This window comes from Urocampus carinirostris, chromosome 18 (assembly GCF_059441175.1).
Source record: "Urocampus carinirostris isolate Australia breed hairy pipefish chromosome 18, RoL_Ucar_1.0, whole genome shotgun sequence".
Lineage (NCBI taxonomy): Eukaryota > Metazoa > Chordata > Actinopteri > Syngnathiformes > Syngnathidae > Urocampus > Urocampus carinirostris.
The window spans coordinates 27,605,545-27,869,842 of record NC_142366.1 but is presented as its reverse complement, the minus strand read 5'-3'; the positions used below and the strand labels follow the sequence as shown (position 1 = coordinate 27,869,842).

Here is a 264,298-nt window from a genome sequence, read left to right as displayed (position 1 = left end):
AAACGATACTGAGATAGAGGCTACCGCGGCGAACTGGTTTGAGTTGATTGATTTGCCGTTTCGTGATAGTTGGAGTTTACCGGATGGTAACCATCATTGCCAAATTTGCGTTTTTCCGTACAGAATTTCTTGCATAATAAATGTACTTTGTACGGCAAAAACCTACAGGTTGACAGGTATGCAATGACTTCACAAGGCGGTTAGCACAACAGCGCAGTGGTTAGCGCGTGTGCCGTGCAGTTCTTAGGTCATGAGATAGAACCTGTGTGGAGTTTGCATGTTCTCCCCGTGCTTGTGTGGGTTTCCTCCGGGCACTCCGGTTTCCTCCCACATTCCAAAAACATGCATGTCAGGTTAATTGGTCGGTCCAAAATTGTCCCTAAGTGTGAACGAGCGAGCGAATTGTCTGTCCCTGTGTACCCTGCGACTGGCTGGCAACCAGTTGAGGGTGTCCCCTCCCCACTGCCCGAAGATAGCTGGGATGGGCTCCAGCACCCCTGCGACCCTACTGAAGATAAGCAGTGCAGATAATGGATGGATGGATGGACTCCACAAGGCTGTAAAGTAATGCAACCCCATAATTTTTAAGTCTTAAGGTCATAGAACAGACGTACTAAAATTGGTCAAAACAGAACTGGAAGAGAAAGGCAGGCCAACGAGCAGTAGAACAATTATTCAACCCAGAACAAAAAAATGCATCACTTGTTGGAATATTTCAGTCAAGTCAAACATTTTTGAAGCTTAATTCCGTTTTTTTTTTTTACCCTGGAGCAAAATCAGCATAAAAGTTTTAACTCTAGAGTTAAGAAACAAGTCAAGTCATTAAGCACATCTTCGTGTCCTTCTCTGCCGTGCAATGTTTAAAAAATCAAAAAATACGCATAACATTTGATGCAACGGGAATCGAACCAGGGTTGCTCACTGTCGCATCCCAACCACGAGTCATTTTTATTTGTGACGCCCTTAATCACAAAAAGTCTCAAAGGGCTTCACAGACTAATATCACACCATCCCCTGATCTAAAACCTACACGAGGGCAAGGAAAAACTTCAACATGAGGAACCACTAGACCACCAGTGATGTAGATGACAGACAAAAAGGCATTCGTTTTATCTCATGGCACTATTTTTAGTGACGGTACGTAAGACGAATGATAGGAAATGGAGAATACCCAGATGTGCCTTAAAAGGCATAAATTAACGTCAAAAGCATGACTAGGGAAGCAACTTTTTGCTGTATCTAATGACGAATCCCACTTTCTTCTGAGGTCATGGGATTGAACCTCCTGGTTGGAGTTTGCATGTTCTCCCCGTGCTTGCGCGGGGGCACGTTATACCCAAGTACAGGTCTGTCTTTCTCTGGATTGTTTGAAACCCACCTTGACTCCGTTATTCTTCTTGCCCAATGCAGACATTAACAAAGGATTGTGAAAATTCACCTTTTCCATGATAAATATGCATCCTGATATGGGGTGATTTTATATAGCCTCAGCTGCAGAGATCCCCGAGCAGGAAGCAGCATGATTGAATTCTCTTCATCCTATCTTATGTTTTTGATTCAATCCAGTAAAACAGATTTATTGATGTTTATATTATCAGTGTTTGAAATAACGTCTGCCTGTCATGATTGCTGATTCAGGGCACCTGCAACAGCCCTGAGCACTGATTGGTTCAGAGACTCTTTTTAAACCCCCCGGCTTCCAAGAGGAAGCCGTCAGACCGTTTGCGAATCTATGCTCCCAGCTAGGCAAGCTCATACCTTCCGACATTTTCCTGCCCTGTTTTCTCCTGCCTGATACCTGTTGCCGACCTGTTTCTGGACCCGTTTCTGCCCTGATCTGCCATCCTGACCACCGACCTGTTTTGCCCTGTTTCCTGCCTGATACCTGTTGCCGACCTCTTTTCTGAACTCGATACCACCCTTGCTCTCCCGTCCTGGCTAGTGACCAGTAACCCTGCTGCCTACGATTATTCTCGCTCGACATGGAAGTGCCACTTCCGCGTTCCAGCCACCTGCTACCCGTGTCCGTCGATCATCGGATCGTGGAAGCGGGGCGTGCATCTTTTACGCTGAGTGTATAACTTACAGCTCGTCTCCGCCCGGGTGGCCGACAACTTTTTGAAGAAACTTTTTCAAATCAAACGTTTGCTTTTTTCCGATTTTGAAATCTTCGTTTGATTTGGAAATTTCGGAATTTCGGTTCGTTTGGCAATTTGCATGCTCTGCAGCCAATCAGAAGCCTGCATCGAATAACTTTGTGTTCTTGACTTTCCCAAGTGTTATAAGGTCGCTCATTTGCATATCATTTAGGCGCATAGAGAACACCAGAAATATGGATAAATGGTTAGGAATCAAGCCAAAACCTCAGCCCCAGAAGAAAGATTCAAAAGAAGCGAAAAAAATTGATGATGCTACAAAACATAAACTACATGAAGAGCATCATGGAAAGAGGAGTTACGTGGCTTGTAGCAGACGACACAACGCAAACATTGCATGAATGAAGATGTGTCACAAGCCAGAAACGGAGACAGGACCCAAAATCGTTCATTTTACTCAGTTTTACTGATAAAGAGAGCAGTGCTTGCTTCCACGATCCAATGATCGTGGGTCATGGGTAGCTGATGGCAGGAACGCGGAAGTGGCTCTTCCATGTTGAGCGAGGGTAGTCGTAGGCAGCGGGAAAACAGGTCGATGGCCGGGACGGGGGAGCAAGGCAGAAACAGGTCGGCAACAGGTATCAGGCAGGAGAAAACAGGGCAGGAGAATGTCTGATAGTACAGAGCTTGCCTAGCTGAAAGCATAGGTCTGCAGACGGTCAGCGACCAGGGCTGTTGGCGCCAACGGGGCAGTCGCAGGTGCCCCGAATCAGCAATCATGACAAGATGAGTAAATACAGGTACATACAGGTACATACTGATGGCAGATGGAAAACAGTGATGTCATATACATGCAATGAATGTTATAAGTAGATTTATAATAAACTTAATTTTAAAGTGTTGTTCTGTTATATATTGTGATTCTCAATCCTTAATACTTTGCAACAATGTTTTTTTTTTGCGATGAGTCGTCTTATTGTGTTTCAAGTTGTGAAAAATGGGGCAGGCAACTTTTCTCCTCCCATGGGCGTGCCAATGAAGCCCGCTGGGCTTCACCATCTCGGAGAAGAGCGTCGCGATGTCTGGAAGACTCAAAACTACCCTGGTGTCCGCTAACTTTTTCTCATGAGTTTCAGACACTGTTATATATATTTATTTTTTTGAAATAGAATAGCCCAAACCAAGATACTCAAGTTTTACCTTCTGTATTGTTCAGACTCAGTCCAATGCTTCGTCATCTCCGGCCTCAGTCGTTTCGAGTCAAAGTCACTCGGAGAGCGTGGAGTGTCAATTCAAAGGTATGCTTATTCATTATGAAGAGAGCGATGGCTTCATCATGCATATTTCATTCGGCAAACGCTTGAAAGTTTCATGAAGTTGTCCGGACGAGTCGCGCTGAAAGCGGAAGGGAAGTTGCGTGCTTCAAACATCTTTTGATAACATGTCAAGGTCGAGGATTTATGGAGGATTGCTGATTATTGTTTTTCCTTGTTTATTTTGCAGGAAAACTTAAAAGTACTGAAGGATTTTATACATTTGACTATAAAGGATTTTATACGATCGAATATAAATTAAATTGAATGCAAAAGATATTCACTGGCTGGGCTGCGGTGCGATGTCAGGGCACTCTGGTGGAAAATGTTGTTTACAGGAACGGCGGGAACAGGACGTAAGGCTGATAGTACTCCAAACGCAGAAAGGCCCTGATGACGTAGAAACGCTCGGTGTTGTTTTGAGTATTCCGGACATCGCGACGCTCTTATCCGAGATGGTGAAGCCCAGGGGGCTTCATTGGCACGCCCATGGGAGGAGCCAGCACACCATCTTGCGGGGAGACGTGGGCCAATAAGAAGAGAGCTAAAGGACTTCAGAAAAAAGCTTCCCAGAGACGCCAACGTCACTAATTCAGCCGTTTTCGATGGAGTACACTGAGTTAAAGTGTTAATGAAATTAAATCTGCCCCCGTGTGAAAATGTCGACTTTCCTGATCATTTTTTCCCTTAAGAAACGAGCGCGCATAAATTGTTGGTTGTGTTTGGTTAATGGAGTCAGATAACTAATTCGAACAATTTGGTAAACGCTACATTTTGATATTTAATTCCCAGGCACCGTCAAATTTACAAATGCATAAACCTATATCTTATTTATCGTTTGATTAGCAGAGCAAGCAAGCAATAAAAGAACTGTAGCATTAAAATGTTTTATTGTTTAATTTAACTTATAGGTAAAGTATGCTCTTCTCCTTTTGAATGAAAACAGATTATGAAGAAAAAAAAACAGTCCATGCTGTCATGATTACCAATGGCGCCAACTGTCTCGGACTCTGATTGGCTCTCTGTCACTTTTTAAACTCACGTCTATCTGTCACCTGTTGTCAGTCCGTCTGCGAACCTCAGTGTACTCTAGGCAAGCTTTTTCGACCCTGACTCCCACCTGTTTTTGCTCCCGTCTGTTTCCCAGCTTCCATCCATTTTTTGATCCTGACAACGTCTACTCTCCTCTCCTGGCTTTTGACTTGTTTCCGATCCCGACCACGTTTTTTACTCTCCTGACCCGTTTTCCGTTCCCGACACCGCGATCGCTCGCCACGGAAGATTCACTTCCACAAGCACAATAATGTGTGCGCTCCTGTTTTAAATTCCAGAAGCAGTTGTTTTGGATTTCGGTAAAAATAATAATAATCCAATTTCCACTTGTCCTGGAAGCGGCGGCCCTCACACTCGGCTTTCCTTTTTTATATATGGGTACGGTGGCCAAAGGAGTACTGCCACTCATTTATTCTTTTTTTTTTTTTGTGCAATTGTATTGGGGACAGACAGGACTGGGTTTAAATAGTGACAGGGAGCCAATCAGAACGTGCGGCAGGCACAGGTGAGTCACATCAGTAACTATGACCATCAGGGTTGGGTAGGGTTACTTTAACTGGATTACTTTCAATGACTTTTGTATTACTCCAATAACAAATATGTTAATAAAAGACAAAAGAAACTAAATATGAATAGAATGACTCCATTTTGTGCAGGCTTGGGGAGTAACGGAATACATGGAACGGCAAAAATGATGTTTGGATTTATTTTCATTTTGTTTCTGTCGCATTTTATGTTCGTTTTGCCGGAGATCAAAGAGATCAAAGCCAGGAGAGAAAGCTTACCGCGTGTTGTGAGTCATCATTTGATTCATATTGAGTTTCTTTTGTCTTTTATTAGCATATTTGGTATTGGAGTAATTCAAAGTAATGCAGTTAAAGTAACCCTACCCAACCCTGCCCCACGCTAGGTGTCGGCAAATTCTCAACCTTGTTTATTCCCCGTAGTGACATTAGCAGAGCTGTAAAAGTATTTATGGGAGGTACAAATGTGGGACAGCCAATCTAAGACAAATCTATAAATCCTGGCTGTTGATTTCTCAGGGCCAGGAGGTGCAGGCAAGTATTCCCCCGGTGACTTTGTGTGAGTAACGTGCAGACATGGAGCGGCATGCCAAACAGTGTTATAGGGACGTTGTTGTGCTTTTAAAATGGCCGAGTTGGCCTTCGCCTCTAAAGTGAGACGCCGACCGGCTATCCATCTAAGTATCATTAGCTCGCGCCCGCCCGGGACCCGACTCAGCAGCCACTGTTCTGGGCTTGCTGTGGTAAACAGGGTTGGGTAGGGTTACTTTAACTGGATTACTTCCAATTACTTTTGGATTACTCCAATACCAAATATGCTAATAAAAGACAAAATAAACTAAATATGAATAAAATTACTACATTTTGTGCAGGCTTGGGGAGTAACAGACAGGGTTGGGTAGGGTTACTTTAACTGGATTACTTTCAATGACTTTTGGATTACTCCAATACCAAATATGCTCATAAAAGACAAAAGAAACTAAATATGAATAAAATTATTAAATTTTGTGCAGGCTTGGGGAGTAACGGACAGGGTTGGGTAGGGTTGCTTTAACTGGATTACTTTCAATTACTTTGGGATTACTCCAATACCAAATATGCTAATAAAATACAAAATAAACTAAATATGAATAAAATGACTACATTTTGTGCAGGCTTGAGGAGTAACGGACAGGGTTGGGTAGGGTTACTTTAACTGGATTACTTTCAATTACTTTTGGATTACTCCAATACCAAATATGCTAATAAAATACAAAATAATCTAATTATGAATAAAATTATTAAACTTTGTGCAGGCTTGGGGAGTAACGGACAGGGTTGGGTTGGGTTACTTTTACTGGATTACTTTCAATTACTTTTGGATTACTCCAATACCAAATATGCTAATAAAAGACAAAAGAAACTAAATATGAATAAAATTACTAAATTTTGTGCAGGCTTGGAGAGTAACGGAATACATGGAATGGCAGAAACTATGTTGGCAAGCTGTTTATTTTCATTTTGTTTCTGTCGCATTTTCTGTTAGTTTTGCCGGAGATCAAAGCCAGGAGAGAAAGCTTACCACGTGTTGTGAGTCATCATTTTATCCATATGGACCACGGAAAATATGGACAAGAGACCGGCATTTCTGCACAGGGGCAGATTTAATTTCTTAAATAATTTAACTTAGTCAACTCCATCGAATCAACCGAATTAGTGTCGCTTAAGTCTCTGTCAAGACTCCTCTCTCGATCTTCTGCCTTTCTTCCTCTGCCCACATTTTTTCTGCAAGCTGGTGTGCCGGCTCCTCCCATGGGCGTGCCAATGAAAGCCCCCACGTAGGGTCCATCCCCTCGCCTCGATGTCTGGAGAAACTCACAACAGGAGAGCGTTTCTACGTCATCAGGGCCTTGTTCTCCAAACATTGCCTGCCGTCCCCCCGTCAGTTTAGTCTTTGTTTCTGGTATGGATATTGCTTGGCTAAATTTTGTTTGGATGCGTTATATGTTTGACTACCAGTTGTTTATTACTTTGTTCCTTACATTTCAATTTCCAGCTCTGGCTTTGTTTCTGGCTGGATATTGTCGGTTTGATTATGTTTGGAGATTTTTTTTTTTCCGAACCCTTGTCTGTTTGTTACTTTGTTCTTTGTATTATCGTTTCTGGTTTAGTCTTATTTTCTGGTATGGATATTGTTTGGCTAAATTCTGTTTGGATGTGTTATATGTTTGACTACCACTTGTTTATTACTTTGTTCCTTGCTTTCAATTTCCCAGTTCGCTTTGTTTCTGGTTGGATATTGTTGGTTTGATTATGTTTGGAGATTTTCTTTTTCTGAACCCTTTTCTGTTTGTTACTTTGTTCTTTGTATTATCGTTTCCGGTTTAGTCTTATTTTCTGGTATGGATATTGTTTGGCTAAATTCTGTTTGGATGTGTTACATGTTTGACTACCACTTGTTTATTACTTTGTTCATTGCATTTCAATTTCCAGTTCGGGCTTTGTTTCTGGTTGGATAATGTCGGTTTGATTATGTTTAGAGATTTTCTTTTTCCTGAACCCTTCTCTGTTTGTTACTTTGTTCTTTGTATTGTCGTTTCCGGTTTAGTCTCATTTTCTGGTATGGATATTGTTTGGCTAAATTCCGTTTTGATGTGTTATATGTTTTACTACCCCTTGTTTATTACTTTGTTCCTTACATTTCAATTTCAAGTTCGGGCTTTGTTTCTGGTTGGATATTGTCGGTCTGATTTTGGTTGTAAATGGTATTTTTTTTTGCGACCCCTTGTTTGTTTGTTACTTTGTTCCTGGCTTTGTTTTTAAATACCATCCTCATTTGTTGCACAACTGCTTCCGTTTCTACTTCCCTTTACTTTGATCCACCTGCTAAACGTAACGTAAGGTCCCTCTCAAACACAATCGGGACAGCACCAAGTAGCTGAACAGGAACAAAAGCATAAAGACACGGCACATCACTGCCTGTCTTACCCTCCCCTGCGTTCATTTTGTTTTATGCGCATATGATCAAAACACCCGATATCACCTCTGTATTTGAAAGTTCTAAATCACAATACCTCCAAGACTTCTCGGCAGTAGTTTTCTCTTAAGGAACTTTTCTTTTTAATGAGATTTTCGGAACATATAGAAGAGAGCCCAGTCCAATAAATACCATGGGACCCTTCCCCTCAATATTAACAAGAAAATCAATCACCTCAGTAAACACACCGGGACAATTCGTCATCACCTGCTAGGCCAAAAGTAATCACTCCATCCGAATGGTCCCGCGTCCATCCAGTAGGAAAGTTAACTTAGGCCTGTGATTAGAATTGGATATTAATCCTTATATCAATAACAATCACCGGCGAAGGTAACGGATGAGTGAACCTCTCTGCTGGATTCCTTTTTTTCTATTCGACATACGTCTAGGAAAGCGCCCTGGCTTTATTGTGGCGGGTTTAGTGGAAATTCCTTTGTAGGCGTTTGAAAATTTCTATTTAAAGAGACACTGTGTAATGTATGACGACGAGATGTCTATGTATTGTTCCGTGCGACCCAAAACGACGGCTACAAAGCGCAAGGGAGAGTACAAACTCTGGAGACTCGAAGTGACTGGGCTGCATCCTTTTTTTAGTTTTTTTTTTGGGGTGTTGTGGGTTTTTGGGGGTTCCCTTACTGGTGAGATGGTCATCAGGGTTGGGTAGGGTTACTTGGATTACTTTCAATTACTTTTGGATTACTCCAATACCAAATATGCTAATAAAAGACAAAAGAAACTAAATATGGATAAAATGATGACTCACAACACGTGGTATTTTGTAGTATTTCTGTATTTTTCTTGTAGTATTTTGGTAATATTCTCATAAAATATTTTTTGTATTTCTGTAGTTATTTTGTAGTATTACTGTAGTTTTAGTTTTGTATTATTTTTGGAGTATTTTCGTAGTATTTTTGGTGGTAAATATGTGGGATTTCCTTAGTAAAATATTTGTCATATATCTACTGTTTCTTTTTGTATATCTGGAGTAATATTTTTTGGTTGTGTTTTTATGTTATATTATTACTGTAGTGGTATTTTTGTAGTGTTACTGTATATACTTATTTTTGGAGTATTTCTACAGAAGTATTTTCGTTCGGATTTCTGTAGAATGTCTGAGGTTCTATTAGTAGTACTTTATGTACTATTGTCATAATATTTTGACAAGTTTTGTTATGAGAGCTATATTCTATTCTATTCTATTCTATTCTATTCTATTACTGCAGGGTTGGGTAGGGTTACTTTAACTTGATTACTTTCAATTACTTTCAATTACTTTTGGATTACTCCAATACCAAATATGCTAATAAAAGACAAAATAAACTAAATATGAATAAAATGATGACTCACAACACGTGGTAAGCTTTCTCTCCCGGCTTTGATCTCTGGCAAAACTAACATAAAATGCGACAGAAACAAAATAAAAATAAATCCAAACAGCTTGCCAACATCATTTTTGCCGTTCCATGTATTCTGTTACTCCCCAAGCCTGCACAAAGTTTTGTCATTTTATTCATATTTAGTTTCTTTTGTCTTTTATTAGCATATTTGGTATTGGAGTAATACAAAAGTAATTGAAAGTAATCAAGTTAAAGTAACCCTACCCAACCCTGATGGTCATAGTTACTGATGTGACTCACCTGTGCCTGCCGCGCGTTCTGATTGGCTCCCTGTCACTATTTGAACCCAGTCCTGTCTTTCCCCTGTTGTCAGTCTGTCCGCGAACCTCAGTGCATACTAGGCAAGCCTTTTTCGACCCTGACTCCCACCTGTCCTGTTTTTGCTCCTGTCCGTCTCCGGCTACGACCTGTTTTGCTCCTGACCACGTCTGTTCTCCTGTCCAGGCTTACGACCTCTTTTTGTCTACGACTATGTCTACTCTCCCCTTCTTGCTTACGACTCGTTTCCGACCCCGACCACGCCTTGCTCTCCTAGTCCCGGCTACCAACCAGTTTTTCCGTCCCTGACACCGCCATCGCTCGCTACGGAAGATCCACTTCCGTGTTCGGATCCCGGTCTGAATCCGAGAGCGACTTGCTTCTTGCGTCCAGCGCACACCGGATCGTGGGCGTGTTTCCGTTCTGGTCCTGACAGAGATAGCTGACATCATGTCTTCTGTTTGCGAATACCTTTAAAGTTATTCACAGAATTGTTTTTGTTTTTTTAATTTGGCAAAGAATGTGTTGTGTTCCTCCTCAAATATGTTGATAATCCACACGCCGGGGCACTTGGGAAATGTTGTCTCAAAGTTGAACGATCTGTCTTGTTTACCATAGAGCTGTGATATCATTGAAGGAACACAATACTTTCAAAATGAAAAATCCCATTAACACAACATGTGAGGCAGTTCCGAAATAGTCAGCCATCGTAGTGAACTGTGATTGCATACTGCTTATTTCTACTTGGAGAAATTGGAATTTTGCCTGCCCTTTTAAGTAGGCGACTGTGGCTTTTTGTTTGTATTTTTCGCTGCTTGTTTTGTGATTGGTATCATTTTGTCAGGCTAGCTCCCCGTTCACGTTGGGGCTGCAGAGGGCTTTCCTGTTTTGTGTGATCGTGGATGGAGCTCATTGGCTGCCCATGTTTGGTTGGCCAGCCTCAGGTTTTTTCGCTGTGGCCATGTGATACCCTCATAAATGAGTGGGATTGTCTTAATGACTGATTTGGATCACCTTTGCCAGCCGCTGCAGGCTATCTGATTGGTTCTTTTTAAGCCCAGTCCTTTCACTCTCCTGTTGTCAGTCCGTCAGCGAACCTCAGTCTGTACAAGGCAGACATTTTGACTCTGACTCCCGTCGGTACCGCTTTTTGCACCCGTCTTTCCACCCGTCCGTTCCTGATCTCCCTGTTTGTCTCCGGCTTCGACCTGTTTTTGACACCGAAGACGTTTGCTCTTTGTCATGATTACTAACTCTGATCACCTGGAGCAATCATGTGGGTGCCTTCTGATTGGCTGGCACTTGGCTCTTAAGCAGGCTGCGCCCAGACCTCCTCGTCAGAGTGTACTTTGGTAACTCTGTGTGACTCTCCTGATTTCCCGTTCGTCAAAGAACTCTGCTTACCTGTTTCTGCCTGCCTCCGATCCGACCTGTTTCCGTCCCACGCTTCGATCTCCTCTCCAGCCCCGGTAAACTCGACCTGCCTGACTTCCGCACTTCGATTGGCCACTTGATCCGAAGCTATCTCTCCGGCTCCGCTGCTGACGTCTCACGGCCATCACGTCTCCCGCAAGCCCTGAACGCTTCCTTAAATAAAGAACTGAAACGAATGCTCTGGGGTTTCCTGGTCTGTTCTGGTCTCCTGATACTCTCCCGTCCCGACTTACGACCCGTTTTCAATCCCGACCACGTTTTTGCTCTCCTGTCCCGGCTATCGACCTGTTTTTTTCCGTCCTTGACACCGCCATCTCCCGCTCTGGAAGATCCACTCCCATATTCGGATCGCGATCCGATTGTGTGAGCGGCTTGCTTCCCGCATCCAGCGAGCTCCGGATCGCGGGCGCTGCCCTTCCTCCTTTGAGCAATAAACTCGTGGTTAACGCTACGCATTTGGGTCCTGATTCCGTTCTGGGCGTGACAAGGATTACTTTATTTCATTTTGATAAGGTCAAAGATATCATTTATTATCATTAATTTATTCAGATGGCTTTAAACCAAAGAGAATTTTCAGCATGACTGTGTTGTGTTTTCATGGGCGTAGGAACCTTTGTGAGGTACCCGTTTACTGGGGTGCTTTACGGCGTGAGCCACTTCCTGCCAAATCAGATCAACGAATGGAAACACCAAAAGTGAGTTTAACAGCCTCATTTCAGCACGCTCTTTATTTATATTACACCACAAGTTTTGGCACGGGTATAGAAAAAATTCTGAAAGTCGAGAATAAGTGCTTTATTTTGAAATTTGAGAGGTTTAAAAGACCTTTTAGGTTTTATTGAGAATACAAAATTCAATAAGTAACTAGTTCAGTTTCACCTCGTTCCAATGTGTTGTCATTTGTACTTTGATACAGAATGGATAAGTATGCACTTTTGGTTATTTTATCGAATACCTGTCTTTGAATATTTTACTTGGCCACTTTAAATCAACATTTTTGTGTGGTACCCTGGGTAATTTGGGCTCTTTAACTGTTGCTCTTTTGTTGATCAGTCCTAGTAAGCCCCTATTTGCTCTCTGTGTGTTATTTTTGCCAGTTTGCCTCATTTTGGCTGTTCGCCATTTGTTGTACCATTGCGACACAACGCGTTCTTCACAAAAACTACCAAAACTTGGCTTAAAATACTCGTAACTGTCAGGACCAGAATGGAGACAGGATCCACTTGCGTTGCAATTCTCACAAGTTTTATTAGAAGAAAGAGAAAGGATTGCGTCCACGATCCGGTGGTTGCTGGATGCGGTAAGCAGGTCGCTCTGAATGCGGAAATGGATCTTCCGTGGCGAGCCATGGCGGTGTCGGGAACGGAAAAACGGGTCATTAGCTGGGACAGGAGAGCCAAAACCTGGTCGGGGTCGGAAGCGAGTCGTAAGCCAGGAATGGAGAGTGGACGCAGTCGGGGACAAAAAAGAGGTTGAATGCCGGGACGGAAGAGTAGACGTGGTCAGGATCAAAAACGGGTCGAAGCACTAATGCCCCCAATAAGCAGGTAGGCGCCTTGCATGGCTGACTCCCTATTGGTGTGTGAGTGTGTGTGTGAATGAATAGGTGTGAAGCACATTGTATACCGCTTTGGGAGGTCTTCATTGACTTAAATGCAGACCAATTACCATTTTACCATTTACTAGGATGGGCTTCAGGGCTTCAGCACCCCCGCGACCCTACTGAGGATAAGCAGTGTAGATAACGGATCTCCCAAACAATCAACCACCGTCTAAGTTCTAAGTTTTCAGTGTGAGTAAAAACCAAGCTGTCGGCATTTAGTCGCCAAAGCAACGCTTTTGATCTCCTCTCTGTCACGCCGAAAAATATAGCCATCAACCTTGAAGAGGAAAAATGTCTGCTGTGTAGATGGAGACCTATTGTCTGGAGGACTGACAGGAGTCCCTGCAACAGGCTACAGTGAGTCAAGACGCACACTCTCGGGTCCCAAGAGAGGCTATTTTTCATATTTTCAACCAGGCGCCAGTGACAGTCTTTGACACTCCTGCTTACTGTGACACCTCTTTGAGGTTTCCCTCTGCAACAATACCTCCATAGAGGGATATGGCAAGGAAAATACTCCATGGCTGAAATGAGGATTTTTGAAGAAAAACAGAGCTGTCATTGAGCAAAAAAGGCTGGTAAAGTGGCTGAACTCAGTCCTGACCACCAAGGAGAAATCAGTATCGCTCAATATAGTTAACACAAAATTCTAACAAGCATTATTTGCATGCATAACCATAGTTTCACATTATTATTTGATTTTATGGCCCCTGAAACTGTCACGGTTGCCATGGCGCCCAATTGGCACCGCCCTTGTAGCACCAGCTGCAGCTTGTTGATCGATTGGCTCCCTGTCAGTATTTGAACTCTGTCCCGTCAGTCCCCTTTGGTCGGTCCGTCTGCGATTCTCTGTTTTTACACGGCAAGCCCTTTTTCGCCTGGCCCGTTTTTTTGCTCCTGTTTGTCTCCAGTTGCGATCTGTTTTGATCTCGACCACATCTGCCCTCCGGTACCGAATTCCGACCTGTTTTGATCTCGACCACGTCTGTTCTCCCGTCCGGAATAACGATCCGTTTTTGATCTCGACCACGTCTACTCTGCTCTCCTGGCTTTCGACTTGTTTCTGATCCCGACCACGTTTTTGCTCTTCTATCCTGTTCTACTGACCTGTTTTTCCCGCTCCCGACAACGCCATCGCTCGCCACGGAAGTCCCACTTCCGCGTTCAGAGCGACCTGCGACCAGCAATCACCGGATTGTGTGTGCAATACTTTCCCTCCTGTGAGAAACGTAACGCAAGTGGGTCCTGTCTCCGTTCTGGTCTTGACAGAAACACATCATTTCTTACATTTCAGAGCCTTAAAATGGGTCCCTGGAGACCCTAACACCACATCATGGTTAAAATGCATCGTTTATAATTCTTTGATTGCTACGACACTAAGGTGCCATCTTTATAGAAAATAGAAAAAAACAATGTACTGTACACATTCCAACTCGGCACAGCACTACAAAATTTGTTAAATTAAGTACTGAATAACTTCTTTGGTGTTATGTGAAGGCAGTCAGGGAGGCAGATGATGCCGTGCCTCACCTGTCATCCTGTAAATATAAAATTAAAAATATATGTTTATAGTTAATTCATTCAATGCCAGGCAATTTTCTCAAATTGGGGGAGCCAGGGCAGGGCAATATTCTCCACTTTGGCTAATTTTTGAAGGCCTACAAAAAATTGACTAGTAGCTATAAAGACAAAGAACATATCAAAATAAAGCTCGAATAAACTGACTAAATTTTGTGCAGGCTTGGGGAGTAACAGAATACATGGAACGGCAGATCAAAGAGATCAAAGCCAGGAGAGAAAGCTTACCACGTGTTGTGAGTCATCATTTTATTCATATTTAGTTTCTTTTGTCTTTTAATAGCATATTTGGTATTGGAGTAATCCAAAAGTAATTGAAAGTAATCCAGTTAAAGTAACCCTACCCAACCCTGTTTCTGTCCCATTTTATGTTAGTTTTGCCCCAGATCAAAGAGATCAAAGCCAGGAGAGAAAGCTTACCATGTGTTGTGAGTCATCATTTTATTCTTATTCAGTTTCTTTTGTCTTTTATTTGCATATTTGGTATTGGAGTAATCCAAAAGTCATTGAAAGTAATCCAGTTAAAGTAACCCTACCCAACCCCGTTTCTGTCCCATTTTATGTTAGTTTTGCCGGAGATCAAAGAGATCAAAGCCAGGAGAGAAAGCTTACCATGTGTTGTGAGTCATCATTTTATTCATATTTAGTTTCTTCTGTCTTTTATTTGCATATTTGGTATTGGAGTAATCCAAAAGTCATTGAAAGTAATCCAGTTAAAGTAACCCTACCCAACCCTGGTCACAAATGTAGGGTTGGGTCGGTACGCAGATCAGTTTTCGTCCCCGTGAATGTGAGCCAAGTGCTTTGACATTTTCCCCAAATCAACATTTGATGACCGTTTCCCCCAAGCAGAGGACACTGCAGATCTTATTTTGGAGAAGCCACCTCCACCTGCCCCTCGTCCGCCTCCCCCCACCGCAACCGACGCCAGCATTCCTTCCCATATTGCTCCTGTTCAATTATTTAGTTGTTCCTGGTCCTGAGCTGCAGGGAAAGCTTTACCTGCCGATTAGACCGGAGCTTGTCCCCGACGCTGGCCAGATATCTCTGTTGTTGTCGGGGGGGGGGGCTGGAGGAAGATGACTTTTGCCACATTATGCAGGCGAAAATGTCATTACTTCATTGCGGGCTTGTCATTTGCAGCCTTTGGTCTCCCTGGGGCGGACAGAAATGTTGTGGGTGCTTGTGATGATGTTCGTGTGGCGCACAACACAAATGCCAAAAGCACAAATGATAGGGAGAGGCTTATCCTTGCAGGTTTAGTGGTTAATGTCATGTTCTAATCAAATCATTTAGCATTTTTTTTGGGTGCGTTTGTTTTTTTATATTCCCGTGCAATGTTTTACTTTATGAGATTGTATATTAAACTTAAGTATGACTTATTGATCCAATGCTAGAAATTGGAAGCGTGGGGATTGACATGTCTGGAGGAATGCTGTATGCATTCTTTTGTGTCACGATTGCCATGGCGCCCAATTGGCCCCGCCCGTGTGGCGCCAGCTGCGGCTCGTTGATAGATTGGCTTCCCGTGTATTTAGGCTCAGTGCTCTCACTCTTCCTTTGTCAGTCCATCAAAGAACCTCTGCCCCGCAGGACGTGGGTTTTGACTTGGTCCTGTTTCCTGTTGGTATTTCCTGGCAGGAATTGTTCCCGTTTGTTTTGTCCTGTTTAATATTGGTATCCAGTTTCGTTGCCGTCTAGTTTGTCCTGTTTAATTTTGATATCCTGTTTTGATATCAATCCTGTCAGTCCCGTTGTTTAATATCGGTTTCCATTTTCGTTCCCGTCTAGTTTGTCCTGTTTGATTTCGATATCCTGTTTTGATATCTAAGTTTGTGAAAATATTGCTCATATTTTTTTTACTTTAACTTTGCAGATCTGCAATAAGTGAGGAATACATTAGGAAACAACACTGATGTTTTAGAAATATATTAAAAACTAGAAAGATAATACTAAAAATGAAAAAGTTCCTAACAGAGAAGACAATAATTAAAACTAAGAATGATTGTTATTTTTCTTATTTTAGTATTTTTCCCTTAAAATTTTAATGACAAAAATATGAAAATAACATACTAAAGTGATTGGCTAATTAAGAAAAAAACCCTGAAAAAGTATTCTTCTTATTTTAATCGTTTTCAATACATTTCTTATCTTACTATACTTTCCCTAATTTTTCCTAGACTTTTTGCGGTCTGAAACTGTCACGACCTGTACAACCAGGGGACCCAAATGCGTAACGTTCTACAAAATGCTTTAATAAGGGATCGGGAAGTCAGGGTGAGAGGAAAAAGATAGCAATCTGGTGCTCGCTGGGCAGGAGGAGCGGGAAGCCCTCGCGAACGAAGCGTGGTCGGAGATCAGAACAAGTCGGGTAGCCGGGACGAGCGGGAAGCCAGGGATCGGGGATCGATACAGGAAACAGAATCAGGATACAGGTAGCCGGGACAGGAGAACAGAGCTTGGATCGGGGATCGATACAGGAAACCGAATCAGGATAAGGGTATCCGGGACAGGAGAACGGGGCTTGGGTCGGGGATCGATACGGGAAACAGAATCAGAATACGGATAGCCGGGACAGGAGAACGGAGCTTGGATAGGGGATCGATACAGGAAACAGAATCAGGATACGGGTAGCCCGGAGAGAAGAATGGAGCTTGGATCGGGGATCGATACAGGAAACAGAATCAGGATATGGGTAGCCCAGAGAGAAGAATGGAGCTTGGATCGGGGATCGATACAGGAAACAGGTCGGGATCAAAACGGGAGCCAGAGTCAAAAGTGCTTGCCTTGCATGCGCTTAAGTTCGCAGACGGACTGACCAGGAGTGAACGAGAATGACTTGTTTAAATGGGAGCAGGACTGATAAGGGAACGAGTGGCAGCTGGGGCTGAATGAGTGAGCGCAGATGAGGGCAATCGGCAAATCATGACAGAAACTACTAGATTTTATGCCCAAAGAGTAAAATAAGAAAATAAATACTTAAAATGACTAAATGATCTGCTGAAGCTAGAGCACAAAATATATTGTTTAAATTTCTCTTTGTATTTTAAGGATGATTTTTTTTGCAACACGTTAGGAAATAGAGACAAATGAAACAGATTTTGCTATGTCGCATACATAAATATATACAGTATAATAAATATTATTGTGACACATATACTTTACACATACCTTCAATAACAAAACAATTTGTACCAGGATAGTCTGCTAAAATACTGAACTTCCTTTCCCCAGACTTCCTGTATTCGTTACAAGCCTTAAAACAGAAATCAAAGTGCACAGTAAGCATTATCGTTAAATACTTGGCGATTTTCGTCTAAGAAAATTCAATACGCATCCCCTCCCGGACCCCACCCCCTCTATTATATAGCTAAAGACGCGCACAAACTGTTTGTTTTCTTCTATCCACTGCCATTGTGTGTCCTTTCAGGCATAGATATGCAAATCACACTGGAGTAATTAATCGTGGTGTCACAGGGATTATGCAAATGAACAAAAATTGAGGAAAAAGGACAAGAGAGGAGGAAAAAATGGAAGTCTGGATAGTAGCTCGTGTCTGCGTTCAAGAGAGTTAGATTATTGGCTGGTCCCAACTGTAATCGCAGTGTTCATTTGAGCTGTGAAAAGTAATGGGTCCCAGGGACTAGCATGCTCAAAAATCTATGGGTCCCAACAGAGATCTATGGCTCCCCAAAATTGAGTGTTATCGAGGTTGAAATTGTAAATCGGCGACAAATATATATGAATCTATATATTCGTTCAGTTTTAATCATCACAGTTCATCGGTAATACAAATCAGTTATCACTTCAAGATGTTTCAGTTCACATCAATATTGTACATTATACAAAATATTGTTGCTGAAATAATTATATTAATCTATATTTTCATTCAGTTTTAATCATGACAGTTCATTGGTAATAGAAAGCAGTTATCGGTTCAGATTTTTCAGTTCACAATATTGTACACTATAAAAAATAATATTGCTGAAATATGTATATATTCTTGCAGTTTTAATCTCATCTCATCTCATTAGCTGCACCGCTTATCCTCAGTAGGGTTGCGGGGGGTGCTGGAGCCCATCCCAGCAATCATCAGGCAGTGGGCAGGGGACACCCTGAACTGGTTGCCAGCCAATCGCAGGGCACACAGGGACAGACAACTCGCTCGCTCATTCACACCTAGGGACAATTTGGACTGGCCAATCCACCTGAAATGCATGTCTTTGGAATGTGGGAGGAAACCGGAGTGCCCGGAGGAAACCCACGCAAGCACGGGAAGAACATACAAACTCCGCACAGTAAGTCCGGTAGCTGGATTTGAACCCACACAGGAGGTTCCCAAGACATTAGAACTGTGCCGCACACGCGCTAACTGCGCCGCCGTGTTGCCTACAGTTTTAATCATCACAGTTAATTGGTAATACAAAGCAGTTATCACTTCAAATTTTTCAGTTCATATATTCTTTGTAGTTTGCTGTCCCGCCATAGTTGTAATGCCTTTTTAAGGTCCAATCCATTATCATCCTCCTCATAGCGTCATCAGGAATATAATTTAGTCCATTTTGGCAGAAAAGTCCTTTTCTTGCTTGGAGTAACCTTTTGTTTATTTTTTTTCGTCGAATCGTTCGCTTCAAAACGCGTGTTTTCCTTGCCTTCGCGGTCTACTGAAGAATTTCTCCGCCGTTTTTTCGTGCCGGAATTATTGCCGTTGTTACCACTTTCTGTGTTATATTTCGACTTATTACCTACGCTGAAGAAATGACCAATTTTTTTGTCGATTTGCACCTAATACCAACTGTTTTCTGGGAGGCATACTTATCTTTCACTCGACAACCGCCACAACAATGACATCATCTCGAAGCAACGAGATCTCGGCGCGAGACCAAAACAACAATGGCAGATCTGCCTGACGAAAAGTTTGGAGTGCGGTAAATCTTTGTTTAAAAAAAGTAATTGGATAACAATGACAATTTGGTGTCAAAAATGTTGCGTCCCGGGGACGCACGTTGATTTGAGACTATGCGTCCCCAGCAAAAATGATGCGTCTAGGACGCAGGGACGCAGGCAAACCAGAACACTGTGATCATCGCCTGCTGTGGCTTTTGGAAAGGTGTCTTTGATGTCAGGGGATGTTTAGTCTCATTGTAGTCGTCTTTGCTTGCCAAATAAGACCTGGCATTTAACTTAAGGCGCTCTATATTAAAATTGGATTAAAGGGGCCTTCCCTTGAGATTGTTGTCTCCCGAGAGAGGAAAATCATCTGGAATAATCAATGCCATTTTATTTTTCGAATCGATGACGTTACCGCTTACTGATTCTGTGACTACTGTACTTATTCATGTATAAGGTATTATCATGTATCACACACACACCCCTAATTTTTAATCGTTTCACTTTTTATCAGCTCAAACTCTGAGGTTGGGTGCAACGGGCATCAAACCCGGGTCGCAGTGGTGATATTACCCAATTCTAAAATTAAAAATATATGTTTATCGTTTGAACAAAACAAATGTTTTTGTAGATTTTACTATTGTTTCTTAAACAACAGTTGAACATGTTGTGTGCTGTGGGACGACCTTCCCGAGATATATTAACTTTATTTGTGAACACTATAAAAGCCAATGTTGAACGTCTGGAACTATGAACGTGTCCCGAATGCAATAAAGCATGTTCCCTTTCTGCCATATCTACTCTCTGCGTATATTTTGGGGCAACGCCCAACGACGTTCTCTCCAAAATAAGAAAGCCCGACGACTACCAGTGGTACAAGTAACATAACCAAGAACCAAGAACCAGAATAGGATCAGGACCCAATCGCGTGACGTTCTCACACAAGCCTTTTATTTTACAGGAAATGGAGAGGAGGCTTGACAGAGACTCGAGCGACACTAATTCGGCCATATTCTATGGAGTTCACTTAGTCACATTTTAAAAAAAAATTAAATCTGCCCCCGTCTGGAAATGCCGGCTTTTCTTGTTCATCTTTTCCATCAAGAAACGAGCGTGCATTGTTGGGTGAATGTAGGTTGTGTTTGGTTAATGGAGTCAGATAACTAATTCGAACAAATTGGTAAACGATACATTTTAATATTTAATTCCCAACAAAACAAAAGTGAGAATTTTTTTCCAAATTTTCTAAGTGACCCCGAACTTTTGAACGGTGGTGTATATATTTCTCTCGTGGAGTTCAGAGTTACCGTAAGTTTCAGACTATAAGCCGCTCCTTTTTTCCCTAACTTTCAACCCTGCGGCTTATTCAGTTGATGCGGCCAATTTATGTCATTTTTCTAACGGCCGCTAGCGGCACTCGAGAGGTGCTACCATTAACTGCCCTGTCAAAGCTATATTATTATTATTATTATTATTAAAGCTTTGAAAATTCTCTCGGTGTACCGTCTTTCTTTGTAAATATGTGTAACCCATGTATAATATGTATTTGCAACTGTATATTTTTCTGATGTATTTATTTGTATTTATTTTAGACACTTATTCTGATACGGGTGAACGAAAAATGAGGGGCGGAACAAACGCGGGGTGCCGAGTTTAAGTGGGGACCGCTAAAGGTGAGGGACAGACAAGGAACGAAGATTGGGTAAAAAGTTGGTTAAAGAAAAAGGAGTTGCGTGAGTAAATGTGTTCATCTGATATATTTTTCCCACCCTAACCTTTGGAAATATACACTTTTTTCCTTGGATTACTTTCAACGGGACCCGGACTCTGCAGGTCTGCATCAAACCTTAAGTACCGGTATCATTTTCCGTTCACTTTGCCGGCTTTGATTTTTGGACTGTGGACTTTAATGAAGGACATTTAGTTTTGAATCGTGGGACTTGAAGTCGGGTTTGGGTTAATTTTGTGTTTGTGTTACATGTTTAAATGTGGGCGCATGCGGCTTATATACAGGTGCGGCTTGTGTACGTACAAAATCGGTTTTCCTCTTAAAATGGGGTGGGTGCGGCTTATAATCAGGTGCGCTCCATAGTCCGGAATTTACGGTATGCATTGGAAGTGGTTGATCTCCATAGAAAACGCAAACCGACCTTTAATTTCTCAAATCGTTTCGCGTGGTTCGATCCCAGGCATGACTAAACGATTGCTCCGTCACACTTTAAAGACCTTCAAGCAGTCTTCCATTGTCCCTAAATTACCTGCAGACCCCTCAAAATTCCCCCGCCCCGTCCTGGCCGGATGATTATTGGCAGGTTTTGGGGCATTGCTGCCGATGTGATTCCGCAGATGACTGTGAGGCAAGCAAAGATTGAATTCTCACTACGGAATGTGTGTCTGTGTGTGTGTGGGACAGGTCAGTCTCCTGGAAATAGGCAGTGATAGATGAGTTACATGGAAGGAGACAGCAATGCCTGCTCCCCAGCCCGGCTGAATCAGGAAGCTGTCTGCCAACTAAATGCCTCTGCCTTCCTCCCCCATTCTCCCCCCTCACTCACACTCTCATTACAATTTCCTCCCGCTTCCCCTCTCAACCCCACCGTCATCTCCCTCTACTTACGAAACGATCGTTTTCTTTATTTTTTGTGCTTACCGGACAACAGAGTCATTATGGGATTGAGTTATGTCTCTGCTCAGTGAGCACTACGGCCATCGAAGGCGTTCCGGGCACCAGAAGATATAGGTGATATTTTTATCTGGTTGCATTAAGTTAGTTTATTCATCTCATCTCATCAGCTGCACCGCTTATCCTCAGTAGGGTCGTGGGGGTGCTGGAGCCCATCCCAGCAATCATCGGGCAGTGGACACCCTGAACTGGTTGCCAGCCTATCGCAGGGCACACGGGGACAGACAACTCACTCGCTCATTCACACCTAGGGACAATTTGGACCGGCCAATTCACCTGAAATGCATGTTTTTTTGGAATGCGGGAGGAAACCCACGCAAGCACGGGGAGAACATACAAACTCCGCACAGAAAGTCTGGAGCTTGATTTGAACCCACGCAGGAGGTTCCCAAGACATGAACTGTGCCGCACATGCGCTAACCACTGCGCCGCCGTGCTGCCAAGTTAGTTTATTATTTATTATTATTATGTTTTAGAGATTTCTTGAAGGAAAAATGACCAAGAGATTGGCATTTCCACACGGGGGCAGATTTCATTTCTTAAACAATTTAGCGACGTGAACTCCATCCAATAAGGCCGAATTAGCCGAATTAATGTCGCTTGAGTCTCTGTCAAGCCTCCTCTCTCGATCTTCCTCTTCTCTCCTCGGCCCACAGTTTTTCCGCAAGCTGGTGTGCTGGCTCCTCCCGTGGGCGTGCCAGGAAAGCCCCCACGTGGGCTCCACGGCTCCACCACCTCGCCTGTGTGGAAAAACTCGAAACAACACCGAGCGTTTCTACGTCATCAGGGTCTTCTTCTCCAAACATTGCCTGCCGTCCTCTGTCAGAGTCCTGTTATCAAAATTCCCTATTCAAAACATTCCACATTTGGAAGAGCGTGACCTTAAGCCCACTCAGTGAAAATCTTCATTGCACTGAAAAAATGTACCGTAAATTCCGGACTATAGAGCGCACCTGATTATAAGCCGCACCCATCACATTTTAAGAGGAAAACCGATTTTGTAAATACACAAGCCGCACCTGTATATAAGCCGCACGCGCCCACATTAAAAAATGTAACACAAACACAAAATTAACCCAAACCCGACTCCAAGTCCCGCTATTGAAACTAAATGTCCTTCATTAAAATCCACAGTCTAAAAATCACAGCCGGCAAAATGAACGGAAAATGATACCAGTACTTAAGGTTTGACGCAGACCTGCAGAATCCAGGTCCCGTTGAAAGTAATCCAAGCAAAAAGTGTAGATTTCCAAAGGTAAGGGTGGAAAAATATATCAGATGAACACATTTACTCACGCAACTCGTTTTTCTTTAACCAACTTTTTACCCTCTCTTTTTGTCTGTCCCTCACCTTTAGCGGTCCCCCTTAAATTCCGCGTTTGTTCCGCCCCTCCTTTTTCATTCACCTGTGCAAAACACATCAGAATAAGTGTCTAAAATAAATACAAATAAATACGTTACAAAAATATACAGTTGCAAATACATTATTATACATGGGTTACACATATTTACAAAGAAAGACGGTACACCGAGAGAGTTTTCAAAGCTTTAATAATAATAATATAGCTTTGACAGGGCAGTTAATGGTAGCAACACTGGAGCGTCGCTGGCGGCCGTTAGAAAAATGACATAAATTGGCCGCATCACTGAATAAGCCGCAGGGTTGAAAAGTTAAGGAAAAAAGTTGCGGCTTATAGTCCGGAATTTACGCTAACTTGTATTTAATCGTATAAAATCCTTTATAGTCAAATGTATAAAATCCTTCAGTAGGTAGATATTCATAGATATGATTTGTTTCATACAAATATTTTTAATGGAATGTGAGATTCTGGTCTGTACTTGGATTTATTTTTTTCATTGAGTGGGCTAAAGTTCCTCTTAGTTTTTCCGCACCTTCTCTTTCCTTGTAACTGTTATTCTTTTGCCCGGGGAGGCGTCTTCTTGTGAGTTGTTTGGGTAAATGTACATGAACTTTTGAAATGACAGCCTCTGCCCTAGAGGGCACACTTGAGCCATGTGACATCTTTAGAAAGAGAATCAACTGAAGGGAAGGGGAGATGGCAACATCTAGACAAGGAAAAAATGAATTACTGGATGCAAGTGTCATTAAGGTAATGGATAATTACAGTTTTATGGCTTGTGGACAAATAATTGAATCTCTGCATTGGCGGCCCACCCCTCAAGTGTGAAATGAGGAGGTAAATCTTTTGTTATCCGTATCTGTGAGCTGACTGTATCCTCTCTGCCCTTGACGTGATTTGTCAGGCCAGGTGAAAATGTAAAGTCTTCGGAGTCTTTTGGGTGAGGTCCAAAGTCTGCGTGAGAGTCATGGTGTGAGCTATGGATTAAAGCAGTTCCTGTGAACATGCACTAAGAGCCGTGAAACTGAATATTTTGATATCGTCTTCCACTTTGTTATGGTTTAAGACCAAGTTCAACAAAGCTGTGCAACTTGATCGCCAGAGAAAAGCTAATTTTTCAGTGTATTTTAGTCATTTTCATGATTAGTTCTGTGTCAGAACCTGAACAGGCGGTGGACCCAGATGCGTAACGTTTTCACACAAGCATTATTTTACGGGAACGGGGCAGTCATGCACGGGAACACAGTGATTCGGTGATCGCTGGGCAGAAGAGATCGAAACAGGACAGGACAGACAAGACCAATACCGAGTAGATACCGGACAGGGCGGGATCAGACGGGATCGATACTGGATACTCAATACTGAATACAACAGCAAGATACAGGGCAGGACGGGACGGACAGGATCGATACCGGATACTGGAGCAAGATACCATACAGGACAGGACAGACGGGATCGATACCGAATACACGAACAAGATACCGGACAGGGCAGGACAGACAGAATCGATACTGGAGCAAGATACTGGACAGGACAGGACAGACGGGATCGATGCCGGATACTGGATACACGATACAGGGCAGGAGAGACAAAATCGATACTGGAGACTGGAGCAAGATACCAGACAGGACAGGACAGGACAGACGGGATAGATACCGGATACTGGATGCACGAGCAAGATACCGGACCGATAGAATCGATACCGGATACTGGATACTGGATATTGGATACCGGAGCAAGATACCGGACAGGACGAGACAGACGGAATCAATACTGGATACTGGATACTGGATGCACAAGCAGGATACCGGACAGGACTATACAGACAGGATCGATACCGGACACTGGAGACTGGAGCAAGATACCAGACAGGACGGGACAGATGGGATAAATACCAGATACTGGATGCACCAACAAGATACCGGACAGGGCAGGACAGATAGAATCGATACCGGACACTGAATACCGGATACCGGAGCAAGATACCGGACAGGGCGGGATAGATACTGGAGACTGGAGCAAGATGCCGGACAGGACAGGACAGATGGGATCAATACCACATACTGGAGACTGGAGCAAGATACCGGACAGGACGAGAGAGATGGAGTCGATATCGGATACTGGATACACGAGTAGGATACTGTACAGTCAGAATACAAGTCTTGCAAGTGCAGAGGTTTGTTGACGGACTGACAAGGAGTGAATGAGAACACTGAGTTTAAATAGGAGGGAAGCCAATCAGGCAACGAGCAGAAGCTGGCGCCAAAGGGAGGGAAATGGGCAACCGTGATATTCTGTGTGAAAACACCTTTTCTTAAAAGGATGCATTTCAAGCAGAACTCTCAATTTTTTTTTTTTTTGGGCACTTGTGATACTTCCATTATCTAAATTAGGGGTCTGTAACCTGTACAACATGTATGGCTCTTTTCATGAGTCCATCTGGCTCGGAGACATACTTAAGACCATGCAAGACACTGTATAATAAAAACCCACAGAACAAACTGTAAACACCCATACCTATAAACGCCAGCAAAGCACCCAGGGAAATTTGATTGGGTGAGCGGTATAGTTGGGCGGAGCTATGCACACACTCCCTGGTGTCTCCCGCCCAGCGCTGTCTGCGCCGAAGGTAAATATCTCGGTATCCTTGTTTGCAGAATTTGGTGACATTTAGGACAATAATGAAAGGTCAACATGAGCCTCTACATTCTTAAGTAACTGCGCGGGGTAGACACAACTTTTCTGTTTCTACCACTACTGCCTCTAGTGGTAGAAACACAGCGTTGCACTCCTGGTATAAATGTGTTAAAATTGTAAATCTCATCTCCAAACCAGAGGTACTCATTTATGCCACGCAAGGTCTAAATTCCGAACCCCGGCACTGATTGTGTCATGATTACTGATTCGGGACACCTGCGACTGCCCCGTTGGCGCCAACAGCCCTGGTCGCTGATTGGCTCCCTGACTCTTTAAACCCCCGTCATCCAATAGGAAGCTGTCAGATCGTTCTGCGAACCTATGCTTTCAGCTAGGCAAGCTCTGTACCTTCCGACAATCTCCTGCCCTGTTTTCTCCTGCCTGATACCTGTTGCCGTCCTCTTTCTGGTCTCGTTACCACCCTTGCTCCCCCGTCCCGGCTATCGACCAGCTTTCCTGCCGCCCACGACTATCCTCGCTCGACACGGAAATGCCACTTCCGGGTTCTCGGTAAAACTGAGTAAAAACGAACGCTTTTGGGTCCTGCCTCAGTTTCTGGCTTGTGACAGATTGTTTCTTTTACTGCACATTTCACCAAAAAAGGTGATTGAAACCACAAATAACGCCTATTGTTCCAGAAATCACACAAATACCAATCGCTGAATTCACATATATCTCAAGCGGTCAAGCCCAAGCATCCACAAAGGAGTCTGGAGCTAATGTTAAGCCGGGTTCCCAATTATTTTAGCATCACTCCCGAAAGAAGCTGAAATGATTAGACTAATGACCTCGGCCCTTCAACGTCGTTCGCTCGAGGTGTCTCGCTCAAAAACCAGCGTTCACTGACTCTTCATTTGTCTCTTTGTATATAGTATACTTTAGTACACAGGCGTCAAACAGGCGGCCGGCGGGCCAGATCAGGCCCGCTAAGGGATTGAATCCGGCCCGCGAGACAACACTCAGAGAAGCGCAAGAGAAAAACAAACTGCAGGTTCAAATATGTCCACTTGATGTTGCCAAAGCCAGGTGCCTCGGATAAAGACACTGTAATTGTATTTCTCTCTCTCTCTCTCTCTCTCTCTCTCTCTCTCTCTCTCTCTCTCTCTCTCTCTCTCTCTCTCTCTCTCTCTCTCTTTCTTGTCCACCCCTTTTCTCCCACTCTGTCTCTTACACTCTATATGTCCTTTTCTCTCTTTTCTCTTTCTATCTTCCTACTTTTGCGCTTTCTTTTCTCTCTTCTCTCCTTCTGTATCCCCCTCTCTCTCTCACACACACTTTCTTTTCCACCCCTTTTCTCCCACTCTTTCTCTTTCACTCTCTGTGTCTCTCTCTTTCTCTCTGTGTCTTTTAAACTTCATTTGCTCTAACTTCCTTTTTTCCTTTTCTCTCTTTTCTCTTTCTAGCTTCCTACCCTTCGCGCTTTCTTTTCTCTTTTCTCTCCTTCTGTATCTCTCTCTCTCTCTCTCTTTCTTTTCCACACCTTTTCTCCCACTCTTTCTCTTTCACTCTCTGTGTCTCTCTTTTTCTCTTCCTTTGTTGCTCTTTGTCTCTCTCTCTCTCTGTGTCTTTTAAACTTATTTTGCTCTAACTTCCTTTTTTCCTTTTCTCTCTTTTCTCTTTCTATCTTCCTACCCTTTGCGCTTTCTTTTCTCTTTTCTCCCCTTCTGTAATTCTCTCTCTCTCTCTCTCTCTCTCTTTCTTTTCCACCCCTTTTCTCCCACTTTGTCTCTTTCTCTCTATGTGTCTCTCTTTTTCTCTTCCTTTGTTGCTCTTTGTCTCTTTCTCTCTCTGTGTCTTTTAAACTTATTTTGCTCTAACTTCCTTTTTTCCTTTTCTCTCTTTTCTCTTTCTATCTTCCTACCCTTCGCACTTTCTTTTCTCTTTTCTCTCCTTCTGTCTTTCTATTTCTCGTTGGATTTCTTTTCCCCCCTCCCTTTCTTTTCCCCCTCTCTCACGACTTTTTATCTCTTTTGTTTCTCACGCTCTCTCCGTCTCTCTCTTTTTCTTTCTTTATCCCGCCCTCTCTCCTTTTACCTCCCTCTTTCTCTTTTTTCTTTCTCTCTCTTTTTCTTTCTCTTTAATCAACTAGTCCGGCCCCCGACAGAATGTTTGTTCTATCGTGTGGCCCCCGAGTTCAAATGAGTTTGACACCCCTGCTTTAGTATGTATGCATGGACAGTTACTCAATAGACATGGTGGACACCTAACTTGCATCGACAGCGAATAAGTGTGGATTTAAGTATTTAAAAAGCCGTCTTCCTCTCTTAGGATGTGAGCGATGCTTGTTCAGTGGTCCTGTCAGTTAATAATTGAATCATCTCAGTGGTCGTTGCTATTTCCTCCTTCGGTGTTGTGGTCGGTCTGTTTTCCATCGAGGCAAATTGGAGCGGAATACATCGGAACCACACAGTTGTTCATTGGACTGCCCCTTTAAGGTGTTATTTATCTGCTGTGTTCTTCCATTAGCCAAAATGTGGTTGGGGTTTCTTCTATCAAATCACTAAATGGACTGAAAAACAGAATGAATTGTAAAAAAAAAATGCAAAAAGAGGTTTATTTGTCAGAGACCGGGACGGAGACAGGATCCAATGGCGTTACGTTTCTCACAAGTTTTATGGAAGGAAAGAGGAAGGGCTGCACCCACGATCCGGTGTTCGCTAGGCGCGGGAAGCAAGTCGCTCTCGTACTCGAATTGTGATCCGAACACGGGAGTGAATCTTCCGTAACGAGCCAGGGCGGTGTCAAGGACGGAAAACAAGTCGATAGCCAAGACAGGAGAGCAAAAACGTGGTTGGGGTCAGAAACGGATCGTAAGCCGGGACAGGAGAGCAGATGTGGTTGGGATTTAATACGGGTCGTAAGTCGGGACGGGAAAGCAGACGTGGTCAGGATCAAAACAAGTCGTAGCCGGGGACAGACGGGAGCAAAAACCGGAGAGGTGGGAGGCAGGGTCGAAAAAGGCTTGCCTAGTATACACTGAGGTTCGCAGACGGACTGACAAAAGGGGACAGACAGGACTGGGTTCAATTACTGATCGGGAGCCAATCAGAACCCGCGGCAGTTGGCGCTGAATACTAAATATATAATAATATATAAATATATATTATAATTACAACAAATAGAGGCCCATCAAAATATTTGTATCATTGAGGTCAGTCTATTGTTTAAAAATATTTTGTTTTGCATAAAAACACTTTTCCAACCTGTTTTGACAGCATAAAGATGTCAAGACCAGAAAAGAGACAGAACCCACTTGCGTAACGTTTCTCACATTTTTTATTAAAGGAAAGAGGAAGGGCCCATGATCCGGAGTTCGCTAGGCGCGGGAAGCAGGTCACTCTGAACGTGGAAGTGGGACTTCGGTGGCGAGCAATGGCGGTGTCAGGAACAGGAAAACGGGTCAGTAGCCGGGACAGGAGAGCAAAAACGTGGTCGTAAGCGAGTCGTAAGCCAGGAAAGGAGAGTAGATGTGGTCAAGGACAAAAAAGGTCGAAAGCCGGGACGGGAGAGTAGACATGAACAGGATCGAAAATGGGTGACAGACAGGAGCAAAAAACAGGTTGGAATCAGGGTCGAAAACAAAGGCTTGCCGAGTGTAAACTGAGGTTGGCAGACGACAGGGGACAGATAGGAGTGGGTTTCATTAGAGACAGAGAGCCAATCAGAGGCAGTTGGCACCAAAGGAGCGGGCACAAGTGAGTCAAATCAGTAATCATGACAAAAGAAGAGATCAGTCATGTCTAGGGTTCTCGATGGCAGCATTATTACAGAGTAGATTAAAAGGAAATTATATTTTTATTAGAAAGAGTGGAAAACTAACCTTGATCGTACAAACGGTGTTAAAGAGTTTGCATTTATTGATTTTTGGAAATAAAAAATTCAGAGGAGACCTGTGAGTGCGCAAGGAAAAACAGAATATTCTGTTAAATAAAAATGAACAAATCAGCTGCCATTGAGAAAGCAAGACATGACTCCGATCTCTTTGTTACCCCGTAAAAAGAGAAAAACTCTTCTGGGACCAGGATACACAGTATAACAGACACGGTTTAAATAGTAATGAGGAAGAGGTGTGATATGAGGGAAATCAAGACAAGTGACTGCAGTTGAATGGAGCAAAATTAGGGGAAAAAAACAGAAGTGAGTGACCAAACCAGGTGAAGTCAAGGGAGAATAGAGAGTATTATAGAAGGAACCTACAAAGAATCTGAAACCTGAGTGCATACCACAATATAAATACGGTGACGTACGCTAGGTGTTAACAATCTATTTTGAATTTCAGTTTTAGCTCTCTTGTGACACTCTTCTACTTCTTAATTGCAGTCGACCACTGCTTTGGTAGCACTGGTGATAATCAATCTCAAATCAACTGGGCATTAATTGCAGAGTCAATGAGGGAGGCTGGTTAAATATTGATGGACGTCTTAAAGGCTCATCAGGCTTTATCGAACATACAGGAGACACACTGCTGCTGCAGCTGTTTGAGTCATACACTCAATTTAAGTTAATCCAAGCAAATATTTCAATATGTACAGGAGAGGATTTATTAGTATAGAGCTTCAAAGCACAATTTTCACGGTATTTTGTAAATACTTGGCCATTTTCCAGGTACATGTGTAAGGATAGTCGTGGGCGGCAGGAAAGCTGGTCGATGGGACGGGGGAGCAAGGGCGGTAACGAGTCCAGAAAAGAGGACGGCAACAGGTATCAGGCAGGAAACAGGGCAAAACAGGTCGATGGCCTGGACGGAAGAGCAGGGCAAAAATGGGTCCAGAAACAGGTCGGCAACAGGTATCAGGCAGGAAACAGGGCAAAACAGGTCGATGGCCTGGACGGAAGAGCAGGGCAAAAATGGGTCCAGAAACAGGTCGGCAATAGGTATCAGGCAGGAGAAAACAGGGCAGGAGATTGTCAGAAGGTACAGAGCTTGCCTAGCTGAAAGCATAGGTTCGCAGAACGATCTGACAGCTTCCTATTGGAAGTTTAAAAAAAGTCAGGGAGCCAATCAGCGACCAGGGCTGTTGGCGCCAACGGGGCAGTCGCAGGTGTCCCGAATCATGACACAATCAGTGCAGGGGTTCAAGATTTTAGACCTTGCGTGGCATAAATGAGTACATCTGGTTTGGAGATAAGATTTACAATTTTAACACATTTATACCAGGAGTGCAACGCTGTGTTTCTACCACTAGAGGCAGTAGATCTGTATTACTTTTCTACCCGTAAGGCTAGTAAGAAGTATTGTCATTTGGAGTTTTTGCAATGTCTTTAGGCCAATGAGATGCATCTCTTTGTTTTATTGAAATTCCTGCTGAAATATGTTGTAAAGTTTCTGTATAAGTGTCCTGCAATGATGAGTCCAACAGTGCCACCTGCTGGTATGTGGTAAGGTTTGGTTTGGGTTTAGACTTTGCGACAGGAAGGTGGGGGTTTTTGGCAGTCTACAACGAGCTGCCAACGGTAAGACACGATCTTTTGGTGCTCCGCAAAAAGTTAATTTTAAACATTAAAACCACAGCTGACGAATCTCTCAACATGCACAGGAATGTGATTGATGTTGTCAAGCTGTTTGGATTTATTTTCGTTTTGTTTCTGTCGCCTTTAATATTAGTTTTGCCGGACGTTGCGTGTTGTGCTAAAATGCTAATTCCCCTTATAGAGATTAAAGCCTGCAGAGAGGTTTACCACATGTTGTGTTGTGACTAATTCATTTGCAGGTAAATTGTACCCGTTCTTTATACTCGTTATTGTTATTATTTCTATCTTCTCATATGTATAAAAAGGATGATGTTGGTTAAAATTCAGACTAAGAAAACATATTTTGAATTCATTGTAAACGTTAAAAATACACTATTTGATCGCTTGTTAAAATGGATGTAAAAACGTATTGTGATGGTTGATATTCTAAAATGTATTTTATGTAAACTGAAAAGAAAGCTCTTTGATATGTTTTTGGCAATCTACAACGAGCTGCCAACGTGATCAAAGCCAGCAGAGAAGCTTACCACGTGTTGTGTTGTGACTTATTCATTTGCAGCAACTATAATAAAAAACCCTCATCATCCAGTCCAGCATGAATGTGGATCTTTGGTGGGACAGGTACACATGAGAACTGGTGCTTAGCAAGAAAGGTACTGGATTTGTTTTCTTACACAAAGAAACTTAATTATATTATTGAGTTATCACGTTTTTTTTTGCAAATTATTTCACGAAGATATACAAAAACAAGTATGCAAATTCGTAGTGTCCTTTTTAGTACAGACGCTGCCCTACTTACGAACGATCGTTTGTAAGTTGAATTTGTTTATAAGTTGCTTCAGTGCTATATTTTCTATGTTTAAGATTTATATGAGTATGTTTAAGGCTTGTATAGGTAAACTGTATTGTTTTGTACTAAAAAAATAAGCATTTCATAAAATAATATGCTCTATAAAGATAAATAGAGTGAAGTTTAACTTACTTTTGGAAGATGGGCTACATCGTGGTAGAGAGTGGCCCAAAAAAAGCAACCTAAACATTTTCTCAACCGCATCAAGCTTTCTTATTCCACTTTCGTATCAAAAAAAACGGCTCGCCTCTTCTTTACACTTTACACCAACCATATTGAATGGATGCAGGAGATATTGAACAAAAATTATGTTTTTTAAGTTCTTAGCACGCTGGAAATACAGTATAGGATGTTTACACACAAATTGCTCTGTGTGCTTTGAGCTTTTAGGTGTTTACAGTTTGTTCTGTGTTGTTTTATCATGTGTCTTAACATACATTATTCAATGAGCTTTCATATAAAGGATTCCTTGCCAACGTACAGCCATGATGGGGTCTGTTAGCGTGACACCTTGACTGTTAACTGTAAATGGGGTCTAAGTAGCAGACCACTGACGTGTGGGAGAGCTATAGATTGGCTAACGGTAGAAGAAAATTCAGGCAAAGACTTGTTTAGTTTTTAAACAACTGCAGCCGGAGGGTGGGGGAGGAGCGGACAATTTACTCGGTCTCGACTCGCCGGTCACACTCACTCTGGGTCACCACCCGTCTGCCTCTGTGTTTTATTGAAATCACAAGACATGGAAAAGTACTGGTATGTTGAGACAAACACAGAAAACCAACCCCTTGGAAAAGTACCAACACCTTTAAACAAAGACATGAAGACTTAGAGACGGCCAAAAGGGACATCAAACGGATTAGAAATACACACCTTGAGCAAATACATTTAACCCTACTTTACACTGTAGTTAAGACTGTGCCTTTCATATACTGGACCGAACAGCCTTTGATATCAGCGTTGCTTTGGCTATGCACGCCCCAAAGTCGACTTTGAGCTTATCAGAATTCGAACGCTACGGAAGTAATTTTAGTTCCAAGGTATGGAAAGGGCGATATTTTCTGTCTCATAGCATCATTGATCCAATTTTGTTGTTTTGTGCTTGTGGTTATTCATGCTTTCCAGTATAAATCTTTGCTTTGGCCGTTCCCGGGTGTTTTTGACTATTATCTGGCTCAAGTAGTTAGGAAACCAGGAAAGTGAAAGACTGATTTGGAGATACCAGTATATCATTTATTCTGACATTCAGCTAAATTTTGGTTGTAATACTGTTATAACATTTTCACGGGTCATCAGTCAAAAAACAAGAACATTTTTCCAGGGACTACATACGTTCCTCCCTCGAAACTTCTATTTGGAGTTAGAAGTCAACTACCAATCGCACAACTTTCATGTTTTACAGTTGCAATCTTCAAAATTCACAACCCGTGTAATGGCGGACTGCGTCTTCATTATAAAGACAATCAGGAAATGAATTGAACTCTAAGGTTTATGACCCAAGCTACGGACAGTATTTGTTTTTTGCTTATTTCTAAAAGTTTCAAGGAAGATTAAATCAAGAGAAACGGTGACTTTGCTCTAATTATCCCGATGGCCGAACGAGCTGTGTCAGTTAAAACGTGTTTGCAATTTGCAGAAGGTCCGGTTGCTTATAGCAGCTACTTTCTGACACTGTGAATCAGCCTGATAGATTGGACCCTGAGCTTCTCCTCAACTGATTGGCAGTTTAATGACAAGGGCCAAAAGGAGGGGCAGCACAACCAGAAAGAAGACTAGACCGTTGCGAGTCGTAGATAACACAATTCAAGGGTGGGCAAATCGACCCAGATATCGATATTATTGATATTTAGCAAGTCCTTAGACTGGATCGATAGTATTGTCCTAGAATCGGTACTTTGCTCCTCCACTAATACAGTGTTCTGGTTTGCCCGCGCCCCTGCGTCCTTGACGCATAATTTTTGCTGGGTCAAATCGTTTTTGACACCAAATTGTCATTATTACTCGATTACTTTTTTTTTTAAACAAAGATTTATCGCACTCCAAACTTTTCGTCAGGCAGATCCGCCATTGTTGTTTTGGTCTCGCGCCGAGATCTCGTTGCTTCGAGATGACGTCATTGTTGTGGCGGTTGTCGAGTGAAAGAGAAGTATGCCTCCGTAAAAACAGTTGGTATGAGGTGCAAATCAACAAAAAATTGGTCATTTCTTCAGTGTCGGTAATAAGTCGAAACATAACACAGAAAATGGTAACAACGGCATTAATTCCGGCAAAAAAAAAACGGCGGAGAAATTCTTCGGAAGATCGCAGAGGCAAGGAAAACACGTGTTTTGAAGCAAACGATTCGACGAAAGAAAATAAACAAAAGGTTACTCCTAGCAAGAAAAGGGCTTTTCTGCCAAAATGGACTAAATCATACTCCTGGTGACGCTATGAGGAGGATGATAATGGATTGGACCTTGAGAAGGCATTACAACTATGGCGGGACAGCAAACCACAAAGAATATATGAACTGAAAAATCTGAAGTGATAACTGCTTTGTATTACCAATGAACTGTGATGATTAAAACAGCAAAATTATGTATATATATATTTCAGCAACATTATTTTGTATAATGTACAATATTGTGAACTGAAAAATCTGAAGAGATAACTGATTTGTATTACCAATAAATTGTGATGATTAAAACTGAATGAATATATAGATTTATATTATATATTTGTCGGCTATTTACAATTTCAACCTCGATAAGACTAAATTTTGGGGACCCATAGATCGCAGTTGGGACCCATCGATTTTTGAGCCTGCCAGTCCCCGGGACCCATCACTTTTCACAGGTCAAATGAACACTGCTAATTTCTCTGCACAAAGTTGTTTACGCTATTTGTACTTTCAAAATATTGTGTAATGGATGGTTTGGTTGCCATATTTCTATAATTGGATTTAGGTTTTAGTTACTTTTGTTCTGAAATCTTTATGCATTTTAATTTTGATTTTGCATTCACTAAACTACACCAAACACTAAACTATTCGAGGAGAAATATTTTTTTTTCAGACTATTAAAGGGACAGTGGGTATTATTTAATCCCTTCTAGGTGAAAGTGTCAGGACCAGAACAGAATCAGGACCCAATTGCATAACGATTACCACAAGTTTTATTAACTTAACAAGTCTGAGTTAAAATTATGCTGAGAAGCTCTCTAGTGGCTCTGCCATTGCATTTCTTTTTCCCTGGACGCGGGAAGTAAGTCGCTCTCGTATTCGGATTCTGATCCGAACACAGGAGTGGATCTTCAGTAGCAAGCGATGGCGGTGTCAGGGACAGAAAAACTGGTAGATGGCTGTGACAGGAGAACAAAAACGTGGTCGGGATCGGAAACCAGTCATAAGGTAGAACAGGAGAGTAGACGTAGTCGGGGACAAAAAGAGGTCTTAAGCCAGGACGGGAGAGCAGACGTGGTCGGGATCAAAAGGGGTCGGAGGCAGAGCAAGACGGGAGCAAAGACGGGACAGGTGGGAGTCAGGGTCAAAAAAGGCTTGCCTAGTATATACTGAGGTTCGCAGACGGGTTTGGACAGGACCGGGTTCAAATAGTGACAGGGAGCCAAACCAGGTTGTACACACCACAGGAAATGCAAGTGGGTCCTGTCTCTGTTCTGGTCCTGACAGTATGAAGAGGTACTAGTACATCCTTATAAGGAAACACAGGACCACGGCCCGTAAGACAAAATAAGACATCCAAGGAATTAACAACACCGCAAGGATACAAAAGCATAACAGTCTGTGAAAGGGTCCCTCAAGAAGAATTGCCCATCATATTAATCACAGTGTTTACGATTTCAAATCGAAAACTATCAGCGCAAGCTAGCAAGGGAGAGCAAACTCCTTGCATGCCAAACGCTCTCCGAAGTGAAGTGGCGCTGTGCTGTGCATGAGCAAGGCTGCAGAGGAGGCAGATCACACAGCGTCGGTTGCATTATTAAAGCGCCGCGTGGTCACGGGAGCTGACGGAAGGTTTCTCTTTTTGCTGTCACGGTTTGCGTCTTGCTATGACGCATGCATGAGCGAGGCACCGTACACAAACGATCTGGTCAAGTGCGGAGGCTCTTGTCTCCCGTTTTTGGAAATTTTTTATGATGAATCTTCCTGCTGTAGTTCCAAAAAACAAAGGTCTCCGATTGGAGACCGGGTGGAATCATATGTTGGCCTAGAGAGGGATGGGTGCCACCAGGCCACACTTGAACATGTGACTATAAAGGATTTTATATGATTGAATACAAGTTACATTTATTGAGTGAAATGAAGATTTTCACCGACCTACGAACCTACCAACATATAAAACTACCTACCTACCTACCTACCTACCTACCTACCTACCTACCTATGAAACTACCTACCTACCTACCTACCTATGTAACTTCTACCTACCAACCTACCTACCTACAGTACATATGACCCTACCTACCTAATTTTCTACCTACCTACCTACCTACCTACCTGTGGAATAAAAGCCCATAGCAGAAAATGTAGCTACCCACATATGAACCTTCCTACATAATTACCTACCTACCTACCTGCCTACCTACAAACCTACCTACATATGAAACTACCTACCTACCTATGAACCTACCCACATATGAAACTACCTACCTAATTACCTACCTACCAACTTACCTACCTACCTACCTACATATGAAACTACCTACCTACCTACGAACCTACCCACATATGAAACTACCGACCTAATTTCCTACCTACATACGAACCGGCCCAAATATGAAACTACCTACCTACGTACGTACCTACCTACCTACCTACCTACCCATATATGAAACTACCTACCTACCTACCTACGAACCTACCCACATATGAAACTACCGACCTAATTTCCTACCTACATACGAACCTACCCACATATGAAACTACCTACCTACGTACGTACCTACCTACCTAACTACCTACCTACCCACATATGAAACTACCTAACTACCTACCTACCTACCTACGAACCTACCCACATATGAAACTACCGACCTAATTTCCTACCTACATACGAACCTGCCCAAATATGAAACTACCTACCTACGAACGTACCTACCTACCTACCTACCCACATATGAAACTACCTACCTACCTACCTACCTACCTACAAACCTACCCACATATGAAACTACCTACCTACCTACCTACAAACCTACCCACATATGAAACTACCTACGAACCTACCCACATATGAAACTACCTACCTACCTACCTACGAACCTACCCACATATGAAACTACCGACCTAATTTCCTACCTACATACGAACCTACCCACATATGAAACTACCTACCTACGTACGTACCTACCTACCTAACTACCTACCTACCCACATATGAAACTACCTAACTACCTACCTACCTACCTACGAACCTACCCACATATGAAACTACCGACCTAATTTCCTACCTACATACGAACCTGCCCAAATATGAAACTACCTACCTACGAACGTACCTACCTACCTACCCACATATGAAACTACCTACCTACCTACCTACAAACCTACCCACATATGAAACTACCTACCTACCTATGAACCTATCCACATATGAAACTACCTACCTACCTACCTACCTACGAACCTACCCACATATGAAACTACCGACCTAATTTCCTACCTACATACAAACCTACCCAAATATGAAACTACCTACCTACTTACGTACCTACCTCCCTACCTACCCACGAACCTACCCACATAAAACTACCGACCTAATTTCTTACCTACACACGAACCTACCCAAATATGAAACTACCTACCTACGTACGTACCTACCTACTTACCTACCTACCTACCTACCTACCCACATATGAAACTACCTACTTACCTACCTACCTACCTACCTACTCCCTACCTACCTACGAACCTACCCACATATGAAACTCCCGACCCAATTTCCTACCTACATACGAACCTACCCAAATATAAAACTACCCACCTACGTACCTACCTACCTACCTGCGGAACAAACACCTATAGCATAAAATCCGAGTTACGACACCAAGGACACAGAACGCAAAACAATTTCCCACAAATTGAACTTAAAGAAAAACAATCTCAATCTTCTATGCCAATTTAGCCCTGAGCTACAAGTCAAGGTGACAGTTAATAGATTTCAATCCCATTTTTTTAAATTCACCAGCTGTAATTTCAAACCTCAAAACGGACCTTTGAGTTTTCTTGTCTTTCTAAATGAGAAGACCTGCGGGGGATATATCCTACAAGGCCGACACTAACTCATCCTTCGTCCAAAATGGAAACTTTGAGAAGGGATTTCGTCTTACTCCAAAAGTCTCCCGGACTAAATATTTAAAGAGCGATTTTCCGAGGAATCTTAATTCATCATCTATTAGTAGGCCGTTTTTTTATATCACTTCCTGAGTAATATGTCTTATGGCAATACATCTTCTTCTGACTCATACGAGAAGAATGCCGAATAAAATATTCAGCGCTCGTGTGCGGGGCGAGCTGGGAAATCTCAGAAAGGTTTCGGGTCATCGTAAATAACCGATACATGATGGAAAACTATATTTGAGCTGTATAGATGATAATGAGTGTAGTTAAAGAATGGGTGTGCAAAAGGCCAAAGTAGTAACATTTTGTAGTACCTTTAATTGCATAGTATCAAGAGGGCGGGGCTTGGGTGGGCGGATCTCCTTTTAATTACATTCCTAGTATTTAATGACATTACATAACCTCAACTCAGCCCCCAGTTGGTCCAATAACATTCCCCTAATTCAAATTTGTGATATTATTTTAAAGGGACAGTCTGTTATTTAGCACCTCCTAATGTCATGATGACCAGGGTTGGGTAGGGTTACTTTAACCGGATTACTTTCAATGACTTTTGGATTACTCCGATACCAAATATGCTAATAAAAGACAAAAGAAACTCAATATGAACAAAATGATGACTCACAACACGTGGTAAGCTTTCTCTCCTGGCTTTGATCTCTTTGATCTCCGGCAAAACGAACATAAAATGCGACAGAAACAAAATGAAAAGAAATCCAAACGGCTTGCCAACATCATTGAGTCATATTATTCATATTTACTTTCTTTTGTCTTTTATTAGCATATTTGGTATTGGAGTAATCCAAAAGTAATTGGAAGTAATCCAGTTAAAGTAACCCTACCCAACCCTGATGATGACTGATTAATTTCACCTGTGCCCGCTCGTTTGGCGCCAGCCGATGCTGGCTTCCTGATTGGTTCCCCGTCCGCCTTAAGCTCAGTCCTTTCACTCACCTATTGTCGGCCCGTCAGCAAACCTCTGTTTCTCCAAGGCAAGGAGGGGCGGTGGCTCAGGACGTAAAGCGCTCGTCTTGGGATCAAGAGATCGCAGTTCGAATCCCGGCTCCTCCGTGTTACATGTCGAAGTGTCCTTGGGTAAGACACTGAACCCTTAATACCCCCAATATGCAGGTTAGCGCCTTACATGGCTGCACAGCCGCTATTGGGAAATGTGAAGCACACTGTAAAGCGCTTTGGGAAGTCTTGACTTGAAAAGCGCTATATAAATGCAGATCCTTTCATTTCATTTCATTTCATTTCATTTCACCCGTCCGTTCCTGATTTCTGCATTTGTCGGCCTGACCTGTTTTTTGACACCGACCACGCTTTGATCTCCCGTCCCGGCTTACAACCTATTCTTCCGTGTAGGACACTACGATCTCCCACTCCGGAAGAGCCACTTTGTTCCGATTCTGTGAGCAGCTTGCTTCCCGCGTCCAGCAAGCACCGGATCTGGGGCGCTGCCTTTCCTCTTTCTCTCAATAAACTTGTGGTTAACGTTACGCATCTGGGCCCTAATTCCGTTCTGGTCGTGACACCTATTGACCCTTTGCTTGTGACGTCACGTCGCATTCCCAAGGAAATATGAGCGCCATGACGGATGGTAAAAGCACCTAAGTGTAAGGACCAGAACGGAGACAGGACCCACTTGCGTTACGTCTCTCAGTTTTACTGGGAAGAAAGGAAAGGATTGCCCCCACGATCCAGTGATCGCTGGTTGCAGGAATCAGGTCGCTCTGAACGCGGAAGTGGGACTTCCTTGTCAAGAGCGAAAAAAAACAGGTCGTAATTTGGGACGGGAGAGCAGACGTGGTCTAGCTCAAAACAGATTGTCACGGGAGCAAAAACAGGACAGGCGAAAAAGGACTTGCCGTGTAAAAACAGAGATTTGCAGACGGACCGATGAAAAGGGGACTGACAGGATTTCGGTAACGTAAAAAACGGGTCAGTAGTCAGGAGAGCAAAAAACGTGGCCGGGATCGGAAACGGGTCGAAAGCCAGGAGAGGAGAGTAGATGTGGTCAGGATAAAAAAAAGGGTCGAAGCCGGACAAACAGACGGGAGCAAAACAGGTGGGAGTCAGGGTCGACAAAAGCTTGCCCAGAGTAAACTGAGGTTCACAGACGGACTGACAACAGGTGACAGAAAGACGTGGGTTTAAATAGGGACAGGGAGCCAATCAGAATCCGAGGCAGATGGCGCCAAAGGAGCGGGCACAGGTGCATCACATCAGTAATCATGACACTGAGTGGAAGGCATTTGAATAAGCAGTTGAAATGAAAAGAATATCAATAACCATGACAGACACTGTGCAAACCGGCAAGGTTCTAAGCCAAATTCGGCATTTCATCGAATTCATTTTGATGAAGACAGAAGATGGCGATAGATATCTGCCAACAATCTGAGGTGGAAGAGTCGAACATGCAATTTTTCTAAATAAGTGCAAACTAAATGCTCTCTCCAGGCACTAGAGGGCGTAAATGTATAAGAGAGCCGACATCGCTCATTGCTAAAACTGTTATTTTGTATTTCTTTCAACCCAGTAAAACTATTAGGACAGAACTTTCACATTATTTTACTTCTAAAGTCCACCTGGGAAAGAAGTCTGGATATTGCGTTCGTTTTACTCAGTTTTATTTAGAGGGAGGAAAGGACTTGCACCCACGATCCGGGGATATTCGGTCACAGGTAGCAGATCTCTGGGAACGCGGAAGCGCAGACAAAGTCGAGAACGTGGAAAAACAGGTCGATGGCCGGGACGGAGGAGCAAAAACATTAACAGGTTCAGAAAAAGGTCGGCAACGGGAATCAGACAGAACAACAGGGCAGGATAGAGTCACAAAAGTTTGCCTGGCGTGTAGCGTAGGTTCACAAACGATCCGACGAGTGTCGTCAGGAAGGCGGGGGCTTAAAAACTTGACACACACACTGTCCCTTTAATTCCAAATTCCCTGTAAATATTTTCCTGGCTCGTCGCTGAAATCCCGACCGAGGATCTCCCCTTGAAGTATAATCCCCTCAGTCTTATTGTTCTTTCCTGTGGCTCATCCTAGCTCGGGCTTCAACCGCTTCCGGAAACGTCTTTCCTTGAAGTCGTAATCACCTTGCGGAGGGCCCCAGCCATGTGAATGAGCCTCCCACGGGAAAAAGGCGAAGTAGGATTCCAGATTTTGAAGGCGGGTAGGTATTTTGGGGAAAAGAGAATATTGCATATCCAATACCAAATATGTATACTATCCATACCAGGTATGTCAAACTTTGTTTGGGCCTGGAGTTGGATCCAGACTTCCAAAGTCAATTTTAATGTCAATTTCCTCAGATTAACATCATCATGGCGGCGCCCTGTTCGGCTGCGGCTGCATCGGCTTGCAACGTTTTTTTTACACGTCGGCCATAAGATCCAGTCTTCGACTCAGTTTTGATGGCGCACAAAGTCGGCTCGAACTGCAGATTAAGATACGATCGCAGTTTTTTTTGCTGGATATGCGATCATCCAGACATCAAGCGCTCGGTGTTTATTAGCCACGGACTGCTATGTCAACAAGACCCAGCGGCCTACAAAGCAGCGAAGCAGAGTGGCAAGACAGCGGCGTGACCGCCGAACGAGGACATCAAGCGCTCGGTGCTACGACCACTCGACATCAAGCGCTCGGTGCTACGACCACTCGGGAGTGTTTATTAGCCACGGACTGCTATGTCAACAAGACCCAGCGGCCTACAAAGCAGCGAAGCAGAGTGGCAAGACAGCGGCGTGACGAGGAAGCGGGCCGGGCTAACAGCTAGGCTAAAGGCTAACCCCTCTAACATCCATTTTGCTCTCCAACGTTCGCTCTCTGGACAATAAACTGGACCATTTAACAACTGGAAGTGGCATCGAACTGCGAGATGACGAACTGCTGCGCTAAAATTCTGACGAAGACATGGTTAATCTTATCTATCCCGGCTGACGTTCAAAGAACCTGTGCGGGTCAGATGTATCGACATTTCGTTCTGTATACACGTGTACACGAATGACAATAAAGTAAATCTGAATCTGAATCTGAATCTGATTAGAGATCAAATCTTGGGGACCGAAATCTGGGCTTGAAATGTCAATCATTAAGTCAGGCCGGCTGGGCTTCTCTCTGGCGTTATTTTCCCCCCTTTTAAACAAGTCATTATTTAGATAAAGAAAATGCTTACCAAACTATCAGTTTAACTCCAGATCAAAAAATTCAATTTTTGTATTAAAATAGAGAGTGGTTTAAAGAGGCAGTGTTGAGGAGTGCAAAAGAAGTGTGTGGAATGAGAAAAGTTGGTCGAGGTATTAGGAAAGGAAGTGAATGGTGGAATGATGAGGTATCAGAGGCTGTGACAGAAAAGAGACATGCCTTTGAGGAGTGGCTGCAAGATAAGAGTGGCGATGCGTATGAAAGATATAAAGTAGCAAACGTTTATCCCTCAGTGTTGGGATAAAAGATGCGCCGCTTCTTCCTTCCACCTCCCTCACGTCAGAGGTCATTTCTGCTTCTTGATTACAAGATTTACAACTTTTTTTCTGCTTTTCAGCCAAATATTTCACTATTTGAAGATTGTGTTGCGGATTAATGAAATCGGAGCTTAGCGACACGTTTGTTTAGACAGGAAATTCCAGGCTTGTTTCTCCCGAGTTTAAATGTCAGCGAGTGTTATTAATGATAGAATATAGAACAGACTATACCTTTATTGTCATTGTTACAAAATAGGTTGAACATATTGTGACAACGAAATTGGGCGTGGCACTCCAGTTTCACATTTAACAGTGAGGATAAAAGAAAACAAAGAAGATAAAGGAACAAAGAAGATAAGGTTATAATTTACACAATATTTACACAATAAATTATAACACTCGGCTTGGTTTGGAACAAGCTGTCAGGAATTTGGCTGGGTCACGGCGATTTGATGAGAAACATACGGAGATTGCAAAAACACTGTCAATTCCTGGAAGCATGCACTTTGAGAAAAACAAGTGCGTCATCGCGAGGAGACGGACTAAGCAACATGTGATATTTCTGACGTGAAGTGTCTGCTCTAGAGGGTATAAGAACGCTGATTGTCTGTTAGACGAATGAGAACGTTGTTTGGACACTGACAAATATCAATAAACAATCTTTCCCTCTCCGATCAGAACTTCTCTGCTCTTTGTGCAAATTTCTTGGGCATATTTCACGGGCTGCTCCGAAACTTGTAATCTGAGGAATATGCTTTTCTTTTCGGTGCCATTTTGTTAAGTTTCAGTTTCACTTTCGTTCACTGCATGTCGCCGAAACGCACAAGTCGGCGGTGAAGTATGCATGGCCTTGTGTTTACTATGGCGGCAAATGAAAGCTTCTGGTTTGATTCGGGCTCGCATATCAAATCAAGTTAATTTTGACGGGTTTGGGCGGGTTCAGGTTTATATACCTGCGACCAATGTTCCCTGTAAATTTCCAGGGGTCTGAGCGTTCACACAAAGTCGGTGAGCAACGCTTGAAACAACAGTGAGCCACCATAATCCCAAGTGTGGCAACTAATACATTATCAAACATGTCCAAAACTTGACATCAAGTTACATTTTGCTGAGTTTCCGGCCAATGCAAAATGATTTTTCTCTTTTGAATGAATTGATTCATGTACTATTGCAAAGGTTGTACGGCCTACAAATGTAATTTGTTTTTACAACAATTCTTTCACAAGATTTTCATTTCTTTTTTTTCCTGGTATCTTTTGTCGCATAATACTAACTTTTTGGGGGGCTCATTGAGTCGGTTGCACGATACACAACTGTATTTAATCACATTTTTTAGTGGAAGTACAATGTTGGCAACAAGATTGACTTGGTATAATTTCTTCTTTTTCCCTGTTTTTTCCTATTTATTTTTTAATTCCTTTAAAAAAAAATCTCATTGTGTTTATTTTTTCCTAGCTGTTACTTTTTTCTTTTGTTCTCTATTTGCTTTTTTCCTTTGTTTCTTTATTTTCATTTTTTCTGGCCTTTTTTCTGAATTTGTCTTTTTGTCTGTCCTTTTTTTTCTTCCTTTTTTTTCTTTTTTTTCTCAGCTTTTCACTCCTTTTTCATTTTGGTATTTTTTTCTTTTTTGTTCTATTCCCCCTTCCTTTAAGTCATTTCGTGCATAATTTTACATGATATTTGGTCATATAGGGATGAAAGAAGCAAAAACAACCTGAAGAGCCGTTTAGGACCCAAAAGAGTCTTTTGCTTTTAGTGAGCCGAGCCGAAGAAGCCGGTTCTCGAAAAACTGCGCTGGCTAGGTTTTCTTGTGCGCTGAGAATGTGAAGGCAGTGCGCGATTGCGCACGCGCGCAGTTTAGAGGAAACATTGCCTGCGATACGGGTCAAGTCGGGATGATTTTTCTAGGCCTGATCTTACCTCCACCTTGCGGGCAGCACGGTGGGGCAGTGGTTAGCGCGTGTGCGGCACAGTTCTAAGGTCTTGGGAACCTCCTGTGTGGGTTCAAATCCAGCTACCGGACCTACTGTGCGGAGTTTGTATGTTCTCCCTGTGCTTGCGTGGGTTTCCTCCGGGCTCTCTGGTTTCCTCCCACAGTCCAAAGACATGCATGTCAGGCTAATTGGCCGGTCCAAATTGTCCCTAGGTGTGAATGAGCGAGTTGTCTGTCCCTGTGTGCCCTGCGATTGGCTGGCAACCAGTTCAGGGTGTCCCCTGCCCACTGCCCGATGACTGCTGGGATGGGCTCCAGCACCCCCGAGACCCTACTGAGGATAAGCGGTGTAGCTAATGAGATGAGACCCTCCCTTGCACAGACATTGAAGACAGTAAAGCACGGATGCACTTCCCCTTTTGAGGTGGGCCAGGTCAGGAAAAGAATGTCAACTGGGGTACGTTCAGGGTAGGGGCAGCATTTTAAAAACAAAACCACGCTCATTACAAAAAAAAATACAAGATAAATACTCCAGCGCGTCTAATGAAAATAAGCGAAATGAAAATCTATTTTGTTGTCACAGATAAAGGGGTGGACTTCAATTGTGATTTCCCCAAAGACCTTCACTACCAAGTACCACTGATCTTCTCCCCTTAATTGCTCTTCCCTGTTAAAAGGTGTTTTCCAAAGTGCAGAAATAGACCCGGGTTTTGATTTGCTTTCGCCCTGCCACTTTTTCTTCTTTTTTTTCCCCCGGCCGTCCCTATTAGACTTTAATTAATTCGGTGGCTGGAAATACTCGATTCAGGTATGCGTTGCACAGCGGAGGTCTGCAGGGTTGCAATTAATAACGCCTGCTGAGTTGAAAGTAGAGGCCTGCCATGCGACACCTTCGGGGTTTCCACTGAATGAAATGTCAGGGGGACTCTAAACTCTGTTCAGTGTTTAATTATTGTATTCGTGACGACTTGGTTACGTTTGAAATTATTTTCGGGAAATCCTCATTTTGAATGAATGAATGAAAACTTTATTCGAACATTAAAATAAAAACAGAACAAAATAACTCAACAATTATTTAAGCTAAGTGCTCTCACTCTTCCTTTGTCAGTCCGGCAACGAACCTCTGCCCCGCAAGACGTGCGTTTTGACTCGGTCCTGTTTCCTGTTGGTATTTCCTGTCCGGTATTGTTTCCGTCTATTTTTGTCCTGTTTATTATTTTCTCCAGTTTTCCTTCCCGCCTAGTTTGTCCTGTTTATTTTCAATATCCTGTTTCATGATCTATCCTGTCTGTCCCGTCCTGTCCAGTATCGACCCCATCCGTCCGATATCAACTCGGGCAATTTGTATCGATCTCGTCGGCCTCTGGCTTCCTATGATTTCACGCCAGACTGCTGCCTAACGCGCATGTCTCCCCATTTCCCGTAAAATAAGTGTTTGGGTCCTGATCCGTTTTTGGTTCTTGACACAGTGACTCCCTCAACATGGGAAGGGCTCATAATAAACTCACTTTTTATTTTATTAATATCATCTTATTTATCTTATGACTGCATTTTCCATGTATAATTACTATTTGCCATGGCGCCCAATTGGTCCCCGCCGTGTGGCGCCAGGTTCTGTCACGGTTGCCACGGCGCCCAATTGGCCCCGCCCACTGACACCAGCGGAAACGCGTTGACAGATTGCTGCCAGACTACTTAAACGTGGTTTTGCGAGTCGCCTGGTGTCAGAGCGTCTGCGAAACTCCTGCTAGACTGTCCTGTGAATTTACCTGTGTTTTGATCCTGTTTTATTTCCGGCCCGATCTGTTAGATTTTTGCCCACTCCTTAGTTCTGATTTCAATCCACTTCCGCGACTATCGATCCCCGGATCGAGGGTGCGCGCTCCCCTCCTCTCCCCGATACATTTTGAGTAACGTTACACGATTGGGTTCTCATTCCTGTTTCCTGACCTGGCTCTTGACAGTTTCATAGCTATTTAGGGTTCCCTTGGATGCTCTCAGGAGGACGGGATCGGACCAATTACCTTTGAATGATTTCCTATTGGAAACATTTGCTCAATACACGAGCAATCCGAGCTGTAACCACCATCCTAATTAAGGAGGTAACACCGTACGATAATAGGAATTCCGAGATGGAACAAAGATGACTGACGTAATTTTGAACTCTGCAGCAACTTACCGAGGATAAAAAAAACACATTTCCAGGCGTGAGGCGGTCTGGAGGGCGAGCCGGGCGCAAGGGAGCGTTGATTGAAGTAGAAGTCTGGCTGATATTGTGCTCGCTGAGGACTCCTTGACAAACAAAGAGGGGAAAACTAAAATAGAGAGCTTTGATCTGTTGACTGACTGAACAAACACTCCACCAACCGGCAGTGTGATGGGACTCTGGTTGTATAAGTGAACTGGTATGGATAGGATCAGGGTTGGGTAGGGTTACTTTAACTGGATTACTTTCAATTACTTTTGGATGACTCCAATACCAAATATGCTAATAAAAGACAAAAGAAACTAGATATGAATAAAATTACACAATTTTGTGCAGGCCTGTTTTTTTTTGTTTTGTCCCTGAGTGTTGGACGACTTTTATTTTGCTAAATAAAAGTACAAATTGTTAACGCGAATGAGTTCATCCTTCCTGCCTCCTGCCTCCGTTCTGGTCCGGTCTCCTGACAAAATGATGTCGGCAAGCTGTTTGGATTTATTTTTATTTTGTTTCTGTCGCATTTTAGGTTAGTTTTGCGGGAGATCAAAGAGATCAAAGCCAGGAGGGAAAGCTTACCACGTGTTGTGAGTCATCATTTTATTCATATTTGATTTATTTTGTCTTTTATTAGCATATTTGGTATTGGAGTCATCCAAAAGTCATTGAAAGTAATCCAGTTAAAGTAACCCTGGATAGGATGGAATGAGAAAACTCATATCTTCATTTGATGGTCACATTAGAATTAGAATTGTCCTTATTGTCCTTCATAACAACATAGTGAACATTGTGTACAACCAGATTCGACATAGCACTTGAGTATGAAGACTTTAAAGAAAATGTCAGGATAAATAGACAACAATATTTACAAGGCTATTGCCGAGTGACTATTCTAGTCAAGTCAAGTCATGTGTATTTGTATAGCCCTTAATCACAAAGAGTCTCAAAGGGCTGCACAGACCACAGACTATTGGAAACTACAGACTATTATGACACCATCCCCTTATATTGTCAACATAAAATATAGGTTTTTCATATGCTAGAGATTAAAAGTGTGTTTTAAGCTTAGATTTAAACAGTTCCACTGAGGTTGCAGATCGAATCTCAGGGGGAAGAGCATTCCACAGCACCGGGGCCCGAATGGAGAAGGCTCTCGGACCTGCTGATTTCTTCTTGGCTCTTGGGATCACTAGTGCAGATGCATTTTCAGAGCGAAGGCTCCGGACCTGAACATAAAGGGAATTAAATCTGAAAGTTATGGGGGAGAAAGTCCATGCATGATTTGGTATACTACCAACAGAACCTTCAAATCACATCTTAAGCTAACAGGGAGCCGATGCAGGTTAGCTAAAATCGGGGTCATGTCATCAAAGTTTCTTGTCTTAGTTAAAAGCCTCACTACAGCATTTTGCACAAGATGAAGGCTCTTGATTTTGGACTTCGGGAGACCGGAGAGTAGGGCATTACAGTAATCGAGACGGGAGGTAACAAACGCGTGAATTATAATCTCCGCATCCGACTGAGACAGCATATGGCGAATTTTAGCAATGCTGCGAAGATGGAAGAAAGCTGTTCGAGTAATATTCTTAACGTGTGTTTGAAAGGACAGATCGGGGTCCAATAGGACACCTAAATTTTTGACCGAGTCACTCTGGGTGATATTACGTTTGTCAATGTTCATAGCAGTTTTTCAGAACAAGTCACGGAATTTCGATGGACCAATAACTAGCATTTCGGTCTTTTCAGAGTTAAGGCACAAGAAGTTGAGTGACATCCATTCTTTTATCTCCGTGAGGCAGGCCTCTGAATTAAGATATAGCTGTGTGTCATCTGCGTAGCAATGGAAACTGATATTATACTTGCGACTAATATCACCCAATGGAAGCCTGGGAGGTAGAGCGCTCGTCTTGGGATCAAGGGATCCCAGTTCGAATCCCGGCTCGTCCGTGTTACATGTCGAAGTGTCCTTGGGTAAGACACTGAACCCCTAATACCCCCAATAAGCAGGTTAGCGCCTTACATGGCTGCAAGGCTGCTATTGGGAAGCACATTGTAAAGCGCTTTGGAAAGTCATTGACTTGAAAAGCGGATCGGATAGGGTTACTTTAACTGGATTACTTTCAATTACTTTTGCATTACTCCAATACCAAATATGCTAATAAAAAACAAAAGGAACTAAATATGAATACAGTTACTACATTTTGTGCTCACATTTACTCACAATTTGTTTCTGTCGCATTTTATGTTCATTTTGCCGGAGATCAAAGAGATCAAAGCCCGGAGAGAAAGCTTAACACGTGTTGTGAGTCATCATTTTATTCATATTTGGTTTATTTTGTCTTTTATTAGCATATTTGGTATACTGGTAATCCAAAAGTGATTGAAAGTAATCCAGTTAAAGTAACCCTACCCAACCCTGTCTGTAAACTATAAAGGTTACAAAAGAATCGTGACAGCAATAGTCCAATTTCAAATAATCTCAGTTCAGTAGCTGAAAAACTACAAGATGTAGTTTGCACGGTCGTATTCTAACTGAAAAAGTAGTTCAAGAAACGGACGCGAATAACACAGTATTGCGTGGCTGTGTTCACACACTAACACACAATCTCTGCGGTTAATTTCACCCGTTACAAAGATAGTGTTATTGATGCGATGGGTCACATTGCAATTTGGAGGCAATTAAAAGGTAATGAATGTACTCAAATGAATCCTAAGCCTGGAGGGCAGCGAGATGATCTATTTGCGTGCTGGCACGTGTTTGTTGCTTCCAGACAGGATCGAATTGTTAGGGTCTGTCGGGCATCTGTCCACCAGAGGGCGCTTGATCGGGTTGCAATTGGGACAGGTGTGTCCAAAGGGTTTATTTAGGGAGCAAAGGGAATTAACAAAAGGCGCTCCTCACACTGGAGGAAGGAAAGAGGGGTGTGTCCAATCACTCCACACTCTTCATAAAGACATTTTGGACAGTACACAGTGTCAGGTAGTTTTCTTTTCCACCTTTTGTCCGTCCCGTCCTGTCCGGTATCTTGCATCAGTATCCGGAATCGATTCTGTCTGTCCTGCCCTGTCCGGTACCTTGCTCCAATATCCGGTATTGATCCGTCCTGTTCTGTCTGGTATCTTGCTTCAGTCTCCAGTATCCGGTATCAATCCCGGCTATCTTGTCCTGTCCGGTATCTTGCTCGAGTCTTCGGTATCCGGTATCAAACCCGTCTGACTTGTTCTGTCCAGTATCTTGCTTCAGTCTCCAGTATCAGTTATCTATTCCGCCTGTCTCGTCCAGTCCGGTATCTTGCTCCAGTATCCGGTATTGATCCCGTCTGTCCCGTCCTGTCCGGTATCTTGCTCCAGTATCCGGGATCAATCCTGTCTGTCCCGTCCTGTCTGGTATCTTGCTCGTGTATCACTTCTGTCTGTCTTGTCCTGTTCGGTATCCTGTTCTTGTAACCATTACCCGGTATCAATTCCGTGTGTCCTGTCCTGTCTGGTATCTTGCTGTTGTATCCAGTATCTGGTATCGATCCCGTGCTGTCTGTTATCTTGCTCATGTATCCAGTATCGAACCCGTCCGTCCCAACTTGTCCGATATCTGCTTGTGTATCCTCTATGTGGTATCGATCCCTCTGTCCTGTCTGGTTTTGATCTCTTCTGCCCAGCGATCGCCGAATCACTGGCGTTTGTGTTCCCGTGCATGACTGCCCTGTTCCCGTAAAATAAGGCTTGTGTGAAGATGTTACGCATCTGGGTCCACCTTCTGTTCGGATTCTGACTGAATGGGTTTTGAATACGTACACATCTCTCTGTATGTCTGTCTCTGTCTGTCTATCTATCTATCTATCTATCTATCTATCTATCTATCTATCTATCTATCTATCTATCTTTGCTGCCCCTTTTCGAACATATTATGTATTGTTGTTTTGTTGTTGAGTCATTTTTTTGGTTCTATTTGTATTTTGATGTTCGAATAAAGTTTTCATCCATCTATCTATCTATCTTCACATATGTCTGTCTATCTCTCTCTCTCTCTCTCTCTCTCTCTCTCTCTCTCTCTCTCTCTCTCTCTCTATCTGTCTATTTATCTATCGTGTATGTCTATCTATTTGTCTATCGTGTATGTCTATCCATCTCTCTCTCTCTCTCTCTCTCTCTCTCTCTCTCTCTCTCTCTCTCTCTATCTGTCTATTCATCTATCGTGTATGTTTATCTATTTATCTATCGTGTATATCTATCAATCTATTGTTCTTTTGTTCTATCTATTTATCTATCGTGTATGTCTATCTATCTATCTATCTATCTATCTTTGCTGCCCCTTTTCGAACATATTATGTATTGTTGTTTTGTTGTTGAGTCATTTTTTTGGTTCTATTTGTATTTTGATGTTCGAATAAAGTTTTCATCCATCTATCTATCTATCTATCTATCTATCTATCTATCTATCTTCACATATGTCTGTCTATCTATCTATCTCTCTCTCTCTCTCTCTCTCTCTCTCTCTCTCTCTCTCTATCTGTCTATTTATCTATCGTGTATGTCTATCTATTTGTCTATCGTGTATGTCTATCCATCTCTCTCTCTCTCTCTCTCTCTCTCTCTCTCTCTCTCTCTCTCTCTCTCTCTCTCTCTCTCTCTCTCTCTCTCTCTCTCTATCTGTCTATTCATCTATCGTGTATGTTTATCTATTATCTATCGTGTATATCTATCAATCTATTGTTCTTTTGTTCTATCTATTTATCTATCGTGTATGTCTATCTATCTATCTATCCATCTATCTATACACATAACATTGCGTTTGTTTTGTTTCTTGTTTTTCGTATACATGTAATTTTGTTTTCGTTTCCATCACGTTCACAATAAAGTTTTATCCATTATCCCAATCCCCTTGTAAACGTACGCGCAAATCCTTAAACCATATTAAGACATTCCCCCGCATTTCAAAACCCATAAACTAAAACGCTCGCCGTATTTCCTCGGTATTCCTATCGCCTAACAACCGAGCAGAAACCCAACGATTTCCCGGCGGCTCATTCATCTTTCCCCAAGGAGACGATTTGCGCCACGGCAAAGGTAGAACTCAGAGTCGTCGTCATTTTCATGTTCATTAGATGGCCGGGACCTTAGAAAGCTAACCAGGCATTACTTCCTAACAGCTCTCCTAGGTGCTTTTAATTAGTGAGGAATTCTCCTTATGTGAGGCAGATGGCCCAATCCCGGATCTTTTGTTAAAGCCACACTAATTGGGATTCTCGCAGAAAACGAATCTTTAATCAGCGAGACTGCTTCGCCGAGTAGTACGCAGCAGCCTGATGCGTGTCCTTAACAATGCTCACCTTGAAACTTGAAAAGAGATAACCGCTGTGTGTTGAAGACTTCATTCAACTGTGAGAAAAACCATTGATAGAATTGATTATAACCATTATTTGAGACCCACGGAAGAGGAAAATGTATATACCCCCTTTCCTAATTTCGGTGTTTTTCCCATATTTATCACCAGGGTTGGGTAGGGTTACTTGAACTGGATTACTTTCAATGACTTTTGGATGACTCCAATACCAAATATACTAATAAAAGACAAAATAAACAAAATATGAATTATTTTCCTCATGTTGGGGTTTTTGAGTTTTTCCTTGCCCTCATGTTGGTTCCAGATCAGGGGATGGTGTAATAATCTCATCTCATCTCATCTCATTAGCCCTACCGCTTATCCTCATTAGGGTCGCGGGGGGGCTGGAGCCCATCCCAGCCATCTCCGGGCAGTGGGCAGGGGACACCCTGAACTGGTTGCCAGCCAATCGCAGATTGGTGTAATAATAGTCTGAAAAAAATAGTCTGTGTAATAACCTGTGAAGCCCTTTGAGACTCTTTGTGATTAAGGGCTATACAAATACAAATGAATTGACTTGAATGAAATGATGACTCACAACACGTGGTAAGCTTTCTCTCCTGGCTTTGATCTCTTTGATCTCTGGCAAAACGAACATAAAATGCGACAGAAACAAAATGAAAATAAATCCAAACAGCTTGCCAACATCATTTTTGCCGTTCCATGTATTCCGTTACTCCCCAAGCCTGCACAAAATTCAGTCATTTTATTCAGTCTAGGTCGGAAGCGAGTTGTAAGCCAGAACGGGAGAGCAGACGTGATCGGGGTCGGAAACAAGTCGTAAGCCAGAACGGGAGAGCAGACGTGATCGGGATAAAAACGGGTTGTAGCCGGAGACAAACGGGAGCAAAACGGGACAGGCGGGGGTCAGGGACGAAAAAGGCTTGCCTAATGGTAACTGAGGTTTGCAGACGGACTGACAACAGGGGATTGACAAGACAGTGTTTAAATAGTGGGGAAGCCAATCTGTCAACAAGCTGCAGCCGGCGCCACACGGGCGGGGCCAATTGGGCGCCATGACATTTGTTTAAACTGGTTCTTATAACTACTGCTATTGTTCAGGGCCATCTTCTAAAACACCATTGGAACAATGGAGAACAATAACGAATAAAATGAATAAATGAAGACGGTACATATGGTATAAATGCATGCATGTATACATGTTGGCCTGGAGTGCAATTGGCACCATCGGACTGTACTTGCCCAAGGCACACCATATATATAACATGACATTCATTCTGGTTGGCTTTTGTCAAGATTGATAAATACATTTTCAATGGATGATATATGTTTAGGGGGAGCGAAATTTGAAATATTATAGTAAGTATATGTCATGATTACTGATGTGAAGCTTGTTTGGCGCCAAAGGCCTCAGACTCTGATTGGCTCCCTGTCACTATTTAAACCCACTCCTATCCGTCCCCTGTTGTCAGTCCATCTGCGAACCTCTGTTTACTCTAGGCAAGCTTTTTTCGACCCTAAAACACAACCTATATTCACCCAACAATTTATGCGCGCTCATTACTTGATGGAAAAGATGAACAAGAAAGCCGACATTTTCACACGGGGGCAGTTTTAATTTCATTAACAATTTAACTAAGTGTACTCCATCGAATACGGCTGAATTAGTGTCTTTGGAGATTCTGGGAAGCCTTTTTCTAAAGTATTTTATGTCTGGCCCACGTCACCCCGCAAGATGGCGTCTCGACTCCTCCCATGGGCGTGCCAAGGAAGCCCCCCTGGGCGTCGCGATGACTAGAAAACTCAAAACAACACCGAGCGTTTCTACGTCTTCAGGGCTTTGTTCTCAAAACATCACCTGCCGTCCTCCGTCAGAGTCCTGTTAACAAAATTCCCTAGTCAAAATATTCTGCATTTGGAACAGCGTGACCTGTCATTGAGCTACAGCCGAGTCAGTGAATATCTTGCATTAAACTCAATAAATGTAACTTGTATTCAATCATATAAAATCCTTTATAGTCAAATGTATAAAATCCTTCAATCCTGACCACGTTTTTTTGCTTTCCTGTTCCAGCTACTGACCCATTTTTTCCGTTCCCGACACCAAGTGGGTCCTGTCTCCATTCTGGTCCTGACAGTCACCTGGATTTTGCTTATTTTGGAGAAGTACACAATGTATAAATCACCGGACTTCCCTGGTATGCAATCAATAACGGTTCAATAACTCCCCAGTGTGGTCATGGTGAGAGATGAGTTTGATAGAAACAATCAAGACGGTAGCGTTCCCGACAGTTTTATCACACATCTTTTTTTTTGTGAAGTTATTTTACAACAAAAATATCGCCACACAGTTATAAAAGTATCAGTCACATTTATAATAGAGCTAAAATGTCGTTTAGAATGATAAAAAAAGGTAATTCAATTTGCTTTGGAGCATTCAAATTAATAACAAAACGGAGTGGACGAAAAGACCAACGGGAACATTTTCTTAATAAATCCCGATAATGAAGTTCAGCCCTTTTGTTTGCTTGAAATGTCATACATTGGAATCAGAAACACGGTCCCGTTCCCGACACCCAATTAATCTTTAGGATGAACTCGTTCTGTCTTTTGATGATAGGAACTCGTTGAAGGATTCTGCACAAAAGCGGTGTCAGGGACAAAAGAACTGGTAGGTAGCCGAGAGCAAAAACGTGGTCGGGGTCAGAAACGGGTGGTAAGCAGATACGGGAGAGCAGACGTGGTCGGGATAAAAAAACGGGTCGTTAGTCGGGACGGCAGTAGCTCAGGAGGTAGAGCGATCGTTTTAGGATTAAGGGATCCCAGTTCGAATCCCGGCTTGTCCGTGTTACATGTCGAAGTGTCCTTGGGTAAGACATTGAACCCCCAATCAGCCCCAATAAGCAGGTTAGCGCCTTACATGGCTGCACAGATCACGGCCGCTATTGGGAAATGTGAAGCACAATGTAAAGCGCTTTGGGAAGTCATTGACTTGAAAAGCGCTATAGAAATGCAGATCATTTCATTTCATTTTCAGACGTGGTCGGGATTAAAACAGGTCATAGCCGGAGACAAACAGGAGCAAAAATGGGACAGGTGGGAGTCAGGGTCGAAAAAGGCTTGCCTTGTATAAACAGAGGTTCGCAGACGGACTGACACCAGGGGATTGACAGGACCGGGTTTAAATAGGGACGGACGGGATCGATACAGGAGCAAGATACCGGACAGGACGGGACAGACGGGATCGATACCGGATACTGGGATATGGTACCGGACAGGGCAGGACAGACAGAATTGATACCAGATACTGGAAACTGGAGCAAGACACAAAAGAGGACAAGACAGGCGGAATAGATAACCGATACTGAGGACTGGAGCAAGATACAGGACAGAGCGAGACAGGTGGGATTGATACCGAATACTGGAGACTCAAGCAAGATACCTGACAGGACGAGACAGATGGGATCGATAACGGATACTGGAGACTTGAGCAAGATACCTAACAGGAGGGGACAGACGGGATCGATAACGGATACTGGAGACTGGAGCAAGATACCGGACAGAACGAGACGGACGGGATTTATACCGGATATTGGAGATTGGAGCAAAACACTGGACAGGACGAGACAGGCGCGTTTGATACCACATACTTGAGACTGGAGAAGGATACCAGACAGGACGGGACGGACGGGATTGATACCAGATACTGGAGCAAGGTACCAGACAGGACGGGACAGACGAGATTGATACCGGATACTAGGGCAAGGTACCGAACAGAACGGGACAGACGGGATCAGAACCCGCAGCGGTTTGCGCCAAATGAGCGGTGAATCACATCGGTAATCATGACATGATGTTTAAAAAGATATGTCATTGGTGGTTGTGCTAAAGCAAAATGTTTTTTTCCCTGAACATTTTTTGCGTTAGAGTAGAAATGCCCTATTGAATAGCTAACATTACAACGTAAAAAGAATGAAAGATTTTAATAAAATGATTTTGAATTTAACTTGACCATTTTAAGCCTTTGTTATGTTCTGGTGAGGAGGACACGAGCGCAGACATAAGATCTGAATGACGAGGGTTTATTTGGGGGTCAAAGGGAAATAACAAAAGGCACTCCTCACACTGGAGGGAGGAAAAAAAACAGGTAACAAAAAACACACTCCGGTTTGCGAGATTCCGTCCAGAATAGATCAATGACTGTTTTACACAGGGTCTGACACACCAACCTACCACCAGAGGGCCTCAACCGTGGTTTAAACTGGGCACAGTTGTGTACAAATACCACACCCCTGTGCCCAATTATCCAGAACCCTTTTAAAGGACATTTTGAACATTACACCTGGTCGGGTCATTTTAATTTCTCATGCCATTGTCATCCTGGTTGTCAGGGCAAACTAGAAATGATCAGAGACTCTGAAAATAATGTGAAATGATATACCGGTAAACAAATTAAAATCTCAATTTAATAATAATGTGTTATAATAATATCACGTACAAGTAGCACCGGGGTATAAGTCGTCTCCCTGGTGAAATTATGAAAAAAAAAAAACACTGCAACTTAAAATGGGCAAAATACGGTAGGTACCCCCAAATAAGAAGGATGTTATGTTTTTTTCTCCTCTGTTTTTTTTTTGGATGATGTTACGTTCCTTCATTGTTTTTTTTTAATACGTTAACCATGACTTTCATTTCCACTCCTCATCAAGAAGACATATGTTTGTCCTGTTAATTTTTATCCCGCAATAATGAGAGCACTGACAATACAAGTGTGAGATCAAATGTTATTTGCGGGTGGGAGCAATGACGGATATAAAATAACAGGATGCCGATCGGCGCGCTTATAGTTCAACCGCAATAAATAGCCCGGTCCCCTGCCGCATTCATCATATCGATTTTTCTTTTAATGATATGCGCTAGAAAGTAATTTCCTTGTCTCTGCCTTGTCAGCGGTGACTAATCAAATTTTCTGGAGTCAACCTGTTCTTTACATGCAGGATACGCTAGGCTCACACATATTTTCAAACACCGACTCTTTTTGTTCACTGCCATTGACGGGTATTGAGGTCAATATCAGTGAGAATCTGTAAGCTTTGTGTGTGGTGAGCTGGAAATTTCCACAAACACTCAAATTTAGGTTTTGTTTTTACTCGTGGTGCACCATCCTCGAAAAACAGTAATTGTTCATTTTTTTGACTAACCCATTGTTCTGGACCTCATCTTAGCTGATTTTTATCATTTTTGTTATTTTTTCTGGGAAAATGTTCAGATGATACTGAAAAAAATGATAAAAAAAAACAAATAAAGCAAAGATATTGCTTATTTAAACATATTAAAAAGATACTATTATCTTATTTAGTGAGCCAGGGTGAAAAAAAGGTTCTCTAAAAATAGTCGGGATTCCCATCTCTTCAATGAAACTCTGGTCAAAGATGTTACCGCGGTGTTTTGTATTTCCTTAGAACATGTCCAATTCTTTCACATACAATTTATTTTTAAAATAATGAAAATAGTTAATTTCCCTGGTAATTAGTTACTTTTACTGCATAGTAATTGAGTTAATAAGTCAGTAACTGTAATGAAAAACCAACACTGCTGATCAATACTACTCTGTATTTACTTGAGTCAATTGTTTTCCTTGCTTCAAAGAGTTTTATCACCTTTTGAACCACTCAACCATTTGCCTGAGAAGAGAAGCTGCTGCATTGTGCAAATAAAGTAAAAATACTTCTCATTAAACTATATTAAAATTATACCATCAACTCTTTTTGTGAGCCCAGCCGAAAGAAAAGGTTCTTTAAAAATATTCGGGATTCCTGTCCCTTTAAGTAAACTCTGATGAAATATATAGTGTTTTGTATTTCCTGAGAAAATGTCAAATTCTTTGACATACAACTTCTTTTTAAAATAATGGAAATAGTTACTATCCCTGGTAACTAGTGGCTTTTACTGCATAGTAATTGAGTTTATAAGTCAGTTACTTTTTGGAAGAAGTAATGAAAAACCAACACTGTCGATCGATACTACTCTGTATTTACTTGAGTGAATTGTTTTCCTTGCTTCAAAGAGTTTTATCACCTTGTGAACCACTCAACCATTTGCCTGAGAAGAGAAGCCGCTGCATTGTGCAAATGAAGTAAAGTAAAGATACTGCTCATTAAACTATATTAAAAGTATACTATCAACTTTTTTTGTGAGCCAAGCCGAAAAAAAAAAGTCATTTAAAAATAGCCGGGATTCCCGTCTCTTCAAGTAAACTCTGGTCAAAGATGTTACCACGGTGTTTTCTATTTCCTGAGAAAATCTCAAATTCTTTCACATGCAATTTATTTTTAAAATAATGAAAATAGTTACTTTCCCTGGTAACTAGTTGCTTTTACTGCATAGTAATTGAGTTTATAAATCAGTTACTTTTTGGAAGAAGTAATGAAAAACCAACACTGTCGATCGATACTACTCTGTATTTACTTGAGTGAATTGTTTTCCTTGCTTCAAAGAGTTTTATCACCTTGTGAACCACTCAACCATTTCCCTGAGAAGAGAAGCAGCTGCATTGTGCAAATAAAGTAAAGCTACTGCTCATTAAACATATACAAAATATACTATTATCTCATTTAGTGAGCCAGGGTGAAAAAAAGGGTTCTGTAAAAATAGTCGGGATTCCCATCTCTTCAATTAAACTCTGGTCAAAGATGTTACCGCAGCGGTTTGTATTTCCTGAGAAAATGTCGAATTCTTTGACATGCAACTTCTTTATTAAATAAGGAAAATAGTTTCTATCCCTGGTAACTAGTTACTTTTACTATAGATTAATTCAGTGACTACCTCAGTTTCTTTTTGGAAGAACTAATGAGTAATCATACTTGATTACTTTTTTAAAGTAACATTCTGTTCTGAGGTCATGAGATCGAACCTCTTGTGTGGAGTTTGCGTGTTCTCCCCGTTTTTGCGTGGGTTTCCTCCGGGCACTCCGGTTTCCTCCCACATCCCCAAAAACAAGTATGTCAGGTTAATTGGCCGGTTCAAATTGTCCCTAGCAATGTTCCCTCTAAACTTTGCGCGTGCGCAATCGCGCACTGCCCAAAGCTTTTCCGCGCAAAAGAAAATCTAGCCAGTTCACAAAAATCAGGGCTCGAATTTGCTAATCAAGAAGCGAATTAAGTCAAAGTTACTGTGCATGAAGGTAAAAATACACGGGTTCCCCTGACGTTGTATCCTAAATGCGGTATTTTGAAGTCAAGGTCCAAGTAGAACGAAGTTGAGTCAAGTCAGTAGAGTTTTTCGAGAACCGGCTTCTTCGGCTCGGCTCACTAAAAGAACCGGCTCTTTCTGGTCGTAAACAGCTCTTCAGGTATGTTTTGCTTCTTTAATCCCAATATGACCAAATGTTATGTAAAATTATGCACAAAATGACTTAAAGAAAGGGGGGATAGAACAAAAAAGAAAAAAAATACCAAAATGAAAAAGTAGTGAAAAGCTGAGAAAAAAGAAACAAAAGGAAGAGAAAAAAAGAAGGAAAAATTTAGAAAAAAAAATGAAAAGAAAGAAACAAAGGAAAAAAGTAAATAGAAAACAAAAAGAAAAAAGTAACAGCTAGGAAAAATAAACAGAATGAGATTTTTTTAAAGGAATTTAAAAAAAAGTAGAAAAACAGGGAAAAAGAATCTTGTGAAAGAATTGTAAGAACAAACGACTTTTGAAGGCCGTACAACCTTTGCTATAGTGCATGAGTCAATTCATTCAAAAGAGAAAAATCATTTTGCATTGCCGGAAACTCAGCAAAATGTCAAGTTTTGGACATATTTGATAATTAATTATCTTGCCACACTTGGGATTATGGTTGCTCACTGTTGTTTCAAGCGTTGCTCACCAACTTTGTGTGAACGCTCAGACCCCTGCAAAATTACAGGGAACATTGGTCCCTAGGTGTGAATGAGCCAGCGAATTGTCTGTCCCTGTGTGCCCTGCGTCTGGCTGGCAACCGGTTTAAGGTGTCCCTTGCCCACTGCCCGAAGACAGCTGGGATGGGCTCCAGTACCCCCGTGACCCTACTGAGTATAAGCGGTGCAGATCATGGATGGATGGATGGATGGATTAACCCTGGCCGAATGAATACCAAAATATAACCCATCACATTATGTTAAAGTGAAATGCTACATTTTCATTACTAGCAGGGTTGGGTAGGGTTACTTTAACTGGATTACTTTCAATGACTTTTGGATGACTCCAATACCAAATATGCTAATAAAAGACAAAAGAAACTAAATATGAATAAAATGAATACATTTTGTGCAGGCTTGGGGAGTCACGGAATACATGGAACGGCAAAAATGATGTTTGGATTTATTTTCATTTGGTTTCTGTGGCATTTTATGTTCGTTTTGCCGGAGATCAAAGAGATCAAAGCCAGGAGAGAAAGCTTACCGCGTGTTGTGAGTCATCATTTGATTCATATTTAGTTTCTTTTGTTTTTTTTTTAGCATATTCGGTATTGGAGTAATCCAAAAGTCATTGAAAGTAATCCAGTTAAAGTAACCCTACCCAACCCTGATTACAATAATACTTAAGAAGTGCTACAGAAATACCACTTATTGAAATACCACAAAAATATGACAAAAATGTAGATTATATTTTTATTGAAATATTACTACAGTAATACTCTAATACAAAAGTTATACTACATAATATTATACCACTAAAATACAACTACATAATATTACAATAATACTTAAGAAGTATTACAAAATACCACTTATTGAAATACCACCAAAATACGACAAAAATATAATTTACATTTTTATTAAAATATTACTACAGTAATACTCTAATACAAATGTTATACTACATAATATGATACCACTAAAATACAACTACATAATATTACAATCAGAATTGGGTAGGGTTACTTTAACTGGATTACTTCCAATTACTTTTGGATTACTCCAATACCAAATATGCTCATAAAAGACAAAAGAAACTCAATATAAATAAAATGATGACTCACAACACATGGTAAGCTTTCTCTCCTGGCTTTGATCTCTTTGATCTCCGGCAAAACTAACATAAGCTTACCATGTGTTGTGAGTCATCATTTGATTCATATTGAGTTTCTTTTGTCTTTTATGAGCATATTTGGTATTGGAGTCATCCAAAAGTAATTGAAAGTAATCAAGTTAAAGTAACCCTACTCAATCCTGATTACTCGTCGGGTAGGTGCTTTTATGTAAGGCCATCTTTTGCCCACAAGCTAATCGATGTTTTTCCATGTTTCATTTGCTGTAAATACCGAAAGGGAATGTTATAGATTGGGGGCAGTCAGCTGGACGCCCACATGTGTTTTTCTATTTTTTTTTCTTTGGTGGCACTCTGCAAAAGCATTGATCAAGACCTGGTGTCCTGTTTCATGGAGGCGCTCTAAGGCTATGACAAAGGCCTACCGGGGCCAAGATGTTTGCACTAAACTCATGACCTCTGAGGTTGCTTTAAGACCGTGTTATTGATAGAAACGCAGATTGAGTTACTTACCCAATGGAACTTGTTGGGGTTCAATAATTCAATGACTTTATGTTGATTGCAACATTGTACAACAAAACCTTAGACTAAATGCTAAAAAGGTTGCACATTTTTCCCATTATGCCACAAGGTATTCACAGGTCAAACACCACTGTGGCCAATCTTCCCTCTAAGCTGCCCGTGTGCGCAATTGAGCACTGCCCAGAGCTTTTCCGCGCACAAGAAGATCTAGCCAGCTCACAAAAATCAAGGCTCGAAATTGCTGATTAAGAAGAAAATTGAGTCAAAGTTACAGTGCATGAAGGTAAAAATACAAGGGTTGAGGAGAACGAAGTTGAGTAAAGTCAGTAGAGTTTTTCGAGAAACGGCTTCTTCGGCTCGGCTCACGAAAAAGAACCGGCTCTTTCGGGTCCCAAACGGCTCTTCAGGTTGTTTTTGCTTTTTGAATCCCTACAAGACCAAATATTATGTAAAATTGTGCACAAAATAACTTAAAGGAAGAGAAAAAGGAAGAGAAAAAAAGTTCATAAAAAAAAAAAAGAAAGAAATGTAGGAAAAAAGTAAACAGAGAACAAAAAGAAAAACGTAACAGCTCGGAAAAAATAAACACAATGAGATTTTTTTTCAAAGGAATTTAAAAAAAAGTAGAAAAAAACACGGAAAAAATAAGAAAAAGTTTGTGTTGCATTCAAATAATTTCCAATAATATCAACCTCCTGCGTGGGTTCAAATCCAGTTCCAGACTTCCTGTGCGGAGTTTGTATGTTCTCCCCGTGCTTGCGTGGGTTTCCCCCGGGCACTCCGGTTTCCTCCCACATTCCAAAAACATGCATGTCAGGTGAATTGGCCGGTCCAAATTGTCCCTAGGTGTGATTGAGTGAGTGAGTTGTCTGTCCCCGTGTGCCCTGCGATTGGCTGGCAACCGGTTCAGGGTGTCCCCTGCCCACTGCCCGATGATTGCTGGGATGGGCTCCAGCACCCCCGCGACCCTACTGAGGATGAGCGGTGTAGCTAATGAGATGAGATGAGATCAAGTCAATCTTGTTGCAAACATCGTACTTCCACTAAAAAATGTGAATAAAAACAGTTCTGTATCGTGAAACCGACTAAATAAGCTCCCAAAAATGTTAGTATTATTTTTAGTATTTGTGAAAAATGGGGCAGGCAACTTTCTGGCTGGGCAGGCAACATTTCAGAGTTGTCTGCACTGCTGTTTTTGTCATGAGTTTCAGACACTGCATCAAGGCGTCCTCAGGTGCGTGAAGATGGTCAATGTCCAGGGTTGCGTAGGGTTACTTTAACTGGATTACTTTCAATTACTTTTGGATGACTCCGATACCAAATATGCTAATAAAAGACAAAGGAAACTAAATATGAATCAAATGATGACTCACAACACATGGTACGCTTTCTCTCCTGGCTTTGATCTCTTTGATCTCCAGAAAAACTAACATAAAATGCAGGGTTGGGTGGGGTTACTTTAACTTGATTACTTTCAATTACTTTTGAATTACTCCAGTACCAAATATGCTAATAAAAGACAACAGAAACTAAATATGAATAAAACGATGACTCACAACACGTGGTAAGCTTTTTCTCCTGGCTTTGATCTCCAGCAAAACTAACATAAAATGCAGGGTTGGGTAGGGTTACTTTAACTTGATTACTTTCGATTACTTTTGAATTACTCCAGTACCAAATATGCTAATAAAAGACAACAGAAACAAAATATGAATAAATGATGACTCACAACACGTGGTAAGCTTTTTCTCCTGGCTTTGATCTCTTTGATCTCCAGAAAAACTAACATAAAATGCAGGGTTGGGTGGGGTTACTTTAACTTGATTACTTTCAATTACTTTTGAATTACTCCAGTACCAAATATGCTAATAAAAGACAAAAAAAACTAAATATGAATAAAATGATGACTCACAACACGCGGTAAGCTTTCTCTCCTGGCTTTGATCTCTTTGATCTCCGGCAAAACGAACATCAAATGCCACAGAAACAAAATGAAAATAAATCCAAACAGCTTGCCGACATCATTTTTGCTGTTCCATGTATTCCGTTACTCCCCAAGCCTGCGCAAAATTGAGTCATTTTATTCATATTTAGTGTCTTTTGTCTTTTATTAGCATATTTGGTATTGGAGTAATCCAAAAGTCATTGAAAGTAATCCAGTTAAAGTAACCCTACCCAACCCTGTCAATATCCCACTCGAAAAATCATTTGGCACCCATAAATCCTCTCTACTTGTCGCAAAAGTTGGTTTCTATGCAAAAATCCTGAGGTTTCTCTCCTCAAAAGTATCACACTTCAACCCGTAGCGGGTTCCCCGCAGTGCAAAAGGAAAGAGTGAGGTTGCACAGTGTGTTTTTCCAAACAGCCTGTTATTCCCACCCACCTCTGCACGCTGGTTAACACTCCCGATTTCTCTTTGTAGCTGTTGCTTTGCTGAATTCTCCTAAAATACACATTCATCATCGCCAAGGGCATAAACAATTATCAATCAGCTTCAACCCGCTATTCCGCAAAGGAAATTCTCCAGCAGTTACTGCTATTTTCAGTGAGCGATCGTGCGTGAGGTGCAAGCTAGCCGTGATGCGTGAAGTTCTTCGCAGCAGGGGTTATGAATTCCGTCTCGCGACCATGTTTAACTTGGTGTCCTGATTACCGATGTGATGCACCTGTGCCCGCTCCTTTGCCGACAACTGCCTCGGACTCTGATTGGCTCGCTGTAACTATTTAAACCCACTCCTTTCTGTCACCTGTTGTCAGTCCGTCTGCAAACCTCATTTTACTCTAGGCAAGCTTTTTTCGACCTTGACTCACACCTGTTTTTGTTCCCGTCTGTTCCCTAGCCGCGACCTGATTTTTCATCCTGACCACGTCACTCTCCTCTCCTGGCTTTCAACTCGTTTCTGATCCCGACCACGTTTTTGCTCTCCTGTCCCGGCTACTGACCCGTTTTTTTCCGTTCCGGACACTGCCCTTGCGCGCCACGGAAGTGCCACTTCCACGATAAGAGCGACCTACTTCCTGCAACCGCAACCAGCGATCACCGGATGGTGGGTGCAATCTTTTCCTTTCTTCCAATAAAACTGAGTCTCCCGTCCCGATTTACGACCCGTCTCTAATCCCGACCACTGAGTGGGTCCTGTCTACGTTCTGGTCTTGATACTTCGTCATATCTCAAATACAATACTTACTTATAGCAAGAGAACAGCTGTTCTTTGTAGTGCAGGGATGTAGTTTGGGTCTGGGGCCGGACCAGTAAAATGATGTAAACTTAAAATGTTTGATCTTTCCATAGTTTTTAAGTATTACGCTTTCTCTGGCTACGACCCGTTTTTTTTTTTTATCCTGACCAAGCCTTGCTCTCCCAGTCCCGGCTACCGACCTGTTTTTTCCATTCCCGACACCGCCTTCGCTCGCCACGGAAGTCCCACTTCCGCGATCAGAGCGACCTACTTCCTGCAACCGCAACCAGCGATCACCGGATGGTGGGTGCAATCTTTTCCTTTCTTCCAATAAAACTGAGTCTCCCGTCCCGATTTACGACCTGTTTCTAATCCCGACCACTGAGTGGGTCCTGTCTACGTTCTGGTCTTGATACTTCGTCATATCTCAAATACGATACTTACTTATAGCAAGAGAACAACTGTTCTTTGTAGTGCAGGGATGTAGTTTGGGTCTGGGGCCGGATCGGTAAAATAATGTAAACTTAAAATGTTTGATCTTTTTCATAGTTTTTAAGTATTATGCTTTCTTTGCCTACGACCGTTTTTTTTTTTTTTATCCTGACCACGTCTGCTCTCCCGTCCCGGCTTACGACCTTTTTTTGTCCCGGACTACGTTTGCTCTCCCGTTGTGGCTTACGACTCGTTTCCGACCCCGACCAAGCCTTGCTCTCCCAGTCCCGGCTACCGACCCGTTTTTCCGTCCCCGACACCGCCATCGCTCGCTACAGAAGATCCACTTCCGTGTTCGGATCTCTATCCGAGTACGAAAGCGACTTACTTCCCGCGCCCAGCGAACACCGGATCGTGGGCACAGCTCTTCCTCTTTCCTTCAATAAAACTTGTGAAAAACGTAACGCAATTGGGTCCTGTTTCTGTTCTGGTCCTGACACCTACAGCAACAGTTCTAACACTGGTTTCACTTCCTTGGCTTCCCTTTCGGCAGGGAGAAACGGAAAACCGAAAACTGCGAGTCAAGCTGCAATTACAGTGATGAGTAAAATGATGACTCACAACACGTGGTAAGCTTTCTCTCCTGGCTTTGATCTCTTTGATCTCCCGCAAAACTAACATAAAATGCGACAGAAACAAAATAAAAATAAATCCAAACAGCTTGCCGACATCATTTTTCCCGTTCCATGTATTCCCTTACTCCCCAAGCCTGCACAAAATTTAGTCTTTTGATTCATATTTAGTTTCTTTTGTCTTTTATTAGCATATTTGGTATTGGAGTAATCCAAAAGTAATTGAAAGTAATCCAGTTAAAGTAACCCTACCCAACCCTGCTGTTAAGTTATTCTGTTTTATAATATTGGACACCCAGGGTTGGGTGGGGTTACTTTAACATGATTACTTTTAATTACTTTTGGATGACTCCAATACCAAATATGCTAATAAAAGACAAAATAAACTAAATATGAATAAAATGATGACTCAAAACACGTGGTAAGCTTTCTCTCCTGGCTTTGATCTCTTTCATCACCGGCAAAACTAACATAAAATGCAGGGTTGGGTGGGGTTACTTTAACTGGATTACTTTCAATTATTTTTGGATGACTCCAATACCAAATATGCTAATACAAGACAAAATAAACTAAATATGAATAAAATGATGACTCACAACACGTGGTAAGCTTTCTCTCCTGGCTTTGATCTCTTTGATCTCCGGCAAAACGAACATAAAATGCGACAGAAACAAAATGGAAATCAATCCAAACAGCTTGCCAACATCATTTTTGCCCTTCCTTGTATTCCGTTACTCCCCAAGCCTGCACAAAATTGAGTCATTTTATTGCTATTTCGTTTCTTTTGTCTTTTATTAGCATATTTGGTATTGGAGTCTTCCAAAAGTAATTAAAAGTAATCCAGTTAAAGTAACCCTACCCAACCCTGGACAGGACCGACTTTTAATGAGTAGTTTTATAAACTGGCCAAGAAGAGCAGATTGTCCGCATGCTCTTTTGGGGTCTTCAAAGCGATAGAACTAGCGAACATAGCTAATGTGTGATTCTCTGCTGTGAACAGAACCTAATTGGCAAATCGCTTTCAAGCAATTCAGACTGCGACAGCCCATCTGTGTTAAAGCCAAACAGAATGTTTTGACTTAATTATAATTTGCTCATTTCATAAAACGTTTGGACTCGCTGATTGTTAAACGTGTTGATGCTAATTTCAAAGTTTTTGCAATCAGTTGGATGTTTGTATTTTAGGAGTGGGCAAACTTTTTCACTTACGGGCATTGGGTTGAAAAAAATTGGCAATGAATGTATTTTTTAGGGTTGTTGTGCCTTTTCACCATCTGAGATTTTGATTAAAACTTTCCATGTACTGTTTTTTTCTGGAAAAATGGCGGATAATGTTATAACACGCGGTGCATGGTCAAAGATTTCTGTCACGATCCTGTCACTTGCCCGTTAATTGCTCTCACCTGCGTTCACTCTTTGATAGGTTGGTCGTTTTGGTTGTAACATTTCTCAGAATTCACTGTGTGAATATAACTTGTTTTTATATTCCTAAATATAAAAACAATCTTTCACACACACACACACATGAAGTAACGTTTCAATAATCAGTCTAATTGCATCTCTTGTACATTTATCAGTCTTGTACTCTTTTTTTTTGAAGTCGCATTTCCGGTGTATTTTTCTGTTTCCTGTGTGAATAAAGTTAACTACACACACGGGAGGGGGCAGTGCTGTCGAGGTCCTGGCCCGGATGGGCCACCGGACAGTGCTCTCCCGCTTGGGAAATTTATTTACCTTAATGCTTGTTTTTATTCGAGTAATTCTGCCAACATAGAGTTTATATAAGTTTTAACCTTAACACTCTTTCAGCCCCAGCTGCCACTCGTTTCTTAATTATTCCTCTCCCTATTTAAGCACTTCATTCTTGGTCACTCTTTGTCAGTCCGTCAGCAAACCTCTGCATTTGCTAGGCAAGCACTTTTTGACTCTGGCTCAAATATTTCTGTCACGATTCTGTCACTTGCCCGTTAATTGCCCTCACCTGGGCTCACTCTTGTTAAAAGGGAAAAATTATTTTATTTTTTATTTCTTATTTTTTCTGGATCTGCCAATACAGAGTCAGAATTCTTGGCCATGCACGAGGAAAAAAATATTTCTAATACGTTCTTTCAAAAGAAATTATATACATTAAATGATATATTTGCACAATCCACGTTACATTAAATTAATTATATGTTTATGAATAGACCATTTCATCAAACTGGTTTTGAAAATCTTAGAAATAAAGTAAAGTAGCATATTTTGCCCTTTTTAAGCAAATTGTTTTAAAAAAATTGTCTTTTGCATGATATTTTAACAAAATCTTAATAAAATAAAATAAATCCATTATCCCCAAAAATGCAAATAAAGAAAAACACACAATCAAAACAGGGCAGTGGTTAGCGCTTGTGCGGCACAGTTCATGTCATAGGAACCTGTCGTGGGTTCAAATCCAGCTCCAGACTTCCTGTGCGGAGTTTGTATGTTCTCCCCGTGCTTGCGTGGGTTTCCTCCGGGCACTCCAGTTTCCTCCCACGTTCCAAAAACATGCATTTCAGGTGAATTGGCCGGTCCAAATTGTCCCTAGGTGTGAATGACCGAATGAGTTGTCTGTCCCCTGTGTGCCCCGCGATTGGCTGGCAACCAGTTCAGGGTGTCCCCTGCCCACTGCCCGGAGATGGCTGGGATGGGCTCCCCCGCGACCCTAATGAGGATAAGCGATACGGCTAATGAGATGAGATGAGACACAATCAAAACCATGTTAAAAAGGGCATTTACATTCTTTAAATGCATTAAACAATGTTTTATGAAAAATGTACATTTTTTTAACAAGTAGGGGGCCACAAAAGTAAACTGGAGTGATTCTAAAACAAGATATTTTTATTTGCAGTACTTTTTTTATAATTCCCGTGGCTTTCCAGCTGTAAATTGCAAGCCCCCAAGCCTGAAATCTTGTTAAGTTCTAAGGGTGATATACCCACGTGTGGGAGGCAGGAACTCAAGGCAAGGGCTGCTAAAACAAGGATAACATTTATTAACAAAACCAGGACTAACGTAACAAACAAGTAAGCACAAAGCAACTAAAACATGCCCAAACAAAAATGAGAAACAACAACCACACCTGATAAAGTCCAAACCAGAAACGTAGGCCAAAACTGGAGATAGGAAATTCAAGGAACAAAGTAACAAACTAAAAAGTAGACGCTAACCCACAAACAGAATGTCCAGATAAGAACACAGAGACAAAACAGACCTGGCATGACAGTTAAATGAAGATAACCCGACCGTGTCCTGTCTTGAATATCCTTGTAAAGACTCACCTAACCCTCACCTGTGCCCGCTCGTTTTGTGCCAGCAGTTGCTTGTTGCCTGATTAATTCCCCTCCTATTTATACCCAGCCCGCGAGTCACTCCTTGTCAGTCCGTCATCGAACCTCTGCGTACGCAAGGCTAGCACTTTGACTCTGGCTCCTATCGGTCCCGTTTTCACCCGTATACCACTCGTCTGTTCCTGATTCCCCGTTTGGCTCCGGGCTACGACCCGTTTTTGACCACCGACCACGCTATGATCTCCCGCTCCGGCCACGACCCGTTTTTGACCACCGACCACGCTTTTTTTATCGTCACGTTTTGCCCGTTTGACCACGCTACGATATCCCACTCCGGGAGATCCACTCCACTGGCATTTGTTTTCCTTTATATCTCAATAAACTTGTGAGTAAACGCTACGCATCTGGGTCCTCCTCCTGTTCTGGTTCTGACAGGATAATCAGGGACAGGTAAACCTGTTCTAAACCCTGCGCCCCCTTGTGGAAGAAAATGCACCAGACCCTAACATATCTCTTTTATAAAAACTATTAGATTTATTCTTTCGCCTCCTTTTACCTTTTTTTTCTAACTGGACTTTTTGAAATGCTGGTAGATTAAAATCATGTTTGGTATTTAATAAATAAGGAGGTACAAAGTAATAATCGATTATTTTTGTGCAGAAGATTAAAAAAAAATGTTACTTAGACACCTTCTTGCTACTGTACCTTTCAAATTCCTATGAACAATTCTTTTTATCTTACGACATTTTATAAATAATGTGATTTAGTGGCAAAACCTTTAACCTCTACCAATGTTCAAGACTACGGAAACAGAAACTTGCGAGACTCCTCAACTTTGAGATTCTTTAAAGTAGAATGTCTTGTTTGACCTTTTTGGGTAGATCTCGCTGGGAAACAGAATGTCCTTGTCACGAGTGTTTTTTTACGGACCACTTGGCATATTTTTGTGTTGTGTACTAAGAGAAAAGTCCTTCTTTGAGAGTATTGACAAACAACGGAAGGGAGAAAAGCGATGGCGATTCCGGCTCTTTCTGAGAACTGGCTCATTCAAAACCCAATCGGCTTTTCAGGTGATTTTGGTTAGTCCAATCGATATGTTGTGTAATATTAAGCATGGAATTACTTTGAAATTAACTACAAAAGATAATGTACTAATAAATTATATTTGTCACGACCAGCACACAGGGTAGACCCAATAGCGTAACGTTTCCTCACAATTTTATCGGATTGTATACCGAACACGGAAGTGGATCTTCCGTAGCGAGCGATGGCGGTGTCAGGGACGGAAAAACAGGTCGGTAGCCGGGACTGGGGAGCCAAAATGTGGTCGGGGTCAGAAACGGGTCGTAGCCGCTGACAAACGGGAGCAAAAACGGGACAGGTAGGAGTCAGGGTCGAAAACAAAGGCTTGCCTTGTAAAAACCGAAGTTTGCTGATGGACTGACAACAGGGAACTGACAAAACTGGGTTTAAATGGTGACAGGGAGCCAATCAGAACCCGCGGCCGTTGGCGTCTAAGGTGCTTCTTCTCCCTGAATCCTGTCTGTTATTCGGCTAGGATGTTTTCAGCCTGGTGTTTCAGTATTCCAGTCCATTTTTTTTTTTTTAGAATTGAGGTTTTCTGCCACAAGGAGGTGCTAAATAATACACGATAGTCAAAAATACACGTTCATATTAAAACAACTCAAAACACTTTGCGCCAAAATGCTAACATTTAGCATCTCCCTCTCATTCAATGACAACTCACAAAACAAGCACTGCGCTATTGATTTTTAGCTAATTTCGGGAAGTCTTATGTGCAAAAATCAGCGTCCTGCTTCCCTGCAGAATACCATATTAGTTAATAAAGACGTGATGGAGCATGGTCTTGGCCCCACAGTCGCCGTGTACTGTCAGGAAACGGGCCAGGAAGCAGGAAGTCGGAACTCATATGCGTAGACGATCTGTCACTTTCATTAGGAAAGAAAAGTTGTCAAACACACAAACGAACCAAAAACAAAACAGGTTCAAAGGCAATCAAAATTACAAACTAGGCATTACTCAGGTCAAACAGGCATGAACAGGTTCAAGTACTCCAAAAGCAATCAGTCCAATGCGTCTCAGCCAGTGTCAAGGGGCGGGGCCAGCTGGGCGCCATGACAACCGTGCAGGACATGACATGTACGATCACAGCCGGGTTGGGTAGGGTTACTTTAACTGGATTACTTTCAATTACTTTTGGATGACTCCAATACCAAATATGCTAATAAAAGACAAAAGAAAAAAAATAGGAATCAAATGACTCAATTTTGTGCAGGCTTGGGGAGTAACGGAACACATGGAACGGCAAAAATGATGTTGGCAAGCTGTTTGGATTTATTTTCATTTTGTTTCTGTCGCATTTTATGTTCGTTTTGCCGGAGATCAAAGAGATCAAAGCCAGGAGAGAAAGCTTACCACGTGTTGTGAGTCATCTTTTTATTCATATTTAGTGTCTTTTTTCTTTTATTAGCATATTTGGTATTGGAGTAATCCAAAAGTAATTGAAAGTAATCAAGTTAAAGTAACCCTACCCAACCCTGAGCTAGATCTATCCATGTATCCATCTAGATATAGCCATCTAGATCTATTACTTTCAATTATTTTTGGATTACTCCAATACCAAATATGCTAATAAAAGACAAAATAAACTAAATATGAATAAAATAAAGGAGTATGAAGGAATGAATGGAGTAATCCAAAAGTAATTGAAAGTAATCAAGTTAAAGTAACCCTACCCAACGCTGAGCTAGATCTATCCATGTATCCATCTAGATATAGCCATCTAGATCTATTACTTTCAATTATTTTTGGATTACTCCAATACCAAATATGCTAATAAAAGACAAAATAAACTAAATATGAATAAAATAAAGGAGTATGAAGGAATGAATGGAGTAATCCAAAAGTAATTGGAAGTAATCAAGTTAAAGTAACCCTACCCAACCCTGAGCTAGATCTATCCATGTATCCATCTAGATATAGCCATCTAGATCTATTACTTTCAATTACTTTTGGATTACTCCAATACCAAATATACTAATAAAACACAAAATAAACTAAATATGAATAAAATGAAGGAGTATGAAGGAATGAATGGAGTAATCCAAAAGTAATTGAAAGTAATCAAGTTAAAGCAACCCTACCCAACCCTGAGCTAGATCTATCCATGTATCCATCTAGATATAGCCATCTAGATCTATTACTTTCAATTACTTTTGGATTACTCCAATACCAAATATGCTAATAAAAGACAAAATAAACTAAGTATGAATACAATGAAGGAGTATGAAGGAATGAATGAAGTAATCCAAAAGTAATTGAAAGTAATCCAGTTAAAGTAACCCTACCCAACCCTGGATCACAGGCCTTAATACCTCCTTTAATCAAAATGTCTCGGCCCAAGGTATCGCCGGGGCGTCCGTCTCACCTCGCTGGCAGCCGCTTTGCATATCGGGGACGGCCAATCGATATGTTATTAGAGGACAACCTGTAGCGGGCGTGTCAATTAATTCCAGGCTGTTTGCGCTGTTTAGCGAGGCCTGGGTGAGTGTGGGAGGTGTCGCTTTAACTTGTGCCTGTGAGGGATGTGTCACCTTGGTTACCGCAATCTAGCCAGTGGGTTGTATTGTTATGTTCACATTGAAGGATTTTATACATTTGACTATAAAGGATTTTATACCATTGAATACAAGTTACATTTATTGAGTTTAATGCTGTAGTTCCAGCTCGGTGGCCTTGGGGGTAGGGCACCCGCTCCGAGACTGGGAGGTTGCTGGTACCTAAGACTTACAACATCGGTACTCATTGCCTCCCTGCCTCGAAAGCCAGGAGAGTAAAGAAGACGTGGTCAGTATCAAAAAACGAGTCAAAGCTGGGAAAGAGACGGGAGCAAAAACAGGTGGGAGTCAGGTTCGAAAAAGCTTGCCTAGAGTACACTGATGTTCGCAGACGGACTGACAGCAGGGGACATTCCCTAGTTGAAACGCCCAAACTTTCCATACACGATGGCAATGTTCCCTCTAAGCTGCGCGTGTGCGCAATCGTGTACTGCCTACACATTCTCAGCTCACAAGAAACTCTAGGCAGCTCACAAAAATCAGGACACGAAATTGCTAATTAAGAAGCGAATTAAGTTAAAGTTACAGTGCATGAAGGTAAAAATACAAAGGTTCCCCTGACGTTGTGTTCTAAATGCGGTATTTTTAAGTCAATGTTGAAGTAGAACAAAGTTGAGTAAAGTCAGTAGAGTTTTTCGAGAACTGGCTTCTTCGGCTCGGTTCACTAAAAGGAACCGGCTCTTTCGGGTCCTAAAAGGCTCTTCGGGTTGTTTTTGCTTCTTTTATCCCTACATGACAAAATATTATGTAAATGTATGCACAAAATGACTTAAAGGAATAGAACAAAAAAGAAAAAAAATACCAAAATGCAAAAGTAGCGAAAAGCTGAGAAAAAAAGAAACATAAGGAAGAGAAAAAAGAAGGAAACATTCAGAAAAAAGCCAGAAAAAAAAGAAACAAAAACAAAAAAGTAAATAGATAACAAAAAGAAAAAAGTAACAGCTAGGAAAAAATAAACACAATGAGATTTTTTTTAAAGGAATTAAAAGAAATAGAAAAAAACAGGGAAAAAGAAGAAAAAGTTTGTGTTGCATTCAAATAATTTCCAATTAGAGCAAGTCAATCGTGTTGCCAACATTGTACTTCCACACAAAAATGTGATTAAATACAATTGTGTATCTTGCAACCGACTCAATAAGCCCCCAAAAATGTTCGTGTTATGCGACAAAAGATACCAGGAAAAAAAGAAATGGAAATCTTGTGAAAGAATCGACTTTAATCGGGCATGTTTATGGACTGTACTCCCAAATCCATTCAATTGTGGACTGAGCAATTCGGAAAAACACTGGACTATGTGTAATGTAAGATCAAACATCAAACATTCCGGTTGTATCCAGCAACTCTGTTTGACCCTCACCCCCCCTCATCAACCCCCCCGGAGGAAAACAAAGCCTACTTACAACAAAGTCAGTTAGTTCTTTGTTCCTTTATCTCTTTGTTTCCTTATCCTCACTGTAAATGTGGAACTGGAGTCGTCCAATTTCATTGTCACAGCATATCCCATGTTGTAACAATGACAATAAAGGCATATTCTATTCTATTCTATTCTATTCTATTCTATTCTATTCTATTCTATTCTATTCTATTCTATTCTATCCTATTCTATTCTATTCTAAAAACAGTTGACGTTTGTAGGCCGTACAACCTTTGCAATAATACATGAGTCAATTCATTCAAAAGTGAAAAATAATTTTGCATTGCCGGAAACTCAGCAAAATGTAACTTGATATCAAGTTTTGGACATGTTTTATAATGACTCAGTTGCCACACTTGGGATGGCTGTTGCTCACTGTTGTTTCAAGCGCTGCTCACCGACTTTGTGTGAACGCTCAGACCCCTGGAAAATTACAGGGAACATTGGTCGCAGGTATATAAACCTGAACCCGCCCAAACCCGTCAAAATTAACTTGATTTGATATGCGAGCCCGAATCAAACCAGAAGCTTTCATTTGCCGCCATAGTAAACACAAGGCCATGCATACTTCACCGCCGACTTGTGCGTTTCGGCGACATGCAGTGAACGAAAGTGAAACTGAAACTTAACAAAATGGCACCGAAAAGAAAATTATATTTTGCAGATTACAAGTTTCGGAGCAGCCCGTGAAATATGCCCCAGAAATTTGCACAAAGAGCAGAGAAGTTCTAAGCGGAGAGGGAGAAGTTGTTTATTGATATTCGTCAATGTCCAAACAACGTTCTCATTCTTTTAAGAGACAATCAGCGTTCTTATACCCTCTGGAGCAGACACATCACGTCAGAAATATCACATGTTGCTTAGTAATTTTGCATTGCCGGAAACTTAGCAAAATGTAACTTGATGTCAAGTTTTGGACATGTTTGATAATGAATTATCTTGCCACACTTGGGATTATGGTTGCTCACTGTTGTTTCAAGCGCCGCTCACTGACTTTGTGTGAACGCTCAGACCCCTGCAAAATTACAGGGAACATTGCACGATGGTAATGTCCAGGAACTAAATGTCCTTGTGTGCATAATGCCCGTCAATATCTTGATGTGGGGATTCTATTCACGTCAAAAACGATCATTATTAGTACCAAGATGTTTGATGTTCGCTTGAGGCGGAGTGTTTCATTGCAGTAGGCGGGCCCGGTGTTGATTTTCTGGAAATAGCTCGCTTATTGCGCAGGAAGACATGCTCGGATCCATACGCTTCACTTAGCAACCGATGAAGTTGTGATTCAGAGATCTGGAGCAGAAAGAGCTGACTTTGCTGGTCCACACTCTCCCCCGATTTTCTCAGGACAGGCAGGCGATAATGGATTATAAATGGATTCTAATTATTGTACATTATGCATGATTTGGGGCGGCAGTAGCTCAGGAGGTAGAGCGCCCGTCTTGGGATCAGGGGATCCCAGTTCGAATCCCGGCTTGTCCGTGTTACATGTCAAAGTGTCCTTGGGTAAGACACTGAACCCCTAACACCCCCAATAAGCAGGTTAGCGTCTGACATGGCTGCAATACAAGGCCGCTATTGGGAAATGTGAAGCACACTGTAAAGCGCTTTGGGAAGTCATTGACTTGAAAAGCGCTATATAAATGCCGATCATTTCATTTCATTTCATGATATGTAACCGTTAAATAATTACAAATTATTTTTTAAATGAAAATATTGATACACTATTACATATAATAATAACGATATTGATAATGTCAAGAACCGGAACAGGATGAGGACCCAGACGCGTGGCTTTTATTTTACGAGAAATGGGGCAAAAATGCACGTTAAGAAGCAGTCTGGCGTGGCGTGACAGGAAGCCAGAGGCCGACGAGATCGATACCAATTGAGCAGATATCGGACAGATGTGGTCGATACCGGACAGGACGGGACGGACAGGATTGTATATCAGAACAGAATATCAAAATTAAACAGGACAAACTAGACAGGAACGAAACTGGAAACCGATATTAAACAGGACAAAATAAACAGGAACAATACCGGACAGGAAATACCAACAGGAAACAGCCCCACGTCTTGCGGGGCAGAGGTTGGTTGACGGACTGACAAAGGAAGAGTGAGAGCACTGAGCTTGATTAAAAGGGAAGCCAATCTGTCAACGAGCCGCAGCTGGTGCCACACGGGCGGGGCCAATTGGGCGCCATGGCAACCATGACAGATAATACTCCTACTATAATATTACTATTTATTATTATCCATTCTTTTTGCAATACTATTGCATTAATATGTTGTTATATTTTTATTATAAATATGAAATATGTGCATGTAACGTTTTAAATCCTTCTTATAAAAATGACATATTTACATATTTATTAATAAATATTTTTTATAACTAATTATAACACTAACATCAACAACATCAACCACAACAATAAGAATAATATATTTAATAATTTCATTGGATTGGCAGTAGTCCGGTTTATTTTTCTGATAAATAAATGATGAATTGTTGTAATATTGTAACAATAATAATAATATTTGTTTGCTTTGTAAATATTAATATGATTGATTATAATTAGATGTATTATTTCATTTGTGTAATGATTTAAACTATTACAATTCCAATACTAATAGTTTCCTTGAATTGGGAGAAGCATAAGTATATTAGATATTTTGCCCCAATTTTTGTATTATTAAATTAGAAAATACAGTTCATAGCACTGTTTTTAATTTATTTTATTGTTTATGATTATTATTTATCTTATAATCACTACTATTATTATTACTATTATTTGTATTATTATTAGTATTAGTAGTAGTAGTTGTAGTATTGCGGTTGTTATTTCAAAAGATTAACAATACTGCGATATATATCAGAAATATATCAGAAATAAAAGCCCAACACAGTAAATGGTGTACCCTATTACCAAAGTGGTAAAAGGATCAGTGGGCCGTGAGTAGTTTGCATGCGCAAACTGGTTAAAATGATACTGGCGGTAAGCAGTACTAGGGGGTTTTGAGCCGCCTCTAGTGGTAGCCTCTGGGACTGCTAATTGACAGTTTTTTCTTGCTAAAGCGAGCGAAATTTGTAGAGTAGTTAAGAATTGAATGGATTCTGGGAGTATCTTTGTAACCTGAAAACTTCGTTAGTAGAGACGCATATGGAATGGAATAATCCGTTCGAAGGCCCACAAAAGTACCGTATATATTTTAAATAAATCATCAAAGAGCATTAGAACATGAAACAAAGGTTAGAACTAGATTACCACATAATAAACATAAAAAAAGGCACATCATGTAAAAAAAAAACAAATAATAACACAAATAATAAAAACATTAATTTCCTGTCTGCCTAGAGTTTCTTGAAAAACTGATCCAATGACGTCTTTTTTTGCCTCCTTTCGACAATCTGTCCGAAATGCGTGAGGCAGATGTAGCAATAGCTCCACTTATTCTGGGTGATTCCTTTCCACAAATTCCGAGACTTCATGGAATTTTGCCGAAATGTTTTAATTTAGGCTGATTAAATGATGGCTGTGTTCTCCTCGCTGCGTTTTTGCCTTACCTTCTCCTCCTTGTCTCTAAACTCTGAACTGTGACGGTAACATGAAGAGCATGCTGGGAGCACGCCCGTGCACTTGGCTGGCAGGCTGACTTGAAGTGATAGCCCATTTTGCTTACATTCGGGAAACTCTACTGTATTTTGGACTTTGTATCCTGAAAACGCCTTTGTAACTAGAGGCAAATATTACCTGAGACCTTCGTATTGTTGGGAATTAAATATTAAAATGTAGCGTTTACCAAATTGTTCGAATTAGTTATCCAACTCCATTAACCAAACACAACCTACATTCACCGAACAAATTAAGCGCGCTCGTTTCTTGATGGAAAAGATGAACAAGAAAGCCGACATTTTCATACGGGGGCAGATTTAATTTCATTAACAATTTAACTAAGTGTACTCCATCGAAAACGGCCGAATTAGTGTCATTGGAGTCTCTGGGAAGCCCTCTTCTCAAGTCTTCCAGCTCTTGGCCCACGTCTCCCCGCAAGATGGCGTCTCGACTCCTCCCATGGGCGTGCCAAGGAAGCCCCCCCTGGGCGTCGCAATGTCTGGAAAACTCAAAACAACACCGAGCATTTCTACGTCATCAGGGCCTTGTTCTCAAAACAACGCCTGTCGTCCCCCGTGTTATCAAAAGTCTCTAGTCAAAATATTCTGCATTTGGAACAACGTGACCTGTCATTGAACTGAAGCCCGGTCAGTGAATATCTTGCATTAAACTCAATAAATGTAACTTGTATTCAATCGTATACAATCCTTTATAGTCAAATATATGAAATCCTAAAGTATGTAGAGACATTCGTATCCCAAAATTCTCCTGTTTAGAGATGCTTGTATAAAGAGGTGCCACCGTAAACCGTGACTATTATCCTTTGCATAAATTTTGCCCTTTTTGCTCATTGTTCCGGGAACACACGGCAGACAAATCCCCCGCAGCCGGACGGCGGGATATTTTGAGTGTTGATGGAGCTATCGACCGGGCGCATTAAAATGATGTCGGCGGTGCTGAGCGCCGATAGCGGCGGGCTCCATTAATCAGGAAATCGATGCATCCTTTCGATAGGCCCCGGGGCCCGGGGACAATGCGTGATTGGTTCGAGGGCGGGGCTTCACTTTAGCCCGACTGAAAGTCATTTCTCTCGTCTTGACGGGATCCTTTCGGGGGGCCGCTTAGCCCCCCGACTCATTTTGGGCTGTGGAGTGGTCATGCTTCATGAACGGTTGAGATGAGTAAGTCGGGTGTCAGCTTTTCTTCTAAAGAGCCTCTCGTCCCCCGTGATCGATTGTGACGGCTTCCGTGAATCGAGGGTTAGTTTATGGCAGTCGGACAGACGGCTGGCGGGCCGGATCCGGCTCGTCAAACGATTTAATCCAACCGAAGTAGATTGTTAATATCCATCCATCCATTACCTGCACCGTTTATCCTCAGTAGGGTCGCTGGGGTGCTGGAGTCCATCCCAGCTATCTGCGGGCAGTGGGCAGGGGACACCCTGAACTGGTTGCCAACCAGTCGCAGGGCACACAGAGACAGACAACTCAGTCGTTCATTCACACCTAGGGATAATTTGGACTGGCCAATTAACCTGACATGCATGATGAAATGTGGGAGGAAACCGGAGTGCCCGGAGGAAACCCCCACAAGCACGGGGAGAACATGCAAACTCCACACAGGACACACAACTCGCCAGCTTAATTCCACCAAGGGACAATTTGGACCGGTCAATTAACCTGACATGCATGTTTTTGGAATGTGGGAGGAAACCGGAGTGCCCGGAGGAAACCCACACAAGCACGGGGAGAACATGCAAACTCCACACAGGGTACACAACTCACTCGCTTAATTCCACGAAGGGACAATTTGCACCGGACAATTAACCTGACATGCATGTTTTTGGAATGTGGGAGGAAACCGGAGTGCCCGGAGGAAACCGGAGTGCCCGGAGGAAACCCACACAAGCACGGGGAGAACATGCAAACTCCACACAGGGTACACAACTCACTCGCTTAATTCCACCAAGGGACAATTTGCACCGGACAATTAACCTGACATGCATGTTTTTGGAATGTGGGAGGAAACCGGAGTGCCCGGAGGAAACCGGAGTGCCCGGAGGAAACCCACACAAGCACGGGGAGAACATGCAAACTCCACACAGGGTACACAACTCACTCGCTTAATTCCACCAAGGGACAATTTGCACCGGACAATTAACCTGACATGCATGTTGGAATGTGCGAGGAAACCGGAGTGCCCAAAGGAAATCCAGGCAAGCACGGGGAGAACATGCAAACTCCACACAGTGCACACAACTCGCTCGCTTAATTCCACCAAGGGACAATTTGCACCGGACAATTAACCTGACATGCATGTTGGAATGTGCGAGGAAACCGGAGTGCCCAAAGGAAATCCAGGCAAGCACGGGGAGAACATGCAAACTCCACACAGGAAGGCCGGTAGCTGGATTTGAACCCACGCAGGAGGTTCCCACGACCACAGAACTGTGCCACACACGCGCTAACCACTGCGCCGCCAAGCCGCCCGCATATTATTATATTAAATGTTAATTTATTTAGTACAAAACGATACAGGTTACTTATAAAAGCCTTAAACATACTCATATAAACCTTAAACATACACAATATAGCATTGAAGCAACTTACGAACAACTTCAACCGAGGAACGCTCGTCGGAACCTATCGTTCGTAAGTATGGCAGCGTCTGTACACATTGTACCTCTAATTAAACCCGCTATTCTATATTCAGGGTTGGGTAGGGTTACTTTAATCGGATACTGGATACTGGGGCAAGATACAAAACAGGACGAGACAGGCGGAATCGATAACGGATACTGAGGACTGGAGCAAGATACAGGACAGAGCGAGACAGGCGGGATCGATACCACATATTGGAGAGTGGATCAAGATACCAGACAGGACGGGTCAGACGGGATTGATACCAGATACTGGAGACTCCAGCAAGATACCTGACAGGACGAGACAGATGAGATCGATAACGGATACTGGAGACTGGAGCAAGATACAGGACAGAGCGAGACAGACGGGATCGATACCACATACTGGAGAGTGGAGCAAGATACCAGACAGGACGGGTCAGACGGGATTGATACCAGATACTGGAGACTGGAGCAAGGTACCAGACAGGACGGGACAGACGAGATTGATATCGGATACTAGGGCAAGGTACCGAACAGGACGGGACAGACGGGATCAGAACCCGCAGCGGTTTGCGCCAAAAGAGCAGGGTTGGGTAGGGTTCATTTAATTGGATTACTTTCAATTACTTTTGGATTACTCCAATACCAAATATGCTAATAAAAGACAAAAGAAACTAAATATGAATAAAATGATGACATTTTGTGCAGGCTTGGGGAGTAACGGAACACATGGAACGGCAAAAATGATGTTTTGTTTCTGTCGCATTTTATGTTAGTTTTGCCGGAGATCAAAGAGATCAAAGCCAGGAGAGAAAGCTTACCACGTGTTGTGAGTCATCATTTTATTCATCACTGTAATTGCAGCTTGACTCGCAGTGTTCCGTTTTTCGTTTCTCCCTGCTGAAAGGGAAGCCAAGGAAGTGAAAACTGTTGCTGTAGGTGTCAGGACCAGAACAGAAACAGGACCTTTCTGTCAGTTTTATCGGAAGAAAGGAAAGGATTGCACCCACCATCCGGTGATCGCTGGTCGCGGTTGAAGTTGGACTTCCGTGGCGCGCAATGGCAGTGTCGGGAACGGAAAAAAACGTGTCAGTAGCCGGGACAGGAGAGAAAAAACGTGGTCGGGATCAGAAACGAGTTGAAAGCCAGGAGAGCAGAGTGACATGGTCAGGATGAAAAATCAGGTCGCGGCTGGGGAACAGACGGGAACAAAAACAGGTGTGAGTCAGGTTCGAAAAAAGCTTGCCTAGAGTAAACTGAGGTTCGCAGACGGACTGACAACAGGTGACAGAAAGGAGTGGGTTTAAATAGTGACAGCGAGCCAATCAGAGTCCGAGGCAGTTGTTGGCAAAGGGAGAGAGAGAGCTTACCACGTGTTGTGAGTCATATTGTCATGGTCGCCGTGGCGACCGGTCTGCCCCGCCCCCTGGTCACCAGCTGAAGCAGATCAGCTAATTGCATGGCTGCTATTTAAGGTTGGGTGGTGGGTATTGCGGGCGTTGGCTCATTATACCTTTTCTGTTCTGTTATGCCTTGTCCTGTTTAGTTTAAGTCGGAGGAAACCTGTACCTGACCATTCTGAGTGTAAGAAAGTTTTTGTTCTGTTTTGTCCCGGAGTTTTTGGACAACTTTTATTTTGGTAAATAAAAGCTTTGATCGTACGCAATTGAGTTCTCCCTTCCTGCCTCCGTTCTGGTCCGGTTACCCCTTCCACCTCGTGACACATATTTAGTCTCTTTTGTCTTTTATGAGCATATTTGGTATTGGAGTAACCCAAAAGTAATTGAAAGTAATCCAGTTAAAGTAACCCTACCCAACCCTGTCTATATTTAATTGGGTTTCTTAAAAAAAAACAGCCTACCTTTGAATCCAAAGCGTCAACTCAGCAGAATGTTTGAAACGATGAAGAAATTCTAATTCCTCCATTGATCACGCGAACCACAACCGAAAATAGAACAAAGACCCCGAATCTGGGTCGTTACCAAGAAACACGAAAAAGCCGGAATTAACTTTGCCGACCCGAACGTCTCCTCGAGAATATTTCAAACGGTCGGACGGGAGGGCCAATCGGAGTCCGGCGTGGAATAATTACCGAAAAAGGGACCGGGGGTCGTTCTATTTTGCAAACATCCCGTTTTCCATCAAACCCGACAGGAACGGCAGTCAAAGCCGCCATTCATGTGTGAAGTGGGAAGCAATTTGATGGCGCTCCATCTTTTGTGACTGGAGATTGGAACATGCCTTTTAACACGTCGGCTAGAAGTGAATTGAATTGCAAAGTCCCCGGATATAATTTGACTTTGGACATAAGCAATTTATAGACGGCAGCCGGGCAATCGGGACCGGTAATGAAAACCCGGACGGGCGAGCGGGACGGGCTGAAAGTGACGCCTTGCTTCGAATTAGAAATGCCAAAAAACAGGAGGAACGTGTCAAACGGCGACACGACACTCCGGGTTGGGGCTTCAATTTCATGAGGACTTGTTTTGTTATCAAACGTCTCATTTTAGCACTCATGTCCTTTTATTTGAATGCGTTTTGATAAGGAAATCTGTTCATCAATGCTACCTGAAATCAGTTTTTGGTACGTTATTTTAAAGAAGTAATTAGCAAAGTTGGGTAGGGTTACTTTAACTTTTAGATTACTCCATTCATTCCTTCATACTCCTTCATTTATTCATATTTAGTTTATTTTGTCTTTTATTAGAATATTGGGTATTGGAGTAATCCAAAAGTAATTGAAAGTAATCCAGTTAAAGTAACCCTACCCAACCCTGATCTAGCTTGATACATTGATAGATCTAGATGGATAGATCTAGATGGCTATATCTAGATGGATACATGGATAGATCTAGCTCAGGGTTGGGTAGGGTTACTTTAACTTGATTACTTTCATTTACTTTTGAATTACTCCAATACCAAATATGCTAATAAAAGACAACAAAAAATTAAATATGAATAAAATGATGACTCACAACACATGGTAAGCTTTTTCTCCTGGCTTTGATCTCCAGCAAAACTAACATAAAATGCAGGGTTGGGTAGGGTTACTTTAACTTGATTACTTTCAATGACTTTTGAATTACTCCAATACCAAATATGCTAATAAAAGACAACAGAAAAAAAATATGAATAAATGATGACTCACAACACGTGGTAAGCTTTTTCTCCTGGCTTTGATCTCTTTGATCTCCAGAAAAACTAACATAAAATGCAGGGTTGGGTGGGGTTACTTTAACTTGATTACTTTCATTTACTTTTGAATTACTCCAATACCAAATATGCTAATAAAAGACAACAGAAACTAAATATGAATAAAATGATGACTCACAACACGTGGTAAGCTTTTTCTCCTGGCTTTGATCTCCAGCAAAACTAACATAAAATGCAGGGTTGGGTAGGGTTACTTTAACTTGATTACTTTCGATTACTTTTGAATTACTCCAGTACCAAATATGCTAATAAAAGACAGGCTTTGTTTCTCCTGGCTTTGATCTCTTTGATCTCCAGCAAAACGAATATAAAATGCGACAGAAATTAGATCGAACCTCCTGTGTGGAGTTTGCATGTTCTCCCTGTGCTTGCATGGGTTTCCTCCGGGCACTCCGGTTTCCTCCCATATTCCAAAAACATGCATGTCAGGTTAATTGGCCGCAGTACCGTTCTGAGGTCATGAGATCGAACCTCCTGTGTGGAGTTTGCATGTTCTCCCTGTGCTTGCGTGGGTTTCCTCCGGGCACTCCGGTTTCCTCCCACATTCCAAAAACATGCATGTCAGGTTAATTGGCCGCAGTACAGTTCTGAGGTCATGAGATCGAACCTCCTGTGTGGAGTTTGCATGTTCTCCCTGTTTTTGTGTGGGTTTCCTCCGGGCACTCCGGTTTCCTCCCATATTCCAAAAACATGCATGTCAGGTTAATTGGCCTAACCAAATTGTCCCTAGGTGTGAATGAGCGAGCAAATTGTCTGTCCCTGTGTGACCTGCGATTGGCTAGCAACCAGTTCACGGTGTCCCCTGCCCACTGCCCGTAGATGGTTAGGATGGGCTCCATCACCCCCCCGACGCTACTGAGGATAAGCAGTGCAGATAATGGATGGATGGATGGTTTTCTCAATGTTCTCTGGTTGATTAATGTTAGTCAGAAAATATATCATACTTCAAACTGCAGGTCGTTGCTTGACTCATTTTTCTCTTGTGCTTCACTCAGCAGTGTCTCGCCGGCCACATAGATCAATGTGGCGAATGCTATTATACATATAAATGAATATTTTTCTCATTTTTTTTCATTTTATTTTTAGTTTTGGGGGTGAAAAATATGCAGGAATAGTTTTTCCACCCCCCGGTGAAGAAACTTTCCCTGATTACACCAAATCACTCAACGTTGTAATATTGGCACCCCGGTGAGAGCAGCTGCCCGTCTTATCGTATTAATCTGCCATATTTATGTAAATGTGCGCTCTTTTTGAAGGTTTCACTGAGAAAAATACTCTTATCGGAGCTGCCAATCATTGTTGACATAATTACCCCCGTCGAATTGAAGTTCTGATGAATGACACCTGGATCATCATCCAATCAGGTACTTGTAAAAAGTTGTTTAGCGCTCGAGAGAGGAAAAAAAAAATCCCAATTTTAGATTCGTCCTCACTCCGGTCGAAGAATTGACATGTCATTTATCCTCGTAATCGGTTATGACAGTTGGTAACACAAACAAAGCAGATTGGTGCTCTGGTAATATTCGCCTTGTCAAAAAGCGTCGCGTGGAATTAAGAGGTTTAGAATTTAGCGCGTCCTAGTGGTTAAAAAAAACAAAAAAACAAGTTCATTAAAAGAATAATTATCTGGGATGGCTGTGGGCCATAAAAGCATCACCTGTGTTAAGGCCGCTAAAGCATTTTTGGACCAACTTGTTCTTGCCTGAGAAAGTAGAATGTCTTTCTGAGTTTGCAAATCCAAAAATGTCATCTTTTTTCACATCAGGGGTAACTTACCGAACTGTTTGTAAATAAATTATGTTTATATTCAATCTTTGTTCTGGGCTGGAAGAGTAGAATGACTTTCTAGGAAAAAATATTGAGTCAACAAAACCAAAAGCACTACTTCAAATTTTTTCGTATTTTTCAAATCTTAGGTAACCTGTTTATATTCAATGTTGTTGAGAGTGGAATGTCTTTCTAGGGAAAAGTATAGGGCCAACAAAAACAAAAGTGCTGAGTGAGCTGAGTGACTGTCTGTAAAAGATTGTGTTGACATTCAATGTTGTTCCAGCCCGGGAGAGTAGAATGTCTTTCTAGGAAAAAATACTGTGTTAACAAAATCAAAAGCACTGCTTTGGCTTTTTTATATTTTTCACAAACTACCTGTTTGTAAAACATGGATGTTTATATTTGATGTTGTTCTGTCCTGGGAGAGTGGAATGTCTTTCTAGGGGAAAGTGCAGAGCCAACAAAAACAAAAGTGCTGAATGAGATTTTTGGCATTTTTCACAAATTGGGTATACTACCTGTCTGTCTGTAAAAGATGGTGTTGATATTTAATGTTGTTTCAGCCTGGGAGAGAAGAATGACTTTCTCGGAAAAAAATACCAACAAAACCAAAATGACTGATTCCACATTTTGGGGGGGTATTTTTCACATCTAGGGCAACCTATCTGACTGTATGTAAAAGACGGTGTTGATATTCAATGTTGTTCTGGCCTGGGAGAGTGGAATGACTTTCTAGAAAAGAACAATGAGTTAAGACAACCAAAAGTGCTGATTCCGCTATTATGGTATTTTTCACATCTAGTGTAACCTACCTGACGGTACATAAAATATGGTTTTAATATTCAATGTTGTTTTGGACTGGGAGAGTGGCATTTCTTTCCAGGAAAAAATGCTTAGTCAACAAAACTAAAAGTGCTGAGTCACATTTTTTCCATTTTTCACACCTAGAGTAATCTACCTGACTACCTGTCAAAGATCATATCCAAACTCCTCTTGGGTGGACAGACACACAGACAAACGAGCAAACCCCTGTCCTAAAGTACCAACCTGGAGGAGCCCTGCGAGGCTGTACTTCCCCAAGACACACCAAAGGAAGTGGTTAAGGAATCCTTGTGGGTAAAATTATTCATTTTTATCATAAGCAAGAAAAAAATTGTACACACATTTTACATAGTCTTAGTTCATCTGGGAGCTGACATATTTGACCGCCATCATGCTTCTACGGGTAACCCAAAAACCTTAAAAGGTTTTGGCCAAAAATAGTTGGGTTAGGTCACCTTGAGTCTCTGTAGATTGTATACTTTCCTGTGCTTTTTCACACTTGTTTTCAGTTACACGACCCAACACAGTGACATCTAGTGTCTAAAAAATGAATTGATATTGAATTACTTTGAATACATTTTGTACTACATATTAAAATATAATAATGTATTTGTAATACACTATATAAATGTATTTATTTATGTAATTATACGAAACCAGTCCGTAAATATAGTGAAGTATCTGTCATGGTTGCCATGGTGCCCAATTGGCCCCGCCCGTGTGTGTCACGGTTGCCATGGTGCCCAATTGGCCCCGCCCGTGTGGCGCCAGCTGTGGCCCGTTGAACGATTGGATTTCTGTCTATATAATGCTCAGCGCTCTCTTGCTCCGGTTGTCAGCCTGTCAACGAACTTCTGCCCCACAAGACGTTGGTTCTGACTCAGTCCTCTTCTGCTGTTGGTATTTCAACTCCGGTATTGTTCCCCGTGTTTTTTTCGTCCTGTTTAATTTCGGGTTCCAGCTTTGTTTCCGTCTGTTTTTGTCCTGTTTGTTAGTTTCTCCAGTTTTCGTTCCCGTCCAGTATCTCCTATTAGTTATCCATATCCTGATTTGTTGTCAATCCTCTCTGTCCCTTCCTGTCCGGTATCGACTCCATCTGTCCGATATCAACTCGGGCAATTGGTATCCGTCTCATCGGTCTCTGGCTTCCTGTCCTTCCACGCCAGACCGGCTTCCTAACGTGCATGACTGCCCAATTCCCCGTAAAATAAAAGGCTTGTGTGAGAACGTCACGCGATTGGGTCCTGTATCTGTTCTGGTTCTGACAGTGTCCGTCCGGAAACGCCTTGAACTGTCGTTAAGTACATTTATATTATTAGAGAAGACGTATGTACACTTGCAAAGATGCTTATGTAACCTACATTATATTTCAATTTGGACTTTGAAACCAGAAGAAGAAGCCATAATAAAGAAACCTTCCTGCTTTGACGTCCATCATTCAAAATTTGACATCAAGAAATCTATTGAATCCATTTTTTTGGTTTATATTCAAGACCAGTGAGACCTCAGACCTCAACCTAATCTATCCACAATACAAAAATCTCAGTGCCGCATTTCCCTGCCCCTCTGTGAACTCAACACTGAGTTGATTCATTGTGTGTTTGTCAGCTTTTTTTTTTTTTTTTTTTTTTTTACAGCAGCTCCAAGGCTGCAGCGGCCATCCATTTCTTTCAGATGCTCGGCATCTCCTTGGCTGATGCATTTGATGGAGCGCTTTAAATTTTTGACTGCCGAGTTGCCTGTACTGGTCTGGACAGTTTATACACTGCTTCTCTGGATTGTATAATTGTGTTATTATTCAGTCCATGTTGGGTTAAGTCCAATGTTCCCTGGTATTTTCCAGGGGTCTGAGCGTTCACCCAACGAGCAACGCTTGAAACAACAGTGAGCAACGGCAATCCCAAGTGTGGCAACTAAGTCATTATCAAACATGTCCAAAATTTGACATCACGTTACATTTTGCTGAGTTTCCGGGAATGCAAAATTATTTTTCACTTTTGAAAGAATTGACTCATGTATTATTGCAAAGGGGCAGCACGGCGGCGCAGTGGTTAGCGCTTGTGCGGCACAGTTCATGTCATGGGAACCTGTCGTGGGTTCAAATCCAGCTCCAGACTTCCTGTGCGGAGTTTGTATGTTCTCCCCGTGCTTGCGTGGGTTTCCTCCGGGCACTCCGGTTTCCTCTCACATTCCAAAAACATGCATTTCAGGTGAATTGGCCGGTCCAAATTGTCCCTAAGTGTGAATGAGCGAATGAGTTGTCTGTCCCTGTGTGCCCTGCGATTGGCTGGCAACCAGTTCAGGGTGTCCCCCGCCCACTGCCCGGAGATGGCTGGGATGGGCTCCAGCCCCCCCCCCCGCGACCTTAATGAGGATAAGCGGTACGGATAATGAGATGAGATGAGATTATTGCAAAGGTTGTCCGGCCAACAAACGTAATTTGTTTTTACAATTCCTTCACAAGATTACCATGTCTTTTATTCCTGGTATCTTTTGTCGCATAATACTAACCTATGTGAATTTCCCTTCGGGGATGAATAAAGTATCTATCTATCTATCTATCTATCTATCTATCTATCTTTTTGGGGGCTTATTTAGTCGGTTGCACGATAGAATAGAATAGAATATACCTTTATTGTCATTGTTACAAAATGGGTTAACATATTGTGACAACGAAATTGGGCATGACACTCCAGTTTTACACATTCACAGTGAGGTATGAGCCAAGAAGATAAAGGAACAGAGAAGATAAGGTTATAAAACAAGGCGGATAAGGGTATAGTTACAATTGACATGGTATTTGTTACATACAGTTGTTATCGTGATACCGTTGGTATATAACTGTATTTAATTACATTTTTCAGTGGAAGTACAATGTTGGCAACAAGATTCACTTGATATAATTGGAAATGATTTGAACGCAAGACAAACATTTTCCTCTTTTTCCCAGTTTTTTTCTCCTTTTTTTAAATTCCCTTTTAAAAAAAAATCTCATTGTGTTTATTTTTTCTTAGCTGTTACTTTTTTATTCTTGTTCTCTATTTACTTTTTTTCCCTTTGTTTCTTTCTTTTTGTCACGGAACCGGACCAGGGAGGCAGGAAGGGTGAACTCAATTGCGTAACGATCAGTTACTTTTATTTAGAAAATTAAAGTCGTCCAACAAGCAGGGACAAAAACAAAACAAAAACAGGCTTACAGGCAATCAGAAACTTAGACTAGGAAATACTCTCAAAACAGACTTAAAAGCACTAACTCAAACAAACGGGCATGACAGGTCTTCCTCGAGTCAAACAAAACAGAACAGAGCAAAACAGAACAACGCAATGAACCAGCAACCGGCAGTCCCCAAACCAGCCCTTAAGAATCCCAAACGTAATTAGGACAATCTGTGTCAGCCGGTGTCAAGGGGCGGGACCAGCTGGTTGTCATGGCGACCATGCAGGACATGACACTTCTTTTTTTCTGGCTTTTTTTCTGAATTTTTTTCTCTTCCTTTTGTTTCTTTTTTTCTCAGGTTTGCACTACTTTTTCATTTTGGTATTTTTTTCTTTTTTGTTCTTTTCCCCCTTTCTTTAAGTCATTTTGTGCATAATTTTACATAATATTTCATCGTGTAGGGATTAAAGAAGCAAAAACAACCTGAAGAGCCGTTTGGAACCCCTTTTTAGTGAGCCGAGCCGAAGAAGCCGGTTCTCGAAAAACTCTACTGACTTTACTCAACTTTGTTCTACTTCGACCTTGTCTTCCAAATACCGCATTTAGAACACAACGTCAGGGGAACCCTTGTATTTTTACCTTCATGCACTGTAACTTTGACTTAATTCGCTTCTTAATTAGCAATTTCGAGCCCTGATTTTTGTGAGCTATCTAGATTTTCTTGTGCGCGGAAAAGCTCTGGGCAGTGCGCAATTGCGCACATACGCAGCTTAGAGGGAACATTGGCGGTAAGTGTAAACATGGCAGAAAATAATAGAGAAGCACTTTTTTCAGTTAATCAATTCTAGAAGAATAGAAAAAAAACGTTATCACTCCAAGGGTCCAGTGATTTCGAAACCTTTTCGCCACCGTTTCCAGACACGGCGGCGCATATTCCCCCACGGTCCGCAAAGGGCTTCCTTTAAACCCCGGATACATATTTTAATACAATCACAGGCTGGGCGCCGCCGCCAAATCTGTTTGTGTAAGTCTGATAAAGTATCTGGCCCAGCTGTCAACCTATTTCCATGACAGTTGTGCGGAACTCCAGGCCAGCATTATACTGGCAAAATCAATCATATCTGACATGCTTTCACTCAAAATGAAGAAAAGTCCTTGAATGGCTTTAGTAATGTCATTGGGAGGCTTGGAACTTGCATGCTAATCCAGCTTTTAGGAAAGCTTCTACTTTATATACAGTTTGCCTGAAATGAGAGTTTTTAGGAAAAGCATATTTTACCTCAGATAGTTTGTGGAATATTTTGTGAAAATTGAGGGTTCTTGGGGGCAGCACGGCGGCGCAGTGGTTAGCGTTTGTGCGGCACAGTTCGAAGGTCTTGGGAACCTTCTGTTTGGGTTCAAATCCAGCTACCGGACTTTCTGTGCGTAGTTTGTATGTTCTCCCCGTGCTTGCGTGGGTTTCCTCCCACATTCCAAAGACATGCATTTCAGGTGGATTGGCCGGTCCAAATTGTCCATAGGTGTGACTGAGCGAGCGAGTTGTCTGTCCCTGTGTGCCCTGAGATTGGCTGGAAACCAGTTCAGGGTGTCCCCTGCCCACTGCCCGATGATTGCTGGGATGGACTCCAGCACCCCCGCGACCCTACTGAGGATAAGCGGTGCAGCTAATGAGATGAGATGAGGGTTCCTGGATTGAACAATATTCAAGCGAGAGCTACTTTTTTGTTTCTGATAACTGTGAGGGGATACCAGTTTGATATGCAAAGGTTTGTAGGAGTGCTTGAAATCTTTAGATGTCATGATTGCCGATTCAGAGCACCTGTGACCAATGTTCCCTGTAATTTTCCACGGGTCTGAGCGTTCACACAAAGTCGGTGAGCAACGCTTGAAACAACAGTGAGCAACAGCAATCCCAAGTGTGGCAACTAAGTCATTATGTCCAAAACCTGACATCAAGTTACATTTTAGTTTCCGGCAATGCAAAATGATTTTTCTCTTTTGAATGAATTGACTCATGTACTATTGCAAAGGTTGTACGGCCTACAAACGTTGTTTGTTCTTACAATTCTTTCACAAGATATCCATTTCTTTTTATTTCCTGATATTATTATTATTATTATTATTATCTATTTTGTCGCATAATATTAACATTTTTGTGGGGTATTTAGTTGGTTGTAAGATACAGAACTGTACTTAAACACATTTTTTTAGTGGATGTACAATGTTGGCAACAAGGTTCACTTGATGTCATGGGAAACTATTTGAATGCAACACAAACTTTTTCTTCTTTTATCCGTTTTTTTCTACTTTTTTTTAAATTCCTTTAAAAAAAATCTCATTGTGTTTTCCGAGCTGTTACTTTTTTCTTTTTGTTCTCTATTTACTTTTTTCCTACATTTCTTTCTTTTCTTTTTTTCTGACTTTTTCCTCAATTTTTCCCTCTTTTTTTCTCTTCCTTTTGTTTCTTTTTTTCTCAGCTTTTCACTACTTTTTCATTTTGGTATTTTTTTCTTTTTTGTTCTATTCCCCCCTTCTTTTAAGTCATTTAGTGCATAATTTTACATAATAATTGGTCATGTTGGGATTAAAGAAGCAAAAACAACCTGAAGAGCCGTTTAGGACCCAAAAGAGCCGGTTTCTTTTAGTGAGCCGAGCTGAAGAAGCCGGTTCTCGACAAACTCTACTAACTTTACTCAACTTCGTTCTACTTCGACTCGACTTCAAAATACCGCATTTAGGACACAACGTCGGGGGCACCCGTGTATTTTTACCTTCATGCACTGTAACTTTGACCTAATTCGCTTCTCAATTAGCAATTTCGAGCCCTTATTTTTGTGCGCTGGCTAGATTTTCTTGTGCGCTGAGAATGTGCGAGCAGTGCGCAATTGCGCACGCACGCAGCTTAGAGGGAACACTGCCTGTGACTGTACAATTGGTGCCAACAGCCCTGAGAGCTGACTGGCTGATGAACTCCTTTTAAACCCTCGGCTTTCAAGAGATCCCTGTCGGATCGTTGTGCTAACCATTGCTCCCAGCTCGGCAAGCTCTCACATTCAGACTCTGTTCCTGTCCTGTTTTTCTCTGCCTGATACCCGTTGCCAACCTGTTTCCGGACCTGACTCTGCCCCGTTCTGTCTTCCTAATCTCCCTCCCTGTCAGATCGTTGTGCTAACCATTGCTCCCAGCTCGGCAAGCTCTCACGTTCAGACTCTGTTCCTGCCCTGTTTTTCTCTGCCTGATACCCGTTGCCAACCTGTTTCCGGAAAGGACTCAGCCCCGTTCTGCCTTCCCAATCTCCCTCCCTGTCAGATTGTTGTGCTAACCATTGCTCCCAGCTCGGCAAGTGTTGTGGAAAATAGACTTGCATTTGTAGAATAGATTTGCATACATTTAGAAATGTAGAAAGACTTGCTTACAGTTGTGAGAGAATGTTGACATCATTTCGGGAAGGTCCTTGGCAGCCTTAAAAGGGCATGGGACCTGCAAGGACTCTCTGAGCAAACTGAGGCGAACAACATGTCCTAATAAGGGTACGACAGCATTTTCCTTGTTGTTATGTGAGGAGTGTGCCGCCTTTTGGGTTGTACTCAAATTGAAGCTATAAAAGCGTTGTTATGTCTAAAAGTCTCTGAGTTCTTTGGGATGACGCAATAAAGAACTCCCCCTCATAGCAAGCCTCCGTGCATTTGTTGAATCACGTAAGAGAAGACTTAAACGATTATCGAACCTGCATTTTCTCCTACACAAGCTCTCACGTTCAGACTCTGTTCCTGCCCTGTTTTTCTCTGCCTGATACCCGTTGCCAACCTGTTTACGGACCTGACTCTGCCCCGTTTTGCCTTCCCAATCTCCCTCCCTGTCAGATCGTTGTGCTAACCATTGCTCCCAGCTCGGCAAGCTCTCACGTTTAGACTCTGTTCCTGCCCTGTTTTTCTCTGCCTGATACCTGTTGCCAACCAGTTTCCGAACCTGTCTCTGCCCCGTACTGTCTTCCCGATCTCCGACCTGTTTTGCCCCGCTACCTGCCTGACACCTGTTGCCGACCTTGTTTTCAAACTTGACACCGTCCTTGATCTCCCGTCCCGGCTACCCTTGTCTGTCGATCATCGGATCGTGGAAGCAAGCACTGCTCTCTCTCTATAATAATAAAACTGAGTAAACAAACGCTACTGGGTCCTGTCTCCGTTTCTGGTACATGACATTAAAGATGCTTAAATTTTAATGCTGTGTTTTCAAAGGGTTGAAAAGAGCTTGAATTTTTGTAAAGTGAACTTGAAACTTGACATGTTTCACAACGTATACTCATGATGCCAACACTGCCATCGCATTTCTTCTTCCGTCGTGATTAACGGCACCTGGCATTGGTTTGAATGGCATCGTCCTATGAATGTCAGGACCAGAACGGAAACATGACCCATTTGCGTTACGTTTCTCACAAGGTTTATTAAAGGAAAGAGGATGGGCTGCGCCCTAGATCTGGTGTTTGCTAGGCGCAGGAAGCAGGTCGCTCTGAATGCGGAAGTGGATCTTCTGTGGTGAGCGATGGCAGTGTCGTAAATGGAAAAACGGGTCAGTAGCCAGGACAGGAAATCAAAAACGTGGTTTGGGTCGGAAGCGGGTCGTAAGCCAGGACAGGAGAGTAGACGTGGTCAGGGACAAAAGAGATCGAACGCCAGTACGGGAGAGTAGACGTGGTCAGGATCAAAAACGGGTCGAAGCCGGGGGACAGACAGGAGCAAAAAACAGGTGGGAGTCAGGGTCGAAAAAGGCATGCCTAGCGTTAACTGAGGTTCGCAGACGGACTGACCAAAGGCAACAGAAAAAAAATAAGGTGGTGTTTACAACTTTTACAACTTCCTGCAACTGAAAATGCAAGCTACATATTACTGTCATTTTCACTAAACACCCTCTGAGATTTGTCTCCAAAAACAATAGATTTCGCGATTCAGACACTTAGCGGTCCTGTTGAACTCTGTGGACGAGAACCGATTGGTCGGTATTGTCTGGCGGATGAAACTTTGGGCCGTATGCCAGTAATGGCTCACAATCCTGAGTCATCAAGCTATGTAAATCTCTTGCCAGCTCATTACAAGGATTTATCTGAAGAATGCTTTCGATCCCCATCATCATCGTCCGTCCGTCTGCTATTTTTCTGGTCCTGTGATCACGTTCGTTGAGTTCTACGCAATTACCGGTGTTTAACCGTGTTTTTTATTCTTTCTTGAAAGGGATTTTGTAACTGGCTTTCATTAATTATTCAGACTTATCTTTGGTGTCCGCATCATCTGCAGTACAAGCGTCTTGTCAATATTATCAACCTTGGATAATTAGCCGCCATTCTTTCGTAATACAAGCTGGCCGGTCTGGAAATGTCTTTATTGATGAGCCCAGCAACACTATTGACTTTTCCTGTAAAGCAGCCTTTATGCACCAAACCTAGATCCATAGTGTCAGTTCAGCTTTTGATGGAATTGTTTGGCGTCTTCGTGCTTTCAGTTCAAGATGTATTTGGTTGTATTTTTGTGCGTGTGTGTGAAAATTTAATTCAGAAGGATACTTACATTTTTCCACCGATTACTTTTTTAAAAGACAATTGCACTTCTGCCTTATTTCATCTCATCTCATCTCATTAACCGTACCGCTTATCCTCGTTAGGGTCGCGGGGGGGCTGGAGCCCATCCCAGCCATCTCCGGGCAGTGGGCAGGGGACACCCTGAACTGGTTGCCAGCCAATCGCAGGGCACACAGGGACAGACAACTCGCTCATTCACACCTAGGGACAATTTGGACCGGCCAATCCACCTGAAATGCATGTCTTTGGAATGTGGGAGGAAACCGGAGTGCCCGGAGGAAACCTACGCAAGCACGGGGAGAACATAGAAACTCCGCACAGGAAGTCTGGGGCTGGATTTGAACCCACGACAGGTTCCCATGACATGAACTGTGCCGCACAAGCGCTAACCACTGTGCCGCCGTGCTGCCCTGCCTTTTTTCAGTCATTTGTAATTTCTTAATTCAATGGGTATAGATCATATGAGTCTTGAGGCTCTTTAACTCCACCCTGGGGAGTAAAAGCCCACATTAAACCCCAACCCCACATTTGCATATTACCCTATTTTATTACAGTGAAAAAGAAAAGAGAGAAAAGGAAAAAAGGAAGTTAGAGCAAAAGAGCTTATAAGACACAGAGAGAGAAAGAGACGAAGAGCAACAAAGGTAGAGAAAAAGAAAGACACAGAGAGTGAAAGAGACAGAGACAGAGTGGGAGAAAGGGGGTGGAAAAGAAAGAGAGAGAGAAAGAAATACAAGTACAGTGTCTTTGTTCGAGGCACCTGGCTTTGGCAACATCAAGTGGACACATTTCAACCTGCAGGTTGTTTTTCTCTTGCGCTTCTCTGAGTGTTGTCTCGCCGGCCGGATTCAATCCCTTAGCGGGCCTGATCTGGCCCGCGGGCCACCTGTTTGACACCTGTGAACTACAGGGATTTATCCTCCTGATTGAACTGCCTTTGATTCGTTTTGCCCCCCACGTATAACAAACTGGATTCACTTTTGTTCGGATACATTTTCTGTCAAGGACCAGGAACGGAGACGGGACCCATTTGCGTTCGTTTTACTCAGTTTTGATTAAGAAAGAGAAGAGTGCTTACATCCACGATCCGATGATCGTCGGTCGGAGGAGCAAAAACAGAAACAGGTCCAGAAAAGAGGTCGGCAACAGGTATCAGGTGTCGGAGAGTACAAAAGCTTGCCTAGCTGAGAGCATAGGTTTGCAGACGGTCTGACGAGTTTTTTTCGGAAGATAGAGTTTAAAAAGAGTCCAACAGCCAATCAGGTCCCGTGGCTGTTGGCGCCTGGAATCAGTAATCATGACATTTGCAACCATACTGTAAGTCGTTTAAAAACACCAAACCATGGCACAAATAAATCCTGTAAGGAATAACCACCAAAACAAATGCCTCAGCTGCTCTCCTTGAAATCTGATTTCATGAATTCCAAATGAAGTCTCCCACCTGTCTGGGTTTGGAGCTGCCATGTTTAGCGTTAGCAGACGGGGAACTCGCGGCGAGTTCATGAAAGAGGCACAAAAGAAGTGCAGCTCATTTTATATGCAGAGTTGTTGCAAACACCCCATATGCGCACCAAACTGCAATCATAATGGGAATCGGTTTAAATGCATATTCATACGGAGACAAAAACATTAACATTCTCTACTCCCTGAATCGTAGAGGAACCTTTTGAGACAGGTTTGAGTACCCCAGACATCGGGACGCTCGTCTACGAGATGGTGAAGCCCAGGGGGCTTCCTTGGCTCGCCCATGGGAGGAGTCGGCAAACCATTATGCGGGGAGAAGATGGCCAATAGGAAAAAGCTAAAGGACTTCAGAAGAAGGCTTCACATAGACTAAAACGTTAAGGAAGAACTACTCGCTAAATGCAGCTGCATATTTTGGATAATGTTTTTAGCAAACTGTGATGTCCTCAAAAGTTGCACTGATGTTTTTTATTCTCATAAGTGCTTCCTTTTGGGGTTGTGTAACTGCAGTCTACCCCTCCCACTAAGGATCCACATTCAGGCTGGACTGGATGATGAGGCTTTTATTTCAGTTAACATACACACACCATGTGGTTAGCACCTCCGCTGGTTCTCAACATGTCATGATTACTGATTGGCGCCAACAGACCTGGTCGCTGATTGGCTCCCTGCCACTTTTCAAGCCCCCCGGCTCCCTGTTGCCGGCGTCAGATCGTTGCGAACCTTTGCTCCCAGCTAGGCAAGCTCATTCAAATGAAATGAAAATGAAATGATTTGCATTTATATAGCGCCTTTCAAGTCAAGATTTCCCAAAGCGCTTTACAGTGTGCTTCACATTTCCCAATAGCGGCCGTGCAGCCATGTAAGGCGCTAACCTGCTTATTGGGGGCATTAGGGGTTCAGTGTCTTACCCAAGGACACTTCGACATGTAACACGGAGGAGCCGGGTTCGAACTGCGATCTTTTGATCCAAAGACAAGCGCTCTACCTCCTGAGCCACTGCCGCCCCATTCTGTCCGACATTTTCCTGCCCTGTTTTCTCCTGCCTGATACCTGTTGCCGACCTGTTTCCAGACCCATTTCTGCCCTGATCTGCCATCCTGACCACCGATCTGTTTTGCCCTGTTTCCTGCGTGAGACCTTTTGCTGACTTCTTTTCTGAACTCGATACCGCCCTTGCTCTCCAGTCCCGGCTAGTGACCAGTATCCCTGTAGTCTACGACTATCTTCGCTCGACACCAATGTTCCCTCTTATTTTCCACGAAGAAAAAGTTTGTGTAGCATTCAAATAATTTCCAATTCTATCAAGTAAATCTTGTTGCCAACATTGTACTTCCACGAAAACATGTGCTTAAGTACAGTTCTGTATCTTGCAACCGACTCAAGAAGCCCCCAAAAATGTTAATATTATGCGACAAAATATATCAGGAAATAAAAAGAAATGGATATCTTGTGAGAGAATTGTAAGAACAAACGACGTTTGTAGGCCGTACAACCTTTGCAATAGTACATGAGTCAATTCATTCAAAAGAGAAAAATCATTTTGCATTGCCGGAAACTCAGCAAAATGTAACTTGATGTCAAGTTTTGGACATGTTTGATAATGAATTATCTTGCCACACTTGGGATTATGGTTGCTCACTGTTGTTTCAAGCGTTGCTCACCGACTTTGTGTGAACGCTCAGACCCCTGCAAAATTACAGGGAACCTTGTCTGTCTCACTTGGTCAAGTTCTTAAAGAAGAGTCAATTCATTGCAGCGATCTGCATAAAAAGGTTTAGCATCGTAATGAGGTTCTTCGCGTTGCCGACCCGACCGGAGTCGAACATGCCCCGTTTGCTCCCTCTGGGTGATTTGCTAGCCTGTCTTTCAACGTTTGGGTTGCGTCTGAGATTTGAAGAGTTTATTTCCCTGGCCTATCAAAGGACCGCTGTACTCAGCCCATCGTGATTGTGCTGACCGGTGCTGAACGCGAAAACTGCATAGACTGCAAAGGGTCCGAAAGAGAATCAAGTGAAGTGGTCGCGGGGTAGTTAGGTGATCGATTTTACTCTTCGGAGAAATGATTTGGGTCACCAAACCTTTTAAAGCTAGCCTCACTGAGATAAAAAAATGGATGTCACTCAACTTCTTGCACCTTAACTCTGAAAAGACCAAAATGTTAGTTATTGGTCCATCTAAATGCCGTGACTTGTTCTCAAAAAAATCTGTCCTCACTAACACACGCTAAGAATATTACCATTAAGTCCGGACTATAGAGCGCATCTGATTATAAGCCGCACCCACCACATTTTAAAAAGAAAACCGATTTTGTATTTACACAAGCCGCACCTGTATATAAGCCGCATGCGCCCACATTATAAAAAAATGTAACACAAACACGTCAAGTTAACCCAGACCCGACTTTAAGTCCCGCGATTGAAACTGAATGTCCTTCATTACAGTACACAGTCCAAAAATCACAGCCGGCAAAATGAACAGAAAATGATACTGGTACTTAAGGTTTGATGCAGACCTGCAGAATCCGGGTCCCATTGAAAGTAATCCAAGGAAAAAAGTGTATATTTCCAAAGGTAAGGGTGGGAAAAATATATATCCACTATTGTCCGCCATATCCACAAACACTCACCTTTACCGGTCCCCACTTTCCGGTTTTTTCGCCCCTTCTTTTTTATTCGCCCGTGCGAAACATATCAGAAAAAGTGTCTGAAATAAAGACATTACAAAAATATACAGTTGCAAATACATATTATACATGGGTTACACAAAATTACAAAGAAAGACGGTACACCGAGAGAGTTTTCAAGGCTTTAATAATAATAATGTAACTTTCGTCCCAAACGGTGCATGTGACAGGGCACTTAATGGTAGCAACACACTAGCAACACGCTCGCAACACAGTAAACGGGTCTGTGAAAAAAGTTTTACCTTACTTGTAAATATCACGGTAAACCGTCCTCATCTTCCTCCTTAGAACTGAAGCCATCAAAGTCGTCTTCGTCACATGACCCCGACTTTAGCTAACCTGCATTGGCTCCCTGTTAGCTTATGATGTTATTTTAAGGTTCTGTTGGTGTTATACAAAATCATGCATGGACTTGCTACCTCATATCTTTCTGATTTAATTTCGCCCTATGTTCCGGTCCGGAGCCTTCGCTCTGAAAACGCTGGTCTACTAGTGATCTCAAGAGCCAAGAAGAAATCAGAAGGTTCGATAGCACTCTCAACTCTGTGGAATGCTCTTACCCCTGAGATTCGATCTGCAACCTCAGTGAAAATGTTTAAATTTAAGTTTAAAACACACTTGTATTCTATAGCTTATAAATTACCTATATTTGTCACAGACCGGAACGGACACAGGACTCAATCGCATGCGTTTCTCAGATTTTATTGAAAGAGAGTGAGAGTAAGGCTTGCTTGATTGCTTGATCCGAAGACTGGCGGAGAGCGGGATCGAGCAAGGCGGGGGTGACACTTCCGTGTCGGAAGAAGGCAGGCGGGAATGGCACGTCGTTTGACCAGGGCTGGAGATCAAAGGCGATGTCGAGTTCGTAATAGCAGTCGTAGGCAGGCGGCAGGCAAAACAGGCGTAGTCAGGTTCGGAAACGGGTCGAAAAACGGGAATCAGGCAGGAAACGGGTTTTAACAGGGAAGAAGTCGGACAGGAACGCTCACTGAGTGGAACACAACAGCTTGCAACGATCTGACAAAGTTTAAACTGCAGTCAGGGGCTTAAGAAGGGTGTGGCCACCAATCAGCTTTTATGGGCTGTTGGCGGCAATCAAGCTGCCACAGGTGTTCCAAACAGGGCAACCATGACACTATTTTATGTTGACAATATCTGTATTATTTGCCCTCAGGTAGGTTTTAGATCAGGGGATGGTGTCCATAGTCTGTGGTTTGCAATAATCTTTGGTATGTGCAGCCCTTTGAGACTCCTTGTGATTATGGGCTTTAAAAAAAAATATTGACTTAGTAACCGCACCCTTTAGGGTAGATCCATGTTCGTAACCTCGGATATTTAATCCGAGGTTACCAAAGAGGAGGTCTTCGAGAACAGGTTGGAATTTCTTATCCGAGGTTCAGGCTCTCTTCTTATCTTCTTGCAGGTTCAAAATCCATTGATGCCTTATCTCCTTATTTTGAGTATGTACTAAACTATAAAGTTAACACTAGGCTGTTTACAAAACATTGTATGTATTGTACAGAATTTCTGTCATCGTATACTGCAGTCCACACAATACTCTCACCAGTTTTTTTTAGTATCTCAAATATAATCTGTCTCTAAGTTTACTCTTGTCCAAAGGATTAGTTTGCACTAAGTTTTGTTTTGAACTGAAATTGAAATGAAGTTAAGATTTTAATTGTGATACTTATGTAATTTATCCTTATCCTAAGGGTAAGAATTGGTAGCTAATGATAATGTTTTTACACTTTAATTGTGATTGCACTTTAATGACCAGCTCAGTAGCCTAGATGGTAAGGCGCCCGCTTTGAGACTGGGAGGTCGGTGGTTCGCGCCCCGGCCGAGTCATTCCTAAGACTTAAAAAGTGGTCGGCGGCGCCCTCTGTTGGCTGCGGCTGCATCGGCTCGCTACAACGGGTCAGGTGCAATCGACATTTCGTTCTGTGTACATTGTTACACAGAATGACAATACAAGGAAATTATTATTATTATTATTATTATTATTATGTATGTTTAACAGTTCTAGGCAGATAATGTCATGAACCGGAACAGGAGGAGGACCCAGGTGCGTAACGTTTCTCACACAAGCTTTATTTCACGGGAAATGAACAATAACACAAACGCCAGTGATTCGGCAATCGCTGAGCAGAAGAAGAAAGAAAGAAGTCTGGCGTGGATCAAGTGGAAGCCAGAGACCAACGGGATCGATACCAGTTACATGAGCCGATACCAGACAGATGAAGTTGATACCGGACAGAACGGGACTGACAGGATTGATAACAGAGATAGGAGACAGGAGAAAGAGATCAGACAGAATGAGATACACGGGAACGATACCAGACACTGGAGACCGGAGACCGATATCAAAACAGGACGGGATCGAAATTGAACAGGACAAACTAGACGGGAACGAAACTGGAGATCAATAATAAACAGGACAAAATAGACGGGAATGATCTTGGACAGGGGCAGCACGGCGGCGCAGTGGTTAGCGCGTGTGCGGCACAGTTCTAAGGTCTTAGGAACCTCCTGTGTGGGTTCGAATCCAGCTACCGGACTTCCTGTGCGGAGTTTGTAGGTTCTCCCCGTGCTTGCGTGGGTTTCCTCCGGGCACTCCGGTTTCCTCCCACATTCCAAAAAACATGCATTTCAGGTGGATTGGCCGGTCCAAATTGTCCCTAGGTGTGACTGAGCGAGTGAGTTGTCTGTTCCTGTGTGCCCTGTGATTGGCTGGCAACCAGTTCAGGGTGTCCCCTGCCCACTGCCCAATGATTGCTGGGATCGGCTCCAGCACCCCCGCGACCCTACTGAGGATAAGCGGTGCAGCTGATTAGATGAGATGAGATGAGATACCGGACAGGGTACACAAACAGAACACCGGACAGAATCACAACACACATCTTGCGAGTGCAGAGGTTCGTTGACGGACTGACAAAGGGTGGGTGAGTGCACTGAGTTTAAATAGGAGGAAAGCTAATCAGTCAACGAGCCGCAGCTGACGCCAAAAGGGCGGGGCCAATTGGGCACCATGGGCAACCGTGACAGATAATTACAGTAAGAGCAAAAGACTTTCTGGTCTTTATTAAAAAATCGTTGTCTGTCTGTAATGCTCATTCTTCAAAACAATTCAGAACCAGGAAAATGTGTTAACAAGCTAAAACAAAAGTCTGGATCTGGTCCTCAAACTGAGTGTTGGAGTCTGGCGCACCTCCGTCCACCAGAGGGCGCCAAAGCGGTCTGTTATTTAGACAGGTGTGTCCAATCACCCCACACCTGTCCTTAATAAGCCAGAACCTTCATAAGGACATTTTAGACAGCACCCAGTGTCGGCAGAGTTTCATTTTCCACAGTCAAGATCACCATCACCTTTTTTCCAGTGTCATCGTGATTTGTGAGTTTTTCTTTTGTAGAGAAATAGCTGGAAATTGCATTTATATCATTTACATCTAATTTAGTGATTACCGATTCGATCAGCAGCTTCGACATAGCCTCATAGCATTTAACATGAAGGAAGAAATACTCTAAACATTTTTTGTAATTTAATCTTCAAATCATCGATTTTTCAGTTCATTGATATGGATAATAACTGATAAGTCCACAAGGAAAAAAATGGAGACACACAAATAAATAATGGATGTGTTTGATTTTTAGAAGTACGTTTATTTGCATGACAAAATAAAAACATTGTTGACTAGAGAAACTCGCATTTGTAATTTACAAAGGAGAAACCATGTCGGAAAAAATTGATTAAGAAAAAAAAACCTCAGTTTATTTGGCAACAGTTAGCGTTTTGCTAGGTACCTCTGTCAGAAAATCTCTCGAAATGAGCATTTTATAATCCGGAATCTTCAAACATTGGCCTGTGAGATCACAAAGATTTTTATTCAAATCGAAAACATTGTCAGTCTGCTCCTGTAATCTAATCATCCAATAGAACAACATAGTTGTCTTGTAGCATGTGAAACTTGAGTCCATAGACGGAATTCGTTTGTGTGTGGGGGGCAAAGTTTCTGCCGCAGGGGGATTCTGTAATATGTAGAGAATATCTTTGCATTTTTTTATTTCTGGTTCTGATTTTTTGTTTTTGACTATTTGTCTGATATTTTCTTTGTTTATATATTTTATCTGTTTTTGAGTACCTTGCCGTGGCTCAGGAGGTAGAGCGCTCGTCTTGGGATCAAGGGATCCCAGTTCGAATCCCGGCTCCGTGTTACATGTCGAAGTGTCCTTGGGTAAGACACTGACCCCTAATACCCCCAATAAGCAGGTTAGCGCCTTACATGGCTGCAAGGCCGCTATTGGGAAATGTGGAGCACATTGTAAAGCGCTTTGGGAAGTCATTGACTTGAAAAGCGCTATATAAATGCAGATCATTTCATTTCATTTCATTTACTTCTTGCATTTGGGTTCACCGGGAATCACAACACTGAACTGAACATCCCCAGGCTTAACATTCAAAATGTTTTTCTCTTTTTAAAACATTTGTATGTATCTGAATGATCACATCTCGGGGACAAAACTCTTTGCAATAAATGTTAACAAAAAATGTTCGATCTTTACAACCATGAAAAAACTAAATAGAATAGAATATACCTTTATTGTCATTGTTACAAAATGGGTTAACATATTGTGACGAGATTGGGCATGTCACTCCAGATTCACACACTCACAGTGAGGTAAAGAAACCAAGAAGATGAGGAACAGAGAAGATAAGGTTATAAAACAAGGAGGATAAGGTTATAGTTATATATAATATGCATTTGGTGCAAAAAATAGTCAGCATAGTGCAAAAAGTCAACATTGTGCAAGTTGAGCAGTAAACATAGTGCAGTCAACATTGTGCAAGAAACATAGTCATGATTACCATTTTATGTTCGTATGAGGTAGTGTGTTTGCAAGAGTTTTCAGTTTTTTGTGTGGTGTGTGTTTAGGGTAGTAATGGCTCTGGGGAAGAAACTGTCTCTGAGTCTGTTTATTTTTGTTTTGTGTGACCTGTAGCGCTTGCCGGAAGGCAACAGGTCAAAGGAAACATCTGCTCTGCTGAGGTAGCGAGAGCAGGCAATGTCCTCTAGACTGGGCAGAGAGCAACCGACGCTTTTCTGGGCTGTTTTGATGACCCTCTGGAGTGTTTTCCTATCTGCTGCTGTGCACCCAGCATACCACACCGTAATGAAGTACGTTAGAATGCTCTCCACTTGGGCTTTGTAAAAGCACACCTGCAGCTGCTGTTTTAGATGCTTCTTCCTGAGCACTCTCAGGAAATGTAGTCGCTGCTGGGCCTTCCCTACCTCGCTCTGGTGTTTGCAGACCAGGAGGAGTCGTCGGAGATGTGCACACCCAGAAATTTGCAAGAGTAGACTCTCTCTACGCAGTCTCCTTTTATGATGAGTGGTGCTGGATTCCTGCCATTCCTTCTGAAGTCCAGTATCAGTTCTTTTGTTTTCGTGGTGTTCAGTATGAGGCGGTTTTTCGAACACCACGTTGACAGTGACGAATACCGAGTCTAGAATTACGGAGAGAGCAGGGGCCCTTTCCGCGCACTTCCTCCTGACTATAATCCTGGCACAAAATCAAATCCCACCTCCATACTGAACCTAGATAATTGCAGACAGGGGTCTGATAAGCCCCCTGTAATGGAACTCTGTCAATCAGTTCATGCCATATACCCCCACTCTTCTCTTGGGTGTTTGCTCAAATTGAATGAAGAAATCCAGGAGCCACTGACATTTAGGGCTACAGCTCGGCTGATTGTGAAAAGAATGTTCCGCTTTAATTTCATTAACAGGGGAAAGTAAAAGCAAATTTGCCGTATGAAAAGCAATTATGGCGCCGCTGACTGGAGCTTTTATGTCGGGGAAAAGGTCCTCGTCTCATTGTCTTACCATTTCCCTCAATTTATTACCTGGGCATTTATTATGCAAGGAAAACAGAATTCAACACCAGGTAATTATTCCATCTCAAGGTCAAGATGATCCAAAGCACCCGGTTTTATATGCTGCATTTTTAGATGGCATCAAAAACTGGATGTGAAGGTGTGGACCACCAGAGGTCGTTTTCTCATAGAACGAAGATTGCGGAACGGAATCCGGTAACTTACCACCCAGCCGTAGTGCCTCATGGGAAGATCTCATCTCATTAGCTGCACCGCTTATCCTCTGTAGGGTCGTGGGGGTGCCGAAGCCCATCCCAGCCAGCAGTGGGCAGGGGACGCCCTGAACTGGTTGCCAGCCAATCGCAGGGCACACAGGGACAGACAACTCATTCACACCTAGGGACAATTTGGACCGGCCAATCCATCTGAAATGCATGTTTTTAGAATGTGGAGGAAACCCACGCAAGCACAGGGAGAACATGCAAATTCTGCACAGGAAGTCCGGTAGCTGGACACACATTCCAAAGACATGCATTTCAGGTGAATTGGCCGGTCCAAATTGTCCCTAAGAGTGACTGAGCGAGTGAGTTGACTGTCCCCGTGTGCCTTGCGATCGTCTGGCAACCAGTTCAGTGTGTCCCCTGCCCACTGCCTGATGATTGCTGGGATGGGCTCCTGCAATGATGAGTCCAACAGTGCCATCTGCTGGTATGGGGTGGGGTTTGGTTTTGGCTTCTGACATGTGACCGGGAGGCGAATGACTAGGGTGGATGGTGTTATGAGCGCTCTGCAGGAAAGCTAGAGCTCTTGTATGTGATAGGAATGAGTGGAGAGGTATTGTGAAAGGATAGTGGGAATGGTCAACAATTAAGGACTACTCAATTCCCAAGGCTATAACTGACCATGTTAGACAGATGAAAGTAAATGCAACTGTACTCTTCTGGTTTGCAGTATTTAGTGACATTTTTACAAAAGGACTCTGCTCGCACCTTGTTTTGTAAACAATATTCACACAAATGAATTGAATTTGCGTGTGTATTTTCTGTAAAGCCCTTTGAGACTCAAACAAAACTGGACTGGATGTTTAGACGTGTTCTAAGGGATGGGCAGGGAAAGTGTATGATGCGGCAGGGGTAAACCAGTGAAAGCTGTCGGGCCCTGCTTTTGAACAGAAGAGTGTGTTGAGAGACATGGCGGCTTTCTTGTGTCTCGTTTCATGTGGAGGGAGGAAAGCATGACCGAGTTGGGTGCCGAGGTGCCTAACTTGTTTGGTGTCTTGATTACTAATGTGACTCAGCTGTGCCCGCTCCTTTGGCGCCAACTACTGCGGGTTCTGATTGGCTCCCGATCACTATCTGAACCCAGTCCTGTCTGTCCCGTTTTGTCAGTCAGTCTGCGAACCTCAGTAAACACTAGGCAAGCCTTTTTTGACCCTGACTCCCGCCTGTTCCGTTTTTTGCTCCCGTCTGTACCCAGCTTCGACCCGTTTTTAATCCTGACCACGTCTGTTCTCCCGTTCCTGCTTTTGACCTCTTTTGGTCCCTGACTATGTCTTCTCTCCTATTCTGGCTTACTACTGACTTCGAACCCCGACCATATTTTTGCTTCTACGACCAGCTTTTTCCATCCCTGCCATCGCTCGCCACGGAAGATCTACTTCCAGAGCGTCTTGCTTCCCGCGAACAACGAATCGTGGGCGCAAGTGGGTCCTGTCTCCGTTCTGGTCTTGACAGTTTGGGTGTTTGGGCATTTGGGTTGGCCATGGTCCAAAAATTATGTTTTTGCTACTTTTTCCCCATTTTTTTTTTTCATTTTCTTTTTTTTTTTTGTATGTGTATATCTTGCTGTCGGTCACCCCTCTCGAGGGATATGACCAGAGTAGATAGATATAGATAGATGAATTGCATTGCTGTGGAGAGCAGATGCAGAGTGAGGCATGTAATTCTCTTGCCTCATGGCAGAGGGCGATAGTGAGGCTTAAAATCCCGATTGGCACACACCTCTACCCCAAACAATATATTTAGTGATTGTGTTGGCAAGCTTAACAGCAAGTGCAGCGATTTCTTGTTCCATGTACTTCTTTTCATAATCTTTTGATGCTTTCAATCACAAAAAGCAGTGAATTGACTTCATGTATAGGTTAAGGTGAGACAATAAAACGTTTTTATTTCATTGCTATAGTTCATTTATCACTTTGCTTGCTCAGACAATGGTTAATAAGATTTTGGTTTATTCAGTTTTAAATTTGACTGTCACTGTTGCAAATCGGCATCAGTAAAAGTCAGTTTGAATCCCCGCAAGCGACAACAGAAAACAGAAATACGCTGAGCCGCTAAAAAGAGCAGCCAACTGGGTTTGTTCAATTAGTTAGCCGCTAAGTGGCTAACTTAGCAGTAATCGGTAACATCTAATAAAAAGACTAGTGAAAGCTTTCCTGTGACAAAACAGCGATATTCACAAGCTTTGGAAGGCATGTTACACCAAGACTCGGCAAGCTAACAAAAACAACAGCAGCTAGCAATAGTCAAGTAGCTAACATTAGGCTAGCATGCAAAACAATATAAATAATGGATAGTAAAAGCTTTGGAGAGCGAAGTAGTGATGACACACTTTAGATAATATCTGTGAAACTATTAAAGAACATGTCACGACGGTGAGTGCGCCAAAGCCTGTAATCAAGACTACTAGTGATTCTGATGACATACGAAAAGACGTCATTATCACACTATATTTACACACGGTACCAAAAACAAGAGAACAAACGAAACAGAAAGGAGTCCAGAAAGATTAAACGAAAGTAAAAAAAAAAAAAAAAAACACGCCCTTTGAAACATCTGGTGTATCTGATAATGAATCAGACATTGTTTATTTGTATCTTTGCTCCCTAACAATTAGAATAGAATAGAATAGAATAGAATATGCCTTTATTGTCATTGCTACAAATGGGCTAACATATTGTGACAACGAAATTGGGCATGACACTCCAGTTTTACACATTCATAGTGAGGTATGAGCAAGAAGATAAAGGAACAGAGAAGATAATGTTATAAGACAAGGGGGATAAGGCTATAGTTATAATTTACATGGTATTTACACAAGAAATGTCGGCATGTGGGATGTTACATACAGGGTTGTCGTGATAACGTTGGTATCGTAACGGTTGTGCAATATTGCATTTGGTGCAAAGTCATCATAGTGCAAAAATAGTCAGCATGTGCATTGGTGCAAACATAGACATCATAGTGCAGAACAGGAAATGGTCAGACATTGTGCAATTTGAGCATTAAACGTAGTGCAGTCGGCATGTGCAAGAACAAGACATGAGTAACATTATATTCGTATGAGGTAGTGTTGGCACGCGTTTTCAGTTTTTTTGTGCGGTGTCTGTTTGAGCAGTGAACAAACATAGTGCAGACAGCATGTACGTGAGTACCATTTTACATACGTGTGAGGTAGTTTTTTGCAACAGTTTTCAGTTTTTTGTGCGGTGTCTGTTTAGGGTGGTAATGGCTGTGGGGAAGAAACTGTCTCTGAGTCTGTTCGTTTTTGCTTTGTGTGACCTGTAGCGCTTGCCGGAAGGCAGCAGGTCGAAGAGATGGTGGCCGGGGTGAGAAGTCCTTGATGATGTTTTCTGCTCTGCTAAGGTAGCGAGAGCAGGCAATGTCCTCCAGACTGGGCAGAGAGCTGCCGACGATTCTCTGGGCTGTTTTGATGATCCTCTGGAGCTTTTTCCTGTCTTCAGGAGATTCAAAGATTTCAAAACGGTGATGTGGTTTCAGTCAGGCCTTTATAGCAGATGCATGTTTTACGTCTACCCACAATACTCATAGAAACTTCAAAAAGTCGTTTACTTTGGACTATGAGAGTGTCAATTTAATAAGAAGTACAATGCATCCGGAAAGTATTCACAGCGCTTCACTTTTTCCACATTTTATTATGTTACAGCCTCATTCCAAATTGTATTAATTTAATCTCTTATCTCAAAATTCTACACAAAATACTCCATTATGACAATGTGAAAAAGTTTTTTTTTTTTTACTTTATTTGAATTTATTAAAAATAGAAAACTAAGAAATCACATTTACATAAGTATTCACAGCCTTTGCCATGAAGCTCAAAATTGAGCTCAGGTGCATCTTTTTTTCACTGATCTTCCTTGAGATCTTTCTACAGCTTAATTGGAGTCCACCTGCAGTAAATTCAGGTGATTGGACATGATTTGGAAAGGCACACACCTGTCTATATAAGGTCCCACAGTTGAGTGTGCATGTCAGAGCACAAACACCAAGCATGAAGTCAAAAGAACTGTCTGTAGACCTGCGAGACAGGATTGTCTTGAGGCACAAATCTGGGGAAGGATACAGAAAAAATTCTGCTGCTTTGAAGGTCCCAATGAGCACAGTGGCCTCCATTATTCGTGAATGGAAGACATTTGGAACCACCAGGACTCTTCCTAGAGCTGGCCGGCCTTCTAAACTGAGCGATCGGGGAAGAAGGGCCTTAGTCTGGGAGGTGACCAAGAACCCGATGGTCACTCTGTCAGAGCTCCAGCGTTCCTCTGTGGAGAGAGGAGAGCCTTCCAGAAGGACAACCATCTCTGCAGCAATCGACCAATCAGGCCTGTATGGTAGAGTGGCCAGACGAAAGCCACTCCTTAGTAAAAGGAACATGGAAGCCCGTCTGGAATTTGCCAAACAGCACCTGAATGACTCTCAGACCATGAGAAACAAAATTCTCTGATTGAACTCTTTGGTGTGAATGCCAGGCGCCATGTTTGGAGGAAACCAGGCACCGCTCATCACCAGGCCAATGCCATCCCTACAGTGAAGCATGGTGGTGGCAGCATCATGCTGTGGGGATGTTTTTCAGCAGCAGGAACTGGCAGACTAGTCAGGATAGAAGGAATAATGAATGCAGCAATATATAGAGAGATCCTGGATGAAAACCTGCTCCAGAGCGCTCTTGGCCTCAGGCTGGGGCGAAGGTTCATTTTTCAGCAGGACAACGACCCAAAGCACACAGCCAAGATCTCAAAAGATTGGCTTCAGAACCACTCCAAGAACGTCCTGGAGTGGCCCGGCCAGAGTCCAGACTTGAATCCGATCGAACATCTCTGGAGAGATCTGAAAATGACTGTGCACAAACGTCTCCCATCCAACCTGATTGTGCTTGAGACTTATTGCAAAGAAGAATGGGCAAAACTGCCTAAAGATAGGTGTGCTAAACTTGTGGGATCATATTCAAAAAGACTTGAGGCTGTATTTGCTGCCAAAGGTGGATCAACAAAGTATTAAGCAAAAACTGAATACTTATGTAAATTTCTTAGTTTTCTATTTTTAATAAATTCAAAAAAAGTAAAAAAAAAACGTTTTCACATTGTCATAATGGAGTATTTTGTGTAGAATTTTGAGATAAGAGATTAAATTAATGGTAGTAGTGAAGCGCTGTGAATACTTTCCGGATGCACTGTATCTGTCGCTTGATCAATTATTGCTAAAATACAGTAGTACACCGTAAAACATCGAATATACAATATTAACCAATGTATTTTGCGGTATATAAGACGCACTGCGTTATTAGGTGCGCTTTCAAATCCCTGGCGAATTTCATTTTTTAGGTCCGGGAAAAATGTATATTTGAAACTATAGAGCAATGCATTGTGGGTGAGTTCATTCCCCCAAAAAACGAGGCGTAACAGAACAAATCTCAATCTAATATGAATTAAAAAGGATATTTGAGGCAGTGGAGGGAAATCAATGGTGACCTTTCAATCCACAGCTTGGGCTGTTAGTTCCCTGTTGCTAGAATGCTGTGGCCTGTTCTGGCCTTTCATCTGGTGAACATGCCCCCTACCAGGTAGGAGAATAGCCTGACTGCGGGGTAGAGCTCGCTTGCAACTCACCTGGATTTAGAAAAGACGCAATTGTTAAAGGTCTTTGCCCCACTGTAGATGAAATCACGTAATGTCAAACTATTGAGACCTTCTAGGAACATCTGGAGGAACTATGACACCATGTCTGTTTACTTTGGATACGGACCACATTGGTAGTTGTGGGATATCAGTAGTTTTTCAGAATTTCCATGCAAAAATCCTTTGTCAGTCCGTCTGCTAACCTCAATTAACACCAAGCCTTTTTCGACCCTGACTCTCACCCGTTTTTGCTCCCGTCTGTCCCCCGGCTTCGACCCGTCTTTGATCCTGACCTTGTCTACTCTCCTCTATGGCTTACGACCTCTTTTTGTCCCCGACCACGTCTACTCTCCTTTCCTGGCTTACAACTCACTTCTGACCCCGACCACGTTTTTGCTATCCCGTCCTGGCTACTGACCCGTTGTTCTGTTCCTGACACCGCCATCGCTTGCCACGGATGTTCGACCATGTTTTTGCTCTCCTGTCCTGGCTACCGACCCTTTTGGCCGTCCGTCTGTGAACCTCAGTTAACACTAGGCAAGCCTTTTTCAATCCTGACTCCCACCTGTCCTGTTTTTTGCTCCCGGTTGTCCCCCGGCTTCAACCCGTTTTTGATCCTGACCATGTCTACTCTCCTCTCCTGGCTTTCAACCTCTTTTTGTCCACGACGACGTCTACTCTCCTATCCTGGCTTACAACTCACTTCCGACCCCGACCACGTTTTGCTCTCCTGTCCCGGCTACTGACCCGTTTGTCCGTTCCCGACACCATCGCATCCCACTTCCGCGTTCAGAGCGACCTGCTTCCCGCGCCCAGCGATTACCGGATCGTGGGGTCAACCCTTTCCTTTCTTCCAATAAAACAGAGAGAAATGTAATGCAAGTGGGTCCTGTCTCCGTTCTGGTCCTGACAAATACAAATTCAACATTTTCATAATGTCAAATAAACTAATTTCCGTTGCACAATATTTGAAAGATTTTGAAAGTGTAATAAGTATAAACAAAACAATGTAAAACACCTATATATATGTATATATTCTTAAACTTTTTATACTTATACAGTCTCTCCATTGATCTATGTCAGGGTTCTCAAACTAAATTGACTCATTTTAGTACAACAAGAGCTAAAGTCCAAAAAAGGTAGGGCCAAATCTGGTTTTGCACCCTAAAGATTAAAACATTCCACTTCTCAAATATTGTTTTATGTAAATTCCTTACACAAAACAAGATATAAAAATAAGATTTATCAAGGAGAAATAACCAAAATCAATAATGTCGCCTTTTGTCAGTCCGTCTGCGAACCTCAGTTAACACTAGGCAAGCCGTTTTCGACCCGTTTTTGATCCTGACCACGTCTACTCTCCCGTCCCGGCTTTTTACCTCTTTTAGTCCCCGACCACGTCTACACCCCTTTCCCGGCTTACTACTTTCTTCCGACCCCGTTTTTGCTCTGCTACTTGTTTTTCTGTTCCCGACACCGCCATCGCTCACCACGGAAGACCCACTCCCGTGTTCGGATCACAATCGGATTATGAGAGCGACTTGCCTCCCGCGCCTAACGAACACCGCCCTTCCTCTTTCTTTCAATAAAACTTGTGGTAAACGTTATGCAATTGGGTCCTGTTTCTGTTTGTGTGTGTGTGTGTGTTTTAAAATGCACTGGTAGCCTTTTACAGTAATTAGTAACCAAAAGTAGCTCTCAGCTTAAAAAGATTCGAGAACCCTGGTGTAGTGCAAGGGAAAACGAGTGCTACAAAGCACAATGGAGAATTAAAGTGACCATACTGTACTTCTTCTTTTTTTTTTAGGGGGTACTCTTAGCAGCAAGATGGTGGACCATCATATCAGTTGAGTCTTATATTCTTTTAAATAAATACATTTTTTCTCAACCATGAGTATTTAAAAAGCAGAGTTATTATGGTAATCAATGCATATTTTTTTTTATTATTCCAATCAATATTGTGTACTTGTTTTTTTTAATAGTTGGAGATTTTTGTACCACTCTCAGTCACGGAATAATACACAATGTCCATTTAAGACAAGTGTGCAGAATTCTTATTTTTTCGTCTAGTGCAATGTGAATTAATAATGATTTATTTCAAGTGTTTTTTGTGGTTTAAAATTTTAAATACCACTTCGGAATTGTTATCTAAGAAGAAGAAAAAAAACGGAGGGTCAGTTCCACTTTTTAACAGTAGATGGCAATAATGCCCTGCTTGATTCCTTCCTGTTCATTCAATTGGCGCCGTCCCCCTAGTGCTTGAGAGGGACCTCATCTCATTCTATTGTGATTTTGTTGGTTTTCTTTCCTTTGTCTTTCCAACGATCAAGTCAAGGAAGGAAACCATTGCATAATATGAAAATGGTGTGCGAGTGTCTGCCATTAAAGTGGGTAAATAAGGCTCTTGAAGTTGTTTCGGTTTTGCCAGTGTTAGGTTTTAAATATTATAATGTACCGTTTACCAAATTGTTGGAAATAGTCTTCTGACTCCATTAACCAAACAAAACCTACATTTTCCTAACAATGCGTGCTCAATTCTTGATGGAAAAGATGGGCAAGAGACAGGCATTTCCACAAGGGAGCAGATTTAATTTTTTGAACCATTTAACTAAGTGAACTCCATCGAATTAGCCGAATTAGTGTCGCTCGAGTTTTTTTTTTCAAGCCTCCTCTCACTATCTTCTGTTTCCTCCTCGGCCCACGTTTTTTCCGCAAGCTGGCGTGCCAATGAAAGCCCCCACGTGGGGTCCACCCCCTCGCCTCGATGTCTGGAGAAACTCAAAACAACACCGAGCGTTTATCAAAACAATGCCTGATGTCCTTCGTCAGAGTCCTGTTATCAAAATTTCCCCAGCCCAAACATTCCGAATTTGGAACAGCGTGACCGGAAGCCCACTCAGTGAAAATCTTCATTGCTCTCATTAAATGTAACTTGTATTTAATCGTATAGTGTTTTTTTTAACGTTTACAATGAATTCAACATATTTTTCTTTGGTCTGAATATTAACCAACATCATCCTTTTTATATATATGAGAAAATAGAAATAAGAACAATAACGAGTATAAAAACGGGTACAATTTACCTGCAAATGAATGAGTCACAACACGTGGAAAGCTTCTCTGTTGGCTTTGATCTCTATAAGGGGAATTAACATTTTAGCACAACATGCAACGTCCGGCAAAACCAACATAAAAGGCGACAGAAACAAAACGAAAATAATACACACTTCTACTCTATAGCATACGAATAACCTATACTTTTCGTGGGCAATATCTCGGTATTATTTGTGATTGCAACATCCTTTGCTGTCTGGTAATCCTGAGAGGGGGATGCCACATGTGCGGTCCCTTCTCAAGGTTTCTTCATTTTCCTCATGTTGAGGTTTTTGAGTTTTTCCTTGCCCTCATGTTGGTTCCAGATCAGGGGATGGTGTAATAATAGTCCGAAAAAATAGTCTGTGTAATTGCTGCTTCTGGATCTTAGTGCTGCTTTTGACGCCGTGCACCACAATTTCCTACTAAAACGGTTGGAAAAATGGATTGGTCTCTCAGGAACCGTTCCCTCGTGGTTCAGATCCTACCTTTCAGATAGGACGCACTGCGTTAAATATGGCGAAATGACATCTGAGCCCTTTAATGTTACCTGTGGTGTTCCGCAGGGTTCAGTGCTTGGCCCCCTTCTTTTCAGCATTTACATGCTTCCATTAGGTGATATTATTCGCTAGTACAATATCAGCTTCCACTGCTACGCAGACGACACTCAACTATATCTTCCGTTGGAGGAATCTCTCACACTAAACCGTGGAAATTTGGAGGCCTGCCTCATTGAGATAAAAGAGTGGATGTAACTCAATTTCTTGCGTCTTAACTCTGAAAAGACCGAAATGTTAGTCATTGGTCCATCTAAATGCCGTGACTGGTTCGAGAGCGTTCTCCACCCGGGCACCGGTGCTGTGGAATGCTCTTCCCCCTGAGATCCGATCTGCAACCTCAGTGGAAATGTTTAAATCTAAGCTTAAAACTCACTTCTACTCCATAGCATATGAATAACCTACTCTTCTCCTCGGCTGAAAAATAGTCTGTGTAATACAGTGTAATAATCTGTGAAGCCCTTTGAGACTCTTTGTGATTAAGGGCTATACAAATGTAACCGCGGTGTACGTGTCCCACCAAAGATCCACATTCACGCTGGACTGGATGATGAGGTTTTTATTATTACAGTTTCTGCAAATGGATAAGTCACAACATTAGCTTTTCTGCTGGCTTTGATCTCATTGCAGTTCTCTCTGGTAAGACTGCCAACAAAGCATATCAAAGAGCTTTCTTTTCACTTTACATAAAATACATTTTAGAATATCACAATGCATTTTTACATCTTTACATTTTAACAAGATACTTTTAACAAGAGATCGTATAGTGGATTTTTTTTACGTTTACAATGGATTCAACATATTTTTCTTTCGTCTGAATTTTAACCAACATAATAATAATAATAATAATAATTTCCTTTGTATTGTCATTCTTTGTAACAATGTACACAGAACGAAATGTCGATACACCTGACCCGTTGTAGCGAGCCGATGCAGCCGCAGCCAACAGAGGGCGCATCATCCTTTTTTTAATGTATATGAGAAAATAGAAATAAAAACAATAAGTATAAAAAAACGGGTACAAGTTACCTGCAAATGGATGACTCACAACATTAGCTTTTCTGCTGGCTTTGATCTATTTGATCTCTACAAGGGGAATTTATAATTTAGTAAAACAGAAACAAAACGAAAATAAACAGCTTGACAATATCAATCACATTACTGTGCATGTTGAGAGATTTGTCAGCTGGGGTTATAATGTTTAAAATTAACTTCGTTTGTGGAGCACCAAAAGATGTGTCTTACCATTGCAGTTCTCTCTGGTAAGACTGCCAACAAACCCCGCCTCCTGGTCACATGTCAGAAGCCAAAACCAAACCCCACCCCATACCAGCAGATGGCACTGTTGGACGCATCATTGCAGGAGATTTACCAAAAACTATACACATATTTCAGCAGGAATTTCAATAGAACAAAAGTTATTACTACACCCGTTACACAAATAAAAATGACTTGACTATCTCTTCTTTTAAGTGCACAACCCTTTCATTCGATGCATTTGAAAAGTGGACATTTTTTTCTTGGTTTGAGTCGCAGGTTATCATTAGAGTAAGATGGTGGGACCTGAAGTCAGACTCGTTGAGAACCACTGGTCTAAAGACCTTGTAATTTATTGTCTCATCTCATTAGCTACACCGCTTATCCTCACTAGGGTTGCGGGGGTGCTGGAGCCCATCCCAGCAAGCAGTGGGCAGGGGACACCCTGAACTGGTTACCAGCCAATCGCAGGGCACACGGGGACAGACAACTCACTCGCTCATTCACACCTAGGGACAATTTTAGACCGGCCAATTCACCTGAAATGCATGTTTTTGGAATGTGGGAGGAAACCGGAGTGCCCGGAGGAAACCCACGCAAGCACGGGGAGAACATACAAACTCCGCACAGGAAGTCTGGAGCTGGTTTTGAACCCACGCAGGAGGTTCCCAAGACATGAACTGTGCCGCACATGCGCTAACCACTACGCCGCCGTGCTAATTTATTGTACTTATATAAAATCCACGCTGTTAAAATAAGGTACAATGGCAAAAGTTCATGTTCTCGTGATTTCAGTTTTAAAACCTTAATCAAAGGTTCGTGCTCTCGGAGTGCTCCGTGTTTTTTTGGGGTTCTTCGCTTGAATAGCAACCGGCGGCAAACCCAGAGTGGACTTTTTTGCTCCATGCAATAAAACAGCAGCTGGATATTGCTAATGGGCGAGAAAGGACCTGGAGTTGAGGGTTTGTACCCCCGGGGGGAAACTCTGCCATGTTGTTTATCTCTGCACGGAGCTCCTCGCCGCTTCTGTCTCATTAGTAACGCAAGGCAGTGTCACAGCCTGGCGAGCTCGCTAAAAGAAGTTGACCTTGCTCGCCAGTGGAACTGTTGCACTTAAGACATGTGAGGAGGACTCGGAATATTATTTCATACATTTTCTATCTCCGTTCACAAAAGCTTTTGTCCGGACGCTTTTTCCTTTCTATATGCGCGGTGCTTATTGCATACCTGTCAAGCTCCAGGGCTCCGTGCTCTTACAAAATGGCATATTTTCCCTAAAAAATACATAATCTTAAACCGTATATTTTTTTTCAAACATGTTTATTTATATCGTTTAACATGTTATATTGGGTATGTGCTTCGTGAAATCATATATATTGTTAATTAATATTTTGTCGTCAGATCCGGAGTTGCTTGACATGAATGAGGTTTATTATCTCATCTCATTAGCTGCACCGCTTATCCTCAGTAGGGTCGCGGGGGTGGTGGAGCCCATCCCAGCAATCATCAGGCAGTGGGCAGGGGACACCCTCAACTGGTTGCCAGCCAATGAGGTTTATTATAGAGAAGGTAAAATATAAGAAACCCCCAAAAAGCAATACAAAAATAAATATATAAAGTGGGACCTCGCTACTTCGCGGTTCCACGTTCGCGGGTCTAAAAAATAATAATAAAATAAAATAATAATAAAAAAATTTTTTTTTTTTTGTTTAAGCATTTTTAAGGGGTGTCGCTACTTCGCTGATTTTCACTTTTCTCTGGTGGTTTTGGTCCCCATTAACCGCGATAACCGAGGGATCACTGTAAATACATAAAACTTGTGGTAAACGCTACGCAATTGGGTCCTGTTTCCGTTCTGGTCCTGAAATAGAAATAAAACAGGGTTTGTAAGCCAATATTAACTTAAATATAGAATTTTTCATCTAACACCTTAAATGTTAAATGTTGCCTCTCTTCTTTTCCCTTTTTTGTTAAGTCACCAGCTTTTGTTCAAACTAATTTTGGCTGTTTTTTTGTTCTATTAGTTCTAGTTCTAGGACTAGTCCAGTAGCTTTATTCCCCTCTACCTAAAAGCATGGATGCTACATGATGTTAAGTCAAATCAGGAAAACAATTTAATCGCAACACTTGTTGTCTGCGATTTGTGATTTTTGCATCGTGGGAGGGAAGATGAGAATTTCAAAGCCGTTCACGGGAAAATGATAAAACGGCGCGGCCGGGGATTTTGACAGTGGATGAAATAAGATGCGGAAAAGACGCGAGGAAGACAAACCTATCACAGAGAGGGGGAAAAAAACATTTAGTTCAAAAGATAATGGAAAAAAATACGTAATTCTATTTGCTTGACAACCTCACCGGTCGAGAATTTGCAATTTCGCATCATTTATCTGTAAAGTTAGCTATTTTTAGTTGTGTATTTCTCAGACTCCCATGCGATGAAATTACCGTAAATTCCGAATTCCGGACAATAGAGCGCACCTGATTATAAGCCGCACCCACTGTGATACAATCAAAAGTTTAACCCAGACCAGGCTGTAAGTTCCACGATTGTAACTGCAGGGGATTTTGTAAGGTTTATTGTTCTATATTCTTTATCAATTATCCGTTATCGGTCAAATCATAATACGCTACAAAGCTGCATTGATAGTATACAATTTTAGAACCACAGTCGGCATCTTGAATGGAAAATGATACACATAATTAACGTATGATGCAGACTTGTAAAGTCCGGGTCCCATTGAAAGTAATCCAAGGAAACAAAATGTATATTTCCAAAGTTAAGGGTGGGGAAAAAATATATATCCACTATTGTCCGCTGCGACAACAGACATCTACCGGTAACTCAGCTTTACCCCAATTCCCATCAGCCCGCGTTTGCTCCGCCCCTTCTTTTTGATTCGTCCGTAGAACAAATAACAGAATAAATCTCTAAAATAAATACATTACAAAAATATACAGTTGCAAACGTATATTTTTGTAATACCTTAAAGTACCTTAACCTTACAGACAATATATGCTTAAACTTAGAGGTTGCAGTCTTTCTTGACGCACATATTCTACTGGTCTTAATCTTACCTATTATACTCCAGCGCCGCTGGTGGCCGTTAGAAAAATTCCATAAATCGGTAATCGTGACAATTTTTACAAAATGACATTTTTATTTTAACCACAAGGAGGCACTGAAAACAAGGTCCCTTTAAATTTCACTTTTAAATAACATTCAATCTCAAGTGTATTACTTTGTGTCCATATGGTTGTGAAGATTAAAAGCGGCCTTTTGGCAGAACGAGAACTTAAGGAAAAAAAGTTGAATCCAGTCCTGTGATGTGACTAAATGATGAGACATGCCGCAAAAGCTTTAATCAGCTATAATGAAGTTAGAAATAGGAAATGGGAAACTCAAGCTTCCGCCGCCTCTCCAGCTGTGACCCGCACTGACAAAACCCTTCTTTCTTCTGGTTCTCTTCTGTTCATTAATGTCGATGGATGTATCAGCTTAACTAAAAAAAAAAGAATGTAAATGTATGTGTGACTGGTCTCCATCTATAGAGTCGATAAAGACCTCCCAAAGCACTTCACAATGTGCTTCACACTTACCCATTCACACACACTCACACACTCCCGAAGCAGCCATGCAAGGCAACTTCTAGCTTATCGAGGGCATTAGGGTAAAGTGTGCCCAAGGACACCTCAACATATAATACGTAGGAGCCAGGAATCGAACCTGCGATCCCAAGAGGAGCCCCGACACCTGTCACGGTTGCCATGGCGCCCAATTGTCGCCGCCCATGTGGCGCCAGCTGAGGCTCATTGAGAGATTGGCTTCCCTTCTATTTAAGCTCAGTGCTCTCACTCTCTCTTTGTCAGTCCGTCAACGAACTTCTGCCCTGCAAGACATGGGTATTGACTTGGTCCTGTTTCCTGTTGGTATCTCCTGTCTGGTATTGTTCCAGTTTATTTTGTATTGTTTAGTATCGGGTTCCAGTTTCGTTCCCGTCTAGTTTGTCCTGTTTAATTTCGATGTCCTGTTTTAATATCAATCCTGTCTGTCCCGTTGTTTAATATCGGTTCCCAGTTTTGTTCCGTTTCTGTCCCGCAAGACGTGGGTTTTTACTCGGCCCTGTTTCCTGTTGGTATTTCCTTTCCGATATTGTTCCAGTTCATTTTGTATTGTTTAGTATCGGGTTCCAGTTTCGTTCCCGTCTAGTTTATCCTGTTTAATTTCGATATCCTGTTTTGATATCAATCCTGTCTGTTCACGAGCACCTTGATGTCTGGAACATTCTATGTCAGCACACATCTCACAACTAGACAAAATATTATGCATTTCAAACAGCCTGCCCTGTCATTGAACTAAAGCCCACTCGGTCAAAATCTTGCATTAAATTGAGTCAATCATATAAAATCCTTTATAGTCGAAATTTATAAAGTCCTTTAGTGTGAAACATAGTAGTATATGTGAGAGTATGGTAGTATGTGTGAGAGAGTATATTAGTGTGTGTACAGGGTTGGGTAGGGTTACTTTAACTGGATTACTTTCAATGACTTTTGGATGACTCCAATACCAAATGTGCTAATAAAAGACAAAAGAAACTAAATATGAATACAATGACTCCATTATGTGCAGGCTTGGAGTAACGGAATACATGGAACGGCAAAAATGATGTTGGCAAGCTGTTTGGATTTATTTTTATTTTGTTTCCATCGCATTTGATGTTAGTTTTATGTAAGAGATCAAAGCCAGGAGAGAAAGCTTACCGCGTGCTGTGAGTCATCATTTGATTCATATTTAGTTTCTTTTGTCTTTTATGAGCATATTTGGTATTGGAGTCATCCAAAAGTCATTGAAAGTAATCATGTTAAAGTAACCCTACCCAATCCTGATTGTAAATACTATGTAGTTGTATTTTAGTGGTATCATATTATGTAGCATAACTTTTGTTTTAGAGTATTACTGTAGTAATATTTTAATAAAAATGTAAATTATATTTTTGTCATATTTTTGTGGTATTTCAATAAGTGGTATTTTTGTAATACTTCTTAAGTAGTATTGTAATATTATGTAGTTGTATTATAGTGGTATAATATTATGTAGTATAACTTTTGTATTAGAGTAGTGCGGTAGTAATATTTCAATAAAAATATAATCTACATTTTTGTCATATTTTTGTGGTATTTCAATAAGTGGTATTTTTGTAGTACTTCTTAAGTATTATTGTAATCAGGGTTGGGTAGGGTTACTTTAACTGGATTACTTTCTATTACTTTTGGATTACTCCAATACCAAATATGCCACTAAAAGACAAAAGATACTCAATATGATGACTCACAACACGTGGTAAGCTTTCTCTCCTGGCTTTGATCTCTTTGATCTCCGGCAAAACGAACAAAAAATGCAGGGTTGGGTGAGTTACTTTAACTTGATTACTTTCAATTACTTTTGGATGACTCCAATACCAAATATGCTAATAAAAGACAAAAGAAACTAGATATGAATAAAATGATGACTCGCAACACGTGGTAAGCTTTCTCTCCTGGCTTTGATCTCTGGCAAAACGAACATCAAATGCGACAGAAACAAAATGAAAATAAATCCTAACAGCTTGCCAACATCATTTTTGCCGTTCAGTGTGTTATTTTACTCCCCAAGCCTGCACAAAATGGAGTCATTTTATTCCTATTTAGTTTCTTTTGTCTTTTATTAGCATATTTGCTATTGAAGTAATCCAAAAGTCATTGAAAGTAATCCAGTTAAAGTAACCCTACCCAATTTTGGTTATATGTGAGAGCAAGTATGAGATACTTCTCAAACAGTCCCCCATACGAATCACTTGTTTAAGTTTTTTTTCTCGTGTTAATGTAAAGAAAGCGGTCGCTAACCTTCTTATAATCTCACGAGATGACTAAATGTAATCATTAATGGTGGCAGAGTAATGGAAGGAGGCTTTCACTCTAATTCTGAATCAAAGAACCGGTTTGTTGTGTGTGCCGCCGGAGCTTAGAGGAGGATTTCCTTGTAAAGCTCAAAGAGGAAAAAAAGCAAAACTTCAAAACAGTGTTGATCCTGTCCCATTTCCAAATTAAAATGTTTTTGCCCCGACTAACCTCTCATCCCCTTGTATGAGGAGGGATTAGTTTAGGACAAAAAGACCACAACAGCTCACCTAAGTCAACCCAATTTTATCACTGAAGATAGGACAGACTTTCCATGTCAATTGATTATTGTTGATTTAGAGCACAGGTGTCAAACGGGTGGGCCGCGGGCCAGATCAGGCCCGCTAAGGGATTGAATCCGGCCCGCGAGACAACACTCGGAGAAGTGCAAGAGAAAAACAAGCTGCAGGTTGAAATGTCAACTTGATGTTGCCAAAGCCAGGTGCCTTGAACAAAGATACTGTACTTGTATTTCTCTGTCTCTCTGTCTCTCTGTCTCTGTCTCTCTCTCTCTCTGTCTCTCTCTCTCGCTATCTCAGTCTCTTTGTCTGTCTCTGTCTCTTTGTCTGTCTCTCTCTGTCTTTCGCTCTCTCTGTCTCTCTCTCTTTGTCTGTCTCTCTCTCTCTCTGTCTCTGTCTCTTTGTCTCTGTCTCTTTGTCTCTGTCTCTTTGTCTCTGTCTCTTTGTCTCTGTCTCTTTCTGTCTCTCTCTGTCTCTCTCTGTCTCTCTCTGTCTCGCTCTCTTTGTCGCTCTTTGTCTCTCTGTGTCTTTTATCTTCTTTTGCTCTAACTTCCTTTTATCTCTCTCTTATCATACCCTTTGCACTTTCTTTTCTCTTTTCTCTCCTTCTGTCTTTCTATTTTTCTTTGGATTTATTTCTCCCTCTCCCTTTCTTTTCCCCCTCTCTGACTTTTTATCTTTTGTTTCTCACGCTTTCTCTCTCTTTTTCTCTTTGTCCTGCCCTCTCTCCTTTTCCATACCTTTTTCTTATTTCTTTATCTCTCTTTTTCTTTCTCTTTAATCTACTAGTCCGGCCCCCGACAGAATTTTTGTTCTATCGTGTGGCCCCCTGAGTTAAAATGAGTTTGACACCCCTGATTTAGAGTGTCTGCTAGCAAAAGTATTGGCCCGCCTATAACTTTTTTTCAGATTGTTACATTTAAGGCTTCAAACTCAAAGCAAAAAAAACGAAAGCACAATTGTGAAGTGGAATTATTTTTTTTTCAAAGTTTTATATTATGGTTATTATGGTATAATGGTTTTGTTTGACTTTTTGGCACTACTGGCAGTTCTTTATAGCTAGCCACTCCTTGCACATCTGTTTCTCTGCACTATTGTACTTACAGCGTTATCGTTACAGTGTTATTGTTACTGTTTACCTGACTTGTTTAGCTGACTGCCCATTTTGCACATCTGGTTAGCTGCTCCTCTTGCACTATTTGCGCTACTGTAAAATACTATACATAGCCATAATTATTTAGTATATTATTAGTACTCAATACTCCAACTCATTACGACATTTGATTTATATCTGTACATTCAAGGAAACTGTGCGGGTCAGATGTATCGACATTTCGTTCTGTATACACGTGTACTAGAATGACAATAAAGTAGATGTGAATCTGAATCTGATTACATTTACAACGAAAAAACTGAAAAGAAGGTGTTGCAAAAGCGCTGTCCCCTGTTCTCTTAGCTCAGCTTACACAGTACGTACACTCTTTGAGCACAAATATAAAAATGGAGAGGGCATAAAACCACTGCAAACTTACCTGGCCGTCCCTCTAAACCTTCAGCCCAAACAAAGAGAAAACTAATCAGAGAAGCAACCAAGAAGTTGATCACATTGGATAACTTACAGGGATAGACAGCTGAAGTGCATTCGACACCTATTATTTGCCCTCTCCAAACATACTTTAAATTGGTCTTTTATGTAAGAGTGGCAAGAAGAAATCCCTTTCTCAAAGAATAGAATAAAAGGGCAATATTTTTACACCTACATTTTAATTATTATGTGTTACTATGGAATACAATGTTTAATAGCTTTGGTTTGGACACCCGTGATCATATTGGAAGACCTTCAGCACAAACAACTAAGCTGGGACAATCCGTGCATAAGGCAACTACGACCCTTTATGGAAAAATACCATTAAAAGGCCTGTTTGACATTTGCAAGAACCCCCTAAATAACTTGAGGAACAAGGTGCTCCGGTCAGATGAGGACTGAACTTTTTGGGCTGAATGTAGAGCTTTACCTTTGGCATAAGAGTAACACTACACAATAACAGGTCCACAAGAAGAGGTTGGTATCAGGTAGGTAGCAGGGCAAAACAGGTCGATAACCGGGACAGAGGAGCAAAAGCAGAAACGGGTCCAGAAAAAGGTCGGCAACAGGTATCAGGAAGGAAAACTGGGCAGGATAATGTCGGAGAGTACAAAGCTTGCCTAGCTGAGAGCATAGTTTCGTTTTTTTTTTTGCTGAATGTAGAGCTTTAACACTACACATTACCCTGAAAACACTATCCCCACTGTCAAACATTGTGGTGACAGCATCATGCATCATGGGACCAATTTTTGTACCACCGACTTTAAAAAAAAAAAGAAAAAATTGTTAACATAAAATAAAATGTTGAATACATTTGTTTTTTCTTAACTTTTGTGTCTCACATATTGTTGATTCTTTAAAAAAAAAATTGAGTTTGAAGCCTAAAATATGGCTATATGTCAAAATATATTTTTTGCAACGCACTGCAGTTTTTAAAAGGTAATTAATCATATTTTCCTAAAGTATCTTCAAATCAAACTGCTATGAGAAAGATCCATAACCCCGAATAATTTGACCTTTTTAAAAGAAATGCATGATAATAAAGAGCAAAAAGCAACGGTGTATAATAGTTCATCAATATGGTTTTCTTATAATGAAACCGAGGTTAATGCTGTTAGCCTCGCCGGTGCTTTTCCCGCTATGAACAATCAAAATGTCTGCAGGGTAGCAGGTCCTGGCTGAATTTATATTGAATCGTTAAAACCGCGACGGCATAGTGAGCAACGGTGGCAAAAGTCCAAATTCATATCTTTCTTTGTCTACGTGCGATTGGATGGTAATCATACGGCAGATTTTATTCATTATTTGTTTTGGGGGGAAGGTAGTGAGCATGCACAGTCAAATTTACAAGTAAAAAATGTTTTAAAAAAAGCTATATCTCATTGGTTGACCGGCAGAGTACGAAGACAATGTATAAATCTTAGCATAGACCAAAAAAAAGCTTCAAAAGATCATCCATTATGGAAAAAAATCAATATAAAACAATACAGATGGCTATAGAAGCAGTTAGCCAGGGTTTGGAACGGTTACTTTCAAAATGTAATCGGATACATGTGGAAAAATATAATCAGTAAGGTAATCCAAATTCTATAATGTTGAAGTAATATAACTAGATTACTTTCAATTACTTTTGGATGACTCCAATACCAAACATGCGATTTGATGGGATACTTGTAAATACATGTATTATTCGTGTACTACAATGTTAAAATTAGAATTGTAATTAGAATTGTCTTAATTAAAGAGGGTTCCGACATTTGAGTATAAGGTTTTCCTTGCTTCAAAGAGTTTTATCACCTTGTGAACCACTCAACCATTCGCCTGAGAATAGAAGATGCTGCATGTCATGTTTATTTCCCTCTGGTCTGCTTGATGCTTCTTGTTTTTCTCTGGTCTCTTTGATGTTTCTTATTTTACGAGGGTCTGTTTTTTATTTCTTGTTTTACAATGGTGTCTGGCTATGTTCTAAATAGTCTAAATGTTCTGCATTTACTTGTTATATAGTGTTTTTCAAGTCGATGAAAACCTCCCAAAGCGCTTTACAATGTGCTTCACACGTTTCCCTTTTAGACTCTGACTAACCACAGAGCGTCAGCCATGCAAAGCAACTACCTGCTATTGGCAAGTCACTGGCATTAGGGATTCAGTGTCTTGCCCATGGACACTTTGACATATAACACAGAGGAGCTGGGAATCGAACCTGTGACCTCTTGATCCCAAGACGAACGCCCTCCTCCTTGTTAATACTAACAATGATTCTATTTTTGAGTCAAATCAGAATACTTGGTCTCACTATCGCCCTCTGCCATGAGGTAAGAGTATTGTGTGCCTCACTCGGCATCAGCCGATACTTCGCACAGTAATAAAGTTCACACTGATCGTAATATTCCTAATAAAATGGGTAATTTAATGTCACGGTTGCCATGGCGCCCAATTAGTCCCCGCCGTGGCGCCAGGTTCTGCCACGGTTGGCACGGCGCCCAATAGGCCCCGCCCATGGACACCAGCTGAAATGCTCCCTGACTACTTAAACGCTCTCTTGTGAGTCGCCTGGTGTCGGAGCGTCTGCGAAACTCCTGCTAAACTCCGTTGTGATAGGTCAAGCCCCGTGAATCTCCGTTTTTGCCTGTGTTTTGCTCCTGTTTTTTTCTCACCCCGATTTGTTTGATTTTGACCACTTCTTCGTTCCGATCAAGCTACTTCCGCGACCAAAAATCCCCGGATCGGGTGTGCGCTCATTCCTCTTCTCCCCAATAAACTGTGAGTAACGTTACGCGAGTGGGTTCTGCTTCCTGATCCTGTCCTGGTCTTGACAATTCAGAGATTTTTGAAAAATAAAATCCCCAAATCGTGAAGTTAACACTGAATCAATACACCCATTTAATCCAGTCTGAATTTTATAATTTTACGATTACAGGTGAGGCACAGCCTTACCTGCCTCCCCTGACTACAAGTCACTTGCATGATTTATATGAAAGGTTATGAAACTATAATTGAAACTGGGTTCTATTTCTACCTCCATTGCTAGTATATATAAATACACCAACAATGCATAAATAGAATATCTATGCACAACCCAATCCCTCTACCCAATTACCCTTTTGTTTGCATTGGATTCTTCCAAGTCAGCAAAATATCCATCTGGCTTCCAAACACCTCCGCAGCAGAAAAAACAGAACAAGGAAATGATATCCAGCCACCGTTCCAGTTTAAACTTAGTTTGAAAAACCATATGCTCATTTATCATTTTTTACTCACCCGACTATAAAACAGGTTATCGTGACACTGTCGAAGCCAAGCCGAGTTTTAGGAATTTTAGCTAGCACACTGGACTGTTTGTAACCACGAGCGTTGGCGGTGTCGGGAACGGAAACAAGTCGAAAGCCAGGATAAGAGCGTATACGTGTTCGAAATCAAAAACGGATCGTGATTCGGGACGGGAGAATGGACGTGGTCAAGATCGAAACAGGTCGTAATTCGGGACGGGAGAGCGGACGTGGTCGAGATCAAAACAGGTCATAATTCGGGACGGGAGAATGGACGTGGTCAAGATCAAAACAGGTCATAATTCGGGACGGGAGAACAGAAGTGGTCAAGATCAAAACAGATGGTACCAGGAGACAAAAAGAAAAAAAAAACGGGACAGTCGAAAAAAGGGCTTGCCGTGTAAAACCAGAGATTCGCAGACGGACCGACAAAACACGACTGACAGGACAGCGTTTAAATACTGACAGGGAGCCAATCCGTCAAAAAGGTGCAGCTGGCGCCACACGGGCGGGGCCAATTTGGCGCCATGGCAACCGTGACAGATTTGATATAGGCCTGAAACAACGGGTTTGACTCTACCTTTTTGTGGTCAAAGGCTCAAGACTGGGTATTTTACTTGGACTTGTGGTTTGGGATTTGTTTAGGACTTGCATTTTACAGACTTGGATAGTCTGAGACTCAAGATTTGATTCAATCATTGAATCTAACAAACTCTGATTCTGTCCTAGACTTGTGACCTAATACCCAAGATTTTATTGAGACCTGAAAGGGAAACCAATGGACTTTGACCTGAACTTATGGGCCATGACCTGAGATTTGATTTTGAAGAATAAGGTGATGAAGTCATCACATGATGGAGTGGGCATGGCGTTGGAGATAAGGTTGCATGGACAGGTTCTGGAAGAAGTTGAAAGCTTTAGGACTTGGGTTGTGATGTGGCTGCAGTTGGTGGAATGGAGTGCGAGGTATGCACAGAGTGAATCAAGGAAGCAAGGTTTTGGGTGCTCTGAGGAGAGTATGAGTATGGATGTTAAGAGGGTACTGTATGAGAGTGTGATTGCGCCAACTGTGTTGTATGTTGCAGAAACTTGGAGCCTGAACGCAGATTTGAGAAGGAAATTAAATGTTTTTGAGATTAAGTGTTTGAGGAGTATGTTCGGAGTGACAAGATTGGATTGATTGAGAAATAAAACTGTGAGAGACAGAACTGGAGTAGTAGTGGAACTGAGGAAGCTTGTGGATAAGAGTATTCGGTTGGTTTGGACACATGGAGAGGATGGATGAGGAGAGAATGTTAAAGAGGATCTACAGAGCAGTAGTAAATGGATGGAGACCAAGAGGAAGGCCGCGATGGACGTGGATGGATGGTGTTATGAGTGTTATGCAGGAAAGAGTTCAAAATGTAGGGGAAGCTAGAGCCCTTGTTGGTGATAGGAACGAGTGGAGAGGTGTTGTGAAAGGATAGTGGGATGGGCAGGGCACCTGTATGATGCGACAGGGGTAAACCAGTGAAAGCTGTCGGGCCCTGCTGTTGAACAAAAGAGTGTGTTGAGTCACCCTGACCTGAGTGACATGGCCGCTTTCTCGTGTCCCGTCTCATCCGGAGGGACGAAGCATGACCAACTGGGGTGGCGAGGTGAGGTGCCCAACTTGTGTGGGTGTTTGGGCATTTGGGTTGGCCATGGTTAAAAAAAAAAATGTTGTTGGTAGGAAAGAGGTCTAAATATAGTGGAAGCTAGAGCTTTTGTCGTTGATAGGAATGAGTGGAGAGATGGTGTGAAAGGATAGTGGGATGTTCGGACGTGTTCTATGATGCGGCAGGGGTAAACCAGTGGAAGCTGTCGGGCCCTGCTGTTGGACAGAAGAGTGTTGTGTCACCCTGACCCGAGTGACATGGCCGCTTTCTTGTGTCCCGTATCATCTGGAGGGACGAAAGCATGACCAACTGGGGTGGCAAGGTGAGGTGCCCAACTTGTGTGGGTGTTTGGGCATTTGGGTTGGCCATGGTTAAAAAAAAAATGCTGTTGGTAGGAAAGCGGTCTAAATATAGTGGAAGCTAGAGCTTTTGTTGTTGATAGGAATGAGTGGAGAGATGGTGTGAAAGGATAGTGGGATGTTCGGACGTGTTCTATGATGCGGCAGGGGTAAACCAGTGGAAGCTGTCGGGCCCTGCTGTTGGACAGAAGAGTGTGTTGTGTCACCCTGACCCGAGTGACATGGCCGCTTTCTGGTGTCCCGTTTCATCTGGAGGGACGAAAGCATTACCAACTTGCCTAAATTGTTTAGGTGTTGGGCAATTGGGTTGGCCAAGGCCCAAAAATGTTTGTGTGTGTTTTTTGCTATTTTTTTCCCTTTTTTCTTTATATTTGTATGTGTTCTTCTTGCTGTCGGTCACCCCTCTTGAGGGATATGACCAAGGTGGATAGATGGATAGAATAGGAAAACTGACTTGACTACTCCATAGTAAATTGTAGAATTTTTTTGTTTTGTTTCCCAAATGATTGCCCTTCTAATTTAGGTTTTGTCCTGTATCTTCTGGTTCCTAGGAAACCAAAGCCTATATTCCCCCCATGGATTTCTTGTGCAAAGAAAGCAATATCGTGGTATGCTGATGGTCACGGAGGAAAGTAATGAGGTGAGGGTGCGTTGCTTTGTTTGGTCTGGACCTCCCAAGTATACAATATTATATACTTGTACATGTAGGAAATATATTACGCAGCGACCGCTACCCGGGGAATGCGTCAGATTCCCAACCATCCTTCCCTACGCCATATTTAATTTACCGTGTTTGTACAATACATACACTGATAATTCAAACGCTAATGAATTCCTCAATAAATAACAGCGATGATGTTCCCATCACGAGGCACGCAATGAATATTCAACCGTTATCGACTCTATATTCAAGCCTCACTCATTATCTTCAGGAGAGAGGCAATGTTCCAGTTGACACTTCCGTAACTCAATTTTCTGTAACATGAGTATTTTTTTTGTATATGTATTCTTAATTAAGAAGGTGTTTTGGCATATTAATTATGACTATCCGGAGAGATTGCGAATACAATTAAATGAACAAAGCCTTAAGCCGAAGCGTTAATTCCACTCACAATGGATAATTGGTATGAGCGTGTCAAAACTGGAACCCATTAGACACAGCTTAGCCTCACAGAGGCCCCGATACCACTTCCTGTATTAATCTAAGCAAATAATGAATTGGGGAATGGAAAATACGCCGGGGGATCTTCTGCAAAAATTTCCTGGAGGAATGATAAATGGAAAACAACGAAAGCATGCGTATTGTTGTTATGCATGAAGGAAGGCGGTAGCTCAAATCAGGCACTGGTATGGGATTTGTTTTTTTCAATTTTTCTTTTGTATTAACCGTTTATTGGAATTTTTCGAGTGTGACGACTCGGTTTGCTGTCGTGTTGCTTCCTGTTTTTAGGTTGCTTTTTGGGATATTGTTCTGGGATCACTTTCAGGCATTCGGGTCTTAACATGGACGGATTTTACGCTAGTGTCTGAAACTCATGACAAAAATTAAACGGACACCAGGTATAAAGTTGTCTGCCCCATTTTTCACAACTTGAAACGGAATAAGACGACGAATCGCAAAAAAAAAAACGGTGTTGCAAAGTATAAAGGATGGATGCATATCATTTTCCACAGTAGATGCACAGAGAACACAAGAAAATTGATAAGTGGTTAGGAATCAAGCCAAAACCTCAGCCCCAGAAGAAAGATTCAAAAGAAGCTGACAAAATTGATGACGCTACAAAACGTAAACGTGCATTGAACGCATGGAACGGGAAGTTCACGTGGGGGCAGTGGCTCAGGAGGTAGAGCGCTCGTCTTGGGATCAAGGGATCCCAGTTCGAATCCCGGCTTGTCCGTGTTACATGTCGAAGTGTCCTTGGGTAAGACACTGAACCCCTAATATTCCCTATTGGGAAATGTGAAGCACACTGTAAAGCGCTTTGGGAAGTATTGCCTTGAAAAGCGCTATATAAATGCAGGTCATTTCATCATTTCATTTTATGATAATCAGAATATATAACAGAAGAACACTGTAAAATGAAGTTTATTATAAACCTACTTATAACATCCATCGCATGTATATGACATCGCTGTTTTCCATCTGCCATCAGTATGTACCGTAAATTCCGGACTATAAGCCGCTACTTTTTCCCCAAAATTTTTCGAACGGCCGCCAGCGGCGCTCGAGTACAAAAGGTAAGATTTAGACCGGTGGACTATATGCGCTGAGGAAGACTGCAACTTCTTAGCTTGTACACATTTTAAATTAGCGTCGACATATCCTCATCATGCAAATTACAAAAAGCAAGGCTCATGACGCAACTTTCAAGCTAAAGGCAATAGAGCAGTTCGATATAAAAGGAAACAGAGCTAGCGCACGCAAACTTTACTTTACGAGCGTGATATTAGCATGTTTTTGAATAAGGGAGCGTGGGACAAGACGGCTTTTACGACGTCGATTATAAAGAGGAAGATGAGGACGGTTTACCGTGCTTACTACAAGTATGATACGTTTTTTTTAACAGAGCTGTTTAGTGTGTGGCGAGCGTGTTGCTAGTAGCGTTTTGCTACCCTTCACAGGTACAGTTTGGGATGAAAGTTATAATATTATTATCAAAGCTTTGAAAACTCTCTCGGTGTACCGTCTTTCTTTGTAAATATGTGTAACCATGTATAATATGTATTTGCAACTGTATGTATTTATTTGAGAAACTTATTCTGATATATTTTGTACGAGCAAATGAGAAAGAAGGGGCGGGGCAAACGCGGGCTGACGGGAAGTGGAGTAAAGGTGAGACGTGTTTGTGGACGCGGCCGACAATAGTGGATATATATATTTCCCACCCTTACTTTTGGAAGTATACACTTTTTTTCCTTGGATTACTTTCAACGGGCACCCAGACTCTGCAGGTCTGCATTAAATCTTAAGTACCGGTATCATTTTCCGTTCATTTTGCCGGCTGTGTTTTTTGGACTGTATCGGGTACGGGCCAAGTGCGTGTTCGTATTGCGTATTTTCAATGTGGGCGCATGCGGCTAATATACAGGTGCGGCTTGTGTACGCACAAAATCGGTTTTCCCCCCGAAATGCGGTGGGTGCGGCTTATAATCAGGTGCGCTATATAGTCCGGAATTTACGGTACTTATCTTCATTCATGCAATGTTTGCGTTGCGTCGTCCGTACAGATTTTCTTGTACGTCGTACACCTCTTAAAATGCATAATAAACGTACTTTGTACGTCAAAAACCTACAGGTTGACAGGTATGGGATAGAACACTAATCCCTGCACACAAAAACCAATGGACTAAACCACGTTGGTGGCTGTTGTTGCCTTCCACTAAAATACACTCGAATGAGATGAAGAAGCTCTTTTTAACGGTCCCTGGAGACAAGCAGTATATTTACCATAATCCTTCGCCCGAGGGGGCATCAACTTCTAATCACCTTTATCTTCTCTCCCGAATGCCGATAGAGATCAGTGCCCGGTATAAAGCTCATAAAGCACAGAGCTTTAAGATGATTGTCGCTCTGTACGGAATCGTTTATTTAAAATGGAAGTAACCTGCTTTGTAAAGTTGCTTTGTGTATGGATTGGGCGATGGGGTGGATGACTGTTAACAACTGTTGGTCGGGCCGATTTTAGATACCTTAGATTGGTGAGACTACAGTAATATGCTCTTTATCTGTATTTGTGTCAGGACCAGAACAGGGACAGAACCCACTCTCATACTGTTAGGACAGCGTTTAAGTAGTCACAGGGAGCAATCTGTCAACGAGTTTCAGCTGGTGTCCATGGGCGGGGCCAATTGGGCGCCCTGGCAATCGTGACAGATAACAGGCTTTTGCTTATGCAAAATAATCCTAAAAAGAGAAAAAATCGGAGGGTCAATTCCACTCTTACAGTAGATGGCAATAATGCCCTGCTTGATCCCTTCCTGTTTATTCAATAGGCGCCGTCCCCTAGTGCTTGAGAGGGACCGCATCTCATTTTAGTGTGACTTTGTTGGTTTTCTTTCCTTTGTCTTTCCAACGATCAAGTCAAGGAAGGAAACCATTGCAAAATATGAAAATGGTGTGCGAGTGTCTGCCATTAAAGCGGGTAAATAAGGCTCTTGAAGTTGTTTTGGCTTTGCCAGGTTTTAAATATTATAATGTACCGTTTACCAAATTGTTCAAATTAGTTATTTGACTCCATTAACCAAACACAACCTACATTCACCTAACAATGCGCGCTCATTTTTTGATGGAAAAGATGGACAAGAGACCAGCATTTTCACACTTCGCAGATTTGATTTCTTAAACAATTTAACTAAGTGAACTCCATCAAATTGACTGAATTAGTGTCGATCGAGTCTCTGTCAACCTCCTTTCTCGTTCTCTTGCTTTCTTCTCTCTGCCCACGTTTTTCCGCAAGCTGGTGTGCCGGCTCCTCCCATGGGCGTGTCAGGGAAGCCCCCACGTGGGCTCCACGGCTCCACCAGCTCGCCTCGATGTCTAGAAAAACTCAAAACGACACCGAGCGTTTCTATGTCATCAGGGCCTTGTTCTCCAAACATGGCCTGCCGTCCTCCGTCAGAGTCAGGTTATCAAAAATCCCTAGTCAAAATATTCTGCATTTGGAACGGCGTGACCTGTCATTGAACTATAGCCTACTCGGTGAAAATTTTCATTGCACTCAATAAATGTAACTTGTATTCAATCGTATAAAATCCCTTATAGTCAAATGTATAAAATCCTTAAATACGTTTCTCTCGGTGTTACTGGGAAGAAAGGAAAGGATTGCACACACGATCCGGTGATTGCTGGTCGCGGGGAACACGTCGCTCTGAACGAGGATTTGCACTTCCGAGGCGAGCAATAGCGGTGTCGGGAGCGGAAAAAAACAGGTCAGTAGCCGGGACAGGAGAGCAAGAAAACGTGGTCGAGATCAGCAACGAGTCGAAAGCCAGGAGAGTAGATGTGGTTAAGATCAAAAAACGGTTGGAAGCCAGGAAACAGACGGGAGCAGAAACAGGAGTAAGTCAGGGTCAAAAAGCTTGCCTAAAGTAAACTGAGGTTTGCAGACGGACTGACAACAGGTGACAGAAAGGAGTGGGTTTAAAAAGGGACAAGGAGCCAAAGGAAGCGGGCACAGGTGCCTCGCATCAGTAATCATGACAATTTGACAGGCTTCCCACAGATCCTTGAAAAGTATTAAAGTCATAGGACGCTGGTCTCTTATTGGTTTGTGTCAAGGCAACGACAAAATGCCAATATGCTATTGGCCAAACTCCCTCTAATCTCCTTTGTGTTTTATTTTGTAAACACTGCGAGTTAGCGCAGCAAAATACCATGTACAAAAATGGAACTTCATAATTTTTTTTGTATATATGTATGTATAATATATATATTATATATATATTGTCAGGAACCAGAACAGGATCAGGACCCAAACGCGTGATGTTTTCACACAAACCTTTTATTTTACGGGAAATGAGGAGTCATGCACGTTGGACCGTGGTCTGGCGTGGAAAGACAGGAAGCAGGAGATCGACAGGATCGGTTCCAATTGCCTGAGTTGATATCGGACAGATGGGGTCGATACCAGACAAGACGGGACAGACAAAGTTGATTAAAGAAACAGGATATCGAAATTAAACAGGACAAACAAGGCAGGAACGAAAACTGGAGAGAATAATAAACCCTTTTAGCTTGCCTGTGGAGCATTTTCAGTTGACTCTGTACCGTTAAAACCGCTTCCAATTGCTTCACCTTTTCACAGTGTTTGTTTCCAGATAGTTTGTCCTAGTCAGCATGTTCGATCTGGCACTGCCTTTTGATATTAAATTGTTTGACAGCAGCCACAGTCTCTTGGTAAATTAGGCACATACTGTTGTTTCAGATTTTCGAAGAAAAAACCCTCTGATGTCACTTGTCCTGGAAGCGGCAGCCCTCACAGTCTACTTTCATTTTTTTATTTACAGTTGTTATGTCAGAAATGGGCGCGGATGAGGGCAAAATTCTCACAGAAACCCAATTTATCTTTTATTGGCGAGCCACATATTATTCATTTTATGACAGAAGCTGCAGGCCAGTAAATCACGGGTCACGGGTTGGAACTGTCCCCTGGGCCGCACATTGGACATCTCCGATATAACATGATTCAAACTTAATTAGTTCAAACCTTGTTCCAGCCAATTTTGCTTTGCGATTAATTCTGTTTCTGTCACGGTTGCCATGGCGCCCATTTGGCCCCGCCCATGTGGCGCCAGCTGCGGCTTGCTAACAGATTGGCTTTCTGTCTCTTTTGAGCTCAGCGCTGTCACGCTTCCCTTGTCAGCCCGTCAACGAACCTCTGCCCCGCAAGACGTGGGTTCTGACTCGGTCCTGTTTTCCTGTCCGGTATTGTTCCCGTTTATTTTGTCCTGTTTAATTTCGGTTTCCAGTTTTGTTTCCGTCTATTCTTGTCCTGTTTATCATTTTCAGTCTAGTTTCTCCCGTTTATTTTTGATTTATTATCCATCCTGTCTGTCCTGTCCTGTCCGGTATCGACCCCATCCGTCCGATATCATCTTAGGCGATTGGAATCGATTTCGTTGGTCTCTGGCTTCCTGTCATTCCACGCCAGACCGCTGAAGAACATGCAAGACTCCCAATTTCCCGTGAAACAAAAGGCTTGTGTGAGAACGTCACGCGTTTGGGTCCTGATCCAGTTCTGCTTCTTGACAGTTTCTTGTCTCATTATAAAATAATAAAAAGACTCAAATTGTTAAATACAAATTGACACATGTTGAGGCAATAATTGAAAGACATTAAAAAAAATCGGAATAAATTTTGTTAATGAATAATAAATCCAGTTAGGCTCAGGTAAAAACAAGGCAAGGAACATATCGCTTTCCGGGAGTTGGGTTGTTGGTCCACCATATTGGCAGATTAAGCAAATGAATCCCTCCTCTATGCCTTTAATCCCTTTCCTTATCATAAGATTATGAAAATACAGTCCCGTTCCTCCTCTTGGATATTAAAGTGCTCCAAGAACATAACTCCTGGCTTAAAGAGGAAAAGAGCGGGAAATAAAAGAGGGAAAATAGCTTTCAGTCTTCTTTTTATTTTCTTTCAGGTTTTTTTGGAATTCCTCCACTGTGATTTTTTGGTGCAGTGGGTACTCAATACTGTCCTGATATTTCCTGATCTGTCAAAGTATATATTTTTTTTACCTTTGTCAAAATCTTTAAATTTTTAAACGGGGATTTAATCTACTGGGATTCAACTACTAATGGTTATTTTTTTTGTGCATATATATTATATATAATCTGTCTCTCTCTCTCTTTCTGTCTATCTATATTTATTTCTCTCTCTCGCTCTCTCTATCTCTATATCCCTAGCTCTATATCTCTCTATCCCTCTATATCTATAGCTCTATATCTATAGATAACGATACATCTACATCAATATCTCTCCATATCTATATCTCTATCTCTCTATCTCTCTCGTTCTCTCTGTATCTAGCTCTATTTATACATCCCTGTATCTGTCTATCTCTGTATCCCTCTATCGCTATATAGCTCTACATCTCTCTATCTAGTTCTCTATATCTATATCTACAGATACCAATTTATCTACATCTATATATCTCCACATCCCTCTATCTCTATATCTATATCAATCTCTATATCTCTCTCTCGCTCTCTCTATCTCTATATCCCTAGCTCTATATCTCTCTATCCCTCTATATCTATAGCTCTATATCTATAGATATAGATACATCTACATCAATATCTCTCCATATCTATATCTCTATCTCTCTCGTTCTCTCTGTATCTAGCTCTATCTATATATCCCTATATCTGTCTATCTCTGTATCCCTCTATCTCTATATAGCTCTATATCCCTCTATCTAGTTCTCTATATCTATATCTACAGATACCGATTTATCTACATCTATATCTCTCCACATCCCTCTATCTCTATATCTATATCAATCTCTATATCTATCTCTATATCTCTCTCGCTCTCTGTTTCTCGCTCTATCTCTATATCTATAGCTCTATATCTATAGCTCTCTATATCTATATATCTATATCTATAGATATAAATATACCTACATCTATATCTCTCCATATCCCTCTATCTCTATCTCTCTCGCTCTCTCTATATCTATATCAATCTCTATATCTATCTCTATATCTATCTCGCTCTCTCTGTATCTCGCTCTATCTCTATATCTCTCTATCTCTATGTCTATAGCTCTATATCTATATAAATATATATGTCTATATCTATAGATATAGATATATCTACATCTATATCTCTCCATATCCCTCTATCTCCATCTATCTCTCTCACTCTCTATATACCTATATCTAGTTCTATCTCTATATCTCTATCCCTATATCGCTTCATCTATAGTTCTATATCTCTCTATAACTATCTATATTTATCTCTATCGATATCTACCTCTATCTATTTTATCTATATCTATCTATCTCTATATATATCTCTCTATAACTCTCTCTATCTCTCTCTCTCTCTCTCTCTCTCTCCATACATATCTCAATCTATATTGATATATCTCTATCTATATCTCTCTCCCTATACATTATCCGTCTGTCTGTCCGTTCGTCTGTCTTCACATATGTCTATATGAAATGTTTTTTTGACCTATGAGCATTTGAAACAATGGACTAATATATGATAGTTGAGCTCTTTTGTGCTTATACTTCAAATCAATATTGTTTTATTTTTAATGAACTATGTTTTGTTTACTGCCAAGAAAAGCTAAAAACACAGAATTTCACTTTATATTTTATCTTTTCCTAAAGAAGGAAAGACAAGTTCTCTTAATGATGCCTAGTTTGAATAGTATACAGGGTTTAAGTGTCTAGACCGCTCCCCTTAGAAGTGCCATCTGTCTTTGTCTCTTTCTCTCTCTTTGTCTTTCTCTCTCTCGGTCTTTCTCTCTTTCTCTCTTTTTTTCTCTCTCTCTTTCTCTCTCTCTCTCTTTCTCTTTCTCTTTATCTCTCTTGCTCTCTCTCTCTTTCTCTCTCTTGCTCTCGTTTTCTCTCTTTCTCTCTCTCTCTCTCTCTATCTCTCTCTTTCTCTTTCACTCTCTTGCTCTTTCTCTCACTCTTTCTCGCTCTCTCTCTCGCTCGCTTTCTCTCGCTCGCTTTCTCTCGCTCGCTTTCTCTTTCTCTTTCTCTCGCTCGCTTTCTCTCTCTCGCTCTCTCTTGCTCTCTTTTACTCTCTTTCTCTCTCTCTTTCTCTCTCTCTTTCTCTCTCTCTTTCTCTCTCTCTCTCTTTCTCTTTCTCTCTCTCTCTAAATGCTAGTCATATATTTAGCTGAGAAATTGTCATGGGTTGAATCACACACTAATCAAGCGTTAAAGTACTGCATTGCAGAGAGTAAACCTGATAACTGCTTTCGTGATCAAGGGGGCGCTACACAGAAATACAGCATCATTTGCACATGATCCCAGATTTCAAATGTCACCCCGTAGCAAAACAGACGATAACCCCATGAAGGAAGCCATTGTGTTAAAGCCGAGCTCTCCTTCAGTTCTTTGACCTTCTTCGAACCGGGAATTAGTCGCGGGATCGTATCCATACATTCACAAAGCGTAATTTTCCATTCCAACGGGACGTTTTTTTTTTTTTTTTGTCCATTATCTCTTTTAATCTCGTCAACCTAAACAAATGCGAGGCTGGCGGGAAGGGAATGGAGCTGTCTGCTGCGTCAGATGGGGGCTTGTCAATATCGTTCATCAAACACGAGCTGATCAAAGACGCGCCTGTACTCGTTGATGTCGGGGATTAAGACGCGTCGTGTCCCGGGGAAAAAACGGGAACAAAAACGTTTGATGGAAGAGCGCTTTTATATCTTATTGTCGTAATATTGAAATGTATCACTGAATATACAGCTGTATCCGTTAGTTTTTCAGTTCCCTGAAGATGAATTATACATTTTTGAATGTAGGTGTAACAGGTAGGGTTACTTTAACTGGATTACTTTCAATTACTCTTGGATTACTCGAACCAAATATGCTAATAAAAGACAAGAGAAACTAATCAGGGCAGCACGGCGGCGCAGTGGTTAGCACGTGTGCGGCACAGTTCTAAGCTCTTGGGAACCTCCTGTGTGGGTTCAAATCCAGCTACCGGACTTACTGTGCGGAGTTTGTATGTTCTCCCCGTGCTTGCGTGGGTTTCCTCCTCCCACATTCCAAAGACAAGCATTTCAGGTGGATTGGCTGGTTCAAATTGTCCCTGGGTGTGAATGAGGGAGCGAGTTGTCTGTCCCCGTGTGCCCTGCGATTGGCTGGCAACCAGTTCAGGGTGTCCACTGCCCGATGATTGCTGGGATGGGCTCCAGCACCCCCGCGACCCTACTGAGGATAAGCGGTGCAGCTGATGAGATGAGATGAAACCAGACATGGGGACTTGAGACTTAGTGACTTGGACTCGAGTCGACTCGAGTCGCTGTTTTTATGACTTGTGACTTGACTTGGACTTGGCAATCTAAGACTCGGGACTTGACTTGTGACTTGACTTGCCCAAGAAAAAAATACTTGGGACTTACTTGGGACTTGAAGGTGAAGACTTGAGACTTACTTGAGACTTGCACATGTGTGACTTGGTCCCATGTCTGGATGAAACTAATTATGAATAAAATGATGACTCGCAACACGTGGTAAGCTTTCTCTCCTGGCTTTGATCTCTTTGATCTCCGGCAAAACTAACATAAAATGCAACAGAAACAAAATGAAAATAAATCCAAACAGCTTGCCAACGTCATTTTTGCCGTTCCATGTATTCCGTTACTCCCCAAGCCTGCACAAAATTGAGTCATTTTATTCATATTTAGAGACCGGAGACCGAAATCAAAACAGGACAAAATAGACGGGAACAAAACCGGACGGGAAATACCAACAGGCGAACCGGACAGAGTCAAAATCCACGTCTTGCGGGCGCAGAGGTTCAATGACGGACTGACAAAGGGTGAGTGAGAGCACTAAGCTTAAAAAGTTGGAAAGCCAATCCATCAACGAGCCGGAGCTGGTGCCAAGTGGGCGCCATGGCAACCGTGACAGAGCTGACATATGTGTGAGGCATCTTGCTGCTACGTATATCCCCAAAAGCATTTCTCCCATTTTTTTTTTTGTAAAGATGATCAACAATGACATTTATGTGTTTTTTTGCTTAAATCTAGTAGTACTACCACTCATGTTCACTATATATATTTAAAAACAATCTTAGATTCATGGTTATTATTCTTGAGCGCCAAATAGGATTAGGTTATAATAATGACATTCAGTCAACAAATATTTTATGAATTTGAAAACACGTGCAAGACAGAAACAAGAAATATTTTCTTCTCATTGTCTGGCAATCCCCCGTGAATCAACACGCTCGGTTTCTTGTGACCTTCCGAGAATTGCTGCATAAAAAGCATGCATATGAAAAGATGTTTACCAGAGATGGTGGCACGTTCTTCGATGTTTGCTCAAAATCGCTATGCAAAAAAAACTTAAATGCAAACAGAGGTGCCGGGTAGTAGTGGGTGGTACTGTGAATTTTGGTATTGATCAGATGCTGAGTAAACACAGGGGTAGTATAGACTAATATCAATACAATAACATATGTATTGCCTGGGGTTGGTATGATCAGTGTTGATTTTACCTGTGAAAGGTGATGGGTCCCGGGGACTCGCATGCTAAAAGATCTATGGGTCCCAACAGATCTATGGGTCCCCAAAATTTAGTGTTATCGAGGTTGTAAATCGGCGACAAATGTATAATATAAATCCATATATTCATTCAGTTTTAATCAACACAGTTTATTGGTAATACAAAGCAATTATCACTTCAGATTTTTCAGTTCATATATTCTTCGTGGTTTGCTGTTCCAGCACAGTTGTAATGCCTTCTCAAGGTCCATTTGCAGCAACGGAATTTCCAAAGCTAATTTGTGGTTTTCATTGTCGTTGTGACGATCCAATGTGCTTTTCTGAAAGTTCGTATTGCGAAATGATTGATGCAATCCAGTTTTTTTTGTCACGCTGGGTGCACGCAGCACAGAATATGTAGCCTCCATTATCATCCTCCTCATAGCGTCACCAGGAATAAAATTTGGTCAATTTTGGCAGAAAAGCTAGTATTCTTTTGTTTGTTTTCTTTCGTCAAATCGTTCGCTTCAACACGCGTGTTTTCCTTGCCCCCGCGATCTTTCAAAGAATTTCTCCGCCGTTTTTTCGTGCCGGAATTATTGCCGTTGTTGTCACTTTCTGCATTATGTTTCGAATTATTACTGACAAATTTTGTGTTGATTTTCACCTTCACTCGACAACAACCACCACAACAATGACGTCATCTTGAAGCAACGAGCTCTTGTTTGCCCGGATCGGCGTGCAGACGAAAACTCGAACCGCCAGACCAAAACAACAATGGCAGATCTGCCTGACGAAAAATTTGGAGTGCGGTAAATCTTTCTAAAAAAAAAAAAAAAAAAGTAATCGGGTAATAATGACGATATTGTGTCAAAAAAGTTACGTCCCCAGCAAAAATGATGCGTCTAGGACACAGGGACGCGGGCTAACCAGAACACTGTATGATCACTGGATAATTCAATAGCCCCCTCCTAAGTTAGTTTATTTATAATTATGATAAACATAGCACAAAGATCTCATCTCATCTCATCTGCTGCACCGCTTATCCTCAGTAGGGTCGCGGGGGTGCTGGAGCCCAGCAGTCATCGGGCAGTGGGCAGGGGACACCCTGAACTGGTTGCCAGCCAATCGCAGGGCCCACTGGGACAGACGACTTGCTCGCTCATTCACACCTAGGGAAAATTTGGATCGGCCAATCCACCTGAAATGGAAGTTTTTTTGGAATGTGGGAGACCCACGCAAGCACGGGGGAGAACATACAAACTCCGCACAGGAAGACCGGTGGCTGGATTTGAACATATGACCTCAGAACTGTGCCGCACACGCGCTAACCACTACGTCGCCGTGCTGCCCCTTTTAACAGCACACAAAGTTAAAATACTCCTACAATTGTCGAGACCAGAATGGTATCGGGACCCAATTGCGTAACGATTCTCTCAGTTTTATTGGAAGAAAGTAAAGTGTTGCGCCCACGATCCGGTGTTTGCTGGACGCGGGAAGCAAATCCCTCTCGTACTCGGATTGTGATCCGAATGCGGAAGAGGATCTACCGTAGCGAGCGATGGTGGTGTCAGGGACGGGAAAACAGGTCGGTAGCCGGGACAGGGAGAACAAAAACGAGGTCGAGGTCGGAAACGAGTCGTAAACCAAGACGGGAGAGTAGATATAGTCGGGATAAGAAATGGGTCGTAACCTGGGACGGGGGAGCAAACGTGGTCGGGATTAAAACAGGTCGTAGCCGGAGGCAAATGGGAGCAATAGCGGGACAGGCAGGAGTCAGGGTCAAAAACAGCTTGCCTTGTATCAACAGAGGTTTGCAGGCGGACTGACCACAGGAGAGTGACGAGACTGGGTTTAAATAGGCAAAGGGAGCCAACCAGAGCCCACAACAGTTTATTCAGATCGGTAACCATGACAACAATAACAAATATTTCGGAACAAAGTCAAACAAAAAAGCAGTAGTCTAACTTAAAATACAAATATAACACTGTTGACATGACAACTATCATTTTTAAGATTTTAAGCAGTATAAATCGTATATATATTAAGAATTACAAATAAAACATTATCAGCATCTCTCTCTCTCTCTCTCCTTTTTTTTCTCTCCTTCTGTCTTTCTATTTCTCTTTGGTTTTCTTTCCTCCTCTCCCTTTCTTTCCCCCACTCTCACGACTTCTCTTTTTATCTCTTTTGTTTCTCACGATTCTTTTCCCTCCCTCTTTCTCTTATTTCTTTATCTCTCTTTTTCTTTCTCTTTAAACTTCTAGTCCGGCCCCCAACAGAAAGTTTGTTCTATCGCCGGATGTTTGACACATGTGATCTAGGTGAACACGAGGTGGTGTAACCCTGGGCTCAAAGATTTCCATCTGCTGCAGGGACGTTGAACTTTTGGCCTAGCGTGTGACGTCATCCTGTTCGCTGTTGCTAAACTACAACACAGCACCCTGAGGCCATCCTGTTAATCTGTTAATAAACAACAAAACGATACTGCTGGATGAATAAAGTATCTATCTATCTATCTTACAGATGTTTTTTTTTCCTCTTGACAATTCCGAACGTGGAAGAATCATTTCACTAAATATACTTTTTGCAAAAAAACCCTTTCGCATTAAAACAGCAGGCCGACACGAATACCAATCAAGCCGGAACGATTTTCCAGTTCTGGAATGAAAACTCCACAGGGAGATGAAATATCAGCCCACCGGCGGTAATAACTGCAGAATCCCGAAGACGAGAGATTATCAGCCATCGAGCCAACTCCGCCCTAAAACAAGCGTGGCCTGGCATACGTGAACGCGTAAACTCCTCCGTCGCTGATTTACAATGGGACGTGTGAAACCTTCAGGTTTCTGTTTTTCAATTAAGCGACAGGCGGGGATTATATCTTACTTGTCAGGGGTCTTTTTATGCAAGATGTTCAACCTTTGTGAGTGAGGCGGGCAATAATGAGAAGGTATTTAGCTATGTTGTAAAAAAGCTGTAAAAAACGATACTTAGGGGCAGCTTTAACGCATCATAGAAATGGTCTTACCTTTTAGGTGGTTTCATATCCTCATTGAAAAAAAAGCTTCGGATATCCAGGAAATGAAATCCATACAAGAAATAAACTAAATGATAAAATTATATATATATATATATATATATATATATATATATATATATATTATATATATTAGTATCAGGCCCGCCAAGGGTTTTATAAGAAAACGCTGAGAAGCACAAGAGAAAACATGAGGTGCAGTTTGAAATATGACCGCTTGGTGGCGACAAATTCAGGCACCACTCACAAACACACTGGATTATTTTCCTCTCTTTCTCTTCCTCTCTCGATTGCTAGTTAGAATAGAATAGAATAGAATATACCTTTATTGTCATTGTTACAAAATGGGTTAACATATTGTGACAACGAAATTGGGCATGACACTCCAGTTTTACACATTCACAGTGAGGTATGAGCCAAGAAGATAAAGGAACAGAGAAGATAAGGTTATAAAACAAGGGGGATAAGGCTATAGTTATAATTTACATGGTATTTACACAAGAAATGTCGGCATGTGGGATGTTACATACAGTGTTGTCGTGATACCGTTGGTATCGTAAGGGTTGTGCAATATTGCATTTGGTGCAAAGTCATCATAGTGCAAAAAATAGTCAGCATATGCATTGGTGCAAACATAGACAACATAGTGCAGAAAAAAGGAAATGGTTCTTTTCTATCCCCTTCTCTCTTGTTATTTCTCTCTTGTTCTTTCTCTCTCTCCTTTTTTTCCTCTCTCGTTCGTTTGCTCTCGTTCTTTTTCTCGGTTCCGTTCTCTTTTACTCTTAGTATCTCTTCCTTTAGCTATATGTACTTTTTCCTTTTTCTCTCTCGCTTCTCTTTCTTTATCTCTCGCTCTCTTTTTTGTTCTTTCTCTTTGTCTTACACATAGTATCTCTATTCCTACTCTTTTTCCTTTTTCCCTCTGTCTCTTTTTTGTTCTTTCTGTAACGGTTGCCATGGCGCCCAATTGGTTCCACCCGTGTGGCGCCAGCTGCGGCTCGTTGACAGATTGGCTTCCCTTCTATTTAAGCTTAGTGCTCTCACTCACCCTTTGTCAGTCTGTCAACGGACCTCTGCACCCACAAGACGTGGGTTTTGATTCTGTCCGGTTTTCCGTTTGTGTATCCTGTCCGGTATCGATCCCGTCTGTTTTGTCCTGTTTTGATTTCGGTCTCCAGTCTTCAGTGTCTGGTATTGTGCCCATCATTCTCGTTCTGTCTGATATCTGATATCAGCGATTATCGGATCGTGGGGGCAACCCTTTCCTTTTTTCCAATAAAACTGAGAGAAACTTAACGCAAGTGGGTCCTGTCTCTGTTAACACAAGGCAAGCCTTTTTCGACCCCACTCCAACTCCCACCTGTTTTTGCTCTCGTCTGTCCCCCGGCTTCGACCCGTTCTTTACCCTGACCATGTCTACTCTCCCATCCCGGCTTTCGACCTCTTTTTGTCCCCGACCACATCTACTCTCCTTTCCTTGCTTCTGACTCGCTTCCGACCACGTTTTTACTCTCCTGTCCCGTCTACTGACCCGTTTTTCTGTTCCCGCCATCGCTCGCCACAGAAGTCCCGCTTCAGAGCGACCTGCTTCCTGCCCCCAGCGGTTATCAGATCGTGGGGGCAACCCTTTCCTTTCTTCCAATAAAACTGAGAGAAACTTAACGCAAGTGGGTCCTGTCTCCGTTAACATTAGGCAAGCCTTTTTCGACCCTGACTCCCAGCTGTTTTCTGCTCCCGTATGTCCCCTGGCTTCGACCCGTTCTTCACCCTGACCACGTCTTCTCTCCTTTCCTGGCTTACGACTTGCTTCCAAACCCGACCACGTTTTTGCTCTCCTGTCCTGGCTACTGACCCGTTTTTCTGTTCCCGACACCGCCATCGCTTGCCACAGAAGTCCCGCTTCAGAGCGACCTGCTTCCCACGCCCAGCGATTATCGGATCGTGGGGGCAACCCTATCCTTAACACTAGGCAAGCCTTTTTCGATTCTGACTCCCACCTGTTTAATGCTCCCGTCTGTCCCCCGGCTTTGACCCGTTTTTTACCCTGACCACGTCTGCTCTCCCGTCCCGGCTTTCGACCTCTTTTTGTCCCCGACCACGTCTACTCTCCTTTCGTGGCTTACGACTCTCTTCCAACCCTGACCACGTTTTTGCTCTCCTGTCCTGGCTACTGACCCGTTTTTCCGTTCCCGACGCTGCCATCGCTCGCCACGGAAGTCCCACGTCCGCGTTCAGAGCGACCTGCTTCCCGCGTTCAGCGATCACCAAATCGTGGGTGCAAACATTTCCTTTCTTCCAATAAAACTGAGAGAAACTTAACGCAAGTGGGTCCTGTCTCCGTTAACATTAGGCAAGCCTTTTTCGACTATGACTCCCAGCTGTTTTTTGCTCCCGTCTGTCCCCCGGGTTCGACCCGTTTTTGACCCTGACCACGTTTACTTTCCCGTCCCCGCTTTCGACCTCTTTCTGTCCCCGACTACGTCTTCTCTCCTTTCCTGGCTTACGACTCGCTTCCAACCCCGACCACGTTTTTGCTCTCCTGTCCTGGGTTTAGATTACCGGTTAAACTAAAAACACCTCTTGAAACGATGTATACTCATGGTGTAAATAACAACTATGTTATTATCAATGACAATAACATCAATTCTAATTCTAAATCATGATAGAAATGCGCTTATTTTCCAGTGGAAGACAAACACTTGGAAAGATATATATATTCCTCTCTTTAAAAAATACTTTTCCGGCTGGACTTTTTTGCAGTCGGCGTTTTATCGGATAAAACATCACGTCCCATCTTAAATCTCAGTAAACAGAAAGGAAAACAACGCAATGGCACACAAATCGGCAAAGGCGTGCACACAAACAATGGCGTCTCTGGCTTCCTCCCTCCAAGGGGAAACATTTCCTCATCAAAGTCATTTTTCTCTCCATTTCTGTCAAGGAAACCCAGTGGGATGCAGCGGCGGATCCCCACTAAAGACCCAAGCTGCCGCCCGGATTTGCCAATAAAAGGCAAAAAGTATTCACAATGTCTGGCCGATGAGATTCTCCGGTTTTTATGGGGAAAAGATGATTTTTTTTTCTCCTGAGCTGCTCGGTTTTGGGGTTGAGAGAGAATATGGAAATGGCGGTTTAGATGTGGAACCTGGTGAAACTCGGGGAATGTTTCAAAGCGTGAAGCTGTCATGATTGCACGCACTCCTATCCGTCCCCTTTTGTTAGTCCGTCTCGAACCTCAGTTTACTCTAGGCAAGGCTTTTTCAACCCTGACTCCTGCCTGTTTCTGCTCCCGTCTGTTCCCCAGCTTTGACCCGTTTTTTTCATCCTGTCTACTCTCCTCTCCTGGCTTTCAACCTCTTTTTGTCCCCGACCACGTCTACTCTACTTTCCTGGCTTTCCACTCATTTCCGACCCCAACCAAGATTTTGCTCTCCTGTCCCAGCTACTGACCCTTTTGGCAGTCCGTCTGCAAACCTCAGTTAACACTAGGCAAGCCTTTTTCAACCCTGACTCCCACCTGTCCCGTTTTTTTGCTCCCGTCTGTCCCCCGGCTTCGACCCGTTTAAGATCCTGACCACGTCTACTCTCCCGTCCCGACTTTCGACCTCTTTTTGTCCCTGACCACGTCTACTTTACTCTCCTGGCTTTCGACTCGTTTCCGACCTCGACCACGTTTTTGCTCTCCTGTTCCAGCTACTGACCCTTTTGGCAGTCCGTCTGCGAACCTCACTTTACTCTAGGCAAGCTTTTTCGACCCTGACTCCTGCCTGTTTTTGCTCCCGTCTGTTCCCCAGCTTCGACCCGTTTTTTCATCCTGACCACGTCTACTCTCCTCCCTGGGCTCTCAACCTCTTTTTTTCCTCGACCACGTCTACTCTACTTTCCCGGCTTTCGACTCGTTTCCGACCCCGACCACGTTTTTGCTCTCCTGTCCTGGCTACTGACCCTTTTGGCAGTCCGTCTGCGAACCTCAGTTAACACTAGGCAAGGCTTTTTAAACCCTGACTCCCACCTGTCCCATTTTTTGCTCCCGCCTGACCCACGGCTTTGACCTGCTTTAGATCCTGACCCCGTCTACTCTCCCGTCCCGGCTTTCGACCTCTTTTTGTCCCTGACCACGTCTACTTTACTTTCCTGGCTTTCGACTCGTTTCCGACCTCGACCACGTTTTTGCTCTCCTGTCCCAGCTACTGACCCTTTTGGCAGCCCGTCTGCGAACCTCACTTTACTCTAGACAAGCTTTTTCGACCCTGACTCCTGCCTGTTTTTGCTCCCGTCTGTTCCCGAGCTTCGACCCGTTTTTTTCATCCTGACCATGTCTACTCTCCTCCCTGGGCTCTCAACCTCTTTTTGTCCCCGACCACGTCTACTTTACTTTCCTGGCTTTCGACTCATTTCCGACCCTGACCATGTTTTTGCTCTCCTGTCCGGGCTACTGAACCTTTTGGCAGTCCGTCTGCAAACCTCAGTTAACACTTGGCAAGGCTTTTTCAACCCTGACTCCCACCTGTCCCATTTTCTGCTCCCGTCTGACCCCCGGCTTCGACCTGCTTTAGATCCTGACCACGTCTACTCTCCCGTCCCGGCTTTCGACCTCTTTTTGTCCCCGACCAAGTCTACTCTACTTTCCCGGATTTCGACTCGTTTCCGACCCCGACCACGTTTTTGCTCTCCTGTCCCGGCTACTGACCCGTTTTCCGTTCCCGACACCGCCATCGCTTGCCACGGAAGTCCGACTTTCGCGTTCAGAGCGACCCGCTTTATGTTCTTAAAGTATTTAACTAAGTGAATTCCATCAAATTAGCCGAATTAGTGTCGCTCTTCGTCGAGCCTCTCTCTCGATTGTCCCTCGCTCGATCAATCCCGTGAAGTTCCTCTGCCCACATCTTTTTACCAGCTGGTTTGCCGGGTCCTCCCATGGGCGTGCTGACTCCTCCCATGGGCGGGCCAGATGCCAGCTTCACCACCTCCTCGCCGAAGGGCGTCGCGATGTCTAAAAACTCATATGAGCAGAGCGCTTATCAAAACAATGCCTGACGTCCTTGTGCATCTGGCCTTCTCCCGTCAGCACTCACAGGAATTCTGTTCAATAAATAAAATAAAATGCCTAAATGACTAAATTTTGTGCAGGCTTGGGGAGTAACGGAATACATGGAACGGCACAAATGATGTTGGCAAGCTGTTTGGATTCAATTTCATTTTGTTTCTGTGGCATTTTATGTTCATTTTGCCGGAGATCAAAGCCAGGAGAGAAAGCTTACCACGTGTTGTGAGTCATCATTTTATTCATATTTTGTTTCTATTGTGGCAGCACGGCGGCGCAGTGGTTAGTGTGTGTGGCACAGTTCGAAGGTCTTGGGAACCTCCTGTGTGGGTTCAAATCCAGCTACCGGATTTCCTGTGCGTAGTTTGTATGTTCTCCCCGCGCTTGCGTGGGTTTCCTCCGGGCACTCCGGTTTACACTTTACTTTCTTCCAATAAAACTGAGAGAAATGTTACGCAATTGGGTCCCGATTCCATTCTGGTCTCGACAATTGTAGGAGTATTTTAACTTTGTGTGTTGTTAAAAGGGGCAGCATGGCGACGCAGTGGTAAGTGCGTGTGCGGCACAGTTCTGAGGTCATGGGTTAAAATCCAGCTACCGGACTTCCTGTGCGGAGTTTGTATGTTCTCCGCCGTGCTTGCGTGGGTCTCCCACATTCCAAAAAAACATGCATTTCAGGTGGATTGGCCGATCCAAATTTTCCCTAGGTGTTAATGAGCGAGCGAGTCGTCTGTCCCTGTGTGCCCTGCGATTGGCTGGCAACCAGTTCAGGGTGTCCCCTGCCCACGTCCCGTTGATTGCTGGGATTGGCTCCAGCACCCCCGCGACCCTACTGAGGATAAGCGGTGCAGCTGATGAGATGAGTTTATTTTGTCTTTTATTAGCATATTTGGTATTGGAGTCATCCAAAAGTAATTGAAAGTAATCCAGTTAAAGTAACCCTACCCAACCCTGAGCGCAGCAATGAAAGCGTTACCTGCTGTTGTCACCGGAAGGTCCGGTATGGCTTTTCCTGGACCTGTCGTAGCGCCCTCTCTGGGGAAATCTCCCAAGAGCAGCTGTCTACCTATCTTGCTGCTATTCTCCATGTCAGTAGCACAGAGGTGGCGGTAATCTGCCCAGACTTCAGAAAAATTATATCAGCAAGCGGCTGAGACGACAGGGAAATTTTCGCTGCTCGTCGCGATATGCCAGGCATTAATAAGATTCGGTCAGATTTGTTCAGTATACAAATCTGCGATGGACAATAGCCCTCTACAGTGTTGATTTGACCTGTTAAAAGTGATGGGTCCCGGGGACTCGCATGCTCAAAAATCTATGGGTCCCAACAGAGATCTAAGGGTCCCCAAAATTTAGTGTTATCGAGGCTGAAATTGTAAATCGGCGACAAATATATAATATAAATCTATATATTCATTCAGTTTTAATCATCACACTTAATTGGTAACACAAAGCAGTTATCACTTCAGATTTTTCGGTTCACAATATTGTACATTATACAAAATACTGAAAATACTGCCATCCACTTAAATATTTTTAGCAGTGAAAACATGGCCAAGTCTTCTTTTTGATGTCGTATCCGTTCATACTTGCCTCTCTCTCCCTGCAGCAACGGAATTTCCATGGCTAATTTGCGGTGAAAGTTGAAAGTTCGTATTGCAAAATGGTTTATGCAGTCCAGTTTTTTTGTCACGCTGGGTACACGCATCACAGAACATGTAGCCTCCATTATCATCCTCCTCATAGCGTAACCAGGAATATAATTGAGTCCATTTTGGCAGAAAAGTTCTTTTCTTGCTAGGAGTATTCTTTTATTTTCTTTCGTCGAGTCATTCGTTTCAACACACGTGTTTTAGCACGGAGCCAAGGAGACGGTGTTTAGATATGAGGGGGAGTCGTGATAGGAGGGAAATCAAGACAAGTGACGACTGCTCTGGGTTGTAATTTAGAACCAAATAAAGACAAGAGAAGCGAGAGAGAGAGAAATCAGAAAAATGGGAACTGATTGCAGTTTCACATTTTATTGTGAAGATGACAAAAACAAAAAAGATAAAAGATAATTTACACAATATTTACATAAAAAAGTGTGGGGATGTAGAGGCAGAAGATATTTACATAAAGGCAGAAGATATTTACATAAAGAGCAGACACAAGAGTGCTTGGGAAGTGAGGAGAAAGACAACAAACTAGCACGGAGCCAAGGACACAGTGTTTAGATATGAGGGAGTCGTGATAGGAGGGAAATCAAGACAAGTGACGACTGCTCTGGGTTGGAATTTAGAACCAAATAAAGAAAAAGAGAAGCAAGAGAGAGAGACAGAGAGAGAAAAGATTGCAGTTTCACATTTTATTGTGAGGATTAAAAAAAAAGACAATTCACACAATATCTACGGAAGAAAGTGTGGGCATGTAGAGGCAGAAGGTATTTACATAAAGGCAGAAGATATTTACATAAATAGCAGACACAAGAGTGCTTGGGAAGTGAGGAGAAAGACAACAAACTAGCATGGAGCCAAGGAGACAGTGTTTGGATATGAGGGGGAGTCGTGATAGGAGGGAAATCAAGACAAGTGACGACTGCTCTGGGTTGGAATTTAGAACCAAATAAGGAAAAGAGAAGCAAGAGAGAGAGAGAAAACAGAGAAAAATGGGAACTGATTGCAGTTTCACATTTTATTGTGAAGATGACAAAAACAAAAAAGATAAAAGATAATTTACACAATATTTACATAAAAAAGTGTGGGAATTTAGAGGCAGAAGATATTTACATAAAGAGCAGACACAAGAGTGCTTGGGAAGTGAGGAGAAAGACAACAAACTAGCACGGAGCCAAGGAGATAGTGTTTAGATAAGAGGGGGAGTCGTGATAGGAGGGAAATCAAGACAAGTGACGACTGCTCTGGGTTGGAATTTAGAACCAAATAAGGAAAAGAGAAGCAAGAGAGAAATAAAACAGAAAAATGGGAACTGATTGCAGTATTGTGACGCCGCCAACAGCATTTTTTAAAGAACATCAAGAGCCATCAGCTATCTTTTAAACGTTTTCACTCATTGTTTAGAATTTCAGTTCCATATGATTGCTGCATAATGAAAATCGAAAGTAACACCAGCTAAATTCATATTTGGATGTAGCAAGGAACAGTTCCAATTCCGTCCAAACACATGGTTATCCTCGCTCGGCAAACGCCGACACCCACTTGACACCGCTGACACAACGGCGAGATTAATCAACAAAGTGGATCCGCCGCCGAACGACACGGTGGCGGCGTGTTATAGTTTGTCATTACAGAGGCACTTGTGCCATTTTCAAGCCCTTCCAGAATCCTTTTGTTACGCTCCCGGGCTGTTGTTAAAACTCCAGTGCTTCACAGTCAAACACGTTTATTACATAGAAATCCCTTTTTCTCTTCAGCTCTGCTATCTTTGGAGAGGCAAGGGAAGAAAAGAACGGATTTCAGATAGTCAAGTCAAATTTATTTCTAAGGCCCTTAATCATAAAAATGTCTCGAAGGACTGCACAGGATTACAATGACCTGATCTTAAACCAACATGCGGGCAAGGAACAACTCAAAACCTCAGTGTGAGGAAAAAGAGAAACCTTGAGAAGGGACCTCACAAGTGGTATCCCCCTTTCCGGAGGACCAGGGTGAATTACATTTAGCATTACAGTACACAAACATAGTAAACACGAGGTAACATGTTGAAAATTTATCCGGAAAGTGTATGACAGCAGCGACGCCCCCAGCCTGTAAACTAGTCCAGAAAGTCTATGACGGCCACGACGCAGCTTCCCATCACTGCCAGCTGGTCCATGCAGGCGTTCACATGCTTCAGGTCAAACAGTGGTCCGCTGACTCATCTAAAATCGTCCTTCTCTTTAGTATCACCACCAGGCAGGTAGTCGGAAAAAGACAGGACAATACAGAATATGAGGTGGACATCAATCATAAGCTTTGGAATAGAAGTGTGTCTTAAGCTTTGATTTAAAAACGTCCATTGAGGTTGCAGATCTCATCTCCGGAGGCAGGGCATTCCATAGCACCGGGGCCAGTGTTCTCGTTTGCGTCCCTGCGTCCGAGACGCATTATTTTTGCTGGGGACACATAGTGTCAAATCAACGTGCGTCCCCAGGACGCAACTTTTTCGACACAAAATTGTCATAATTACCCGATTACTTTTTTTTTTTCAACAAAGATTTACCGCACTCAACTTTTCGTCAAGCAGATCCGCCATTGTTGTTTTGGTCTCGCGGTTCGAGTTTTCGACCGCACGCCGATCTCGGCAAACGAAATCTTGTTGCTTCAAGATTACGTTATTGTCGTGGTTGTTGTCGTCGAGTGAAAGAGAAGTATGCCTCCGAAAAAACAGTTGGTCTTAGGTGCAAATCAACACAAAATTGGTCATTTCTTCAGTGTCAGTAATAGGTCGAAACATAATGCATGAAGTGATAACAACGGCATTAATTCCGGCAAAAAAAAACGGCGGAGAAATTCTTCGGAAGATCGCAGAGGCAAGGAAAACACATGTGTTGAAGCGAACGATTCGACGAAAGAAAATAAACAAATTAATACTCCTAGCAAGAACAGGACTTTTCTGCCAAAACGGACTAAATTATATCCTTGGCGACGCTATGAGGAGGATGATAATGGATTGGACCTGGAGAAGGCATTACAACTATGGCGGGACAGCAAACCACAAAGAATATATGAACTGAAAAATCTGAAGTGATAACTGCTTTGTATTACCAATAAACTGAGATGATTAAACTGAATTAATATATGGATTTGTATTATATAATTGTCGCCGATTAACAATTTCAACCTCGATAACACTAAATTTTGGGGAGCCATAGATCTCTGTTGGGGCCTGTAGATTTTTGAGCATATGAGTCCCCGGGACCCATCACTTTTCACAGCTAAAATGAACACTGATAGTCTGGCACGTATATAGTATAAGGAAGGACATCAAATACCTAAAATAAATAAAATTTCTTTTTACTTCTGACCGAATTAGTATTCTGGCCAAGCTATTGTTTATGTAAAAAGAGGATGATGATAAGGTACGTTCTCATAATTAAATACAGTAATCCCCTAGTTATCACAGTTAATGGAGACCAAAACCCCTGGTGAAACGTGATAATCCATCAAGTATGTCATGATTACTGATGCGGAGCGCCAACAGCCACCGTCCTGATTGGCTGTTGTACTCTTTTTGAACCGCCGCCTTCCTGACAACATTCGTCAGATCGTCTGCAAACCTACGCTACACGCTAGTCAATTTTATTATTTTATTATTATTATTTTTCAGACCCGGTTAATGGGGACCAAAACCACCCGCGAAAAGTGTAAATCTGCGAAGTAGCGACGCCCCTTCAAAAATACTTTTTAAAAAAAAATTCTATTATTATTATTTTTTAGACCTGCAAAGCTCTGAACCCGCAAACGTGGAACCACGAAGTAGCGACGCCCGTTCAAAAATACTTCAAAAATATATATAAATTAAAAATATATATATATTTTATTTTATTATTATTATTTTTTAGGCCCGCGAAGCTCTGAATCCGCGAACGTCGAAGCGCGAAATAGTGAGGTTCCACTGTACTCAAAACAACACCGAGCGCTTCTACGTCGTCAAGTTATTTCTGCGTCTGAATGTGCTGATTATCTTATCAGCCCTTATGTCCCGTTCCCGCCGTTCCTGTAAACATCATTTTCCACCAGGGTGCCCTGACCTCGCACCACAGCCCAGCCAGTGAATATCTTTTGCATTAAATGTAATTTGTATTCGATCGTATAAAATCCTTTATAGTCAAATGTATAAAATCCTTCAACATGCAGTCACACTTTTCAATATTACCGTATTTTTCGCACTATAAGGCGCACCTAAAAGCCTTTATTTTTTTCAAAAGCTGACCATGCGCCTTATAAAACAGTGCGCCTTATATATGGATCAATATTAAGTCGCAAAGTCTCGCAACTAACTTGCAGCCGCCGACTAGATTTTCCCCCGAACGCCAAGTAGTCCGCGGTGTATGCTGGGATTTATTTACCGGCGTTTCATTGGCTAACCAATGTGTCAATCATCATTTGAATGGATCACTATTGGCTAAAGTTATTCGGAGGTCAAGGGGCGGATCCTTTTTATCATTTACAGGCTGTCATTGGCTTGAACGGCAAAACAAAGCCTGCAATTGGCCAAAAAAGATGAACGTGAATAGCACGTGGCTGACGGCATAGAGAAAGCATTTTTTTCTATTCTGTATTTGTAAATATTTTATTCTCCTGGATTTACTACCCTCACGGATATAAGAGGACATTGGCTGCACATTATTATGAACACAACGACTTCGGTGAGCTACTCCGGGTTTTATATTGTCCCTGTATCTTGTTTCAGACTGAACTCGATGTTTCTGTGATAAGCGGTGCAGATAATGGATGGAATGGAGTGTCTATTTTTAAATTAAACTCAATTCCAAGTGTTTATTGTCATATATACAGTAAAGTTGCGAGCGAAAAAGAAAATAGAAACTAAGGAATGGTTGGCATTTCTTGAATCCCCAGACTTTAACCTTCCGAATGATATTTGGAACAATGCATTTGAGTGACATCGTACGGACACCGCATCCGCACGTATTTGCGTCTTTGCAAGCTTTGGGAATGTTAAGGGGGTAAGAAGTTGGACTGAACTATCTGACTGTTTTGTCCACGTTCCCATTGTAGCGCCTTATAATCCGGTGCGTCTTATGTATGTCAAAAATAGGACCAAAAACGTTTTTTTCGGGGTGCGCCCTATAACCCGGTGCGCCTTATAGTGCGGAAAATACGGTACATCAACAGTAACCAAATTTCCATTGTTATAGCGGAACGCATCACGTGGCATTTGAACTGGGGCGACAGTCCTGCAGTCTACCCACAGCTCCAGTTTCACATAAATACCGTATTAATAGCCGTGATTCATAATTCAAGTGCAATCTGCGGAAAACGTAACTTGAGCCCACCTTTTTGCGACACATAACACCTTGACATTTCAAAAAATTTTGAGCACGGTATTAAATATCATCAAACCAGAGACATTTTGCAAGCTCCGCTGGGAAATGTACAAACAACGGCGCGTACGCTCTAAATATTATTCTGGTATTTTTGTTCCAGGGGGCTATAAGACCTTTCACGTCCGGAGCCTCTGAGTCTGGACACTGAAGGCCAAAGTGCTCTTCAAAGAGACGCATACTGGCTTGATTCTTATGTGAATAGAACTAGAGGACAACCTGATATCACCTCCAGTGTTCATTTTAGCTGTGAAAAGTGATGGGTCCCGGGGACTGGCATGCTCAAAAATCTATGGGTCCCGACAGAGATCTATGGCTCCCCAAAATTGAGTGTTATCAAGGTTGAAATAGTAAATCGGCGACAAATATATAATTTGAATCTATATATTAATTCCGTTTTAATCATCACTGTTTATTGGTAATACAAATCAGTTATCACTTCAAGATTTTTCAGTTCACAATATTTTACATGATGCGAAATAATATTGCTGAACTAATTGTATGAATCTATATTACCATAAAATCCGGACTATAGAGCGCACCTGATTATAAGCCCCACCCACCATTTTTTTAAGTGATTTGCCACTTTTGTACGTACACAAGGCACACCTCTGTACAAGCCGCGTGCGCATGCACAAAACTTGTGGCATAATCACAAGTTTAACCCAGACCAGGTTGTAAGTTCCACGACTGTAACTTTTTTGGGATTGAACAAATTTATTGACACTAGGGGGTTTTTAAGGGTGATTGTTCTATCTTCGTTATTCATTATCCATTATCCGTTATCGGTCAGTTCATAATACGCTACAAACACTAATAACAGAAAACACTCATCTTAAAACCACAATCGACATCATGAATGGAAAATGATACCCGTAATTAACGTATGATGCAGACTTGTAAAGTCCGGGTCCGGTTGAAAGTAATCCAAGGAAACAAAATGTATATTTCCAAAGTTAAGGGTGGGAAAAATATATATCCACTATTGTCCGCTGCGACAACAGACGGGTCTACCGGTAACTCAGCTTTACCTCACTTCCCATCGGCCCGCGTTTGCTCCGCCCCTTCTTTTTGATTTGTTCGTAGAACACATAACAGAATACATCTCTAAAATAAATACATTACAAAAATATACAGTTGCAAATACATATTATACATGGTTACACATATTTATGAAGAAAGACGGTACACGAAGAGAGTTTTCAAAGCTTTAATAATAATAATATAACTTTTATCCCAAACCGTTCCTTTGAAAGGTACCAACACGCTAGTAGGATCACGCTCGCAATGCATCAAACGTGTCTGGCATAAGAAAGCATCCACGGTAGATCGTCCTCAACTTCCTCCTCATAACTATCGCCATCAAGGGCGTCTTCCTCATCATCGGAACATACCTTTCCTTTACAGACAATGTATGCATAAACTTAGAGGTGCAGTCTTTCTTGGCGCACATATTCTACTGGTCTTAATCTTACCTTTTATGGCCGTTAGAAAAATTACATAAATTGGCCGCTTCACTGAATGAGCCGCAGGGCTGAACATTTGGGAAAAAAGTAGCGGCTTATAGTCCGGAATTTAAGGTAATTTGTTTATTTTCTTTCAACGAATCGTTGGCTTCAACACATTAGTTTTCCTTGCCTCCGCCATTTTCCAAAGAAATTATCTGCTGTTTTTTTCTGCCGAAATTATTGCCGTTATCACTTTCTGCATTATGTTTCGACTTATTACTGACACTGAAGAAATGACCAATTTTGTGTTGATTTTCACCTAATACTGTTTTTTCGGAGGCATACTCATACCTCTTAACCTCCACGGCTCCATGCACTTACAAACTATTTTATTTTCCCTTACAAAATACAGAACAATCTTACACCATATTTTTTTTCTAAACGTATTTATGTAGTTTAACATGTTATATTGTACATGTGTTTCCTTATATCATATATTGTTAATGAACATTTTGTTGTAAGACACTGAGTTGCTTAACATAATTGAGGTTTATTCTAAAAAAAGTTCAAAATGAAGTCGCTTGGACGTTCACTGTAGAAGGAAAAAATACATGCAATTATAATTAAGTAGAATAATACATTTTCTTATTCAAATTATGAATTCATTTTCTGCTTTCAATTATTCTTGGTAATATACTGATTAAAGAGATAACCACAAACCTGTCTTTTTTCATTTTCTCCTTTTCTACTTCCTTTTTTTCTTAACTTCTTTATACGACATCATGATTCGTAATATAATGCATCGAAGCAAGTGAGCCGTTTGAGAGCCGGCTCTCTTTAACGAGTTGAGCCGAAAAAGCCGGTTCTCTAAAAAGAGACGGACTTCCACCACAACAATGACGTAATCTTGTTTTCCGAGATCGGCGTGCGGACGAAAACTCGAACCGCGAGACCGAAACAACAATGGCGTATCTGCCTGACGAAAAGTTGAGTGCGGTAAATCTTTGTCATTATTACCCGATACTACTACAACTCACAGTTCAATTTTCAACTTTTTAACAACGCTAAGAACATTATTGTAATATAAAACCTGTTCATTGCACCACTGTGAGAACTAGCTTGGGGGGGCGCTCCCTAATCACTTGCTTCTTCTTAATCGGCTCGGCTTGAAAGGCAATGATCTGGAGACATGTTTCTTTAATGCCCCGCATGTTGCAGTTGAACGTCAACGAAGCTCCGCGCTCGTAATTGTTAGCCATCTGTTTTTCCTTAAGGGGACGACCTGACGCGAGCGTTTTCTCCTCTACGGCGAGTGAGATTTGTGAAGAAATGGCTTAAGCGTCTTGCAAGAAGGACTGCCAAATGCAATTGTTCATTTTTGCAGCCTCGAGAAAATGTGTTAGTTTATTTATGAAAGGTGAAGGATTTTATACATTTGACTATAAAGGATTTTATACGATTGAATACAAGTTGCATTTATTGAGTGTAATGAAGATTTTCACTGAGTAGGCTTAAGTTCAATGAGCAGTGAAAGTTCAGGGCACCCTGGTAGAAAATATTGTTTACAAGAATGGCGGGAACGGGACGTGAGGGTGATAAGCTAGTTAGCACATCCGACGCAATAAGGCCCTGATGACGGAGGACGGCAGGCATTGTTTGAGAAACGCTCTCCGCTGTTTTGAGTTTTCCAGACATCGCCGCGAGGTGGTGGAGCTCACGTTGGGCTTCATTGGCACGCCCATGGGAGGAGCCGGCACACCATATTTATTATTAATATTGTGTAAATTATAACCATAACCATATCCTCCTTGTTTTTATAACCTTATCTTCTCTGTTCCATTATCTTCTTGGTTTCTTTTATCCTCACTGTAACTATGTGAAACTGGAGTGCCATGCCCAATTTTTTACCAATGAAAATAAAGGTATATTCTATTCCATTCTATTCTATCTTGAGGATAAGAGACACCAGTAAGACTTGGAACTCTTATTTGACGCACACCTATAGAACATTTTTTTCCATGCTGCAGTTTATATTTTGTTTTTGTGCTCTGCCAATTAAATGATGAATAAGCAGGGTTGGGTAGGGTTACTTTAACTTGATTACTTTCAATGACTTTTGGATTACTCCAATACCAAATATGCTCATAAAAGACAAAAGAAACTAAATAGGAATAAAATGACTCAATTTTGTGCAGGCTTGGGGAGTAACGGAATACATGGAACGGCAAAAATGATGTTGGCAAGCTGTTTGGATTGATTTTCATTTTGTTTCTGTGGCATTTTATGTTCGTTTTGCCGGAGATCAAAGAGATCAAAGCCAGGAGAGAAAGCTTACCACGTCTTGTGAGTCATCATTTTATTCATATTTAGTTTCTTTTGTCTTTTATTAGCATATTTGGTATTGGAGTCATCCAAAAGTAATTGAAAGTAATCCAGTTAAAGTAACCCTACCCAACCCTGAATATATATATAAATATATTTGAATGTGTTTTCCTATACATTTGAAAGACCAAAATATATCTTCACATTTGAAGTACATTTTAGCTTCTCTTTTAAAGATGTTACAGCACAATTTTGTTGTTTCATACCTCTATGGAAACATGGAAAGGGTACTGAATTTAATAAAAATATTTAGATGTTCAGTGGCACAAGTACCAAAAATGGCGATTTTACCTTGTTAATAAAATTATTTTATTTTCCTCTGTCGTTACGAACCTTTGTTTTATAAGTATTGTAATTGTAGAGATGGAAATAAAGAAAGCCCATGTCATACTTCAGGGTGTATTCCGATGGCGTTTTTTCTTTATAGTACCCCGCACGGCAGCACAGTTGGAGGTGAAATAAATCCGTGTGCCTTGTTCTATAGCTCGCATAAGATGACTTAATCAGGCCATAAAAAAGGCCTCACTTACAGATGCCGTGTTGCCCCCTATACTCTGCATTTCATCAGCTCTGGGGAAGGGTGAAATATGCTTCCGTGCAAGGTAACGTGCCCTTCCTCTTTGAAGAACTGACAAATTTATCACCGCCATCGCTTATTTACAATCTGTTTCGAGTGTGATGATCTGGACCAAGATGCGTTGGTACCACTTTGGTGGTAGTATCATCGTTGTGGGCTGGGACGGACAGACACGGGCAGACAGACTTTGTCTTTTTGTGTCTTTTTGTGTCTTTCTGTGTCTGTCTGTGTCTGTCAGTCAGACGGGTGGATTGGTCACCTAGGTAGTTAAGGAGGTAGAGGTAGAGAGAGAGAGACTGTAGATATGATGTATGGATTGATGGGTGAGTGGATGGATTGGTCACCTAGGTAGTTAAGGAGGTAAAGGTAGAGAGAGACAGACAGACAGAGAGGCAGGCAGGAAGACAGACATACTCTGTAGATAGGATGGATGGTTAATGGGTCAGTGGATGGATGAATTAGGTAGTCAAGTCATTTTTATTTGTATAGCCCTTAATCACAAAGAGTCTTAAAGGGCTTCACAGGTTATTACACAGACTATTTTTTCTTACTATTATTACACCATTCCCTGATCTGGAACCAACATGAGGGCAAGGAAAAACTCCAAAAACCTCAACATGAGGAAAATGAAGAATCCTTGAGAAGGGACCGCACATGTGGCATCCCCTTTCAGGATTACCAGACAGCAAAGGATGTTGCATTCACAAATAATACAGAGATATTGTCCAAGAAAAGTATAGGTTATTCATATGCTATATAGTAGAAGTGGTAGGTTGGTAAGAAGATAGAGAGAGATAGTTAGAGAGGGTTAGAGTGATAGAGAGAGATAGAAATACAGTAGAGAGGCAGGGAGGAAGACAGACAGACTCTGAAGATAGGATGGATGCATGGTTGATAAGTGGATGAATGAATGAGTTGGGTAGGTATCCAAGAAGGTAGAGGGAGAGAGATAGAAGGATATAGAGGGAAAGATGAATAGAAATAGTGACACAGACAGACGGACAGACACTGTAGATAGGGTGGTAGGTGTCTGGATAGATCGGTGGGTGGATGGATTGGTCAGCTAGGTAGTTAAGGAGGTAGTGAGAGACATTGAGAGAGCTAGGGAGATAGATATAAAGGGATATAGAGATAGAAAGAGAGAGACAGAAAGACACTGTCGATATGATATATGGATTGATGGGTGGGTGGATGGATAGATTAGGTATGTAGGTAAGGAGATAGAGTTGGATAGAAAGGCAGGCAGGAAGACAGACATACACTGTAGATAGGATGGATGGATGGTTAATGGGTCAGTGGATGTATGGATTGGGTAGGTAGGTCAGGAGAGAGAGAGATAGAGAGACTGTTAGAGAGGGATAGAGAGATAGTTAGAGAGAGATGGAGAGGGATATAAATAGAGAGGCAGGCAGGAAGACAGACTCTATAGATAGGACGGATGGATGGTTGATGGGTGGATGGATGAATGGCTTAGGTAGATATCTAAGGGGGTAGACGGAGAGAGATAGAAGGACATAGAGGGAAAGATGAATAGAAATAGTGACACAGACAGACAGACAGTCGGACAGACACTGTAGATAGGGTGGTAGGTGTCTGGATAGATCGGTGGGTGGATGGATTGGTCAGCTAGATAGTTAAGGAGGTAGTGAGAGACACTGAGAGAGATAGGGAGATAGATATAAAGGGATAGAAATCGAGAAACAGATACTGTCGATATAATGTATGGATTGATGGGTGGGCGGATGGATAGATTAGGTATGTAGGTAAGGAGATAGAGTTAGATAGAAAGGCAAGCAGTAAGACAGACATACACTGTAGATAGGATGGATGGATGGTTAATGGGTCAGTGGATGGATGGATTGGGTAGGTAGGTCACGAGATAGAGAGAGATAGAGAAGGATAGAGAGAGATAGAAATAAAGAGGCAGGTAGGAAGACAGACAGACTCTGTAGATAGGATGGATGGATGGTTGATGGATGGATGGATGGATTAGGTAGGTATCTAATTGGGTTTTTATCTGCATTACACTGCAGGTAAGCAGGTAGATATGGATGGACAGACAGACATACAAAAGGACAGATGAACAGGCTGCCAAAGATCCTTTATACTTCATAAACCTTTTAATCCAGCACAATGCCGAACATCCACAGCAACTATAAACGATTATTTTGGCTCATTGACAGATACATTCCAACTAATCAGCCACTATCATTTAACGACCCCAATTAGGATGCATTCTAAACCACTACTTAAGAATGCTGGTAAAATATTCATTTCCTAATCTGTCTCAGACAGATAGGGCTATAATCAATACGATCTCATTTGTACTTGATAAATAATAAATCACCCGGGTCGACCACAGCAAACAAAAAAAACGCTGTCGTCTAATGAAATGCATCCCGTGTGAATAAATTACTTAAGGTTTATAAACATTGTGAGGAACGCAGCAACGAAGTGCTTGTGGGATATTACACCAGCATTTTTTTTAAAGACAGCATTTGAAAGATAATGTTAGGTTATGTTAGTAGTCTCACCTAAATCCTGTGTTTGTACTTATTAGATGAGTCACTTTTAATAACTGTAATAATGTTGGTATCTACTTTTATGGGATGCTAGGGGGTTGGGGGTTGATGAGGGGGGTTAGGGTCAAACAGAGTTGCTGTTGTTGTTTTGCGCCCACCGTTCTCACAACACAGCGCCTTGTTACTCAAAACAACGCCTGCCGTCCTCCGTCTGGATGTGCTGATTATCTTATCAGCCTTATGTCCCGTTCTGTAAACAACATCTTCCACCACTCATGGCTGCCCTGAACTTTCACTGCTCATTGAATAAAGGCACAGTCAGTAAAGAACTACAGCATTCAACTCAATAAATGGAACTTGTATTCAATCATATAAAATCCTTTATAGTCAAATGTATAAAATCCTTCATTATCTTTTCTAAAACTGAAAAAAACCTGCATTCATAGTGTCTTAAATTAGCTTTATAGACAACCTACCCTTCTTGTTTATGATTTAGGCGGTATGCCACAAAACCGTATACACTCCTTTGGCTCCAAGCTGTTCCCAGTTCATTTACCGAGAAGAACTCCTGGCTAAAGACATTGACTGCCCGTGTCTAGTGTTTCTACAGAGTGGAGGTGAAAGACAATCTCCTTGCCGCCTTGCCTCACTTCATTCCGACGGGAGCCTGATCAATCTTTCGGCTCTGTGTGGACTGGGACTGGTGTTTCCAGGCGTCACTGCGCTCGTTTGTGTCGGCTACCCTTCAGCCGCCCTCCCCCTGTCTCTGAACCCAAACCAGTCCGATCACACCGCCGGGACTCTTAAAAGTAGACTTACGGGAGATAAGAGCGACATTATATCTCTGGTTCATTGCTCTCTTCGGCGGTCACCGACGGTATTTCATTTTCTCTACAAGCCGGTACCTAAGTACAGTGTTTCCTCTAAGCTGCTCGCACATTCTCAGCGCACAAGAAAATCTAGCCAGCGCACAAAAATCAGGGCTCAAAATTAGTAATTAAGAAGCGACTCAAGTCAAAGTTACAGTGCATGAAGGTAAAAATACACGGGTTCCCCTAACGTTGTGTCCTAAATGTGGTATTTTGAAGTCGAGTCGAAGGAGAGCGAAGTTGAGTAAAGTTAATAGAGTTTGTCGGGGAACCGGCTTCTTCGGCTCGGCTCACTAAAAGGAACCGAGCCGAAGAAGGTCCTAAACGGCTCTCCAGGTTGTTTTTGCTTCTTTAATCCCAACATGACCAAATATTATGTAAAATTATGCACAAAATGACTTAAAGGAAGGGGGGAATAGAACAAAAAAGAAAAAAAATACCAAAATGAAAAAGTAGTGAAAACAAACAAAAAGAAAAGAAAAAAGGAACAATTTAGAAAAAAAGCCAGAAAAAAAGAAAAGAAAGAAATGTCAGAAAAAAGTAATTAGAGAACAAAAAGAAAAAAGTAACAGCTTGGAAAAAATGAACACAATGAGATTTTTTTTAAAGGAATTTAAAAAAAAGTAGGAAAAAAAACACAGAAAAAAGAAGAAAAAGTTTGTGATGATCAGCATTTATATAGCCCTTTTCAAGTCGAGACTTCCCAAAGCACTTTCCAGTATGCTTCACATTTCCCAATAGCGGGCGTGCAGCCATGTAAGGCGCTAACCTGCTTATTGGGGATATTAGGGGTTCAGTGTCTTACCCAAGGACACTTCGACATGTAACCCGAGGAGCTGGGATTCGAACTGCGATCTCTTGATCCCAAGACGAGCGCTCTACCTCCTGACCCACTGTACTTCCACTAAAAAAATGTGATTAAGTACAGTTCTGTATCCTACAACCGACTCAATAAGCCCCCAAAACTGTTAATATTATGCGACAAAATATACCAGGAAATTAAAAAAAATATATATATATCTTGTGAAAGAATTGTAAGACCAAACGACGTTTGTAGGCCGTACAACCTTTGCAATAGTACACGAGTCAATTCATTCAAAAGAGAAAAATCATTTTGCATTGCAGGAAACTCAGCAAAATGTAACTTGATGTCAGGTTTTGGACATGACTTAGTTGCCACACTTGGGATTGCCGTTGCACACTGTTGTTTCAAGCGTTGCTCACTGACTTTGTGTGAACTCTCAGACCCCTGCAAAATTACAGGGAACATTGCCGAAGTAAGCATCTGCCCATCCGGAGTCGGTCAATTACCGAGTCAACGATTGCCATTATGCGCGGAAATATTAGCTCACCTTGGCTCAATCTGACCACGTTGCTACGTCTTTGAGGCCTGGGTTTTGCATTTTAATAGCTTAATCTCATTGACGTGGACTTTAGCAAATCTGGGGGATAACCTGAAGGGTCCAACCCAAGCGGGCCACGGCACCAGGGGGTGCGGGACGGGTGAGCCGGAGCTCAACCGGGTGTGCACATACATGATTTATATGGCTTACCACTGAGGGTTGAGGGGGGGTCGGTGTATAGAAACGACCTTCTGGGGAGTCGGAGCCAAAGCTCTCTCCCCGGGAACGAAACAGACGCTTCATTACCGCAGGTAAGATGATACGACGCAAGAAAGGTTAGATGGCTACGTATAACGTGGAGCATGCGGAGCATTCAAAGGTTTACAGTATCTCGAAACTTCACAGGAATTGACCGTCTGCCGGAGCGAAAACGTTGCGTCGTTTATCCCGGCTTCGTTTTGTGTAGTGAAGGATTTTATACATTTGACTATAAAGGATTTTGTACGATCGAATACAAATTATATTTAATGCGAAAGATATTCACTGGCTGGGATGTGGTGCGAGGTCAGTTCAACCTAGTGGAGAATGGAACGGGCGATAATATAATCGACACATCCAGACGCAGAGGGGCTCTGATGACGTAGAAACGCTCGGTGTTGTTTTAAGTTTTCCGGACACCGCGACGCCCAGGGGGGGCTTCCTTGGCACGCCCATGGAAGGAGTCGAGACGCCATCTTGGGCCAAGAAGAGAGAAAAAGGACTTCAGAGAAGGCTTGCCAGAGACTCCAACAATGTTGGTACTTTTCCAGGGGGGTGGTCTTGAGTCTTTTGTATTTTGTCTCAACATACGAGTACTTTTCCATGTCTTGTGATCTCAATAAAACACAGAGGCAGACGGGGGTGACAGAGATTGAGTGAGAGAGTATAGAAAGAGCTCATCGTTAGGTTAAGTGCCCAACATTTATGATAAAACGCTCTGAAATAAAAGACAAAGAGAATCTGATCAGTTATCTTGGAATCTTGCAAGGAGAGCGATCGAAGATTGTATACCGCCAATCTCCCAAATCACTCTGAAGAAATCTTCGATCTCTCTCCTCTTTTTATTAGGATTCGCCCAATCGTACATAAGTCTCAACTTCTTAAAGGGGGGGTTCTATTCTAACTGGTTGAGACCGCATTCTAACTGTTGCTACGCAGAGTTAATTCATCTTCTTTCGCACGCCTTGCTTTCCGGCCGATGATCACAGCTGGTTTCTGTTTGGACACCTCCTTTCTTCTTTCAAGGCTTTCGGTGAAAAACAACTTGAGTTATTGTATGCATAAAAGGAATATTATTACACAGATTATTCCAGGGCAAGTTGCACCCATTGGAATGTGAGATAAAGAGACAGACTGTACAAAAAACAGCTCATGGCCTTGAAGAACAGCTTACAAACTGAAAACTCTACAAAAAGGGCTGAGAACACTTATAATATATTAATGTCGACTGTAGGATAAATATATGTATATAATTCCAACATTCATCTCCCCGGCTGCAGCTGGCTAAAAAAATGTAAAAAAAAATCTTTGCCTGAATTTTCTTCTTGCATTAGCCAATTTAAATAGCTCTCCCACCCATCAGTGGTCCTTTTAGACCCCACAAAAACCTACTAATTTAAAGGTACAGTTTGTATTATCAAATGATCAAATATTTGCTGGCTCGCGGCCTCTGTCATAAACCTAACTAATATGTGTCCTGCCATTTAAGTTGACCGCGGTATAAAATAGATTTGTACAAAAAATAAATCCCTTTGGCCGCCTTGCCTTTGGTTTTCTGTGAGAAATTTAGCCCACCCTATTTCCAATATCCATCAATCCACCCATTATCTGCACCGCTTATCCTCAATAGGTCGCGGGAGTGCTGGAGCCCATTCCAGCTTTTCGTTCAACTAACCTGACATGCATGTTTTTCGAATGTGGGAGGAAACCCACGTAAGCCCGGGGAGAACATACAAACTCCGCACAGTAAAGATGGTAGCCAGATTTTATCCCTTGACCTCAGAACTGTGCCGCAGACGCGCTAACCACTCATCCACCGTGCTGCACCAGTTTCCAATATGACGACTGTAATTAAAAAGAAGGAAAGTTGACTGTGAAGGCCCTTGCTTCCAGGACGAATAGAATTTGGAGTATTTCTTCACCAAAATCCAAAACAACTGCATGTGCCTAATTTGCCAAGAGACTGTGGCTGTTTTCAAAGAATATAATATCAAGAGGCACTGCCAGACTACGGCAAACTAACTGGAAAGGAACGCTGTGAAAAGGTAAAGCAACTGGAAGCTATAATGGCACAGCAGCGCTTTTTCACGAGACCCTCGGAGTCAAATGAAAATGCTACAAAGGCGAGCTCCGATTTTTCGACACTGACCAAATACTCCAAACTTTTCACAGATTGTGAATTTATTAAAGACTGTTGAAAGAATACCAGGCTGAAAAGTCTACCCTCACACTTTTTCAGATTACCAAATCCGGCCCACCTTCTGAAAAGTTTGGACACCGATGTGATACGGGTTCCCCCCAAAAACAAAACCTTACCAAAGGTTGGGTAAAAAATGAGAATAAAAATGATTCAGTTTGGTCAATGTTAGGTTAACCCCAACACTTGTAATAAAAACCTGCACTTAAAGAAGACACAGAGACGTGAATATGACTTACTAACTTGCAAGGAGAGATGACCATAGTCTGCCTTTTACAGTCTCCCTCATCCTTGCCTTTTTATTGTGTTCGGAACGCCCTAGTTTACATAAAGTCTCTTCTGCTAAAGGGAGGGGGAGTAACAAAATAAACAGTTGAGACCTGTTTACACAACAACATGTTATCGTAAGCTTATTCTATAGTAAAGGGAACTAGGCGTGCCTGCGGTCAGAGAGGAGCTGAGTGTCCCTTATCTGACCGCAGGTAGGTGTCGGCTGTTTAGTGAACATACTGTTTCCGCCTTCTATAAACAGAAGCAACAGTAGAATAACATATTTACAGTTTAGATCCATCAGTCACTTTGAGTTTCTTTAGTTTTTTTCTTTGTGCGTTTTAGCAATCATTTTCGGTTGCACTAAAAAACAGCGTCATCCGATGGTTAAAAGATAAACACACTCCCAATAATTGCACAATTTTAATAACGAGGAAGCCTAATCAGGAAAATAAATGTTCAGGAAAACCATATGGGAGGAATGTTTACTTTATTGGTTTCTGTGAAGCTCTTGTGTATGCTATTGACTGTGATGTAATCCCTCGGTTGCAACCTCTGCCAGTTCTTAAAGTGAGAATCTCATTTGATGCCAATTCGCGTTTTCCAGACCTTTTCACTCTTCAAAATTGACTCTCATCCTTAATTTATAAGGCAAACCACCCACCGTCAGCACCTGCTCACATTCTCTCACCGCATCGACATATGGTGGCGCTCATAATCGGGCCAGCTATTGTCCTGAACGCATACAATATTTTCCATATTTCAGGTTACAAACTTATAGATAAAAAAAGCTAAATATGTTTTATGAATCAACCACTTGTGAGCAATGTTCCCTGTAATTTTGCAGGGGTCTGAGCGTTCACACAATGTCGGTGAGCAACGCTTGAAACAACAGTGAGCAACGGCAATCCCAAGTGTAGCAACTGAGTCATTATCAAACATGTCCAAAACTTGACATCAAGTTACATTTTGCGGAGTTTTCGGCAATGCAAAATTGTTTTTCAATTTGAATGAATTGACTCATGTACGATTGCAAAGGTTGTACGGCCGACAAACGTCATTTATTTTTACAACAATTCTTTCACAAGATATTAATTTCTTTTTATTTCCTGATATATTTTGTCGTATAATATTAACATTTTTGGGGGCTTGTTTAGTCGGTTGTATGATACAGAACTGTACTTAATCACATTTTTCAGTGGAAGTATGTTGTTGGCAACAAGATTCACTTGATATAATGGGAAATTATTTGAATGCAACACAAACTTATTTTTCTTTTTTCTGTGTTTTTTTTCTACTTTCTTTGAAATTCCTTTAAAAAAATCTCATTGTGTTTATTTTTTCTGTGCTGTTGCTTTTTTCTTTTTGTTCTCTATTTACTTTTTTCCTACATTTCTTTCTTTTCTTTTTTTCTGTCTTTTTTCTAAATTTCTCCTTCTTTTTTTCTCTTTTGTTTTTTTTCTCAGCTTTTCACTACTTTTTCATTTTGGTATTTTTTTCTTTTTTGTTCTATTCCCCCCTTCTTTTAAGTCATTTTGTCTATAATTTTACGCCGTGTTGGGATTAAAGGAGCAAAAAAAACCTGAAGAGCCGTTTAGGACCCGAAAGAGCCGGTTCCTTTTAGTGAGCCGTGCCGAAGAAGCCAGTTCTCGACAAACTCTACTAACTTTACTCAACTTCGTTCTACTTCGACTCGACTTCAAAATACGGCATTTAGAACACAACGTCAGGGGAACCCGTGTATTTTTACCTTCATGCACTGCAACTTTGACTTAAGTCGCTTCTTAATGAGTCATTTTGAGCCCTGATTTTTGTGCGCTGGCTAGATTTTCTTGTGTGCTGAGAATGTGCGAGCAGTGCACAATTGCGCACGCGCACAGTTTAGAGGGAACACTGCTTGTGAGACACAATCATGAAAAGAAACCAAATGTATTCAAAATTTTCATAAAAAGTAAAACTTTTAGTAAAACTAAAGAGCGCTCGTCTTGGGATCAAGGAATCCCAGTTCGAATCCCGGCTCGTCCGTGTTACATGTCGAAGTGTCCTTGGGTAAGACACTGAACCCCTAATACCCCCAATAAGCAGGTTAGCGCCTTACATGGCTGCAAGGCCGCTATTGGGAAATGTGAAGCACATTGTAAAGCGCTTTGGGAAGTCATTGACTTAAAGCGCTATATAAATGCAGATCATTTCATTTCATAAAACTTACATTTCGATTGTTATTCTTAAACCATTCCATTGTAGATTTTGCTTTAAGTTTAGGGTCATTGTCCTGTGATCCTTTCTCAGGTCTCTTGCAGAGTCCAACAGAGTTTCTGCCAGAATTGCCCAATTCATTTTTCCATCATATCTAATGGTTTTCCTGGTCCTTGCTAAAGAAAAGCAACACAAGAGCATGATGCTCCCATCACCATGTTGGACATTGGAGGTCAAGTCAATTCAAGTCATTTTTATTTGTATAGCCCTTAATCACAAAGAGTCTCAAAGGGCTTCACAGGTTATTACACAGACTATTTTTTCAGACAGTTATTACACCATCCCCTGATCTGGAACCAACATGAGGGCAAGGAAAAACTCAAAAGCCTCATGAGGTGTCATGTTCATTTTTTTCAGGGTGATCTGCAGTGTTATTTTTACCCAAAGGTGTCACGTAGCGGAGTGGGAAACAGGAAATAAGGACCCATTCGCGTAGATGTACTCACGATATTTTGGGGGAGGATGAGAAGGGTGCGCACACTCGATCCGGGGATCGATGGTCGCGGAGTGGATTAGAAATCCGAACAAAAGTAAAGTTGTCCAAAACGGATCAGACCAAAAACCTAAACAGGATCAAACGCAGGCAGATTTACTGACTAGGCATTTCTCAGAATTAAACAGAACTTCTCGCAAAAGTCTCACCAAAGTTTAACAAGTACAACAAACGCTCCAGCAAAGCACAGTTCAAAGGAACGCGTTTAAGTACTCTAAGAAGCAATCAGTCCAATACGTCTCAGCCGGTCTTCATGGGCGGGGCCAAATGGACACCGAGGCAACTGCGCCAAAATCCGGGGCCTCCCGGCTGGAATCAGCTGGGCGCCATGGCAACCGCGCCAGACGTGACAAAAGGTTACACTTTTGGTTTATCCGACCACAGCACATTGTTCCCAATAAATTTGTGTTTCTCATGTCAAGCCTTTTTACACTATTATTTCAGAAAGGACAACTTCTTGCCACTCCTCTATAAAGGACAAATATAGAATACATTTGTAGAGTGCAACTAATAGGTGTCTTATGCACCTGAGCTATGTATGCCTGCAGGTCATCCAATTTGATGATGGGTCTCTTGGTTGCTTCTCTGATTAGTTTTCTCCTTGTTTGGGCCGAAATTTTAAAGGGAACCGCCAGGTCTTGGTAGGTTAGCAGTGATTTTATGCTCTCTCCCTTTTTATATTATTGATCGCAGAGTGCTGTGGGAGATGTATCAAAGTTGCGACATATACTTGTATCCCATTTCCACTTTGAACTTTTGCACAATTTTATCCTGCCTTGTGTATTCTTTGGTCTTCGCAATGCTTCATATTGCTGTCTGTCCGGGTGCATTTAAACTGAGACTTAGTGACACACTGGTGCACTCTGTTTGTCACGTTTAGTCATTTAGGTTGACATTGGATCATTCAGATGTCATCAGGGAACTTCTGGAATCAGTTGGTTGAGCTTAAAGAACAGGGGTCCAACATTTTTTCTGTTGTAAATGGTGAAATTATTGGGTTCCATTTCACAATTGTGTCTCTCGTGTTGTTGATCTTAGAAAATAATTCAGTTTTTCAGGTTTGAAGCCTGAAATATGGCAATATGGTAGAAAGTTACTTCGCAAGTCAAGTCATATTTATTTGTATAGCCCTTTATCACAAAAAGTCTCAAAAGGCTGCACAGTTTTGACAGTTTGAAATCAGTTTTCATTTGAATATACCGTCTCCCCCTTCTGCATCCCTCCGCTACTCCACCGTACCAGGTAAATCAATTTGTTTTTTCTTCACATTTATTTCTGATATTCACACATATATAACACATATGTACTACTAAGTATTTACTATTTTGTTAATTTATTGTTTTTGGGTGAGTTTAAAGGGGTAGGGAGCTCATTAGCAAAAGTTTCTATCCCCCTGTACATTCACGGTCAGGTGAAGGACTTTTTTGTACACTTTGGGTTTTTCTTGTTCTGATGTACAGTATGTATTTGTTTTTTTTCCCTTTTGGGGGGGGGACTGCATGTCACTCAAACATAATGGAGCCATCCAATTAGTTGTATGCAGCCACCGAGGAGTGCGTAGTTCAGAAGCAACTTGGTAAAATGCAAAACGTGTCACTCGACTGTGTACACATCTGTCGGCAAAACGATCTATATTCATAAGAATTTCAGAACAATGACAGACTAAAGTCTGGCAGCGAAAAACTTATTGTTTGCACATTTAAATGAGGCATCCATCTCATTTGTCGCTTAAAAAAACATTGATGTCACCTGCACAATGATCGACGATGGGGTTAAATGCCATTTGATCGAAATGGCATTGGTGCATTATTTCAGTTTTCGTTTTATATTTTCTTTTGTTTTTTGAAAGAATGCCGTACTATAACTATCCTCTCAATGCTGAGCGTTAGAAGATTATTTTGGAGGGTTTTTGTGATTTATAATTCATTTTGAGAAATGTACATATCAAAACTCATTGTTGTGCATTAGTACATTATTTTGCAGTTGTTTTTTATTAATACTACAATAACCCTCTTCTCATCAGTTTACTGAATGCTGTAATGCGTTATGCAATCAAATTTTGTAACAGTTGTTACTGTCATGAACCGGAACAGGAGGAGAACCCAAATGCGTGACGTTTTTCACACAAGGCTTTTATTTTACGGGAAATGGGGAGTCATGCACGTTAGGCAGCAGTCTGGCGTGGAATGACAGGAAGCCAGAGGCCGACGAGATCGATACCAATTGTCCGAGCAGATATCAGACAGATGGGGTCGATACCGGACAGGATGGATAATGAATCAGAATATCTAAATAAACAGGACAAATGAGACGGGAACAAAACTGGAGATCAATAATAAACAGGACAAGAATAGACACACAGGCAGGAAACCGGAGTCGAAACCCACGTCTTGCGGGGCAGAGATTTGTTGACGGACCGACAAAGGGAGAGTGACAGCACTGAGCTTAAATAGAAGGGAAGCCGTACTGTCAACGAGCAGCAGCTGGCGCCACGTGGGCGGGGCCATTTGGGCGCCACGGCACCCATGACAGTTACAACGTGGTGCATTACTTTTATTACTTTTTCATTACTATTCTTTGCTCATTGAGTCACGAGCAACCCTCCTAACATCAACACAATGTTTAATACAACTGATGAACAAGGCTGGGATGTTTATATCCACCTAGAAAATATAACTGAATACAGTTATGGTGGCGCCGTCTAAATCACAGTATGCGGGACAGTAATTTCTCCCTAATGGTAGTCTGATATTCCTCCTACTGTATATACTTAGATCTAAGCAGTAAAGATGCTTCCCTACTTACGAGCGAGATGTTCCGGATGATTTTTCTCAAGTTGAATTTGTTCGTAAGTTGCTTCAGTGCTGTATTTTGTACGTCTAAGGTTTGTATAAGTAACCTTTATTGTTTTGTACTAAAAAAATAAACATTTCATAAAATAATATGCTCTATAAAGATATATAATGTTAAGTTGAACTTACTTTTGGAAGATGAGCTTCAAGAGGTGCTCCTCTGTGTTAGAGTGGCCGAAAAAAAGCAATACAACCATTTTCTCAACCGCATCAAGCTTTCTTATTCCGCTTTCTTTTCAAAAGAAATGGCTCGCCTCTTCTTTACACTTTACACAAACCATATTGAATGGATGCACGAGATATTAAACAAGAAAAATGTCACAGTTCTTGGTGCGCTGGAGATAGTATAGACATAGTATAGACGGTATATACTATGTCTATACTATCTCGGTCGAGGAAGCAGATTTGTTTTCTTCCGGGTGACCTCTCACAGGAAAGAAGCACTACAGTAATGTCCTGTACTCGGAAAAAGGTGCACACAATACAAAATCTAACTTACAACTATGTCTGGATATTTTTTGACATCCTAAAACAAATGTTGGTATCTACCATTTTTCCTAAGTCGAATGGTCGTGAGTAGGGGAGCGTCTGTATTTACAACTCTAAAATAAAATACTTAAAAGAGGGGGTCAGTTTATACCAGGAGCACCAGTAACAAAATATATGTGGTAGTCGGCCAAAATCACCTCTCCTCCCGAGTCCTCATAAAATAAATTTAAAATTGACAGTTTGTTTGGGCCTCTGTCTTTAAAATCAAGGTAATTGGTTGGGCTCGGCATACATCTGGTTTTCAGAACTGACATTTTTTAGGCCCTATCTCACTTCTAGTGTACAAATTTTCTAAATTTCTTTACTCATTTGGCTATTTTAAAGCAGTTTTGGTGGTTGGCTTCCGAATGAGTATACGGGCATTTGTAACTATACCCACTGTTTTTGAGGGGTACCTTTTAAATTGAGTAACTAGTAACTAGTAACTGTCACAACCAATGTTCCCTCTAAGCTGCACACGTGCGCAATCGCGCATTGCCCGCACATTCTCAGCGCACAAGAAAATCTAGCCAGCTCACAAAAATCAGGGCTCGAAATTGCTAATTAAGAAGCGAATTAAGTCAAAGTTACAGTGCATGAAGGTAAAAATACTCGGGTTCACGCTGTTCTCTAAATGCGGTATTTTGAAGTCAATGTCAAACGAAGTTGAGTAAAGTCAGTAGAGTTTTTCGAGAACCGGCTTCTTCGGCTCGGCTCACTGAAGAGAACCGGCTCTTTCGGGTCCCAAACGGCTCTTCAGGTTGTTTTTGCTTCTTTAATCCCTACATGACCAAATATTATGTACAATTGTGCACAAACTGACTTAAAGGAAGGGGGGGAATAGAACACAAAAACAAATACCAAAATAAAAAAGTAGTGAAAAGCTGAGAAAAAAGAAAAAAAGGAAGAGAAAAAAGAAGGAAAATTTCAGAAAAAAAGAAACGAAAGATACAAAGGAAAAAAAGTAAATATAGAACAAATAGAAAAAAGGAACAGCTCGGAAAAAATAATCACAATGAGATTTTTTTTAAATGAATTAAAAAAATAGAAAAAAAACAGGGAAAAAGAAGAAAAAGTTTGTGTTGCATTCAAATCATTTCCAATGATACCAAGTCAATCTTGTTGCCAACAGTGTACTTCCACTAAAAAAAATGTGATTAAATACAGTTGTGTATCGTGCAACCGACTCAATAAGCCCCCAAAAATGTTAGTATAATGTGACAAAAGATACCAGGAAAAAAAAAAGAATGGAAATCTTTTGTAAAAACAAATGACGTTTGCTGGCCGTACAACCTTTGCAATAATACATGAGTCAATTCATGCAAAAGTGAAAAATAATTTTGCATTGCCGGAAACTCAGCAAAATGTAACGTGATGTCAAGTTTTGGACATGTTTGATAAGGACTCAGTTGCCACACTTGGGATTGCCGTTGCTCACTGTTGTTTCAAGCGTTGCTCACCGACTCTGTGTGAACGCTCAGACCCCTGGAAAATTACAGGGAACATTGGTCACTACTGACTTTTTTCAGTAACACCGATTGCCATTGACAGCCATAGAAACGGAATCCATCCCTCATTTGTTCTCTGACAATTCCACTTAAAGGCTCGTCCAAAGCGATATAGAATTTCGTAGATCTCAAACTGCGGTCTGCAAGCCGCATCAAAGCACCTGGCGTTTTGTAGCCGAAGGTTAAAGGCCCACACTGGGCTACAAGCAAATCATAATGGTCCACGCTCCCTGGCTGACACTTGCAGCCTGGGAGTACTTTAATAAGCTTCTGGCTGACAGACAGAAGCAGAATAAGTGAGGCGCTCGCTCCAGGAACGACACCTTGCTCGCCCTGACGTGGGAGAACTTCTAATAAGAGCTTCGGAAAGCTCTCGGCTAAAGACTCCGAAAAGAGACTGACAAGCTATAAGCTGAAGGAGTACAGTAATCCCTCGGTTATCGCGGTGAATAGGGACCGAGACCACCCGCGAAAACTGAAAATCCGCGAAGTAGCGGCGCCCCTTGCTAAAGTTAAACATTATATAGATAGATAGGTAGATACTTTATTCATCCCCGTAGGGAAATTCACAGATGAACATGATGCCCTAGGGGTGCTTGTAGCGGAGTGGATGACGTCACGCTAGTCCAAAAGTTCGACATCCCTGCAGCAGATGGAAATCTTTTCTTTGTGTCCAGGGATACACCACCTCGTGTTAGCAAGTCCGCCTCCTCTCCGATTCCCCCCGGCTTTCGTGTCTCTGTATAGCGGCGTTGAAGCCGGATAGCTCCGGGTAGCTCCGGGTGGCTACACGTTAGCGTCCGGAATGCTAAACGTGAGCCACGTTTCCGCAAAACACAGCAACTGCGCTCCCTGTGCGCTTCGATGTTTTCCACCAGCACTCGATGATCTTATTTGGTCGTGAGTTCGCATTTACCGTGATTACGGATGGTACCGAAGACTTAATACGCCGCTAGCCGCTTCGCTAGCTCCGGCTCTTCTTCCACGATAGGCCCCTTCATCACGCCGGCACGAGAATTCTTCAGGGCAAGGAGTTGATTCCTTGAACAGACACATTTTTGTGCGCTAAAACCCATGTCCATAGGATAGAAGTAATCCATAGTGTAGTTGTCAAAACGGAAAGAGAAAAACACCGAAGATAGGAGCAGAAAATAAAACAATAAATCACAAAAAGTGAGAGATAACAGGGCAGCTGCTGGAAAAGGCAGCCGCTCGTGGCGGCGCCGCTTTGATTATATAAACTCTTTGGTGGCAGTATTACCCAAGTAAAAACAGATATTAAGTTATAAAATCCCCCTCGAGGATGACCCAGCCCTGTCGGGATGACAGAACTGGAGACTTCCGGTCAGGTGTGGTTTTATTGACACAAACAGGAAAAGGAACACACATGAGCGCGACTTCACAATAAAAGAATATAAGATTGATAAACGTATAAAAGATATACCGTATTTTCCGGACTATAAGGCGCACCCAAAAGCGTTTATTTTTTTCAAAAGCTGACCATGCGCCTTATAATACAGTGCGCCTTATTTATGGATCAATATTAAGTCGCAAAGTCTTGCAACTAATGCAGCAGCCGTCGACTAGATTTCCCCCTGAACGCCAAGTAGTCCGCGGTGTATGCTGGGATTTATTTACCGGCGTTTCATTGGCTAACCAAAGTGTCAATCATCATTTGAATGGATCACTATTGGCTAAAGTTATTCGGAGGTCAAGGGGAGGATCCTTTTTATCATTTACAGGCTGGCATAGGCTTGATTGTAAAACAAAGCCTGCAATTGGCCGAAAAAGATGAATGCGTATCGCACGTGGCTGACGGCATACAGAAAGCATTTTTTTACTATTTTGTATTTGTAAATATTTTATTCTCCTGGATTTACTAAACTCACGGATATAAGAGGACCACGGCTGCACATTATGATGAACACAACGACTTCGGTGAGCTACTCCGGCTATATATATTATCCCTGTATCTTGTTTCAGACTGAACTCGATGTTTCTGTGATAAGCGGTGCAGATAATGGATGGAATGGAGTGTCTATTTTTAAATTCAACTCAATTCCAAGTGTTTATTGTCATATATACAGTAAAGTTGCGAGCGAAAAAGAAAGTAGAAACTAAGGAATGGTTGGCATTTCTTGAATCCCAAGACTTTAACTTTCCGAATGATATTTGAAATGACGCATTTAAGTGACATCGTACGGACACTGTTTCTGTATATGTTTGAGACACGTATTTGCGTCTTTGCAAGCTTTGGGAATGTTAAGGGGGTAAGAAGTTGGACTGAACTATCTGACTGTTTTGTCCACGTTCCCATTGTAGCGCCTTATAATCCGGTGCGTCTTATGTATGTCAAAAATAGGACCAAAAACTATTTTTTCGGGGTGCGCCTTATAGTGCGGAAAATACGGTAATGTGAGAAAGATTGTTTTTATATTTAGGAATATAAATACAAGTTATTTTCATTGCATTGAATTCTGAGAAATGCACATATCCAAAACGGCCAACTTTGCACCCCTTCAAAAATGCTTAAAAAAACGTATACAGGTATACAGTATGTCACAGTTTTAGGTACACTTGAGTGTTTTTATAGTACTTGAAGAGCTATACAGTACATGACTTTTTGTAGTTTTTCATACCTTCTAGTACCTTTTACTATATTTTTAGTACTTATATATACTATACCCCCAAAAACCTGTAAAAAAGTTGAGAAGAAAAACAATACCGTTTGGTCCCAGGTTTGCATTTTTCCTTGTGCTCAAATTTTTGGTTGCACTACACAATACAGTGACATCTAGTGGTCAAATGTTACACTGTATCCTGTTAAGAAACATACTATGTTGGTATTCAAATTGAATTCCTTAACAATGGCTGTCATATATTTAAGGGCTATTAAACCGAAGTGATCGCTGGCATGATGGCAAGGAGTTATTGGGTGACTCATCCAGAACTCTTCACACTGGAACTGAATGTACCAAACCATGACCCACAAGTGTAGCCATGTCTTACATCATCAATTTACACGGAATAGGACTGCGGCGAAACCACTACGAACCATTCAGTATGATTGTACTAACCGCTCTCAACCACATGCAGCCATCGCAGTTTATTTCGCTTGTTAACACTACCGGTTACATATTGAAAATAAAAACAATGAAAATGTGATATTGGATGAGTGTTTGTGAAGCGTTTTGGGAAACAACAGTTCAAAAAATGGTCTGTTCATTTTAATGAAAGTGAAAGAGCTACTTTCTGACAATAACAACATACTTTAGCTAGCGGCATCGAACGGCTTTTACAACAAATACGCGAAACCACACGCAATTAGCCGTGTTTAGGTAGTACAAACAACCGCTCGCTTTTGGTATAATAAAGTCAAACTTGAGATGAAATGTGACAGAAGAGAATATACTTACGTCGCGTCGCCGAGTTCCTCCATGATAAACTGAGCGCCACATAAGAAGGGGGTGAGGTGGGAGGAGTTCAAGAAGGGGGGGTGAGCGAAGCGGTAACTCACCATGACTAAACATTGTGTCAGGGCCTCCCCCTCCCCTTCACAATAAGAGTGTCCACACCGTGTCCTCAGTTGACATAAGCTCGCGCTCAATGGCGTCAAGTCAATCAATGCTTTTAGTGAGAAGGTAAAGTATATTTTTTAGACCCGCGAAGCTCTGAACCTGCAAAAGTGGAACTGCAAACTAGCGAGGTTCCACTGTATATCAGTTTTGCATGAAAATGGATACTAGATACAATCATTAAGAGCAGATTGAGTGGATTTTGATACCTCAATGAAAACATCTTTTGAACGGTCATGCTGGGTATTAAATATTTGATAACTCGAAGAGCAGGCACCTTGCTGTGTAGCCTCCAGCTACACTGATTCAATCATGGGAGAGCGAAAAGAAAATTCTACATTCTAGTCACATGCTGAAAGTCATTTTGGTGGGAGCAATAAGAAGGAATGAAATGTGCTGCAAATACTATTACTTTACTCGAAATGAGGTAAATGTATTACAATATATCAAATATCCCGCAAGAAATGATCAACAACGCCCTTGAAAAAAATCAGTCTTCTCCATTGAAGCATAGAACTACCGGATTTTCCGGACTATAAGTCGTATTTCTTTCCATAGTTTGGCTTGGGGGTGAGACTTATACTCCGGTGAGACTTATATGTAAAACTATTACCGGTACTGTATATCATTTCACATGTTATTTAAACACTTAATGGCAACACTAGGCCTTTGTTGATACCCTAGTGCACAAGTGTCAAACTGGCGGCCCGCGGGCCAGATCAGGCCCGCTAAGGGATTGAATCCGGCCCGCGAGACGACAACCAGAGAAGCGCAAGAGAAAAACAAGCTGCAGGTTGAAATATGTCCACTTGATGTTGCCAAAGCCAGGTGCCTCTCACAAAGACACTGTACTTGTATTTATTTCTCTCTCTCTCTCTCTCTCGCTTTTCCACCCCTATTCTTCCACTCTCTGTCTGTCTCTTTCACTCTCCGTGTCTCTCTTTTTCTCTTCCCTTGTTGCTCTTTTTCTCTTTCTCTCTCTGCGTCTGTTTAACTTATTTTGCTCTAATTTCCTTTTATTTCTTTTCTCTTTGTCTCCTCCTACCCTTTGCGCTTTCTTTTCTCAATTCTCTCCTTCTGTCTTTCTATTTCTCTTTGGATTTCTTTCTTCCTCTCCCTTTTTTTCCCATTCTCTCATGACTTCTCTTTTTATCTCTTTTGTTTCTCACGCTCTCTCCCTCTCTCTCTTTCTCTTTCTTTGTCCTGCCCTCTCTCCTTTTCCCTCCCTCTTTCTCTTATTTATTTATCTCTCTTTTTCTTTCTCTTTAATCTACTAGTAGAGCCCCCGACAGAATGTTTGTTCTACCATGTGGCCCCCGAGTTAAAATGAGTTTGACACCCCTGCCCTAGTGAATAGTGAATATCTGAAGAGGAATCAGAGCGGCCTTTCGTCTTGGAGGAGTCGTTTACCGGTAAAAGTGACACTGAGGATGAAATGAAATGAAATGAAATCGGCATTTATATAGCGCTTTTCAAGTCAAGACGTTCCAAAGCGCTTTACAGTGTGCTTCACATTTCCCAACAACAGTGCCATCTAGTGCTTGCCAACATCCTTTTTGCCGTTAACTCCTCCCACCTCACCCCCTTCTTATGTGGCGCTCAGTTTATCATGGAGGAACTCGGCCGTGCAGCCATGTAAGGCTAACCTGCTTATTGGGGGCATTAGGGGCTCAGTGTCTTACCCAAGAGGGGATAAAAAGTTGGTTAAAGAAAAAGGAGTTGCGTGAGTAAATGTGTTCATCTGATATGTTTTTCCCACCCTTACCTTTGGAAATATACACTTTTTTCCTTAGATTACTTTCAACGGGACCCGGACTCTGCAGGTCTGCATCAAACCTTAAGTACCGATATCATTTTACGTTCATTTTGCCGGCTGTGATTTTTGGACTGTGGACTTTAATGAAGGACATTTAGTTTCAATCGCGGGACTCGAAGTCGGGTTTTGGTTAATTTTGTGTTTGTGTAACATGTTTAAATATGGGCGCGTGCGGCTTATATACAGGTGCGGCTTGTGTATGTACAGAATCGGTTTTCCTCTTGAAATGGGGTGGGTGCGGCTTATAATCAGGTGCGCTCTATAGTCCGGAATTTACCGTAACAAAACTGAGAGAAACTGAGTGGGTTCTGTCTCCGTTCCGTTCCTGACAAACGTCCTGTATTTTTATTCGTTTAGCAGCCTGTACATAAGGTTTGTTCTTAAGTAACGCAGTTGTACAAGGGCCAGTTCACATTAGCCAAAAATATGAGCGAGTCCATAAACTTGAGGCGGTGGAGGTAGAGCTCGACCCCACGGAGAGGATCGACTGTGTTTGCAGTGGTGCGAGATATAAACACGGCTGTTAAAAGATTATTCTTATCAGTCATCTGTGCATTGACTGAGTCGGCCCTCCGCCATGTAAAAGAATATCACCCAGATTAGAGCTGTATCACTGTTACTTTCCATTGCAGGGCAATAAAAAGTCATACACCCAGGTTCCACTCCCAGGTTTTTACGCCGCTGAGAGAATAAGGAATCGGTTGTTAAAAAGCCAGAAAGATAAGCAGGTATGTACTCTGCGGCGAACGCCATGGTAACCCCAATTTGATATTGTTCTGTCATTTGTATGTTCAACTGTGTATTTTTCAAAGATAGACATAAACTAAAAGTCAGTCTTTCCACCATGTTTTAGTGACAGCCATTAGTGTCTATATTATGAGACCCTAAATGTCAAATCACCCACAGTTTTCTATTTAGGGAGTTGAAAACAAAAAAAGCAAGCAAAAAAATACCCACAGACTCAATTCAAGCCCTATGTCGGGGAATACCCAAACGCTGCTCACTTATCATTCAATCAAAAAGATAAACAAATCAAACCTCATTGAACTCAGGGTTGGGTAGGGTTACTTTAACTTGATTGCTTTCAATTCCTTTTGGATGACTCCAATACCAAATATGCTAATAAAAGACAAAAGAAACTAAATATGAATCAAATTATGACTCACAACACGTGGTAAGCTTTCTCTCCTGGCTTTGATCTCTTTGATCTCCGGCAAAACGAACATAAAATGCGACAGAAACAAAATGAAAATCAATCCAAACAGCTTGCCGACATTATTTTTGCCGTTCCATGTATTCCGTTACTCCCCAAGCCTATTTGGTGTTGGAGTAATCCAAAAGTAATTGAAAGTAATCCAGTTAAAGTAACCCTACCCAACCCTGTTTATCACTCACAGAGGTTTCATATCATCAAACCAATTTAAATAGCTCACAGAGACAACCCAAGGAAATACAAAATGTAGTTTTGAAATGTTGATTCCACTTATTAAAGCTCTGAAGGATTTTATACATTTGACTATAAAGGATTTTGTACGATCAAATACAAATTACATTTAAATGCAAAATATGTTCACTGGCTAAACTGTGCCTTAACAATGCTCACTTTGAAACTTGAAAAGAGATAACCGCTGTGTGTTGAAGACTTCATTCAACTGTGAGAAAAACCATTGATAGAACTGTCTTTATGGATTATAACCATTATTTGAGACCCACGGAAGAGGAAAATGTATATACCCCCTTTCCTGATTTTGGTCTTTTTCCCATATTTATCACCAGGGTTGGGTAGGGTTACTTTAACTGGATTACTTTCAATTACTTTTGGATGACTCCAATACCAAATATGCTCATAAAAGACAAAAGAAACTAAATATGAATAAAATGATGACTCACAACACGTGGTAAGCTTTCTCTCCTGGTTTTGATCTCTTCGATCTCCGGCAAAACAAACATAAAATGCGACAGAAACAAAATGAAAATAAATCCAAACAGCTTACCAACATCATTTTTGCCGTTCCATGTGTTCCGTTACTCCAAAAGCCTACACAAAATTTAGTCATTTTATTCATATTTAGTTTCTTTTGTCTTTTATTAGCATATTTGGTATTGGAGTCATCCAAAATTAATTGAAAGTAATCCAGTTAAAGTAACCCTACCCAACCCTGATTACAGTACACAAACATAGTAAACTCTTGGTAACATGTTGAAAATTTGTCCAGAAAGTGCATGACAGCAGCGACGCCCCCCAGCCACTGTAAACTGGTCCAGAAAGTCTATGACGGCCACGACGCAGCTTCCCATCCCTGCCAGCTGGTCCATGCAGGCGTTCACATGCTTCAGGTCAAACGTTGGTCCACTGACTCATCTCAAATCGTCCTTCTCCTTCGTATCACCACCAGGCAGGTAGTCGGAAAAAGACAGGACCATACGGAATATGAGGTGGGCATCAATCATATGGTTTGGAATAGAAGTATGTCTTAAGCCTTGATTTAAAAACTTCCATTGAGGTTGTAGATCTTATCTCCGGAGGCAGGGCATTTCATAGCACCGGGGCCAAAACTTACATAAAATGCGAGAGAAACAAAATGAAAATAAATCCAAACAGCTTGCCAACATCATTTTTGCCGTTCCATGTGTTCCGTTACTCCCCAAGCCTGCACAAAATTTAGTCATTTTATTCATATTTAGTTTATTTTGTCTTTCATTAGCATATTAGGTATTGGAGTAATCCAAAAGTCATTGAAAGTAATCCAGTTAAAGTAACCCTACCCAACCCTGAAATCTGAACTAAATCACATCGGTTCACTGCCAGAAAAACACGATTATGTTTCCGGATTCTATGCTATTTTTTCTACTTCCCTGAGAGTCTGCTTTAGATTCGAAGACGAGCTACTGTAAATTTCAAAGTCAGACAACACTTTTGATTCCACCGTACTCGAGACTGATGTTCACCGATTACAATACGGGGACCTTCATAAATCCCATCCTTTTTTACAGATCGTACTTGTTGCCGGTGAAATATACTTGCTACTTCAATCGACCTCCAAAATCCATCAAGACTGCGGCTTTTACGGAGCTCCGTACTTTTTTTTTCCCCCTCCCAATCAACTGAGATTCATGTTTCTGCATAACAGTAGTAAACCGGGGCGAGGAACGGAATCTCTTTACAGCTCACTTCGCATTTTATCGGAGAGCCACCGAGATAAACCTTCACTCGCTCCGTTGCGGCTCAGGCAGCAGGGCAGGAAATCATTGTCATCAAAACAGGTCGGACAAATAACCGGAATTGAATTAGTCACCTTGACGGAAAGCAGAACCCGCTCGGGGACAAACCTGGAGTGTGTTTACTCACTAATCTGTTTGTGTGCCATATTTTCTGCACGATAAGGCGCACCAGACTATAAGGTGCATGGAATTCAAACTACTGTAGGGCCTCAGGTTGGACAAAAGAAAACCAATCAGAATATATTGAATACAAGTACGGTAAATTCCGGACTATAGAGCGCACCTGATTATAGGCCCCACCCACCATATTTTAAGAAGAAAACTGATTTTGTACTTACACCTGTATATAAACCGCATGCGCCCACATTAAAAAATGTAACACAAACACAACATTAACCCAAACTCGACTTCAAGTCCTGCGATTGAAACTGCATGTCCTTCATCAAAGTGCACGGTCCAAACATCACAGCCGGCAAAATGAACGGAAAATGATACCGGTGCTTAAGGTTTGATGCAGACCTGCAGAGTCCGGGTCCCATTAAAAGTAATCCAAGGAAAAAAGTGTCTATTTCCAAATGTAAGGGTGGGAAAAATATATATCCACTATTGTCCGCCACGTCCACAAACAGGTCTCACCTTTACCCCACTTCCTGTCATCCCGCGTTTGTTACGCCCCTTCTTTTTCATTCGCCCATGCAAAACATATCAAAATAAGTGTCCAAAATAAATACAAATAAATACATTACAAAAATATACAGTTGCAAATACATATTATACATGGTTAGACATATTTACAAAGAAAGACGGTACACCGAGAGAGTTTTCAAAGCTTTAGTAATAATAATATAACTTGGGTCCCGAAAATTTAGTGTTATCGAGGTTGAAATTGTAAATCGGCGACAAATATATAAATAAATATATAAATCTATATATTCCTTCAGCTTTAATCATCACACTTAATTGGTAATACAAAGCAGTTATCACTTCAGATTTTTCAATTCATAGAAATATTGTACATTATACAAAATAATATTGCTGAAATATTAGTCTATACTGTATATTCATGCAGTTTTATTCACTTCAGATTTTTCAGTTCATATATCCTTCGTGCTTTGCTGTCCCGCCACAGTTGTAATGCCTTCTCAAGGTCCAATTGCAGCAACGGAATTTCCATAGCTAATTTTTGGTTTTCATTGTCGTAGTGCCGATTTAATGTACTTTTCTGAAAGTTCGTATTGCGAAATGATTAATGCAATCCAGTTTTTTTGTCACGCTGGGTGCACACATCACAGAACATGTAACCTCCGTTCTCATCTTCCTCATAGCGTAACCAGGAATATAATTGAGTCCATTTTGGCAGAAAAGTCCTTTTCTTGCTAGGAGTATTCTTTTGTTTATTATCTTTCATCGAATCGTTCGCTTCAAAACACGACTTTTCCTTGCCTTCGCGGTCTTCCGAAGAATTTCTCCACCGTTTTTTCGTGCCAGGATTATTGCCGTTGTCACCACTCTCTGTATTATTTTTTGACTTATTACCGACACTGAAGAAATTAAATTTTTTTTGTTGATTTGCACCTAATACCAACCGTTTTTTCGGAGGCATACTTCTCTTTTACTAGACATCCACCAAAAGAATGACGTCATCTCGAAGCAACGAGATCTCGTTTGCCGAGATCGGCGCGAGACCAAAACAACAATGGCGGATCTGCCTGACGAAAAGTTTGGAGTGCGGTAAATCTTTGTTAAAAAAAAAAAGTAATCGGGTAATAATGACAATTTGGTGTCAAAAAATTCCGTCCCGGGGACGCATGTTGATTTGACACGATGCGTCCAAAAATGATGCGTCTAGGACGCAGGGGACGCGGGCAAACCAGAACACTGAGAATTGCATAAGTTTGAATGCAATGGGAATCAACCCCAGATCCTAGTGCGGAGTGCGAGTGAAAATATATTATCATCATTACACCATTTTTAGTCACTGTACCACAAATTATTGATGTTATTATTGGAAAGGACGGCGACAATATTGTCACACTTTAAACCAGTGGTACAGCCGACTTTCTGAACCGAAGGACGATACGTGCATTGTGGGAAGTAATTCGGTCATGCTCGACTGAATGAAGCGTACACCATTGTGGGAAGTACATAAGCTCCCCTACTTACGAAGAACCACTTGTGTACCTAGTGGAGAGGTGGTTAGTAATGGGTGCTGTTACCATTGCTATCCGGTTCGATTCCCATTGTCACCATTACTATGCAATCGTGGTCAGTGATCAAATTTATGGACCGATCAATAATTGCACAAACTTGGTTACGTATTTCCAATTTTGTCTGTATATAAGGCGCACTGGTTTATAAGGCGCAGGTTCTAAATTTGGGCCAATTTGGGGGATTTGGGTGTACCTTATAGTCCAGAAAATAAGGTAATTTACACATCTTTGTAACTATTAATATAACTAAACACAATTATGTTGATCCGATCATTGATTTTAACAATGGCAGACTTTTGGAGCAGTGAACAAAGCGAGAAAAAAAACAGTTGGTAGGCAAAGACTGGAACCCTCCAAGCGCCGGGATTGTTTCCACTTCATTTACATACAACTGTGCAATCTCATCTTCCAGAAATGTGTTCCCATTGTCGGAAACACAGGAGAGCTGCCGGGTCTTTCCAGCTCAGGGATTCATTAGACGAGTAAATTATTTGGATGTTAGCATGTCAGACACAAACGCGGGGGACTGTACTCGGAGAGTCCTTAAGAAGGGCGAGTTTATGTAGTTGGTAATAGTCGATGAATTTGAATCCTTCTAATGCAAGTTTTTATAAGTTCAAAACTTCCATTTGGTTTCTAATTAAATGTTTATTACTCTAAAGATCTTTGGCGGGCCTTAAATTTCTCCCTTAGGTCTTCTTTAGATGTAAGATCTTAAGCCAGAGCCCCACTGGCCTGAAATGTCAATCATTATGTTCGGGTCACGGCCTAAAATGTCCAGCATTGCATTCGGGTTGGGCCAGGCTTCTCTCTCTTACTCATCTCATCTCATAGCTACACCGCTTATTCTCAGTAGGGTCGCGGGGGTGCTGGAGCCCATCCCAGCAGTGGGCAGGGGACACCCTGAACTGGTTGCCAGCCAATCGCAGGGCACACAGGGACAGACGACTCGCTCGCTCATTCACACCTAGGGACAATTAGGACCGGCCAATCCACCTGAAATGCATGTCTTTGGAATGTGGAAGGAAACCAGAGTGCCTGGAGGAAATCCACGCAAGCACGGGGAGAACATACAAACTCCGCACAGTAATTTCGGTAGCTGGATTTGAACCCACACAGGAGGTTCCCAAGACCTTAGAACCGTACCGCACACGCGCTCATCACTGCGCCGCCGTGCTGCCCCTTTCTCTCCTACTGACTTTTTAAAAATTGTTATTATCCACCTGTCATTATTCTTTGTCTCTGGTTATCTCTCTAAGTCTTAGGACATACTGCTTCTGGGGTTTATGTTCCAATATCCAAGCCATCGAAATGACGGACAGACTGTAGTTTCAGTGTTTACCGCACTCTAAACTTTTCGCCAGGCAGATCCGCCATCCGCCATTGTTGTTTTGGTCTCGCGGCGATCCGGGCAAACGAGATCTCGTTGCTTCGAGATGATGTCATTGTTGTGGCGGTTGTCGAGTGAAAGAGAAGTATGCCTCCGAAAAACATTTGGTATTAGGTGCAAATCCAAAAAGAAATTGGTAATTTCTTTAGTGTCAGTAATAACTTGAAACATAATACGGAAAGTGGTAACAATGGCAAAAATTCCGGCACGAGAAAACGGCGGAGAAATTCTTCAGAAGACCGCGAAGGCAAGGAAAACATGTGTTTTGAAGCGAACGATTCGACGAAAGATAATAAACAAAAGAATACTTTGAGCAAGAAAAGGACTTTTCTGCCAAAATGGACTCAATTATATTCCCGGTTACGCTATGAGGAGGCTGATAATGGAGGCTACATGTTCTGTGATGCATGCACCCAGCGTGACAAAAAAACTGGATTGCATAAATCATTTCGCAATACGAACTTTCAGAAAAGCACATTAAATCGGCACAACGACAATGAAAACCAAAAATTAGCTATGGAAATTCCGTTGCTGCAATCGAGAAGGCATTACAATTGAAGCGGGACAGCAAACCACGAAGAACATATGAACTGAAAAATCTGAAGTGATTAAAACTGCATGAATATATAGACTAATATTTCAGCAATATTATTTCTTATAATGTACAATATTTTTGTGAACTGAAAAATCTGAAGTGATAACTGCTTTGTATAACCGAATAAGTGTGATGATTAAAACTGAGTGAAAATATAGATTTATATTATATACATGTATTTGTCACCGATTTACAATTTCAACCTCGATAGCACTACATTTTGGGGACCCATAGATCTCTGTTGGGACCCATAGATTTTTGAGCATGCAAGTCCCCGGGACCCATCACTTTTCACAGGTAAAATGAACACTGATTAAATATAATTTGTGTTCAATCATACAAAATCCTTTATAGTTAAATGTAAAAAATCCTTCCTCTGTCTCTCTGTGCCCTGCGATTGGCTGGAAACCAGTTCAGGGTGTCCCCTGCCCACTGCCCAAGGATAGCTGGGATGGGCTCCAGCACCCCCGCGACCCTACTGAGGATAAGCGGTGCAGATAATGGATGGATTTATAGTTGATTTTCCAGCCATTACCTGCTACCTTGTCCGTATCTAGGGAACCTCATGGCAGAATCCTGTCATTTGCAGCACACTGTACTGTATGTCTCTGCACTTTCTTCCAGGCAATATAACAAACCCCTAACTGACTCTCAAGGGAAAGAGAATGGCTCAGCCTCACTAAATATCCTGTGCAGCAGCCCAAAGTAACAATTTAAGACTGCAAGGTAATGTCCCTCCTGGCATATACTGCCTGACCAATTAGAGGTCCAGGATGCAAGTGGCCAAGCTGAGCGCCTGCTTTGGATAGATGATGTCATTGTTTGGGGGGACTCAGACTAAAACCGTTAGGCCGGGTTGGGATCCCCTAGCGCGTCTTTTTGAAATGCAAATGAAGGCAAAAGCTTTCTCGACACTTTACGAAAGTCGCAGAATCCCTTCCCTTGATGCCTTTACCAGTGACGTGCAGTAAAGTTTCGTGAGTTTATTGGTACATCTTATTCACAGGGTTGGGTAGGGTTACTTTAACTGGATTACCTTCAATGACTTTTGGATTACTCCAATACCAAATATGCTAATAAAAGACATATGAATAAAATGGTAACTCACATCACGTGGTAAGCTTTCTCTCCTGGCTTTGATCTCTTTGATCCCTGGCAAAACTAACATCAAATGCAACAAAAATGAAATGAAATGATCAGCAAAGCGCTTTACAATGTGCTCCACATTTCCCAATAGCGGCCTTGCAGCCATGTAAGGCGCTAACCTGCTTATTGGGAGTATTAGGGGTTCAGTGTCTTACCCAAGGACACTTTGACATGTAACACGGACGAGCCGGGATTCGAACTGGGATCCTTTGATCCCAAGACGAGCGCTCTACCTCCTGAGCTACTGCCTACTCTCTTTTTTTTTTAAATGTTTCCTTCTTTTTTTCTTCCTTTTGTTTCTTTTTTTCTCAGCTTTTCACTACTTTTTCATGTTGGTATTTTTTTTCTTTTTTGTTCTATTCCCCCTTCCTTTACGTCACTTTGTGCATCATTTTACATAACATTTGGTCATGTTGGGATTAAAGAAGCAAAAACAACCTGAAGAGCCGTTTAGGACCCGAAAGAGCCGGTCCCTTTTAGTGAGCCGAGCCGAAGAAGCCGGTTCTCTACTAACTTTACTCAACTTCGTTCTACTTCGACTCGACTTCAAAATACTGCATTTAGGACACAACGTCAGGGTTAACCCGTGTATTTTTACCTTCATGTACTGTAACTTTGACTTAAGTCGCTTCTTAATTAATTTGGAGCCCTGATTTTTGTGCGCTGGCTAGATTTTCTTTTGCGCTGAAAATGTGCGAGCAGTGCGCAATTGCGCACGCGCACAGCTTAGAGGGAACACTGCTGGCATGCCTTACTCAGCATCTGCAAACACTCAGCATGATAAAAAAAATCCTGAATTGCTTACTGTTATTTTTCTAGTTCTATTACTAATAATATTTTTTGGGGCTGATTTGTGCAACAAATTGGTCTCTTTATCGCCCCCTTCCATGAAGAAAGAGAATTGCATACCTTACCTTACTTTTCAGCACAGTAATACATTACCTACTTATTGTATTGATTATATTCATAATGTAAATATACAGCTATTTTGAAACAGAAAGTTAAATAAGAATGTTAACAGTGAATGAATATAATGCCTATAAATGCAGTAAATGTGAAATATTAGGCACACAATGCAAAAAAATCACCCTTATCTCTAAAATCTTAACTGTGACAGTGACACGAAGAGCATGCTGGGAGCATGCATGCGCACTGGGTTGCCAGGCAGATTTCAAGCGCCAGTTGGTTTACATTCGGGAAACTCTGGGAGCGGCTAATAGCAGCGCGAACTGCACTGTACTTTTGACTTTGTAACTAGAGGCAATCTTTGTAACCAGAAGCATTTGTTTCCCGTTCAGGTACTTCTTAACCTGAAACGTTTGTATGTAGAGGCATTTGTAAGTAGAGGTACCACTGTATTTTCAGGTTTAGTAAGACATTTTTACACTAAAAATATTTCAAAGAAGAGGCTCAGACACTTCATTCTAATCCATCTCAGAGAAGTTAAGGAACGATAGGACATGCAAGCTTTCTCATCAACTTCTAGAGACATTCAGCCTCCCCCAAAATGTTAATTCTGTCTGTCCGTCTGTCTGTCTGTCCGTCTGTCCGTCTGTCCGTCTGTCCGTCTGTCCGTCTGTCCGTCTGTCCGACTGTCCGACTGTCTGTCTGTCTGTCTGTCTGTCTGTCTGTCCGTCTGTCCGTCTGTCCGTCTGTCCGTCTGTCCGTCTGTCCGTCTGTCCGTCTGTATGCCTGTCTGTCTGTATGCCTGTCTGTATGTCGGTCTGTTTGTCTGTCTGTTTGTCTGTCTGTCTGTGTCTCTATGCATCTATCTACAGTACATGTGTCTGTAGGTTCGCCAGCCCACTAATCTACCAACCTACCCCTACCTAGCTGCCTGCCTGCCTGCCTGCCTACTTACATAGGAACCTACTGTCAAGATTGAAAAACTTGAGAAGAACACTCTGAGTCGCGTATGCATGCTGGGTAGCCCTTTCATCGGAGACGTATCCCACCTGCGCTTTCCCCTAGATTTGGTTCCAAGATCGGCTCAGAGAGAAAATACCCCCATCCCATAAGTACTAGCCCATTTATCCAAAGCACAGGTATAAAACAACATTTCTGATTGGCTTAAACAGGATCACATGAATCCATGAAACGGATCTGATTGGCTTTAACGAAATCACATAAATAAACAGAGCGATGTAATGCTAAGGCGCTTTTAGTTTTCAGAGACCTTGTTTCTTATATTTAGAGTTGACCAGTGGCAGGGTTATAGGAATGTTTTTATGCGAAGTGTATGATGCTGTAGCCGCGGATATGTACCGTATTTTCCGCACTATAAGGCGCACCTAAAAGTCTTCATTTTTTTCAAAAGCTGACCATGCGCCTTATAATACAGTGCGCCTTATTTATGGATCAATATTAAATCGCAAAGTCTCCCAACTAACTTGCAGCCGCCAACTAGATTTTCCCCCGAACGCCAAGTAGTCCGCGGTGTATGCTGGGATTTATTTACTGGCGTTTCATTGGCTAACCAATGTGTCAATCATCATTTGAATCGATCACTATTGGCTAAAGTTATTCAGAGGTCAAGGCGCGGATCCTTTTTATCATTTACAGGCTGGCATTGGCTGAAGCGGCAAAACAAAGCCTGCAATTGGCCGAAAAAGATGAATGCGTATAGCACGTGGTTGACGGCATACAGAAAGTATTTTTTACTATTCTGTATTTGTAAATATTTTATTCTCCTGGATTTACTAAACTCACGGATATAAAATAACCATGGCTGCACATTATTATTGAACACAACGACTTCGGTAAGCTACTCCGGCTATATATTGTCCCTGTATCTTGTTTCAGACTGAACTCGATGTTTCTGTGATCAGCGGTGCAGATAATGGATGGAATGGAGTGTCTATTTTTAAATTCAACTCAATTCCAAGTGTTTATTGTCATATATACAGTAAAGTTGCGAGCGAAAAAGAAAATAGAAACTAAGGAATGGTTGGCATTTCTTGAATCCCAAGACTTTAACCTTCCGAATGATGGAACGATGCATTTGAGTGACATCGTACGGACACCGCATCCGCACGTGTCTACGACACGTATTTGCGTCTTTGCAAGCTTTGGGAATGTTAAGGGGGTAATAAGTTGGACTGAACTATCTGACTGTTTTGTCCACGTTCCCATTGTAGCGCCTTATAATCCGGTGCGCCTTATGTATGTCAAATATAGGACCAAAAACTATTTTTTCGGGGTGCGCCCTATAACCCGGTGCGCCTCATAGTGCGGAAAATACGGTATTTGTTTTTTATTTTTTTCAATCAAAAGAGGGTTCACCCAACATACTATCTGAGTACACAGACTTGTAATTTGTTGTTAGTTGCGTGGACTTTGAAGATTTGATTATCTGATTGATTGTTTTTGTTTTAACTCAACGAATAAGACGTTGCTACAGTTACTCAATACTTTTTTTCACCAAGTACATTTTTACTTTTACTCAAATAATACTTTTTACTTCTACTTGAGTTACATATTAATCTGAAGTAACAGTGCTTTAACTTGAGTTCATCTGTTGGCTACTCGACCCACTCTGGAAAATTGTATGAAGACTGTAGAAAGTATGTTGAAACATTTGGCAATGATTGGGAACAATGTGTTCGGTGAAGAACTGTACCAATACGTTTATTTTGTTTCGGGACAGAGTTTGCCTCCGGGCACTTGTTCCTTTTGCCGCTTTGCGTGAGGACATAGACATACAACCCCCAAGGCGAGACTCATTTTCGGTCATCTTTTCGTGAAACAATGGTGACCGACCTTGTTGCTTATGTTTAGAGCAGTGAGGCGCATTCAGGGATCGGAAAAATATAAGATTACTTATATATTCAATAAACAGGGTTGGGTAGGGTTACTTTCACTTGATTACTTTCAATTACTTTTGGATGACTCCAATACCAAATATGCTAATGATCTGCATTTTATATAGCGCTTTTCAAGTCAATGACTTCTCAAAGCGCTTTACAATGTGCTCCACATTTCCCAATAGTGGCCTTGCAGCCATGTAAGGCGCTAACCTGCTTATTGGGGGTATTAGGGGTTCAGTGTCTTACCCAGGGACACTTCGACATGTGACACGGACGAGCCGGGATTCGAACTGGGATCCCTTGATCCCAAGACGAGCGCTCTACCTCCTGGGCTACTGCCGCCACTCAAATATAAAAGACCAAAGAAACTAAATATGAATCAAATGATGACTCACAACACGTGGTAAGCTTTCTCTCCTGGCTTTGATCTCTTTGATCTCCGGCAAAACGAACATCAAATGCGACAGAAACAAAATGAAAAGCAATCCAAACAGCCTGTGATTGGCTGGCAACCAGTTCAGGGTGTCCCCTGCCCACTGCCTGGAGATGGCTGGGATGGGCTCCAGCCCCCCCGCGACCCTAATGAGGATAAGCGGTACGGCTAATGAGATGAGATGAATCCAAACAGCTTGCCAACATCATTTTTGCTGTTCCATGTGTTCCGTTACTCCCCAAGCCTGCACACAATTTAGTCATTTTATTCATATTTAGTTACTTTTGTCTTTTATCATCATATTTGGTATTGGAGTAATCCAAAAGTAATTGAAAGTAATCAAGTGAAAGTAACCCTACCCAACCCTGTTAATAAACTTATACCATACGTGTCAACTTGTACAGTTTTGCCGTACAAAATATGTTTTTTATGCATTTTAAGACGAGTATGAAGTACAAGGAAATCTGTACGGAAAAACGCAAATTTGTCAATCGCATGCGTCTGCCGCCTGGGGATTTCCCATCATGCATCAGTCTGAAAAAAAAAATATGACGGTTTGTACGGGCATAGCCGTAACATATTTTTTTTAATGTTTTTTTTATATTTTTTATTTATATATATATATATATATATATATATATATATATATATATATATATATTTTTTTATATATATTTTTTTTTTTTATATTTAATAAATTTGTATTCATTATTTATTTATTAATAAATAAATAAATATATTTATTTATTATAAATAAAAAATACATTTTATATTATTTATTTTTTATTTTATATTATATTTATAAATATTATATATTTATATTTTTGGGGATTTTGAAACAGTTGGCCTGCACAATACCTAAATATTCAAAAGTCTTACGACAACAACAAAAATTATAATATATATTATCAATGCATGTTTGAAATTATATATTTATATTATATATATAAAGATGGATAGATCGATCGATCGACATGGAAAATCGAAAGTGTGCCTCACTTGTTATCTGGGAAATTTTACATTTTAAAACAATTGTTTATACGGATATGTCTATGATATATTTTATTATGCCGCTTTTCTTAGTTTTGAAAAAAACATCCCGATCCATCTAAAAAGTGAGGCAGTCTATAGTTAGTCCATTTAATATGCCCCCGGCATGCTCTTCGTGTCACTGTCACAATTCAGATTTTAGAGACAAGGGTGATTTATTTTTTTCATTATGTGCCTAATATTTCACATTTACTGTATTTATTGGCATTATATTTATTCGCTGTTAACAATCTTATTTAACTTCACGATATCTAACTTTTCTGTTTCAATTCCCAAGTAAGTTTAAAGAGCCTTTATATATATATTTTTTCATGGTGCTTATCTGCTTTAATCTTCTTTTTTTGCACAAGTGTTGCGCCCATAAAGCACATTACGGTTAAAGGAAGGAGACGGTAGGAGTGAGGGAGAATAGAGTGATATCACTCGTGTGGTTTTCTTTAATTGTAGGATGAAAACGGTGAAAGTAAGAAAAGAACTGTTTGAAATACAGTCCAAACCAACCCAATCCCTCTAAAAAAATGAAAAAGCAAGAGTTTAGTCAAGCGTGTCTAAAACGTTTCAGATACTTGCACATGCAACAAAAGGAGCTGCAATGTTGATTTCAGCCAGAAGAGGGTGTTAGCGAGTAGAATATTCAAGAAGTTACATACACCACCTTTAAAAGGTGAATTCGAACACTAGCTCGGTCAACAAATGTTCCTTATTTACAGAGTGTTTAATTAACACTTCTTATTTTACGTTGTACAGACACTGCCCTACTTACGAACAAGATAGTTACCGGAAGATTGTTCGTAAGTTGAATTTATTCGTATGTTGCTTCAGTGCTAGATTTTGTATGTTTAAAGTTTATATAAGGATGTTTAAGGCTTGTGATCTTTTGTACTATAAAATAAACATTTCATAAAATAATATGCTCGATAAAGATAAATAAAGTGAAGTTTAACTTACTTGTGGAAGATGGGCTTCAAGAGTTAGGCGACTTCCTCCTCCGTGGTAAAATATGACCGAAAAAAAGTGTTCCGACCATTTTCTCAACCGCATCAATCTTTCTTGTTCCACTTTCATTTTAAAATAAACGGCTCACCTCTTTTTTACACTTCACACCAACCATATCGAATGGATGCGCGAGATATCAAACAATAAAAATGTCAAAGTTCTTAGCGCGCTGGAGATACAGTACAGTATGTAGTTCTTCTTCATGGTAGATGCTGGGTTAGCTCTCACAGCGCCACACGCCGGTAGAGGCGAAAAGAAGCACTACAGTACTGTTCTATACTCGGAAAAAGGTGTACAATACAAAATCTAACTTACGGCAATGTCCAAGTTATTTTTGACATCCTGAAAAAAACGTTCGTATGTACCTTTTCGTAACTCGAATTTTCGTAAGTAGGTGAGCATATGTACTTCCCACAATGGCGTGCTCTTCTTTCAGTCGAGAATGACCGAATTACTTCCCACAATACACTCATCGTCCTTCGGTTCCGAATTTTACGCTGGTTTAATGTGTGACAATATTCTTGCGATCCTAAGAAGTGGAAGCGGATTTTCTTCTTCGGGGTGGATGCTAGGTGACCTCTCACAGCGCCACATGCCAGTAGTGGCGGAAAGAAGGACTACAGTACTGTCCTGTAGTCGGAAAAAAAGTGCACGATACACAATTTAACTTACAGCAATGTCCGGATAATTTTCTACATCCCGAAAAAAATGTTGGTATCTACGAATGGTCGTAAGTAGGGGAGCGTTCGTATTTCATAAAAATGTAGTTTTAAAAATCGTCCATGATTTACACAGTACTACAGTGGAACCTCGGTTTTTAAACGCCTCTCAGTTCCAACAAATCAGAGACCGGCCAAAAATTTTGAGAAATTCTTGCTTCGCTGTTCGGTCAAAAAAATCGGAGTTCGAACGCCGGTAATGCGTGAGTGCGTACGCTAGGGTGCGATGTCGAGCGGCGTACGGGTGTTTTAGCCCCTTCTTATGCCTCCGAAGAAAGTCAGTGCAAGCAGCAAAGTTGCTACTGGTGAAAAAAGAAAAGTAGTGCGTACAACTATTGCATTTAAGAAAGAAATAATAGCAAAATATCAAGGAGGTGTGCGAGTGTCTGATCTTGCCTGCGCCTTCTGCTGACCACCACAAAGGTAAGAAATCCTATTCATAATTCTTTTCTTTATCCTTTTTTATTTTATTTTTACACGTTCATGTTAGGGGAATCTTTCGTACGGAAGATTACGATAACGCGACCGTACGATTAGCCTGGGTTAGCTTTAGTTTACGTTAAACATTCAAGGTAAACATTCAGGGTGTTGGAACGGATTAAAACGATTTACATTATTTTTAATGGAAAAAATGATTTCGGTGATCGAACAAATCGGTTTTCGAACAGGGTTCTGGAACCGATTATGGTCGAGAACCCAGGTTCCACTGTATATCAAATTTTCTATAAAATCCCAATTTGCAGTCTACAGTGAGCCGTTTTTCGAAACGACGTCTCATTGGTGCTGAAGGGATTCAAATAGCCGTTAGTCCAGATTTTTCTCGGCATAATCCATTCGCGCCGGCGTGCCAGAAAACAGCCGGGCCAGACCATAATGAGGACTAGCTTGTGTTGTAAACAAACGACCAATCACGGCTGTCACGGTTACGGCAGCGTTCCGTTAGGGTGTTAAGCAGCTCGTTATCCATTTTCCTTCACCATAATTTCCATAATTCAAAAATGTAAATCTCTAAAATAAAATAAAATAAAAAACGGGTTAAGAGATTAAACTGACAAAAAAATGACAGTATTGTTTTCCCCTGTCAGAAAAATCTCAACTCTAGACTGTGAACTCAGGCTCTCTCGATCAATATCCCTGTAATTTTCCAGGGGTCTGAGGATTCACACAAAGTCGGTGAGCAACGCTTGAAAGAACAGTGAGCAACCGCAATCCCAAGTGTGGCAACTAAGTCAATGTCAAACATGTCCAAAAGTTGACATCAACTTACATTTTGCTGAGTTTCACTTTTGAATTATTTGAATGCAACACAAACCTGTTCTTCTTTTTGCCTGTTTTTTTTAATTTTTTAAATTATTTTAAAGACAAATCTTATTGTGTTTATTTTTTCCTGGCTGTTACTTTTTTCTTTTTGTTCTCTATTTACTTTTTTTCCTACATTTCTTTCTTTTCTTTTTTTCTGGCTTTTTTTCTAAATTTTTCCTTCTTTTTTCTCTTCTTTTTGATTCTTTTTCTCTCAGCTTTTCACTACTTTTTCATTTTGGTATTTTTTTTCTTTTTTGTTCTATTCCCCCTTCCTTTAAGTCATTTTGTGCATAATTTTACATAATATTTGGTCATGTTGGGATGAAAGAAGCAAAAACAACCCGAAGAGGCGTTTAGGACCCGAAAGAGCCGGTTCCTTTTAGTGAGCCGAGCCAAAGAAGCCGGTTCTCGACAAACTCTACTAACTTTACTCAACTTCGCTCTCTTTTGACTCGACTTTAAAATACCGCATTTAGGACACAACGTCAGGGGAACCTGTGTATTTTTACGTTCATGCACTGTAACTTTGACTTGAGTCGCTTCTTAATTACTTTTTTCTTTTTGTTCTCTATTTACTTTTTTTCCTTTGTTTCTTTATTTTCTTTTTTTCTGGCTTTTTTCTGAATTTTTCCTTCTTTTTCCTCTTCCTTTCGTTTCTTTTTTTCTCAGCTTTTCACTACTTTTTCATTTTGGTATTTCTTTCTTTTTGTTCTATTCCCCTTCCTTTAAGTCATTTTGTGCATCATTTTACATCATATTTGGTCATATAGGGATGAAAGAAGCAAAAACAACCTGAAGAGCCGTTTGGAACCCAAAAGAGCCGGTTCCTTTTAGTGAGCCGAGCCAAAGAAGCCGGTTCTCGACAAACTCTACTAACTTTACTCAACTTCGCTCTCTTTTGACTCGACTTTAAAATACCGCATTTAGGACACAACGTCAGGGGAACCTGTGTATTTTTACGTTCATGCACTGTAACTTTGACTTGAGTCGCTTCTTAATTACTTTTTTCTTTTTGTTCTCTATTTACTTTTTTTCCTTTGTTTCTTTATTTTCTTTTTTTCTGGCTTTTTTCTGAATTTTTCCTTCTTTTTCCTCTTCCTTTCGTTTCTTTTTTTCTCAGCTTTTCACTACTTTTTCATTTTGGTATTTCTTTCTTTTTGTTCTATTCCCCTTCCTTTAAGTCATTTTGTGCATCATTTTACATCATATTTGGTCATATAGGGATGAAAGAAGCAAAAACAACCTGAAGAGCCGTTTGGAACCCAAAAAGAGCCGGTTCCTTTTAGTGAGCCGAGCCAAAGAAGCCGGTTCTCGACAAATTCTACTAACTTTACTCAACTTCGTTCGACTTCTACTTTAACTTCAAAATACCGCATTTAGGGCACAACGTCAGGGGATCCCGTGTATTTCTACCTTCATGCACTGTAACTTTGACTTAATTCGCTTCTTACTTAGCAATTTCGAGCCCTGATTTTTGTGCGCTGGCTCGATTTTCTTGTGCGCGGCAAAGCGTGATTGCGCATGCACTCAGCTTAGAGGGAACATTGCTCTCGATCCTTTTTAAAATTCCCAACATGAGATCATACGGCATAAAATCCTTCATCAGTCTACTCCGGCGCTTTAATTTCATATTTTCGGTTCAAGCGGCCGAGGTTGTGGATAGATCGATGAATGCAATTAGACACGCAAAGGCCTCAGCGATTGTTGCTAATGTACTTGCATGGATTTTCTCATTTGTTTGAAGCTGGCCAATACCGGACAGCTAAATCCGAAGACCCGGTGGTGGTGGTCAGCGTGTCTTTGACATCGGTTCGTACTACTTCGCATTTCGGATTCGACCTTTTTTGCTGTTTGTCACCGGTGCAAACGGGAGAGGAGCTATAACAAAATGGTGCTGGGGTTTAGCAACCAAAATGCACATGAGTTGAGAGTGGGTAGGGTTACTTTAACTTGATTACTTTCAATTACTTTTGGATTACTCCAATACCAAATATGCCGATAAAAGACATAAGAACCGCAGCACGGTGGCACAGTGGTTAGCGCGTGTGCGGCACAGTTCTAAGGAACTTCCTGCGTGGGTTTAAATCTAGCTCCCGGCCTTACTGTGCGGAGTTTGTATGTTCTCCCCGTGCTTGCGTGGGTTTCCTCCGGGCACGCCGGTTTCCTCCCACATTCCAAAAACATGCATTTCAAGTGAATTGGCCGGTCCAAATTGTCCCTAGGTGTAAATGAGCGAGTGAGTTGTCTGTCCCTGTGTGCCCTGCGACTGGCTGGCAACCAGTTCAGGGTGTCCCCTGCCCACTGCCCGATGATTGCTGGGATGGGCTCCAGCACCCCCGCGATCCTACTGAGGATAAGCGGTGTAGCTAATGAGATGAGATGAGATTATTGATAATATTAAAAATTGCATATTTTTACATGGGCAGCACCGCGGCGCAGTGGTCAGCGTGTGCGGCACAATTCTAAGGTCTTGGGAAACTCCCGTGTGGGTTCAAATCCAGCTACCGGACTTACTGTGCGGAGTTTGTATGTTCTCCCCGTGATTGCGTGGGTTTCCTCCGGGCACTCTGGTTTCCTCCCACATTCCAAAGACATGCATTTCAGGTGGATTGGCCTGTCCAAATTGTCCCTAGGTGTGAATGAGCGAGCGAGTTGTCTGTCCCTGTGTGCCCTGTGATTGGCTGGCAACCAGTTGCCATATCTGATATATCTGATTGGCTTAAACAAAATCACATGATTAATCCTGCCCACTGCCCTATGATTGCTGGGATGGGCTCCAGCACCCCCGCGACCCTACTGAGGATAAGCGGTGCAGCTGATGAGATGAGATATTTTTACATTTTGGTACTCGGGGACAATGCTTCTGAAAACGCATTTATACGTTATGGCACTGAATGAGTTTTTTTATGACGGGTATTTCAATATTTTTGGCCTGATAATAAAAAATGAGAAAGCTGCCGTGCAGATATGACCTATCTGCATCCCGTGTTGTGTTTCTTGGCCTGTCTGCTCAGATAAACGCTAACTAGCTGAACCGCTTCTCTCTTCAGCTGTCTTCGCTTCAGGGTGAGACGCGCGACACCTTAACAGAAAGTGAATACTGCCTTCTGTCCCTTTTCAAAGCACATTGATTTTTCTTTTCTTTTTTTTTTCTTGCACAAACCAAGGTCAGCGAGAAGAACGAGCCGGGAGCTTCTTATCGCCTCGAAAATACCAGACTTGCCTGCAAGTCTATTTTTTCCAGAGCGAAAATAATGGATACTTGTTTTACGGTGTCCTTGTTATTATGAACGAAAGGTAAAGAAGGTTCGTCGAAAGAGTCTGGGACCACGAAATGTTAGCGCGTCTCTTTCGGAGATTTTTTATATTTTTTTTTCAAAAACACTTCGGCCGAAGTGTGAAATATGATTATCACCCGCAAGAAAAGCGAGGGTGATGATAATGTTTTGGTTTGGAATCCAAGTAGGGTTGGGTAGGGTTACTTTAACTGGATTACTTTCAATCACTTTTGGAATACTCTAATACCTCATCCCATTAGCTACACCGCTTATCCTCAGTAGGGTCGCGGGGGTGCTGGAGCCCATCCCAGCAATCATCGGGGGACACCCTGAACTGGTTGCCAGCCAATAGCAGGGCACACGGGAACAGACAACTCACTCGCTCATTCACACCTAGGGACAATTTGGACCGGCCAATTCACCTGAAATGCATGTTTTTGACTCTGACTCCCGTCGGTCCTGTTTCGTCACCCGTTTTCCACTCGTCCGTTCCTGATTTCTCTGTTTGTCTCCAGCTACGACCCGTTTTTTGACCCCGACCACATTCTGATCTCCCGTCTCGGCTAAAGACCCGTTTTTTTTACCCAGACCACGTTCTGATCTCCTGTCCCGGCTAACGACCTGTTTTTCCCGATTTCCCGCTCCAGAAGATCCACTTCCGCATTCAGAACACACTCCAATCGTGTGAGTGGCTTGCATCCCACGTCCAGCGAGCACCGGATTGCTGGCGCTGATTTTCCTCTATACCTCAATAAACTTGTGAGTAACGTTACACATCTGGGTCCTCCTTCTGTTCTGGTCTTGACACTAATTCAACGTTCATAAATCACGCGATACGACGAATCGATGATCTAATGAGTTGGCAACACTTTTAATCATTGATTTTAATCGATTTTGTTTATCCTACCCCCGAAGAAAACTGATCGATAGACATCCGAGGATAGAATACCTTCACCCCCAGCTTCAAATCTTCGCACCCATGTCTGTTTATTGTATACTGTGCAATGTTAGCACCTCTCATGTTTGTCTTATAGATTTGGTGCGTGCAACCGGTGCAGAATGTGATCATGTTTGTGTGTTTGCTGCAGCTGCCGGTATTACTGACAACATTTCCCAGGAGGCCGCAGGAGCTGACCATGAGGAAGAACAGCGGCTGGTGGCTTCCGTGAGAAGCTGGACCAAAACGCAGAGTTTCTTCTTGAGATCGCCATTTTTTCCTTCATGCACGCATACGTTATGCAACTCAAATGTATTTTATTTTTATGTTTGTTTTTCTTATCATCTTCTGGAGAAAGGACGCTTCTCACACATGTGATTCAAACAATGGGATATTTTCAAATGGGCTCACAAATTGATTGTTGAAATGATGTAGGATATGATAAATTGTTTATGTGATTGACAGAAGAAAGGTCCAAAGTTATTTCAACCTGTTATTGTCATGATTTGCCCATTGCTCTCCCCTGTGCTCTCTCGTTCAGTCCCAGCTGCCACTCGTTCCCTAGTCCTCCTCCTATTGGAACACGTCATTTTCATTCACTCCTTGTCAGTCCGTCTGCTATCCTCAGCGCATGAAGGACAAGCGCTTTTGACCCTGGCTCCCATTTTGATCCTGACCTGTTCCCTGTATCGATCCCCACTCCAATCTCCGTTCTCCTGTCCCGGCTACCCGTATATCCTGATTCTGTTTCCTGTATCGATCCCCGATCCAAGGTCCATTCTCCCGTCCTGGCTGCTCGTATCCTGAGTGTGTTTCCTGTATCGATCCCCGATGCAAGCTCCGTTCTCCAGTCCTGGCTACTCGTATCCTGATTGTGTTTCTTGTATCGATCCCCGATCCAATCTCCGTTCTCCTGTCCAGGCTACCCGTATCCTGATTCTGTTACCTGTATCGATCCCCGATCCAAGCTCTGTTCTCCTGTCCCGGCTACCCGTATCCTGATTCTGTTTCCTGTATTGATCCCCGGTCCAATCTCCACTCTCCTGTCCCGGCTACCCGTATCCTAATTCTGTTTCCTGTATCGATCCCCGACCCAAGCTCCGTTCTTCCTGTCCCGGCTACCCGTATCCTAATTCTGTTTCCTGTATCGATCCCCGATGCAAGCTCCGTTCTCCCTGTCCCGGCTACCCGTATCCTGATTCTGTTTCCTGTTTCGATCTCCGATCCAAGCTCCGTTCTCCTGTCCCGGCTACCCGTATCCTGATTCTGTTTTCTGTATCGATCCCCGATCCAAGCTCCTTTCTTATGTCCCGGCTACCCGTATCCTAATTCTGTTTCCTGTATCGATCCCCGACCCAAGCTCCGTTCTCCCTGTCCCGGCTACCCGTATCCTGATTCTGTTTCCTGTTTCGATCTCCGATCCAAGCTCCGTTCTCCCTGTCCCGGCTACCCGTATCCTGATTCTGTTTCCTGTATCGATCCCCGATCCAAGCTCCGTTCTTATGTCCCGGCTACCCGTATCCTGATTCTATTTCCTGTATCGATCCCCGATCCAAGCTCCTTTCTTATGTCCCGGCTACCCGTATCCTGATTCTGTTTCCTGTATCGATCCCCGATCCAAGCTCCGTTCTTATGTCCCGGCTACCCGTATCCTGATTCTGTTTCCTGTATCGATCCCCGATGCAAGCTCTGTTCTCCTGTCCCGGCTACCCGTATCCCGATTCTGTTTTCTGTATCGATCCCGATCCAAGCTCCGTTCTCCTGTCCCGGCTACCGGTATTCTGATTCTGTTACCTGTATCGATCCCCGATCCAAGCTCTGTTCTCCTGTCCCGGCTACCCGTATCCTGATTCTGTTTCCTGTATCGATCCCCGATCCAAGCGCCGTTCTCCTCTCCCGGCTACCCGTATCCTGATTCTGTTTCCTGTATCGATCTCCGATCCAAGCTCTGTTCTCCTGTCCCGGCTACCCGTATCCTGATTCTGTTTCCTGTATTGATCCCCGATCCAAGCTCCATTCTTATGTCCCGGCTACCCGTATCCTGATTCTGTTTCCTGTATCGATCCCCGATGCAAGCTCCGTTCTCCTGTCCCGGCTACCCGTATCCTGATTCTGTTTTCTGTATCGATCCCCGATCCAAGCTCCGTTCTCCTGTCCCGGCCACCCGTATCCTGATTCTGTTTAATGTATCGATCCCCAATCCAATCTCTGTTCTCCTTTCCCGGCTACCCGTATCCTGATTCTGTTTCCTGTATCGATCCCCGATCCAAGCTCCGTTCTTATGTCCCGGCTACCCGTATCCTCATGTCCCGGCTACCCGTATCCTGATTCTGTTTCCTGTATCGATCCCCGATCCAACTATACATTTGACTATAAAATCCTTTATAGTCAAATGTATAAAATCCTTTAATACTTAAACAAACCACAACCAAACTCAGTTTTGCTTCAGCTGTAATTCTAAATACGCACACTTGTATGCTTGTCTGTGTTGTGCCGAAAAATGACCCCCCCCCTCCCCCTCACGCAAACGTATCTAATTTTGGGGGGAAATGTAAGAAAACAGTACAGCACGGAGCATGTACACCTTGTATCAACAAGGGGAAACATTTTATTCCAGCAGAAGGCACCAATGTTCCCGGTCATTTTCCAGGGGTCTGAGCATTCACACAAAGTCTGTGAGCAACGCTTGAAACAACAGTGAGCAACAGCAATCCCAAGTGTGGCAACTAAATCATGATCAAACATGTCCAAAACTTGACATCACGTTACATTTTGTGGAGTTTCCGGCAATGCAAAATGATTTTTCTCTTTTGAATGAATTGACTCATGTACTATTGCAAAGGTTGTACGGCCTACAAACGTCGTTTGTTCTTCCAATTCTTTCACAAGATATCCATTTCTTTTGATTTCCTGATATATTTTGTCGCATAATATTAACATTTTGGGGGCCTTATTTAGTCGGTTGTAAGATACAGAACTGTACTTAATCACATTTTTGAGTGGAAGTGCAATGTTGGCAACAAGATTCACTTGATGTCATTGGCAATTATTTGAATGCAACACATACTTTTTCTTCTTTTTTCCGTGTTTTTTTTCTACTTTTTTTTTTTAATTCCTTTAAAAAAATGTCATTGTGTTTATTTTTTCCAAGTTGTTACTTTTTTCTTTTTGTTCTCTATTTTTTTTTTTACTTATTTCTTTCTTTTCTTTTTTTCTGGCCTTTTCTGAATTTTACCTTCTTTTTTCTCTTCCTTTTGTTTCTTTTTTTTCTCAGCTTTACACTACTTTTTCATTTTGGTATTTTTTTCTTTTTTGTTCTATTCCCCCCTTCCTTTAAGTCATTTTGTGCATCATTTTACATAATATTTGGTCATGTTGGGATTAAAGAAGCAAAAACAACCTGAAGAGCCGTTTAGGACCCGAAAAGCCGTTTCCTTTTAGTGAGCCGAGCCGAAGAAGCCGGTTCTCGACAAACTCTACTGACTTTACTCAACTTCATTCTACTTCGACTCGACTTCAAAATACCGCATTTAGGACACAACGTCAGGGGAACTCGTGTATTTTGACCTTTATGCACTGTAACTTTGACTTAAGTCGCTTCTTCATAAGTAATTTTGAGCCCACATTTTTCTGCGCTGGCTAGATTTTCTTGTGCGCTGAAAATGTGCGAGCAGTGTGCAATTGCGCATGTGCGCAGTTTAGAGGGAACATTGGTCTCCAGTAGCGTTAATTCTAAAATAGAACCAACTATGGTGCCCCCTATTGGTGTGAAAACACGGTAAATCTGCAAAAAGAAAACACAACATGGCAGGCGGCTCCAGCCCCTGGGCCAAGATCCTTCTGGCCAAATTCACACCATCACGATGTGTCTGGATTTCACAATGCAGTCAAAATTTTGCATGTACTCCAATTTTGCTTCTGGCTGTATCCCAATCAGGAATTTGGCGCTTTGAGTGTTTCGATTATATTTGTAGGTCTCGTGTGTCTTATTCAACACAAAAGGACATTGTTTCTTTAAAGATTCATTATCCCACGACAACCGACATTCTAAACCAGGGGTGTCAAACTCATTTCAACTCGGGGGGCCACAGGATAGAACAAACATTCTGTCGGGGGCCAGACTAGTAGATTAAAGAGAAAGAAAAAGAGAGATAAAGAAATAAGAGAAAGAGGGAGGGAAAAGGAGAGAGGGCGGGACGAAGAAAGAGAGAGGGGGAGAGAGCGTGAGAAACAAGATAAAAACTCATGAGAGAGGGGGAAAAGAAAAGGGAGAGGAAGAAATAAATCCAAATAGAAATAGAAAGACAGAAGAAGAGAAAAGAGAAAAGAAAGTGCAAAGGGTAGGAAGAGAGAAAGAGAAAAGAAAGAAGAGGAAAAAAGGAAGTTAGAGCAAAAGAAGTTAAAAAGACAGAGAGAGAAAGGTACAAAGAGCAACAAAGGAAGAGAAAAAGAGAGACAGAGTGAAAGAGACAGATAGTGGAAGAAAGGGGGTGGAAAAGAGAGAGAAAGAGAGAGAGAGAGAGAGAGAGAGAGAGAGAGAGAGAGAAAATGGAAAAATTGCATATAGATAAAGAAAGAGATACTAAGAGTGAAAGAGAACGAACAACAAATGAAAAGAATGAGAGCAAAAGAGAGAGAGAGAGAGAGAGAGAGAGAGAGAGAGAGAGAGAGAGAGAGAGAGAGAGAGAGAGAGAGAGAGAGAGAGAGAGAGAGAGAGAGAGAGAGAGAGAGAGAGAGAGAGAGAGAGAGAGAGAGAGAGAGAAATGGAAAAATTGCATATAGATAAAGAAAGAGATACTAAGAGTGAAAGAGAACGAACAACAAATGAAAAGAATGAGAGCAAAAAAGAGAGAGAGAGAGAGAGAGAGAGAGAGAGAGAGAAAAATATAAGTACAGTGTCTTTGTTCGAGGCACCTTTCTTTGGCAACATCGAGTGGACATATTTTAACCTGCAGCTTTTTTTCCTCTTGCGCTTCTCTGAGTGTTGTCTCACGGGCCGAATTCAATCCCTTAGCGGGCCTGATCTAGTCCGCGGGCCGCCTGTTTGACACCTAAACTTAACTGTTTTGAATACTAAACAGTTTCTCTGCTTCTTTCACGATATAATCTGCCATTACTTTGAAAACTCCGCGTGCAGGCCTTTGTTTTGAAATAGTAAAACTTCTTCAAACTCGGACTTTTTTCATCGTTACACACGGATCCGCCTCATACTCGTTTGTCGGGGATTGTTTTTTGCGAGGATCTCGGAAAATCCCCAAAAGACCTTCAGGATGAGAGTTCAACCTGACATAACTTCGGTGAAAATTTTTGAGTGTAACTTGTTAAAATGTGGCATTAGCTCTGGAGGTAGAGCGCTCGTCTCGGGATCAAGAGGTCGCAGGTTCGATTCCCGGCTCTTCCGTGTTATGTTGAAGTTTCCTTGCATGATGCTGTTATCGGTTCGTGTGTAAAAGGGAAAATTGCGCTTTGGGGGGTCTTCATTGACTTGAAAAGCGCTATATACTAGTACATGCAGACCATCGTCGGGAGCTGCCATGATTGTCAGCCATCTTGCTGCTACAGTAACATAAAAAAAATCGCAAAATGCTGGGCGAAAAAATAGCACGCAATGGTGCGGTTCGGTCACTGTGAGTCTCCGTAGTTTGTATTCTTACTTGTGCTTTTTAGCACTCGGTCTTCAGTTGTGCGACACAATGCAGCGACATTTAGGGGGGTCAAATGATACACACTGTCCCTTTAAACACAAAAATCATACAGTATGAGTGTTAAAATTGTGTTGAAACCAATTCAAAATCAATTGTTATTGTCTTTATGTTCTGCAAGGTTTTTTTTTATCATTAAAACTTTTGTTAAAAACTGTGTATTAATTGTCCGTCATCTTGCTGCTACAGGTACCCCAAAACCTTGTCAAAAGATGGGGAAAACATATAGAACAATTATAAATCTCGTTACAGTAGTATTTTTTTTTTCTTTTTTGAGCTTTTTAGCACTCATTTTCCGTTGCACTACATTAACATACACTGTCTCTTTAATGTAAATGCAGCCCTAGAGTTCAACCTGACGTAACTTTGGTGAAAATGTTCAGTCTTGTGTGGAACTTGTTAGAATGTGCCATTAGCTCAGGAGGTAGGGCGCAAGTCTTGGGATCAAGAGGTCCCAGGTTCGATTCCCGGCTCCTCCGTGTTATATGTCGAAGTGTCCTTGGGCAAGACACTGAATGCCCCTGATAGCAGGTAGTTCCTTTGCATGGCTGACACTGCTATCGGTTAGTTAGTGTGTAAAAGGGTAAAGTGTGAAGTACATTGTAAAGCGCTTTGAGAGGTCTTCATTGACCTGAAAAACGCTATGAGTTGTCTGTCCCTGTGTGCCCTGCGATTGGCTGGCAACCAGTTGAGGGTGTCCCCTGCCCACTGCCCGGAGATGGCTGGGATGGGCTCCAGCCCCCCCGCGGCCCTAATGAGGATAAGTGGTACGGCTGATGAGATGAGATTTACATTTGAACAGGGGAAATCGTGGAGTTATAACACTTGAAGTTACAGTATAACAATATTTTTAACAGTTATTTGTCATTCAATACTTCATTTTAATTCATTTTAAAAATAATTACCGTAATTTTCGCTCTATAAGGCGCACTGGATTATAAGGCGCACCCCCAAACACATAGTTTTTGTCATGTATTTTTTATACATAAGGCACATCTGACTTTTTGGTGTAAGAGCTTCCGTGTGTAAGGGTACGAACAGGAGTAGGAAACATATGGCTCGTGAGCCATAAATGGCTCTTTTCATGAGTACATATGGGTTGGAGATAAAATGGAACCTGCACAAATACCGTATTTTCCGCACTTTAAGGCGCACCTAAAAGCCTTTATTTTTTTCAAAAGCTGACCATGCGCCTTATAATACAGTGCGCCTTATCAACATTAAGTTTTCCAACTAACTTGCAGCTGCCGACTAGATTTTCCCCTGAACGCCAAGTAGTACGCGGTGTATGCTGGGATTTATTTACAGGCGTTTCATTGGCTAACCAATGTGTCAATCATCATTTGAATCGATCACTATAGGCTAAAGTTATTCGGAGGTCAAGGGGCGGATCCTTTTTATCATTTACAGGCTGGCATTGGCTTAAACGGCAAAACAAAGCCTGCAATTGGCCGAAAAAGATGAATGTGTATAGCACGTGGCTGACGGCATACAGAAAGCATTTTTTTCTATTCTGTATTCGTTAATATTTTATTCTCCTGGATTTACTAAACTCACCGATATAAGAGGACCATGGCTGCACATTGTAAATTGAACACAACGACTTCGGTGAGCTACTTCGGCTATATATTTTCCCTGTATCTTGTTTCAGACTGAACTCGATGTTTCTGTGATAAGCGGTGCAGATAATGGATGGAATGGAGTGTCTATTTTTAAATTCAACTCAATTCCAAGTGTTTGTCATATGCACAGTAAAGTTGCGAGCGAAAAAGAAAATAGAAACTAAGGAATGGTTGGCATTTCTTGAATCCCAAGACTTTAACCTTCCGAATGATGGAACGATGCATTTGAGTGACATCGTACGGACACCGCATCCGCACGTGTTCTCGACACGTATTTGCGTCTTTGCAAGCTTTGGGAATGTTAAGGGGGTAATAAGTTGGACTGAACTATCTGACTGTTTTGTCCACGTTCCCATTATAGCGCCTTATAGTCCGGTGCGTCTTATGTATGTCAAATATACGACCAAAAACTATTTTTTCGGGGTGCGCCCTATAACCAGGTGCGCCTTATAGTGCGGAAAATACGGTACTTAACATGTTGTTACTCCCGGAGCTGTTCGTCGCACGTGCAAAAACGTGGCGCGACTGGTCACCCAAGGGTTCAGTCCAGTATATATAGGACACCATTTTAACTACACTTTACAGTCAAGGTGTCACACCAACAGACCCCATTTTTGCTGTAGATCGCTAAATATTCCTTTATATGGAAACTCATTAAATAATCCATGTTCATTGTAGAGTCACAGACTCAAACATTTCTCCAAATTCTTTAGAAGAGAAAAGACAAAAAACGGAAATATATTTTTCTAAATCTGGCTTCTGAAGGACAAACAAAAAACAAACATGATAAATCTAAAGAGTATTAAGATTCAATATTAAAAGAGTAACTTTTATGAATGCCTACCTTTATTTTGTTGTACAAAAAAAGTTATAACAGGAAAGCCAAAATTTTCACACGGGGGCAGAATCAATATCATTAACAATTTAACTAAGTGTATTCCATCGAAAACGGCCAAATTAGTGTCGTTGGAGACTCTGGGAAGCCCTCTTCTCAAGTCCTTTGGTTCTCTCCTCATTGGCCATCTTCTCCCTGCACAATGGCGTGCCGACTCCTCCCATGGGCGCGCCAAGGAAGCCCAACATGGGCTTCACAATCTCAGAGAAGAGCATCCCAATGTCTGTGTTTCCTCAAAACAACGGCAAGCATTTCTCAAAACAACGCTTGCCGTCCTCCGTCAGAGTCCTTTTATCAACAGAACTAGACAAAATATTGTGCATTTGGAACAACCTGACCTGTCATTGAACTAAAGCCTACTCAGTGAAAATCTTCATTGCATTATGAGTTAATCGTATAAAATCCTTTATAGTCAAATGTATGAAATCCTTCAAGCTGTTTTCGCTCTTTTCTACATTTTTTGTTACATTCCCCTTGGCTAAAAAAATTTCAAAATCAGAGTGAGGGCATTTGATTTTATCTCATTATTCCAAACTCCTTGGTTACGCTAACCGAAAAAAATATTAATTTTGTCATTCATTTCACATGTTACATGACTATAAATTTGTCAATGCACTTTGAATAGAATATAGTTCATTGTCATTGTAACACGTGAAACACACTATAAAAATAACATTATTTTCTGGTACCATGACTAAAAATAGTGTGATGATGAGATACAATCTTCAGTCTTTTTGCAGGTCATTTATACACCAGGTGGTCCAGTGTTGTAAAAAAACTATGATAAATTAGTGCACAGTACTATTTTTTTTCAGTTTTTTTCGTTTTTATAATTTATTTTCTGTTTTTAAAAACATATTTCATTGTGGCTTCGTGGAAAAAAATATGTTTTTACATTTAGTCACTATTTTTTTGTAACAAACTGGTCCGTAATTAGAAGAGGGGAATAATTATGTGGCCCTCACGTGAGAAAGTCTGGGGACCCATGGTGTATCCGAATTGAGTCTGGCCATTCATATGTCCTACATTTTCTTGTTAGGGAACGCACCATCATTGTTTTCAGGAAATGTAGTCCTTTTTACGTGCGTGTGTGTGTACCACAAGATGCTTAAAACTACAAATCCCTAATTCAACAACGCGGAACTGTCTCTCAGGTAATCGACTCCACATTGTAGCCAACATGTCTCTTATCAATAAGAAGCGAAAATACGACAAAACCCGACAGGACAGCTTATATTTCGATAGTTATTCCGATGTGTCAATACACGAAGAAATGATAGCCGACCAAGTTCGAACAAACACTTATAGATTGGCCATTTTGAAAAACAGCGAGTCTATTCGAGGGAAAGTTGTCCTGGACGTCGGGGCAGGAACCGGCGTGCTGAGCATGTTCTGCGTTCAAGCCGGCGCCAGGAAAGTTTACGCCGTGGAAGCCTGCTCCATTGCCGAGCAAGCTGTTAAAATAGTCCGACAAAACCAAATGGAAGACAAAATCCAAGTCATACGAGGGACGGTGGAGACTGTGGAGCTGCCTGAGATGGTGGAGGTTTGTTTGTGTTTTTTTTATTCATGCACAGCACAAAAAAATCCATCCATCATCTGCACCGCTTATCCTCAGTAGTGTCGCGGGCGAGCTGGAGTCCACCAGTGGGAAGGGGACACACTGAACTGGTTGCCAGCCAATCGCAGGGTACACAGAGACAGACAACTCACTCGCTCACTCACACCTAGGGACAATTTGGACCGGCCAATTAACCTGAATGTGGGAGGAAACCGGAGTGCCCGGAGGAAACCCACGCAAGCACGGGGAGAACATGCAAACTCCTAACAGGAAGGGTCGATCTCATGACCTCAGAACTGTGCTGCACACGTGCTAACCACTGCGCTCCCATGCTGCCCATCTAATCATATATATATATATATATATATATATATATATATATTACACATACACACTTATGATACAAAAAAAACGAGCAATAGATTTTATAGAGTATCTGAAAAAAATATCAAAAAGTGCCCAAAGGAAACCCACGCAAGCACGGGGAGAACATGCAAACTCCACACTGGAGGTCTGATCTCACGACCTCAGAACTGTGCAGCACACACGCTAACCACTGCGCTGCCCATAACAATTTATAACAAAAAAAAAACATAAAATAATCATCAATAAACAAAGTGAAGTACTAAACTATTTAGAATAGAATAGAATATACCTTTATTGTCATTGTTACAACATGGGTTGAATATGTATTGTGACGACGAAATCGGACGTGGCACTCCAGTTCCACATTTTACAGTGAGGGTAAAGAAAACAAAGGAACAAAGAAGATGTGTTTACTGTCCTTGCATGGGATTTTTTTTCCTCCGGAGGGAGTGAGGGACAGACAGAGATGGCTGGATCCAACTAGATGTTTGATTTTACTGTACACACGGTCGAGTTTTTTTTTCCCTAATTGCTCAGTCCACGTATTGAATGGATTTGGGAAATACAGTCCATGCCTGATTAAAGTCGCCGGCCACGATAAAAGCACAAAAACAGCTGTACAATCCAATAATTCAATACTTAAACATGTTCTCAAGGGGAGTAGGCTGAAGCCGAAGCTTTAAGTACCTGTTTGTTTTTTCATGAAACTATTGCTTTGCTTTTTTAAGTTCTGTGGTTATTTCTGCCTGAAATTAATGTATATTTGTAATTGCGCACAGTTATTGAAGTGTGGTCAGCAAATGGATGATGCATTACTTAAGCCACTTATGTATAGTAAAAACAATAAAGTTCCTAACACAGACCCTTGAGGGACTCCACAGCTAACGCTCATAAGACCTGAATTGCTGTCACCAATCTATACTTATTGATCTATTTGAGGTACATGATTTATTTATGTATATGACGTGGGCCAAGGAGAGAGCTAAAGGACTTCAGAAGACGGCTTCACACAGACTCAAACGTCAGTAATTCGGCTGTTTTCGATGGAGTACACTTAGTCAAATTGTTAATGAAATTAAATCCACCCCCGTGTGGAAAGGCCGGTGTTAGGTTAATAGTCGGATAACTAATTTGAACAATTTGATATACGGTACTTTTTGACAATTAAATTCCAACAAGGGCTATACAAATAAACATGACTTGACTTAAAAGCACCTTAAATTGCACTTCTTGAACGCATCAGCCATAGTTCCGCAGTGTTCATTTTACCTGTGAAAAGTGATGGGTCCCGGGGATTCACATGCTCAAAAATCTATGGGTCCCAACAGAGATCTATTGGTCCCCAAAATTTTGTGTTATCGAGGTTGAAATCGTAAATCGGCGACAAATATATACCATAAATTCCGGAGTATAGAGCGCACCTGATTATAAGCTGCACCCACCACATTTCGGGAGGAAAACCGATATTGTACATACACAAGCCGCACCTGTATATTAGCCGCATGCGCCCACATTGAATAAACGCAATTCAAACACGAAATTAACCAATCCCCGATTAAGTCCAAAAAACACACCCGGCTAATTGAACGGAAAATGATACCGGCACTTAAGTCCGGGTGCCTGTTGAAAGTTATCCAAGGAAAAAAGTGTATATTTCCAAAGGTAAGGGTGGGGAAAAATATAATCCACAATAGTCGGCCGCGTACACAAACACGTCTCACCTTTACTCCACTTCCCGTCAGCCCGCGTTTGCCCCGCCCCTTCTTTCTCATTTGCCCGTACAAAACATATCAGAATAAGTTTTTAAAATAAATACATTACAAAAATATGCAGTTGCAAATACATATTATACATGGTTACACATATTTACAAAGAAAGACGGTACAGTTTTCAAAGCTTTAACAATAATATTATAACTTTCATCCCAGACCGTGCCTGTGAAGGGTAGCAAAACGCTACTAGCAACACGCTCTCAACACAGTAGACAGCTCTGTAAAAAAAACATACGGTACTTGAAATAAGCACGGTAAACCGTTCTTATCTTCCTCCTTATAACCGACGCCATCAGAGTCGTCTTCCTTCGGTATGGGAAAGAGACTTTGTCATACAGATGCCGTCTCATGCTCCTTTATTAAAATGCACGTTAGCATCACGCTCTCAAGGTAATGTTTCCTTCTTTATCGGACTGCTCGATTGCGTGTAACTTGAAGGTTGCGTTATGTGCCTTTTTTTTTTTTGCAATTTGCGTGATGAGGATATGTCTACGCTAATTTAATTCGTGCACAAGCTAAGAAGTTGCAGTCTAAATCTTACCTTTTGTACTCGAGCGCCGCTGGCGGCCATTAGAGAAATTTCATAATTTGGCCGCATCACTAAATAAGCCGCAGGGTTGAAAGTTTGGGAAAAAAGTAGCGGCTTATAGTCCGTAATTTACGGTAATAAATCTATATATTCATTCAGTTTTAATCATCAAATTATTAATCCATTTTCTGCATCAAATTATTGTTGATAATATACCGATTAAAGCGATAACCACAAACCTGTCTTTTTTTATTTTCTCCTTTTATACTTCCTTTTTTTCTTAACTTCTTTATACAACATCATTCGTAATATCAATCATCAAAGCAAGTGAGCCGTTTGAGAGCCGGCTCTTTTTAATGAGTTGAGCCAAAAAAGCCGGTTCTGTAAAAAAAAGACGGACTTCCTTTCACTACACAACGAGATCTCTTGTTTTCCGAGATCGGCGTGCAGACGAAAACTCGAACCGCGAGACCAAAACAACAATGGCAGATCTGCCTGAAGAGAAGTTTGGAGTGCAGTAAATCTTTGTTAAAAATAGTAATCGGGTAATAATGACAGTTTTGTGGCAAAAAGGTCGGGTCCCGGGGACGCACGTTGATTTGAGACGATGCGTCCCCAGCAAAAATGATGCGTCGGGGACGCGGGCAAACGAGAACACTGAGCTCCGTCACCTCTTATTCTTTCTCCATCCTTCAGGTGATCGTGAGCGAGTGGATGGGTTACGCACTCCTGCACGAGTCCATGCTCAACTCGGTTCTGTACGCTCGGGACAAGTGGTTGAAAAAACCCGGTGGGGTCATTTTACCCAGCAAAGCCCAACTTTTCATCACGCCCATTTGCGAGCCAGTGGTAGAGGATCGTTTACAGTTTTGGTACACAGTCAAAGACAAATACGGTGTCGACATGTCGAGCATGGTGGACTTTGCCAGGAAATGCATCAAAAACTCGGATATATCCGTCAGCCCGGTCACTGCCGAAGACGTGCTCTCGCACCCGGTCCGGTTCGCCGAACTGGACCTGCACGACATCACAACGGAGGATCTACGGTCGGTTCGAGGCCAGTTCCGTTGCGCGTCGTTCGGTTCCGCCGCCGTCAACGCGTTTTGCATCTACTTCACGGTCTCGTTCCCGTGTCCGGACGGAGCGCAACCGATCGTTTTGTCCACTTCGCCGTTTAAACCTGAGACTCACTGGAAGCAAGCGGTTTTGTACTTGGACGAGCCGGCGGAGGTGGAGCAGGACACGTCGGTGACGGGGGAAGTCAACATGTATCCCTCGGAGGACAGCGACAGACATGTTTGCGTACATCTGGAGTATACCATAGGGAAACAAAAAACACAGGCCAAGACTTTCTCGATTCCTGACTGGAACTCTGAGACATCACCACCATGTAATAATTAGATCAGGGTCTCAAACTCACGGCCAGCAGGAGGATAGTTTTTCTCTCAAGGGACAGTGTGTACTATTAAGCTCCTCATCTCATCTCATTAGCTGCACCGCTTATCCTCAGTAGGGTCGCGGGGGTGCTGGAGCCCATCCCAACAATCATCGGGCAGTGGGCAGGGGACACCCTGAACTGGTTCCCAGCCAATCGCAGGGCACACAGGGACAGACAACTCGCTTGCTCATTCACACCGAGGGACAATTTGGACCGGCCAATCCACCTGAAATGCATGTCTTTGGAATGTGGGAGGAAACCGGAGTGCCCGGAGGAAACCCATGCAAGCACGGGGAGAACATACAAACTCCGCACAGTAAGTCCGGTAGCTGGATTTGAACCCACACAGGAGGTTTCCCAAGACCTTAGAACTGTGCCGCACACGCGCTAACCACTGCGCCGCCGTGCTGCCCCTATTAAGCTCCTTCTAGTGGTAAATAACGATAAGAGGTCGCAGGTTTGATTTTCCGGATGTCGAAGTGTCCTTGGTCAAGACACTGAATCCCTAATGCCCCTGATAGCAGGTAGGTGCCTTGCATGGGTGATGCTGCTATCGGTTAGTTAGTGTGTAAAATGGAAAAGTGTGAAGCACATTGTAAAGCGCTTCTGGAGGTCTTCATTGACTACATTTAAAATTCTCGTAGGTTGAGAAATTGGAACGTGCTTTACATAACCTGAGCCCCGCTGAAAGGGAGCTGCCATGATTGTCAGCCATCTTGCTGCTACAGTAACATAAAAAAAATCGCAAAATGCTGGGCAAAAAAATAGTAGACAATGGTCCGGTTTGGTCACTTTGAGTCTCTGTAGTTTGTATTCTCTCTTGTGCTTTTTAGCACTCGTTCTTCAGTTGTGTGAGACAATGCAGCGACATTTAGGGGGTAAAATGATACACACTGTCCCTTTAAGTGTTTAAATTGTAGTAAAACAAATTCAAAATCACTTGTTATTGCCTCTATGTTCTGCAAGTTTTATTTTTATCAATAAAACTTTCTTTAAATAAATTGTATTATTTGTCTGTCATCTGTGAATTTCCCTGCGGGGATGAATAAAGTGTCTGTCTGTCTGTCTGTCTGTCTGTCCTGTCCTGTCCTGTTCTGTTCTGTCTGTCTGTTTATATGTCTGTCTATCTATCTATCTGTCTGACTGTCTATCTATCTATCTTCACATCTGTCTGACTGTCTATCTATCTATCTACATCCATCCTCTCTTGCTGTTACGGATACCCCAAAACCTTGTCAAAGGTTGGACAAAAATATATAGAACAATTATAAATCTTGTTACAGTAGTAGTTTTTTATTCTTTTTTTGAGCTTTTTAGCACTTATTTTTCCTTCCGCTAAAAATAACATGCACTGTCTCTTTAACTGGTGGATCTTATTTTGTGAAGCAAAAACAACAATTGCTGCAGCTTAGACGAGGGGCTTGTTCAAAGATTTATTAACTATTAAACATAATACTACGGACATGTGAGTACAAAACACAATTGTATGCAGGTTTCTTGCGGATACTTAAAAAGTCTTACAAGGCATTGAATTTATTACTCTAAAAATAAGTCCCTAATTGGCATTAAAATGTCCGAAGTTTTCCAAGGTCTCAAAAATGCGTGTGCATTAATAAGATTTGTTTGAACTGAAAATACTTCGTAACATTCATCAATTGTCTTACTTTCCTGGCAACATGTCGTGACCACAATGACTATCAAAACGGTGATGTGGTTTCAGTCGGGCATTTTAGAGCAAACGCATGTCTTAGATCTAACCACAGTGCACATAGCAACTTCAGACGTTGACTTTGGACCACGGGAAGTCTGATTTGATTTAAAAAAAATCCTTAAAAAGTCTTCAAAAGTCTTGAATTTAACTTGGCTTAAGTTGTAGGAACCAAACCTATGGTCAAAATGGCGGACACTTACTTTGTACTACGAGGGCACCAAACCTTAGACCAGGGGCTTTCAACCTTTTTCAAGTTGAAAGCTCCTTTTTGTTACCCATTAGTTGGGTTAGCACCAAAGATCGATTCATGTACATATCGTGGTTTAAATTTTGGAGATTTTTAAAATGGACGTTTCGCCCAGGAATCGATTTCTGTGACGTCATTTCCCCAAAAATGCGGAAAACGGAGGAAGAAAGCGACGAGAACTAAGGCCGGGTCCCATAGCATGGTCGAGCCTTGGTGTTAGCTGCCTACTGCTCGGCTACGCTAACACCCGATCCTAGCGCACAACGAGCCAGCCTCTCGGTTCCATACCCACCCAGGCGGAGGGGCTTCGACATCCATGACCTTGTGGCGAGAGTCCAAGAGTCCCGATAAACCCCGGACCTCACAGGGACCTGAAACTACATACGCTTTTGACGTAAGTCCTCCAATTTCATTTTAATATCGTACGATGACTATAAAACCATTGACCCAACTGCAATTCTGTGTTGATCCATACGTGTTATTTTGTCAAAGTTCTATACTCTCAGTCGGTCATATCAATCAAGTCCTATCAAGGTAAGTTTAACCATTGTGGGGCTTTTATGAAGGTGTGATACTACTTCGCAAAATTTCAGTTTTTGCGTGCGATTCTGGTTACCATTAAACGACAAAACCGAGAGATCTCGGGATTTGTTATGATACATTCTGAGAAATTTCAAAATCACCCAAAATATTAAATTACCGCGTACTTAAACAACCATAAATGCCCCAAAAATGATATAACGAGGTTTACTTTTGGCAGGTTTCGCTGTTACACTGATTTACATTGTGCGTTGAGTTCTGCATTCTGATTGGCTTAATCAAGGGTCTCCAACGTGGAGCCCTCAGGCACCACTCACAATACCTTAGTACTATGAAAATAGCTCACGAGTGTGTATTATTGTACTAGAATTCACTCATTCTTTAGTACAATTTAGAATAACGTTTATCAACATCGTGTTAGGGTTGCTTTCCAGTTGACAAAGTATACAGAATGAATAAAAAAAATCTGATTACAAAATGGGTTAACATATTGTGACAACAAAATTGGGCATGACACTCCAGTTTCACACATTCACAGTGAAAAAAGGCAAGAAGATAAAGGAACAGAGAATATAAGGTTATAAAACAAGGAGGATGAGGTTATAGTTATAATTTTCACAATATTTACACAAGAAATGTCGGCATGTAAGATGTTACATACAGTTTGGTATCGTAATACAGTTTGGTATCGTAAGGGTTTGTGCAATTATGCATTTGGTGCAAAAATATTCATCATAGTGCAAAAAATAGTCAACATATGCATTTGGTGCAAAATATAGTCATTATAGTGCAAAAAAAATAACGTATTCCCTTCAAATATAAAGTATTCACATCTAAAATAAAAACTATACACAACCGGGATATTGCACTTAAAACTGTGTTCCAAAATTGTAGCTTAGCGTATTGTTAGCATTGGGGAAGAAGCCATTCCTCAGTCTGATAGTTTGGGCCCCTGAAAACAAATGCTAAAAGGCACAAAGAAGTATACAAACTATGGACACTCGACGAGACCATGCCGCATCATTTTATATCTCATTTACTTGCCCCCGACTTCTACAGGACGCCAGGAAAAGGTTTTTTGGACCTTTGAGCTCCCGTAGAAGCAAAATGGCGGACAATGAATGAATGAGAACTTTATTTCGAACATTAAAATAAAAACAGAACAAAACAATAATTCAACATCAAAATAATGTTACATAATATGTTCGAAAAGGGATAACAGTTATGATATAACAATAGCATCAATAACAACAAAGTTAACCATAGTTCTAGACGCACTATTCCCAATCTCTCGTATCACTCATACCCCATTTTCTTCATCTCTGTATTCCGCCAGTAACCTTTTTTTTTTTTTATTTAAATTTGAACATGTGAGCAGTTGGACATTGTTTGATCTGGTCCAAAAGTTTGACTCCACACACAGACACACACATACTTTTCCTGGTGGTTCTCACCTTTGGGATTATGAATTGACTACAGCCCAGTATTTTATGTATTCTATGTGAAGTATTCATAAATGCAATAGTGTAGGGAAGCATCTTGTTAGGAAATATTTAAAAAAAATGTACCCACAACTGTTTCGTGAATTAATAAATACATTTCTTGACTTTCAGGTGTTTATAAATTGCATACATCATTAGATACCAAAGAGTTGTTCCCCTCATTGAGTTTTTCTATGTTTATATCTTTCCAAGACGACTGTCTGTTTTTTTTTTTCCATACTCAAACAATCGTTTTTGCCAGAGTGAGTAAAACTAGTGTGATGATGAGATAAAATATAATGCCTTTTCGTATGTCATCTGTATCCCCTAGTGGTTGGGTTAAGGGGCTCTTGCAGCCGCGACCCGGGTATGATTCCTGCCATGTTTTGCTGATCTGATCAATGCAATTATCGACTGATCATCGTTGCTCGAATATATACCCTAAGTCAGGGGTGTCAAACTCATTTTAACTCGGGGGCCACACGATAGAACAAACATTCTGTCGGGGGCCGGACTAGTAGATTAAAGAAAAAGAGAGATAAAGAAATAAGAGAAAGAGAGAGGGAAAAGGTGAGAGGGCAGGACAAAGAAAGAAAAAGAGAGAGAGGGAGAGAGCGTGAGAAACAGAAGATAAAAAGTCGTGAGAGAGGGGGGAAAAGAAAGGGAGAGGTAGAAAGAAATCCAAAGACAGATAGAAAGACGGAAGGAGAGGAAAGAGAAAAGAAAGTGCAAAGGGTAGGAAGAGAGAAAGAGAAAAAAGAGAAAAGGAAAAAAAAGGAAGTTAGAACAAATGAAGTTAAAAAGACACAGAGAGAAAGAGTCAAAGAGCAACAAAGGAAGAGAAAAAGAGAGACACAGAGTGAAAGAGACAGAGTGGGAGAAATGGGGTGGAAAAGAAAGAGAGAGAGAAATAAATACAAGTACAGTGTCTTTGTTAGAGGCACCTGGTTTTGGCAACATCAAGTCGACATATTTCAACCTGCAGCTTGTTTTTCTCTTGCGCCTCTCTGGTTGTTGTCTCTCGGGCCGAATTCAATCCCTTAGCGGGCCTGATCTGGCCCGCGGGCCGCCTGTTTGACACCTGTGCCCTAAGTGTATAAAATAATTACAATGATTTTTTAAAATAATGTACCGTAGTAATACTTGGTGTCCTAGGGATAGGAGAGTTTAGGAGAGATTATAATTCACGCGTTTGTTACCGCCTGTCTCGATTACTGTAATGCAATACTCTCCGGTCTCCCCAAAGTCCAAAATCAAGAGCCTTCAGCTGGTACAAAATGCTACAGCGAGGCTTTTAACTAAGTTTGATCACATGACCCCGATTTTAGCTAACCTGCATTGGCTCCCTGTTAGCTTAAGATGTTATTTTAAGGTTCTGTTGGTAGTTATACAAAATCATGCATGGACTACCTCATATCTTTCTGATTGAATTCCCCCCTATGTTACGGTCCGGAGCCTTCCCTCTGAAAACGCGGGTCTACTCGTGATCCCAAGAGCCAAGAAGAAATCCGTAGGTTCGAGCGCATTCTTCATTCCCTGTGCCTTGGAACGCTCTGCCCTCTGAGATTCAATCTGCAATCTCCGTGGGACTCTTTAAATCTAGGCTTAAAACACCCGTTTAACTATATCTTATGAATGACCCATATTTTATGTTGATGGTGGCAGCCTGGTCATCCTGGAAGGGGGATTACCTCATGTGCTGTCCCTTCTCAAGGTTTCCTAATTTCCTCATGCCGAGGTTTTGAGTTTTACCATGCCCTCATGTAGGTTTTAGATCATGGGATGTTTTTTTTAATGGTCTGAAGTCTGTACAGCTCTTTGAGACTTCTTGTGACTAAGCCATACCTGTCAACCTGTACGTTTTTGCCGTACAAAGTACATTTATTATAGAAGAAGAAGAAGAATATACCTTTATTGTCATTGTTACAAAATGGGTTAACATATTGTGACAACAAAATTGGGCATGACACTCCAGTTTTACACATTCACAGTGAGGTATAAGCCAAGAAGATAAAGGAACAGAGAAGATAAGGTTATGCATTTTAAGACGAGTACAAGAAAATCTGTACGTAAAAACGCAAATTTGTCAATGATGGATACCATCCGGTATACACTGACTATCACCAAACGGCAAATCAATCAAAACAGTTCGCCGCGGTAGCCTCTATCTCGGTATCGTTTTTTTTCGTTGCAAACGAAGCGAGCGGTTTGATGCTACTGTCTGCCGCCTGGGGGTTTCCCATCATGCATCATTCCGATCACACGCGACCAAAGCGAAAGCAGAGCAGAAGGCCTACATTACAACATAGTTTCGAATTTTCTTTGGATACAATGAAGTCGCAATGGCCGAACCTGAATTAAAACGCCGTAAGTCATTCTGATCTGAAAGCAACAGGCGGGGTTGATTGAGTAAATTTGAAAGACACGTGCTCTTAAAAAACATTGGATTTCATGTGGTAGTTGTGTAGTGAAAGGAAGTCCGTCTCTTTTTAGAGAACCGGCTTTTTCGGCTCAACTCATTCAAGAGAGCCGGCTCTCCAACGGCTCACTTGCTTTGATGCATTATATTACGAATTTTGATGTTGTATAAAGAAGTTAAGAAAAAAAGGAAGTATAAAAGGAGAAAATGAAAAAGACGTTTGAAAAATTTGAAATACATGTGGTCTTAAAAAACATCGGATTTCATGTGGTAGCTGTGTAGTGAAAGGAAGTCCGTCTCTTTTTTAGAGAACCGGCTTTTTCGGCTCAACTCATTCAAGAGAGCCGGTTCTCCAACGGCTCACTTGCTTTGATGCATTATATTACGAATTTCGATGTTGTATAAAGAAGTCAAGAAAAAAAGGAAGTATAAAAGGAGAAAATGAAAAAGACGTTTGAAAAATTTGAAATACACGTGGTCTTAAAAAACATCAGGTTTAATGTGGTAGTTGTGTAGTGAAAGGAAGTCCGTCTCTTTTTAGAGAACCGTCTTTTTCGGCTCTACTCATTCAAGAGAGCCGGTTCTCCAACGGCTCACTTGCTTTGATGCATTATATTACGAATTTTGATGTTGTATAAAGAAGTTAAGAAAAAAAGGAAGTATAAAAGGAGAAAATGAAAAAGACGTTTGAAAAATTTGAAATACATGTGGTCTTAAAAAACATCGGATTTCATGTGGTAGCTGTGTAGTGAAAGGAAGTCCGTCTCTTTTTTAGAGAACCGGCTTTTTCGGCTCAACTCATTCAAGAGAGCCGGTTCTCCAACGGCTCACTTGCTTTGATGCATTATATTACGAATTTTGATGTTGTATAAAGATGTTAAGAAAAAAAGGAAGTATAAAAGGAGAAAATGAAAAAGACGTTTGAAAAATTTGAAATACATGTGGTCTTAAAAAACATCGGATTTCATGTGGTAGCTGTGTAGTGAAAGGAATTCCGTCTCTTTTTAGAGAATCGGCTTTTTCGGCTCTACTCATTCAAGAGAGCCGGCTCTCCAACGGCTCACTTGCTTTGATGTATTATATTACGAATTATGATGTTGTATAAAAAAAGGAAGTATAAAAGGAGAAAATGAAAAAAGACGTTTGAAAAAAAAAAATATGGTGTAAGATTATTTTGTAAGGGTAAATACGACAGTTTGTAAGGGCATGGAGCCCCGGAGCGCGACAGGTATGCTAAGGGCTATTCAAACAAACATGACTCGACTTGACTTTTTTGCTTATTATTCAAATGAAGAAAAATCGAATGAATAACGTTTTTTTACCACTAGGAGGCACTCAACAATCCTCCTTCCTCTTCGATCCATCATTTAGAACCAGTCATATCATCGAGCGTTTAATGGCCGGCAGTCATTCATGGCGCTATGCTAACGACAGCGCCAAGGAGCCAATGGGATTCAATTGCAGCAGTCGGTTACAGTAAGCGATATTTCCGTCAGCACATCCTGAGCAAGCTAATTAGCAACATGGTATTGACAAAAGCTAATTCCGTCGAGCAACCCCCAAGAGGTGGGCTTTATTTCTCCATTGAGGGGCGGGGCTAGCTCAGGAGACAATTTGTCATTATTAGCAATAGTTCAGGGAACGGACCCGTAGATTTTTTTTAACGCTGCAAATTTTTATTGCAAACTAAAAATCAGTCGAGCTCAATTTTGTCATACGAAATTCTGGACATTTTGTAACATAACTGGAAAACCAAAAGGACTTAAGACACAGGTGTCAAATAGGCGGCCTGGGGGCCCGATCAGGCCCGCTAAGGGATTGAATCCGGCCCGCGAGACAACACTCAGAGAAGCGCAAGAGAAAAACAAGCTGCAGGTTGAAATATGACAACTTGATGTTGCCAAAGAAAGGTGCCTCGAACAAAGACACTGTACTTGTATTTCTTTTTCTTTCTTTCTCTCTCTCTCTCTCCCTCTTTTCCACCCCTTTTCTCCCACTCTCTCTCTTTCACTCTCTATATCTCTCTTTTTCTCTTCCTTTGTTGCTCTTTGTTTCTTTCTCTCTCTTTGTCTTTTTAACTTATTTTGCTCTAACTTCCTTTTTTCCTTTCTCTCTTTTCTCTTTCTCTCTTCCTACCCTTCGCGCTTTCTTTTCTCTTTTCTCTCCTTCTGTCCTATTTCTCTTTGGATTTCTTTCTTCCTCTCCCTTTCTTTTTCCCTTTCTCTTTTGTTTCTCACGCTCTCTCTCTTTTTCTTTCTTTGTCCTGTCCTCTATCCTTTTCCCTCCCTCTTTCTCTTATTTTTTTATCTCTCTTTTTCTTTCTCTTTTCTCTCCTTCTGTCTTTCTATCTTTCTTTGGATTTCTTTCTACCTCTCCCTTTCTTTTCCCCCCTCTGTCACGACTTTTTATCTTTTGTTTCTCACGCTCTCTCCCTCTCTCTCTTTTTCTTTCTTTGTCCTGCCCTCTCTCCTTTTCCCTCTCTCTTTCTCTTATTTCTTTATCTCTCTTTTTCTTTAATCTACTAGTCTGACCCCCGACAGAATGTTTGTTCTATCGTGTGGCCCCCAAGTTAAAATGAGTTTGACACCCCTGACTTTAAGCCTATGTTGTGTATAAATGACCTCTAAAACTCTGATATAGAATAGAATAGAATATACCTTTATTGTCATTGTTACAAAATGGGTTGAACATATTCAGGGATCAGAATGGAGATTTTCATTTTCAGCTGAAATAGCCAGGGTCCAGCGAGATGAAGCTTAGGGAAGCGCAAGAGAAAAACGAGCTGCAGGTTGAAATATTTCCACCTGATGTTGCCAAATCCAGGTGCCTCTCACAAAGACGCTGTAATGGTTTTCCTTTCTCTCTCTCTCTTTCCTGTCTCTCTCCTGTCTCTCTCCTGTCTCTCTCTCTCTTTCTCTCTCTCTCTCTCTCTCTCTCTCTCTCTCTCTCTCTCTCTCTCTCTCTCTCTCTCTCTCTCTCTCCCGTCTCTCTTTTTCTATGTTCCTCTTTGTCTCTCTGTGTCTTTTTGCCTTCTTTTGCTCTCCCTTTCCTTTTCATTTTGTCTCTTTTCTCTCTCTCTCTCTCTCTTGCTTTCCCCCTCTCTCTTTCTACCCTTCTCTCTTTCTCTCTTTATATTTGTCTTTGGATTTCTTTCTCTCTCTCTCTTTCTCCCTCTCTTTCACCCTTTCTCTCTTTTCTTGTCCCACACTCTTTTTCTCTCCCTCTCTTTCTCTTTTTCTTCTTTCTTCCTCCTCAATCTACTATTCCGGCCCCCGAGAAAATGTTTGACACCCTTGATCTAGACCGAATGTTAGAATCGAGATTTTATTTCCGGGCCTATTCAAAACTCCAGAAAGTGATTTAATACCTATAAAAATATGCTTTTAAAAACACGCATCGAAACGATACCAGCGTGCTTTGACCTGGATATCAATCGATAGCAAAATCTCAAGTATCGCCCAGTCCCAGTACAATCTACCGAACGGCTTGACACAACCCCCAACCTTTCCCGCTAATCCTTTTTCAATCATGCACTTTTGGGATTACGCCGGCATGTAATTCTTTGCAGGTATTGTTTTATACTTTAATATGATATTTCAATTTAGGCGAGCCGGTGCTCGCCCGGGCTTAGACCAGCATAAAGGATTGGATCAGCGGCCGAGAAGGTCTGCTCTCAACAGATTGGAACTCCTGGTTAGCGCCGGGACGCTAAGCACCTCCACTGACCTGATTCGCTCCTTCCATGCAAACCGTATTGAAACGGGGAAGTGACTTAAAGGGACACTGTGTAAATTGGACCCTAGGCCTACAGTTGGGCAGATAAGAAGTTAGTCAACCACCAATTGTGCACGTTCTCCTACCTGGAAAGATTGGAAATGTCTGTAATTGTCAACCTGGGGAGAATAGAATAGAATATACCTTTATTGTCATTGTTACAACATGGGTTGAATATATTGTGACAACGAAATTGGACGTGGCACTCCAGGTCCACATTTGTCAGCAGGGTCAATGGTAGCGTTTTGATGACCTACAGATACGATTGTAATCCGACTTTCAGACGTTTGTGGAAAGAACACGATTTGACTCGACGTTCTTCACCGGTGGATTCTTCTTCTTCTTGGAGTGCAATTTGGTAAAAGATACATATTTCAATATTTAATTCCTAACAGCGTCTGTGGGAAGCCTTCTTCTGAAGTCCTTTAGCTTTCTCCTATTGGCCATCTTCTCCCTGCATAATGGCGTGCCGACTCCTCCCATGGGCGCGCCAAGGAAGCCCCCTGGGCTTCACCATCTCGTAGACGAGCGTCCCGATGTCTGGGTCGCAGTGGCTCAGGAGGTAGAGCGCTCTTCTTGGGATCAAAGGATCCCAGTTCGAATCCCGGCTCGTCCGTGTTACTTGTCGAAGTGTCCTTGGGTAAGACACTGAACCCCCAATACCCCCAATAAGCAGGTTAGTGTCTTACATGGCTGCAATAGAAGGCCTCTATTGGGAAATGTGGAGCACCTTGTAAAGTATTTTTGAGTATAAGTGGAATAAAACAGCATATAAAATAGTATATAACTTCAAGAGCCAGGATGTAGACAAAAATAATCATTTATTTCCAAGATGGAGCGTGAAAGAAGTATTTGGTCACCTACGAACAAGCAAGATTCCTGGCTGTCAAAGAGGTCTAACTTCTTGTACTGAGGTTTCAACGGGGCTCCACTCGTTACCTGTGTTAATGGCTCCTGTTATAGCTCATTATCGTCATAAGACACCTTCCCACAACCTCAGTCAGTCAAACTCCACTATGGATAGAGCCAAAGAGCTGTCGAAGGACCTCCACCAAGCTGGGAAGACTGAATCTGCAATAGGTAGTTGGGGATTTTATACATTTCACTTTAAAGGATTTTATACGATTGAATACAAATTACATTTAATGCAAAAGATAGTCACTGACTGGGCTGTGGTGCGAGGTCAGGGAACCCTGGTGGAAAATGTTGTTTACAGTAACGGCAGGAACGGGACGTGCGGTGATAAGATAATAAGCACATCCAGACAGCGGTGAAAAGGCCCTGATGACGTAGAAACGCTCAGTGTTGTTTTGAGTACCCCAGACATCGGGACTCTTCTACGAGATGGTGAAGCCCAGGGGGCTTCCTTGGCGCGCCCATGAGAGGAGTCGGCACACCATTATGCGGGGAGAAGATGGCCAATAGGAGAAAGCTAAAGGACTTCACTAATTCGGCCGTTTTCGATGGAGTACACTTAGTTGAATTGTCAGGGAAATTAAATCTGCTTCCTGTTCATCTTTTCCCTCAAGAAACGAGCGCGCATTAGTTGTTGGGTGAATGTATTTTGTGTTTGGTTAATGGAGTCTGATAACTAATTCGAACAATTTGGTAAACGCTACATTTTAATATTTAATTCCCAACAGTAGCTCGCCTGGTGTAAAGATCAACTGTGGAAGCAATTATTATAACATGGAGGACCTACAACACCACTGATAATCTCCCTGAATCTGAAACTCCATTGAAGACCTCACCCCATGGCGTCAAAATGATAACAAGAACCGTACGCAAATTTCCTAGAACCACACAGGGGGACCTATAGAATGACCTACAGAGAGCTGGAACCACAGTAACAGGAGGCTATTATCAGTAACAGTATGCGACATCATGGACTCAAATCCTGCACCGACAGCGAGTGCCGCTTCTGAAACCAGTACACTTTCAGGTCTGTTTGCAGTTCGCTAGATTGGATTTGTATGATCTAGAAGTGGACTGGGAGAATATATTATGGTCAGATGAAAAGAAAATCAAAATTTTTGGTAGAAACACAGGTTGGCGTGTTTGAAGGAGAAAGAATACTGAAGAACACCATACTCACTGTGAAGCGTGGGGGTGGAAACATCATGCTTTGGGGCTGTTTTTTCTGAAAAGGAATCAGGACAACTAATCTCTGTAAAGAAAAGAAGGAAGGGGGGGGCATGTATCAAGAGATTTTAAGTGAAAATCCTCTTCCATCAGGAAGTGTTTTAAAAATGAGACATGCCTGGGTCTTTCAGCTTGGCAGTGATACCAAACATACAGCCAGGGCAACAAAGGAGTTTCTTCCTGAGAAGCATTTAAATATCCAGGAGTGGCCTAGCCAGTCTCCAGATCTCAACCCCATAGAACATTTTTGAAGGGAGTTGAAAGTCTGTGTTGCCCAACGACAGCCTCAAAACATCACTGCACCAAAAGAGATCTGCATGTAGGAATGGGACAAAATATCAGCAACAGTGAGTGAAAATCTTGCGTATATAATGTATATAACAAAGTATTGACTTTGGAAATTGAACAAATGATGTGATTTAATGTTTTTTTCCCTCATAATCGGTCTCTCATGGTTTAGGTTTACCCATGTTGACATTTTCAGGCTTTGATTATTTTTAAGAGGGAGAAATCTGCGGTTGTGATGCGCACTTTCAAATATTTGTCCAATTTTGGGGTCTTTTAGGTGTGGCGTATTGTCCAGACAATACAGTACTTTTTAAGGCGCGTTTTAAAATCCGGTGTTTTTTACGAGACCGGAAATAAACCAGCCACCAGAGGGAGCTGTATATAGGAAATCAGTGTTTTCTTAATTCAGATTCAGATTCAGATGTACTTTATTGTCTTTCTTGTACACGTGTATACAGAACGAAATGTCGATACATCCGACCCGCAGTTTCCTTGAATGTACAGATATAAATAAAATGTTGTATTAAGTTGGAGTATTGAAGTACTAATAATAGACTAAATAATTATAGCTATGTATAGTATTATACAGTAGTGCAAAGAGTGCAAGAGGAGCAGCTAACCAGATGTGCAAAAATGGGCAGTCAGGTAAACAAGTCACTATACAATAACAATAACACTGGAGTACGATAGTGCAAAGCAGAACAGATGTGCAAAGGAGTGGCTAGGTATAAGAGAACTGCCAGTAGTGCAAAAAACAAAACAAACAGATGTACAGATTAGCGGCTGTGTAGGCTTACTATGTGTGTGATTGACCAATTAACAGTCTAATGGCCAGGGGGAAAAAGCTGTTGCAGAACCTGGTGGTCCCGCACCGCACACTGCAGTACCTCTTCCCAGAGGCTAGTTGAGTGAACAGTCCATGATGGGAGTAAGAGGGGTCCCTAATGATGTTCTTGGCTCGGGATAGGCAGCGCTTCTGGCCAATGTCCTGAATGGAGGGGAGAAAAATCCTGATGATTTTCTCTGCTGTCCTCATCACCCTCCTCACAGTACCCCAGTCGGAGGCACTGCAGCCTCCACACCACACAGAGATACAGCTAGTCAGGATGCTCTCTATGGTGCCCCTGTAGAATGTGATGAGGGTGGATGGGGGCAGGTGGACTCTCCTCATCCTCCGCAGGAAGTACAGGCGCTGCTGTGCCCTCTTCACCAGTGATGCAGTGTTCACGGACCAGGTGAGTTTGTCTGTGATGTGCACCCCTAGGAACTTGGTGCTGCTGACAACCTCCACAGCCTTGTTATTGATGAGAAGTGGGGCATGGTTGGGCTAGTTTTTCCTAAAGTCGATAATGATCTCTCTAGTTTTGTCAACATTCAGGACCAGGCTGTTGACTCTGCACCAGCCCACCAACTGCTCCACCTCCTCTCTGTGGGCCAGGTCGTCGTCGTCCCTGATGAGGCCCACCACTGTTGTGTCGTCCGCAAACTTCACCATGTGGTTTGTGGCTGACCTAGGGACGCAGTCGTGTGTCATCAGGGTGAACAGCAGGGGGCTCAGGACACAGCTTTGTGGGGAGCCTGTGCTGAGGGTGATGACATCTTAGATGTTCTGACCAAGCCGCACTGACTGGGGTCTGTCAGCAGCGATTTAAGCTAGGAATCCAAGATATTTCACACACCAGGCTCAGCGGTATTTAGTCAAAACAAATAATATCTCTTTTGTTAGCTTGTCGTCGTGCACCTAGCTTGTCAGAGAGTGAATTTAGCAGAAGGTGTTGAAGACAGGAACCTGCCCCCTGGCTATGAGATAGACACAAAGAGGCAAAAAAACCGCCCTCAACGAGTTCTACAACGGTAAAATAGCAGCCATTGTCGCTCATGTGTTTTAGATCCGCCAGACTTGAATTTTTTTTCGTTGATCCCTGAATGACAGAGATTAATTTCTGTCAAAATCTTCACGTTCCTCCTCGATTTTACGTATCTTTGCACAATGACTCCGCTTAAAAGCGTCCAAAAATGAACATCTGGCATCCGTTTAGCTCAGGGGTGTCAAACTCGTTTTAACTCGGGGGGGCCACACGATAGAACGAACATTCTGTCGGGGGCCGGGCTAGTAGATTAAAGAGAAAGAAAAAGAGGGATAAAGAAATAAGAGAAAGAGGGAGGGAAAAGGAGAGAGGGCAAAACACAGAAAAAAAAGAGAGAGAGGGAGAAAGCGTTAGAAACAAAAGATAAAAAGTCGTGAGAGAGGGTGAAAAGAAAGGAGGAAAAAATAAATCCAAAGAGAAATAGAAAGACAGAAGGAGAGAAAAGAGAAAAGAAAGCGCGAAGGGTAGGAAGAGAGAAGAGGAAAAAAGGAAGTTAGAGCAAAATATGTTAAAAGACACAGAGAGAAAGAGACAAAGGGAGAGAAAAAGACGGACACAGAGAGTAAAAGAGACAGTGGGAGAAAAGGGGTGGAAAAGAGAGGGGGAAAAGAAAAGGGAAAGGAAGAAAGAAAGCCAAAGAGAAATAGAAAGACAGAAGGAGAGAACAGAAACCGCAAAGAGTAGGAAGAGAGAAGGATAAAAGGATGTCAGAGCAAAAGAAGTTAAAAAGACGCAGAGAAAGCGACAAAGAGCAACAAAGGAAGAGAAAAAGAGAGACTCAGAGAGTGAAAGAGACAGAAACAGAGAGTGGGAGAAAAGGGGTGGAAAAGAGGGAGAGAGAGAGAAAAAAATGCAACTACAGTGTCTTTGTTGGAGGCACCTGGCTTTGGCAACATCAAGTTGACATATTTCAACCTGCAGCTTGTTTTTCTCTTGCGCTTCTCTGAGTGTTGTCTCGCGGGCCGGATTCAATCCCTTAGCGGGCCTGATCTGGCCCGCGGGCCGCCTGTTTGGCCGACAATTTAGTATGTTCCAATTTTACGGTCCGACGAGTATTTAAATCATGCTCATTCATATTTTCGTTTGTGTATTTTGGCTGAATACTTTAATCGATGTAGCTTTCTAAAATGACCTAATTTGTTTTCTGCCTCTAGGAGGTGCTAAATACTACACACTGTCCCTTTAACTATGGCAAAAATAGCATTGTTACTGCGTTTACCGATACCAGTCGTTTCACATGAGTGACGCTGCAAAAAATGAATAAATGATAAGGCTCCAAAAAGTGTCAGGCGTCCCCTTGCTTTATCCGACCTGATGTCGTGCCGTCGTCGAAGCGTCTCGTTGATGAATAAAACAAGCGCACGAGAAGGTGGCGGCTTCCTGCCACTTGCCAAGAAATCATGCTGAACTGTCAAAAGGAGCTCGCGATCGACTTTGTGCGTGCAGTAGATCGCTTTTGCGAAGAGTGCTGATGACAATTCCGGTTCTTTTTACAGAACCGGCTTTTTCGGCTCGAGAAAAGAAGCCGACTCTTTTGGCTCTTAAAGGGATCTTTAGATTTGTCTCTGTGTTTTTGACTATATATTACCAACTGTTATGTCAGAGATAATGAAAAAAACCCCACAAAAAATGAATAGAAAAATAAATTTAAAAAAAAGGGATAAAGAAAAAAAAATTAAAGGAAAACATTAAAACAAAAAGAATAATAAAAGCTAAAAAAAAAAGAAAAGATAACAACGGAAAATAAAATAAAAGAAGAAAGCAAGAAAAATAAATCAAAATCACAAACGCTGGGTAAAACTAAAAAAGGGAAAAAGACAGTAAAAAAGAAGCAAACAATAAATGAAAAGGTAGATAAAAACGAAAAAAGAATTTAATTTTAATTTAAAAAAAGAATTTAAAAAAGAAAGCAAGAAAATAAATGAAAGTGACAAAAACTGGGTAAAAAATTAAAAAGGGAAAAAGACAGGAGAAAAGGAAGCAAACAATAAATGAAAAGCTAGAAAAAATGATAAAAATAAGAGAAAAAAAGGAGATAAAAAGGATGACAAAAAAGCATAAAATGAGTAGTTAAAAGATAAGGGAAAAAATTAAAAAGGAGAAAAAAGTACTAGAAAAAAAAATAAACAAAATAAATTACCAGAAAAAAAAAGCCAAAGATTAAAAAACAAAAGGAAAAAAAGTAGTAATACACTAGGTAAAACAAAGGGGGAGAATAAGTAAAAAAAATATGAAAAAATGAAAAGCTTGGGAAAAAAATATTTACAGAAGAGAAGGAAGAATAGGATATAAGAATCAAAAAACAATGTCAAAAGCTGATAAAGAAATAACAAAGAATGAAAAAGGAGAGGAAAGAAAAAAAACTACCCAAATAAAAAAAAGATAGAAAAAAGAAGGAAAACATAAAGCTATAACCCCTTAAAAAAATAAATTGACCATTAACAAGAGAAAAATCATCTCAAAGGGAACCGGCTCTCCTTTAGGAGGGAGCCGGCTCCCTTCCGAGAGCCATCTCACTCAACCTTTACGTTCACGAACGACACCTCACTCTCGGAGAATCTCCCCTCTCTCTCCACTGAAGCGACTTGTAATGTTTGCGTTGGTCTTCCTGGACATTTTCTGCAAACTTTGAAACAATCGCGCTGCTCTCTGGAGCCTTCCGAGGCGTTTCCCTTCTCTTTTCTCCCCTGCAAACGCGCTTTTCCACTCCGTGAATTTAGATAAGGCGCAACGGGAGGGCGAGACGATCCACCTTACGTTCTCACTACATCGTAAAGCGGATTTTTCCATGCAACAGGCGGCACGGATGGATCTTTGCAGGGGATTTAAGACCACTAAGGTAGGAATTGAAGTTATTTTATTTTGATTTGGGTTGGGAGAACTATAAGACGAATTCTGGAGGCGATTCGGGGTCAAGAATGACCAATATCGTCATTTTAGTTCCTCTATAATTTCCTTTATAAAATGTCATTAAAATTGCCATGTTTTAGAGTAAAGTAACTCTAATAATGCATACAAATCTTCTTCTTTTGTACTACACTCACGATATAACTTAAATTAGACTCAATTAAGGCCAATTATCTTATATCTTAATTATCCAAATATAAGGTACATACGCCCTCTCACATTTTGCAGGAAAACTTTGACTGCAACTCTTTAATTCACGATCTCTTTAAATAATAATCACTGTAGTTCATTGTACTCCATTCATATACTTCATTTTTAAATATATATTTAGATTGTGACTAAAAGGATCCTTAGCATCCGAAATCCCCAATTTTGGACCTGGAATACGTTTAATTTGGCCTGAAAATTATATATATATATATATATATATATATATATATATATATTATCCTTATATACATATACATACATACGTTTTTTTTAAATATTTTTAGAAATTATTTTTATATATATATCCATTTTTTTTAAAGTAATACATTTATTTATGAGCGATATTACTCTTTTATTTCTATTTTATTATTGTATAAATACTCATGTTTTTTTCATGTATTTTCAAACATTTAGGAGCAAACCAAGAAAGAAAGAAAGACTATTTATTTACTGACAAAAAATATTGTTATTCGTATAAAAATATTGTTACAATATTTGTATAATTCTGTTTTCATGTTTTACCAAATATTTTCAAAAACCTACAAAATAAATATTATCTATGTATTTATTTATTTGTTTATTTATCTATGAACAATCATACTGTTTTATTGATACACACACACACACACACACACACATATATATATATATATATATATCAATAATCGTATTAATTAATTCATCCAGTCGTTCACGTTTTTTTCATATTTTTCCAAATATTTTAGGATTTTACCCAGCAAAATGTATATTTTATTTGTGTATTTAGACATTTATGTATTTATGAATTATGTATTCACAAGAAGTACATTATAAATATATATTTATTATATATGTATTTATTACAATATATAGTGCATTATTTTCATATTTTTGCAAATATTTTAGGATTTTACCAAGCAAAATCAATTTTTATTTATGTATTTAGACATTTATTTATTATGTATTCACGAGAAGTACACACATATATATATATATATATATATATATATATATATATATATATATATTATATGTATTTTATTATATGTATTTTATTATAATATATATAGTGCATTATTTTCTTGTTTTCCCTGATATTTTTACCAACTTACTTTACAAAATATATAATTTTTGTATTTAATAATCATCGTATTCATGTCATTGTGTATTTCTATCGCGGTAATTATATTAAGTACATGATTTTTTAAAATATTTTTGGGTGGTCCTAAACTAAGGCAGGCGCGCGGGTTTGTGCTCATTTAATGTCCGTTTTTGTTTAATTAATGTCATTAGATGATAGTTTTAGTTTTGTCAGCGGTCACGCGTGGGTGGGAACTCGCTCGAGTGGGGAGGATGAAGAAAGTACAGCTCGGAGAAGGGAGATTGGGTGGGGTGGCGCCGAGAGCACCCATAGGTGCGCGTAACGGACGACTTGCGAAGCTGCACATTTGGTGCGCGCGTCTCGGAGCGCACAGCATCCTCAAATCGGTGCGATTCCACGCCGCGTGTCATTTGCTCATCAACCGCGATTCCACTCCGCGTGGATTTGCGATGGAGCGACGCACGGATCGATGACGCACGATATCGGTTCGGGGATAGTTCTCCAGAAGCGCTCCAGTTTGGTAAAGGCGGCCATTGCGCGCTGATGCAAAAGGACATTTTCTGGATTATTGGTCTTAAATCTCCCTTTTTTTTTGCTTGCTCATTCCGCTGAACTTGTTGATGGGGAAGGGATCCACGCGCGCGGATTTCCACGCTTGTGAGTTCCTTGCATTGTTTCTGATGTTGCTTTGTGTGAGTGAGAGGGGCTTCGGTTCGTATGACGTCATTTTTTGCAACAATTTGCTTCTTTGAATACATTTTTGAAGTTGTTTTATTGAACTTTCGTCGTGATTGTCATGTGGGGCGCCCCCTTGTGGAAGTCGCTGTCATTTTTGTCACCCGTCAAGCGTCTGGGGCCAAATGTTCCAAGCTTATTAGTGCAAAAGGGCACCCAGTTTGATATGCATTTCCTCCCAAAAATCATGGGTGTAACCCTCCCGTTTTTGGGGGTGCTCACCCCTAAAAAGACAGAATTCCTAAATTTATTTTCTTATGAAAGGACAGCATTAAATATGATTTAAAAATGCTAAATTCAAAATGTGAAGAAAGCAACATCCTATCACAACTACCGCCCATCTACCCACTCCTCTTTCGCTTAATTAGTGTCACTTGCGGCATAGCGGCAGAGTCTGCGGTGGCCCCGATGTAGTAAAGGTAATAATACTCTCACCATCATAGTAATAGTTGAATTGTAAAGCATGAAATAGAAAGTATTATTCTCTAATAAGTCCCATGCTTCCTCTTGTGTACAGGAAAAGGAAATAAGTATTTGAACACCCTATTTTGCTTATTATCCTACTTAGAAATCATGGTGAGGTCTGAAATTTTCATCTTAGGTGCATGTCCACTGTGAGAGAGATAAACTAACAAGAAAAATTCAATGCATGATTTTTTAACAATTTATTGTGGGATACAGCTGCAAATAAGTATTTGAACACCTGTTTATCATCTCGAATTTCAAGAATGAGAAAGAAAGAGAAATTGAAAGAAAGAGAGAAAAAAAGAGAGGAAAAAAAGAGAGAAAAAAAAGAAAAAAGAGAGAAAGGAAGAGAGAAAGAAAGAGAAAGAGAGAATTCAGTGTGTGCAAACCTGGTGAAAAACTGCAGGAAACGTTTGACCTCTGTAATAGCAAACAATAAGTTACTGTACCTAATATTAACATTCATTTTCTCAGGTATTTAAATCAGCTATATTACACAAATGAATCGTTAAAAAATCATGCATTGTGATTTCTGGATTTTTCTTTTTAGTTTAGCTCTCTCACAGTGGACATGCACATGAGAATTTCAGACCTCTCCATGATTTCTAAGTGGGTGAAATAGCAAAATTGCAGGTTGTTCAAATACTTATTTTTTTCACAATATGTGTGCATGTGTACTCTGTTAAAAATAAATGAGTAGCAACTGGGCTTGGCGTTGTAGTAATAGCGTCTTTGCTAACAACAAAGAGTAGTGTATCTTGTTATTGTTATGTTGTTACTATGTTATTACCAGGTTAATTTTTCACAGTAGGGTTAAGTAGTCTCTGTCAACCACCCAAAAGAAACAAATTATGAGCCTAAACCGTATTTCTAAACCCTAACTCTAACCCAACAGTATTTCGGAACTCTAAAACCGGTTTACAACCGTAACTTTCTGCCCAAACCCTCGTTCTTAGCCTTACACCAGATGCTATCTGTAACCCCAACACTATTTCAAACCGTAACCCTAGCGCTAAACCTCTTTTGGAACCCTACATTCAGTTTAGAACCCTAATATACAGTCAAAACGTAGTTCTTTGCCTTAATTCTACACCTAACTCTAGCTGAAATTGTTGCCCCAACTGCATCTCAGAACCCTAAATTAAGTTAAAAACCCCAACAAGAAGCCTACACCTTATTTTCTAACCCCCTGCCCCAATCCTGTTTTGAAACCATAAAAAAATTCTAAAACCCTTATCTAAACCTCAAACCCCAGCTCCTAACCAAACGCCTAACCTAAGAAACATCGCAACAATTCCTAGCAATTACATTCACTTTACCGAAAATGTTTCAAACCCAACTGTAGAGAAAATTGCTTCAGGTTAGACTTGTTTGGTCTAGAAACTAATTCAGTAGTTAGCGATTTGGCTAGTAGGTAGTGCTTCCCACACGAATTACTTCTAAACAGTGTCATGTGTTTAGCACTTATTAAGCAAGCAATACTCTCAACATATAGTATTTTTAGCTTTAAATTATCGATTTTGAAGTTCTTTGATATGGCTGACAATTGATATAGAATAGAATATACCTTTATTGTCATTGTTACAACATGGGATATATTGTGACAACGAAATTGGACATGTCACTCCAGGTCCACATTTTACAGTGAGCATAAGGAAAACAAAGAGATAAAGGAACAAAGAAGATGATCAGTCCAAAAGTAAAATAATATAGACACACGGAAAAATACTGCATTTGGTTTGATTCTAACAAACTATGATTTATTTACAGGAGAAGGAAAATTGATTCAAACAAAGAGGGTTAGGCGGAAGAAATCAAGCAAGTCAACCATACTGATCAATAATTCCAGTTTTAAGACTACTCATTTAAATAATTAGGAATTATTTCATGGTGTGTCATAATGATATTTATACTCAGCACCAATAACGTTTGTTGTGAAAGGCCAATTATTTTAGTAAGCATGCTAGTTTTGCTGAAGTTATCTGAATTAGTTAGCAGGCATGCCAATCGTGTAACGCACTTATACCGTACAATCTTATTCCCTCTGTTCTCTATTTTATTTTAAACTGCTCATGTAGAGGTTTTTGAGTTTTTCCTTGCCCTCATGTTGATTCCAGATCAGGGGATGGTGTCATAATAGTCTGAAAAAATAGTCTGTGAAGCTGTTTGAGACTCTTTGTAATTAAGGACTATACAAATAAAATGACTTGACTTAAATGGCTTAGATTTCATAGAAAAAGCCCCACCCCCCCTAAATGCGACTTATACTCCGGTGCGACTTATATGTTTTTTCCCTCTTAATTATGCATTTTTTTGGCCGGTGACCATCCCTTGCCTGACTGTTTTTGGGAGTAGGGTTTTGCTCCCCCATATGAAACAGATAGTCCTGGTTTCCATGTTTACCAATAGCAGAAGAAGCCTCCCGATCTCACTCAGATACAGCACCTTCATCATCTGGTTACCATTGTTTTTCAGTGTAAAGTGTTATCCCACTTTTCAGAGATGAGCCGGGCCTTTGCATTGATAGACAGCAACCTGTGATAATACTAATACTAGATCTTAAATTACTGGAACAGAAAGTATATATGTCGTGAAAAAGTTTGTCTTATAGGCGCCTACGAGAGTCCTTAGCTAGGTTTCATGTTAAGCCCCCCTCAATCAATACCAACAAAATCGATAATATCTGCTTTAACGGTGTTTTTAACGCGAAAAAATCAGGTACTGCAGCTCTCGACCACTCCAAGCATTCTAATCCAATCTTATATCCGGACCACTCCAATTATAAGTGCCATTATAACTCATAAACGGTCTGCATTTATAGAACAGAATAGAATAGAAAAGAATAGAATAGAGTATACCTTTATTGTCATTATTACAAAATGGGTTGAACACATTGTGACAACGAAATTGGACGTGGCACTCCAGGTTCACATTTAACAGTGAGGATAGAAGAAAACAAAGAAGATAAAGGAACAAAGAAGATAAGTTTATAATTTACACAATATATATATATATATATATATATATATATACAATAACTAAATATGAATAAAATAATGACTCACAACACGTGGTAAGCTTTCTCTCCTGGCTTTGATCTCTTTGATCTCCGGCAAAACGAACATCAAATGTGACAGAAACAAAATGAAAATGAATCCAAACAGCTTGCCAAAATCATTTTTGCCGTTCCGTGTATTCCGTTACTCCCCAAGCCTGCACAAAATTTTGTAATTTTATTCATATTTAGTCTCTTTTGTCTTTTATTAGCATATTTGGTATTGGAGTAATCCAAAAGTAATTGAAAGTAATCCAGTTAAAGTAACCCTACCCATTCCTGCCCATTCACACAAACCGATAGCGGCAAGGCAACTACCTAATTTCCAGGGGCCATACGGGTTCAGTGTCTGGCCCAAGGACACTTCCACATTTAGCCGGGAATCGAACCTGAAACCTCTCGTTCCTAAGACGAGCGCACTACCCCAGTTATATTCCAAGGCGACATTATTCAAATGATAATTTTGCTCAAAATAAATTCCAGACTGTCTTTCATCCCAAACACAGCACTGACCTCCCCGAAGTGTCCCGATCTGACAGAAAACCCCAGTTTATGCCGGAGCAGCACTTTTGACCGAGGAGCAGTCGGACCCAAACGCCTCCGGGCGTCATTTATTCACTCCGGGCACCTTATGAGAGAGTGAGACACTCTCTCACTCACACTTTATGCGACACAGGCACACCTCATGCATATTTAAACACCCCTTTTTCCTAAAAGGCGGCGTTGCACATTACTTGGCAGCCGCAGAGACATACCCACTTTAGCCGGACGCAAGATGCTCAGGAAAAAGCGTCAAAGAGACATAAAAAGGACCACATTTTAATGAGCAAGTATGGTTTAAAAATATCCGTGTCGAAGCCGTTTTAACTCGGGGGCCACAAGTTAGAAAATACATTTCTAGAGGGGCCGGATTAGGGAGTAAATGGCGTCCAAAGTGTGCCTTTGCTGGAGGGCTGGGGTTCTTCTAGGAGGCTCACGATTAAATCATGATGCAGGGATGTAAAATTTGATTATTCTTTTTTTCCCCAAGTATATTTTCCTTTACGAACATTGAATCTCCTATAGTGTTTATAAACTGTACAAAAAAACAAAACAAAAAAACAAATGTAATCCATTCCAACTACAGTTTATTTAACCCGGGGGAACTCGCGCAGACTGGAAATTGACAAAAACAACATGCAAACTCTAGTTTAGATAATTGGTTTAAGTCATCAAAACATTTAACATTTTCATACTTAATCCATTTCTAGAGGGTCCGGATTAGGGAGCGCTGGGGTTCTTCTAGGAGGCTCACAAATAAATTATGATGCAGGGATGTAAAATTTCATTATTTTTTTCTTATATTTTCCTTCACTAAGATTAAATCTCCTATAGTGTTTATACACTGTCCATTTCTAAGAAAAACAAAAAAACAGCAATTCAATCCATTCCAACTACAATTTATTTAACCCAGGGGAACTCACGCAGACTGGAAATTGACAAGAACAACATGCAAACTCTAGTTTAAATAATTGATTTAAGTCATAAAAACATTGAACATTTTCATACTAAGCAACTTTAAGGTCAATCAACACCGAATCCCTGGATAAAAAAGCAGACTGTATTATTAATCCAATTTTAATCCATTTCTAGAGGGTCCGGATTAGGGAGTAAATGGCGTCAAAAGTGTGTCTTTGCTGGAGGGTTGGGGTTCTTCTAGCAGGCTCACAATTAAATCATGATGCAGGGATGTAAAATTTGATTATTCTTTTCTTATATTTTCCTTTACTAAGATTAAATCTCGTATAGTGTTTATACACTGTACATTTCTAAAAATACAAAAAAACAGCAATTTCATTCATTCCAACTACAATTTATTTAGCCCTGGGGAACTCACACTGTCTGGAAACTGACAAAAACAACATGCAAACTCTGGTTTAAATAATTGATTTAAGTCATAAAAACATTTAACTTTTTCATACTAAGCAACTTTAAGGTCAATCAACACCGAATCCCTGGATAAAAAAGCAGACTGTATTATTAATCCAATTTTAATCCATTTCTAGAGGGTCCGGATTAGGGAGTAAATGGTGTCAAAAGTGTGTCTTTGCTGGAGGGCTGGGGTTCTTCTAGGAGGCTCAAATGTTTATACACTGTACATTTCTAAAAAAAACAAAAAAACTGCAATTTCATTCATTCCAACTACAATTTATTTAACCCGGGGGAACTCACTCAGACTGGAAATTGACAAAAACAACATGCAAACTCTGATTTAAATAATTGATTTAAGTCATAAAAACATTTAACATTTTCATACTAAGAAACTTCACACAGAATCCTTGGAAAAATAGCAGACTGTTAACTTTTAATTGCTATATAAAATGAACTTTTCCACTATATACCGCTCAACTTTTATCCAATTTGGACTGACACTACCCAAAACAGGTCAAAAACAGGCAAAAAAATGTAAATTAAAACGTGTCATTGTCATTCGTTTGACTCCAAATTTCCTGTTCAGAATCATTTATTCTGTTGTGGATTAAAATTAAGTCAACAGCCTTCGAGCTGACAGTAGCCTATTGTGTGTAGACATTTGCCGGCAGTCATGAGTCATGGGATAATGTTGTGTCAGGAATTTACAAGTTGTTGATTAAGCAAGCGGGGAAAACATCACGAGATCTTCTAAGCACAGTATAAATGTTTTTTGAACTATGAACATTGCTCGCTGAATAAATAGCGTTCCCTCTTTGCCATATCTCCTCTCTGTGTATATTTTGGAGCGACGCCCAACGCTGTCCCCTCCAAAATTTCTTGACTCTTTTACTCCTCGGTATTGCACTCTGAGACACGACACCACGTCTATTGACCCCTAAACAAACATATTCAATTGAAAAAAAGCGAGACCAAGGGAAAAACGTGTCTTGAAAGTAGCTTGCTTCTGATTGGTGAAGAGCCGGCTCCCGTCGATTGCTTCAAAGAGCCGGCTCATGGAGCCGTTACGTTTCCGAATGACACTTTAGTAGTATTCTGGCTTGTAAAATGAGTGAAAGGCTTTTTTCTAAATTTTTCCCTTTTTTTTCTCTTCCTTGTTTCTTTTTTCTAAGCTTTTCACTACTTTTTCATTTTGGTATTTTTTTTCTTTTTAGTTCTATTCCCCCCTTCTTTTAAGTCATTTTGTGCATAGTTTTACATAATATTTGGTCATGTTGGGATGAAAGAAGCAAAAACAACCCAAAGAGCCGTTTAGGACCCGAAAGAGCCGGTTCCTTTTAGTGAGCCCAGCCGAAGAAGCCGGTTCTCGAAAAACTCTACTGACTTTACTCAACTTTGTTCTACTTCGACCTTGACTTCAAAATACTGCTTTTAGAACACAGCGTCAGGGAAGCCCGTGTATTTTTACCTTCATGCTCTGTAACTTTGACTTAATTCGCTTCTTAATTAGCAATTTCGAACCCTGATTTTTGTGAGCTGGCTAGATTTTCTTGTGCGCTGCAGTGTGCAATTGCGCACACACGCAGCTTAGAGGGAACATTGCGGAAGATAGATTTTCTTGTGCACTGATAATGTGCAGCTTAGAGGGAACACTGCCTGTGACCCACTGAAAAGGGACCCGGGATCCACTTTTGGTCCCCGACCCACCAGTTGAGACACAGCTTTAGCAAAAATCCTCGGGATTTTTTTGTGAAAACGAAGCGGAATGGACAACCCCCACCCGGTAGGAAGGGTATTCTAACCGCCTGCACCATTCGCCACGCCTATGTTATAACATTGCACAAATTGACCTCCTTACCATTAGGGGGCAGAGTTTTTACCTTTCGCAACATGTTTATTCAGGAGGTTATTAACATGGCTTCAGACGTGAGTTCGGTCCTTATCTGTTTCATCTCCCATCGTCTTCCTGCCCTCCTCTCTGCCACCGCTTTTTTTTTTGAGGACCTGGCAGGAATACGAAACAGGAACGATGAAAGTGGAAGAGGCAGTGTTAGAAATTGCCCTTGAAAAGGTATCCAATGCATGAAATTAGATAGAAAATGGTGGGGATACGTCCCCCGTATCGGTAGTTTACCTACGTCATTTCAGTTTCGTTTCTGCTCAGGTTGTCCTTTTCGATCTCTTCTGAATAAACTTAGGGGAAAATATATCCCGTAAATTCCGGACTATAGAGCGCACCTGATTATAAGCCGCACCCACCACATTTTAAGAGGAAAACCGATTTTGTACATTTTTGTACATACACAAGCCGCACCTGTTTATAAGCCGCATGTGCCATCTTTAAACATGTAACACAAACACAAAATGAACCCAAACCCGACTTCAAGTCCCGCGATTGAAAATGTCCTTCATTAAGGTCCACAGTCCAAAAATCACAGCCGGCGAAATGAACGGAAAATGATACCGGTACTTAAGGTTTGATGCAGACCTGCAGAGTCCGGGTCCCGTTGAAAGTATTAAAAAAGTGTATATTTCCAAAGGTAAGGGTGGGAAAAATATATCAGATGAACATATTTACTCACGCAACTCCTTTTTCTTTAACCAACTTTTTACCCACTCTTCTTTGCTTGTCTGTCCCTCACCTTTAGCGGTCCCCACTTAAACTCGGCACCCCGCGTTTGTTCCGCCCCTCGTTTTTCGTTCACCCGCGAAACATATCAGAATAAGTGTCTAAAATAAATACATTACAAAAATATACAGTTGCAAATACATATTATACATGGGTTACACATATTTACAAAGAAGGACGGTACACCGAGAGAGTTTTCAAAGCTTTAATAATAATATTATAGCTTTGACAGCGCAGTTAATGGTAGCAACACTCGAGCGCCGCTAGCGGCCGTTAGAAAAATGACCGGATCACTGAATAAGCCGCAGGGTTGAAAGTTAGGGAAAAAAGTAGCGGCTTATAGTCCAGAATTTACGGTAATTCAGATTTAGATTCAGATATACTTTTTTGTCATTCTTGTACACGTGTATACAGAACGAAATGTCAATACATCTGACCCGCAGTTTCCTTGAATGCACAGATATAAATAAAATGTTGTATTGAGTTGGAGTATTGAAGTACTAATAATATACTAAATAATTATAGCTAGGAGTATTATACAGTAGTGCAAAGAGTGCAAGAGGAGCAGGTAACCAGATGTGCAAAATGGGCAGTCAGGTCGTAAATATATATCACTTCAAATTTAGGTAGATAGATAGATAGATAGATAGATAGATACTTTATTCATTATTTATTCATAAACGAGTCAACTAAGGTCGTAAGGATACTACTTCCTGTGGTGTGTTTTGGGGAGGTACAGCCTGGTGGGGCCCGTCTCTTGCCTGGTTGTTTTTAGTGGTGGAGGTTTGCTGCCCCACATAAAACAGATAGTACTGGTTTCCATGTTTACCAGTAGTAGGATAAACCTCCTGATCTCACTTTCCGATTTCGAAATGTTCGTTCAGTTTGGAAATTTCAGAATTTCGGTTCGTTTTGCAATTTGCATACTCGGCAGCCAATCAGAAGCCTGCATCGAAACACTTCCTGCTTCCGGACTTTCCCGAGCGTTATAAGGTCATTTCCCAAAGTAGACGCACAGAAAACACAAGAAAAATGGATACGTGGTGAGGAATCAAGCCAAAACCTCAGCCCCAGAAGAAAGATTCAAAAGAAGCTAACAAAATGTATGACGCTACAAAACGTAAACGTAGATTAAAAGCATCGTGGAAAGAGAAGTTCACGTGGCTCGTAGCAGACGACGCAACGCAAACATTGCATGAATGAAGATGAGTAAATACAGGTACATACTGATGGCAGATGGAAAACAGCAATGAATGTTATAACTAGATTTAGAATAAACCTAATTTTAACGTGTTTTTCTGTTATATATTCTGATTATCAATACTTAATACTTTGCAATAATGTTTTTTTTTTTTTTGCGATGAGTCGTCCTATTGTGTTTCAAGTTGCGAAAAATTGCAACTCTGAATAGTTGCCTGCTCTGGTGTCCAATTACTTTTTGTCATGAGTTTCAGACACTGCTAATAGATATTTCGTGAAAATGTTCACATTTTGTTCTATAAACACCTGTGAGAGATCTTAAGCTAGGTTTCATGTTAAGGCACCCTCAATCAATACCAACAAAATCGATATACATCAGCTTTCACTGTGTCCTAAACCTGGCCAAATCGGGTACTGCGGCTCTCGACCACCGACCACTCCAAGCAGCCGAATCCAATCTTATACCCGGACCAACACTTCGATGGATGCTTTTGTTTCTCATCCACACGTTTCAAAACCATCAAATTCAAATTAGGAAGCCCATAATAACTTTGGTATACAATTAAAAGGTGTGAAGAACATTTAGATGCCAAGAGCTTTAAAAAAGAAGAGAGGTTTGGGGGCCCAAGAGAATGTGAATGGGCGAGAAGTCAGCGGGTGAGGAAGCAGCCAATTATCCAGAAGAACTCTTGGCATCCAGCTTCTCTTCTCCCATTAGGAAACATACTCGAACCGTGTTAAGGGCCACACTAAAGAACTAGCTAGCGAAACACTTTTTTTCCTAAAAGTAAGCGGGCATGTGTAGCAGAATCCGGCTAAGCGGCTGCTTAGGTTTCTGCAACCACTAGGGGGCCCCCAAGAGTGGTTAGACTAAATACTACACAATAATCAGGGTTGGGTAGGGTTACTTTAACTGGATTACTTTCAATTACTTTCGGATGACTCCAAAACCAAATATGCTCATAAAAGACAAAAGAAACTAAATAAGAATAAAATGATGACTTACAACACGTGGTAAGCTTTCTCTCCTGGCTTTGATCTCTTTGATCTCCGGGGAAACTAACATAAAATGCGACACAAACAAAATGAAAAGAAATCCAAACATCATTTTTGCCGTTCCATGTACTCCGTTACTCCCCAAGCCTGCACAAAATTGAGTCATTTTATTCATATTTAGTTTCTTTTGTCTTTTATGAGCATATTTGGTATTGGAGTAATCCAAAAGTAATTGAAAGTAATCCAGTTAAAGTAACCCTACTCAATCCTGACAATAATTACAAAAGTAAATATCAAATATAGTGCTTAAAAACAGAAACCTCATAGATATTTTTCCTTTTATTCTGAAAATTAAAAAAATGTATTACTACAAAAATACTACTACAGTAATACTATATTACAAAATACTGCTACAGACTGATTTACTCCAAAAATACTACAGTAAGACAACTACAGTGTTTTTACCAAAAAATTCTACAAAAATACTACTAAACTACTGCTTTGGAAATACATTAATTAAACTCAGGGTTGTGTAGGGTTACTTTAACTGGATTACTTTCAATTACTTTTGGTTTCTGTCGCATTTTATGTTCGTTTTGCCGGAGATCAAAGAGATCAAAGCCAGGAGAGAAAGCTTACCGCGTGTTGTGAGTCATCATTTGATTCCTATTTAGTTTCTTTTGTCTTTTATTAGCATATTTGGTATTGGAGTCATCCAAAAGTCATTGAAAGCAATCAAGTTAAAGTAACCCTACCCAACCCTGATTATATATAACACTATAATATAAAAAAAACTACGAGAGTAATATTACTACAAAAAAACGACAAGAGGTTTACAACAGAAATACTGCAAATTTCACCTAAAGCGATACTACAAAATTATAGAAATTCTCCTTGTGGAAATTTGGAGGCCTGCCTCACTGAGATATAACAATGGATCCCACTTATTTTCTTGCTTCCTGTAGCATTGTTTAGGTGATCTATTTTTCTCTCACCAAGGCCTGTGCCGTTTTGGCCTATTTTCCGTACAGGTACCACAAAATAAGGGACACGAACTACTAAAGCGTCAAAGTTGTTCAAAGTGAGTCAGCGAAACTGTTAAATAAATGAAACGAGGCAATTGTCCCCGGTAAAAGATCCAGTAGAGCAGACGACGTATCAGGGCAGACTGTGGAGCCGTTTGAGACTTTTTGCAATTAAGGGCTATACAAGTACCGTACATTCCGGACTATAGAGCGCACCTGATTATAAGCCGAACCCACCATATTTTAAGAGGATAACCGCTTTTGTACTTACAAAGCTGCACCTGTATATAAGCCGCATGCACCCACGTTAAAACATGTGACACAATCACAAAATCAACCCAAACCCGACTTTGTGTCCCGCGATTGTAACTGAATATAAAGTACACAGTCCAAATTGTCCCTAGGTGTAAATGAGCGAGTGAGTTGTCTGTCCCCGTGTGCCCTGCGATTGGCTGGCAACCGGTTCAGGGTGTCCCCTGCTCACTGCCCGATGGTTGCTAGGATGGGCTCCAGCACCCCCGCGACCCTACTGAGGATAAGGAGTAGAGCTAATGAGATGAGATGAGATTTTTACAAAGCTTTTGATTCATCCCCGTGCTCTGCTTCTCATTTTCTCTCAGACTGCCACCCAGGAAGGGCACAATGACTGACAGGCAGGCTATCTGACGGGACCTGTCACACATTGTCTTATCAACACGTCAAAGGGCCATCTCTTTACCGCCTCCACTTCAATCCTCGTCTCAATGGGACCCAAGAGCGAGGAAAATAAATAGAAAAAAACCCGCCTTTAAACCACCTAAAAGGCATGTCTCCCATTTCTCGCTGAATGAATCGCCGTTGAAGTCCAAGAGGGGGGACTCCTAGTTGAGAAATCTTCACGAGGAGATCGGAGTCCGGGTCCAGGGAGCAGAACGAGGGTCGGCCATGCGTTTCTACCTGACGTTGGCGCTGCAGGCGTGGTGGACGGGCGTCTGCCAGGCCGCCATGCAACACTACCCGGCAGCTTGGGGCCACTACGACGTTTGCAAATCACAGATTTACTCTGATGAAGGACTAACCTGGGACTACATGGCCTGCCAGCCCGAAGCGGCCGACATGACCCAGTACCTGAAGGTCACGCTGGACCCGCCCAATATCACCTGCGGGAACCCTCCGGAGACCTACTGCGCACTGGTGAGTTCAGCTTTAATGGCATTTAAAAAGACGATTCATTGCATTGTTGATTGATTGTGTTCCACACTCCAAAGCTCAATTCAGTAGACACACATAAGGGAGAGAAGACATCAATGGTTTTTGAACATGCAAGAAGGACAGGGAAAGATAAGTTATTTCTATCCCTATTCTGAGGCCCAACCCTGACCATCTTCCTTTTGGTAAATCGTTCAGGTCACAAAAGCAGATCAGCACTAAAGGGTGTGGAGATCCAAGAACAGCCACATGATTGGCCGAAACGACAATGATGTAATTGTCAAAACAACCAACAAGGCAATAATAGTCAAAAGAAGGAACTGGCATTCTATGACTTCTCTTTTGCTGGTGTCCGATATTAAAAACAGAATAAACTTATCAGTAAAGTAACACAATTTTTGAGTTTTTTGGGGGTTTTTGTTCTACATTCCTTGCAATCTTAAAATGTATTGATGCCTTCTCTCCTTATTTTAAATGGTTACTAAACTATAAATGTATCGGAGGGTCTCATTGGTGCAGTAAATCTGATGAATACCGAGGACGAAAGGACATTCCGATGTCTTGCCGCATGTTCTTTTCGAACTTTGAAAAAATAGAGGTGGAGAGAAGCAATGCAGTTCAGGACATTTAATTCAAAGTTAAAAAAAAAAAGAAAAAGGCGTGGATTGAACAAAACGGAAAACGAAACTCTAACAAGCTCTCCTGGGAACTCACATACAAGATTAAAGAAAGGATCCCACAGCTGGATTTTGAAGGTTGTTTGATAGGATAAGGCTGACGCATCGGCGGACCTTTGCTAGGAATGTACTGATATGAAAGGATGCATCAGGTAAATACTTAATTAGAATATGTGGATGAACATAAGTACATTTATAATGACTAAATGGGTAATTTTATTATTGATGTAATGCTGTGATGATTAGATTATAAACTTAAAACTGCTGGAGAACTATCTACCTACCTACCTATCTACCTACCTACCTACCTACCTACCTACTTTGGTCATATCCCTTAAGAGGGGTAACCGACAGCAAGACAAACACATACAATACCAAAGAAAAGAAAAGAAAAAGAAAATCCAAAGAAAATAAAAAAGGGTAAAAATAGCAAACACATTCTTCTGTTCAACAGCAGGGCCCGACAGCTTTCGCTGGTTTACCCCTGCCGCATCATACGGGTGCCCTGCCCATCCCTTAGAACGTGTCGAAACATCCCACTATCCTTTCACAACACCTCTCCACTCATTCCTATCACCAACAGAGATAAGGCTGACGCATCGGAAGACCTTTGCTGAGAGGGTACTGATATGAAAGGATGCATTAGGTATATATTTAATTCGAATATGTGGATGAATATAAGTACATTTATAATGACTATATGAGTAATTATGAGTTGTTATTGATGTAATGCTGTGATGATTAAATAATAAACTTAATACCACTGGGGAAACTCTATCCCTCCATCACTCTATCTCTCTATCTCTCTATCTCTATCTACCTGCCTATTTCTACCTACCTACCTACCTACCTTAGTCATGTCCCTCAAGAGGGGTGACTGACAGCAAGACAAACACATACAATAACAAAGAAAATAAAATAAAAAAAGAATGAAAAAGGGTAAAAGGGAAGACCTTTTCTGGGAGGGTACTGATATGAAAGGATGCATCAGGTAACTACTTTATTCGAATATGTGGATGAACATAAGTGCATTATCATGACTAAATGAGTAATTATGAGTTATTATTGATGCAATGCTGTGATGATTAAATTATTATCTTAATATATATATGGATATATTTTCATAATCTATCAAGCAATGCTAGGTTGTTTATATTTAAAGACCACTTTGGTGCATTTGCAAACCAACCAGCAATCCCAAAAAACAGAAAACCCCTTCAGGGGCTCGAAATGAACCAATCCATATCAGATCGCTAAAAGATAAATCGATTTTAGATTCCCTAAGAACAAGGCCACGACTTTTTGGATAAATACCCAAACATTCCCAGCCGAGACGACGGTTTATAAATAGAGCCGAGTCGCCGTCAGCAAAACAGAGAAGCGGATTAACAAAACGTGGCGAGAAGACGATCGGGAGAGATGGGAGGAGACGAGGACGCCTAGGAACCCGGGACCCCGAGGACCACGTGCGGAGTTAATATCGTCTCGTAGGGCCATCCAGGAGACGCGCGGATGTGAATAATTCAACGCGTAGAGCCTGTCTTTTATTCATGATGCACATTATTCTGTTGGACATATTTTAGGAAACAGACAGGACTCCCACGTGTATTTTTGAAGAATTTGCAAGTCCCCTTTTCGCAAAATGGGACCTTAATGTGGGACATTGGGGGTGTGGTATCGTCTGCAAACATGGATTTAGCAATTCATTTAGGATTACTTTTGATTTAGGTTCAATTTTTTTAGCGCCGGACTTTCTAAAACAGTGGTCCACAACCGTTTCTGTACCATTAACTTACTAGTGTCAAACAGGCGGCCCCGGGGCCAAGTCAGGCCAGCTAAGGGATTGAATCCGGCCCGCAAGGCTACTCTCTGTCTCTCTCTGTCTCTCTCTCTCTCTCTTTCTCTCTCTCTTTCTCTTTCTCTTTCTCTTTCTATTTCCCTCTCTCTCTCTCTCTCTCTCTCTCTCTCTCTCTCTCTCTCTCTCTCTCTCTCTCTGTGTCTTTTAACCTCTTTTGCTTCCTTTTTTCCTTTTCTCCCTTTTCTCTTTCTCTCTTCCTACCCTTCGTGCTTTTTTTTCTCTTTTCTCTCCTTCTGTCTTTCCATTTCTCTTTGGATTTCTTTCTTCCTCTCCCTTTCTTTTCCCCCTCTCTCACGACTTTTTATCTTTTGTTTCTCACGCTTTCTCCCTCTCTCTTTTTTTCTTTCTTTGTCCCGCCCTCTCTCCTTTTCCCTCCCTCTTTCTCTTATTTCTTTATCCCTCTTTTTCTTTCTCTTTAATCCACTAGTCCGGCCCCCGACCGAATGTTTGTTCTATCGTGTGGCCCCCGAGTTCAAATGAGTTTGACAACCCTGCACTAACTGGTGAATATTCTCGTAGCCTAGCTCAGTAATAACAGTAATAACTCAAAAATGCCGCAGGCAAAAATACTACGGGAATCAAACCCGGGACTCAGCGGTGAGAACGCCAAAACCTAACCACTAGTCCACCACTCATACAGATGACCTAAGAAAAGGGATTCCATTGTATCTCATCATCACACTATTTTTTCTCATGGCTCCATAGTGTACAACGTTGTTGTGTCTGAACTATTTCCCATAATGCCCCATTATAACGTTGTACAATATGGCCCCGGGGTGAAAATATTGTGATGATGAGATACATTGTGATGCGGTTTCCTGTGTCCTCAACATTCTATGTGGTTAAGGGGCCGGGGTTTGGCGATATCGCTACTGCGATCCGGGTCAGATTATGTTTTATGCGGTCAACGATATTTGGTGACTCATTACTCAAATACGGTATCAATAAATAAATAATCAAAATGCATTGGTACAAATACTCATAAGTTGAGAAATTCATTTATTTTGTGTGCTTTATAGCACACGTACAAATAATTTGTACAAATACTCACAAGTCGAGAAATTCTAATTTATTTTCTATTACATAAGCCTCACCTAAAGCGAACTGACATATCTGTCTGCCATCTTGCTGCTACAATTACCCAAAATCCCCCAAAAGGCTGTGCGAAAAAATAGAAACACAGTGGTGCATTTTGGTCACTTTAGGTGTCTGTAGTGTATTTTTCCTTCTGCTTTATAGCACTCGTACAAATACTTTGTACAAATACTCAAGTCGAGAAATGATCATCAATTTTGTGTAACATGAGCCTCACCTAAAGCTGACATAACTGTCCGCCATCATCAGCTGAACTGCACTCTACAGTGACATCTAGTGGTCAAATAATACACTCTTAAAGAATGCTTGAGAAATATGGTAGCGATAATAAGAATAACATAAAAAATGTATGCATTTTATACGTCAAACATTAAAAAATATGTATATTTTCTTTTTTCACTTATTTTTATTTATAATTGAGTTAAACAAACTGAAATAATGACGTGTCTGTCGGGTCTAAAACGACCACTTACGTGTGGGAGAGCTAAAAAAAATATTGAATAATCGTAGAAGGAAATTCAGGCAAAGACTTTTTGAGTTTTCTACACAGCTGCAGTTGGAGAAGGTAGCTTTCGTCTCGCCGGCCGCGCTTCTTCTGAAAACCTTTCCCCTCTGCGCTGTGTTTTATTGAAGTCACAAGGGTGGAATAGACGCAAAGAGAAGAAAACTCCCTCTGACCATCCCCCTGGGACAGTACCAACACTTTTAAACAAAGACAGGAAAACTCGAAGACCCCAAAAGGGGCCAACTGATTAGAAATTCACACTTTTGAGCAAATACGTTTAAGCCTACTTTACAGCGTCGTATCGAGAAAGACATCACATTCTCTGTTTTCGCCCGGTCGATCCGTAGTCCTTTAAATCAAAAGCTCGGAGCTGCTTTATTTCCTGTTCCCGAAATGAAACCCGATACAATTATGATCATTGCCAGTCGAACTGATAAAGGCTTATCCAATTAGAACGCTGCAGTCATCCGGTTGTCCCTGCGTCGACCGGCAGTGTGATAAGAGAAGCTTCAGTTCAAAACATTGAAAAAATGAAGTGGGCAGCTCATGTCTACTTCATTCTCAATTCCAGTTCAACAACAGAATATTTAGAGCAGGGGTGTCCAAAAGGCGGCCCGCGGACCGGATCGGGCCGCTAAGGGATTGAATACGGCCCGCGAGATAACGCAAAGGGAAGCGTAAGAGAAAAACGAGCTGCAGGTTGAAATATGTTCACTTGATGTTGCCAAAGCCAGGTGTCTTACAATGACGCTGTAGTTGTTTTTCTTTCTCTCTCTCGCTCTGTCTGTCTCTCTCACTCTGTCTCTCTCTTTCTTTCTTTTTCTCTCTCTCTATCTCTTTCTCACTTCTCTCTCTCTCTCTCTCTCTCTCTCACTCACTCTTTCTTGCTTCTCTCTCTCTCTCTCTCTCTTTCTTTCTTTCTTTCGTTCTTCCTTTCTTTCTTTCCCTATCTCTATCTCTCTCACTTTTCTCTGTATCTCACTCTTTGCTTTTTGATCCCTCTCTCTTGCTTTCCTCTTACTCTCTCTCTCTCGTTTGCTTTTCACTCTCTCTCTCTCTCTTTCTCTTTCTCGCTTTTTGCTTGCTTTCCGCTTCCTCTCTCTCTCTCTTTTCTCTCTTTCTCTGTCTTTCTCTCACATTTTCTCTCTCCCTCTCCCTCTCTTTCTTTTGATTTTTGCTCTCTCTCACCCTGTTCCCTCTCTATCTCTCGCTCTCGCTTGCTTTTCACCTGTTCTCGCTCTCACTTTTCACCTCTTTCTCTCCTTTCTTGTCACTTTCTCTCTTTCTCTCTCACTTGCTTTTAGCTTTCTCCCTCTCACTTTTCTTTCTCTCTCTCTCTCTCGATCTGGATTTATGCTCTCTCCCTTGCTTTCGCTTTTTATCTTTCTCTCGCTTCTCTCTCTCTCTTTCGCTCTTTGCTCTCTCTCGCACTTTTCCCTCTCTATCTCTTGCTCTCACTTTTTTCTCTCTCTCTCTGTCTCTCTCTGTCTCTCTCTCTCTCATTCCCCTTTTCTCTTTCTCTCCAATCTACTAGTCCAGCCCCTGAGAAAATGTTTGTCCTATCGTGTGGCCCCTGTTTGACACCCCTGACTTAGAGAGCTTCATGACAATCATCCTGGAAGGGGGATGACCTCATGTAAGGCCACTTCTCAAGGTTTCTTACTTTCCTCATGTTGAGGTTTTTCAGTTTTTCCTTGCCCGCATGTTGGTTTAAGATCAGGGGATGGCGTCATTGTAACTTGAGACATTTTCTGATCGAGGGCTATACAAAAAAACAGGACTTGACAATCACAAATAGAGAGTGACAGAATTTTATCAGCAGGCTGAGACATTTTAATTCCCATCAATGCTGGAGGTAGGGGAGCAGCCGAGGGGCATTGCTGTTTAGATGATTGTTGTTATATCTGGAGAAGGCCTTCATCCCTGGGTCACGGCTAGAGGAAGGCTGCAGATGAAACTCCCCTCGCGCCCAGGTGAATACATACATCCAGTTTTTACCTGGTTGCCGCCGGCGACCTTACAAATAGCAATAAAATGCTAATCGTTTAACCCCGCGAAACATGCTAGCCGTTACACAGGCGATATTGTGGCTTCGAGTTAGAAGCCTGGATTTTGTTAGGTCTGACTGATTTAAAGTCAATGTATCTTTTTTTTCATCAGTGGAGAGGTGTATTAAAAAAAAAAGAAAATAGAATACCGTATCTAATGCTCATTAAGTAGATCGTGATCTACCGGTGGATCGCCGTTGAAGTACAAGTAGATCAGGGGTGTCAAACTCATTTCAACTCGGGGGCCACACGATAGAACAAACATTCCGTCGGGGGCTGGACTAGTAGATTAAAGAGAAAGAAAAAGAGAGATAAAGAAATAAGAGGAAGAGGGAGGGAAAGGGAGAGAGGGTGGGACAAAGAAAGAAAAAGAGAGAGAGGGAGAGAGCGTGAGGAACAAAAGATAAAATGTGGTGAGGGAGGTGGAAGAGAAAGGGAGAGACAGAAAGAAATCCAAAGAGAAATAGAAAGACAGAAGGAGAGGAGAAGAAGAGGGAAAGAGAAAAGAGAGAAAAAGAAAAATTGAAGTTAGAGCAAAAGAGGTTAAAGGACACAGAGAGAGAGAAAGAGACAAAAAGCAACAAAGGAAGAGAAAAAGAGAGACACAGAGAGGCACCTGACTTTGGCAACATCAAGTTGACATATTTCAACCTGCAGCTTGTTTTTCTCTTGCGCTTCTCTGGGTGTTGTCTCGCGGGCCGAATTCAATCCCTTAGCGGGCCTGATTTGGCCCGCGGGCCGCCTGTTTGGCACCTGTGAAGTAGATGATGAGAAGGTTTATTCAGTGTATAGTATTTGTTGGGATATGCTGCCATATCGTGGTCAAATAAGTCTATCTATCTATCTATCTATCTATCTATCTATCTATCTATCTATCTATCTATCTATCTATCTATCTATCTATCTATCTATCTATCTATCTATCTATCTATCTATCTATCTATCTATCTATCTATCTATCTATCTATCTATCTATCTATCTATGGAACTACCTACCTAATTACTTACCTACCTACCTACAAACCTACCCACGTATGAAACTACCTACCCGCCTGCCTACCTACGAACCTACCCACATATGAAACTACCTACCTACCTACCTACCTACCTACCTACCTACCTACGTTTGAAACTACCTACCTTATTACCCACCTATCTACCTACCTACATATGGAACTACCTACCTAATTACCTACCTACCTACATATGAAACTACCTACCTAATTACTTGCCTACATACCTACCGACCGACCTACCTACCTACCTACAAACCTACCCACATATGAAACTACCTGCCTGCCTGCCTACCTACCTACCTACGAACCTACCCACATATGAAACTACCTACCTACCCACCAACCTACCTACCTACGTTTGAAACTACCTACCTAATTACCTACCTACATATGGAACTACCTACCTAATTACTTGCCTACCTACCTACCTACCTGCCTGCCTACCTACCTACAAACCTACCCACATATGAAACTACCTACCTACCCACCCACCTACCTACCTACATATGAAACCACCTACCTTATTACCTACCTACCTACTTACCTACCTGTAAAATAAAAGCCTATAGCAGAACATATACCTACCTACCTACCTACCTACAAACCTACCCACATATGAAACTACCTACCCACCTACCTACGTACCTGCCTGCCTGCCTACCTACCTGTAATTATTACCCAACACTTATATGGGTAGGAATTTGTCTCAAAAACAAAACATTCATGATTTACACCAGATCTAAAAATCGTGCGTCTTCATATATCTAGACACTAGTTTAAAAATTGCACGTGTAAATCGCAGATACACAGTATTTGACTGCAAAATACATAATTTACTCTGGTCTTGGTCTTTGGGGCGGCAGTAGCTCAGGAGGTAGAGCGCTCGTCTTGGGATCAAGGGATCCCAGTTCGAATCCCGGCTCGTCCGTGTTACATGTCGAAGTGTCCTTGGGTAAGACACTGAACCCCTAATACCCCTAATAAGCAGGTTAGCGCCTTACATGGCTGCAAGGCCGCAATTGGGAAATGTGGAGCACATTGTAAAGCGCTTTGGGAAGTCATTGACTTGAAAAGCGCTATATAAATGCAGATCATTTCATTTTCATTTACCTACCTACCTACCTACGAACCTACCCACATATGAAACTACCTACCCACCAACCTACATACCTACCTACATACCTACGTTTGAAACTACCTACCTAATTACCTACCTACCTACCTACATATGAAACTATCTACCTACCTACCCACCTACCTACCTACCTACATATGAAACCACCTACCTTATTACCTACCTACCTACTTACCTACCTGTAAAATAAAAGCCTATAGCAGAACATATACCTACCTACCTACCTACCTACAAACCTACCCACATATGAAACTACCTACCCACCTACCTACGTACCTGCCTGCCTGCCTACCTACGAACCTACCCACATATGAAACTACCTACCCACCAACCTACCTACCAACCTACATACCTACGTTTGAAACTACCTACCTAATTACCTACCTACCTACCTACATATGAAACTATCTACCTACCTACCCACCTACCTACCTACCTACATATGAAACCACCTACCTTATTACCTACCTACCTACTTACCTACCTGTAAAATAAAAGCCTATAGCAGAACATATACCTACCTACCTACCTACCTACCTACAAACCTACCCACATATGAAACTACCTACCCACCTACCTACGTACCTGCCTGCCTGCCTACCTACGAACCTACCCACATATGAAACTACCTACCCACCAACCTACATACCTACCTACATACCTACGTTTGAAACTACCTACCTAATTACCTACCTACCTACCTACATATGAAACTATCTACCTACCTACCCACCTACCTACCTACCTACATATGAAACCACCTACCTTATTACCTACCTACCTACTTACCTACCTGTAAAATAAAAGCCTATAGCAGAACATCTACCTACCTACCTACCTACCTACCTACCTACCTACCTACCTACCTACCTACCTACCTACCTACCTACCCTAATTACAAGAAGTCCTAACTCTTTTGAATGTGTGTTCAGAGAAGTTGAATTGATTCAGAAATGTTGTCTTGATACCTAGTGTGGAGTGCATTCCAAAGTGTTTTGGGACGTCTTGGATAAAGTGCTATAGAAATCCAGTCCTTTTACCTAGCCTAAGATTTTTTTTTTCTTTTTATTTAAGATTGTTTTTCTTTATTTGTAAATACCTCATCATCAATATATGATTTGATTTCTCAGTGACACTTTTGCTTCGTCAGGGAACCCCCAAGACCGGACCTCAACTTTGCTAGCTGACTCGACAAAGCTTAAATAAAGCAACCGTTGTGAGGCGGTTGCTAAAAACCAGCTGATTATCAAAGTCAAGCAGGTTTAATTAAGAGGAGCCTGCTGATCTCACAGTTTTGCTAGCTCCTGTATTTCCAAAGAGACTACGAAAACTGTCTTTTGGGGATCTCTTTCATTTTCCAAAGATGGCGATGTGAGGGTTACCGTATTTTCCGCACTATAAGGCGCACCTAAAAGTCTTAATTTTTTTCAAAAGCTGACCATGCGCCTTATAATACAGTGCGCCTTATATATGGATCAATATTAAATCGCAAAGTCTTGCAACTAACTTGCAGCCGCCGACTAGATTTTCCCCAAGTAGTCCGCGGTGTATGCTGGGATTTATTTACCGGCGTTTCATTGGCTAACCAATGTGTCAATCATCATTTGAATCGATCACTATTGGCTAAAGTTATTCGGAGGTCAAGGGGCGGATCCTTTTTATCATTTACAGGCTGGCATTGGCTGAAGCGACAAAACAAAGCCTGCAATTGGCCGAAAAAGATGAATGCGTAAAGCACGTGGTTGACGGCATACAGAAAGCATTTTTTTACTATTCTGTATTTGTAAATATTTTATTCTTCTGGATTTACTAAACTCACGGATATAAAATAACCATGGCTGCACATTATTATTGAACGCAACGACTTCGGTGAGCTACTCCGGCTATATATTTTCCCTGTATCTTGTTTCAGACTGAACTCGATGTTTCTGTGATAAGCGGTGCAGATAATGGATGGAATGGAGTGTCTATTTTTAAATTCAACTCAATTCCAAGTGTTTATTGTCATATGCACAGTAAAGTTGCGAGCGAAAATAGAAACTAGGGAATGGTTGGCATTTTTTGAATCCCAAGACTTTAACCTTCCGAATGATGGAACGATGCATTTGAGTGACATCGTACGGACACCTCATCCGCACGTGTTCTCGACACGTATTTGCGTCTTTGCAAGCTTTGGGAATGTTAAGGGGGTAATAAGTTGGACTGAACCATCTGACTGTTTTGTAGCGCCTTATAATCCGGTGCGTCTTATGCATGTCAAATATAGGACCAAAAACAATTTTTTCGGGGTGCGCCCTATAACCCGGTGCGCCTTATAGTGAAAATACAGTACTATAGTCTTTGTTGTTGATAACAATGTAATAATGAACGATGTTCATTACTACATTTGACACGTTACTCCAAGATAAAGAATATTGTATTTTCTGGACTATAAGTCGCCCCAGAGTATAACTAGCACCAGCCCAATTATGCATAATTTAGAGGGGAAAAACTATATTTAAGTCGCACCTGAGTATAAGTCGCGTTTTGGGGAGAAACAGATTTGATCAGATATTTGGTATTGGAGTAATCCAAAAGTAATTGAAAGTTATCCAATTAAAGTAACCCTAACCAACACTGTTAACAAGTAAAACAAATGTAACATCCTGTTCGAAGTTTGCAGGTTCTCCCCGTGCTTGCGTGGGTTTCTTCCGGGCACTCCGGTTTCCTCCCACATTCCAAAAACATGCATGTCAGGTTAATTAGCCAGTCCAAATTGTCCCTAGGTGTGAATGAATTGTCTGTCTCTGTGTGCCCTGCGACTGGCTGGCAACCGGTTCAGGGTGTCCCCTGCCCACTGCCCGGAGATGGCTTGGATGGGCTCCAGCACCCCTGCGACCCTACTGAGGATAAGCGCTGCAGATAATGGATGGATAATGGGTATTTTTTTATAAAGTATGTTTATATGATCCTGCGATTGGCTGGCAACCAGTTCAGGGTGTCCCCTGCCCACTGCCCGGAAATGGCTGGGATGGGCTCCAGCACCCTCGCGACCCTACTGAGGATAAGCGGGACAGATAATGCGCCAAAGGTAAGCACGTCAGGCTCCCTGTTCTCAGAATGTTGTGACGTTTTTACAAAATAATTTGTGTAGCATTTTTATATTTCTACTTTTGACAGGAGATATATTAAGGAGAGCAGTTTTTTTTTATATATATATACATTGACATACAAGCAAAGGAACTTGAATGTTATTTTACTGTTGTTGAAGTTAAGTTCTAAGTAGTATAATTTAACAAGATATTTTTATTTACAGCAAAATAATAAATACTGTATAAGTGATTAAAGGTTTACATTTACCGTAAAATCCGGACTATAGAGCGCACCTGATTATAAGCCGCACACACCACATTTTACAGACTTTACTGGTTTTGTCCTTACACAAGCCGCACCTCTATATAAGCCGCACGAGCCCACTTTGAAACCTGTAACACAGTCACAAGTTTATCCCTAATCTGACTTCAGGTGCCGCGATCGTGACTTCAGATATAGTACACAATGCAATCACCGCAGTCGGCAACATGAACGGAAAATGATACCGGTAGTTACAATTTAATGCAGACCTTTAAAGTCCGGGTCCCGTTAAAAGTAATCCAATGGAAAAAAATGTAGATTTCCAAAGTTAAGGGTGGGAAAAATAAATATCCACTATTGTCCGCTGCAACAACAAACAGATTTAACTCAGCTTCACCCCACTTCCCGTCAGCCCGCGTTTGTTCCGCCCCTTCTTTTTGATTCGACGGTAGAAAACATATCACAATGAGTCTCTAAAATGAATACATTACAAAAATATACAGTTGCAAATACATATTATACATGGTTACACATGAAGCGTAGCTGTTAAAAAAAGCCGTACCGCAATTGCGAAATTCACGGTAAACCTTCCTCATCTTTCTCATAACTTTCGCCATCAAGGGCGTCTTCCTCATTATAGGAAAGAACCTTTGTCATACGTACAATTCGAACGTAAACTATGAGGATGCATACCTCGGCGCACTTACTCCACCGGTCTAAATCTTACCGTTAGAAAAATGTCATTTCACTGAATAAGCCGCAGGGCTGAACATTTGGGGAAAAAAGTAGGGGCTTATAGTCTGGAATTTACGGTAATATTCTCTTCTGTTTTTATTCATTTATGTTCCAAAAACATTCAGTTTAAGTGTGTTTAATAAATGTTTTGGCCCGCCACCTTAAGTGTGTTTTGAATTTTGGACCCTTGTGCAATTGAGTTTGACATCCCTGGTCCAACGAGTGTAAACTTAACATGATCCAAGGCTGATTTCCAAGCGTTTGCGTCCATGAGTGTTCCTACGCCCCCGTAAACCCGCTCATGCCCGGGATTCGCACCCGACCGGAGAGTGACATTTCCAAGAGAAACGAGACATCGAGAGCATGTCTCATTTCATATCTAAATACTGCTCGGTGAAGTGGCGAATGAGTGGGAGGGATGATTTTTCACAGGGCTGCAATGTTTTCATAGACTGTGACATTCTGTTTCATAAACCTGTTTACGGCATCTTTTCTTGTTGCTGGGAAGTGGGCGAAATATAACGGCGGCGAGAGCCCAAGCATTTTTCCGGACCGGTTTCGAAAAGGTCAGATTCCGCGACCGCCGCAGCAATTAAACGGTGAAGAGAAACTCATTACACAGATATTGGAAGTGTTAAGCATTGGAAGACTGGGTCAACTGGGTCGTTTTTACATGATTTTTTTTTTAACTTTAGTTGCTTTTATTTCAAATGTACCGTTTACCAAATTGTTCGAATTGGTTATCTGACTCCATTAACCAAACACAACCTACGTTCACCCAACAATGTATGCGCGCTCGTTTCTTGAGGGAAAAGATGAACGAGAAACCCGACATTTTCACACGGGGGCAGATTTAATTTTATTAACAATTTAACTAAGTGTACTCCATCGAAAACAGCCGAATTACTGACGTTTGAGTCCGTGTGAAGCTGTCTTCTGAAATCCTTTAGCTCTCTCCTTGGCCAAAGTCATATACATGAAGAAATCATATACCTCAACTAGATCAATAAGTATAGATCGGTGACAGCAATTCAGGTCTTATGAGCGTTAGCTGTGGAGTCCCTCAAGGGTCTGTGTTAGGAACTTTATTGTTTTTACTATACATAAGTGGCTCAAGTAATGCATCATCCATTTGCTGACAACACTTGCAAACTATTATTACAGACTATTATGACACCATCCCCTGATACTCAGGGATCAGAATTTTCCGCGGATCCGCGGATTTCCGCTGTTTTTGAACCCCAAAGGCATTCCGACTTTTTCACTTTTTCTCTTGCGTAGCAAACAAATTCAAAATCCGACTGTCTCACTCTTTCCTTTATTGCTCTGGCGCACCCTGGCGGCCGTTAGAAAAATTGGCCGTATTGTCGCACAAGCTGCAGGGACTGAACTGCATTTGAACTTATCTTGCAGTATTTACAAAAAAATCAGTTATGTGGGCAAATTATTTTAATCTTCTAAAAATGTTACTGGTTTATTCCTGGACGCTGGCTATTTCAGCTGAAAATGAAAATCTCCATTCTGATCCCTGGATACTGTCAACACAAGGTAAACAAATCCTATCATAAATTCTAAGGAGGCATCTGGAAATTCTTCCAAACAAAAAAAGTTTATAAACTTGGCGAATAGTTACTTGGCTGACAACGTCGCGTATTATTTTGATATCTCGTGTGTACGCGTAGCACTCGTCTATCCGGGCGCCATCAATGTGCCGAGCGTGGCTTCAACCGTTTATTTTGCCGAGATAACAGGAAGCCTCCTTCACTCCAGCTTCCCACAGCCGACTCTTTTTTAAAGCAAGGAGACAAACATGTCTTTTTTTTTCGCGCCCTGCGCCAAAAACAAAAACAAGTGAAGCTATCGGAGGAGAAAACTTTGTTAGAATGTGAATTTCCTTGGGTATGTTTGTGAGCAGGGTTGGGTAGGGTTACTTGAACTGGATTACTTTCAATTACTTTTGGATGACTCCAATACCAAATATGCTAATAAAAGACAAAATAAACTAATTATGAATCAAATGACTACATTTTGTGCTGTTTGGATTTATTTTCATTTTGTTTCTGTCGCATTTGATGTTAGTTTTCATATTTCAAAGCCAGGAGAGAAAGCTTACCACGTGTTGTGAGTCATCATTTGATTCATATTTAGTTTCTTTTGTCTTTTATGAGCATATTTGATATTGGAGTCATCCAAAAGTCATTGAAAGTAATCCAGTTAAAGTAACCCTGCCCAACCCAAGAAAATACGTTTTACTGATTTCCTATATACAGCTCCCTCTGGTGGCTGGTTTATTTTCGGTCTCATAAAAAACACCGGATTCTAAAACGCACCTTAAAAAGTACTTACTTTAACTGAATTACTTTCAATGACTTTTGGATGACTCCAATAGCAAATATGCTAATAAAAGACAAAAGAAACTAAATATGAATACAATGATGACTCACAACACGTGGTAAGCTTTCTCTCCTGGCTTTGATCTCTTTGATCTCCGGCAAAACGAACATAAAATGCGACAGAAACAAAATGAAAATAACTCCAAACAGCTTGCCAACATCTCAACCCCATAGAAAAATCTTTGGAGGGAGTTGAAAGTCTGTGTTGCCTTACGACAGCCCCAAAACATGCTCTAGAAGAGATCTGCATGGAGGAATGGTCCAAAATACTAGCAACAGTGAGTGAAAATCTTGTGTATATAATGTATATAGCAAAGTATCGACTTGGGAATTGAACAAATAATGTGATTTAGTCCCCCCACAGAACCAAGTAACAAATGACAGAAACATTTCTCTGAGTTAAAAACTCATAATGCTAACAACCGGGGTTTTATATATATACATGCCGGGATCATCTTCCAGATCAATCACAACTCTTACAATTGCCGCAGGAATTGTCTAGTTTATTGATGTTTTCTGGCACCATGTTTTTATTGACCTTAAATAGCAGTTATTTGGTGAAAAATTCTAGATATGAACATGATTAAGAAAGAAATGGAACTTGTATGTTGAGGTATGACTGTATGTCGACATTTAAAATACATTTGTATGGAGGATTTTTTTTGTGAATCACTTTGTACTCTGGGCAGCACGGCGGCGCAGTGGTTAGCGCTTGTGCGGCACAGTTCATGGGAACCTGTCGTGGGTTCAAATCCAGCTCCAGACTTCCTGTGCGGAGTTTGTATGTTCTCCCCGTGCTTGCGTGGGTTTCCTCCGGGCACTCCGGTTTCCTCCCACGTTCCAAAAACATGCATTTCAGGTGAATTGGCCGGTCCAAATTGTCCCCAGGTGTGAATGAGCGAATGAGTTGTCTGTCCCTGTGTGCCCTGCGATTGGCTGGCAACCAGTTCAGGGTGTCCCCTGCCCACTGCCCGGAGATGGCTGGGATGGGCTCCAGCTCCCCCGCGACCCTAATGAGGATAAGCGGTACAGCTGATGAGATGAGATGAGACTTTGTACTCTCGGAATGGATTTTCTCTGTTAACCCCGATTTGAACTACCGGTACACAGATACGGTAGCATAAGGCAACTTTCACAATAAGAGACAATTATGGTTTTATTTGTTCATTCGTGTGGTATTCGAACGATAATGGCGACCATTTGAATAGAGAACATCTAATTGCTCATTTTTATCTCCGTAGTGGGGATCAGAACGCCCCACTGTAGTAGCAGATGTCAAACCTTTGGAAGTGGAGCTTTTATTTTGTTTTTGGGCAATTATTTTAATTGAGTAACTATGTAGTAGTGTTTTTTTTTAACATGCATACGTTTTTACACTGATAAGTGTAATAATGAAATGCTTCACTTTTATGAAGTTTGTTTATTTGCGGCTTTTTATTTAGGCACAGTTCAAAAAACACCACAAATCACTAAGAAAACAAAAAAAAATGAGAACCGTATAATAATATAATACATAAAAGTGTGCCTAAAAAGAGTAGGTTGAAGCTAAAGTGTTCGAGCAGTCTGAAAAAATGTGAGGAGAAAAAAAAAGAAGAAGAAAATAAAAAATAAAAAAGAGAAAGAAGTAAGAAATAAATAATAAAGCAAGAAAAAAAAGAAGTAAAAGGCCAGGGGGAAAATAAAT

The 264,298-nt window shown here is 41.6% G+C and overlaps 2 protein-coding genes and 2 long non-coding RNA genes across 12 annotated transcripts in view; all 4 read left to right on the top strand.

Moving 5' to 3' along the window:
* The first annotated feature begins 23,880 nt into the window (after positions 1 to 23,880).
* On the top strand, positions 23,881 to 42,460 carry LOC148348775 (uncharacterized). Its single transcript, XR_015847687.1, has 3 exons — positions 23,881 to 23,956; positions 41,612 to 41,738; positions 41,878 to 42,460. It is a non-coding gene; the product is annotated as an uncharacterized LOC148348775 (long non-coding RNA).
* Positions 42,461 to 102,896: 60,436 nt separating this feature from the next.
* On the top strand, positions 102,897 to 202,508 carry LOC148348774 (uncharacterized). Its single transcript, XR_015847753.1, has 3 exons — positions 102,897 to 102,952; positions 199,592 to 199,656; positions 202,214 to 202,508. It is a non-coding gene; the product is annotated as an uncharacterized LOC148348774 (long non-coding RNA).
* Positions 202,509 to 211,436: 8,928 nt separating this feature from the next.
* On the top strand, positions 211,437 to 216,948 carry prmt6 (protein arginine methyltransferase 6). Its single transcript, XM_088322274.1, has 2 exons — positions 211,437 to 211,827; positions 215,206 to 216,948. The coding sequence occupies exons 1-2, from the start codon at positions 211,462 to 211,464 to the stop codon at positions 215,908 to 215,910; spliced, it is 1,071 nt and encodes a 356-aa protein (XP_088178400.1). The 5' UTR covers positions 211,437 to 211,461; the 3' UTR covers positions 215,911 to 216,948.
* Positions 216,949 to 232,999: 16,051 nt separating this feature from the next.
* ntng1a (netrin g1a) overlaps positions 233,000 to 264,298 on the top strand; it is a 208,286-nt gene continuing 176,987 nt past the window's right edge. For 8 of the 9 annotated variants that reach the window (XM_088322316.1, XM_088322312.1, XM_088322319.1 and 5 more), the window contains exons 1-2: positions 233,000 to 233,256; positions 247,252 to 247,804. In XM_088322316.1, the coding sequence (XP_088178442.1) occupies positions 247,556 to 247,804 (249 nt within the window). In that variant the 5' untranslated portion in view covers positions 233,000 to 233,256; positions 247,252 to 247,555. Of the gene's footprint in view, positions 233,257 to 234,917; positions 235,273 to 247,251; positions 247,805 to 264,298 lie in introns of those variants that run through there. The other variant, XM_088322313.1, reaches the window with a different exon arrangement.

Excerpts from the sequence above, each read along its gene's own strand:
- prmt6 (XM_088322274.1), top strand. The coding sequence starts at position 211,462 with ATGTCTCTTATCAATAAGAAGCGAAAATACGACAAAACCCGACAGGAC. Across the intron at positions 211,828-215,205 it reads AGCTGCCTGAGATGGTGGAG|GTGATCGTGAGCGAGTGGAT; the intron begins GTTTGTTTGTGT and ends TCCATCCTTCAG.